This window comes from Strigops habroptila, chromosome 1, assembly GCF_004027225.2.
Source record: "Strigops habroptila isolate Jane chromosome 1, bStrHab1.2.pri, whole genome shotgun sequence".
In the NCBI taxonomy this organism is placed as follows: domain Eukaryota; kingdom Metazoa; phylum Chordata; class Aves; order Psittaciformes; family Psittacidae; genus Strigops; species Strigops habroptila.
Window position 1 is genome coordinate 119,042,769 of NC_044277.2, and position 280,736 is coordinate 119,323,504.

The window sequence follows — 280,736 nt, forward strand, 5'->3', positions numbered from 1 at the left end:
TGGAGCAAATAGAAAATTTAAGGGAGTGATTCATCTAACTTGTTTTAGACATCTACTTTAGACTGAGATGAATTGTGCTTTATAGTCCACTGAGAATATTGCTTAGATCTGTATTGACACACAGAGCTTCTAGATGGACCAGCTCAGGTATAGACATCTATCTTTAGCCAGATGAAACCTACCATCATCCATGACTTTTTTCTTATGAAGAGTTTGGCCTTTCCCAGTAAGATATGTTTGGACTATAAGCAAAATATCCCTTAGCTAAGGGAAATATAACATGATCCCTTAGTATTTGACTTGTTTCCTGATACTTTCAAATATTCTTACAGTCTTCACATTCTCAGTTTCCTTCTTGGACTATGAACATCAGAACCGGACACAACATTAGAGATCTGACCATATATCAGGATGGTAAATATAGCAGTAGTAGGAACAACAACATATGACTAGCTGTACTAGGTCAGACCTAAGACCTCTACCAGCCTCCAGCTCTATGACAGATACCTATGTGCTCAAGAGTGCTATGTGGAAGGTACTTACAAGAACTTGTTTCATTAGCAGAAGCTTTGGTATCCATAATATTGTGTGCCAATAAGTTTAGCAGTTTAAACATGGAGCATTTAAAAAAAAATAATCCTTTTGCTTGTTTGTTTTGAATCTGCCACACTGTTTTCCTTTCCTGTCTTCTAGACTTCATGCCACTAGAGACAGTGACAAAATACTCCCCAGTCTAACCTCCTTACTTGAGATTATCCTGTTTATCTGCATTAACTCTTCTTGCCACAGCACTGAGCAGCAGATCATCTGCTCCGAACCCCAAGAAGTTTTTCAGAATTTCTGTTTCTAGAGGTGTGTTTCCTAATGTGCCAGTCTTTGTCCCTGACATTTGGGCCTGAACTGAACATAGCTGTTTAAATGCCAGCAAATTTGTTATTTTCTCTCATGATTTGGGGGATATTTACAAACTTTACTAGGATTTTTTTCCCAGAAAGTTGCTAGTAATGAAAGTGCTTACTGCTCAGCAGGGTCAAGAATCATATTTTGTAGAACCACTACTAGAACTAGAATAGTTTTACCATTATTTTCTATTTATAATTACAATTCATGACATTTAAATATTTAACTGATATTAAATGCATTTCATGTGGGCTGTATTCATATGCCTACATGCAATGTGCATTCATATGCACTGGTATATTTTACTGATCAAAACTTTGTGCTGTATCAAATTAGACAGTTAAATCACTTAACATTATGTACTGAACGTGCAGTCTCAAGAGGAAGCACCAAGAGACAAGACTTGTTCTCTTTGAATCCCCCTTGGTGGAGGAGGGTAATTCCTTAGTGCTCTTTACTGTTTTGTCAACAGAAGTATAATGAAGTGCTCTCTTAAAAATTGTTATGAATGAGTAAAAGCTCTTCTTGCCCTTTATTGTCTGCCATATTCTTCCTTATCACTCTCTACCTGAGAGGAAGTTGTAGTGAGGTGCGTATCAGTCTCGTCTCCCAAGTAACAAGTGATAGGACAAGAGGTAACGGCCTCAAGCTGTGCCAGGGGGGGTTTAGACTGGAGATTATGAAAACCTTCTTCACCAAGAGGGTGATCAGGCATTGGAACAGGCTGCCCAGGGCAGTGGTGGAGTCACTGTCCCTGGAAGTGTTCAAAAACCGTGTAGATGAGGCCCTCAGTGATACGGTTTAGTGGTGGCCTTGGCAGTGCTGGGGTAGAGGTTGGACTTGATGATTTTAAAGGTCTTTTCCAACCTAGTTGGTTCTGTGATTCTATGATTCTCAAGTAAAACCCTGGAAGCACAAGGAGCAATTCAGAGGCTATATTTCGACTACAAATTTAGCACAAGTTTAGGTCAGGTTCAAACAATGCTGTTCCTTACTGGTTTGTGTGCCTAGGGTTTTTTCCAGGGACAGAGGAGGCAGTGTGGTGCAAGCCCAGACATCAGTGCAGCGTCACTGCCTGGCAGGCTAGATGTAACTGGAAAGGACGTATAGGAGCAGCTGGAGCCTATGAGTGGTGAGCTTGCTTTGAAACCTGAGGTACCAGCTAGCATTTATTAAAAAAAACCAACAACAACAAACCCCCCCCCCCCAAAAAAAAAAACCACCACAAACAAACAAACAAACCCCAACCAACCAAAAAAAACCCCAAAACAAAACAAAACAAAAAAACCAATGAAGTATCCAGATTTGGGAGTGTGCAAAGTTGAGAACTATGGACAGCCATGGCTAAAATGCTTTGGCTAAGAACTTGGGACCAGCAGTAGAGCTCATCCGCAACCCACCAGCATCTTTGCAGAGAGGCATCAGACTGCAGGAGAATGTACATAATCAGATAGCTGTGGTTTTCCTCAGCACGTTTGTCCACAGAGCAGAACAAAAATGTTTCCCTTTCAGGTAAGGGTAGAAATGGTGCTGCTGCTTTGCTCAGAGAATGTTGTCATAGCTCAGTTTGGCACGGTGCTGGCCTAGTGGAGGGGTGGTGTTCATGCCGTGGGGCACATCTGAATTGCAGCACAGGTTTGCTCAGTGTTAGAGAAGCTGCAGCATGTATGGGAGTCCTGCCACCAGGACTGTGGCAGTCACTCTGCCCTTTGTGATTTCCTGTTTTTCATTACATTTTTATCTCACTTGTGCTACTGCTATCTGGTCTGTGGCACTTGTAGTTGTAGAAATGTCGTGTTCTCTCCCTGACTTGCCTCAGTCAGATCACACAAAACAAATTTCTGAAGGAGAAAACAGGACTTCCAGCCTATGTAACATAGCCAAAAATAGTTAACTCTTAAATGTTATTTACAGTTTTATCTCCTTCCTCCTGGAGGTAGAAATGCTGCTGGCATCCTCCGTGGGGAAGATGCTTGCCAGAGGGTGGAATGCATGAAAAGGGATAATTTCCTGAATCATCCTATGAAGGCGGCCACGCTATGGAGGAGGAACGGAACGACCTCTCTGCTTCTTCCCTGTTTCAGTCCATCTGGAGATGGATGTTGAACATAGAGTGTAGGAGGCAGAGGGGAGGCACATGGGGAGCTTTGTGCCTCCCACTTGCCACATTTGAAGACACCAGCCCACTTGTGCATGCTTGCCCTCTCCAGTTTAGACTGTTCTTTCTTACGTTAAGGAAGACCAGGGAGCTACACCAAAGCAGGCCTTCTACATTCAAGTTAAAACAGTTATTTTATAGCTGTATAATTTCAAACAAAAAATTATAGTTTTATGATTTCAAACACACTGTTGCTTTCTCTGTGTGCAAAACATTAAGCAGAAAGCCTGGATTCTGCTCAAGGCCTCAGAAGTAAGGGGTTGATCTTTACACAGCTCCCCTATAAAAGGTGATTTTCATTGCCTATGAAGATGAAAAGAAGAAAAGGTAAAGGATTTGGGATATTTGCGGTAGAAAGAGGACATGCCTGGCTCTGTAGAAACAGTACATGTGAAAAAAGAAAGACATATCAGTCTTCCTACATCCAGCTATTCCATAAAAATAAATCTGGCTCACCCATGCTCGAGCAGCAACTAGGATCTCTTACACTACGAGAAATAAGAAGGGCTTATAGTGATGGAGAAGTCATCACACCATTAAAAAACAGAACCTGCCACCACCTGGCTTTCATTTTTGCGCTATAAATAAAAGGACTTCCTCAGGGTAACCAGACAACCATAAATCCTTATTGTAATATGACCTTTCATGCACTAAAAGATGACATTAAAGTGCCCTCTGATTATATAATCTTAATATTTCAATCGAATAAAGAGTACCTGTGCTTGTATATGAGTATAGGAATAAAAAGAAGAAGAAAATGATAGAACAAAAAAGGTTTATCATTAAAAAATTATTTAGGCAGTCATCAGAACAGCTAAATAAAATTACATATGAGCTATGTCATTTAAGGCTTAGTAAGGATTTTGCTATCTAATTGTGTCAGCAATCTGAGAGATCGGTTTCTACTGGCACCACTGTCCCCTGAAGATGCTTTGCAGTGTGGTCCAGGATGGTATTTCCCTCGCTTTAGAGGCTCACCAGCAAAAATACAACTTAACCTACTGCCTTTGAATTGCCACAGGTATGTATGGAAGAATCTATATTTTTCTTAAATTTAGCAGCTCTATGTCTGAGGAGAATTTTGCACTGGAACTGCTGCATTGAAAACCAAGAAAAAAATGCTGTGGAGCTGCAGGTCCATGGTGTAATTACTGCCCCAAATCGGCCATCTCCAGAGCAGCACAGAGTGAAATGCCTCATGACAAAGAGCACCTAGAGCTGACCAATAGCTCAACATCCAGTTTGTTTGGTCTTTGTATCACCACTGAAAAAGGATAAAGCTTTGTGTCTGCCTATGCAGGGTGAATATAAATTATCACAGTATTTACTATCGATACGGGAGCACTGTATACACACCTCAAGACAAAGCTGAATAGATCTGCATCTCTATGGAATATGAGGTTATACAGATGGCTCACACAACTGCTTCTGCAGGATTTGCAGTCATATAAATATGAAAACTGACTTTGAATCAAAACGATCTTATTAAATAAGCACTCATGTCAATGGCATGGACAACACACTATTTATTTTATCAGACATATCCACTTACTCCACTAGGTCAACAAAGCATTGCATATCGATTTGACAAAGACACTGTCAAACCATGTTGAGTGACTGCTGGTGGTACCAGTACAGACCTTAATTTATATTCTGGAACTGTGCCCTTTCTGCCATCTTGGATCTTCCTATAAGATCTGATAAGATGCACGAAAAAAATCTATTCCGCATTTTTCAGATTTATGACTCTCAAATGAAAGAAGGAACAGAAATAATCTTTCCATTTGTCAGCCTGTCATCTACATGGAACAGACACAGCTGCTACTGCTGCAAGAAAATTCTATTACAGGTGCAAAATGGACATTTTCTTCACAAATATTTTTGTCATTAATTTAGCATAAAAATCTATGAGATCTTAGGGCAGTAGAATACTCATTTCATCTTCTGAACAAAAATACCAAGCATAATTCACTTCAGGTTTTGACTTTGTTATTTCGAGCAGCTGAAAAGCTAGCAAATTCTGTGTAGTGCTCAGAGGTGCATGTGCCTGGTTTTGAGAAAGGCAATGCAAAGTTGCTCTTTCACTTCAGTCTTCCACCCCGGAGATAATGATGGGAGTCCCTACACGGTCCCTTGAAAGCATCAAGGAATGAAGGCCACCCACTCCAGCAACCTTGTTTGCTTATCTCCTCAGTGAGTTATGGCTGAGCACTGTCTCCAGACTAGAGATAACTAAGAATGAGTCAATTTATTTTTTTACAGAAGAACAGGTTGCTTAGGAAATACATGCAGCTGTGAAGTTTCATCAGTAAGCGTTAGTTTGATGGTAATGTGAAAAACTATATGAAATATGAAATAAGGAACAAAATTTAAATATGCATCAAATTAATATAAATTAAAAAAAAAAAAAAGGGGTAAAAGTCCTCACCTGACCCACTGTTCCAGCATGGTTGGACTTAATGATCTTAAAGGTCTTTTCCAACCTAGCTGATTCTATGATTCTGTGATTCTATGTGATGTCCATGTACCCATCCCAAGCACTTCCACAGGAGAAAAATGAGAACTCAGAGAGTGCAACTTGACTGGGAACGTGCTTTACTATGTGCTTCCCTTTCAAGCATCCTCTCCCTGGGAGGAAGCAGCCATCTCATCCTTACCCAGTAGGTCATTCTGAACCCCACTTAACAAAGTACTTGACCATTGCTCCCTGCTGCAATTCAGCGTAGACAGACCCTACCCTATTTTCTCTTGTTCTCCTGACTCCCCCAAAACTATTTCTCGATTTGCAGAGGTTCCTTTCTCCCTCTCCTTTCACTCTTCCCCCTCATATCCCATCTGTAGCCTGAAAATTCCTGAGACAGGGGGTTCACTGGCACCTTGCAGAGGGATGCCTTGCTGTCCCCCACTTTTCTGCCGTTTCCTTCTCTTCTTCCTCTCCAAAGGATCCCATGGGTTAATTGGAGGGGTAGAGAATAAAAACTACTAAGCACCAGTTGGAAAGAGAATCAAAGTGCAAAATGTAACTAAGCTGGGAAAACAAGCTGTTCCCTATCCTAGAAGTCTTCAAGAACAAATACATGACAGAAATGCCCAGCATTTGTACTGATCTATCAATGCAAGTGCAGGATCATATGACTGGAAAAATAGTAAAACTAATACTTGTGAGCCTCTTACATTTAAGAAAAGGGGAAGCCTTGAGATATTGAAAAATCAGCTCTATACCTGTGAGTCTGATCTGTCCATGTGCATGACTTCAGTGAGAATTTCAAATGAAAGAAAATCAGATTTAACTATAAATGGGAAGTGGGTTAAAATGCAAAGTGAGATTGTTGAACTAGACTAACCACATATTTTAAGAAGACAACTGTTTCGTAAAGTGTAGAAGAACTAGTCAATCTGCATTTCAGGAATGAATTTAGCATGATGCCACCTAAACAATATTTCTGGATAGTGTAAAACAAAATTCTGAGAGCTGATCTCAGGAAAAAAGTTTCCATTTTACAGTTAATTCTCAAAGCAGACTGCATTTCAAAATCAGAGATCCTGCAGAGCAGACAGATTCCAACATCGAAACTTGATGTTTGCCTTATTTTGAAAAGTTGTAGACTTCATGAAATTATTTCCAACAAAGAAATACTTAACACTGCTAGGATAATATAAAAATCTGCTGTGTTCAGAATTTAGAGATGTTCTGCAGCTCATGTATTTGATGCTGTATTGTAGACTGGATGGACAATTCTTTCATTACAAATCCTTACAAATAGGATATATCTAAAAATTTCTTTGATTTATTAGCATGCAAGAAACAAAAAAGGAAGAATCAGAACCTGCACTCTTTTACTTCTGCGATGATTACATAAGTAAAGCTCTAATTTTCTGAGAAAAGTTATTTTAAAGTTTTAAGAATAGATCACTATATAATTCACGATTTTTATTCTGAGAATATTATGTTTATCTTTTGGTTTTAGTGGAGTTGGCATGCTCATAAATTCCACCTTCCTCTGGCTGTTATTTCTGTCTGGTAAATTATTTTTTTATTCACAAGGCAATAAAAGGTCACTGGGAAGAGGGATATAATATTCACTCTCATAAAATAAAGTTAAAGAGTATTTAGCATTTATATCTTTCCAGGGTGGTAAACAAAATATGGTTTATTTGACTCAATGAAGACCTATGATACTGAAAGAGATAAATCTAATGACTTGTTTTAACAGAATAAGATAAATCTTTCAAGATAAATCTTCAATAATGCCATGTTGTTCCCGTGGAAGTCCACTACACAGTTATACATAGGTGCCCATAGAAAAAGCAGTACTTTGGCTCTTACCTGCCAGAATTATTTATGAGATGCACAAGTAGATTTCTTAACCACTTCTGGAAGTACAGCACACTTCTAAGCTGCGAGTCTATTAAATTATAAAAGCAAAACATTGCTTAATAAAGTTTAGTACTAAATTTTATCATAAAATTGCAGGAATAACAGATTTTCTATTTTTCATCAAGCTTTATTTTGACTGAGGGCTGGTTCCTGGGGTATGTTTTGGAGAACCAAAGCGAATTAATTCCTTTTGAAAGGCAAATTTAATTCTGCTTAGTAGGAAAATTTAATTCTGCTTGAGATACTTGGTTTAAAAAACCTGATATAGTAGCTAACCAACTAAATGTACCCACAGCCAGAATAAGCCAGAATTTTTTAGAACAAAATTGTATGTGAAAACACAGCGCAAGGAAGCATAATACAGTACACTTTGCATTTTGCAACTGCAATATTCAGTTTAGTTTTTTATATTATTTCTTCATATTTACATTCTTTTAATGCAACATGGAAGAATGGGAGTTCTGCCAGAGAATCATACTGGCCCCAAATAATTCCTTAGCAAGGAGGAGAATTTTGTATTCACAGATTTTTCCTGGTTGAGTTTATGTATTAATTGTGATCTCTAATGTAGACATCTAATAGAAATAAATAAATAGATAAATAAATAACAAGTTATTCTGCCAGTGGAGTGTTGAAACAAGATTTTCTCCTAAACGTGGACTCAGCTTCAGAGTTTTGAATGGAGAGTGAATTTTAAACATCCTTCTGCGTCTGCCCTATGGCTTCTATCTGCTTTTCCCCATGTCTGCTCTGATCAGTCTCAGCCTATTCAGCCCATGCTCTTTGCAAACCTCAGTTCACTTCATTAATCTACGTTTTTCTCTCCATTAAGTATGAATTTTCACATAAAATGTTGCTGGTGTCCTAAAAAAAATCATTTTGCAAAGTTAAGATTTAATTAACTGTTCTCTGCAAAGCTTAGCTTGAAATAACTGGCCCATGTTGACACCTGGTAGACTTTACATTTCAAGTTCTTACTGAAGGATTACAATGAAAAAACATAAGCACCTTTTTAAATTTTGGTGCTTATTTAAATTAAATTTAAATAAACTTCCTTATTCCTATTATTATTCTTAGAAGTAATTGAAAATAAGCATTTAGGGTTTTGGTGTTCTTTTTCAGTGAAGAACCACCCTGATGTGGTACTTGAACCTGCCCAAATGCTGTTGTTGAAAGATATTTTCAGAACAGTGTCTCAAAGAGTGATCGAGGCTTGATGGAACTTTTTCTTCCTTTCTATCTCAGTATTGAAAATCAAATATAATCACTACTTATCCTTCCACCTGCACAGCTCCCTGCCTTGGGCTTCTCAAGTGGCACCATGTAACTTCATAACTCCCATAAATCAGGTAATCATGTGTATTCAGTCCTAGATGTGCCACGAACTCATTTTTTAACCCAACAAGATTTATTGGGTGGTGATTTTTCATGCCTTCTGGCACCCCAAGATAGTGGATATTTATATTTTTCCTTCCAAGTTATTCTCTAACATTTCAAAGCAATGACTGTATATCACAGTTTGTGTTCCAAAAGTATCACCTCATGACGAACTCCCTACGCATTAATACGCACAGGATCTAAGAGTTCTGCCATTTCTTTTTTCCATGGCTGACTGTGCTGCAGGTTTTTACAATGAGAGAATGAATGTATCTGGAACAGTGTGTTTTGCATCATTGTATTGAAAGTCCTTGTTATGTACTGGCATAATGGATCTTCCCACCTTGGTGTTTTTAGCAACTGGCAAGCTACAGGTGGTATAATATGTCCTAAACGACAATCTGTTACCAAATCTTGTCACCAAATTTTCAAGACACTATTCAGAAGACAAAGAAATAATCTGTAAATAGGCTACTACAGTGAGTTTATCCTTAATACTAATGTGTACTGATATTCCAATGATTGAAGATGGAATAATTGTCATCCTTGTCAGGAAAACAATAAACCTGTTGTAGAAATCAATAATGCTTCAGTTTTACAGGAGTAATACTGTTCAGGCGAACTTTCCTATTGTCATATTGAAATAGTGAGAGTTGAAAGCTCCCTGAAAAGCTAAATATCCAAGGAAAAAGAAACGGTGGGAAAACTGCACATTTGAGCTAAGCTTAAACTGCTTACCCTGGAGCAAAGCCCATGCTGCAAAGCCTGGCAAAGAAAGCAAACACACTGGAGCAGTGAAATGCAAAATGGTCTAGCCCAAACTTTTCTATATTACTGCCAGTAAAGTCATGTGATTTTTATATTAACATACCTAATAAATTATTTTCTTTTCTGGATTCTGCTGTGTTTGGTTTCCTGATGTCTGTGCCATTTGGTTAGACTACTAAGGAACAGTCGTGCATATCCCACTGCAGTGACATATCCACTAATAGTCATCTCCATGGTCCACAAAGATAGCTCTCCTCATTATAAACATTAGACTGCAATAGAAATATTATTAGGTGTCATCATTATTGTCCTGGGTTCAGCTATAGCAGTCATTTTTCTCCTTCTTAGTAGCTGGTGCGGTGCTGGGAACAACGCTGATAACACCGATGTTTTTAGTTGTTGCTAAGTAATGTTTACTCCGACCAAGGACTTTCTCAGTCTCATGCTTTGCCAGAGAGAAGGGGAAGCCGGGAGGAAGCAGAGACAGGACACCTGACCCAAACTAGCCAAAGGGTATTCCATACCACAGCACATCATGCCCAGTATATAAACTGGGGGGAGTTACCCGGAAGGCCCAGATCACTGCTCGGGTCGGGCTGGGTATCGGTTGGTGGGTGGTGAGCAATTGTATCCTCTCCCCTTGTTATTTCCCTTATCATCATTATCATTGGTGGTAGCAGTAGTGGTTTTGTGTTATACCTTAGTTACTGGACTGCTCTTATCTCAACCCGTGGGAGTTACATTCTTCCGATTCTCCTCCCCATCCCTCTGGGAGCGGGAGGAGGAAGAAGTGGGGGGAGTGAGCGAGTGGCTGCATGGTTCTGAATTACCAGCTGGGCTCAAACCACGACAGTTATGAAGTTCATAATACTAGAATATTATTTATATTTGGAGTGCATTATTTTATGATTCACCCATACATATGATTCATATAATTCAATGTATGTTTTGTTTCCAGAAGTTTCTAACTCTGAGGCATTTTAGTTTAAACATTCCCTGATTACATTATCTGTAATCCTACTGTTGTCTCTAGGAAGGCCATTGTGGTACCGTATGTAATGTCACCTAAGATCAGTAGTATATTGTTGGATAATGTGAAGCAAAGCCTTATTCAAGCCTCTCACTATACAATATTTGAGAAGCAGAACCTAGGAGTGAATAAAACACAGAAAAAACCCTGTATTTTAAGTGCAGTCCAACTAAAGCATGACAGTCAGTGCCTCAGAGTTCATTAAATGTGCAGAGACTGCTATGATCTGCGTTGTATTTTAACAGTAAAGGTGGAATTGCTGCAATTAGTACTGGGGCTGTGATTATAAAATAAGAAGATGAAGAGCTCCTTCAAGACCCACAGAACTAGGATGAAGGCTGATGCCATGTCTGGAGGAAAACAAAAGTTTATGTTTTGTGCTTGTTTCAGGGAAGGTGTCTCAGACTGTTTTTAAGTTCAGGGTTTGGACTGTGTTGGGGTCAGAGTCACAGAAACATGCTAATTTTACAGCTTGATGTTCACATCAATTGGAGCAGAGCAAGAAGCATATGATTTGTTAAGATTCCTTTCCCCATTAACTGTGCCTTGATAATGATTAGCATTAGTATGGGCTCTGATTAGATTTACAAAACGTAGATGATAAATTATTACTTTTACTACATGATCCTGAAAGAACAGAGACTCAGGAAAAGGACTTGGACCAAAGGGACAAGTATTTTTTTACCCTTTGCTGCTGTTAGCCCTAAAGCTGGAGTTTGATTAGTGCCACAGACACCAGGAACTGACCTTTTTTACTATTATTGCTCTAAGAAACTTAACACCTGAAGAAATAGGGTAACAATGGATGTAAAACGGAAAACCAGTTATGTTTGATTTTGGCCAGAGGAGAGGTGTCTAAACTGCTATTAGGAATTGTTGTTAACGTTAGGACAAAGGCTAGCAAAAAGGATTACAAAGATCAGCAGTTGAAGTGCTCGGTTTATTTGCCTATCTTGCCAAATCCACAGGTTAGCCAGTGAAGTCATCCTAGCTTACCATTATCCCGCATATTTTCATAGTTGGACAAGTGTTTATGGTAGACACAAGGACCTCCAGGTACTGAGCAGTAAAATCAACATGTGCTGGACTTCTGCCCTCCTGTGAACTAACATAACTTGGCTGCTGTTACCTATCTCAAAACAAAATAGAACTCATTTCACAATTTTCTCATCAGTCCTCAACTAGATCTGTGTGCAGCACCCACATCAGTAACAATATCAAGCAACTTATCTAACAGTTCACACAAACCTGAAGTCCTCTTTCATGTAAAAATAAAATCCACATCCAGCCTTCATCAGATTTGGCTTTCACATGGCCCAACACAGCCATGAGCCATCCACTGTCTTTTCAGAGTCTTGCCTAATCATGAACTTGAGGATGCATCCATGGTTGAGGCTCCTTTGCAGACCTTGCTGGAAGGCGTCTTCAAGGCCACTGTTGCCATGGTCTTCAAGTTGGCCTGGAGTGCAGGCAACTTAAACTGCAGCCTGCTGCCCCTTGGTACAGCATGAATTAATAATAAATCGTAAAGTAGCTACAAGAATGAGGAAGCATGCCAAACTTGAATACTCCACATGCCCAAACGAACTTAAGCTCCGCCTCTTTGCCATTACTAACCTACATCCAACTCTATCTTTAACATTACGTTATGACAAAACCCCATACACAACAAGCATATGAACTGTAAGACTCTGTGGGTCCCAGCCCTTGTCCTCACTGTGGAAGATAAGCAAAATCCAAATATTAAGCCAATATAATAAACCTTAACACTATCCACAACCCCATAGATACTCCTATACCAGCAGTGCATCACCTAGCTCTTAAACCAACATGGACAAGGTCTCAGAGGATCAAGGAGTAAATCTCCCAATTCAGGCCTCTGTCCCAATCTCAACCCTAATTCAAACTATAACCTTGAGTCTAATCCTTCTTGTCCCTTTCTCATTCCAGTTTTGTCCTAGGCTTGAATGACACAGAAATTTGAACAGTAAGTCTATAACTTTAGCCTTTCACATCCACAACAATACATCAAGAAGAAATTATTCATTAATCTTATGTCATAAATCAATTTCAATTCAATTGTCACAGAAAGCCCCAATACTTGAGCAAGTTCTTGGCTTGGTTAAACTAATACCAATAAATCAATGTATTTCACATGCTGAATTTTGAAGAGTAAATGTAAAACCAAACTTTTATCCTCTGGGATTTTAATGAAGGGTAAACTAAGTCGCTAACATATATAAAACCAAAGTGATCTGTTTCAAAAGTTTAAGACATTCTGCAAACAACATTTATTCTTTTGAATGCTTTTTGGAACCTTCTAGGAGGAATTATTTTAAGAAATACTAGATCTAGAGAAAAAAGGTAACTATATTGGCTCTCAGAAACGTGAACATAGTAAAGTTAGCACCCTTGAAAGCAACAAACCTGAAGCAAACTATAAACTGGAAAGATATTGGAGAGAAGATATGGAACACTTAGCAGGATTGCCTGAACCAGATGACTACAGTGAGAATTTACGATTTAAAAATCTACAGTAGTTCAGTTTGAAGGACCTCCCTCTTGAAGTCACAGCAACTGCCCACATCTCTCCGAAGAGGGACAGACTGTATTTTATGCCTATCAATCAGTCCAAAATTTCCTTCCTTATAATGTTTTAAAGTATACATATATGAAACGGGAAGAGGCTTGGGAAATACCTGTTAAAAAAAAAAAAAAAAAGGTAAGATTTGTATGGTGCATACTAATTTTACATGTGCTTATGGATGTATAATTTAATAGATGATACTGGAGAATGTAATAGAGATTATGTTAATAGGCTATGGATTATGTTAACTGAGGGAGTGCTTGAGAAGCTTTTAGAATAGGACAGAAAATACCTTATTTTTTAAAAACCTCTTTTTCTATAGAAAACACAGAACTGTTTACTCAATTAGTGGATTAAAAAAAGAATTTAAAAGAGTTTGTCTTATATTTTCCAGTATGAGTAATAATGACAAAATCTCAAAAGCCGACAAAGCGTGTTCGGGCTTCAGCCCTGCCACCTATCTTGATGAAGAACTATGTGGTAGCACCTTAACACCCTCTCAAAAATGGCATTATAGGCTTAATATAAACAATGGTTTTTTCTGAAAAAGGGGATTATGAGATCGTGCAAAACCTAATGCATAACTGCATGCAGGCATCAGCCTTGCAGCCTCAACACCACAAGCCCAGGTGGTGGGCTCCAGCTCAGGTGGCAGCTCGCTGCTGCTGCTGCTGCTGCTGCTGTGCTGCAGGCTTGGGGGAAGGACCCCACTTTGTTGGGGGAGAGACGCTGAAGCTGTAGCCCACCCTGCTACTGAGGTTGCCAGGGTTACTGCAGGGATCCCAAGTGCAAGATTCAGGACTGTAATAGAGAAGCTTTGCTTCACTAAACAAAGAAATAACAAAATAGAGATCATTAAATACTAGAGGATTGCTGCAGAAATAAATACAACTGAATAAAAACACTAACAACTACATACAGGCAAAATGCCAGAGCTGGGAAAATTATTGCTAAATCCTGAATTACCTGCTGATTTAAAAAAGTGTTTTATAAACCCAGGGGAACTTCTGGCACAACACAATTATGTTAACATTCCTGTCTCTGTTATACCCTTTATCAGTCTCATGGTACGCTCAGCTATATCTGAGCTATGCCAGCTATGCTGCTTGGAGACAGGTATGTCTTGTTCCTAGTGCAGAACCAGATGAAGCCTTAGCTTCAGCCACCTATGCTGGTTCAGCCCAGCTCTTCCTGCATTTGAGTGTAACAGGTCTCATCGAGGAGTTTTTTAACTGGGTTACAGGTTGATTCAGTGTTTGAGTACAAGATGCAGTTGGAATCAGGACAGCTGCTGCACACTGTCCCTTTTTGGCACAGCGGGTCTGTGTGAGACATAGTAACCGGGGCTGAACATCGGAGCACAGGCACGAAGCTGTGCTGCTGAGTTTGCCATGGGCACACAAGCAGCCCTGTATAAGCACAGCAAGAGTGTACTATTTTTATTACATACGCAAGGGTAAAATAGCTTGTATCTGAGTTCAGAATAGTGCCCCAGGTATAGATACAGCCTTAAAATACTAGTTCAGAAACTACCAGTGGTTGCTGTGACATGCACTAGCACATCAAAAGCCTCCTAAAATTTTGAGAAAATTCCATCAATCAGTCTTAAAACTGCTTATGCGTTTCACCATTTTGGTTTGGGTCTTTTTTCCATATTTTTCTGCTTCTATTTTATATTTGTAGTTGAGGAAATCTACTTGCTCTTGCCTTTTTTAATTCATTTTTGTCATGGAAGCACATATAATTTTATGATACCTGTGCAAAATCTCATGTGACCAGTATAAGTTAAGGAAAAGGTGACTTCTGTAATAAAACAGTTTGAGAGAAAACTTGTCTTAAAAGTAAAGTCTCACCACTGATATAATTATTTCAGATACAATATTGTACTGAGAAATTACTTTGAACAACAGTATTTACACATTTTTCTAGGAATTGCTTGTTAAATCCTAAGTCCAAAATGTTGTTCTTCACCATAAACTGTTTCTTTGGCTGTGAAACTTAGGTTGGACACTTCTGCATTAGTATTCTTAATCATTGCAGGTATTCAGGATACCATAGAAATCTCTTTCTGTTCTAAACCTTTTTTGAAGCTACTAGTTTTGAAGATTACTGTAGTGTAAGTCTTGATTAGGGAAAAGGAGTCTGGATGTATTTATGCTATAAGCATTTAGTAGAAAATTAAAATTAATAAGGCAAGTATAAGAATGAAAAAGAATAATTAGTAACTCTAGAAGGGTAGTTTACCTAAGGAAAAAAAAATAATAATTCTGAACTTAGCTATTTAGGCATACATCTTTATTTATGGTGAAGGTTTTCAAGCAGTATCATTAAACTAGACAATTTTGGTTCATTATCTTCACATTTTCCCCTGGACACTTATAGGGGATTTGGCCTTTAGTAGTTATTCAGGCACCTGAGTGTCCATTTCTGTATTTCTTAATGCTTGGCTTTCTCATAGGAGGAACCGTGAACATCCTATGCTTCTGGAGGTTGTACTCATTTCAGTAAACTTTAAATTTCTGGGTCTGTCTGTCTCTTCCTCTGGACGTACTCTTCAAGCCCTTGTGTGTGTTTGAGATCGCAGGAGCTGACCCATCCTTCATCCTAGGGGATGTTTGATGGTTCCACAGCCTCTGCTTGGTGGTAACCAAGGATACCAAAATGAGAGAAAAGGTAGAGAATCTCTCCTAGGTACTGATAGCGGCTCTTAATTTTTTTAAACAGTATGTTTAACCCCCACACAAAAAGCATGACACCAGTTTTCGTTCCACTTCATTCCAACCCTGTCTTGTTCCAGGGTACAAGTTGTCAGATGCACAGGAGATGAGCAGACAAGTCTGATGTACAACGTGGACAGAGGAAAACATACTGCAAGGGTACCTTGTGCTGCTGCCCTTTTCAGCAGATTTTAGACCTCTTTTTCTTCTTTGCTCCTTCCATACTTCCAACTAGAAGAGTCTCAGACTGGAAAAGAGTGCATACAGGAGACAAAACACTGCATGTGCTGCATCAAAATCCCATGGCAGTAGACTTGTTATGTTACAGACAGGTTTGGGATTTCATTGAGATATAAAGCTGAAGAAGAAGCTGACAAAAATGAGAAAAAGCCCCCATCAAACATAGCAAAAAAAAAGTATCAAAAAGAATGTAGCCAGATAAATTGCTGTTTGTACAAATGGCGTGAAAGTCTGCCTTCAAAATATTCAACATACACATGGATTTATTCAGAATTTTTTTATCTTCCTATCCATCAAAAGTTTTCTGCAACTTTGAAGTGCTGGGCCATATAACTGAATTTAAAAAAATGTTAAGTGTTTAGCAGTAACAAATGGATCTAATAATGGTCAGAATTTTAGTAATACAATTATCACGTGATTCTGGAGTTCTCACAGAATTAAAGGAATTAAATGTCTCTCTTAAGGCTTACAATTTGATGTGAATCTAGAAATCAGAAAGGCTGCCTGAAATTCATCTGCCTAAATATATATGTATACGTATATTTAAAATGCACACAAAGCTTTTACTCCAAGTGAGAAACATGAAGAAAAGAGTTGTCATGTTGAAAATTTGAGGGTACATTGGGGCTGAATTTTTGGATTTTGTATTTTTAAGAAAAGTTCAGAGGCAACTAAAAGGATTCTTTTACCTTATCTAAACTAAATGTGAGGACAAAGGGAGGAATGTCCAGAGTACAAACGATGAACTATGAGATTAAAAAGAAGTCTCTTTGTTGCAATTTTATCATCACTTCTAAGTGACAAAGTGCCAAAAGACAGGTTTGTGGCAGCAGCAATATATTTTCTTCAGGGCAGGAAAATCATCAACAAGGTGTCTGTATACGTGTAGCACTGCTTGAATATGAAAGCAATTTTCTGAAGCCCTGTGGCTTAATTCTTTGTTTTCATCAAGAACGAATATTCTGGATCACAATCTTCAGTGACTGATAGTAATGACACACTGTGAAAAATGGATGAGCAAGTTCCTCAGGTGACTGCTGGACAAGGCTCCAGTACCAGCGACAGCAATAGTTGCATTTATCTAAAAAGAGATTAAATGCTAACAAGGTTTCAGTACATTTATCTGCCTGGCTTCTGCGTATGGTTCCCATTAAATTAAAGGGGAAAGAAAATATATAAAGGGAATAAAATGAAGAGAAAGAAGAAAGAAAAGGTATGATGCATGTAGAGAGCAACTATAATTTTTCATTTTCTAAAATACATTTATTCTAGAAAAATATCAACTAGAGATGCAGAAATACAAGTAGTGATAAAATTGCTCAACCGAAGTATAGGTAATGTGGGATAATAGAAATTATTGCGTGATCTACCTCTAATGTATTAACATACCTTCAAGAAAACCTAATTATGCATCCAATATTCTTCCTTAGTATCTTCTGAAAAATGCCTCAGATACAAGAAAGCCAATGCTTTTCCTGCAGCAGGATCATATCCTCCAGCATTTGATGGCAACATAATTTACAAGCTGCTTTAATTATGCCTGGCTGGCACCTTCATTACCTTCCCATGCAGAGCACCCTCCGAATTGGAGTAAAGTGTATGTACAGGAGCAAGTTCTGTAGACAACCTCAAAGGACTTTCTTTTCATTGGCAAGTAGAGATAGCTGTTGATTTCTCCATCCACTCAAAATTTGCCAAAAAAAATCACTGGGTTTGTCCTAGTTATGGACTTGAATTAATGGGTTTTAATTAATGGGTAAAGAATATTTGCATTTGATTCTATTCCTTCTGAAATAAAAGGAGAAAAAAAAAACCCAACATAGGTAGGAACGAGATGGGACACTGAAAGCATTTGACATCAAGTGAAACTGCAAGACTCTGATCCTGATTCAGGCAAGAATAAAATCTTGGTATAGGCTTGGCTTTCTGCACGTAAGCAGTCTCATTTCAGACGTGGCAAGATTAAAGCAGATGGAGGTACACATGGGCAAAATTAAGTCTGTTCAGTTCCTTGCACATTTAAACTATGGCATTTATTCCCCAAACCTTCAAGCTATTTAGACACCTTAATCTCTCTGAGATGCTGGGCATTACTCAGTACTGTAGAAATGGGCTTTTTCAGTAGAGCTGAAACAAAATTATATTTTAATGAATTTATGTGATTAATTGGATTAGAAAAATATTATGATTGTGTATTCAAATATATTGAGTTGATTTTGATGCTTTGCATTTTTTGCATTAAAAAACCCTGCCTTTATATGAATTTTAAACCAGATTGTCTAGTTGGTGTAAAAATTAAGCCATTAAAATAACACTAGGAATTTTTTTTTTTTTTTTTAAGTATTAATTATGTGCTTATTTACAAATTAAAACTTTCCAAGCCTAACCATCCAGGAAGGCTCGTTATCTCTCTGCTGCAAGAGAAACACAGTTCTGCTGAAGACACGTGATTAATTTGTTATAAAGTTCATAAAGATAGTGTCTTGGGACCAAGCATGACCCATCCACAAAATTCAATGGAAGCTAGCAGTGCTTAGTCAAGGATAGGCTCTGCCAATAAATTTTTCAACCCTTGCTTTTCTAACTAACTTTTACAGTCATCACTGGAGATGATATCCGAGATGATAAACAGTGTATGGGTATGTGTATGCTGTTATTTCTTCAACTGATGGAGAATTTCCCAAGCTGAGATGAAGTAAAAGGTCTGTGTGGTTACAGGACCCATAGTTTACAAGGTGATGGCATCTCCTGTAGTGGGACCCTATGTTGGTTATGCTAGGAAGTATTTTTGCCTAACCTCTGTGAAAAATGAAAAACTGTAGCAATCTGTCTTTAACTCCCACTCTAATAAGCTGTGAATAATAAATGGCTGAATACAACTATCACAAGTGAGACTGCTATTTAGGTTAAATATAATAGCAGGCACTGACTACACAGAGGGCTGTAAGGACAAAGGGGAACTGTCGGTGTTGTTGAACACTGATGAAAAGCCTAACTGACTGCCTAACTAGGGAACTAGGTATAAACTAGGTATAAAATTCCCTTTTATACCTCAGGTATGAAAAGGGAATAATGGATACATTTCTATTTAATTCCTTTCAACGACAGTAATTTTTGACTCTGTTATAACAATACATTTTGAAACACATTGTGCATGTATATTATTCCTGTAAATATAAAACTGATATGAAACCAGTATTGTGAATGTCTTTAGTGACTGCAATAGTCTATTTGAATTCATCATTGAATGAATTTACCTCAAAGCCATAAAGATAACCCCTTTTTTTAAAGGAAAATTGTAAAAGCATACACTATTATAGTATAAGATAAAGTAAAAAATGTTCTGCAGTGAATTCCAGTGCAGTATAACAAGCCTTAAATTCTCCACTTTGATGTCATAAATTTCCTCAAATCTGACTCTGCCATGAAAAAATATAGTCACAACACAAGCTCATTAATGGATCATGGAGGCCAGCCTCATTAGGGCCTGGGATTCTGGGAGGGAGCTCCAGAAAGATCAGACCATCAGCAAGAAAAATAAGTCCATTATTTACCAAGATATTGGCATTCTGTCTCTTCATTCAACTACTTCTAACACTGCACATGAGAACTACAGTACTGAAAATATACTGTATCAGGAACGGCACACAAGATTTATGAACAATTTGTCCCTCCTGTCATTGGCAGAACAAGCCTCACCGCAGATCAGAAATGAAGCAAAACAAAAGAAAAACCTTAAAAACCCTCAGGCAGCAGATACTCCATTTAAACAAGCCACATATCAAGGGCTAAATTTTCAAAGTTTGCAAAGTTCAAATTGTGTGACACAGTATTTATGTGAACATACACAATGCGCACACACACATCAGTGAGGCGCTTCTGGATGTATGCTCTCTCTCCTGAAGGCTGCAAAGTTTCTTTATATTTTAGCATAAATTTATTTATTCATATGTTTACTCATCTATACTCATCTGTTTTGAGTCAACAATGCCCTTAAGTTTAGGCAATTCTCAATCCCTCATATCCACCCTTCTGATCTAATTAAAGCAGTCACATCCTCTTCCAGCTTACTTTTTACAAGACTAATAAAATCCTGTTGTGATCTCCATCTCCTTGATCATTCAGGGAACTCTTCTTTGCAATTATTTCTACTTGATTTCGGCTTTATTGTAGATAAGCGAACAGAATTTTACCAGTACTCCAGATGAGATCTCAGTATGGCCTTATGAAATGGCATTCACATTTCCTTCTCTCTTAGAAACACTTCACCTGATATACCCAAAGACTGCTTACTTTTCACAGCCCTGCATACAACCAGTTTCACAGCTATCCTTTAACCAAGTCTGCACCCACATTGCTTAAGGAGCCTACTACAGGTAACAGCAGAGGACACAGAGACAAATGGTGCAGAATTACTCATGCCTGCACTGCTTGGGACATACAGTCTTTTTTCTAGTGAGTGCCAACCATGTGTAAATTGGATAGCACTTGATCTGGGTCCCCTGTGGTGCCTGCATGATAGTCCTGTGGCCCTAAGAATTAATACTGATTCTCTTGTGGCTTTCCAGTTAAGGTGCCCAAAATAAAAAGGAAACTGAATTGCAGTATGCCAGAGTAATGTCAGACCAAGGACACAGTTTGGATGTGTGTGATACATAAGAGGTACTGGGTTTGCTGAAACAGGGTTGGATGTCTATACAGGGCAAAGGGAATTAAATGTGTTTAAGCTCTCCCTACCCATATATGGAAAACAGTTCCAGGAGTGAACTATACCTTCTAGCTAATAACACACTTGGATTTCCCCTGGGGAGGAATTAATGGTGAGGTCCAAGAGAAAGCTTCAGGACCCAACATACATGCAGTGTAGCTGATGAGGAGAAGACCCAGAAGTGAGCTGAGGATTTCCGTCATTTCACCAGCATATACACTCCTTTTTTTCCCCTTTGTTATTTCCAAAAGATGGTGGTCCTTGCTAGACAAATTACTTTCAATCGAGTACTATGAATGCAAATTACTTTTACATTTTCTTTATATTTAATTTAAATTGAACCATCTCACAGTGATCTCTTATTTTCTGTGGCCATTTCATCCTTACAATCTCCATCGTTTCCCTAGATTGAATATAAAATAACATCAACTAGTATTGATTCAATGACTATTTACTGCAGAAATCAGTCTGTTACCAGTCTGTTACCTACAGATATACCATTAAATAAAACAGCACCAGTGAACAATGGAACTCCTCTATCATACAATTATTAAAGTCATGATATAATTTTGCCCTGTCTCAACTAGCTGTCTCAGCCAACTCCTAAGCACAGTTTAGGAGTTACCTACCACAAGCTGGCAGCATGCATGGAGGCAACCTATTTGAAGACTAAAAGCGTTTAATAATATTGATATGGGTCACGCCATGCTGTTGGCTTCTGCATCAGTAAATAGTCCCAGGGCCTCTTAATTACCTGTGTAGATTTGGCCCACATCATTATTAGCCTTGCCTAAAGATAAACCGAATATTTCAAATTACTTTGGAATTATTATAACCACTTAAATACATTTAAATCTGTATTTAAATTAATTTCTTTAATGTGTTTGAAGATTTAAATGGTTTGCCATTTTGTCAGGTCTTTAGGAGGTAAAACATTCAGTTAGAGTCTTCTAACCTTGTTGGAATATACTGAAATCTAATTGTGAACATTGCAGCTCACTTTATCTCTGTGATGCACAGAAAGAGTCTCTGCATTCAAACACCTCTAGACTTTGGGCGTTTTGCCCAGCTTTGCTACTGGCAGGGAGAAAATGATATTTTAGTATTGGAGGACTTTTCCTATAACACTAAAACCATCAAGTTCCTGGAAGATATTTTCTGTGCATAGAAAAGTAGGACTATAAAAAGAACATAAACCTGCAAAGGTGGTCAGAGACTGTGATCATATAGGGTTTGTGCAGATCATACAGAGTTTCAGAGAGGCAAAACCTTATCAACAGAGAAACAACAGCTCCAGCCACTATCTTGCAGAGACATATGCACATGCATTGCCCCTTCCGTGCACCACTGACTTGGTGGGACCACATATGTACACAGCTCAGCAGGATCAGGGACTGCCTGTTTCAGACTCATCCATAATCCTGACTGGCTTCTCTAGATTCTCAGTAATTACTAAGTGATCACTGTAATGAATTATGTATTCAGAAATCTTTTTCTTTAACTCATATCTCTTCATTCTCCCAAGTAACATACGTGTTGAATTCTTACTAAATGCATTGCTTTAGGCTACTGATTTCTACTTAACTTGGCCTGCATCTTTGTGCCCTTGCTTTCTCGGTTACTCTCACTAATGCTAAGGAAATGCCCAGGTTGATTTTGTTAGCGCTTTTATAGTACTGGGAGCAAACAGGGATGGGATAATGAGAAGGAAAGAGATCGTTTATCAAGACAGAATTAAAAGCAAGACTTTAACAAAAATATATTTGGGTTAGAATTTTAAATGGCATTTGCCTGAATTGTCTGGGAACCAATTTCCATTCACTCTATCCTCCTGTGGCCAGAAGGCTTATACAATGCATTTTACACTGTGATTTTCCCCATAATATGAGGGGGGAGTTATTTCAGATTCTACTGTGCTTCCAGAGTTTCAAAGCTGAGTCTTAACCTTTCAATCTGCTTATTAATACTCATGTCATGGCTCCTGTTGAGAAAGAGGTTTAGTGTCACTGTCCTCAATCAGTGTCCTTTCATTCACTTTCATTAAAGAACCATGTTTTCCTGACAAAGGATAACAAATGGACGCTGTGGGTCCCTAATGTGCTTTTTGACTACAGAGCCTGTACCATTTCTCTGAAGCAATGGCAATTATTTGTCATTTTAATATGACTTGGCAAGGAGATCCAAAAACATGTGACCATTATTCATCAATATGTATATCTTGTGCTTGCATTAATATTAGAATATCATTATTATTACCCTGACATTGTATGAGCTAGACAAAATTACATCATGTAAAAAATGTATTAAGCTATGTTCAGCTATATCCATATAGCAAAGCAAAAGCAATTTAAAGACCTGTAGCAGCTCTGTGTTGAATGCAGCAATTCATTCTGATTAGCAGTAAAGTCCCTTTACCTGTGTATTAATGAAATATGTTCCAGTATTGCTCCACTGTTAATTGGAAACAGCATAGTACTGTGTTTCTATTGTTGGCAAACATAAAAGATGATCTCATCCATTTTCTTTGTTCCTAAAATCTCATGATATTTCATAATCTTGGCATGATAAAGAAAAAAAAAAAAGGCAATTTCTGTTAATTTGGGGGAATGGCATAGCGATGTTTCTTCCATTTCTTCTAAGTGTTTTTGTAGCTATCTAGGTGTTTGTGTTCAAGCTATTGCACATTTATACAAGCTAAGCTTGTATGTGATACTTGAGTCCAGTGCTAAGTTCATTGTCATTTTTTCCTACAGGAATAAAAGTGTTGTGTTTATGTCAGTGACAGTTGGATTTAGATCAAGAATTGCTGGTTAAAGCCAGAGAGATACTCCTTTTCTTTCTTGGATTTGTGGAGCATGGAATTAAAGTGGATGAAGAAAAAATCCTAACAATATTTAGTATTTTCCTTCTCATCCCCCTCCGCCTGAAAAATAACATTACTCTACAAAGAAACTGAGGTAGAAAAGTCTAGGAATAAAAGCTCTGTAATAAAATTCAAGGACTGCAGGTTCTATTCAAGCAGAGTGTTAAGGTTATTTCTCTCAAGAGGGTATGAGCTGAGGGAGAAAGACCCCACCATGAAATAATATTTGAGTAGTTATTTTTTCCCAGGTGACATACTTATTTTTGCATGACATTGAAAAAGCTTCAAAGCATACATTCCTTTGCACGAGTTCTGCCATTTAAGGACACTTTCCTGGTGAATTGTTGGAAAGTATAATTTGTAACTAAACTGCAACAGCAAAGATTATCAGAGGTGATGGCAAAGGCACATGGCTTCAAAATGCTCAAAATGCACAAAAATTAGTTTTGTATCAGAAAGCCTGGAACTCACCTGATATATTAATTAGTTTAGTAGCTGATAAATCGTATTAACTTGATTTTTCACCTATTCTCCCCTAAACTGGGATAATATAAGATACTAGGAGCATGATACTCTACTTAAAGACTCCTATGTGTGAGATTTTTTCAGGTCACTTAACCCCAAGTGTCTCAGTCTCTCCATTCTCTAGGGCTGGACTAATATCCATTAGGATCTCCTAAGGGCTTGGGACTCTTCCCTTTGTTTATTCTCCTTATCTTCCACTTAATATCAAAACCTACATTATTTTACCTCTCTAACATGATTTCTCCATTAATTTCTATTTAAACAGCTGTAGCCCCTTATCAATTTTGTATCAGATATTTCTGTTAAAATCACGTTACTCTAAAACATTTAAACCCATCACACCAACCATGTACCTTACTGCGCACTGTGTACTTAGATTAATATCTGGTCTAGGAAGGGCTCCAATCTGATCACTTGAGTGCTTTCTTTGTAGGCAGAAAAAGGCAGTTGTAAAATGCCATTGAACTCCTTCATGCAACAACGTAACATGAAGCAATAGTTGTGTCAACTTAGGAGCAAGCACCTATGACAGACAAACAAAGGCACATCAGTTATGCGGGTGGAAGGATTTTTGCAGAATACTGTTTTGTGCACTTGAGGCAAAAAGACCAAAGACATGAAGAGAAAGGATCAATAAATCAACAATATGTCCTGAACAACATTGGGATTACAGCCCTAAAAAAAGCCCAGCCAAGAGTTATGCCAACTGATGTCTGAAAGAGGCTTATAATTCCTGTCATTCTGAGCGCTCTTCGTAAATAAAAAAGCTGATACCGAGACACCTGACTCCCTCAACAACTTTTCCTAAAAGAAATACCTCATTGACCAACTGCTTAAGTCAAACAAGAAATATAGGAGTATTCTTTCCACTACTGTTCATATGCCTTCTTCACCTTCATGCTAAGTAAGCAGTCCAGTCAGAGACGGTAGGTCTGGTCAGTGCAAAACCAAATGGATCAGGATGGGGAGCAGAGGAGCAGTGAAGATGTCAGCACCTGGCTAATCCATTTGGTACTGCACCTGAGTCAGGGCAACCCCCTGTTATTAGTACAAGCTGAGGGATAAATAGATGTATGGTTACATGACTTATATCTGTCCAGAGTGGGCTCACTAGGCTGTACTTTAATACCACTTTGGGATTGACTTCCTGTTTCCTATCTTCTGATGCAAAATAAGTAAGAATGTGGGACGGCCAAAGTAGCCGCATCAAGGCTCAGTTATTGCCTTATCAAACTGAGCTCAGTTATTGCCTTTGTTGTGCTAACAAACATGCCTTTTCAGTGTTTTCTCACGTGTCTATATTATGCTAAGAGCAGCAATATTTTTTCAAGTCTTCTGAGAGCATGAGTAGGAACAAAAAAAAATTGAAAACACAGCACAATTAAGATCATAATTCTTAAAAATGAACAACTATACTACAAGGAAATCACGCTGACTAAATATCTTTAATATGTATGTGTATTTGGCACTCTAATTGTGGATCTTTAAGATTCAGGTTGTTTATCTTTCCAGTTTTTAGTTAACAAAATACAGCTGGAATGAGCTGCAAGAAACCACTTTGTGTAAAATGGTTTGTGGAAGACCAGAATAGCATCTGAAATAGCAAATCACCTGCTGGTGCTATAGAGACAGATGATAGCCTAAAAATAACCTAAAAGAAGAATAATTAAAAACTGCAGCCTTTATTAGTTTCCTGACCTGGCTTACCAGTGGGAACCCCACTACCAGACCTATCGGTAGAGCAGCGGGGAAGGCACATAGAGCAAATGGCTTGAACTGAGCACTGGTGACAGAGAAGCTAGGGCTGCTACTGAAAGAAATGTACATTAAATATGACACAGTAAAATGCATCTTGCTTAAGCTTATGTCTCTTTAGAACTGCACATTTGTGTAACTGCCCAGAAAACAGCAACATTTCTTCCTCATGTTCCCTTGGAGAGGACCTACAGGAATACACTGCACATGCTTGGTGGCCACTAGTAATGGTCTGAAAAAACAAACCTTGCATGAAGTTACAAAGGGTGGCCACAAATATTTGAAGGATATAAAGAACAGTTTCTCAGGATAATCTAGAACAAAGATATTTAAAATCTGGAAAAATGCAGAACCAATTTGAGAAATCCTTTAATGCTCTTAGGAATTTGGAATAAACGCAAGAAGGCAGTAATGGCTTTGCTGTCATGGAGTTCCTTTAAAATGAGACCAAACAAAGCACTGGAGAATAAGAATGATGGAGTACGACCTTGAATTTCTATGATTTGGATGTTCTTTTTCATCACTTGATCAATTCCTACATTGTCTATAGAAAAAAAAGATATAAAAAGAAAAAGGAAATACAGAAGGCACTAAGGCTTATGCTAAAATACAAGTACCGTTTAATAAATCTATCAGTCTTTTTTCTTCATGCTGTTTCTTGGATCTATCACATTTGCTGTCATTTGCCACATTTTGCATGAGATACCAATTTTCTGATAGATTCTGGGATAATGATTGTCTTCTGTGTTTGTTAATACGGTGCACAGAATACTGAAACTTTTGTCCCTCTTTCAGGTCCCTAAGCAGTGGTAGTAAAAAAAAAAATAAAAATAAAGAAATAGAAAGGGTATTATCTTGCACTTTTAAAAGCTGCAAATGGTGTGTATTATATTTTTGTTGCTGCTCTTTTCTTCCTGTGAAGATAAATAAATTTTGAGAGGTCAACTAATGCATAATAGAAGCAGAGTATCCCACACGGCACAGTGCTGCACCAAGAACTTCTCCAAACTCCCTTCCCAAATAATATTTGCTGTCCTTGACCTCGACTGTCCTTTGGGAAAGAGAGAAAATTTGGTCTCAGCTTTCCTAAGCAGTAGCAAAAGTTAACCAAACTCACTTCCATTTCCAGCATGTGTGTTGCCTTCTGATGAAGACTCCTGCCCACTGAGAGCTTTACCCAAATCTAAGACATTTCCCACAGGATCTCTGGGTATGCTGCCACAGTAACCCATGTCAACTTCAACAAATTTTAGCTAATCTGGGATCCTCCAGAATTTACCTTCAGCATCCCAGTTATATTTTGACCTGGAGAGGCTCGCATTTTATGACAAATTTTTGACAGTAACGTCAAATTCATTTGGCCTAAAGGGAAATTTTCCAATAGGAAAGAGTTTTTTATCCCATTCTAACCTTCTTAAATAGAAACACTGTGTATAGCAATGCTAATAGCTCAACAGTGACATACATATGAATGTCATATGAACTGCATGAACAATATTTGCAGTGGATTAAACCTCAGTACAAACACAGCCTCAGAGAGCTCTGGAGGACATCCTCGGACATGGCAGGAAAGAGCATTCAAAAGAGCAACTGATTGTGCTTGTGAGGAGGTGTAGCTTGTTTTCTACTTGGTAGACAGTCACTAATGTGCTACTAAATTCTGCTAATAAAATACATTTTGGGTGAGCTCTGCTCTTCACAGAGTTATAAAGCTAGCATCTGGAAAAGAAATATCCAAACCATGTGTTTCCAAGAGTCTGTATTTTGGTAATTTGGTTAAAGAATAAAATAAAAACAGTACAAATGTATTAAACTAAAATAAATTAGCATTAAATTATTACATTCTTTGAATTCACAAGTTGATTAAATAACATTAAATAACTCAAGAATTCTTACTAAAGTCTATGTAATTTTAGTTGTGGTGCTATTTAGTTCTGTGTCAAAAGCACTAAGACTTTATCTACACCAACTGATACAGGTTCCAGAAAAAAATCCCAACATAGTAGTGGTCAAAAACTCACAGATAAAACTGAAAATTTCAGCTAATTACGTTCTGATGTTAAGTGAGGCTGCCTGCTCGAACTATCAGTCATAATTTTGCAGTGAGTTTTCACTCTTAATACAAGATTGTAATCAAATGTTTAGGTATAATTCAAGGTAATGTCTTATATCTCATATTCATAGTAATGTGATCGCTCAGAACCAAACACTGAACTTCTGATGATGTAATGACCTATTTAATATATCTTTTACATATGAGGATTGTCTAAGCTATTGGCTGCTTCAATATGTTTGAAATTAATTATTTGAGACTGGCCAAATACAAGCTACCATGCAGAACAGTCTGCAGAAGACAATTTTCAGCATGCTCATTGATCATGGATTTTCCTGGGGATGGGAATGGGAGGAAGAAATGGGTGGCAAGTACAGTTCAACTCTCTCCTTGCTACAGCCCAGAACACCACTTTTATTTCCACCCTTTAGCTGGTGACATTCAGCAGCTCTTCCATTCACTGCAGTTTGGCTAAGCTGCCACCACTACCTAATGCTTCCGTGATGGTCCTGTTGGGCCATGACCACAAATTGCTATGATTTGCTGGACTTGGCTGCAACAGGGTATTTAAAATTTTACTTTAAAATCCCATTTTCCAAATGTTTCTGTTTGAAAAATCTAATGTTCTTTTTCCAAATCAGCTCTTGTTTCAAACACAATAACATTTTATACACATCTTTACATTATCTGCTGGAATTAACATTGGAGACTGGTAAGCAGAAGTTGATAATTATGCAGTATGATTTCTGCAACCATTGGAGTTTTCTTCAACTTCAAGAAGTTGGAAAGATTAATCAGTGCTCCTATTGATCCTGATACTTACTCTTTTTTTCTTTTTTGTTCATCTTAGGTTGAGAGGGTGCAGAAAGCATGAACCTCTTTGTTAAGCATAATGTCACTGCATAGCTAGAAGCTGGCATCTAATGGATAATGGTCCTTTTATACAAATACAATAGCAAGACTTTTTCTTGTTACTCAGTTTTGATCATGGGGAATCTTCATTACCTCCTTGGTACCTGTAATTTAGCTCAAAAATTTCTTTGATAATGGGGAAAAAATGTAGCTTATAAAAAGTTGGAAGTAAAACCATACAATGTTCCAATCATTCATTAACTCACATATGCACAGAGAACTGCAGTTTTACAGGAAGATGCTTATAATGTTTCCTGGACATTTTAGAATTTTATAGTTCTAAAAATTACTTACTGACACACAAAGTCTAGAAGAGAATATCAGCTCTCGTTTATCACAGTAAAAATCTATTACCTCAAAAGAAAAAACCTCAACCAACAAAATCTGTGGGGAAGAGATACAAGAGCAGAGTTTTCAGAAGTGTTTACAAGGAAGCAAAGCACAGTTTTAGTCATTAGGCAAGCAACTGAAATAAGTACAAGATCTGTTTGCTTAAATAGGAGAGCTCAGTCCCACTGCAGAGACTGAGGTAAAGCTAGGCTCCATGAAGGCTTGTGCTCATGGTCTCTGAGTATTTCAGCATGCTTGTATTCAAATAAGGAAACTGACAATTCAAAAGAAAACACGTAAGCTCACTTTCTTAAATGGGTATATGTCATCAGCAGATGCAAATATTTCTCAGAAATGGATGAGTTCTTATTGAAAATGGACAATAATTATCCCAAATTAGGACATAATCTAGTTAAAGGAAATTATATTTGAGAAGTAAACAAAGTAGTAAATGAAGTAAATAAAAAAAGTAATTTAATTGAAATGAAAAAGTTTGGTTTCAAGAAGGTCAAAACACAAAAGTCACACTGTAAATTTTGCTTTGCCTCATTGCTTAAATAATTTCTATTCTAAATATATAGTATTTGTTTTTCAGCATACTTTGCCATTCCATTTATTAACCGATACCTCTCATGGACTTGGGTGAATGAACTGCATCAAACTGAGCCCTCACATAGGATCCTTCTGTGGAATGGAAAAATTGAAAGAACAGTCTGTTTGGATTCTTATTGAACCTTCTGGCTGAAATACTGAGTCTGCTGGAACTGCAAGAAATCTGGGCATGGATTTAGTAAAATTTTCTTCTAACACATGCAATCTTTCTTTTAGTGAATTACTTGTATAAAGGAAAAGATGGTACAGCAACAACACAACCTGAAATGTTATCATTGGCTTGCATGATATAAGTGGATTGAATACATCTCAAATTTATAAGATCAAGATACTTAATGTATAAAAATCAAGATAGTGCTCTTAAAAATGAAACATTACAGTTGCATAATGGTTCCAAGAAGAAATCTTTCAATAAAACATATTTACATCCAACTCACCCATACCCAAAAGTATTCTCATAAATATTTTGCAGTCGAGCAAGCAAACGCTACTTTAAAAAGGAACTGCCAATAATTTCTAAAATGGAACATAAAAATAACTAAAGTGTCCTTTTGCTCCTTGTGAGTATACTTTATTTGTCCTTGAAAAAAAATATATCCAATGTACCTTTCAAAATGATTTATTATGTGTTATTGTTACAGTGTTCAATATTGTTCAATACTGAACCACTGTACTGATTACCACTCTCCCAGTCTGCTTTAGTCTTATCATGTGCTTTTATTTACCACCTGAGGCAAAAACATTTTAATTGGTTTAGGGAAGCTTGAACTCTCTTTTATCAATGACACATTTCATCAAAATAGAATGAAGCCAGGAGCTCTATGTACTTTCCCAGTGTTGAAAAACAATGGTTTTGTTTGAGGGCTTAAGTTTGGAAGTGGATCTCTGCAGTGTAAATTACTTAATCACTTTAATAGCAATAGCAGAACATCTTGGGTTTGTTCTTCCTTTTTTTGTAATAGTAAGAAAACAGATTGCACAAACTTTTCCATAGTTTAACTATATTCTAGACAAATACATTCTGCAAACTGGCCCTAGAGTCTGTATTGTGTATCTACCAAAGTTTTAGGATATAACATTACATGGTTTATAGAAATGCAAGTGACAGAACTAAATCATGTACCTTCTCCTGTGTGCTGAACCCAGGACACCCTGATTTAAGAAGTTTCTGTTCAAACTATCTTTATTCAAAGCAGAGAAAGAATTGAAGTCCTGTTTGAAAGAAGTTTCATTGTTTGCAGTGATTAGAAAAAAAATAATTCACAATTTTCCAGATCAAAAATGCCCTTTAAAAAATGCATATGACTTTCCTAGGGAAGATATCACATGGCTTGTGAACAACAAAAAACCAGTTCTCTTTCTATTTTATTAAAAATGCTTAATTGACTGGCCAGGATGCTGCTGTGAGCATATTTTTTTAAAGTTATTTAAAATAAAAATATATATGTAACTACAATATACTAGTTAAACTTAATTACAAAACAAGAAATAAATCTTTTAGTCTGTTTCTATCAATATTTTCAACTGTGATCATAAATATTTTACATTGAAATATAACAAGAATTATACAACATAAATATTTTTTCATGAACAACAGAATTAATGAGTCCTTTTCTCTGAGCAGGTTGCGTATTACATCCCCTGCAGAGCTTGCGTGCCACAGCTCCTGCTTCTATCCCAGTATGTGTCTAGGCAAAAGGTGGAATCACACACGTGGTGACTGTCCAGCCAGTTTGTTTCAGCACAAGTAGCGGTTCTACATGTACTTACACATATAAGTTCTCTTTGTCTTTTCCTCAAAATTTTCTCTATTCAAACACCCGTTTTCACAAAACCTCTCAAAATTCATTACCTTTAGGGTATCAGATCCACCCTGCCCATATTGTTTGAAATTAGTTTCTAGGATTCAAAAGTTTTAAGTTATAGTTGGAAGGAAAAATGTACAGACAGACCAGAAGAACTATTGCATGTGCTTTGTTTCTTTAGGAATTCAACTTAAACAAAAGCAATAAAATGAGACACCTTTTGGCTTGCACAGTGTTGGCTGTGTGCATGTAAGAGACCCTTCAGTGTCATCAACTGTCACTGGAAAAGACGACTGCTTCCCCTGACGTTTGTGGTGCTTGCTCTCTGACTGTTTACTGCAGAACAATTCTGTAAACTTTAGACACTGCGGAGGATCTGCTGGGCATCTACGGCGCTTGTTAAGATGTCAAATGGTCCTGCTTCATGGATTCTTCACAGGCTTGGGTGAGGAATGCTTTATTAACCTTAAACCATACTTAAGACAGCTTGAGAAAAAAATGCAAAAAAGCATGTCCTTCAGAGCAAATAATACACTTTACATGGCAAGGTTTTAGAGGGGAGGACTACAGGAATGGCTTCTGTGAGAAACTGCTAGAAGCTTCCCCTGTGTCTGACAGAGCCAACGCCAGCTGGTTCCAAGATGCACCCGCCCCTGGTCAAGGCTGAGGCCATAAGTGATGGTGGTAGTGCCTCTGGGATAACATAGTTAAGAAAGTTAAAAAACCTACTGCCCAGGAGCAACTGCAGCCAGAGAGATGAGTGAGAACATGTAAGAGAAACAGCTCTGCAGACACCAAGGTCAGGGAAGGAGGGGAGGAAGTGCTCCAGGCACCAGAACAGAGACTCCCCTGCAGCCCATGGTGCAGATCATGGTGAGGTACAGTCCCCCTGCAGTCCACGGAGGTCCATGGTGGAGCAGATATCCATGTGCAGCTCATAGAGGACCCCATGCTGGAGCAGGAGGATGCCCGAAGGAAACTGTGACCCTGTGGGAAGTTTGTCTATGACAGTAACTGGTAAGTGGTCTCTCCTTGCCCTTACCTAAACCCACAAGACTTTCATTGTATTTTCTCTCCCCTGTCCAGGAGCAGGAGAGGGGAGTGATAGAGGCGGGCACCAGGCATCCAGCCAGAGTCAACCCACCTCACTCTTACTACTTTACTTACAATTAGTTTACCTTTACACTAGTAACCTGTTTTTCTCCTAACAAGATGCTAATAAGGTTTTCAGGTTTTTTGCCTTTCTTTCCCCTCTTTCAGAGGTACCTTAAGTGTTACGGCTCTTTTCTTCTCCAATGAAATCAGTCTCCTTTGACTAACTCAATTCTACTCTCTCCTTCTATATGAAAAAAATTCACTATCTTTTAAGCGGAATAAAGGGGTTTTTTCCGTTTCACAGTTATGTGACTGTTTCTCTTACACCTTGTAAGGAACTTAGAAAAATTAGCTGTAATGAGAAATGTATTTTTCAGTGGACCTTATATTCTTTACCAGTTTTTGCATTAGAAACATACATGACACAAACATCTAAAGAAGCTAGTGCTGTGTAGCTTATTGCTTTCTCCAGATTGAAACCAGATACTGGCAGTTATTAACTACTTTAGGGTGATTATGTGTCTTTGGTGACTGATCTTCAAGCTTTTCCTTTTAGGCATACCAAAACAGTATGGCTTTGAGAAGCTTTTGAACACTAGTTGGAGCTAGTAAAGCTTCTCAGTTAGTTTTAGATGCAAAATAAAGCAGATCTCTCTCCCATTGTTTGACTGTTGACGATTCTAAAGAAGCATTTGTATCTAAAACTTCCATAGATGAAGACAGACTTCAATAATGGGTACTGACATACTGGGAAAAGTATGTGTATTTCAAAGACCAAGTAGAGTTCCTATTGCCTTCAGTGTTCCAGGTGAGCTGCTGGAAGAGCATCTGGCAAATCTCTGCCAAATTCTTAAGCTGACACAAGGTTGAAGGTCTGGCACTGGCATTCATGCCAACTGTCATACTAATAGAAATTTGGACAGGCATTGAGGATGACTTCTATGATGTACCTGGCATCCAACATCAAAACATTTCTAACATCATCCTAACCAAACTTTTTGTATCATTTATTCTGAAACAGGAAAGAGACCGTCTTCTATCTAGGGAACTACTACTGGTATTGGGGTGACTGTTACAAAAAGTAAATATATAAGACCTAATTTAAAAAACTTCCTTCTGTGAAAGCTATTTTGCTTCAGTTCTTGAAAAATGCTTTATAATGCCATTTTGTTGACGACTCATAGGTAAATACAGGAAAGTGGCAGCCCTTCAAAACCACTTGTTGAAAATCCATCCAACTTTGGGCCTCTTTGGACTTAACATTCTGATTACATAAGTCGGCACTACTGTATTTCTTTACCATGCACAGTTAGATGTAAGAGCATAATATATTTTTCATGCTTACTGGCAAAACAGTTAGTAAGGTGTTTATTGAAAATATTTTAAAGATGTATCTTAAATTTTTTTTGAAAAATACTTCAAAACATACTGCAGGAGATAATGCTTCCAGACCTGTCCTAATTTCCAATAAGTCAACAACGACTTTTTGTGCTGAATCCTAATTCTGTTCAGTAATCTAAAATATTAATTTTGACATATCAAAACTTAGAGTCAAGCAAGGAAATCAAATACTGCTGACCATGCCTATTAAAAAGCTCAAAGAGAGCAAAAGACCCAGCTATAGCAAGATCTATAGGCAAACAGCAAGGTAGCTATAACATTTGGTAACATAGGAAACATTTGACACATTATTATTTCCTAGTTTTTACCTACACAAATGCAGTTCAAAGGAGTGTATTGTGAAAAGTCAATCTGCAGTTTCTTATTAGGCCTGGTTGATCTTACATAAAAGAACAATGCACAGAAACTAAACTAGGTCCTATGATTTACAATGTTTTTTCCATGTTATTTATTACACTGAACGGCTATAGATATATAGCACATATATTTAATATTCATCTCTGGATTATTTCAAGTTAGAACATTATTTCTTAAATTCTATTACCTTTTCTTTTGTTTATTGGGTGCAATAAATTCTTATTGTTTCCCTTTCTTCAGTTTACAAGGTAAACACTGTACTTAATGCCTCATCTTATGGGTATAAAAATGGAAGGTGATGGAGTATACTGTTATGATTTATACAGCTTCACCCAGAACTGTCTGTGTATTTAATCCGATAGTGAGGCTATAATGTCTCTGTAACTATCATTTATTTCTGAATAAAATTATTTGATACAAGAAATATATAACTTGGGGAGGGGGGAGAACATTACAAGAGAGAAAACCAAGAAAGACTAGAAACAGCTCAATTATCAATGTGCAATACTCAACCTATCTGATACCATACTTTAGACCTGAGTATACGCTGCACGCTACTTTTGTCTTTGCTTTTCCTCTTTGGACCATTAGCCTAAGGGAACAAAGATGACCCCGTAACTGATTACTAACTACATACAAGCCTTTCTTTTTTAAGCTTTCAAATACTGGACTGCTCCTCTGATAAGAGCCTACCTCTGTCTCCTCAACATCCTTATGTTAGATAGTCATATATACAAGTAATACTCCCTCCATTGCACTAACCTTTTCTTCTTAGGATGGAACAAACATATCTCTCAGTCCTTACTTTGTGTATCGTGAGTTTCAGCCCCTGAAGCATCTTAATGGCCCTCTGATGCACTTATTCCACTCTGTCAATGTCTTTTCTGTGCTGGCTAGGCCAAAACTGGACACAGCACTAGAGATGTGGTCTCACAAATGCCAGAAAGAAGGAAAGAACCACCACTTTCCCTCCACCTGCTGACTATCCTCCTCCTAATGTAGCTGGCCTTCTTTGCCAGAAGGGCACGCTGATGGCTCACGTGCAACTCACTGTCCACAAGGACCTTGGGTCTTTTTCTACAAAGCTGCCTCTTAGCCAGCCAGTCCTGCCTTGTGCTCTTGCATGGGCTCATTCCACTCCAGATGCAGGACTTTGAATTTGCCTTTGGTGAATTTCATGAGGTTCCTAACAGCCCATTTCTGGAGCTTGACAAAGTCCCTCAACCAGCAGCCCTGCCCTCCAGTGTACTGACAACCTTTCCCAACTCATATAATCAGCAAACTTGCAAAGGATGCACTCTATCCAGTCATCCAAGTTGTTACTGAAGACCAGCATGGTTGGCATCAATCTCTGAGGCATGCTACTCATAACCAGCTGTCAGGTGAGCTTTGTACCCGTGATTACCACCCTTAAAGCTCAGTGGCTGAGATAATTTTCCACCCACCTTATTGTCTATTTATCCAGTCCATAGCTCACCAGTTTGGCTGTAAGAACAATAGGTAGACTTGTAAAGACCTTGCTAAAGGCAAGGTATACAACATCTACTGCTCTCCCCTTTCCTGCTCAGCTAGTCGTCTCATCATAGAATGGAATGTGGAAGTCCCTCCCAGACCACATGGGACAGAGGATATATAGGTAACCTGAAGAGAGCTTACCACAGATGAGGAGTGGCCAGAGTATACAAGAACAAGTTGCTCAGCAACTGTTTCCAGCTGGCGGAAACTATTAAACAAAACAAAACAACCCAAAACCAAAACAAACAAACAAAAAACAACACCAAAAAAACCAAACAAAAAACCCCAACCAAACCAAACCAAAACAAAAACAAACAAACAAACAACACCAACACCCCCTCCAAAAAAAACCAACCCAGAAATCTGGGAAGCCACAACCAGTTCCCTGCTGGCCTTCCATTTTCCTCTGAAATTTTATGAGGAAACTTCTCTATCCCCAAGAGTTCTGCCCATCACAAACACGATACCCTCTGAAATTCGAGAAGAGGAGTCAGGATTTCATTTGCTCTGTCAGTATAGCAACTTCTCATGCAAATGCGACAACACTGGAAGCTCAGAGGTGCAAGGTTTAGGGCACACATCCTCACCACTAATTCTTTGAAATGAACACGTTTCTTCACTGAAACACACAAAGCTTGTTGAAATTTTCGCCATGTTCAGCTGCACATTGATTTTAATTTTCAGTGTCATGTGAGGTGCCAAGCCAAAAATGCTCCCCTCTTGTTATGTGACTCATCATAGCACCAACTTACATTCATAGCTCCTGACAAGCTCTTGTGTTTTGCTTTCAATTGCACTGCTCCAGGAGAAGCTAATAAATAGAGGTGAGGAAACCTGCCCTAGGATTTCTCTGTACATAGGCGATGCCACTGAAAGTATATTAATGCTAACTGCTTATGATGATTTTTAAAATAATAAAAATGGTGAGGTGTTAGTAGAGACGAATGGATTTTGAAACTCATCCATACTCCCTTCACGTAGTGCTAAGTTTTGTAGAACACTATGCAAGGATGTACCATATGTCAAACCGCAGAACAGGCTCTGACACTACCAGTTTCATACAATTTAATAACAAGCATTTCAACTTCAACCATTTCCAGTGACTCAACAAGATGCCCGAATATCAGGCTGTCACCTCTGTTTTCCACAGCCAGCCATTTTAAGATGAGAGTTGCCATAATACTCTGGATTAATCTCTTGATTATTCTTTCTGAACAGCAGTGTTAGCAGAAGTTGCACTATTGTGCTGAATGGAAAGTTTTCTTCTTAGTCTTACTTTTCAGGAGTTCATATATTTTTTAAGAGCATGTAATACCTAAACCTATTTAGTATATTTCAAAGGGGCAGAAGGGAAGTAAGAAGAAAAAAAAAAATAATGCACCTCTTAATAGCCTCAGACCTTTCTGGAACTAATAGTTTCATAAAAGCAGAAGAATCATAGAATCATGGAATGGTTTGTATTGGAAAGGACCTTAAGATCATCTAGTTCCAACTCCCCTGCCATGGGCAGGGACACCTCACACTAGACCATGTCGCCCAAGGCTCTGTCCAACCTGGCCTTGAACACTGCCAGGGATGGAGCATTTACCACTTCTTTGGGCAACCTGTTCCAGTGCTTCACCACTCTCACAGTAAAGAACTTCTTCCTTATACATAACCTGAACTTCCCGTATTTAAGTTTAAACCCATCACCCCTTGTCCTATCCCTACAGTCCCTGATGAAGAGTCCCTCTCCGGCATCCTTGTAGGCCCCCTTCAGTACAAACTGAATTTGTACAAAATGGTACTTTACTTGTTTCCATCTAATGGCAAAATTTCAAAGAAAACCTTTTATAATACTTCCAGTTATGGTCCATGAGGACCATGAATCATTCAAAGTATTTTATCTCAAGATTAGATTGTTTTAACTAACAAGGAATGTAGTATTAAGGAAATACTTCTATTCATCTATCCAGTTTTTAACTAAGAGAGCAACGTGGTGTTGAGGATACATTCCTAATTCATCTAAACAGTTCTAGATCACAGTCATCTCTTGAAGCTCTGATGTCTATCAATTGCTGCTTAGAATGACACGAGAAAGTGTATTATATTTTACTAGTGTTAATTCTTTTGTTATAAAGAAAATAAGAAACTGGCAAGCAAACAAAAATGTCAGCATAATTTTGTAAGTGGAGAAATTTAAAAGAAAAAAGAATAAAGTAGTTTATACGTTCAAGAATAGAAGTTGTCAGTAAAAAAGCCAACAGTATGTAAAACAGGGAAAATTCATGGTTGTTGTGGGAAACCATAAATTTCAAATCCTTCATTTTGTGTGTTCCAAAGCAGATATTCAGCTGCTATAAATCAGCAAAGCTCCCTGACCCTTAATTTCTTAAGCACTCGATTGTGCCAAGGATTTTTTTTTGCACTTTTAGTTAAACGAAGTAGCATTACTCTAGCTATTCTAAGAACCACAACACCCTCTAGTGGGCAAGGAACTTTTATTCAAATTTAGCAAACCATTTAATTTTGATGATCTGAAGTAACCACTGGCTGCATTCTTCAAAGCGTCAAAATTGAGTGCCTGACTTACACATATACGGTCTATACAATAAGCGATATATAAGCTATACTGATGTATAAAAATCCTATGATATATACTGGTGTGATGATAACATTCCATAAGGAGGAAGCAGGAATTCACCTTCTGATGAAAGAAATGACCCATCTCAAATCAATTCTGAAGTTACGGTAACTTACTCATGAGCTCCCTTTCCCTAAGGTTTCTTATCTGATGGACGCTCTTCTCAGTGCTGCCCAGCATCTCCTCTAAACAAATTTATTGTTCCCAACACATGATTTCTCCCTGTGAATCTCTTGTCCTTGTATTCTTCCTTATGTATTCTTAAAATGTCAGGGATATGTGATACTTTTGCAGAGTGTGTCACAGGCCCAAGGAACTCACAGACTCTTAGGGAAAGGGTATCAACATGAAAGTAGATGAGATATTCAGCTACCTTTGTGAAAAAAGATGAAATAATGAATTTTCATAACAGACCTGAAGGACAAAATGTTCATACAGGAATAAAAAAACAATAACCTTTATATTAATACTTAAGGAGACAAAACAATGGAATAGAAATTAAACAAAAGGCAGGTGTCATGAAACATAAGTACTGTAGATGAAAAAGAGATGAGAACATAAAGAGGAGCACAACTATGCCTGGCTTTCAGAAAATAATTCAGAACAGAAAACCTGTGAAAGTAAGAAAAATAATTTAGAGAGCAAGACACTTAAATAGGCAAACGGTTTTGATGGCCACACGTACAGAATGAGGTTCCTGTCCCTTTTAATACAGACTTTTGAGTATCTTCATTTTCTCCTATCAGCAACCTGAACAACCTCTTCATTCTGCATTCTTTCAACACAAAACTTTCCCAGTAAAACTAACTTTTCCCCATTCTCTCCAAGATGAAAAATAAAGCTGGTCTAAACACTTCGATGGAATTTTCTGCAGGAAACTAGTCCTTTTGCAAAACTGGAACTTTCCCATCCAATTTTGACTAAATTATGTGTATTTAATTCTTTTAACATTTCAATACTATTAATATATTTCAATACAGCTTTATCGAAAAGAAACCATTCAGGTTTTTTTTCAAATAATGCTCCAGTTTGAAATGTAGTTCCCATTACTAAAATTGCCTTTTAAAAATTTTAACTGCATTACTAGCTCTTTTTATCTTTTCTTCAGTGCACTGTCACTGCTAGGTAAACTATGCAATTAACCAGAGGGCAGTGACTGCACATTAGCCCATTCATGTCACACTAAGCTTGTCTAAGCCACTTGTAACTAATAATGCCAGAGATACAGTATTAACATCACTATGTTGGTACTTGACATTCATGATTTAATTATATCGCTAATAGTCTTAATAGTTACAGACTTTTTCTTGCCAATTACAATGCCAGTTTTTTCCCTTTTTCTCTCCAAAAACATTGTAGGCCATAATCCAGAGGTATTTGCTGTGAACCATACACTGAGTTACCATGCAAGGATAACTGGATGTCTAAATTTTACCTGTCTCTGTAAGATCATTTTATTTGAAAATAACAGAAAATCTCAGTGTGCTTGGGGCAGGGGGAGGGGGAAGACTCTTGCCTTTAAACAACATGAAAATGCCATGATAACTTGCAAAAAGTGAATAAATGACTGTTTCTAAAATTGTCCATTTTCTGCCATACTTTTTTCCACACTTACTGTTCTTGAATGAAATGCAACAGTCAGTAGAATCATTATGTTCTGGTGTAGGTTGTACTATTAATACATGTAGGCTTTAATTTTAAACTAACAATAGTGTGTGTGCCTTTAACATAGCAGAATAGACCAAACTGTTCTAACTTACTAACATGTAGACAGAAAGGAATGTTCGGCTGATGGGGGAAGGAACATCAGGGGACTGGTAAGGGGACAGTAAGTAAGACCAAGGATGCTAGCCTTCAAGATAGCAGAGTGGTGCCCAACGTGGAGCAAGACTGGCACAGAACAGAAGCAAGGACATATCAACTGCTACCTCAGCACTAGGACCTTGTGAGCGTGCGCAAGCTCTAAGGTCATTCAGTAAACACAGTGAGGAAGACTATCAGCGACCACCAGAGACCCCCACTCAGCAAGAAAGCGCATGCTTAATTAGGATGCAAATATTATTAGTTCCTGGAAATGCTGTAAATATGCATGAGTGTGCTAAATATATAGCTGCTGCCGGCAAGTAACGAGAGCGCTCACCTTTGCGAAACGATTCGTGTGTGCGCCCAGCGCTGCAATAAAGAATGCCTGCTTTCCAAAACTCCAAATTGAGTCTTAGAGTTTGTCCGACCGACTTTTCAGTAACATACATGGGTATTCACTCATCGGTTCTAATTCCAGCAGTTTTAAACAGCTCACTTAAGCCTAATTATCTATAGCATTAAGATACTATATATATGCATGCAAGAAAGAATTCTTTTTTAACTTGCTACATTGGTTATTACAGAAAGTTGTGATTCTCCCGAAATTCCTTCCCATTCCTCAAGGATGTCAATCCCAAACATTAACACACTCAGGATAATCAATAGCTTGTTTTATCTCATGGGCAGATTCTGATGGCAAGTATCCACCAAGAAATTGCCCATTTTCTCTCTTCTATAATTTCAATAGGAGTCAGTCCTCTAAGAATTTTTTCAAATCTAGCACTAATTCAACATTTAAAAAGAGAAAATAAGATACACCAGAGCTTTCTATTTTGAGACTTGGAGTGTACCTACTCAGAGAATCTGGTGATAATGCGCAGGTCAAAATACAAGTTTTACCCTCTTCTCAAAATAGAGGCCTAAGAAGAGACAAAATGAACCATGCAAGTCTCAGGGCCACAGTATGTCCCTTGCCACCTAAAGAACTTCATTTTTGTGCCCGAGTTTCCCTCCCCATCTTCCTGCTGGCAGAAAGCAACTTACTCTGCCCATTCCCTGGATTGTGGGGCCTTTTCCTTCGTCAGGCAACAAACCCCATAGGGCTACCCCCAATTCAAGATGGGGACACTGAGCAGACAAGCGTGACACTGTGTTCTTGTCTCTTCCATATAGTGTCTCACTAGCTGACCTGAGCAAAGTGACAGGGATCAGTGACTCTCATACCACTTTGTCATCACTGCTACTACAATTATGTTTACCTCAACTGAGAACAAGTTGGAAAAATCAGTATCAGCCACAGTCCAGAGCTTACCTCTGCTGCAATGGAGGGAGTAATCAGCATTTTGTAAAATGACAACATTCATTATTCCCCAGACACAAATATGCACACGAATGGAATTCTGAGTGCGATTTTTGATATCAAAATTCCTGTCAGAAATCATTGTGAAAGCAAACAGGTACATAACACTTCATGTTGCACTATCAACAAAGTCCTGGTACACAGGCATTGGTAGCATGTTAGTTATCCAAACAACAGGCAGACAAGTAAACACTTGTGATTTGGTTCAATGGCCCTTTCTAGCCCACCATAACATTTCAACTTCTTCATAACATTTTTTCTATATAGACCTCATGGTGTGATTTTTGCTTTGTGGGGGGGAAAGTGAAGTGATTAAAAGAAGAGAGTAACAGAAAATGGAACTGTAGGAAACTTTAATTGTTATAGGCAATTCTACCTCCTCACTAATATCAGAACAATTTAGTTATATACCGTTATATACCACCACTGTGATTCTCTTTGGAGCTGTACGCACCAAGTTGCTTGGCATTTATTAATATATCTGGTTTTCCTACTACCCAAGCCAGACACCAAATTTTTAAGGACAAGTAAGACAAAGCTATCTCATTGTAGATGAACTTTATTGAGATTTGTCTGGCAAAAATGTACAATGTCTGTAATTTGTACTGCTTACTGTCAACAGTTCATACCCATAAGCCCATAACTCTCAATTAATACAAAAACTTTCATGAACAGGCTTAATCCTTAAAAAATACATAAAGTAAACCAGAAGGGCCTGCACACATATAGAGTATATGTTTATGTTCTTTACCTTCTTCTTATGTGTAGTGGACTGTTGTGAGATGTTACATACTGAGATCAACATAATCAAGATAAACCAAGTGAGTCTGGATTAGAGATCGGAAGGAAGAAAATGGTAATTTCTATATTTTCCTAAGAAAACCCAAAACCACCAAACCAGTCTGCAGAGGGAATTAACAGCATTTCACGAAGGAAAAAAAAAAAGTGACCAGTGCATATTATTTAAGCCGGGAAAAAAAGAAAACTTGCAGCTATTTCTAAAAGCGCAGGTGAAGTCACCAAACCAACCACATGATGGCAGTCCAACGGGGGGGGCGGGGGGGGGGGGGGGGGGGGAAGAAAAAAAAGAAAAAAAGGAAAAAAAAGAAAAAAAAAAAGAAAGAAACTTGTGCATTTAAAAGAAACTATTTGAAAAAGTAGTTCAAATCTGTGCATTCTACTCAGAATATACCCAAGCAATGCTTTAGAGCAGTGATTTTTAATCTTTCTTGATTTGCAAACCTCTAAATATTTTAAGGAGGTAAAGACCCAATACACAGAGAAGTCTGCTGGTTTGTCTTCTGTGAAAGCCTGACTTTATAGTACAGTTCATACATCCCAGAGTCCACAGAAACAAGATTTAACCACCACTGTTTCATATTTGTAGAAAATACTCCAATCTACACACATTCTATTCAGTGTATATGTCAACCTGATATTAGACCTGACTGAGCTGATAGTTTCTTCGTTAGTGAACAAAACCAACAACCCACAAAAACCAAGAGTCCTGGTATGTTCCTAATTCCAAAATACCAGTTTTCTCATATGCTTTTCTCCTAATCTTCCTTTCTAGTCTCCTCCTCACTAACTGTAACCTAACTACCTCCATAAATTCACACACATATCTTCCAGTCCAATTCTTTGGTATGCATATCATTAGCTTATGAATGCCCAAAACTTAAAAGATGAGCAGTGGGAGATCAAAAGTCATAACTGATGACATTCACAGTCTCATTCACTTGTATTCAGTGCCATTTTCTACAGCTGATTATACAGTTTCCCTTTTGCCATTTTTATTAGTGAGTGTAATGGATGGGAACCTAGCTGAGAGTTGAACCTCACTCATGATTGTGAGAAACATAATAAAGTATGGTTTTGTCAAAGTGTATTCGGTAAAGTATATATATTTATGTTCATTGTGACTATTTGTCAGAAAGCAGCAGGAAAACACCAGCGTGCAGCTCTTCTATGGCTTTCATAATTGGCCACACCGGGGCGCCTGGCCAACGCTCTCAGCGCGAACAGGGAGATCGTGAGAAACTGCACAACCACATGAGTAAACAATTACAGAGCTGGCATAAAGTCGGCTGTTTTTCTAAGGGTATAAAAACAGGACCCTCTTGTAGCTGAATCCGAAGCCTTACCTATGGGTGGACGCACCACGGTGGAATTTTCCCAATTACCTGAGATTCCTGGCATCGGCTGCAATGGGGCTTCCCGGCTTGGAGCGTGGGCCTGGATGATGATTAGGTGGTAATTGGTGATGTATTCCTTCTCAACCACTGTTATCTCTATGCAGTAATGATTTGATGCATTGCTAATTTTCCTCTGTGTTATATATATTATATATATAATATATATAATATATATATGATTTGCTTTATTGTGCTGGTTATTATAGATATATACCTGATTCACGTTAGTGTGCTTGTTTGCTTCAGTGTGCTTACTCGCTTTAGTGTGCTTGTTTAATAAACTGTGCATGCTATATGGCTAGTGTGGGATCGCTTTGTTGAGTACCCTGCCTGTTAGCAGAACAGTGAAGCTAATGATTTCAGCAGTATTTTCAAAATAATTTCCTAACATTTTTCCTCACCGGCACATGGCAGATTGTTCCAGTTGGCACATATGCCCAAAATTGCTTTCTTGTTCCTAGATTCATTATTTTTTTGTCTATATTGAACTCCACATGCTGTATGCCAACCAAATCAAGATGGATAAAATCGCTTTACAGCTTGTGTCTCTCATTACTGTCTTTGCTTTTGTCAGTATAGTGAGTAATTCTGAAGACTTGTTTTCTCATATCTGTGTTCAAATTACATGGAGCAAACTAGCAATACCAGAGATATACGACAGTCAGTAGATAGTGAGACATTTCAAAAGTTAAGTCATTTTTACATAACAGAGAGCACTACCCTCAAAGCTCACTATCACTGCTACACAATAAAACTGCTACCACACCAAAACATGGCTATTTGTCATTGTAACTCAGGTTAGAAATACAGATTCAATTTAACTTGATATTGTGACTTTACAGGAGTATTAGCTGTTAGCTCATAATCACAGATGTGCAGCTGATAAGCATTCTTCCACTCTATGATGAGAAAGTAAACCAGTTGCGCTTATTTGCACATTAAACTGCAGCACCTCTTCTGCTCGTAACTTCCAAGGTTGTGACTGAGCTTTTCCTTACATCTGTTTCAGTGTGAATATCTGTATGCACCCATCAAAGGGCGCTCTCATTCTAATTAACGTCCTTTTGACAACACACAAATAATGATCCAATGCACCACAGAGGGAAATGGAGGAGCTTTTCCAGCCTTTTGGTGCCTCTGGCTGGTACCATCTACCTCTTCCACACAGCAGTGGCCATCATCCAGTTGTAGGTTCAGCATCCTTGTTTTACAGTGCCCCTCAATTCTCCACTCGTTCACCAAAGTGGTTTTTCAGATTGGACCCTGAGCATCCATGACAACAGTAAGTTTTTCCTCAGAACAAGCCCAGCAGCTTGGGGAGATGAGTTAAAACTTGCAATTCTTTCCTCCTCCTCGTAAAGCCTTCCTATCAACAGATTGTCTGAACTTTTGTTGAGCTAGCTGACCTATGCTTGCACCATCACACTATTGTGATATACATTCTCTGAAATATTTCAAATTTATATTCAATACACTTTAAAATACATACACTCTGATATTTGCCTCCTTCTCATGGGATGTTTACAATTCCAACCCTGCTATACCTAGCATTAAACTCAAAATACTACATAATTTGCATTTTACTGTAAAATTGATTCACATCACACAAAAACTAAAAACATGATGGCCGTTATTATAGTACGCACAAAACATGATTTTGATTATGATGCCTTTAACTCCAAATTCTTTCCACTTGCTTGGAGTTATTTCTTCATGCTAAAAATCAGAAAGTGTCCATTACAAGCATTACTTATGCAAATCCAGAATCCATACTTCAATACTGAAGGAAGTTGACGGCTTTTCAGTAATTATTCAGAAAATGCTTAATCGTTCAACTATTTGAAAATGCCTAAAAAACAGTACAACCACACCATCTTCTGATCAATTTGTGGTATGACATATCAGAAAGCTTTTAAACACCCTGATATTGACTATTTACATATTTAAGGCAGAATGACTGCACATTTAAGTCTCCCTATGTGCTTAATCTCCATGAAAGTAATGAATGTATGATGAAGCAGGTAGGCACATCACAGCACAATTCCATCTGTACACCACATAAAGAATTCCAAGATGGCATATGCAATAGCCTCACCTAGAAAATTTTTAGATTGAAACACTTTTTTCTAAGAGAACATCCTTAATGCAGTTTTGTCATTGGTACTGTCATTGTCAGAAGGTTACCACCCTTCTGAAGAATTTGTTTAATGAAGTCTATGTTGATCTAGTGCACGACACTGACCACAGACCCTTCATGAAGAATTCCCATTAGAATGGCAATTACCTTTTATAAAAATAGCCAGCCTTTATCTCTAGAATGTCTGCTGAGGGAAAAGAAAAAAAAAAAAAAAATCATTACTACATTAGAGAAAACAAAGTTACTTCTCGAATCAAAAGAATTTTCAAGTTCGTGGGATGTCCATCTAACACCACCCCTAAGTGGTGTAAGAAGATCATATGGCTACCTTTCATTCTTCATTTCAAAGTACTGTATGAATGTATGTACTGCCAGTAAAGAGAGCTGTTTCTATAATAGTATATTTCATGTACTTACGGTAGCACTACATTTTACCTATGTTAGGTTAGCACTTTCGCACTACTATACAAATACATACACGAAACACTCTAAATACTGGTGTGACTGTGAATTCCTGAGACCTCTTGATATATCCAGCCCATACGCGTGGTTGGGAGCCTTTACACTTGACTGTTGTCTGCTTCACATGAAGCCTTAAAGGCCATCTCCCTCAGTGCCACCCCCTGCAGCTCAGTTGTCTGGGGCAGCACCAAACCGGCAGTGCGAGCAGCGCCCGGGCCGAACCCACACAGCAAGGGAAGGCCAAGGGGAACCGCTCGCTGAAGGCGCCGGCCTCACACCCGTGGCTGACAACCACAGAATCACAGAATAGTTAGGGCTGGAAAGGACTTTTAAGATCACCTAGTTCCAACCCCGCGGCCATGGGCAGGGACACCTCACGCCAGATGAAGAAGAGAATGATTCTATGGGGGCTACTATTTCGGTTCACTGCTACGCCCATCCACACACCAGCCTGCGGCCTCGGTACCACCCGGGCTACGGGTACTGGTACCGGGGCGGGGCAGCACGGCTCCCCTCGCCGCCTCCCCGCCGGCCGGGGCGGGCCGGGCCAGCCGCAGCCGCTCTCCCATCGCCCCTCCGCGCCGGCCCGCGGAAGCACCGGGGCCCGCTGGGGAAGCGGAAAAGCGGCTGCCGCGCACGCGCACCTCCTCGTGGCGCCCGGCCGGCCCCCCCTTCCCCTCCGCGCGCGCCAGCGCCCCGCCCGGCCCCGCCCTCCCAAGTGCGGCCCCTCCCCTGCGCAGGGGCCGCGGCTGCCACAGCCGCCTCCGCCGCCGGGAGCCGCCTCGTCCGCCCGGCCTCAGGGCCGCCGCCGCCCCGTCATGTCCGAGGCGGGCCAGGAGCTTGTCCACCTGGTGTGGGGCAAGAAGGCCGGGCCCCGCGGACTGGCCGACACCATCTTCTGCCGCTGGGCGCAAGGTACCTGCGTGCGCCGTCCCCCGGCCCCGCTCCCCGCCCGGCCCTTCCCCTCCCCGGTGTCTGCCCGGCCCTCTGCCCCAGTCCCCCCCCCGTTCCCCAGGGCCCTTGCTCGGCCCTCGGCCCGCCCCGCAGCTCTCGGCCCACCTGCCCGGACACACCCACAGCTGTCCCCGCCGGCCGCACGCCCGCCTCCGCGGGGCGCCGCGTCGCCCGTGTCCGTGTGTCCGGGAGGGGAGGCGGCCCCGCCGCGCCGCCGTGGAAGGGGACGGGGGGTCGTCGTTGTCGTTCGTGTTCCCGTCACCGGCAACTCCGCGTGTGGCCCACGGGAAAAATGATGCAGCAGTTTCACTGGCTGAGCGTTATTTTTTTTGCAGCCTGGTCGTCTTTTGACACAAACCTGCAAAGGAACTTGAAACAGTGGGGAGGGAGCTGCGCTTCTGAAGTGTATCTCACAGCATCTTGTGCCGTTATTTACACAGCTTGTGGGAACATGAACACGAGTTGTCTGGGTTTTTTTTGGGGGGGGGGGAGGGGGTAAGAACGTGGGAGTCATAAATAGACGTGGCGAAAGTGGGGGCAAGCTTGGGACAGAGACCCACACGTTGTTTTAAACTGGTTCTTCCGCGGTGGAAGCAGGTGCATGCCGTCTTTAGGATGGGGCAAGAGATAAAGCAAAACAACCGTGGAACCTGGGGTGTTTGTAAGGTGTTTTTTTCCATATTTAAATTATGCAACCTACACATAGTTTCTACTTGATGGAGACTTTCTGGTATTCTTCCAAAACTGCAGTTGCAGGGTGTAGTAGAGAGACTTGATGGTAAAAATGATGTGCAAGAAATCAGTCTGTGTACCTGTCCTGGCTGAAAGAAGGGAGTAATAGCCTTCTCTGTAACTTCCTGTGGGTTTTGAAGAGTCCTAGTAATGGTTATGAACATCATAATAAAAACACCACTAATTCCTGGAGAAAATCCCCAAACGATAGTGGTATTTATAGATTAAAAAAATAATCTAATGCATTCAGGTCTCAGGGTACAGTTGGCCGAAACAAAAGGATGTTTTTAGTGTTCTCTGTTCCTTGCTCTTCTGTTTGTGTTTTCTTAACATGAGTTTTGTCATCTCTGTAGTTTCAGTAGATGCATGTGTGATGTTGATTTGGGAGCTGCACAGCTTCTCCCCTCTCACGGGACTCGGACTGCATTACCAGACTCTCCTGTCTTTTTCCTTAGGATGATTTGTATTCAGATAATTCAGTGAGAAATAGTTGGGGGAAAAAACACTAAATTATTTCCAAGGTCTAGAATTTAAGCAGCCCTAATAAAGTGCTACTTTTCTTACTGAATTGATTATTTTTATTGAAATATAATTACTTTTTAAAATATCTCAAATTTTGGTAGAGTGTTGCGGTTTCAGTACAAGGTTTTTGTGAAGTCAGAAAAAGCAGTGTTAAAATGCGTAATTATTTCTTTAACTAGTAATGTTGGATTACCAAAATTGACATTTTTCAAGATAGTTTTTATAAGAATTTTTAGCAGTTTTGGTACTTACTGGAATGCATGCTGTGATGCCCCACACCTATGATCCTGTGAAAGATTAATGGAAAAGGCCTCTCATGTTCTTGGTGGGCCCTGGAAGGGAGCTATTATTTCTTACCTGTCTTTGAGAAAAGTCCTGTAACTATACTGTGTAGTATATCTGTTTCCTTCTCTATATTCTCTTTCATACAGTCAACTTCATGTAGTAAAACCACATGACAGTAAGCTAGTGTGTTGTTTGGAGGTCTTGTGCTGGGAATCAAAAAAGTCGGTCTCTATTCCTTATGTTGTGTAGCAACATAATATATTTATTTCAATTTCTGTTCTGTTGAAGAAGTTCTGCACCATTTACCTGCTGCAGGAGTCTTGTCAGCACTGACTCGTCAAGATTAAAAAACTCCTAAGCATAAAAATCAAGCTTTATTATTTCCACAGACTACAAAGTTTAAAAGACAGACCCTCGTTTCACATCATATGCACAGAAACTATCAAACAACTAGTTTGGTGTTTGGGGTTTTTTTTGTAGTTTGGGTTTGGGTTTTTTTAAGGGTGTAGTGCCAACACTGGTTTTTATTTCAGATACTTTCTGAATGTTGTCTGATCCTTTCTCAAACCATTTGGAAGTTAAGAACTATAATTTACAGTTGGAAAGAAAAGTAGAGAGTAGGGAGGGTGTTGAGTAATGTAAGACTCGAACCAGTCAGTTTCTTGGTAAAGATAGCAGTTTTCTGGGAATCCTTGTCATGCACCAAACTCAGTAACCATCGTATTTGTTTGGTCAGAATTGAAGGCAGGCTGATCTGCGGGCAGTTAGCAGAACTGACCTAGCTAATGTGGATATGCTGTTTGAAGTTAGTGACAGTAACTCCCCCAGTTTGCTGCATTGGCAGCTTTAAATATATTGGTTTGATTCCTGATTTAAAGGCATGGCTGCAAAGCTGTTGTTGCAGTAGTTGGTTTTGTTTTTTTTTTTTTGTTTTGTTTTGTTTGGGGGGCTTTGGGGAAGGGGGTGTTTATAGCTGCTTTTTTTTTTTTTTTTCTTTATAGTTGCAGCAGAATTTGCAGTTTGAACTTCACGAATACTGTTTTCCAGAATCCTCAAAGTGGACACAGAATGTAGTGCAAAGGCTTGGTTCTGTACTTCAGTGTTTCTTGGCATAAATATGGTAACTTGGGAAGGAGTTAGGAGGAGGACTGAACCCTAAAGAAACATACCCATATCGGGAGTGATTTTCTTCGTTGATCCAAGAGGCAAATGCCATTCATAAAGGGACTCTTCAGACCAGCCTTAAGGCATGCAGCATCAGGCCTACACAACTATGAATGTCTGGCAGGTTTGAGCACAGCATCCTGTCAGAATTACCTAAGCTGTTTTCCCACTGGTCTTTGGAAAGAAAGATACGGGCCAATCTTTTGAAAACAACTATTTAACTGCAAAAACATAGCAGGAAAGTTTTAATACTGTAGTTCATGTATATATGTATCATGTACAATGTAAAAAAGTCCATTTTATCTGGATCCTCTTTCAGCCTGAGAGCTGGGAGCATAGATAGAAAAGACAAGTTGTCATTCTCTCCTATTCTCTGTAGGTTTCCTGCTTCTTACATGCTTGGAACTCTCTTTCTGGTCCACTACATTGAAACGTCACCACATTGGTTTTTATTACATCCTTGGTTGAGGAGCTAGATCCCGTAGTAGTGGTTTTAAGTCATTGGAGCTATAATATTGTTAGACCACAATCAGGGCAGGGTTACTAGGAAATAATATCTTTACCAGACAAGCAGATACATTTTGAGCAGAAGGAGCACACTTGCCACTCTTTAAAGTCTTAAATAGAAGTAGCAATTTGAAAAGTGTTCCTCTGAGTTGAGTTTAATAATTTTTGATTAATTTTGGTGAGGGAAGAGAAATAGTCATTCGTATCTATGTAATTTCTATAAAATGTTTTGATGACTGTGATTGATAGAATATTTGCACTTGTCTGTTTTCCATCTCTTTGAGTTCCATATTACTTGGTGCAAAGAGTTAATCAGGAAGAAAAGCTTTTTTCGTTTATTATTCACAGTTAGAGTATAGACAAGTGTGGATTGTACAAAGAGCTGGAGGACGTGGTTACACCTATTGGCCCACCTCTGCCTATTTGTTGCTGCTTGTCTGCCATAAGTGTTGCCTCTTCAAATCTTCTGGTGGAACTGCTTTTGGAGCTTCTACTTTGCCGATGCCAGTTATACTTATCAAATTAAACCTTGGTCTTCAAGTCGGTGTCTATGGACTGCTTTTAAGGCATGTGTAAAAATTAAGAAGTTGGAAACCAAACTTGCTGCCAGGAATTTGCACGTCATGTGAGAAGAAAAGGCCTTGAAAGAAAGAAGTACTGATGACCACCAACTTAGAGCTTCCATTTAAGTAGAAGGTGGTGTTTCTGTTTAAGTGGATGTTGGTAATTCTGCCAGTAGGAAGTGCTAACACAAGCCATACTACTAGCAAATGTGAGGCAACAGTAGTTTTTTGAAAAACAGTAGGGATGTCCTCCTGAGAAGAGCTACCTAACAGCCTTCTCTAGGGAAGAATTCTGTTCTCCATTTTACACTGGTAGACTTTTTTCTTCTTTCGTCTCTTGGAGTAGCATATTGGTTTTGGGGTAATGATGCTGTCATTACAGAGAAAATAACCCCATCTTGCTGCTTTAGACTGCCAAATGCCTTTCTATTGTATATGAGATTTAAATGTTTATTTAATGCATTAACATAATGCAGAGTTATCTTAAAATAATGGGTTCACTCTGAAGGCTGAAAAACCTCTTGTGAAGCTTGCTGAATGAAAAGTTAGGCTTTGGAACAGAAATACAGGTTTTTGAGAGACCGTCTGTGTCAGTAAATGTAAGTAACAGCCCTTTCAGCACTGTTAAACTGGAAAGAGAATAGATAGTACCATCCACTGTGAAAAAATGGGGTGTGAACATGTAGGTGAAGTTTTTAAGAAGATCATATTTTCTGGCTAATGGGCATGATGACTAATGATGTAGTTGGAGTACACATAGAGCAGTAAGAATTTGAAATGCCCTGTAACACAATTACCTAAACAGTTAGTAAACCCTGAAACTCTGCTGCTGCCTGGGCCCAAAAAGGAATATCTGGAAAGACACTGTCCTTACTTTAAGAAAAGATAAAGTGCTAGTCAGTCCATTCTTTATTCTGGATAAGTCTGATGGGCTTAAAGAAAATAAAAGGTCTTGAGGAATGCTCCCATAGAAGGCTTTTATCAGGGTTTAGTGCTAGCCTACTAGGTAATTTGGATATGTTCCTCAAACCCTTCCAGGACTTCCTGGCTCTTTATCCACAAACCATTAAGTGGGAGTTTTGTTGTGGTATTGCTGTAGTAAACGCTCCTTTCTGTGTATGTGAAAAAAGTTGTTTGGCTTGGGTTGGATTTTTTTCCCTACAGAAAATTTCAGTAGTTCGTTTACTATAAAAACACACTTTGAAAACCCAAAGCCATATGCAAAATGTGTCTATCATTCTACACCCAGCTCTAGAGAAAGGATGAAATATTAAGACATGTTGCAAACCTTGTATTTGGGTAATAATGGATTGTTCTAATGTTTCTGTCAGGCATTTCTGGTATTCCAAAAGAGAAGAAGAAATATGCTTCCATGGTGAGAGGCTGGTTCTGCAGAGAACAGGACAAAAAAATTAATAGCCCAGCATCTTTGTAGCTAGATTGATTAGGGATAGAGCAAGTTATTTTTCTAATGTGGTTAACGTTGCCTGCTCTTTAGCTACTCCCTTTGTTTCTTTCATCTAGAATTGGTTCTTGCACAGACTGGAAACAGTGAAGGTGTACAGCATCCTTTGTAAAATTGATGTTACCAATGTCTGCACTGTCTTGGATGTAAACAAACAAACAAAAAATTTTAGAAATAGGCAAATAATAAAGAGATGCAGGAAAGTGATGGGGTGGTCAGAGTAGAAGAATGAATGTGTTCTGTAGTACTTTGGACAATGATGTGAAGTGTTAGATGGAAGACAAGAGTAGGTAACTAAGCCATACATTAATTTTGGCAAACTCTATGCAGAAGATTTAAGAATTAGGTATAAGAAACGAAACATGGGCCTTGGTAAATGCTGTTTTGGGGAAATAAAGAGAATAAAACTGTGTGTTTTGTGATTAATAGTGGACAAATAATAAAAAGACAGATTTGGGAATATCATACTGACTGTAACAGACAATGTTGGGCAGTACACTGATTACCAACAGGAATCTAAACCTGCTTCTCCCCCTGCCCAGAAAAAAATTTTAAAGCAGTAGAACAGTAATGATCTTGGAAAAAATGGGGTCAATGAGGTCAAAGCAGCAGAACAGTAGTGATGTTGGGGGAAAAAAAGATTGGGGTCAGTGGGGCCTTTAATAGGGTTATAAATTAAAAGGAAGATGAATGATAATCGTACTGTTTAACATTTCTTATAGGTAAATAGTTATAGTCATGAATAAAAAAGAGGTAGATTTTTTTTTAAAGATTATTTTGCTGCATTAAATCTATTTTGCTCTTGAAATTTTATCTTGAGTGGCAAGGGCTGTATTATAGATATGCCTAAACCCACTCCCTCTTAAGCAGAAATTAGTCTGGATTAGAGATGCTAGTCTTAGGTGGTAACTAAAAGGGTGGCCAGGCCATTCCTATGAATCACATGGATGAGCCTGGAGTTGATGGGTGTTTATAGAGATTGCCCAAGGTGTAATTACTGTGGAGGGCAGAAAGGTAAGTAGGTGTGATTGCAGGCTGAGGTAGGCTTGAACCCAGCTGGACTTTACACTGCTGGGTTTTGAAATTTTGCCTGAGCTGACTTCAGATTTCGTAGAAGTTTTAAAAAAGAGGGTAAGACCAATATCCCTGAAGCCCTTAACTTTTAAGGGCTTAACAGCTTGTAGAACAAAATCGATGTTTAGTAAGCATTAAGCAGCACTCGGGTAAGAAGAAATTAAATGTTCTGTTAGGCACGACATATGTTGGTTTTGGTTTTTTTTCTGTGGTTGGATTCTGTTAAATTCTGTGTAATATCAATTTTGCATTGTCTACCTCAAATTTGTATTCACTCTGAAAGATCACACTCAATTTTCTTTATTTTTAGGTAGCAGTTTTGAAAAATAGAGCAGGGTTAATCTGAGACAGCTCATGCTTTCTATAAGAAGCCTGAAGAATGTGAAACAAATTCAAGATTTCTTAAATGTGGTTTAATGGTACCACATCCAAGTATGTTTTTCTTCTGCAGTGGCTAAATCATTAAAACAACTAAAAAAAGCCTGGTGTTTGCAGTGTGTTTAGATGGCATGCAGTCACGCTTCAAAGTAGAGGAAGCTTTTAATATCATAAACCTGCATAAACTAATTCAGAAAGTTTAAAGGACTGGTAATATTTCTTATTAAAGCATGTTAACAGGGTTAATGAGTGCAAACTTTGGTTGAAGTATGGATTAATGGAGCTTCGTTGCTGCATTAGGTAATGCGAGGGACTTAAGTACATAGGATTGATCTGCATGTGTGTTTTGAATATAAAATAAACCTTCATAATGCACATTTGCACATTCAGTTAAAAAAAACCAAACGCTGGAGCCTTCTGCCAGACACAGAGGAAAACCCATTTTTTTAAAGAAGAATTGCTACATTGATCCATCCTTAAAAAAAGTCACGTTGTTGAACAGCAATCATTTATGTGATGAAATATGGCCCATAAAACATGCAGTAGTCCTCTCTTGTGCTGGTCAGGGTGATGTACCTGTCATGCAATAGTGTGGAAGTCTGCTCTGGGGACATGCATTTCCCCAGTACAAATTCACATCCAGGGATTAGGGATGCTTTTGGTATGTCAGCATGTAATGATACAAAATTGGAAAAAGGACAAATTGTGGGAAAGAAGCATTGAATATTCTTTGTGCTGAACCTGACACTGCTGCGAAAATATGCATGTGTCCCCCCTTTCTCCCTGCCTCTACTTGCCCGTGCTTGCTGGGTTGCTGACTACGGTTGCATGGTTTCTAGATTACATTGAACTAGAGTCACTTCAGCACAATAAGATCAGCACTTAGAAAATAATGGAAACTATCACTCACTGTGGGTAGGTTGCTGTGTGTCTGCTTCATCAAGGTAATTATCCATGTATATGCACCTATCTATGAGAAATGCAAGCTGTGAATCACCGTATGTTGAAGAAAAGTTTAAGAACAAGGTAGTAACAAACAATTTAGCAGTAATTGCTCCAGGATTTTCTCTGTTATATGGCTGTAAGGTAATTCTGAAATACAAATACATTAAAGACAGAGGGAGGGGGAAAGGAGTGATCTTGCAGCTCAATAAATATAGTGGATCTTCTGTGAAAGAACACCATTAAGAGGCTTGCTTCAGGGGTTACGAGTGAATATTTCAGTTACTCAGCATAATTTGATCTTAATAGGAAGCACTAATAAGCCAAAAATGAGATCAGTGGGTGGCATACTGTGCCCTTCACAGGGAATAGAAATGTGTTATGCATGTTCAGTGAAGGTCCAAAGACCATCTTTGTTTTACATATGTAAAATGAAATATTATCACAATTTTTATTTGACTTATAAGAAATAAACCGTAATAAAACAAAAATTATGGTTAATGTATTCAGCCACCTGTGTTCTAGTGACAGTTTTACTGTTAAGAATCCTTTTCTTTATAACCCTAGCTGTTGGCCTCTTCTGGTCATGATTTCATTGCTGAGATAAATAATTTCTGTGCTTTCACCTGTATTCATGACTTTTTTTCTTCAGATAGTTGAACCACATTCTGTTGTATTATCGGGGAGAAAAAATCTTGAAAACTTGCCTAATTTTTAGAGGAGAATAAATCAGGTGTCATTTCTGTTAGGGAAGGAGTATACATAAACATGTGCTTGTTTATATATTTCACTAAATATACTCATTTTTCATTTGACAGGATTTGTCTTTAGTGAATCTGAATCAACTGCATTAGAACAATTTGAAGGTGGCCCTTGTGCAGTGATTGCACCTGTACAGGTGAGATGTTTTTATTGTAGAAATGGTTTAAAATTAGTAAGCCAAAAATCTATCCTTTTCTCTATGTATGTGGAACTAAAATAAATATTAGAAGAATTGCAGATCAGTTGTATTTGGATTTCGTAGTACAGTGTGGATAAGACAAAAAACTCAGTAGAAAGGCAGAGATGGTCTGATTTTGAACTATAATTTTACAGAAGTGGATTTGTTTGAGAAAGTGGTGCAGGTTGATCCGAGCAGAGGTTAACTTTGAAGTGGGTAATGCAGGATAAAGGGGGAAAATAAAAGATCAGATATAAATGTAATCCTAATCCTTTCTCATTTCTCAAATTCCCTGTCCTTAAGAAGGTTAGTATCTGTGTCACAATCGCTGCTTTAGCAAACTGTATTAGAAGGATTTGAAGTAATCTGTTTTTGAACCTGTCAAGATTTGCTATGTGAGAAAAGGAGAAATGTTAGCAGAATAGTTGGAAGTATGTCAGGTGCATATATTTTATTCTGGATACATGTTTAGGATTTCACTTATGCTTCAGATATGCTCAAACAACTGTGATTGTGATTTTATTTTTGTTTTCTTACTCCACTTGTAAGTTTCTAGGGCAATTCTGACTCCTGTATAGATGTTATGACCTGTAGGCTGGATCCGTTCTGCTAGAGCAGTTTGTCTAATCTGTGACTGCACTTCATTCTCTCAGGAGCATCCTGTAGAATCAGGCAGACACCGAGTCATGGGCCAGATTACTTTTTCTAATAACCCGCTCTTGACTTTTCTTATACACAGATCAAATTCTGCAGGTATGTCTAGGTCTGAGTTGAGGCCTTGCCCACTGATAGGGAAAATTAAAGTTGTGTAGCGGAGTTAATCTGATCATGAATGGGAAGGTGTGTGGGTCAGACAACTGACGTTGTGGAGCATCTCTGGTGTGTGTAGTGCCATAAGTCCTCTGTTATGGTTACTTCAAGATGTTATGAACACTGTTCCCACCAAAACACTTGTACCACAGGAAGAAGCACCACTTGTTTAGGTTGTAAACAGTCAATAGAAAAATATTTTATTATGAATTGCACTCTGTAACATGGCTGTGTCTAGTTCTGTGGTCTTAAAAACAGATGTACAGTGTCTCTGACGTTAGAATTACAAGTCTTTAATTTGGAGGAGTGGAGCGAGTAAAGAATAGGACCAGCCAGCTCCTTAAAGGTAGTGCCAAGTCTTTACTGTATCAAATGTTCTTATAGACAATGGATTTGCAGATTTATATGTAGTTCAACTTCCTTGAAATTAAGTAGTTAAAGCATGCTTAAAAGTGAGATGAATTTGAGGTAGGGAGGGAGGAAGTGATCAAACAGATCTTGCAGTGCCTACTGCTGCTGTGAATTACTAAAAAGAGTGTGCAAAAGATCTGTGATGGGAGAACAGTGCCAGTCTGTCGGGGAAGAAGTGAAAGTTGAAGCATCTGTTTTTAAGGTAGTGCAAGTACCTGAAACAGCATCTTAACAGAGTAATTACAAGACCAAGACTCTACTTCCCAAAGTTTGTTCTTTCATTGTTCCTTCTCTTTAACTTTGAGTCTATTCTTCTAATTGCAACATTAGCGTTGATAGAAAACAAAGTAGGGATATGCATATGCATAGTTTTTCGTTAGTCTGGTATGCGAATTATGAATTGCAGTGGTTAAAAGAGATGGGCTTTTTACTCCATCAGTGCAGTCCTTTGAGTCTGGAGATGTTTATGTAAATATCCACTCTGTGTATTTGAAGCGTACTTGAGGTTTAAACTCAGTGTTGAACATAAGTATGAGGCCACCTTTGTAGTTAGTTTGAATGGGAAAAATCAGTAAACAGTGCAGGCTCAGGGTCTCCTACTAAATGATGAGCAGTTTGAAACCCTTCTAATAACATACAAAAATGCTTTGTGACATGATGTGGAAGTTGGTGTGTCTTGTATTTTAATATTATTTTATGTTTTGGTAACAAAGGCATTCCTTTTGAAGAGGCTTTTTGCCAGTGAAAAGTCTAATTGGAGAGACTGTCCAGGTACTGAGACATCTTTTTCTCATTTTTTTCCATTTGAATTATTTGTAAAGCATGTCCTAGTACAAAGAATTTGAAATATTTTACACTTTATTTTGAAGTGTGCTCCCATGCCATTTTATGAGTCATACAGTATGTATGCATGTCTCTAAACTCCCATTTGTGAGGGCTATGCCTGTCCATAGTACTTCTGTGTTTTATAAATATTTAATTGAAATCTATTATTAGAAAAGGGAATGGATTAGAAATCATATTAAACCAGATTTTTCTAAAGACAGCTTTATAATTATTTGGTCCAGTATAGTGGAACAGCAATTAACATTAATAATTAATAAGATAAAAGTAATAAACTCAATTATTTAGATAACAATATATTAAAAAAGATACTAGTAGCTTATATAACATACTGATTAGCAGCAACTGAACTCATGTAGGTTTCTGATCTTTCAGAAGAGGACCAGAAGAACCTTCTCTGTCACACATTATGTGACATTTTGGAAATGGCTTGCTCTGATAATTCAGAGTCGTACTCTCTGGCAACATGGATAAGAGGAAAAACAACTGAAGAAACTGCTAGTATTTCTGAAAGTCCTGCAGAATCTAGTCGTCAAGAGGAACAGCCTTGTAAGATGTATTTCTATACTAAATTACCCATCACTTAGTGAAGTATTATGGTTTTTTTGAGGGGCCACTGCTTATTGTTATTACACAGATGGGTTTTTCGCCTTTGTGATTCCATTAGCAACAGATGGATTTTTGTCTGTTGTGATTGGAGGCATTGATCCTTCTTGTTGAAAGGAATGTGCTATCTATAACTGGAGTTCTTACATGTCTTTCTTTTGAATTTGAGCAATTTCCATAATTTTTCAATTTTACTGGGACCTGGTGTGTCTTTAATTTGGAAAAATCTACATGCTTCCTAACACTGGAGGAATATTTTGATGTGTTACTTGTTGCTTTATTTCAGAAGAGCTTTTGTAGGAAATTCTGCAATGCTTGATCTGTTCTAAAATATTCTGGATCCCCTGTTATGGAGAAGTAGTCTTTTTTCCTTTGTTCGATTATATGCAGTACTAAACCAGCTTAATCAAATCTAGTAGATTAAAGAGGGTTTGAGGCTTTTTAAGTTAGAGTTTTTTGCTTGCTTGTTTTTTGGAAATGTCTTGATTCCTTCATATCCAGCTTGATATTTTGCATAGCTACAATAACTGTCATAACTATTGTTTCCCAAACAGTTTGAAGAAGATTCTGTACAGTTCCATCCAAGGCATTAAATGGGGTTTGGGTTGATGGCAAATTGAACATGAGTTAACAGTGTGCCCTGGCAGTCAAAATGGCCAACTGTGTCCTGGGGTGCATCAAGCACAGCACAGCTATCTGGTCGAGGAAGGTGATTGTCCCACTCTACACTGCAATGGTGAGGCCCCACATTGAGTACTGTGCAGTTTTGGGTACCTCAATACAAGAAGGACGTCAAGCTGTTAGAGTGTGTCCAGAGGAGAGTGACCAAGATGGTGAAAGGTCTTAGGAGGAGCAGCTGAGGTCACTTGTTTTGTTTAGCTTGGCGAAAGGAAGGCTGAGAGGTGACCTCATCACAGTACACAGCTTCTTCAAGGAGGCAGAAGAGGGGGAGGTGCTCCAGAGCATCTCCTCTCTCTGGTGACCGGTGATAGGACATGAGGAAATGGAATGAAGCTGTGTCACGGGCTGTTCAGACTGAACGTTAGGAAAAGGTTCTTCACTGAAAGGGAGGTCCATCAGCACCAAGCCTGTCGGAAGGAGCAACTGGAGGACACTCAATCATGTGATTTAGTGTTAGGTAGTCCTGTAAGGAGTGGGGAGTTGGATCCTTATGGGTCCCTTCTAATGAGATATTCTATGATTAGTCACTGATGTCAGGGATCCAGTGAACATCATCTGTTGCACTAAGACACAGCATCTAGTCATCTAACTGCTGTGGAGCCAGTGACACGGGAAGTTTATCTGTGCACACATGATCATTGAGACATGTATTTATTAACCTTTTATTAGGAGATATCTAACATGTTAAAAGATAAGCTTCTTTTTCTTTTAGTTGTTGTTCCAAATGTGTCCCTTAAGAAGTATGAAAAACTTTTCACATGAGAACATGCTTATAAAGGTGCCATCTTTTGATGGAAGGAATATGTTATTCTGCAGTTTGTGGCATAACTACAAAGTAAGAATTTTACAAGTAGATTTATACGTGCGCAGCTAGCTATAGCAATTAATAGTGCTGGAGCTCTTTATGTTACAAGTCGTCTTCACCTGCTTCTGTCAGATGCTCCCTGTGCTTTAGAAGGCTCAAGCAGTAATTAAAATGTTACTTAATTGAAAAAAACAAGTCACCACATAAGCAGGGGTTTTGTATTAGGAAAAAGTATAAGGTTGTATCTACAACTTTTGTGTTTAAAAGAAAAAAAAACTTCCTTTGCAAGATGATAAGGCAGTTGTAACTGAAATTCCTAATTTCCGTGGATTTTTCAGTTGTCTCTGAAACTTTTGCTCGTATTATGAAGCTTCCTTTGAAGAAAAAGTGAAGCACAGCCTAGTTATCCATGTGCTTTTACTGTCCTGGTTATTAATATATTGCCTTATTCCAAAGAACTTTTAACTGTAGAAACTGTTTAGCAAAAAGTCTTATTAAACACACAATCAATAATTGCTCTCAACACACAATTAATGAACTAATCCATTCTGTTGCATATCTACCTTTTTCATATTTCTGTACAAGTCTGCAAGTTCTGCCTGACTTGTCCTCAATACCATGGAATGTGCTTAGGAAGAGCAGGATACGTAGCATGAAGTCTACTTTTGTTATGAGCGATGTTAATCTTCATTGTTCTTATTCTACATTCCCTGCTAGACACTGAATGTACCTCTTGTATGTACTTTACAATTCAAACAGTATTTTACTTTACATGTATAATGCAGTACACTTCCTGATTTAATATATATTTGTTAGGGGTTTTTGGTTTGTTTTTCTTTTCTGTCCTGCTAGACTAGCTTCTTGCCTGGTTAAGCTTGGGACAAAGATGTGGAGAAGAAGGTATTAATAATGTAGAGTTCTGTTACTACTAGTGCAAAGGAATAAACTTATTTCTTGCTTGGTTGCTGTAATCAATAAAAATAGAAACAGGCATTGTCATAGTTGCTAGGACTTATGCATGGGAGAGTGTTACAGATACAATTCCACATGGCAGGCTACTGCTAATTGGGAATTGAATGTGGGAATATGTTTACAATAAAACCATGAAATATGATTAGACACAGCATGATAGAGCATCATTTTAAAGAGTTTCTATACAATTGCGTCTCTCATACAGCTCATGTTCTAATGCTGTTTGTTCTCTTCCTCTCCTCTAAGCACTATCTTTATTTAGCATTGTTTGGGTTACGTATAGTTACACTTTTCTTTAGGGTTTCTACTTCTTTCCCTTTGTTTCAAATAGTAGTTCTCTTACCATTTCACTCTGTTCTGTAGTAACAGAATGAAACTGCCTATCGTCCTGTTGTGTGAACAAAAGGTGGATTCGAGCACACTTACTGAATGCAATAGCATTTTTCATCTGCTTTTGTGGTGTATACCAGTGACTTGTTGGCCATGCGTTGGCTGTAGTAGTGCAAGTTCCCAGGTTCAAAATTGCTTTATATGATTTAGTCCCTCTAACTTTCTGCTTACAAAAACATACATTCTCGGAGCAGGGTTAGTTCCTTTAGCATTTTCTGCAGTTTAGTTTCATTATTTCATATTTTTTTTAAAAAAGTCTTAAAAATACATTTTCTTAAGTTTAGTTTTGCTCTTGGTAACGTAATTTTACCGAATTTTTGTAGTTTTTCCAAGTCAAAACCTAACACTTTTAGGACTACTGCTGCCGTATTTCTGAAGTAGAAAATGAAAGTATACTTTTGCTGCGGAATCTGTTGTATTTGCATGTGGGCAAATCAAGCGCTGCTTTCAAAATACAATCAGAAAGAGCATTAAAAAGCCCTTCCTGGAATTCTGAAAATTAATCAGTAGTATTAGCCTTATAACTTCAGGTCTTTAATGAATTATATGCAGCCAAATTCAGTAGCTACGCGATCAGACATTTTTAAAATATTCAGCATTAAGTGGCCTTTATCAGAAAGCTCTTTTGTATTATTCTTCTAGTAAGAGTATAAAGTTCTTGTGGACCTGAAGGGCACTAAAGACTGCTAGAGTCTTAATGTTTGAAAGCTGATAGAATTTGATAATTGCGCAACTGGCGAGTATAACTTCCCCGTGGTAAAAGAAAATTTGATTTTAAAAGTTCATTTCATCTCTTTGGTTTGGAAATGTTCAGGGGAACAAAGGTATAAAGCCTGTGTTGAACTTGGGAAGACACTAATGCTGTATTTTTTTTCTGTCTTGGACACGACTCTTACTTGAAAAGCTGTTTTTCCATTATTGAAAGAAACCAATGAGAACTTCTTTAAAACCAGGATGTATAACACTGTATAGAATAATTCTACTCGTTTGCTTGTAATAAATAAACATGAAAAGGGGGGAAAAAGAACCCCACAACAAAACAACATTTCAGTAACAGAAATGTATATATGAAGAAAAAATACAGCTTACCTACATTGATAAAATGATCCAAATAATCATGCTTGCTTTTCTAGGAAATAATACTACTTCTTGACCTGCAGAATTACGTTTACAGTATGCATATGCTTGATGACCTTGTGACAGCCAAGTTTTGTACAAAATCAACAGCTTAGTATTTGACAAATATTTTCAAGGCTACACACTCCAGTGGCTTTGTGCTTTTAATAAATTGATTAGTCCAAATAGAAATGTTCTCACTAATTTGTATGGTGGAATCTTAATGCTGTGGTAAATTAGTTTATACTAATCACTTAAAAAATTAAATCTCAAGGGAGGATTAAAAATATAATTAAAGCTTGAAAGAATACTAGCTTGCTGTGTGTATCTTGTGTCATTTTTTTGCCATGTGTAGTGCTGAAAAGTGTCTCTTGTGTATAGCTGCCTTGGCTGTCGAAGAGCTTGGCTTTGAGCGATTTCATGCATTAATTCAGTAAGTAATATGTTGGAACATTTAAAATACAATATTTTGAAGTAACACTAATATTCACAGCCCTGAAAGGGGTATGTTGAGGAACTTTTTGTGTTACACATCAGGTTAAGCTTAGATTTCAAGTTTTGGTTTGGGGGTTTTGGTTGTTTTTCTTTGCTGTTTAAGATGGAACATTTTGAGCATAAGCATTAGGCTTTAAAATAAAACTGGAGCAATGTAATGTGGGAAATTTGCCAAATAACTTGTGCTTTTCAAGTATATGAGCACATCTAATTAAGATTCACATTTAAGTTGAAGATGTTAATCCTCAGTATTTATATCTCGTCTTCACAAGTAATTCTAGCTGAAAAACTTTATACATACTGAAAAAAAAAGTGATCTAGTATTTCTCCTGATTTGAGACAACATAAGAAACACTTATAAAAATATTTCATTTCTAAGACTGATTTTTGTTTCATGCTTTAAAAGCTGTTCTCTTTTGGGGGTCTAAATACAGCGCTTACAGTTCTGGTACTAGTTGTAATCATTATACAAATAAATCCCCAAAGAGGAAATAAAGAGCAACAGAATTTCAAAAAACACTTGAGATGGAAAATGTTGCTAATTAGAACTGCAATAACTACTGGTTATCATATCAGTAGTAATTATAGTTTGTTCTTTAAACCCATTGTCATATGAAGAAAGATGAAAGAGGAGGGTATAAAATTTTTGTAACATTATCTGATCAAAACACTAATTTCCTGCTCCCCCCACCCCTCCCACTCACCTCCTCCATCTTTGCACTTGCGGTACCCTCTTCAGTTTTTCTCAGTCTTTCTCACTGAAAATGAACACTGGCATATGCCTTCAGAGCAAGCAGAGTGATGGATTTCAGAACTGACTTTGCCTTGCATACCTTGTGTGCCATGTATACCTATTGATAATGAAAGGTGGATTAAAAATCTCGAGTGTTAGCCAGAATAAACCCATCTATGGAGATATATTTTTGCAAATGCTTGTTTCTTTTTTAAACAAGGCTTAATAAAAGTATGCAAGAAATCAAAAAGAAAATTAACACACCTAAGTTTGTCCAAGATAAGCAGAGATTGTGATCTAGTTTGAGTTAATGCAACCTGATGTTTGTGTTTTGAAAAGTATTTAGCTCTATCCCAAGAAATAGAAAGTGCAATATGTCACTGGAATTTTGATGGATCTTTTCCTTTCTTCCTTTTTTTTAATTTTACTTTTTTTTCTTTTTAAACATACGATCACCTGATGTTACCTTGTCATCCAGACAGCAACGCTATTGTACAACCGGATAAGTTTCCCGAGTGTTAGTGTGCTACTCATGGTTTTGAACATTTTGGTTTTTACCAAAGCTAGAGTCTAAAATCAAATTCTCATGGGAAATGTAATAGTTACTTTGAAAGCCTGAAAGATGTTCTTACCTGATTAAGCGGAAGGGTTTTTTTCCTCCACTGTTTATGGACTGACTGTCTTTCAGAATGCTGTGTAATGCAAATTTATTTTGGTGACAGATAGACTATTCACAGTTTCAGTAACAGTGTGTTGTAGAATTACTGGTTCAAGCCCCTCTGCTCTTTCACAAGTGTGAATGACTTTATGCCTAGTGTTTGCATATAAAAACTATGTTCATTTTTGCACATTGCTCCAGAATTATTTGTCTTCCAATGGGTAAATACTAATGACTCTATGGCAGTTATAGTAACTCCAGAACAGCTGCTGTGTCATTCTGTATGTAACACCAGATTCACTCTGCTTTTACTTGGACATTTTCATGTTAGGTATTAGTAGTTCTTATTTGTGCTTTGTGACACTATTCTAATGCCTCATCTAAATACATTCTCCTTTTTTGTTGGGTTTTTCTGTCTTTAGTAAACGAGCATTCAAAAGCTTCCCTGAGCTGAAGGATGCAGTTTGGGATCAGTATTCGGTGTGGACAAACAGATTTGGTGTATTGCTCTTTCTGTATTCTGTAATACTCACAAAGGTTTGTGGGCTGTTTGATACTTTTTGTGTGCGTGTGTGTGGTTTCTTTGTTAAGAGAAAGTTTGATGTAACCCTTTGTCTGTAAAAGGTGAACACTAAACTGATAGGCTGAATCAAATCTAGGTGAATGGAGGGAATGGTGTTTTCATTCTATGTTGCAGCACATTTCCAGCATTTGAAAACTTCAGTCCTTCCCCCCCCCCCCTTTTATTGTTTGGGAGAATTATAGATTTTGGAAACATTTCCTTGTAAGTCCCTAGCATTTCTTACCAAGAGAAGTAGTGTGTTTAGGTATCAGTTCATATAAAAATATCAGCCTCCTAATGTTTTACTACTGCATTCTGTTGTTGTAAATGTTGCAAGTTATTCCTTAAAAGAGCAAAAAATTTGTAATTTTTCTGCAGGGTATTGAAAACATTAAAAACGAAATTGAAGATGCAGCTGAGCCATTGATAGATCCTGTTTACGGTCATGGAAGGTAAGCTGCAAAATATGGTTGCTACCTCTTGAAATAGATTAGTGGGCTGTTTTATGTTTCTGTAACTGATCATTCTTTTAGGAAATTATTGATATGACAACAAAGATTCAGCCATAACTTTATAATAGCTAAAAGTAACATTTAACACAGTGTACCTTTTTCACTGCTTACCCCATTTAGTGCATCGGTTCTGAGGAAATGCTTCTGTTATTGCTGAATTTTCAGAGGAATAATTCTCAAATTCAGGGCTACATTTTTATATCAGGGTGTTAGTTGAAAGAGTAGAGATGATACTAGCATCACTGAATTACAAATTAATTAATAGCTGATTAAAGGAATATAGTTAGTCAATGTCTGCTTAGCTGACCAGGTAATACAATTCTTTTTTCATTTGTTGGAGTTAACCACTTTTTCAGAAATAAATTTTATATCCCTTTTAATAGGCTATTTCTTTCTGTTATGTAGCCAAAGTTTGATTAACCTCCTGTTGACGGGGCATGCTGTTTCTAATGTGTGGGATGGAGACAGAGAATGTTCAGGAATGAGTAAGTTGGTTCTATTTTATGCTTGTTCGTATTTTTTACTTACTTTGACCTACAGATTCGGAATGTGCTCTATTTCTGTTTTGATAGTCTCCTTGTTTACTGTCCTTTGATTTAAGCAGACCTCCAATGGAAATAAAACATACTTGCACTAAATCTCTGATGTTAATATCGGTGAATACAGGATTGTCAGCTACAGGTTGAAATTATAAGAGAACTGGTGGCCTGAATAATGGAAGGGAGTGCAGTCTCTGCAAGTTGTGGAGGTTGGTCAGTACACTGGAGATAGGGCCACTATTCAGAACAGCCACATCAAGCTAGAGAAAAGAACTGACAGGAACCTCATAAAATTTACTTAAGTTCTGCATGGATGGAATAAGCCTATGCAAGAGCACAAGGCAGGATTGGCTGGCTAGGATGCAGCTTTGTAGGAAAGGACCTGAGTGAGTTGCCCATGAGGCATCAGTGTGCCAATCTGGCAAAGGCGGTTAGCTGCATTGTGGGCTACATTAGGAGGAGGATAGCCAGCAGGTGGAGGGAAGTGATGGTTCTTTCCCTCTATCTGGTGCATGCGGGACCACCTCCGGAGTAGTATGTCCAGTTTGGGCTCCCCAGTACAGGAAAGATATTGACATAGTGGAGTAAGTGCGGTGGAGGGCCACCAAAACGATTAGGGAACTTTTGTGGGTTTTTGCATTTCATCGTACAAATGGAAATGATCTGAAAGCTGGAACACTTTGGATTCTGAAGGTGTTCACATCCTCTCTCCCACTGCTCCAAAGTCTATCTCGGGTTCATCAGCACACTTATTACAGGGATTTTCTGTCATCCAAGTCATCACTTTGATAAATCACAATCTAAAAATCAAAATCTGAATTGTTAGATTATGATCAGTCTGAATTGCTCTTGCAGTTTTCCTTTACATTGGGATAATTTGTTGGTTAACAATTTACTGTTACTTTTTTTGAAATCTTTGCAGTTCATTCCCTTGTTTGTCTTTCAGATTATCTTTCTGGTGGACCCTATCCAAGTTAGAATGTTTTTATTTTCTGAGAATATTGAGCTCTTTGTGCTCAGTAGTATTCCACATTTAGGTTCTCAGTCAGTTCTGCCCTGAAAATCCAGAAGTCCCACAGAAACATCTGTCTCCCTCTGTGGGGAGAGAAGAAGCAGAATATCATCTTCAGTACATTTTAAGAATCTCGTATTATATCTCCTGTTAGGTTTTCATCAGTGGAGTAATTGAACTTAACTAATGTTGGGAGCCCTCCATTTTCTTCAAGTTCTTGGGATAATTATAGTCAAACCCAGCTTATTCATTGTCCTAAGTCTATAATCAGTATATTACAAAGTGATTCGTGTAGTCTATCAACAAGGACAAAGAACAGCCAGCACTGTTCACAACTTCTTAGGCAAGACTGAATTTTGGATACCTTGCCACATTCCCTTCATCAATCCTGTTTGTCGTCTTTTCTCCTTCAGTCATTTCTCTAGCATTTTGACTTTCTTTGGCTTCTTTTCTGCCAATGCTATGAATTTCTCTTGCAGAAAGTTTGCAGGAGTCAAAATAATGAGAACTAAATGTATTTGTTCAGTCATTCAAAAAATGACTATTTTTTGAAGTTAGCTTTTTGTATGTTTTTCTGGTTTAGTTACTGGTCACTTGCCTTAAATTCATCTGGTCAAGCAAATACAGGTTGGCAGGTTTGACATTAGTATTGTTCAGAGTTGATTGCCAGTGCTTCTTGATTTTTCCATGTATAAACGTAATGGAAAGATTTCAGGTACTTCTATGATAAGGAACTTCTGAAACTGAGGGCAGGAAAGGTATCCCTGGGCTCGGGGGAACAGTGGTGCTAAGTAGCTGCAGAAAGCAATGAATGTGTTGTGGTTCATGGCATGTTTGCAGGGGCAGCAGTGAAGCAACAGTGTGAAGATTCAGCCACGATGCAGGAACAGAAAAGATGCTGGTTAGGTGATGCTATTATCATAAGGAAACACATTTACTAAATTGAATTTCTGAAATGGCATTTGCCTGACAATTTTTATTCAGAAGTTATGTAAAGCCGCTTTCTCGTGTTCAGCTGTTTAGATAATCATTTTTTCAATTAATAAGTAAATCTTTAAAATTATTTTAAAACCATTTTAAAGGTCCTGTCAATAATTTTATCAGTGACAAAAAACATACTAAATTTCAAACTTGAGGGATTAGCAGGTAGTTTGCAGATTATACTCAGAGCTCTGACTCTTACTGTATTGCATATTTTCCAAATAGGGTAGGAGTTACTAACTGGAATTATTCTTGGTCACCACAGGTAAGAATACCACTGGAATGATGCATCTTCTTTAATAGTCTACATATTCCCCTTTTAACCTTTCTTCTTACTATAGTCTCTTCTCTTGCCACAGTTATCCACAATAGGGAGGTAGATTTTTTTGTCTTTTATTAAAGAGTGTCATTCTTATGTGATGTGTAGCAATTTAATATAAATATAGAGAATGCTGTAATAGGTTTTTCTGTTGTGTCCAAGAATTCCTGATGTGTCATGTTGTCACTAGGTGGCGGTATCCGATACGGTTGGAAAGTCGTTAGATTTTTTAAAACCGTCATTTGTTTGGACCTGATTTTTTTTTCATTTTTTTTTTTAAGGCTTGAGGTTTCTCCCTTTTTAGAAATTGGACTACGTTGCAAAAGTACTTTTCAAAAAAGGAGAAACTAACTTTCTGACAAGAGGGGTACATATTCATTTTCTTAAATGATCTCTTAATATTACCAGATCTCTTGCAGGGGTCTGGGGTTTTTTTCTGGGGGGTGACGATATTCACAGGGATGAACTTTGATTTAGAGCTGATAGTTTTCTTGTAAGTCATATAAGAGTGATTTTTGCTTTTGTGCCTGTCTTCTCAGTTGACTAATTCTGAAGGAGGCATAGGTAGACCAGTGACTACGTGCTGAAGTTAACCTGATAGCTTTCAAATACATGATGTATCTTGACTACAAGATATTCAGTTATCTGTCAAGGGAAGAAAATACTTAATCATAGAATCGTTCTGAATAATTTTCTGAGTACTAAATATTATTTATATGTGACTTTGCTGTTCTGTTCTGAGCATTAGCTCCTAAATCTGAAGCCTTAGTTTAGCAGACTGAACTTTACATTGATATTTGTGAATGATTTTTAAGAAATACATGTGATGTGTTAAAATTTAATTTTTTAATGTTCTATTGCTTACTTCAGCCATTCGTTTCCCTTCATTGCACATATAAATGTGCTAGTTCTGAAAAATAGCTCTTCCCTAGTTTGAAGGATCTTTCACTAATAGGTTTTTGGTTGTTTAATTAGGCTAATTCTCTTGCCCTCAGCTCAAAGAAAGGATGAATTGTTTCAGCATATGGTAATTTATAGCAACACAGCTAAAAGTCAGTGAGATAATGGGGTGCTGCAAAGTATTATCTGTGCCCCCCTCAATGTTTTAATTCCAAGCAAGTTTGAAGATAATCCTTAAAAGCACAGTTTCAAATCAAAGAATTCTGCACTGCAAAGAGAACCTTTTAATATGTATAGCTGACAACTCTAAGGAAGGAATTGTATTTCAAGGCCACAAAGGTAGAGAACAAGTTAGTATTTGTAAGGTTTTTGGCATTTGTTTTTTGGAGTTGGGTTTTTTGTTTGGTTAGGGTGGTTTTGGTTTTTTTTGCTTAACAGTAGAGGAAAAAGCTAAACCATGACTATAACTGTTCTGCACTGTTGCAAAATTCAGTCAGGTAAGCTTGAAGTTGGTGAAGGAAGCGTGGCATACCATGCCTAGTGCTATGAGTTACAGTGAAATGCAGAGTCGGTTTTTGGAAGTCCAGAAATATTTAGAAGAGTTTCTTTTACTTGCTATGGTCCTTAGGCTTTAGCCCATGGATAAGGGCGTCATAGTTTTATTCCTTTGTGCATGAATGGTCAATGTTAAAAAATATGGTTGAGACTTAGTGCTTTGGAGGGAACTTTCGGATATGAAAGTCAATGTGGTCTGAAAAAAGGAAATAATGGATTTTGTTAAATTGATCATGGTATATGTTCCCATGTTTATTTGCAGGATCAGGTGTGTGCTGCTTTTTATTTAGGCAGTTTGGGGACCTAGCAGAACTGTTCCGAGTAAACAGTACTTGCACTGCTGAGATGATATATATGTAAGCCCAGAGCTTCTTCAAATCTTTATGCTTATAACTAGTTTCTAAGCTTGAATTTTGAAGTACTTTCTCATTCTCAAATAAGGGTCTGTAAGTGCTCTTCCAATCAGTTGTACATAAATATTTCAGCTATTCCTGGCAGCTGTGTGTGTGTTTGAGAGCTGTATGATATATTAAGTGGAAGTCAGTACGGAATATCAAATTGCGTAAATGCTTTCTTTCCTACAAACAAAACTATTATATGCTAAGTTGTTTTATTATTCATAGTGTGAAATGATACAGGATAAATATGACCAGGGAACTCTCTCTCTCAAAAAAAAGGGGGAGTGCGGGGTAATACATACATGCATGTATATGGGATTCTTTCCTCTTCAAGATAGCTGCTTTTCTTAAATTTTTCTGAGAATAATTCTGGTGGAAGTTACAAGTACTTGATCTTCTACCAAATCCAACAACTTTTGAAAAGAGACTTATCAAGAGTAAACTTCTACAACTATTCATTTGGCTCTTACTTTATAGAGAGGGAAGTTATTAAAGTATTATTGGTTTTTGACTATATCTTGATGATTTGCTATTGTTGCTAAAACTGTATGATTTTTAAAATTGTTGTTACTTGATCAATTTTTAAAGTTAAAAAAAGGGGGCTTAAAAGAGGCTTTTCAGATTTTTCTTGTAAGTTATTTTGTTTTGTTTTGAACAGAACTTCTTGGTATACATAAACAGGCAACAGTAGGCTTTTTGACATTGATGGAATCTCTGAGATATTGTAAGGTAAGCAGTTTTCTACATCATTTAAGAATTTTATTAAGGTGGTGTGGACTTCTCAGTGTTGCTAACAGCTTCACTGTGCAATTTGAGATACTAAAAAACTTTCAAAGTATGTCGACGTTAAACCTGAGAATAATCATAGAATCATAGAACAGTTGGGGTTGGAAAGGACCTTATAATGCCACATTAAAAACAGATACATGATAAAATTGTTAAATGCATCTTGCTGAGTAAATGTTGTTGCTATTTAAATTAGAACTTTATTGCACCAATGTCATATAGCCAGGTAGAAGCTTATGTTTTTACTAACATAATGCTTAATGCAAGTTATGTAAATGGTTGTAAAACTCTGAAGGCCCACAGTGGCTTGCTGTTGCAGTTTTATTGTTCTTTTATGCTATCGCTGTCTTCCATTTAAAATAAAGGGCCATAAGTAAATAATGGTAAAACAACTATTAAGTAAATGTATTCTGAATAGAATATATTCAAGACCTAAAAGCTACTTATGTATTTATCTGTGAACATTTGAAAGTAGCTGAAGTGCAACCTAGTCCATGTTGTTTCTTTCTGTTGTGCATTTCTTGATTTAAGGTTTTTATTTGAGAAATTTTCTGCTTTACAAATACTGCTTCAAAACAGCATTACTACTCAATTTGAAAAGGCTTTTTGGTTGTTCTTGTCAATTTCTATCGAATACCTGTAGCTTAGCTCAGGGTTAAAGAGGATTATGTAGTTTGCAGAACATTGGTGTATTGACTGCAACTAACTGTCCATTTATTATGCAAATGTCAGTTCTGAATTGATTCACCCAAAACCAGCTAATAAGTCATGTGGACTTCTACCTCATTTAGCATCCAACTGTAGTATTGTTAAGCGTAAGAGTATTTATGTACAGCGTTTGAAGCATGTCTCCATCGTTGAAGTAAGGGATATTGTTGATACTACAATTTCACTGCTGTTTTATTCCTGTTAATTGTCATAAGCTATCTTGTTTTCCAAGTCAAACAAGAATCAGTGATCAAAATTAAAATCAAAGTATTTTACACTGTTTTGTCATCTTATTGGTTTATATTAGTTTTCAGAGCAGCTGGAACTCCACTAACTGAATTGTCATTAACTTGATCGCTAACTAGATGAGTTTTCTGGGTTTGCTTTGTGTTTCTGATTTTGTTGTACCTTTTTAGGTTGGCTCCTGTTTGAAATCTCCAAAATTTCCCATTTGGATACTTGGCAGTGAAACGCACCTCACAGTCTTTTTCGCCAAGGTATGTTAGATGTGATTTTTGGTAACCTCAGGCAGATAACACCACATAAATTCAAAGTTCAGATCTTGCAACAGTGTGAGTTTCATGTGGATTTAGTGTAAAAATGTAGTCACCAAACCTTTTAATTAAGCCTTCCCTTGAAGGTAGAGTTGTTCTATGGTTTAATGATATCTCATAAATTTTAGTAAAGTCTTTCAGTTCTAGCTTAATTTATTAGGTTGGGGGAAGGTTATGCTTTAGAATACCATAATTGGGATAAGCGCTGTCTTAAATTTCTGTAGTGTGAGAGAGATAAAAAGGAAATAGTTATGTGTAGGTGCCTGTTAGTTGTTTAATCTCCCTGACAGTACTTTCACAGTTTTTAATCTATAACCAGAGTTTGTTATTCTTGATTTAAAATCGTTATCAAGACTGTAATGGTAATTCCTTGTATTTATTCTAGATTTAAAATACGTATCAAGACTGTAATGGTAATTCCTTGTATTTATTCTAGATTTAAAATACGTATCAGGACTGTAATAATAATTCCTTATATTTATTTTATCAAATATGTACTGTAATCTGTAGAACATATAAAAAGCTTTTGAGATGAGTTCTCAGTTTGAAATATGAAACCAAATTTTCTGAGAAGACAGTTTCTATTTCTTTAGTTGAAGATTTTAGTTGCTTTCCTTACATTTATCTATTTCTATGCAACACTTGTTTCTGCTTAAAAATAGTTGTTGAAACTTTAAGTGCAACTTACTAGTACATTTATTAGTACTTATTTAGAAATGAGCTTTCCTATCCTTAATATCTTACAAATGAATGACTATTACAGGTTTAAATCTTCAAAGTACTAGAATGTAAGACAAAGTTGAGCCGTTTAGGCCAAAGTTTTCCTTAAGGAAATTAATCTTTAAAAAGAGAAAACAAAACCTAAGATTTTTCTTATAAAAACAAACTAACCAACCTCCCAATACATTGGGAGTTTATGTCTGGCAGTGGTTCTTTACCTTTAAACTTAAATTTAAGAATCCTTTAAATTAGTTAGTCTGTGTTGTGCACTGAATATTTTTTTGCAGATTCCGTTGCAAATGCTATGCTAGAGCTTCCCTGAATCCCATGTGTCTGATAAATGCTTTTTCTTCTCTACTCCGTGGTAACAAAAAAAATCCTTATCCTCCTTTGAATGTTTGTTTTCTGCCTTACTCTCTTCTCAGTCTTTCCTAGTAAAGCTTTTTGATTTCAATTTTGAAATTTCATCCACATTTTTATCTGAATTCTACAGTCGAAGTCAGTACCTTGTCCTATAGATAGCAGTCTGATGTAAATAGGCATAATCACTCTGTTATACAAGTCAAGTGTACCTTACCTATCGAGAATGTTATTACACCTTCTTACGTTTTGTGTCTACAGTGACCCTTTCTAGATAGAAATCCATTTCTAATGCTGTTTCTTTTAGGATGCTGAGGCCTGTTTGCTGGGTCTGGCGTAACTGGGCATCAATATCTGATGCCTCCAATACAGTTTGGTTCCTCTTTCTTCACTGAACTCCACTTAGGCTTCAGAAAGCTTCAGCTTGTGATTAATATCTTAGGGAATAAAGCAGAGGAATGAAGCAACATAGGCTTGGCAAAGAATTTCCTAGATTTTTTTTTTTTTTTTTTTTCTTGTTTGAGAAAAAGAAGCAGGAGCTGAAGGTGTGTAAAAGTTCTGAGAGTCCTGGAATTTGCATGTCTGATCTCACCAGTTCTAAATTTAAGGTTGGTGAACATTTCAGGTGGATCAGAGATGTCTGCTACAGTGGAAATATGAATCATGTCAGCAGTCCATTTATTTTGTCAGTTGAAGCTACATGCCAAAAACTACAGGAAGAAACTTGAATTCATTGCCAATGGTTAGTCAGCAAGTTGTTGAACTAGTGTGTGTAATTGTCTAGATGCTGCTTGATACTGAGGATGTAACTTGTATCTTGATGGTGAGTTTGATTACATGAGAAAAAATCTTCAGAATGGAAAGAGAAAAATGGACTGTGGAGCCAAAAGCAGTGCAGATTAAGTTTGGAAAAAAGCAAATACAGCTTTAATTCTTTCAAGCTGCTTATGATTTACAGGAGCCTAAACCCTTATGATTAAATAGATGAACATTAGGCAATTATAGTAGTCACTTTTGTCATTACCTGATATAATAATAATTTGGCCTAGAAACCTAGAAAAAAGCAGTCTTCCTAGGCTACTGCTACTATGGACAAGTAGCATGGTGAAATTGGGGAACAGGACAGTCTTCACTGCTGTCTTGGAGAGATTTCTCAAGCATGGGAGGTTCAACAAGCAAAAGGTTTTATTGAAGAGAATATCAGTAATTTTTCTTCCTGGATCTTAGCTGACCTGTTGCTAGCCAAACAGTTATTTACAGTTGATACATTGGAGGCAACCATGCAGACACAACAAGTTGAAGTGCAGTGGGTGATCTCCCACTCTACTCAGCACTTGTCAGGCCACACCTGGAATACTGAATTTAATAAAAATATTACAGCTTGTTGTGCAGATGAGTACGTAATGTAGTTGGAAAGGACATATTAATATCTGTATTACCTGAATAGTTAGTTTTTCAGAACTCTGATACTTACATGTAGCATAATAGAGCTGAAAAAACTTGTGTGAATAGTTTGGAGAGGGGAATGACATTAGCAGGGAACTCTAATTAGTCCCAGTGTATTATCTTTCTTTCAATTACAGCTGTGTGTGTATAAGTCCAGAAAGTTGCTTAATGCTCAGTTATGCAAATTTAACATTTACTAAAGAAATAAGGGTGGCTATTGCTCCTAGTGGTAATGGGCTGTGCATTTGCGACAAGGTAGATTTTCCCCTGAAAATGAGTATGTAGGTTCTTCATAGGCAACTAAATCCAAGCAGCCATCATTCCTGCCACTCCCTGCCCGCCCTCCCTCCCTTTCAGTGAATAAGAAGACTTTCAAATGGCCTAAGGCCAACAAAAACAAACAAGGAAGCTTTCCTCTGACACACTAAGTATCCCTGCATGCTCTGTCAGATGGTGGTAAAGCAAATAGACAGGATTGTAAATGTTGTCTAAAAATCAACTTTAAAGGGCTTATTTGGTTTTGGGTTTTGCTGGTTGGTTTTTTTTATTTTTTATTTTTATTTTTTATTTTGTAGGGAAAAGAGTGAGAATTGGGGTAGCTCTAAATTACTTAATGTAGGGATAAAGCTGTGGTGCTATGGATCAAATGCTGTATGGTCAGTTCTTAGTTGTCTTTATGATACTTGTAACATAGGAAGTTAGGACAAGCTGAGACTCTTCAGAACTTCAGGAATGTCAAGAGTGTGGTCAGACACTATATAAAAGAGTACCAACAGCTTGAAAATGTTATGTGAAATAGAAAAAGAAACTGTTTCAGTACAAACAATAGGAAGAGTAACAGCAGGTTAATAGCTGCTTTCTAACTGCTATCTGCTGACGTGCAAATTCACATTGTCCGGAAGTTTGAATTCAGACTCTTTGGGAGTCTGAATAATACAGAAAAGACAGCATGGAATGAGCGTCTGTCTGGTGACTTGAAACTGTCCATGGGGACACTTTGGAGCTGTTTAAGTTTTTGAAAAATTCCCCTAGTTTATTCCCAGGTATTGAAGCACAGAGGCCACAACAGGATCTGCTATCCATTTTCAGTTACAGCATTGTGGCATTTCTAGACTTGAAGAATCAGATAAGCAGACTAAACTCCTAGCCGAGACATCTGAATAAGTTACAAATTACTGCTTTTCAAGGAAAATGTGCCTGTTCTGCTGTGTTGGGACTGTACTTGTGGGTTTGGATTACATTTGTTTTTCTAACTTTGATCACTGTAACCTGTTTTACATGTTCTCAGGGCCTTTCTTCAGCATCCTTGATAGTATTGTCTCTCAAAAGAAAGAACATTCACTTCTGTTCCTAAACAATCTTTTTCATCAAAGTTCATCAGTGGGACACCTGGACAAACACTGACACTGCCATAGGAGATTCTGAATTTGGGTCAGTGGTGTTTACCAGAACTGGGCTAAGGGCAAGTGTTATTTGGTACAGCATTTAATCTCAGAACACCAACAGAGAATGTCAGTGACCATGAAAGAAAAGAAGATGCATATGTAAAAATTCAGCCATTACTAATATGTGTTAACAACTGATCTCTGCAAAAGTAACCTATGCATATCCAAATAAATTATGTTTATCCTTTAGCTTGGGAGCTCTGGTACTTTGAGAAGATAGTGAAAAATCTCTATGCCCTTCCTTTTGTTTTTTGCTCCCATGAACAGTGAGAGCAGGTAATCAAATTTTGGAAGTCTTTCTTTACCAGAGAAGAAATCAAAATCAGATTTTGAAGAATTCCACTTCAGGAAATGGTTACAGGGCATGTGGTTTCAGAGTCTTTAGTTTCCCTGAGTAAGTGGAATTCGTTCTGCTTGGGACAGTCTGGATTCAGAAAGAATATAGATGTGCAGAAATAACTTCTAGGCTAAAGCAGGGTTTAAATTTTCTGCGTGCTGATTAAGAGCAGGGAGATAAATGCTGCTCTGTTCTTGACAATAGCTCTGACCTGGCTAAATCAGAAGTGAATCTTCAACTATTTCCATTAGCTGTTAAATTAAGAGCTCCTTTCTGTAGGAAGAGACCCCTTTTTGAAATGAATGTTAGAGCAGGGTGTTTCCTGTGAGATCTGTGGGCCTCCAAAGAGAATTGAAGTTACTGGTTGGTTTAAGCTTCAGAGTGTAAATGCTATTGCTAAGTGAATTCAAATTGTTCTGAATAATGCCGTAGTTCATAAGGGGTGCTTTGTCCAAATCAGTTTCCTAACAGAAAGACCAACTTTGAGGCCTCATAGTTGGCAGGGGGCAACTCAAAATAAAATACTTCTGTAAGGTATCTACCCTGTTCTAGCTTTGTGAGATCACAGAGCATAATGTGAAACCTTATTCTGCTCTTTGTGGGTCTAATCCAATTCTACTTGTGGATGATTTTTTTTTTCTATCATAGATGTGAGTTTCTCTCTATGATCAGACGTTTCTGGGCAGTTTGTTTGTTTGGGAGTCTTTCCATGGGAAAACTTGTGCTTTTTTTCTTCTTATAAGTGATTTTCACAACAGTGTTTATCCATGTAACTCCTAGATTTTGTCTAAACTTTACATTGTAGTAAAAGAGACTTAATGATGTAACAGTGTATGGTGGCATATTTCTTTTTAGTGAAACAAGGTCATTATATCAATTTACCCAAAGTCATAGTAGCTTTATTTTCTCTAAAGATAATAAATCTGGAGCACTGTCACTTATGAGGTGTCTGGGTTTTGGGGAGTTTTTTGGTTATTAGAAATGAAATTTTGGCTTTAAGTGAAGGTAGCTTTCATGAGAAATTCTGCAATCATACAATTTTTTGGCTTTGGTCAGGAGAAGCATTTCTGTCTCCTTTTATTTTTCCATTTCCCACAATGTTGGAATGAGTAGCCAACTGCGATAGCTGCAAGAAAAAAATCAGGTGTCCGTCTCCTCTTAGTTTTTGATCATTTGTACTTCAGCTGTACTAAAAGAATTTTTAAATAGTGGAGAAACCAAAGCCCCTCAGAGTGAGTGTATGAATTTTCTACAGGGCATGCTTTCTTCTATGTTTTGCACAAGGTTTGGGAAAGAGGGAAAGATTGTGATGAAGCCAGGTATGCCCTCTCCAATCCAAAAGATAAAGAACTAATTCTGGTTTTACCACCTCCCTGACATCCTTTCAGGCTTCAGAGTTTCTTGGAGAACTCTGGACTTCCAAGAAGAGCAGAGATATGCAGAGGATAATAGAAAGGTCGAGTAGGAAGATTGAGGTGGTACATGTTGGTGGTAGGCAGCTGGGGCTGATCTGCAGAACTAGAAGGTTAGGACTTGTAGATCATTGTGCCATAAGAAATCCAGTATAGATGTTACTTAGGCAAAATCATAGTCTGATGCAGAAGACTGAAAACACTGTGATTATGACATGCATTATTACATCCTAAATCAAAGAGACTCAAGGAACTGTACTAAATTTTTCAGGATTTTAGTGGGCCTGACTTGGATTTTCTGGTTTTAGGATTGGTCATACGGGATAGTCACTCCATCTTCCAGAGTCAGGTAGGACTCTAGTTACACAGGAGTTTGGAGTCTTTCAGATATCAGAAGTATGGAGTGTGATCTGCCACACAGTTATGAAGAGGTATTGAAGTGGAGATCCAGCTATATGGATTTTTTTTGTTTTTATTAGCCTAGTACAGTAACTAGAAATGTTGAGCTAGGAGTAGAAAGCCATAGCCATGGAATCTTAGATCACATGATTTATTTTTATCAAGACTGGAGTACAATAATAAACCTATATATATTGAGGAAATTGCATGTGAAAAGTATTAAAGAGCATTCTGGTGGTCTTCCAGTTCCTGAGGTTGAGTGGTAAAGAAGTTAATGTCTTTGAAGACTGGAGAAATGGATCTTTGGGCAGTAGGAGGCATTTTGATAATTTGCGGCAAAAGCTCTGAAGTGAGAACATCTAGGAATTAGGTCAAGGTCCTGTAATGCTTCTATTGCTCTTGTTGGAAGTGCTGTGCAACCTGTAATAATGAGTAGCAGTCATGAGGACCTACTGTTCATAATGTGGTCCTCATGAGATCATAAGAAGGTAACTCGGTCATATGGTTTTGCATCATTTGCTCTTTGAGTTGAGACATAGGAATTGTAATGTAGAGGTCATTAAACTGAGAGATGTAAGACTCTGAATGTTAATCTAACCAATTATTTGGGATTTACCATCCTGAAAGAATTGTGTTCACTGTGTTTACCCCAATTCTCTGACTAATTTCAGCCATTTAGTCATATCTATATGTTCTTAAAGTTTTAGGAAATTTTTAACATTCCTCCCATTATATGCAGCTTTCACAATGATCATTTAAGGACATTGTTCATGGTTGGCTGATACAGACCATGAAATGTAATTGTATATGCCCCTAAGCAAATCAGCAAATTACTTCCTTTTGGGAAAAGACTTCTCATCCGTCGGTTTTCTTTCAGAGGAGGAGGTTCAGTTTTATATAGGAAGTAGCTGAGTGTAGAGCTGCTTAGATGATATCACTTTTTACATTTTTATGTTTGTGTTGTTCCATTTTTTGTGTCACTGAATTATTACTCCTGAAATGTTACACATTTTAATACTGGTTTGTGCTGAGGTAGATGAGAGAATGACTTTGTACTGATTCCTTGCATGCTGTTTCGAAGCCTAGATGATAACTTGTAAAATGGGGTGTGAGAAGTGGTTCTGGCAGTTCTAATAGGAACTTTTGATCCAGCAAAATTCAGATCTAAAAATTCAAAATAAAACATGGCCACTTGTTGCATGAGATGCCCTTTAAAACAGAGGAAGGAAGGAAGAAAGGGTGAAAGAAGGAAAGAAAGCAAGCTGGTGCAATTAGGAGAACCTTTACTAAATCCACAAACGAAAAATGAAGGAAGTTCCCGTGAACTGCTAACCTCTCAATTTAATATGTCATGGGAGCACTCCTGACTTGGAAAACTCACAAAGAAAATATGCTTAAATAATGACCATGTACACCACATTTACCATTTTTAGAAAAATTGTATTCCCTAATCACTTCAAGTCTATTTTAAATACAATTAGGAAAAAAGTGATTCTAGTAATCATCTATTTATTCAATTTTCCAGCTTCCTGGCTCCCTTAAAAGCATATGGTCTGTTTACTTTTCATTGTCTGAGTTTGTGTTTCAGTTGGTTAAGAAATAAATTTTATCTGATTTTGAAAGATTAGCTGTAGGCTGTGGGAATGTTTGAGGACTAATGTGCAGTTGTCTCCATGAAATGATATTTTTGCTATACCTTAAATGCCACATAATTTCTTAAAGTTAGCTGGCTATAGTTTTAGTGGGATAGATTGTAGCGGTGAATGTGTAAAGCACCTGTTGTGAAAAATGTGTGAAGTAGTATAGAAATGGTGGGTCGTTTACTGTCCAGTTGTAGGCAAAGGAGTCCTGAGGAGTACCTTTTCCTCATATTTGAACGAATGACTTATTATATAAAGTGAAATTGGAGACTGGAATGGTAATGGAATGGGTCCTACTCCATAAGAGTATTTATTAGCATCTAGAAGGAATTACAGCCTCCTGTTTCAGGAGGGAAGGTATGAGCAACTTCTAGTTTGTATGCATGTTGGCCTGTCAAATGAAAGGCTGTTTTTTAAAGAAACAAATTTTGGTCTTTTCTTTCTTTTTGGTAGTATATACAGAGAAGCTTGCAAATAGTAAATGCATCAAAGACAGTGCTAAATGCAGTTTTACAGTTTATAAATCACTGTATCAAGTGAATTCTGAAAGTCAACAAACAGCATAGAAAAAAAGGCTGAGAACCTCATTGTATCATTCTGTATCCTTTTTAGGTGTGAAACTAATGTTGGTTCCAGCTATATTTGATACAATAGCGAAGACATTGGGCCTGAGTCATCACATGACGGGTAGATATTCTGTTTTTCAAATTTGCAGGAATAGGCATCCTGGCTCATTGTTTAAATATGATGAATACATTTACAGAGGTTTTTAATAGTATTACAGTTTTTAAATATCAACCAAATTGATATATACAGAAAAGTTTTGCATTAAAAAAAAGTTATTCCTAAGGCCAAATGAAGTGAAAAACAAAATGCTTTTTCCTCCATCATTTGCTTCTTCCACTAGTCAGGTGTCCTGGCCTTTCCAAGTCCACATCCTACTCTGTTCTGCCATGATTATTCTGTTTTCCGCTATACTGAATAGTGAAGTATTGTTTATGCTATTGCTCAGGTAGCAGTGCAGTCGGATACAGCCATCCACTGAGTGCTGACCTCAAGTTTTTTTAAACACATCTTTTTTAATATAATGTTGTCGTGGTTTAGACCCAGCCAGTAACTCAGCACCACGCAGCCGTTCGGTCATCCCTCCTTTCCCCCCTGGGTGGGATGGGGGGGAGAATCAAAGGAATGTAAAACCCACAGGTTGAGAAAAGAACAGTTTAATAACTAAAGTACAATATACTACTACTAACAATAATAATAATAAAAATAACAAGGGGAGAGAATATAAAATTAAAAGGGGAAAGTAAAAAAAAAACAACAAACACAAGTGATGCACAGTACAATTGCTCACCACCCGCAGACCGATACCCAGCCCAACACAAGCAGCAATCTGTCCTTCTGGGTGACTCCCCGCAGTTTCTATACTGGGCATGAAGTGCTGTGGTATGGAATACCCCTTTGGCTAGCTTGAGCCAGGTGTCCTGTCTCTGCTTACTCCCAGCTTCCCGTGCCCCTCCTTACTGGCAGAGCACAAGAGATTTGGAGAAGGCCAAGGTTCTCAATGACTTTGCCTCAGTCTTCACCGGCAAGTGCTCTGGCCATGCCGCTCAAGTGTTGGAAGACAGATGCAGGGACTGTGAGAATGAATACGTTAGGACCACTGTAGGAGGGGATCAGGATTGAGATCATCTTAGGAACCTGAATCTGCACAAGTCCATGGGACCTGATGAAATCCATCCGTGGGTCCTGAAGGAGCTGGTGGATGAAGTTGCTAAGCCACTGTCCATCATATTTGAAAAATCCTGGCAGTCAGGTGAAGTTCCTGATGACTGGAAAAAGGGTAATATAACCCCCATTTTCAAGAAGGGGAGAATGGAAGACCTGGGAAACTACAGACCAGTCAGTCTCACCTCTGTGCCTGGCAGGATCATGGAGCAGATTCTCCTAGAAACCATGCTAGGGCACATGAAAAACAACGATGCCTGACCAGTTTGGTGGCCTTCTATGGTGGGGCTGCAGAACTGGTGGATACGGGCAAAGCAGTTGACATCATCCACCTGGACTTGTGCAAAGCGTTCGACACTGTCCCGCATGACATCCTTGTCTCTGAACTGGAGAGACATAAATTTGGTGGATGAACCCATCTGTCATACTTGTTCATTTCCCACCTCCTTATTGTAATTGCCAAATAGTATGTTAATGCTCACCGCGGGTTTTTATAGCAAACACTTCATGTCTATGGGCTGAAATAGTATTAGATATAGAAAATCTATTAGGTATAAAAATATTATTTAATGCAGATATTTTAAGTAGAAAAAAGGTAGCATGATAATAGAAGCTATTGTTCCTCTTGAATAAATTATATTGTGAAGTTTTGGGGAGTCCTAAACTGTGGGGTTTGCCCATTTCTAGTTTGGTTCCTCTTTGGAATGAAGCTTGGCATTTGTATACTACTGTATTCTGTCCTAAATAAATAAATACCCAAATATGGCAAACAACAGATAATTTGAAAAGCCACCCTTTTGGATTAAACTTGTGACTGGAGGGTAATATGTAATTTAGTAATTAGATAAGAATTCCAGTAAACTCAAGTTTGCTAACCCCTGGTCTGTAATTCCAGTAACATATTTTTGCTTTCAAAGCAGACTCTGTTCTGTGATGATGAGCAAAACAAGTTTGTAATTGTGAATAATAATTTAAAAAAACTATGTACCTAACCTTTATTATTTTACAGTTATCTCTTATAATCTGTCCTTCAAAGCAGGAAACATGGTAAAAACGCTCTTACATTGTGTCATCAAGTGAATCACTGCCTTCTTGCAATGTTTTGAACTAAAAAAACACCATCTGTGGCAATGTAACTGTTAAACATGTATTCACTGTAGTTTGAGTTTCTCTAGTGTTTGAAAAAAACTGCAGTGCTGTGGCTTTTTTTGATGACTATCTCATTAAACCATCCTCTCCCACAGGAATGGACTGTATATTGCGGTTTCCATAACTTAGCCGAGTGTATGTTGAAAGCCCTGCTTTCCAGATGGATAGGCTGAGAGTGTGCTCACTGTAGATGTCTTTATTACTAATTCTTGCTCTTTGGTTTGTGTTTGCTTTTCTTCTACAGCCTCACCCCACCCTTGGATCAAGTAGGCTCCCTTTTCTGTCTCTCTAGTATGGGTGAAGGTGAAATAGGATTTCCATAAGTAGTTGTCCTTATGTAGCTTTTCATTCCGCCCTGTTGAGAACTCTCTTCCATTTGCAGTACCAGCAAGGTGCTGGAGGTACTGTCATGTAAGTGCAATGCTTTCACTTCTACTCACAAGGCAGAGTGCAACTAGAGCCAGTTTGCTTCCTCTCAACCACCTTGCTGAAACAAATTGCTTACCATGAGTGTTTCTCCTCCACCACCACCTTTGAACACTTTCAGATAAACCGTGTCATCTTTTGCTGGTCTGAATTACAAGGCCTGTATTTTATTATCTAACCTGTGAGAAGAACTTTGCTACCTTGGGGGTGGTATGCTTCCTTTTGTGTCTTTTTCCTCTCTCGTTCAAGGAAAGGATTTTCTTTTAGCTTTTCCTGAATTCCAGATAGACCAGAGGCCCTTTTCAAGGCTCAACGGGATACAGTATATGATGTTAGACACCTGCCATTCTGAAGTGGGAACGGTTGTGACTGCAGAGCTCTTGTATAGGGACAGCTAAGTCAAGGGTGTTTCTTTCAGTTCCTCTGTATACAGCTCTGAAGCAAGAAAATCTTTTACTCCTCCTAGTATTCTGTGGGTATTTCCACTAGTTTGACACTTTTAATGCCTTCTATCATAGAAGATAACATTGCCGCAGAGCAATCTCATATTCCACCAGCCAGCACAAGAAAAGCACTGTAAGCAGTCTGTAGAGGATACTAACACAGCAACAGTTATGGGCAGTGACCCTTCCAAACTATTGGTGCAGATGATGTCCCTGAACACCACTGGGAGTCTCGAACTAGTCTTCGTTGGCCATCTCTCTGTTCAGAGCCGTGTCTTTCAAACAGCCTTTCAAATGACATTTATGTCAAATAACATCAAATGCTTTTGTATGGACTTTACAGATAAGGTCTCTAGGAGTTGATTTGCTTTGTTGCTACAGCATAATTCTCCAACTCTGTCCCTTTTCATGGATCCTTCACAGAAGTGGCACAGATAATGGGATAACTGCCCATTATTCTCCGCTTTATTGGACCCGTGCTTTTACCAAATGATTTTTTGATTTCTGGTGTGGTTTCTTCCTGCCACCTCCCTCCCCAGCATCTGTCAGAACTGTCTGTACCTTCACCAAATGTTTCGCCATCTCTGAAGCCCTCAAAAGTGATGTGAACCTTAATAAAGCAATGTTCTTTGAAGAAATCTAAGGTTGCTTCTGGGTAGTTAGTGAAACAAGTACAACTACATCAAGTTAATTTAAAACTACACATGTAAGCACTTCTATGTCAAAGCACATTATGTAAGAACAGACCATCTGAAGCCTGTCTTCCAGCAGCTTGTCTCCTAGACCCTTTCTGAAGTGATTTTTACTCTTCCCATTTCCATCTCTGTCTTGCACTTCTCTTTCTCCCGCTCCCACACACAAATACCTGCTGTAATAATCCTCTGCTTGTCTCCTGTGGGTAATCCACATGAGAGAAGCATGCAGTCCAGGTCTGGGCTTGAGCCAGCAGTGCTTGAATGGTTGTCTACCTGTTGCCCAACACAGCAATTCACAGCAGGGTTCTGCTTTTCTTCTCAGTGGGCACCCATATCAATATGTTTCCTCCCTGCTTGGCTTCCAGTTTCAACAACCAGTCATGAGACCCCATTCTATCTGTTAAATAACATGGAAATTGGGCATTGGATTCAGAAGTTGGCTAGAGAGATGGGAATTGGTTTCAGAGATCTCATCAACCTTGTTTTCTTAGGAAACCGTTTTGGAAAAGTTGATGGCTTGAAAGCCACTGATTATAGCATTGAAAAATACACACTTTTCTCTGTAATACAAGACTGGATTAAATAATCTTCGTTCTTGCAGATCCGATTATAACAAATTGATAAATTATCAGTGTTTCTATATTGTCTTTAGGCAAATTTTTAAGAAGGAAGCTAGTACTGCAATATGTAATTCTTCCACATATCACTCAGCAGTGCTGATGTCAGTCTGTAAAGCAGTCCATATGCAAACAGATTTCATTTTCAAGGGCAACAGGTCTTTCAGGGTGGGATCTTTGTAAAACTTCATAGCCAGAATTTCAGCATGGCTTAGCCATTATGTTCTGCTTTTGATTTGTAGAATGAAAACTTCTGGAATGTTTTCATTAAAACTTATGAAGAGTATTTTTTGCCTCTGAGTATAAACATGGGATCTTAAAATAACTGGTACTACTGATGAGAATAAATTTTCAAAGTAATATAAAATGACTTGTTTGTGTATCACAAGAGCCAACGAGTGAAACATGATTTTTGGGACATGTTGTACTTAGTATTGGAAATCATTATTATAATTAACTGTTGATGGGATTCCCTTATATGGAACTCTCAATGCATGGGATACATCAACATACAATTCATAAGGTTGGGGTGGGGGATATAATTTTGGCACATAGGATGAAATATCAGCTTGGGCAGCTGAAGTGTTTTTGTTAGATGTTTGTCACGTTTTCAGTTTTGCTGCCTGGAGGAGGTATGTTACTTTTTTTCTCCCTAGATACAAATATATGGACTAGTTGAACTTTTAATGTTTTCTGGATACTGGAAGTGAATTACATCCTAAGTTAGACAGTGCATGGGATTTGTGTATACAGGATTAAAATCTTGCATTTTTAATTATTTATAGGATAACAGGCTCAGTTGAAAGCTAGAATTATTTTAAAGATAAGAGGGGTGGGGTTTTGGTAATGTCTCCAAGGCAGGTAACTTTTTTAAGTTTCCCCCTGAAATGACTTGCTTAGAGCATCAATAAATCACATTCAATGAATAAAAAGCATTAATATGTAATAATTGGGAGGCTTTACCATATTTAAAAGTTCAGTTGAAAGACATGGATAATTTTCAGTAGTAAGTAATGTATTCAGTGACTAAAATAACCGAAGTAACTAAGGACCTGGAAAGCTAAAATGCCAACAGAAATGCACACTCTGCAATTGGTCTATCAAAAAAAAAATAGATTGTTGGTAGTTGCAGGAGACTTATTTTAAAAAATCTGGTTTGCATAACATGAAACTGTGGAAAGTACAACATTAAGAAGATAATTTGGGGGGAGGGAGGATGATGCTAATGATAGTCTTTATTCTTGGATTACATGAAGATTTTATGGAAATAACTGCATGCTCATAAACCAAAGTAGAACTATGTAGTTTGTATTTGAAATAATACGTCTGTGCAGTTGGAAGTTACTTTGGTTATATCCTTCCATACCATGGAAATTTTAAGAGTTCTCCCTTGTTACAGTGGCTCCATGAGCTGCTAATCATTAATAAGAACCTACCATAAAAAGATCCCTTCTTTGGAGTTAAACCCTGAATATTAAAATCACTGATCATTTTGTTGTTAATAAGCTCTATATGCTGCGGCACCATCAATTTTAAACAGAATTATCTGCAGTAGTTTACTGTAATTCACTGATAGTGAAATCTACTCCTACTTAGTATGTTCTGTAATACTGACCCCCCAAAATGAAGCTTTTGGAGTATTCCAAATCATATAAGAGTTGGTCACATATTATCACATACAGTGTATGTATGTACCTTATGTAATCACATAAGCATTGCTGTCTATAGCAGAGTATATACTCAACAACTACACAACTTTGTACATAGCTCGGCATCGTGAAACTATTTATGTTGAGCCGTAGATGTTATTAAAGCACTATGGTCTCTTTATCTGCAAAGTGCTTTCAGGAAAAAGATTTGAACATACATAACCATAAAGATACACTGTTAAAGTATTGATTTTCTGTAAGTGTTCTAGTTATAAAATCAGAGAATGGTTTGGGCTGGAAGGGACTTTAAAGCTCATCTAGTTCCAATCCCCGCTGCCACACCTTCCACTAGACCAGGTTGCTCAGAGTCCCATCCAACCTGGCCTTGAACACTGCCAGGGATGGGGCAGCCACAACTTCTCTGGGCAACCTGTGCCAGTGTCTCACCACCCTCACAGTGAAGAACTTCTTCCTAATGTCTGACATTTGGCACAAACTTCATTGCCAGTAAAGATGTGGATAGCCCCCTTAGTACATCACAGCAAACTGAACTCCAGTCTTTCCCTCCATGCCCTGCTTCACTTTGTAATGTAGATGTTTGCATTGTGCTCAAGTGGCAATGGAGTCGCCCTTAGGAGTGAAAGTATATAAGGGGCTGGTGATCTAGACCCTTGGAAGACAGCACAGATGTCTCCTTTTTGTATAATAAAATCCTGTATAATTCCAAATTTTTGTCTCTCCTGTTCATAGAAATGAGAGGAGCTCTGTAACCCGCATTGTTTGCACCTTATGCCAGAAATAGCTGCATCATTTATCTGTTCAAAGTAAAACTGTTGCCTATTATTTTTAAGCATATGTTGTGTTTCTTGTTACTCTTATTGGCACATCCGAGGCAGCTGGCTTTCCTTCAGGAAAGTTTTTAAGTATATGCTGGATGCCATTAGGTGTATACTTAAAATTCTTGGCTGATTGGGAGTCAGCTATTAAGAGAAACTGGATAAGAGTGGAAATTCTGGTCAAATGTATGATTTGCTTCTGTTCCTTCCCCAGAGCAATTCTCTTTATCTGTTAAAAGAACAGTAGGTCATTATGCATCTTCTAATCCTACGTTTTCTGATTTCTTTTCTGGGCTTTTCTTCACACTTATGGACTTGTACAGCTTAAATCAAAGTTCACTGTTAGCACATACAGGTATAATGAGAGGATGGTGTTATGATTTTCTGTTTCAAGAAAATCTAAGTCATCTTCAGAAAGCAAAGTTGAGCTGAACAGAACTAAAAAGGAGAAAAAAATTACATGTACTTTATAAAAGAGTTTAATGTAACTTTTTGATTTGTATCAAATTAGTTCACTTAATATAGTATGAACAAAAGCACGTTAGCCAGAGTTTAATGTTGCTCCGGGTAATGTCAGCGCTGCTGTTTCTGGGGTTTTGTGTTTACTGCTCATAGCATAGGAGGTAACATCATGTTTTCACTTTGGCAGGAAAAAAACTATGGAACTGGTATTGCCAAATGCAGTGTTGCCCTCTGAGCAAGTTTTTCATTTTCCTTTCTTTGTGAAAAACTACATGGGTGATTGTAAATTTGCAAGAGGAGATGGAGAATTTGAGTATTCCTAGCGAGCAGGTTTTGGAGCCCTATTTTGGACTTCCATGTTCTATTTCAACTTCAAATCTTTGTATCTTTTTAGACTAAAGGGTGTCTTGAATAGGTGCATTTCTTACTATTTATGCCACCTTTAATTTCTCGTAACTTACCAATTTCACTTTTTTTCCTAGTAATTTTGGGGGCATAAAACCAGAGAGCTGTGTTTATCGCTGATTTTCAATAGTGTGCCTCCACGTATGTTTTGGAAAGCATGATTGTATTTGAGATGAAAAAAGTCACAGATAAATAGAAGCGTTACAATGGCAGCTATTGAAATCACACTTTTTCATGCAGCTAATGAATTGGTGTTCTGTCAGTCTATGAGATGGACTTTAAAATATTCTCTAACAGCTTTCTATCTAAATAATTTTTATATATTTCATTGTATGCATAGTACACTCAAATTTCACTGGTACATGTACGTGTGTTTTCTGACATAAAGAACAATGCCATAAATCTAAAACTCCACGTAATACATATAGTCTCCAATTAGCTTTTGTGACACAACATCTGCACGAAAAGACTTACATAAAATTTGTCTAGAAGTTTGTGGAATAATCTTCAACATATCACTAATATAGCCAAATCACCTGAATTTTTCTGCTGTTGTATTTACATTTTCATTAATTTAGGGTCCAATCCTGTGTAGGATGGCGCTAAGCATTTCCTTAGTAATCTGGATCTGAATTAAGAATATTGTGAAAGCTTTCTTCTTTTCTTTTTTTTTCCCTTTCTTTTACCCCTAAGGATATGGCTCTTGTTGCTCCTGAAGCGCCTTCAGAACAAGCTAGAAGGGTTTTCCAGACGTATGACCCTGAGGGTAAGGAGTGTACTTCATGATGAAATAACTTTTTTTTTAATTGAAATGTGCTCGTTAGTAGAGACAAATTCCAGATAGTGATGAATTCTGCATTGTATAGGGTATCTCTTCAAAAATAGGACCATTATTTTCTAAAATTTGTTCCAAATACAGCACTTTCAAATCCATCTCAAATTCTATGGCAGCGTACTATGCTGTTTACACCTGAGCTGATTAAGAGAAGAATGAAATACTTAGTACTTAAGACTAGAAATTTTCCATACAGAAGTCAATCTACAAGTGACGTGAAGAAATTTTCTGAGAATTCTATAGTAAGGGAGGTTGTGTATACCATTGTGCAGTAGGAAGTAGAGTTCTTATAGCATAAGCTTTTTAACCTTGTAATGTTCTTTTTAATTAACATAAACCTTAAATATAATTTGATTTTTCTTATGTTACATTTTCCTAAAATAACTGATCCACTGTGGTTGCATTCTTCATGAAATTTTCTTCTTGAATGTATGTTGCATACATAGAAAATTTTTTTGTATTTTGGAAAGCAGAGGATGTCTGCCATTCTATTGCTATTTTAATTAATCAAAAGAGAAAAAAAGTACAGTTATCATCCCAAGGTATCTAGTGGAGATTGAGATTGCTATAAAGAGATTGAATTCTTAGTGAATATTAAGCTACTAAGTATATGAATGATAAACACAGTTTCTGTATTGCAGTTCTCTTTTTTTTTTAAGAGGGAGAGAAGTGTTTGAAAACTCTGTTCCTTCTAGAACCCCACCACTTTATTGCAAATTTTAAAGATAAAGATATGCAGTATTTGTATTTTTGAGTAAAATTTGTACTTCTGGAAAGCTTGTTTCTTTTCCTAATGAGAAGCTTTGCTACTTCTTCAGATAATGGTTTTATATCTGACTCTCTACTAGAAGACGTAATGAAGGCTCTGGACCTTGTTTCAGATCCTGAATAGTAAGTATAATAAAATTTAAATACTACAGAAGTTTAACCATACATTAATTATAATTTAGGTTTTTTTCTGGTTTCAATTAACCATGTATCAGTTATAACTTAGGGGTTTTTTTTCTGGATTTTTCTAGCTTGCATTCTGGGCACAGAATGTTATTTTAAAGTGTTTAAGTCAGCTTTAAATTAAACGGGAGGAATTCAAATTAAAATGTCTAACTTTGGTAGTGATAACTAGAACCCCAAAAAAAAACCCTCAGACCTACTGCATTACTATATATTGAGGAGATAGTCATGAATATGTTTCCATATGTTGGGTGAGGGTGAAACTGTGTGACAAAAGAGCCAGACAATCCAGGTATTCAGAGGCAGAACAGCATTGGACTAGCACTGGATCTGTCTACACAGTTCAGAGCTGAAACTGTTTCAGTTACACTTTTGTTTTCACCACCAGTCAGTACCCTGTAATGTTCATAATTGTCATTTGTTTCCAGAAATGGCATCTTGATTTCTAGGATCAGAGTTAAAACTATCAAATGAAAAAGGTAATTTATTTTAGATCTTACGTGGACAGCAGGACCAATATTCAGTGGCAGCAGTTAACAGCCTTTGGTGTCAAAGCTTACCATGTTTTGCCACCAAATGTTTAGGAGAGCTATGTGCTTGAACTTTTTTACATCTCCAAAAGATGGTTCTGCTTTTTTGTAGACATACAGGCTAGTTTATTGGGGTCTAAACCAGTTGTTCCTGTAGAATGGCTGTGGAGACTGCAAGTTTGCTTACCACAGCGATCTGAAACTTGATTGATGCCATTTTTTGTCCTTTCAAATGTTACTAAGTAGAACAAAGTTTACAGAGCTGTTCTGTATGAAGAATAGAAGTGAAAATTGAAATCAAAAGACACCCAGGAAACTATAAACCGGAGAAAATACAAGACCAAAAGGCTAGATTCATATTATGTCAGTACATGGTGAAATCTGCAAAAGATTTTTTTTTTTTAAGAGAGAGAAAGAAAAAAGCCTTAGTTTAATAGGTCTCGGAAGCTTTCTTTTGGCCTTTTTGTTCTGCTGCCTCAATAAATCTGCAAAAGTCCTCTTTCTGCATTCAGCATTTTTTCTATTTGGGTGTTCAGCCTTCAGGGTGTTTGTGGCATAGCCCTGGCCTATTCTGTTGTCCATAGCACATCAAATAGGAAATAGTGTAGGAAGAGCCAGTCAGAAGACCTGCTACATCAAAAAAACATGATAAAATCATGGAATATTCAGTCTTGAATTGCCGCCTCTTAAATGTTTTTATCTAATTTGTTTGTTGTCTAATATTAGTGTCTTGAGGACCTACTCAAGATGTCCTGTCTATTCCACACAGGCTTTTCTGGTTGTTTTTTGCTTGCTTGTTTTTAAGTAAAAATAAAGGCATTGCTTCCAAGTGTACTACTTGTATTTTTAGTTCGAGAACTAAATGGAAGTGCTTTGTGGTTATCTTATCCAAGTCTTTAAGCTTCTCGGAATCTCAAGGTGAATAACAGTCAGACCTGCTTAGATTTTAAGAAGTATGGAAGGGAAAACTTAGTAGGGCAGATGTGAATTACTAAGGTGGATTAGCCATTCCAGTACTGAATGCCACTGCATGGGATTTTAGTAAAATTTTCTAGTCATTTAGCAAATAAATCTGAGCACCCTGGTTTCTTGTTTGTTTTGGCTGTTTGTTTCTAAGAAGCATCCGATACTCTTTAGGGCACTGAGTTGAGTACATCTGTCAATCTAGGTTTAGCTTGTTTAAAACATTTTATCCTATCTGTCTATTTGACTAGTGCTGGAGGCTTTTGTCCCCAGACACTTGTCATCCATTACAGTGCAAAGGCCATCAGTATCATCACCCTAACATTCATAACCTCTTCCGTTAAAATGCTAGATCTCTTATTGAAGTGAGTGGAGCATGTACACACACTTGTTTCAGTAGCTGTGCTGCCATATCAGTAACAGTGAACAGTGCTAACTGTTTGCTGACTCAAAAAGCCTCAAACAGCAATCAAAGCAAATTCAAACAGCAGTCAAATTTTATTAAATCTCCCCTCCTGCTTAACTGGTTTAACTTTGTGCTGTGTCCATACTTAAAAACTTAGTATGGCTCTGCATTTTTAAACAGTTCTTATATTTCATTAGTGAGCATATTGCTTGTTTTAATTTTATTACGTAATTTTAGGCGCATTTTCAAAGTTATCTTTACTGCCTTGGTTCTGTTGACAAACACAATGTTTTTACAACTCTGTTAAGGGATTTCAAGAATTTCAGCAGGTTTCAGACAGCTACTGAAATATCTTAAATTTTGCACCTTGCGAGAATAAGAATGAGGGATAGAAGGATTAAAGTCCAATATCTTGCAAATCCTCAGTTGTAGTTTCACTTGAATAGTGAAATGTCTTTTTTGTTTTTAGATATTAAATTAACAGAGTTTATAGGATATCACATTCAGTCTTATGAACCTTAACATTCTCTTCCAAGCTCCTTAACAGAGCTGCTCTTAAGAATTACATAACGTATTCTGTGTGAATTGACACAGAAATAAAAGGAAGCCAAATAATTTACTACTAGTACTATGTTAGGACCAAGAAAGGATACTGCTTAAAAATGAAGATGCATAAGTGGTAGCCAAAAGGATACAATGCTTACCTGCAGCAGTAATCAAAAAGATCTTAGAAAGACACTTTTTGCCCACAGACCCTGACGAAAGAGACCTAGGTGGTTAAAGGCCTACGTGGTAAAAGAGGCATCTATGAGAAGCTAAGACACTGTCTCCTGAAAGGAAAATAGAGTGCCTGCATGAAAATAATAGGGAAGAATCTAGATTTATGGAACATTAAATGTAAATACAAAATAAAGCAGAGTTAAAATCTTCTGAAGACTAATCTGCAAAGTTATAAAGTAAAAGCTAGTAGTTCTTTTTTAAGCCAATCAGGACCAGGAGACCGGAAGACAGGCTAAGAGAGAAGTCTCAGTACAGTAAATGTGAATGATTGCACAGGGGATAAAACAATCTTGATTTTACATACACGTTGTTGGCCTGTGAGCTAGATATTATCATTCAGGAAACAAATCTTAGATATAAACTGATACTCAGTGATAGACAGACATACGGAGTGGGATTTCTAGGAATTATGCCATATTATAAATGCATGATGTTTCACTCCATTTTAAGAACATTGTAGAAAGTTATCAGGACAGAACGGCATTAGTACAAGGAAGAACTAGGTTAGGACTCTTCAACCTGGAAAAGAGAGACAGCCATTGGTAAGATATGTTTCTAAAATCAGGAGTTTCATAATAAATACAGACTGATTGTTCATTGCTTCTCACAATGCAAAAATGAGGTGTCTCTAAACTGAATGATCAGGTGACAGGTTCAAAACAGGTGGAGGTACTTATTCCCGGAATCCATAGTTTAATTTTGTGAGTGGAGCTTATTAAATGCCACAAGTGTATGTGGGTTCAAAGCCAATTAGGCACATGTACGGAAAGCAAAAAAATTTATCTTTGTGTTTTATTTACTGCCTCTCACTGAAGATGTCTTCGAGCAGCAGACTGCTGGAAATGGGGAGGGTAAACTAAGGATATCACTGTCTGTCCTGTTGTACTCTGTTGTAAGCATCCACTACTGACCAGTGTCAGAAAGAGGATACTGGGCAAGACGCTCGGTTGGTCTGACCCAATGTGGACATTCTTGTGTATGGTGCAACTTGTAACTTAGGCAAAAGGCTAGGCAGATGCAAATAAATGTTTAAGTGATCTGATGCCTGTAGAAATATATTGCTTAAATAGAAATAAGAAGTTAGAATTGACATTCGTTTGTAGTGACCTGAAATGGTACCATATTCATGCAGTAAGGCTCTCAGATTAGTACTGTAAATATTTTTGTTATTGGTTTTGGCTTCTTCGATATCTAGGACGTGATGTAAATAAGAAATGTATCTGTTAAACTCTAATTTTGTTTCAGTGTACTTTTAGAGAAAATCTTGGAGGTTTTTCAAGTCTCCATTTAAAAACAGGTTGTTTGGCAGTTACAGAGCTGTATTTAAAAGCTGACTGGTTTATGTCTCTTGAGTTCAAGAATGCTTCTAAGAGAGCAAAACACCTTTTGGGTTGTAAACCTGGTTTTAGATTATATGGGTTTCAAATTATTTTACCAAATATGGTGGTCCTTCAGAATTATCACTTATTTAATTTAAAATAACAAATTACTTTTATTTAAAAATAACCATGTTTTGGCAAGTTGCATGCCATTCTGGTGCAGTTGTCACGATTAAAAATAGGATAGTATTGCTATATTTGGCAGCCAGTACTGTGGTAGCACAGTGTAACTTGGGCAAGAATAAAAATGTCTTGCTCATACTTTTATATTCAATGTTTTTGTCACAGTGTAAACCTCATGAAGACCAAATTAGACCCAGAAGGACTGGGCATCATATTACTGGGTCCCTTTCTGCAAGAATTCTTCCCTGAGCAGGTAATCAATAGAGCTTTATTGCTGCAGAGCATTGTCTATTCTTGTCTTTGAGATTCATTAAACACTTCCATCATTATCACAGAGCTGTTTTTAATAACAGGTATTGCATTCGAAGCAGCTGACCAGCAAATCATTTCTTGTATTGCACAACAAACTTTCGTTTTGCCTAATGTGTCCATGATTTTGTTAGCTTTACGCTGGAAGGAAACTCCACTGTAGCAACAAGTTCTAAAATCAACTTCAGGAAATATATAATCACTTTGCATATGAAACTGAACTGGTTCCTTACTCAGAAAGTTCACCTACGTTTGTTTTTTCTGAGAATAAATGACCATACTGTTTTTGTCAATCTTGTCTGCTGTAATTGCTAGCAAATGGGAAAAGGTACAAGCATCTTTAAAACTATTTTTATGTGTATCTCTAATAATATAAAATTTTTGACAGTTTAACAGAAAGACGTGATAGTTATGTTTGGCATATGTTGAAGTCAGTGTCTGCCAGGGTAATGGAAAATTCCAGAACAGGGAACTGGTCCAGATGAGAGCTCTCCTTACAGGCTTATGGAGGCTTGTGCCATGGCCATGCAAATGCTTCTATCAGTGGAAGAGGGAGGTTTCTCCAGGGACAGAAAAATAGGCTGGTGGAGGCAAGAGAAGGCCTGAGAGGAGTACTTCTTTGGAGGCTTTTGTAGAAATGAAGATGAATGTCTTTCTCTAAAACACTGTGAGGGAACAGCAGATGGTAGTGATGGTTGGAATTGTTGATGTTCCCCTTTATACAATATTTGAACACGTAGCTAGTGCTGAGGAGATCTAGATTTCATTCCTTCTTTGATGAGAATATTCAAAACCCCATTCTTACTCTCCTCGAAAGTAGTAAATGCGACCTCAAAAGCAGGAAGGTTCCTCAGCTTTCATGTTCAAAGCTGTTGGCTTAAACAAAGATCATTCAGCCTGAGAGAGCAAGCCAGACTCCTTAGTGCTGACTGTTTTGGGCAGTCACTTGGAGAGGGGAATTCCTTAATTCCCTGGTAGCCCTTTATGTGGGAAGCAATTACTGTGCAAAATTCTTAACATCCATGGGGCAGGAACTGGAAAGCAGCACTTCTTTTCCTTCAGGGCAAGCATCCCTTCCTTAGAGAAAAGTATAAGTGTCCTCATTCTTTCCCAGCACAGCTCGATTTTATTTATCTGTGAAGCAAGTTCTGTAAGTAGAGTTACCACTTATTACTCCTTTTCACCACTCCCCCTCCACTGAAAAGCCTGGGTTGCTGTGGGAGACCCATACAGGGATAAGGGGTTTGAATCATGTAAGAGGAGAAAAATGAATGAGGGCTTTTTGTAATCTGATGGACGTACTGTAACCCGATCAGATTTATTCTTATTCCAGCCTTTACCTCAATCTACTTAAAAAAGGGATAAGCTTTTGTTTGGAGCCTAGTCCAGTAGGCATAAAAGAGATGATATTACACCTGATTTGTTTCCTGATTCAGTGAAATGCAAAGCGTTTCAGTCCTTTTAGGACTAAAGCATTTAAACACCCAGAATGGTAAAGGTGACAACTGCAGCACATCTGCTGTTAGGCCTTGGCTGAACAGCTGAAAACACCTGTTTTCACAATGAATTTACAGTTCAAGTAGTTTACAGTTAGCCAGGTGCAGGCAAAAATTACTTCTTAGCTCTCAAATGAGGGGCTGGAGATTGGATCTACTCCTTAGTAAATATTTAACTTTGTGGCATCCAAACAGTCATACACACAAATGTGGCTACTACGTAAGGTGTCTGCCTTTAAAGATTAGGATGGTCAATGCTGAAGTCGTGGCTCACAGATGAACACAGAAAATCCTGACTTGCTCTTGGGGTATTACCTATTAATTTACTGACATCGTTTTTGGGTTTTTTTGTCCTGATGAGAAAGGTAAAATGAACAAAATTTTCACATCATCTAAAAGAAATTGTATTTTTTACAATGTCCTTGAGTTTTCCTGCTTAAGTGCATCTGTCTAATTGTAAATAGAATTGTATGATTCTGTGTGTCACATGAAACTGTCTTCTTTCTACTAGGACTCTAGGGTTTCAGAGTCATTCACTGTTTACCATTACAATGGACTGAAGCAATCGAACTATAATGAAAAGGTAAGATTTAAGAAACCTAAATCTAGTCCTAATAACAATTAGTATGCAAAACTGGCTATAGTTACAGGCAAAATACTCAAAACCATTTTTACAAAACTATTACTTTGATAATTTTATTCCAGAAGGATATATTTGGAATTGGAAACTGTGTTGTGCTCCTGAACGTATTTTAGGCAGTGTACTGGATCAGTTGGCTAGACCACATCTCTTTAAGCTGCACATTTTGAATACAGCATTTCCCATCCTTATCTATGAAAAGTGGAATCTCAACTGTAAAAGGACAGTAGAGTCACATAGACAAATTGCAACATGTATAAGTAACTCTACATCTTGATTGAGATGTTTGGATTTTTTTGGGATATATTTTAGTAGTCCAACTTTGCATCAAAAATTAATATTTTTTGGAACCACTTGGGGGGGAGGAGGGGAAATGACGTTTCATTTTCAGCTTTCTTGGAAGAAAGAGTATACATGACACACCAGGATTGCTTCTACGTGAGTTCCTGTAATAGCATTTAGGGTAGAAGAGTGTAAGGCGTTCATAGACATGGGGAACGAAAATGGCTTCAAGTAAGAAGACTCTTTGAGAAAACGTAGATACTCTGTCTTTGGCATAGCTTGGAGATGAGTCCTTAAAATTACCCCTGTGAAATCTCCAACAGTTTCATACCCAAAAATGTAGGCAAATGCATTTATTTTTACTATTGAACATATATACATAATCAAGAAAATTTAAACAAGTTTTTGTTTTCTGAGGATTCTCCCTATAGCATTTTAAATATTGTTTTCTGAACAGAGCTGATTTACAACAGAAGTTCCACTTTACGGAAAATCAAAACTCCATAAAGATAAGTCTAAGGAACACTGTCCTTATAAAATAGCAGTATGAACCTTTGCAAGTGCAACAGTAGGAGAAGATCTGTTGTCACAGAATTTTTGCATTGCATTTTCTCATTTATTTTTTTATGCCAATTTGGACCTCACCTGTTGAAGTTAACAGTCAAATGAATATGGCCTGATCAGGATTTTCAGGCACTTGAGTTTTAAGAGATTTTTTTTATTTTTCCAATTTCATACCTCATTTCATTAAAAAAATAAAAAACATGTAAAACTTCATGGATTTGATTTTTGTAATCAAAAGGAAAAAGTGTCTTAACAAACCCTCTCCTACCCAATGAAAATAATCATCTCACCTTAAGCATTTTCAAACAGACATGGGCTGCCATAACTGGTTTCATTTTGGCAGGTCATGTATGTAGAAGGCACAGCCGTCGTTATGGGTTTTGAAGAACCAATGCTGCAGACGGACGACACTCCTGTAAAACGCTGCTTGCAAACCAAATGGCCATATATCGAATTACTGTGGACCACAGATCGATCACCTTCCTTGAACTGACAACATACAACCACAGGATCCGTGAGTGAGGATACAAGGATTGGTATTGCTTGGGAAGTGGTTTGCTTTGACTGTGCGGAGTTATACACTGGTATCATTGATGAATTGTAAATAATGATTACAAACACTTTTTCAGTGTTAATTGGAATATTTAATTTTTTAATCAGATTGATTTCTATTATAATAGTTTGTCTTTTTTGGCCACTGTAGTACTGTTAATGTGAGTTATCCTTGAAAAAAAAAAAGCCTACTTAAAGTCTTAATGTTATTTTGCCATCTCATGAAGATTTGAAAAATGTCTGATATTGCAGAATCTGCATATTAGATGTCAGATCTTTAAAACGTGAAACATATTCAGCTTCCTCTGAATCATATAGGCATGTTCTATTATTTAAATTATATTGGCTTACATTACAGTACCATAATGTGTGGACTAGACTGGCCTTTGCACTGGATATGTTTTAATGAGTTTAAATTTTTTTGCGATTTTACCTAAAATTGAATTTTACCTGAAGAGCTTGCACAATGTCACATCAATATGATACATTTTTAGGAATATCAATAAGTATAATTCATAAATACTCTTTCTTGGCAGGTGTATATTACTGTGGCTTAGTTATCAGGCATGTTAAAAGTGAACAGAAAATCTGAGGAAAAATAGATGTATTAATATTTATTTGAATTTGTATAAAAGAAATGTAAAAACGGCGGAAAGAATTTCTTGTTCTATAATCCTTTATTCAAACTTATAATATTGCCAAATACCTCTTCTCAATTTGTCCAAACAGCAGTGTAAGCCAGCGTTACTGTATGTGTTAAGTGCATGAGAACATCTGTTATTACATTATTATATTCCTTTATTTATTATCAACTTGTTAGCCCTAAAATAAAATCTTTTCCTTGAACCATGATGTCTTAAGTTTGATTTTAATCAAACTTGTTCACTGCTTCTCTGAGATGATGAAAAGTGACCATGGGTTTAGAAATGTGAGGTTTCAAGTTGAACACATCGGGGGGGGGGGGGGGGGGGGGAAGATATTTTACTGCATCTTAACTGTGATTGCAGAGGCTCTGCTATTGCCACCGGGGCTGGATTTCACATTCCAAATCAGTTATTCTTAAGATTCTATTTTCATATGTAAATAACAGTATAACTCCAGAATGATCATCATGCAGGAAAACAAACTGATTTGGTTGAAAATGAGGTGTGTAGTGTCGGGGGGAAACAGTTGTTGGAGAATGTGCAAGGTAAAGCATGTGGTAGTGGTAGAAAGAGAATATCCTGTGTGTGACCCTTGCAGATAGTCTTCTGCAAGACTGTACAATGTATCTGTCAGGTTTGCATCTGGAAGTGGGTGAACAGTATAGATGTGTGGTGGGTCGGCCTTGGCTGGCTGCTCCAGCATGAGCTCCTCTCTCCACAAGGTCACAGGTCCCGCCAGGAGCCTGCTCCAGTGCAGGCTTCCCACAGGGTCAGAGCCTCCTTCCGGCATCCTCCTGCTCCAGTATGGGTCTTCCCTGGGCTGCAGGTGGGTATCTGCTCCACCATGGATCTCTAGGGGCTGCAGGGGGACAACCTGCTTCACCACAGGCTGCAGGGGGGCAACCTGCTTCAACACAAACTGCAGGGGAATCTCTGCTCCCATGCTTGGAGCACCTCCTCCCCTCCTTCACCACTGTCCTGGGTGTCTGCAGAGCTGTTTCTCTCGCATATTCTCCTCCTTCTCAGCTGCCCCACAGCATTTTGCACCCTTTGTTAAATTTGTGATCACAGAGACACCACCAGCTTTGCTGACAGGCTCAGCTTTGGCTGGCAGCTGGTCCATCATGGAGCCAGCCGGAACTAGCTCTGTGCAGCATGGGGGCAGCTCCAGGTGACTTCTTCTCACAGAGGCCACTGCTGAAGTGCAAACAAGTTCAATGAGGACTTGTTTAAAAACGAACTTCTGAAGTTCCCGTGACTATTCCTTACTGCAGAACTCAGCAGCATGCCTTACCTCTTTTGGAGATCTCTTTTTCTGGAAAAAAGTAATTCCTTTGCAGATGACAATAAGTTGAAGAGATTCCTTAATTCATCTTCTCTAACCCACTTAACTTAGAACACAAGTATTTGGTCTTGCTGTGTGGGCCTGATGCTGAAAGACTTGTGCAACAGTAGTATCACTATTCAAAAGTATATAGATAATTAAAGCAGAGTCTCTTAATCTGGACTGCCTGGCAGGTCTGAAACTTTACTTGTCCTGAAATAGTCAGGTTTGACAGATACTTGCTTTAGCTGGTTTTGCACATTTAATATAAGTGTCTTTGGGCAGACTTGCACTGATGTCTTGGAAGGTGAAATGTCACTTTTCTTGCTCTTTCTCCTGGATTCTGCTGTCTGTCTTGGCTTGTGCTAGAGTATCACACAACAGAGTCTGCACTGAATCACAGCCCGAATCTGTTAGAATGAACATCCTTTCTCTAGTCCACTGTCAGATACAATTTATGTTCTATCTAACAAAAAAAAAAAAAGCCCAGCTGAGGTGAGACCTGTGTATAAGCATTAGTTTGGATTAAAACTTCTGTCACACTCCAGAGAAATATAAGTGATGCTTAGTGTGGCATAAGAACCTTTATTCCTGTAACCTCCTTTTCCTTCATACTGCCCAGTTGTTTGAGGCCTGGCTTCTGGTTTACTTCATATATTTTTGACTACAGAGACTAACTAACAGTGCCTAATGGAACTAACAGTGCTGAATGGAACTCAGCCAGCTCATCCAAGAGCCGCAGCCAAGTGAACCTTCCTGTCCTTTCCTCCCTGATGAACAAGATGGGAGAGATTCTGCCTTTATGGAAATTCACCTTTTGTCCCCTAAAAGAGTGATTGTTTAGAAGGCAGACTTAAAATATGGGGGGCATTAATGTTTGCTACTTTCGGTTTGCTTCCACAGAAAAATGACTAGAAACCTATATAATTTTCAGATGTTGTACTGCTCTAAGTGCTAAAAAACATAGGCTACTTATGTGTGTGTGTGTGCATATGTATATATATATCTATGTATGTATTACAGTTTGCAAATTAAGGCTTAGTCAATAAGTCCACAGCACTCTATGGGATTAAACACATGCTTTAACTAACCAGAGCAAATTGTTAATGCTAACTGTAAAGAAAGCACATAAACTAAATTTGCAATTAAATGGCATTTTGATTACTACTGTAGGTGAATGATTTTTTTCTGTATTTCACAATGGTTCAGTTTTAATTGCCAAATAAAGGTCAGTATCTTCCAAGAGACAACTGGTGTCCTAAGTGGCAACACGGTACAGTTAGCAGGCCCTTGGACAGCTGGTCCAGAAAACTGGATTCTCCCTCTCACGTCTTGAAGCCCTGTGAGACACAAAATTGTTCAGCGAGGTGCTGGTGTCTCTTTGCTCTAAACTCACTTCCATAACAAAGAGATGAAGGGAAAGAGGTCTTGGGGTCAAGTGCTGGTTGAATGGTAAAAGAGAAATTGTTTCCACTTTGATGTATGCTGAAGTTTACACTTAGATACTCTAAATAAATTAGCTAAATAAATAATGGAAAGACTACTTCCAGTGCCTCATATTAGCCCAGGTGAGTAATATTTGAAGGCTTAAGGCTAACTAACATATTTTTGCTTTGATAAAGCCTGAGCTGTTCAAGGCAAGCAGCCTACATGCTACACATCCAAATGTAAATATTCTTGTTATAATCCGCATGAAGACCGCTTTCAAACAGTGAACCACTGAAGCACTTGCAGGACACTTTGGTTTTAAATACTTCTCCTGAAGTTCTTGGCTTTATCTTTCAGACAGTTAGAAATAACGCTTATCTGAACCATCTGTATGCTTTTTAACTATCTCTTTTTGTTGTGATGACGAGTCTAAGCAAAAGGAGCCCAGGATGGGCCTGGATAGAGTAGGGAAGTGATGTGGGAGTAAAATCCATTAGGATAGTGAAATGGGTAGATCTACACAACAGTTCATGAGCAGGAACAAGAACCTCCATTAGTGCAATGCATTCCGCAGAGCATTTGCTGTCCCACTGGATGACTGTCTCCAAATACAAAATACAATACAAAGTACTGCCTATGTAATGGCTCCAATTACAGTTCTGGGGAAAGCTTCCTACCTACAGAAACAAAACTAGGAAACAACTAAGAGAAAAGGTAAGCTTTCCCATGGGAATTGGACACTTAAGCTTCTGTACTGTCACCTTTTGAAAAGATTTAACAGTAAAATTGTAATTAATTTTAAAAAGATTTATGTTAAAATCCCATATTATTCTTTGAAATACCCTTCCTCTGCTAGCAGGTACATTACTGAACAAGATCAAAGCTTTCATAGTAGAGCCTTCTATGAAATACTAATATTTAAGTTTTGCTTCAGCAAAACTTTCCACAGAAGCCTTGACTGATCTATTTTTAAGATTGGAAAGACCATAATGACATATTAACCTCACCAACTGCACATAATATAAGATGTGGAAGTCCACAACATGAATCTTGCATTTTTCTGCGTATATTACTTGGTCCCACATCTGACCTTCCACTTATTCTGTAGGGTAGATAATGACTTCTGGACTCTTGGCCAAATGTTCTTATAAAAGCTCTCTGTCCTGGCTCCACGTCAGGTTCTAGAGCCTATCAAGGCTTTTTAGTTTAATATTCCAAGCAGTTCATGTATCGGGTCACAGGTACGCTGAAGACCAAACTTCAGTCAGCCAACAGCTGGGGCAGCTGCTTCCTCTTGAGCAGCACAGATCACAACGTCCAGTCCAAACATTTCTAAAATCTGAGGAAAACAAAGTCTGGAATAAGCTTCCATTGATCAGAACAGGCCCAGGTTATTTAGGGAAACACTGCAAATCCTTCAAAAACTAGAAAGGTTATTCTTTCCATTTATCTTTTCGAAGTGATTTGGAACATCCTAGCCTCATGTCTCCTTTATACAAAGAAAAAGGGAAAAAAAAAAAAGAAAAAGGGTAAGGAGAGAGGTACTGCTGTATGTTAACACCTTGGGAGTAAGAGGATCTTGAAAGACTTCCTTCTTTTCATTCCACACTGCTCTCCATACAGGTTTTAGCACTGATGGCCATTTGAAGCCCTTTTTTCCTTTTTTAAACTTAGTTCAAACCAACCAGGATAAGTGGCATGTATTTCAAACTGAATGACAGGCGCAAGGGCAGCATGTGAGAACTGCCTATGTTCTTGCCGTACCCCCTCTGCTCTTCATTTGTGTGAACACTCGCCTGCAACTGTGCTAATTACTGCATTTTACCTCTGTTTTGGATAGATCTGTACAAGATGGATACAGCAGCAGAATGTGCTGCCTTCTCACTCCTGGGGTACCATCTGAGCAGTTCCCCGAGCACCAGCAACTTCCTTGTGACACTCAGCCCTGGAACTGGCTGTTGTGGTAACTGAGAGCAAGACATAATTATTACGTAGCATAAGGCAACACAACTTTCAAATGCCTTTTAAGAGTAGGCATTAACCCTACAAGTAATTGGGGTACTTCTGAATTTATTACTAGCACTTAGATCTTGTTCAATGTAAAATAACAAAACAATGTCAATGGCAATGTTTCACTTTAACAGCAAGAATAAAGTCAGCACAAATGTAAGGCCAGTAGAATTAAGGAATATTAAGAGACTGCGGGGACAGCTAAGGGTCACACTGTTAATGCTGGAAATAAACACACTGTTCTATTTTTGTGAGCAGGAATGTCAGTCTTATCTGAATAATCTTGCCATAAAGCACTTAAAATAAAATAAACACAAAAGTAAAGAGAACAGAACCTCAGAACAAAACAAACTACTCTCAGCTGCTTTCATAGGTATGCTCTACTGTGGCATATTTATAAATGAGTTCTCTGATCTTTCTCTGATATTGTTTTGGACACATCTATATTATAAATGCTGAAAACAACCCTTTCTTTCCTCCTAATGGAGTTGATTACACAGAAAGTAAAATGTTTCTCCTTTTCTTCATACTTTTGAGTTGGCCAGAAAAAATACAAGTAAGAATACTGTTCCCTCAGGATGTGGGTGTGATGCCCCATTAGCTGTGTAGCATTTCAGGCAGTCAGGTTTTATATATTCTTGACAAAACCAGCTAGAACACTATTGTGGGCTTCACAGGGCCAGAACAAATCAAGACAGCATTTATACAGTCTTATTGGTTTTAATTACTTTTATGAAGCAATATTAAGAGGAGCTTTCTAAAAGCTCTGCTCAGTGTCAGATGCAATAAAGTAGTACTGGTTATTTCGGTGGGAAAAGAGGCGTGACACCTGCTCCTGCATGGAGCTGTGGTACAGAACTACATCAATGCTTTCCTTCTGCACACATGTAAGGTGCCCTCTTCAGCATATTCAAACTTCGTGTAGCCAGGAAAGCACTAACAGAGCAACTTAGAGGAATGCGTTTCCTAATGCACTGTGTGGCTGGGTTTACATCTTTCCTGTGGTTAGAAGGCATTTTTTGGTTGCTGTTTCTTTCTTTTTTTTTTAATAATAGCCACGCTGACAGTCACATAACACTCTGATGAAAGTCTGTTTTCTCTTCCTATGCACCTTACTTTCCTAAAAGGGTGCACTCCAGCTTAAACTCTTGAAAACGGTGGAAGTTGAAAGGAATTCAACCAGAAACCACCAGCCTCAGCTCCACCATGTTCCCTTGTGATCATGACTGTCCAAACACAGCCACAGGTAACTCTGCGGGGCAAAGTTAAGGGATGTCCTGCTTCGCAAGCGTTTCTCCCAGCGTCACTGGTGGAATCGCATAGTAAGATGAATCGGTTTCCCCAGATGCACCCTGGTTGGTGCAGTAAACCACCCGAGCACCGTGTTCAGACAGGATGGAGAACCCTGCCCTCCCTGCTGCGGGGCCCCAGCGGCCACACCGCACCCACGCTGCTGCGAGCACCATCCCCTCCGGCAGACAGCGCCGGGGGCGTCGGGCGGAGCGGGGCCGAGGCGCCCACACCTCCGGCACTGCTTCTCCCTCAGCGAGCGAGGCGCGGCTGAGACGGCCCCGGGCGGGCAGCGGGGGGTCCCTCGGGTTCAAACGCTGCCTCGTGGAGGAAGATCTTCCCGCCGAGCCACCTCACTGCCGGTGGTGCCTCACCGCGGCTCCGCGCACCCCGGGGCCGTCGGCAGCCGCGGGGCTCCCGCTGCGCTGCGCTGCGCTGTCCGCCGCGGGCGCCGAGCGCGGGCCGCCAGGGGGCTCCCGAGCGCAGCTGGCCCCTCGGCGGCGGCGGCGGCGGCGGCGGGGTGAGTGTGGCCGAGCCTCCCCCGCCAGCCCCCCGCCCCGCCGACAGCGCACGCCGGCAGCCAGAGCGCCGCGGGACCGCACGGCAGCTGCTCCGCTCCGCTCCGCTCTGCCCTGCTCCGCTCCGCTCTGCCCGCGGGAGCCGGCCGTGGAGGGGGCAAGGATGCTGCGCCTCAGCCGCGGGTGCCGCGCCCGCCGCCGGCAGCGGCCGTGCCCGCTGCTCCTCCTGTCAGCGCTGCTCTGGGCGCCGGCGCTGGTGGCCTTCAACCTGGACGAGGAGAAGCTGACGGTGTACAGCGGGCCCCCGGGCAGCTACTTCGGGTACTCGGTGGACTTCTACATCCCCGACCACAGCACGTGAGTGCCGCCGCCGCCGCGCAGGCTGTTCCCCTCAGCGCGGCCCCGGGGTGGCGGGGACCGGGCTGTGCCCCAGGGAGCGCCGCCGGGCCGGGGCTGCGGGCAGGCCGTGGGGAAGGCGGTGGGCACAGCCGGGGTGACAGTGCCTGGCCCGCCGTGCCGGGGCCGCCGCCTGTCGGTCTCCGTCGCCCCGGTGACTTGTCGGTGTGTTTCGCAGGGTCAGTGTCCTGGTGGGAGCTCCCAAAGCCAACACCACGCAGCCAGACATAGTGGAAGGAGGAGCGGTGTACTACTGCGGCTGGCCCGCCACCCAGTGCAGGCAGATACCCTTTGATAACACCAGTAAGTGAAACGTTGGATGTCGTGAGTGATGCTCGGCTGTGCCCAGGTCCCCCTTCAGCACAAGTTTCGTCCGGGCTCGCTTTAGTTGTGTCACTTCGGGCTGAGTATCTGCAGTTGGTTGGAGAAACCCCGCTCCTGGGAGGCTGTATGCATGTGGTGCGCTTGTGGGGAAGGGTTTAGTGGTCCTGAGAGAAATAACAGGAATATGACCTCTAGGAGCTCTGTGTAGTTCATCTTAATAACTGCCTTGTTTTGTTTCGGTTTTGATAATGCTTTAATGAAAAATGTTTTTAGCAGATTCCTCAGTTTGAAAATACTGGGGGGAAGATGGGTTTGAGTGCTCAGAAGGCAAACCCCCCAAACCCATGTCTCACACACTTCCCTGAATCCTGGAACTCACAGGATTGCTATTTGCTGTTATTTTCAGCAAGGGGTTTTCCATCTGTTCAGCTGGATGAGGTACCTCATGTGGCATGCTTACTGAATTCTTTTCAGCAAGAGAGAATTTTACTTCTGATATTGGAAGCTAGATCCTAACTGATTTAGGCACAATGAGGATAGATTATATCCACTTCCAAAGTCCCAAGACAGATGTTTCTTATTTAATTAGAGGGAACAAACGTTTTAAACAATTCAGGCTGTTTATGTTTTCTTTTGTCTCTTTATAGGTCTTGAAAATAATTTAAACCTAGTGTTTGCAGGGACTTTGAAACTGATTCATTCATTTAGGCAGACTTTGACAGTTTAATCATTAAGCAAAAGTTGTGATTCTTTAGGTTATATTTAATCATAACATTTGTGGTTTATTTACATGTGAACACAATGCAATTCACTTTTTTCTAAGAGCACAAATTAAATTAGAAGAGCTTACTTAAATGTATCAAGTAAGGAGTGCAGCTCCCTACCGCTTCCAGCTCTAGCCACCCACATCCTACTACGATGTTAGTGTCTAGGAACTCTGCTCAGGATGACCCTCCCATCATTCTGGGAACTCTTCAACACAGAGTAAGAGATAGTTCCTGTATGTGTATGTGCCTGCTAAGGCATATAATACTACCTACAGCATATGGTTATGTATAAATATGAATTCACATAGACATTCACATACATAGACATGTACACACAATATTTTTATTGTCATATGTCCTGAGTGTATATCTTTAAAATAAGACCAGTTTAGGAAATGTTCCTGTTTTTCCATTTTATTGTTAGATAGTTCATGTAACAGAAGTGGAATATATTATCTATGCAAATCAATTTCAGCTTTGAATAGAAAACTTACAGACCAAATGAAAATTCCGTTGCATTTTGAAAAATGAATGAAAATCTTTTGATGAAGCCTAGAAGGTTTCATCTAGTTTCATCTAGGTTTCATCACTACGTGGCCTAGAAGGACTTCTGGCTTTCCTGTGGGAAACTTGGGACAACTCTGTACTCTGAGTAGAGATGTCCTTTTGTAGATACTATGTTTTGAATAAAGGCACAAACACAGGTTGATGAGTATGTTGACAAGGCTTTGGACTGTATCATACAACTGTTCAGCTTGTGATCTCCAAAGTGTGGTTCATTCAGTCTGCCTGAGATGGTTGATTGTGTACTCTGGATAGATGACTTGTGGACAGCTGAAGTTAAGCCAGAGCGAGCCTATTGGGTAGATAGATGGTGCAGTGTAGGCAGGTTTAGCAGCGTTGTCATTAACTGTCTAATTCCAGTACCAAGGCCAGTAAAGGTGCCATTGTGCACAGTTCAGCTATGGCACCTGCTCTCACAGACTGGGATCCTGGGAAGATTTGCATAGCTTGTACCAACATCTGTTCTTTATTGCCAGGAACATAAAGGCCATCTCCAACAAGCCTTAGATGACTCTTTTTGCTTTAGTATAGATGTATATTCATGTCAGTTTTTTCTCTCCAAAATACGCTACTTAGAGGAGTGTGTTCTCCATCTTTTTCTCTATTCCCCCAAACAGAGTAGTCGACATGAGCTCTATCCTAAATGATACTATTTCAAGTAGTCTGTTACACACAGTTCCTTTTGGAACCTTTGGCCATTGTATGCCTAAGGGGACTTAGATAGTCCTTAATAAATAGGGGTATTTTCAGTTTACAGCTCTTTCTTGTACAGGCACCTTGTGCTCGTTATGCCTTCTCCCTACATCATCACTCAGAAATGCTGCTATTCCCATTTTATATTTATATTCACACTTTTATATTTATTCTAATAAACAGAAAAAAGTCAGTCTGAGTTGCCAGAGATCGTATAGGAAGTTGGTGATGATACTGGTAACTGGTTCAGGATTTTTTCTTCTCCTCCAGTTCCTTAGCCACAAGATTATCCTTTTTCCCAAAACAAAACCACCGAATAATTGTTAGAAGACTGGAAACTCAGCTCTAGCAGCTCTAATTTTAAAGATTAATGCTTCATGCCTCATAGAAGATTTTTAAAAGTCTTGGAAAGCTTTGGGAATGTTTTCTGAAACAAAACTGAAGAACTACAGAGGCTGCTTCAGAGCTGGAAGATTTCATTTTGATGCATTTTTATACAAAGCTTTCTCTCTAAAGTACTTTTTTCTTGACTAACCAAATAATATCAGCTCTTTCAGTTAGATTCACTAAGCACCATAAAAGAGACAAAACTGCTGCACAATTGAAAGCATTTTAAATTAAGTTCAGAAGTAAAAATTGAGTGGAACTAGAAAGAAGAGTATAATGTAACACTTAAAAGGCAGTGTGACCCAACAAATAGATAAAGAATTTACTAAATCAGTATTTTTCAGCCACAAGAGTTCAATCGAAGACTTCTAAAAAAAGTTGTAAAGAAAAGCAGAGTCACAAGTACTGTATCCCAAGTTAGATTCTGCAGGTCACAGAAACTATGACATTTCCACCATAACGTAAAAATTAGAGAGATCAACAAATCCAAGTGTTGAAAACCACTGGCTTAAATTATACGTAAGCGTGAGGGCTCATGTATTCCATTCGCGAGGACTGGGTATACACAAATGAAGCTCAGGTACGTTGCATTCAGTGCAAGTTTCGCTCCGCCATTGAGGGGAGAACATACAGTGCACTTGCGTGTTATTTGGACTTCTACTGCCACAAATAAGTGTTTAAGTGGACACCTAATTGCTAAGACTTGTATGTAACAGTACAGATTATCCTACTGTTTTCACAAGAACAGAGTTTCAAGAAGAGTTCTTTCATTTGCAAATGCTTTGTTGTTTTTTGTATAAACACTGTTAATATCTCGGTCCTAATAAGTGAAAACAGTGAGGACATTGACCAGTATTGGACATTCTTGAGTATCATGATGTTACAGGTGTGGAGTTGCTTTGCACTAATTTATAGTTATCCAGTATTTTACAGATATTGGGGATGGATAGATAAGCATTGTTATGGGGCTGTAAAGTATAACAAACTAAACAGGAACAAAATCTCTCTCTGCATGCATTTAAGGCTTGTTAAGGGGCAATGATGAACAGGGTCACAGTCATAAGTCAAAGAAGGGAAGGAAGGAAAAAAGAATATGTTGAGTTTGTAAAGTATATAGTGTCTTAGATAGAGGGGGCACTTGTTCAGAAAGTAATCTGAGGGAACCAAGTAAGTGACAGCTACCTTAGTGAAAAAAAAATAGGCTTGCTACGGTTAATATTATGATGGTAAGTGCATCCTGACACTGATGTAAGACAACTTGAATGTTCGCCAGTGGATCAGAGATCTGACACTTCAAGAATTGCACCAACAGTAACTGGCAAGGTGCATCTAACTTCCCTTCTCCACACAGGCTGTGACACTCAGGACTAAACTCCATTCTTTGTGTCATATAAGCTTTAAATGACAAAAGACAAATCCTTATTGTTCATGAAGCTCTCTTGTTCCTTTTTTTCTCAGAAACTAAGATCACATGAGGGAGTAGACATTGCATTGGTAGCTAATGTACACTAAGTAGGAACACTTAGTATTCAATTCAGTACTCAATTCCCAGTGAAAGATATAAGAACACCTTTAAAAAAATGTGTCATTACTTCTGAGTGCCATGTTCCAGCTGTCAGACTGGGATCCTTACTACTAGCACTGATACTCAAAACCAAGACTACTCCTAAAATCCTCTCTGTGGCACTGTGCATATGGTAGGATGCGCAAGCTGGTCTAAGTGCTATAAGCAGATGCATGACTTGTGTTCATGTGGAAATGTGTGTGGGCTAAACTTCTCTGTCGAGAAGATAGCTTTGTTGGAGTTAACAGAGGCGGAGTATCTGCAACCCATTCCTAAAAGTAATGCCACCTGACTGAAATTGTTCAACCAGCAATTCTTCCTGGTTGTCAACTAAATTTCTTAGCTCACCTATCTCTGGTCTTCATAGTAGCTAATCCAGAGATTTCCAAAGCAGCAAGGTGATTTACTTTCAAACTGACATCAGTAATTAATCCTATTGATGAAATACAGTTCCTGACAAGGGACGGGGGAGCAGAGATGGGAGCGAGGATGAAATTTTGACATGCTGTAGGATTTGAGCCAACCCATCCATAAGCAAGTCATGTAACTGGACATTCCCATATGGGTTGGCCAGCAATATGGCCTCCAGCCAAGAAGGGGCTGTAGCAGGAACTCTTCGTGTTTCCTGCTGTTGATACAGCACTGACTCTGCAGTCCCATGTTTGCAGTTCTTTAAAGCTCCCTAAATCTGGGCACTGGGGTCAAGACTCTAGGAAGAAGCTGAAAGCACTGCTCTTGAAAGCACAGCTAGTGCTTTAACCTGCTCCATTGCAGCAGGAAACTGAGAAAGTATAATGGAAGGGTTTTTAGTATCCCTTTACTCCAGGAGATATGGACTGAAGGGCAGAGACTCTTCTCCCTTGTTTCCCCGCTCTGTAAAGCCATCCTGTTGCATTGCAGTGTAAGGCTGTGATACTCTTTGAAACTCAATGAGAGGACAAGGGAACAAGTGTTGGCATCATATTAAAGTTCTGTGATCTGTCTTTCCTCTCTTAACTACACAAAGCTAACTTCTCCTTTTCAGTTTCTCTATTATGAGATGAGGTTTACAATGACTATTTCTGCTCTAGCATTGAGGTAAAATTACCAAGTCCTTGTTTAAGCTGGGTGCTCTTCCGTTCCGCTGCCAGGAGAGGTAGCAGGAGAGCAATATGAAGGAAACTCTCCGCACTTGATTAACTGGGGAACTTCTGAACCACTCAAAGCATCTTGCAGCCAGAAGCAAATTTAAATGCCCCCTGAAGTGCACTATTGCATTTAAAATCTGGTAAAAAGCTAATAGTTCAGATTTCAGAAGCTCATTATAATGGTAACTTTTAATTCTAATACTTAACAGACTGCAACAAGTTTTTATGTTTTAAATTAAGCTCCTAAAGGCAGATTTTTAGATACCACTTCCTCTAAGTTTCCTGAAGTCACTGGGGTGTTGTCTTTGCTATCAATTAACTTTACCAGTTTTAGTAAACCAGGTTTTATTTTTCTAAACTAGCTGGAGAAAATGTGAACAGCCTCTGAAGAGGAACAGGGCAGTGGGATGTAGATCAGTTCTGGCCAAGCGTGCAGTTGATAAAAAACATGAGCTGATCTGGCCAGCAGTTGAGCTGATTGTAACAGAACCCAGGTACTGTGTAAGGAAAGGATGTATCGTGGGACTCAAGAGGTTTAGTTACATGAAAAAATCATTAGCTGTAGAGATGTTAAGATGCTAGGGAAAATTTAGAATCCTGTTACAAAACAGAATTTGCATCTGAAGAGAAAGTGCTGAGGGAGAACTTTGCTGTTCTTTTAAATGTTGACACATTTCAGTCCACTGTGCCAGTAAGACCTTATCTGGAGCCTCACGGTTCACTTGTAGCATTCTGATTTATAATAGACCCTCATGAGTTTCTTTTATAAGTCTCAGCCTTATCTAAAGAAGGGAAAAAATACCCTTAGCTATGTTAGTTCAAGCTCTGAGGTCTTAATTCGCTTTTGATCAGATTGTACTTAGGGGAAAAAAATCCTGTTGGGTTTGGTGATTCTTTCTTTCTTGATTCATGGAATGAAAGTCCAAATAAAGCTCTCTAGATATGATCTATTAAATTAAAATAACTCATTTGAATAGCATCTAAGGCACAATAAAAACCAGAAATTCAATAGATGTTTGCAGAATCAGATAAATCCCAAAATAGAAGCAACTTTTTGTGTCATGCAAGGGTTTTGCATATCCTTACTGTCTCTAAACACTATAGAGTCCTTTTCCCCCCAGCATTAATGTCGAAAGCAATTGCATGGCCTGGTTCTCTGGATCATAGTCTTTAGCTTTGCATTTGTATTCTGTTGCTCTGTTGAGCGTCTAATAGCAATAACCCTGTGAATGCTACTGACTTCCTTTTGCTCAGAAATGGGTGGTATCATTGGAATCTTTTATGGTAGTGATACCAAAATGATACCACACTGCCATGGTGATAGGGTTGACAAGATGCCCTCTCTTCCCTCAATTCTACAATATGGAACCATGTATGCCAGTACGAACCCTTCCCTCTTTCTCTTCCATTCTGTAAGCCAGGACCCTAATGATGCTCATTTCAAAGTTGAATTAGGTTGCTCAAAGGCTTGTGTAGCCATGTTCTGAAGCTACTCAAGGATGGAGATGCCATAGCCTCTCTGGGGATCCTGTTCCAGTGCTTAATCACCCTCCTGAGAAAGAGTATTTTCTTTATGTCTAATCAGAAATTCCCTTTCTGCACCTTGTGTCTGTTGCCTCTTTTCCTTCTGCTGCATATCTCAAATGGGACTTTGGCTCTCTCTTCTCTTTACCTATTGAACACCAGATGAAGTGCAAATAGATTCTCTTTTGCTTTCTCTTCTTTGGACCAAACACCTGCAATTCTTGTAACAGTGTCTCAAAACTGTATATAGAATTCCAGGTGTTGTCTCCGTGTGAGGGGGATATTCACTTTCCTTGACCTACATGTATTTATATAAATATAAATGTTTGTTGGTTTTATATGTTTGTATTTCCATTTTATGTAAATATAGATAGGTTGAGGTGAGTATTCACCTCTACTCTGTGTATATATAATTATGTATAAATACATGAAATACATATATTACATTTTGTATTATCTGTATTTATTTATATGTATGGATGTGCATAGATATATACACACATGTGTCAGAACAGGTATTTGAAAAGGATTTGCCATCCTGGATGTAGTCTGAGTAGGTACAGCTTAGGGGGCAGAGTGTAACTGAGCCTGCTGCAGGTGCTTGGTTAATGGCCATCTGTGTTTATCCAGTACATACAGACAAAGAAACACACACGGAGCAAGTAAAGATAATACTTTTCAAAGTTCCTGAGCAGTGAGAAACTTACCTGACACAGTTGCAGGTGTATCACCTAGCTGGATTTGTTGCTTTGATTAGAAGCATTTTTTTCCTGTGTTAAGTTTGATTAAAATGTTTTTATTTGCTTTTGTTCATTTGAGTATTTTCAAGTTATACTAGAGGATGCATTTTACTTCTAGTTTTAAAGAGCCAAATGGATCGCAATGAGCCACTAGCAGTGTTTGCAAATACATCTGTTTCTTACGCAGATGCTGATTACTACAACAAAGAAATATTTGTAAGAGTGATGTTTGATTCATGCCTGTTAAACAGTTTATAATGTACTGACTCAGTGACTGAGAGACCAGTCCCTGTAGAAAGCACCAAATTTAGTCTAGTATGTGCAAATGATGGATTGGCATTAACACTTGCTCTAGGTTCAGGTTCTAATTCCTAAAAACTAATCTCTGTACTGCTATTTTTACATAGGTTTGCTATTTACTGAATTCAAACTTTTCTACTTGTCCAGCTACTCCTTTGGCAATTTAAGGAGCTTTTTCCCCTTGGTAGTCCGTAGGTACCTCAAGTCTAAAAGACTGGGTGAAGGAATGCTGATTTTGAGAATCATATTTCATCATCTCCAGAGCTGCTTCTGGAGCTGGATTTTGGGGCAGTAGCAATGTATAGGAGTCTTGGCTCCTGCAGTAGAAAACTAGATGCTTTTGTGTTGCTGAAATGCAGTTTAAGGGTGCCCTTGCACCTACATTCATATTTATACATGTCTCTGCTCTTTCTATGCTCCTTCTTGTCTGGGCCTTAGCCTGCGATACAGACTGCTGTCTTAGGCAGTAGAATTAAGAGTGACTCCAGGGCTGACTTTGAAGCCAAATTTGCGAGTTGTCCAGGCTGTTGACCATCTGGAACAGCTCCTGGGCTGGCTCTGAAACAATCCAGCTGGTACTCGAGGCACTCACTGGACCGCTGTGTGGACAGGCTCAGGCGTTGTGTGCCCAGCCCAGCTGCTGCCTTGTATTCTGGCTGTCCTTACACTGGTGTCACGTATCGTGATACAAGATAGCCTGGACTCCTTCCTAAAAGGGGCCAGGCATTCTCTTCCAGATGAGAAGATGACATTTAAATGCAACCTGAATTCAAGCCAAGATTTTGCTGTTCACAGAATTGTAGCTTAGCCCCTGGGTAAGGTACAGTATAGACATAGCCTATGATGTGCCTCAGATCCCCATAAATAACACAAGGAGAGATATTTCTTGGTCATATAAGGGTGCTCTCAGGAAACAGACATGTTATTTTTTTAAATGCTTACATAACACAGTTTTGAGGGATGTATCAAAGACAGAAATATTGATTGGTATATACAAAAGATGAAACTATATTTTAAGGCACAACCTTAGAAACTGGGAATATGACTCCATAGCTCCAGCAAGGATCCTGATCAAAGGTGATTAGAAAATTTCTGACAAAAGAGATTTAATTAGGGAGAAAAAGCTATTTATTAATTTGTGTGTCTGTGGTAACTTACTAATCATCTTATAATGAAAATCCCATGCCACATGATGGAGGATTCATACTACACTATGTGCCGCTAAGCGCAGTGGGTGTGTGTACAGTTCTTGCAGATTTACTGATAAATTCAGCTGTGGTTTTATAAATCCTGCAAACAGTTGCCCTAGTTTTAAACCTAACTTCTTTTCAAATTCTGGTGTACTTTGCCAGCAGACAAGCATGCTGTCTTGATTAAAAATGTAAGCTCTTTTTAAGTTAGAATACTGGTTGTGAGTATCCTCAGAGCCAGGCTAGCATTGGCTTCTGTAAGCTGACCATGGCTGATTTTCAAGCTTCAAAAGCTTTGCTTCTATCAAGACCTCATCTGTGGACATTGATCATGTTCAGATTTGAAGGAGCATTAAAAAAGAAAAAAAGAAACCTTTAAAGTTTAAAATTGTCTGACGTCACTGGACAAAATAATCACAAGTGGTGCTGCCAACAACTAGGGAGAAGCTGGCAGGTCCTGCAATGCAGCGTGGCAAAGTCACTCTCTCCCACATTCTTAAAGTTTAGGCATAACTTAAATAAAATATCTTCTAAAAATGAATATTTTTGGAGTGATTTTAAGTTATACTTCCTGAATTTTTAAGATCTAAATGTTCCTAACATTTTTCTCTCTCATATCCGTAAGCATGGGTTTCCATACTAGCTCCTGTAACTGGCACAGCACAGAAACAAGTATTTGTATGAAGGAAGATGTTTTCTCAGAGACTTTCAAACTTCCACAGATGCGTTCTCATTCAACTTTTCTTCTTGTTTATTAGAAAAAAATACAGAGTACCCTTGTCCTCCAAATAAAATGTACTTTTCTTACTACTTCAGTTTATATCTATAACATTTATGAGGTTACCATAAGCTGAAGTAACTGGTGATCCAACAGCCTAGAAAAGCATTGAGGTATCGCCTCTATTCTTATCGGGCAAATCCCAGGAAGTGTTGGCTCTTCAAAGAGTTGGGTGCATTTTTCCTCAGGTTTAAAAATTGTATGCAAATCCGTAGGATATAATCTGACATACTTTTTTCCTACATTCCAAGGTAGACAGTATATGATTTTATTTTCACGTAGAGGGAATAAAAAGGATTGATTCTTGTGAAATCTCTCCTGATAGGAACCAGAAGCAAACATAAGGGAATGCAGATATAAGGGAAAAGGAGTAATGCCCTGCTTGTGTATAAATTGAGAAGTTCATTAGGAATGACTGGTAAGGGAAGAGCATAGCTCATGACCATATGGGAAATCAGTTTACTTCAGAGAACTGAGGGTGAAAGGAAGGGATGTCTGCTTTTTATTAAAACCTGAAATGCATTATAATTGGCCTGAGTCTTTGCCCATATGGCTTCTCTTATGCTGACATCTGCAAGAGTGTATATAAAGCAACATTAAGAAGCTGTCTCTTGTGGCAGTGTGTACACATGTAGTTCTGTTAAAAACTAAGTCCTTTGCTATCTGTAGTGTTGGTCTTTGAATAAGCATGCTGAGAAATGTCATTTGTTTGACAAAAACTAATTATGGAACATGGGTTTTGCATGGCATGGGAAGTTTCTACCACATATGAGAAAACTTTTTAGGGCTTTTCACCTATTTTTGTAGATTCCTGTTCATTCTTTATCATAAATTCCAGATAAATCTTTCTTGTTGCTGTTTGTTTGGGGGTTTTTTTGGCAGGGGGAAGCATGGTTTCTTCTTTCAGTCCTTTTTATTTTTTTTCCTGAAGTTTAAGTATAACTATTTTTAATTTTCATATGTGAATTTAAGTTGTTTTCCACTGACCAGTGAAAAGCTTAAATGATACTAGAAAGTCCATTTCCTATTAAGCTGATAGGACGATGACAGTGGATGCAATGTAATATACCCATTGGTCTGTTCACTTGTATCTGCAATTCTCAGGGTAATACTGTTTGAAAATAAGCTGTCAACTGCTTCTTTCTTTCTTTGTCAGACAACAGGAAAATTAAAGTCAATGGCACCAGGGAACCTATTGAGTTTAAGACAAATCAGTGGTTTGGGGCAACAGTCAAAGCTCATAAGGAGAAAGTTGTGGTAAGTCTTATGCATTCGGTATTCATTTGGAGATAATATTCATTTTTGTCAAATGTATATCTTTAATAGCTCTTTATGGGAAAAAAAACTGGATCATGGAAAAAGCTCTAGGCTTATGCATGTATTATAAAACAGATAATGTGTATAACACAGCAAAAGAAAGCAGCCTATAAAATCAGGTTGAGCTGGTCGAGTGAAGATAATCCTGCTGCCATGTGAAAATAGCAGAATGCCATATTTTTATGGAAGTAAATGATGATTTTTTAACAGATAATGAATGTATTTTAGAGATACACAATAACTGATAGCTATATGCTATAAAATGTTTTGTATGATGAAGATTTATTTGGAATGTTAAATGCAGAATGTAATGGAAGCCAAGATTTTGTGCTGAAGATCCATTGCTAAGAGAAAGCACTGACCTCTTTTGTCACATTTACATTGTTTTGAAAAGCTGTGTCGCAGTTCTGGTAAAGCAGCCACAAAAAAGTCATGATAAGAAAGCTCCTAATCAAGATTGCTGCCAAAGCGCGACGTCTGTTTTCCAGTTTCAGTGAACATTTCACCTGCGTTGATAGAGAACCCCAGCAGGGGGCAAATACTTGTATTGCTTAGCAAAGTAGCGATGATGCTGCTCATACACAGACATTTTATATTTACACAAAGGTTTACATTGAAAGTGTAACTGAAATAACCGTGATAAGAATAATTAATTTGGTCGTTAATTTTGTTAGTTTTTACAGTTGCAAAGCCATATTCTGTGTCTTGGGATTTGCTTAAAACTTCCAGTTATTACTCAAGAAGTCATAAGGGAAGAAGTCTAAAGGAAATGCTTTCCCTTAGGTAGTATGCCTTGTGGTTAACTAGAGAAGAATTTTGACATGAAACAGGTAATGAATAAAACATAATCCTGTTCTGTTAGAGAGCTAAGTAGATGTAAAAATTCTAAAAATAGCTGAAGAGTTTTTCATTTTATGCTCTACTAAACAACAGTTCAAAACAGGAAATAAAGCTTCTTTATCATCATTTGGTGAATCTTAATCAGGTGAGCAGAAAACCTCAGCACCAACTGATGTGCTGTGTCTGTACTGACCAAACTTTGGTGGGCTTCTGATAACTCTTCTCAGGCTTTCTGAAACAGAGGTATTGTCAACACTTTTCAAGCAAAAATTTGAAGAGTGAAGCTAGAAAATTTTGTCTTTTAAGCTTTGTAGACTGAAAGAAGAGAAAAAGAAAATGTCATCAAGCTGTCAGAAACTTCATGGTTTTTTAACTCAAATGTGATGGTAAACTGCATTAGGTCAACATTTATGATTATATTGAGTTCTTGTTTCAATCTGTTTTGCTTGATGTCAAATGTATCTAAAATCATGCTCACAGGACATGTATTTCTCTTTGCTCCACCCTGGTTTTGCTCACTGTTTTAATCTGTAAGGTCTTCTAGGCAGGGACATGTTAAGAGTCCCAATTCATTAAACCATTGTTCCAGAAGCTCTGGCTTCCTTGGTAAGCTCTGAGTAGCACAGTGGTTCATCCAGCTGGAACTGATTGCAGAATGAAGGTTTATACAGTACTGTGAATAATAACAAAACCTTGCCAGAGGTAGACAGGTTTCTGATTGGAGAAGTAAGACAAGGTAGGAAATGAACGGAGGATTTGTTTGTATCTTACAGAGGCAAGGTTGTTAGGAGAAGTAGTGTCTCCACCACCCTGCCAATTGAAAAGTTTTAGGTCACAGGAGCCCCTAAAGAATGACTTGCATACCTGACAGCTTACCTGTTTTATTTTTCCAATTATCTGAGTTACTTTCAAAAAAGATAATGTCTCTCACTACATAATTTGTGTATCTTTTATCCTTACACTGTCATGTTTGCAACACCACTACCATAACACAGAAGGTTAAATTAGTTCAGTAGCCAGAACTCACTTAGCAAAAACCTGTTCACCCAGAGACTGTTGAATGCATTATAGCTGTATCATCTCTCTAAAGATTTAAACCCTTTTAAAAAAGGGTTTATAAGAAGACAGACAATCTGATGATTGTGATAAACAACATGACACAACATATTTCCTTCTGATGAGTAGAATGACAGCAATACCCATTTTCTTAAGACATATCAGGACAGAAGTAGGAATGTCTTCAGCCACATGTATGTGATCTACATCTTAAACTATGGGATGAAATCTTGTGCACTGAGCAGTAATAGACTAAATACATTACTTATAAATCAGGCTTAGAGGGTATCTGTAACATATGCTTTAGTGTGAGTGGTAGTCCCTGACAGATTTCACCTGCTAAGGGTTATAAGTGAAAGATCAGACTATGCTTTTCAGGTTATAATGAAACTATAAGCAGTAGTCCTGCATTTTCTTCTGTCAATACGTTGTGATCATTGCTGTATGAATGATACAACACCAGAGAGAATCCTTGTACACTGTTTATTAACTACAATTGCCATATAGCTGAGTGTGTGAAAGGTACATGTGACGTTGTTTCTGTTTTTATAGGCTTGTGCTCCCTTATATCATTGGAGAACTCTTAAAGACAGCCCTGAAAAGGACCCTGTTGGCACCTGCTATGTAGCAATTCAGAACTTCAGTGCCTATGCTGAATATTCACCTTGTCGCAACAGTAAGTATAAATAAGAACAATCCTGTGTTGGAGGAATTGATATTGTACTTAGTGCTTTCATCCTTTCAGTCTCCACACAGTCTTGGTTGAATGAAGATTACTATATGACATTATTGCACTGGATGAGGGTTTAGAGAAAAATTGACATTAAATTATATGCCTGCAATTGGGTGCTTTATTGTTTAATTGAAAGAGAAGAAATTAAGTAAATTAAGCTTATGCAGTTATAATGATAAGATATAATTGGTTCAATTTAAATGGCCTTAAAATGTAGCAAACAGATTTAGATAAGAACCAGATAGCATTTTAAACCAATTATTCATGCTTATGCTGAGTATAAATCTCTCATCACAGGATCACCATCTGAAAACCAGACCCTGCACAGAAACACAGCCTCTACACTATTCATGCCAATACTATCCACAATAGCTCATTTATGAAGGACTTCCAGCATGGAAGAAAGCCATGCACATTAGCAGTGCTGTTCTGCACTCTTCTCTGTGCTGTTTTGAGGATGTGGTAGCCATCTCTGGGCCTTACTTCTAGGAGAATAGGGAGAAACTGCATGTATATTTAGAACCAAGTTCAGTTACCTACAAGTCTGCAGAAAATGCCACATGTTAGATTATATCAGTTGTTCATCCTGTTCAGCGTCCTGTGTCTAAGTGTTTATGATGATTCTTAATACCCTCATTAACCTCAGTGCTCCAAACTATTAAAATCAATATGAAGTATCCATTGATTTTACTGAGCTTTGGACTGGGCTAGGTTTATGGCAGTTTCTGCATTCACAAATCAGAAAGTTGTTCTTTCAGTTATGTTTCTAAAGGTAATGTGTGTTAGACAGCAAATATGATGGGCTTACCTATCCCTTCCAGGGGAAACCCTGGAAGCAAAGCTATGGTGGTGTTCCTTGTCACGATACAGCGACTCTGCTATTGCAGCTACCATTCTTGCCATGTGCGCAGGGGCTAGTTTCAAAACACATCTTTAACTGTTCCTCTACTGCAAACTGTGTTCCTACCTTTGAGTTTCTGATTTTGTCAAGAAAGCAACAGGCATTTTACAGAAAAAGCAGACACTTCACGTAATTAAAAGGTCTCTTTCCTGTGAAGATTTAGATACAACTCCACATCACGTAGCTGGATTTTCTTGACATCTGACAGATGTGTGATAATGTAGCCCAATAATACTTTCCATGGCCTATCAGAAAATCTGTTTATCAGTGATGTCTCACTAGAGCTTTGCTAAAGGCTTATGACATTTGAAAAGAGTTCAGGTGACCATTCCTGCTCCCAGTTTCCCAATCCTTCAGACTTCCAGCACTCCAGCACTCACAAGAAAACTCTAAAAAATGCATGCCAAGATACTTTGTACAATTATATAAGGATTTGGAGACTAGAAATAAAAATGAACAGAAGCCGGCAGGATGCTTTTGCATGTATAAATGTGCATCCAAAATTGTATTACACTTCAGTCCTCATTGACCAAACGTATATCAATTAAAGGGCTGGCCCCTGTGAAGGATATGTGCCATTTCCCCAGCCATAGGACAGATAACCAGATGTCATCTGAACATTGACCCATGCTGAGCCATCTACTATGTCAGCATTTTTTGAGAATGCCTTGATAAACACTTATTCTTGTGTTTATGGCAGAGCAGACTCTGGTGACCATTCTAGGATTTCTTGTTAAGTTGTTTACTTTTGTATCTCCAGACAAATTCAAACTGAATCCCTGGTAGCTGTTGCAATGGTCCTTCCTTAACACTGAGAGGAGAAAATGCCAAGTAACTGCTCCTATTATTCAAAATCTTCACAAGGGAGCTGCATGTTCAGAGTCCTGTAGAAAGTCTTGTTTTGCTCTGCCTTTTCTGAAAAAGAATGCACATCTTTTCCTGTATTTTGGTAGTTTTGCATTTACAACCTTACAGTTCCAGGGATGTATAAGCTGTCTTCCATGTGCACTGTGAAATCAATAAAAGGCTTCTCCCTTCATAATTGCAGGCAATGCAGATCCTGAAGGACAAGGCTTTTGTCAAGCAGGTTTCAGCTTAGATTTTTACAAGGTGAGATTCTACTTCTGAAATGCTTTGACAAATGTAATTCTGATATATCCCCAGTGTTCAAGCACAAGTGATCAAGAGTTTGGCCTTGCTGTTGCATATGGAAAGTTTCATGAAGTTGTTGCAAGTTCTTTCCTCCTTCACAAGCTTCAAACTTTCTAGTTTCATTAATAAAAGAAATACTGCAGTCAGCACCTGTTCATCTCTTTGCAGCACTCCAGTCTGACTCTGCTCAGCCTGTCTTAATAATTAGGTGAAAATTTGTATGTTCTTCCATCTCAGTGTGTCCCACTTACAGTGCTATCTGAAGACCTGACTTTCAGGAAATAATGGGCAGGCACCAGGTAGTTTTAAAAAGTTAAAATAGCTTGTCTAAAGATGCTTTTGGAGGCAGACAAGTCATTGAGTAAGACCATTCTTTTTGAAGGTGAAAGTGCTTAAGGGAAATAGCTAGTTGTTCTTATGTGCCGAGAAGATCCAGAAACAACATTGTGGGCCAAAGAATAAACTTTGCAATTATTGTTATTATGTGTGCCATTATTACAGCACCAGGACCTCACATAACTTTGATCATTGCTATTGTTTTCAGTGTTCTGCAGCTACATTGTTATTCACACTATTAATAGCTGAGGAGTAAAGACCTCGTGGTACAGTAGACGAAAGTGTATTTCTCTATAAAGCATTACCTTGCTTCAGTGAATGCAAATACCCTCTTTTATGCTGACTTTGTTACAAATAATCAGCAATTTTTAGAGTGCTATGTTAGTGCTAAAAAATTGTGGCTTTCATTCAAGTGAAGATGCATAGGGTGATCTTAACTTTATTTGACTGTGGCTTTCCCTGCACATCCATGCACCTACATCCTTTCCTTGCACAGAGCTACTCTCCTTTATCATGATTCTGATATTCTTTTGGTCATTTAAATTGTTTTTCCCATGCATGCTTAATTTTGTTGTGCTCTTTTGTTGTGTAATTTTATTCAATTCTGCTTTTTGTAGAATGGAGACCTGATAGTAGGCGGGCCTGGTAGTTTTTATTGGCAAGGTATGTTCATCTGGCCAGTTAATTTGATCTAAGAAGTGAAGAAGAAAGTATTGTGGAAAACGTTGTACAAGATTTTCATTATTTTCTCAGTTTAAGATAACCAGTCTCTGGTCTTATTTTCAGCAAATATAAGTCAGAAGAATTGCTTAACAAGCAAGTGAGGATAAAAATAACTCAGAAAAAACTCACAATGAAGGTTGTGTAGGAGGCGAAGCAAATAATAGAAATAACTTTTTATGTTGCCATTTTAGCACATTTGTCATTTAATTAATAAGCACACTTCTTCCCTAGAAATACTGCAGTTTTAAAAATAGCTAAAATTTGTGCAGTGAATGCAATATTTTCAGGTTTTGTCACTATTGATTTCTGAGCACAGTTTTTCATTGCTATATCTGCATATATTTTTAGTTCATTTGTGGCATCACTGTAGTTTCCAAGATGTAGTTTCTCATGTAGGTAAACCCTGAAGTGGTTTTGGTAAAGAGTTAAAAGGCTAATTTTGCTTTAACCTGTTCTGTCATGTATGATGTAGCTGATTCCCAGCCTCTGCCGGCCAACTTGACCGTTGTCAGGCTCAATGGTGTATGGTTTTGCATTGCCGTTCAAGGAAGAAGAGCTAGTTGATTATGATAGTAGGAAATTCATAGCTTTGAATTCTCCATTAAGAAATTGCTTCCATTGGTCTACTACATTTGTACTGTACAGCATCAAAAGGTAGCTGAGCCTGAAAATGCTAGACTTCAGTTTGAATCAGCACCTCGAAATGGGTCTAGAGATGTTTTTGTGATGGTTCAGTAGAGTCTCAATGCCTGTTGTATTGATTTATGTGCACTTTTGAGACTTTCAGGGTAATAATGGACAAAGATTGGGAGAAGATGTCTGCTTTTTGCATCTGTGCTATAGTATGCCTTCAGCTCAGTTCTGATGTACTGCTAGCCCTGTTTTGTAGAAACTGGCTCTCCTTTATGCTCCTTTCATTTATGAAGTTATTTGAATCCAGGTCAGGTAATCACTGCAAGTATTGTGGATATCATTGCAAATTATTCCTTCAAGGATATTCTGAGGAAACTGGCACGAGAGAAGCAAACAGGAGTGGCACCACCGTCATATGACGACAATTACATGGGTAAGCAAAGCTCTGTGTCAGCAACGTGTTTTAACAGCATGGGGCTTATATAAATTGAAAAGTAGTCCTAAATTACTTATGTCACAATTTTGAGATGATTTGAACACGTTCTGCACAACAGCAAATTAGTACTTTGTTAGTTACTGCAATGAGATTATGAACATTCTTAAAATTATGCACAGGAACAGGGTTTGAGGGTTGAGATCTTAAATGGCTCATTAGGGTTCTTATTATTTGAACTTCAATAATTAAGCAGAAATACAAAATGTTCCTAATTATATCTTTTTTGTAATGATATTCATGTGTCTCTGCATGTGAGACAGTTTTTTGTTCACATAAATATAGAAAAGATGCAGTGGAATTTGAAGGCAAAGATACATCCTTTCATCTCTGCCCATAGATTTGAAACTGCGGTCCCTGATAAAATCCAAAAGTCTTTACTGTGTCAGCAGCAATTATCTCACGGGTTTACTAAAGCTTCAGGAGGTACTTCACTGCATCTTTGGAAATCTGTCTTCCATATAGAGCTAAAACAAGATACTGGGACATTACAGTACAGTAATGGAAGACCTAAATTGTGTCGATAGCTGTTAGGGCAAACCACCACAGTAGCTGCTGTTTTTTCAGATAAATTATAAAGTATTAATGATTTAAAAGCTCATTTTTGAAGAAAAGGGATAGATTTATTATACATTCAGACCTACAGTTAATTTAACCATATTAATGTAATAAACAATTTTCCCTTTCTTCCACACAGTTTTAGTATACTAATGTTAGAAAAATTACATTGTGCTGATCAGGTGAACAGACAAATCTGATTGACCTTGCTTTTTTTTTTCTTTAAATAAATGGTTTATCAAGTGTTTTTCTTGTAATTTACCTTTAAACAGGATACTCGGTGGCTGCTGGGGAATTTACTGGGGATTCTGAACAAGGTAAGAAGCTATGTACCTGAATGGAAACCATATGACCATGCATCTATTAAATTCCTCATTTTGGGTCTTTGCAGAGGAACATACATTTGAAACATTGGTGAGATTTAAGCTATCTGTACCAAATATTCTCAGAAGCAAATATTTCCTTAGAAGGCATATCTTAACAGAGCAGAATTTAAGTAACCCAGAAGTCTGAATTTGTTGGTAAGGTATTGTGGCCATGCATCTGTTCAGCAGTTAGAGCTCTGACAACATGGTAGGTGAAGTCATCGAGGCTCACTTTATTTAGCCAGTTTGGTGACCAGTTGTAACATGTAGAGCCAACAGTGCAGTCTTGTGCAGTCTTTCAATCCATATTCAAGTTACTCACCTGCACAGAGGTTGCTGGACCTCAGAATCTGGCTGGCCAGATGCAGCATGCCTTGGAAATGTCTGTGCATGCTAAAAGCACAGACATTCTGACTGCCACATAAACATCACAGCCCAGGCTAGGAGATAACATTCAGCTGCTTCTGGAGAATGACAGGTGTCTATACCAGCATGCGAGCTCTTATTGGTGAAAGCAGCTCTTGGCTCTATAAAAGTTTCCCTAGTTCCAGTTCATGTGCCTTAAGGATGGGGTGCCTGGGGCAGTTTATAAGCTGATCCTTTTCATACGTTGTATTTTCCTGCACAGGCCTAATGCTGTAAGAACAAGTTCCCTGTGCTCTTGCTCCTATGCCAAGCCTTACATTTAACAGCAGGAGACAGAAGAATTGAATTCCTTTTATTAAAAGCTGGACTTAGAAGGAGAGAAAGCATTCTGCAGGAAGATGAGGTGTTCAATTTTCCCTTGAATTAGGAAAAGCTGAATGCATATATCTCCGAATATAGAATCATGCCTGAGACTTGGTAAAGGTTCTTGGACCAAGTAAGTTTGATACAGGACATATTTAGAACAGCTTGCATTTAGACAGCAGCTGTCATCCACAAAGAACCAGACTTCTCCCAATGCTTAATAGCATTGCTTAAACACCTCACTGTAAAACCTTCACCTGAAATGTTTCATGATCAGTAAAACGCCACCTTCTAGCAGTCTACGCTCATGTTTTGATATGTAGAGCAACATGCACTGAGGAACAACTTTTGACCAAAATTGCAGGATAAAGCTTTTCTTAAATGTGCAGAATGTCATTACATTACTTAGAATTCAGCTCAAACACCGAGGTTCAAGTTGTTCCCTCTGGCAAAAGGTGACATAGGATATTTATTAGTTTCACATGGCCAGGGAAAACTGCCCTGGAAGGTGGCAGCTCCAGAAACATAGTTCTGTAGTTCTCTGAGAAAAAAGTCAGAGCAATCCATCCTTCAGGGGCTAGGTTTAGCAGGAGTAGTTCCCGGAACGCCACTGAGGCTTTAACTAGATACCAACAAGACTTAAACCTCACTTAACTGATGTGCTGAACTTATAGCACAAAGTGCTATGACAGCTGAATGTTGTCTGATTTTTAAGTTGTAAAGTAAGTTTTGTGGTGTGTTAGAAATTGAACACTAGTTCTGTTGTGTCTCTGCAAGTTGAATCCAGCCTAGAAGAAAAGCTCCCCTCACAGCTGTCTCTTTGGTAGAGTGTGTTAAAATAATCAGTTATAAGTAGAAATCTGTCCATGATTTAGTTTTCTGCAGGTAGTCTGACATTGTACATGATTTCAAACATGTAGTAAGCTGAAAATATCTGTGATTCGGGTGTTTCATACCTTAAGAGCTATGTTTTTGTGTAAGGCTGACAATCAGTCAGAAAGTATTGTGTAAGAGTTAGCTTTCTTGATGGGGTGAACAGCTCCATGGTCCAGACTCCAGAAGAGTCAATGGAGATATAGCCAATAGAGATAGAGCACCTTTCTACAGATGAACCCAGCTCCCCAGAACTGCTGCTGCCTAATCCCTATAAATTAGAGTTTACTGTCCTGTGCCATAATGGGTTCAAAAAAATTAGGAATCATTGTATGTCCTGTTCAATAACTCATTATTCCTTCCATCTCCCCTTGACCAAAAACATTCAACAGGAGAGTATATAAACCCAGAGAGGAACAGAGGAATGCTAGGTCAGTACAGGCAGGTGTCTGAGATGCTCTGGTGTCTGAAGTCACTGCTGCTGTCTTTTGATGTAGATATCCTAACGAGGGAAGGTTTAGACAGTAAGATTGCAGGCTATGACTTTGCCCTATTCTTATTTTTTTCCCCCCATTTTTGCCACTAGTTGTTTAAGATTTCACCGAGCAGAATTACATCCTGCAGCTAGATCACATGCATCATGTTCTTGTTCAATGGGTCACTCCAGTGTCACTCACAAAAATTTAATTGTAATGGTTTTAGATAGCCCATGCAGAACTTGTCAAACACTTTCATGGCATCAAGCAAAGTAATAGATGAGAAATACAGTTGTGCAGCCAGAAAGAAGTATTTGTAAGGACAGTTATGTTTAACTTCTGATCTATAGCGTGTGATGCCACAACTAGTTCTGTTTGCAGCAATTCACAGCTGTCAGGTAACAAGCTGAATTGTACTAAGGTCTTTATTATACTGTACTATGTTAGGTGGTGCTAGGCAGAAAGAGTTGTCTGGATGAGTGTATTCAAAATTTAAGATATAATATTTCATGCAACTAGATGCACTGAAGGGAAGTTAAAAACTCATGAGTAAATGTCTTTAAGTGATTTACAGGTGTTTCTGATACAGATAAATCAAAATCCTAAGGGTTATATATCAAGGAAGTTTTAAGTGGCATGGGATGCATATTGTATATACTACTCATGTAGCATAACCAGTTCACTGTTTGATCATTTATCCTTTCAGAGTTGGTTGCTGGAGTCCCAAGGGGTGCGCAGAACTTTGGCTATGTATGTACTGGACCCACATTTTATCCTTTTTATATTGAGAAGGCAGTTAGACTCTTTGGAAGGCTAAAGGCTACATTATATTTTCTGTCCCCTTGTTCCTAAACTTTCTAATAAGAGAAAGATGCTACTGACTTTCACTCTCAGGCTTATCTGGCTGGGCTGAAATGCCTTACTTTTGAATATTAAGTGTTTAGTCCCTTCTGAAGTCTGTTTACAATAGGCAATTTCGAGCATGCTTTGAGTATGACCAGAATCCCTACACCCAGTGAGTGCTATCAGACCTGAGCTTACCCTTAGGTTAGTATATTTCATGTGCAGTCCTGTGTCCACAGTGGAGAGAAGTCCAAGTTCAGATAATTCATACCCAGTGTTTCTTTTCAGTGCTCTAAGTATATACACTGAATGCTAGATGCAAGGAGTCATAATATTAAGTTAGAAGTGATGGGAGAAAACCATATACGTATGTGGATATGTCTTCTACCTGATTGATAGGAAAAAAATGTTTCAGAACTAACCTGACTGGGAAACAGAGACCCTAGCCACAGACACATTCTCTAGTTTTGTGAACTCAGAAATCCTTGTGTCTCTGGAACTTATGCATACCATTATTCAGAGGAAAGGTGTGTATGTGTATGCATATGTATTTATGTATATGTGCATATATTTCTTTATGGTTTAATTTCATGTTTTCATGCCTAGTAATGTAGTCACTGATGAGCTGACAATCTGACTTGCTTCTGTTCAGTGTCCAATAAGGAAAGGAAACAGCCTTTTTCACATTTTATTCATGGGAGACCTGAGACTCATAAAATCTTAGTGATATATTCAATATCATACAGGAAAACTGTGGTGAGACAGAAAATAATTGTTTTTTCTTGGCTACAGTGTGTCACATTGGTTTGCAGTGATGTTATGGTTGAAACTTTCCATATTTTTCTGTTACCAGGTCTCAATTATTAATTCTTCAGACTTGACCTTTATCCAGAATTTCACTGGTGAACAGGTAATGTCAAACAGCTATATGATCAAATACTATATCTCTAGAGGATGTATTTTCATTAACATAGCTTCAAGTGTATATAAAATATATTTTAGAATTAATGACCATAGAAACAAAGAGGATTATCAGTAAAAAAAAAATTAAATTGATGTATGAAAGCCTATCTGTTGTTTTTTATTTCCAGATGGCGTCTTATTTTGGGTACACTGTTGCAGTATCTGATGTTAACAATGATGGGTAGGTTACCAAATATATTCAGCTCCATTGAACATTCGTAGAAGCAATGCCTGATATTTATTAATACTCATAGGTTTTCAGGTGCTTCATACCTCAAGATGCTTCTCTTGGCTTCTCTGCTTTTTTAATTTTAATTGTTCATGTAGGCTTATCTTTCTGCAATCACAGTAGCACAAGTATTTACAGGCCTAGTTTGGGTGAGTTTATCTTCCTGAATATTTATTCAAAGGAGTGTGGCAGAGTGGGAATGTCTAACGTCTTAGGAAACAGATCCTGATAGAACAGTGAATAAACAGCGCAGCTACTACTGGGAAGAGATAGGTGAAAGTCAAAAATTCATTCTCCCATTCTCAGAAGCAGGTAAGTCTTCTCACATGTGAACCATCCATATCTTCACTTCTCAATTTTAAAAGCTCCTCATTCCAGCACCTGCTGGTTGGCCATCTATTTTCATCATCCAGAGGACAAAAAGTGTCAATGGCCATAGTTGTTATGACCAGCATTGTGCTTGTCTGAGGGAGAGTGCTGCTCAGCTTCCAGGATCATGCCTAAGGCACTCAGGGATTTCAGGTCCTGTTGAACAAACCACTTGCTAACTTTGAACTCATGTAAAGTCTGATTGAATATTTTAGAAGATTAGGACTTTAGTAAGTGAATATTGATACTAGCTTTCTAGCAAAGAGATGAAGATCCCTGAAGCTCAGAGCTTTGGCATTCTGCACAGAGGTGAGCCAGGATTATATTCAGAGCTGTGGCATACTCTTGCCTATTGTAAAATACCTCGGATGTGTCTACTTCGTATTCTTTTCTTGTGATGATTTATTATATGCTTAAACATAGTGCCTTAAATATTTTTTCTGGTCTAAATCATTGCTTCTCCTCAGTAATTAGTGACCCTTTAAAGAGTGAACGATACAAGAAAAGAGAAAAATAACAAGGTGATAAAATGTTATTGCAATTCCAAAAAACAAACAAACAAAAAAACCCCAAAAACCAAAAAACCCCAAACCCAAAATCAATAACAACAAAAAAAAAAGCTTCAGCTGTTTCAGCTGCTTCATCATACTCAGATCTTTCCAAGTTTCTGATGTCAAATATTTGTCATAGTACCATAGCGCTTTACTAATGTGAAAGGGTGGAGAAACATTAAACTAAGTTAAAGTAGACACTCATTAGACTTTTAGGGAACTTGCTATTTAGCTTCTCACTGAACCAAACTACTTCCTGTGCAGGTTATTTCCTGTGAACCATAGGGTTACTTGGCAGGTCTCATATTTTCTGTGTACCTCTAAGACCACAGTTTATGTCGATAGTATAATCAAACTGCTGTTGAGGCCTGTGTGGTCTCCCAGTCTATATCTTAAAAAAATCTAATTACTCTCTCTGGGATCCAAACATCCCACAGAAAACAAAACACAAAAAGCTTTACTTGATAAACATGTCTGATTAGATGTGTAGTCTGCCTTTGCTAGTTTGCACATATAGTTGATACAAATATTTATCTGAAAGGGAGAGTAAAACAGAGAGGAAAAAAAGCAAAAGGGAAATAACCACTTCAAATTCACTTAGGTTTTCTGTGCAGCTAAGGATAAAGGATAAGTGATGGCTTTATCAGTGTGAGAAACCCAATTACGTTATATACTGAAAAGGTTAATAAGAATGATGCTTTGCTGTAACAGGACTGAAGATAAGGCTCAATGATTATGCTTATCCTGGGAAAAAAAGCTCTGTAGACCCTTCTGCTCCAGCAGTTCTTCAGGTATTCTGGAGTGACTCTTGCAGTTTTATCTGCACCACATCAGGTTGTAGGTAGAACAGGGAAATTGAGGATATTATTTGAACTATGTTTTAGTTGCCCAGTGCTGATAATGAGAAATCCACAATGAAACTTAACAGATCAACTTTGCCATCAACTTACAGACTACATTCCTAATAAAGAGGAAAAAAGGGAAAACTTTCAATTTAGACTGAAACAGCCCAATAAAAGTAGTGGAATAAACTGTTTACTGGTCTTTTATTTGGCCTTTATCAAAGCTTTCCATAGTTATACTTTGACCTCTTGGCATTTCCCATACTCCTGCTCTTTATTGCTTGGCAGGATACAAAGGAACCACATACAGTCTCAGCAGGTGGTCAGCTTGTGCTTTTTTAAAGTTTTTGTTAGCAGAAGGGAAGCGGTACTGGCTAGTAACCTTTCTGTGCTGGACAAAATAAATGTATAATTTATATTAACTGCAGCTTCTTAGTGCAGTATTGAAATAAAACTAATGAGCCAGTTCAAAATACCACTGCAAACTGAACTGCACTTTATAGTTTAATATGACTGTCCGGAGGCTTTCGCTTATGCTTTGCTCTTACAGCCTTTTAGAAGGGATCACATCACCTGAATATGGCTCAGAACTCTAATTTTGTAAATATAAACTGCTACGATTTAAAAGCCAATTGAAATATCCTCCTTCAACAACAAAAACACATGATTCTAATCACATAGATACTTATAACCCAACAAATGACCCCCCTTTGACTGCCTGATGTCTAGATACTTGAATGGTATGAGCTGGAAGGTAAAACTGACTATAAAGCATGGTAAGCAGCAATTGCTTGCTTATGACCCACTTGGAGAGAAACCAGAAATAAGTAAATGAGGATCAGAGAGAGCAGGGTAGCTGAAGAATCCTTCCTCTCTGGCTATAGTACACTGCTGTGACAGTGCAAAAACCAAAACAAACTCAAACCGCTAGAATTGCCTAAGGGAGAATTCCTTTTTGAAGAGGACTCACTGAAGCAGCTTGCCTTGGCCTGCGGAGCTCGGCATTGACAGAGAAGGGCGATAATCAAGTGGGCAAGAAAAGGAAGGCTTTGGTGTGGGTGGGACATGCCAAGACCTGGAGGGAAGGCAAACTAAGTGCTGCAGGTGTTCCAGGTAGCTCTGCTGCCCATAACCAGTTTAGAAATAGGTCAATTAAATTTAGATGACAGCCTTCCTCCAAGCTTTCCCTCAGCACATCAGAAGGCGAGCCATCTTAGTTACTGGTTTCTGGTCTCTGCTCCCTGGCCTATTCATGCATTTTATACAGTCATTGTCATTTACTTTAATAAAGTAGAAATCTTCCTAGAAAAATAAACCCAGCACTGTGCACTTCTAGCTGAGGTGCTGTGATCCCTGCACAACAGACTGCAGCTCCTTCCTGTCTGCTTGTTTTGTGTCTCATCTGGTGAATCTTGTATTCTGGGTTAGGCTTCTGCTGAATTTTAGGCCACTGTGGATGATAGATAGTCTGCCTCTGTTCACCACTGTAGGCACTCTAGATATTGCTCTATGGACCAGAGTTTTAAACGTGTCTAGGTATGTATCTACATATTTTACATCGATGTACTGGGAGCTTCCTGGCTGTGAATCTTTTGGTTCCTTAACACCCCTAAAAAAATCTCCCTGTAGTCTTACAGTCCTTCATTTGTAAAATATTCATTGGAGCCAAGCTCATCTTTTACTTCGTGGTTTATACAGCATATGTGGAGTCCCAATCTTACTAGAAGTATCTGGACTGCAATGTAAAAGAATAATAACTAATGATAGTGCTACTGTATAATGCTTTTAGTATATGACATATGTAAAATAACTTGTAAAAAAAAGAACATTTATGATCTGTTTTTGTTGTTGCTATTGTTTCATGGTGACTGTTTCAGCTGACGTTCTGTCCCAACCATGAACAACTTTCATTAGTAGAGAAGGACTTTTCATGTTCAGTGTGAAAGGAAAATCCCACCTTTGATGTCAAGTCAGGATCTACTTACTTCCTTTTTAAGTTATTCATGCCACGGGGTAAAGTCTGACGTATAAAAAATAGAACAACTGTACCAAAGTGACCTGACATTTTGAATTACAGTTTCCTTTATGGAAACATGCTATAAAACTTAATAGGAAAAACAACATTTCTAGAAGTACTTTGTCACAATTTGTAGAATGTGTAAGTTCTACAATGTGATTAAAAGGCTTCTACATGAGATATTCTGTACTAAATTCTATGGTATATATCTTAGCTGAGCTACTCCCAAATCATATAGGTGTTTGGTTTTTTTTTCTTTCAGGATTGGGAAAAACAATGATGTAATGCAATTTTACTAGTTGGTTTACTAATGGATAAAGCCTTTGTGAAAACATCACTATTAGGAATATTAGAAGTTTTTAGGATTAGGAATAGCTACAAGTTTTACATAGTTTGAACAAAATTTCCCATTAGAGCAAGAGAATACTTTTTCTAAATTAAAAATTCTGGGGTCAAGTAGCAGTAGTTATTTACAATAACAGAGTTCCTTAATATGGATGAGCAACATCCACTGAATATAATTGAGATTATCTTATTAGTTTATATGGGCTTGAGCAACCTTCAGAAATTAATCTGATACTGTCATTTCATAACTCAGAATAATTTGTTAAGAGTATTTCTGCTTGTTATGTGTCTATCAATCTTGCTTTATTTTATTCTTTACTGTTCAGTAAAGGGCCTTTTTTCCCTGCTAAATGAATGTTGGTAACATGTTTCAAACCACCACCATTTAGAACAACATGCAAAATATCCTTTGATTAGTCTAGCTTTTTCTACTGATTCTTCTACAGATTGAGGAAAAAGAAGGACTTTTCCCTCTAAGCCTCATTTTTTTGTGATTTTAGTATGTCCTGTCTCTTTAACACTTAATACAGCAAATTACGTGAGCACTCCAACTTACTTACTGTACTTAATATTCAACAGAAGTGTTTTCTTAAATAAAGCTTTGGCTTTGTCTCCCAGCTTCCATTTGAATTAGTGATGAGGCATTCTCTATTAATTGATGCTCTAACCATGTTTCATTTTTTAAAAGAATTTCAAAATGTTTCCATTTTGAAGAGAAGGGGCAGCATTTGGATGAAAAAGACTTAAGGTGTGTTTAAGGCTAGGTTGAATGGGGCTTTGAACAACCTGCTCTAGTGGAAGGTGTCCTTGCCCATGACAGGGGGGTTGGAAGTAGATGATCTTCAAGATCCCTTCCAACCCAAATGAGTCTGTGGTTCTGTGATTTATGTATATTACTTCAAAAATCTGCTGTAAAGTGGCAATTTTTCTATTGCTCACTTACTGATGTGTCATTTTTAAAAGCTAGATTTTATACTAAAATTCTCTCTCACTAGCACTTTTAGCAGACAGAATTTGCTCTAGTAACACAGATCCCCTGTTAGTTAAATTCCTGGCTTCTGGATCATGGACTTCGAAGTATAGCTTTTCAGTGTCTCTTGTGGGCATAAGTTGAAGTGCAAGAAATTCCATTTAAACCTAGGAAGAAATGTTTTTGCTGTGGGGGTGATCCAACACTGGACGCAGTTGCCCAGAAAAGTTGTGGAGTCTATATCCATGGAGAAATTCAAAACCGGATTGGGCACAGCCCTGGGCAGCCTTCCCTAGCTGACCAAGCGTTTGAACTAGAACTCCAGAAATGCTTTCTTACCTCAGTTAGCCTATGACTCTATGATGATAATTATCAGCTTCCTGTTTGACAAATGCATGAACTGTGTTCATTACACTCAATATCTCAATGACACTGGTTTTTGTTTGACTGTTCCAGTTTAGATGATATCTTAGTTGGCGCCCCTCTCTTTATGGAACGAGAATTTGAGAGCAAACCTAAAGAAGTTGGGCAAGTTTATCTGTACCTGCAAGAAAGTGCTTTCCTCTTCCAAGATGCACAAATTCTGACAGGCACTGAAGTGTTTGGTAGATTTGGCAGTGCAATTACACACCTTGGAGATCTCAATCAAGATGGATATAATGGTAATTTATATGTAATGTAGTGGTATATATCTCTGTATAACAGTCCAAGTAAACTAACTTGCTTAGTTATCTGAAATAGCTTGGGTGCCTTGAGCACCTAGTTATCCTCTTAAGACATGGTCAGTTGCATCTTGTTTTTCCCTGCATATATTTTCTTAGTTCTTCTTTCCAAGATGCAAAGCAGGCATCTCTACATCTAAAACTGCACGGAGTTTTTCCTGGAAGGGGTGTTTTGTACAGTAGCCTTAAAGACGGTTGGCCCACTGACGAAAAATTAATGGACTTAGCTCCTTTTTTAACTTGAAGGCTGTTTTTCACAGTGCCATAGCCACTAGACTGTAAGGCAGTGTCACCAATGTGTGGCTCCTGTGCAAGATATAAGTCATGCCAGGAGCCATAGGATTGTATTTAGGTTCAGGGTGCACAAAATCCAAATACCATCCTGTGGGCAGAAGGGTTGTCCTGGAATCACACCATGGAGCTCAGCCCAGCTGGACCCCACAGTGGAGACATCATTTTTACTACCTGTGAGCAATAGCAGGTGCCCTCTGCTTCCCTGGGCAGGGAAGGCTGGTATCCCTGCTCTCCAGCATTCTGATAGGGCAGCAAGGAAACATTCTTGCTTTTCTCTGTCACTGTAGAGAGAAGGTTAAGAAGGATCTAGAGGCAAAGTCTTCTGCTTCATAACTGAAGATGCCATAGAGCTTTGGTGTACTTCTGCCTTTAGAGTGAAGATAAAAATTCCAAGTGCTGAAGTCAAGTTTAATAAGGGAGTCCAGCATCAGCTGCTAGATGAGAACCTAAAAATGAGAGTTGTAGATATGTATCGTCCTCTAGTGTTGTCTATTAGGTAGCTCAGCCAGTGTGGTTGCTGAATCTCAATCTAGACACATGATTCTCTCCACATCCCATGCATAGAAACTAAGAAGAGCATTATGAGTTGTGCTTCTTGGATATGGCACCTCATTTGTAAGGATTGCAGTGCTTAACTGCGTAATGCCCAAGGCCTCCTGTTAAATTCCTGACTTGGTACTATTCCCATTTCTCAATAAGACGTTGGCTTGGTATAGCTCAAAACATTATATTTCATTGTTCTCTTTTGCACGGTAAAGCACTGGATGTTTGAGGGTTTGGGGGGTTTTTTTTGGTCTATGTTGAATGTTTTATCTGGAAAAAGAAAGTTTATTTTATCTAACAGCTGTTCTGTATTAATTAGGTGACAGAGAAACTCAAGGATAATTTGTGTCTCTTTAAAAATACAGAAGTAGAAGCAGGCACTAAATTAGATCTTGGTTTATTAAAGCTTATTGAATGTCCTGGAAATACAGTGGAGGAATCTGGTGGGGACTGCCTATTTAGTATAATGCTTCCCTTCATAAGATGATTTTATAAGCCTTTGTCATGAAAGTTTGACACAGAAAAGACACTGCAAACATTTTTGTATATTTGTGTTAAAACTAGAATCCATATGGAAGTACAGAACGTTGAAGTTCTTGCATGTATGTAGACATAGGGACTTAATTTTTGCTTTATTTTAATCGTGCCCATTCTTTTTATTCTTTTATTGCACTGCAGACATTGCTATTGGTGCACCATTTGCAGGAGAAGATAGAAGAGGAAAAGTGCTAATTTACAATGGATACAGTAATGGGTTAAATACCAGCCCTTCCCAGGTTCTCAATGGAGCCTGGGCCTCACAGTCCATGCCTTCGGGATTTGGCTTCACTCTAAGAGGAGACTCAGATGTAGACAAGAATGATTACCCAGGTAAGATTTTTCCATTAGTAAGGTAAATTCATGCTTCCATTCTCTGGAAAATGCATCATGCCTAAACTGCTGCTTTTGGAAGGCAGGGGTCAGAATAAAGAATAGACATTTTTGGATAGTTCTAGCCTGCTTTCCTGAGAGTTAAAATCAGACAAAACAAATACTCCCTTTCCTGTCAAAAGACATGATCAGAAAGTCAAGAAAGGGCTTAAATGGTTACATTAACATAAAACATGTGAAGTTTACAATAAAAAGCTTAACCCTTTCCCCCCACTTCTAAAAATCTAATGCTTTCAGCTTATTGAACTTGTAAGGTCTCCTTCATCCTGGCATTCTTTCTTAATTAAAACCACGCTGTGTTGTAGAAGAAGGGATTGACTTGGTTGTGTTGCTAAGTTGTTTTTTGCTGTCCAAAGAGACATTAAGCTATACATAGTTCTTAATGTCTTTGATTGCATTTCAAAAAAGCAGAGAGAATGCAAAGACATTGCTTAAATGCAGATATTTCATTTGGGTCTTTCTACTGCTTTTATATTTTCATTTTGCTATATGGACTCTTCCTTTTTAGGTTAGCTTTCATTCTTCCTTATTAGTTTACCTGACATGCATTCGAGTTTATCAAGTTTATAACATTATTTGAGCTTCACCAGGGAGGTATTTAAAAGGCACGTTCCTAGTATCTAAGTAGTCTGAATGTTGGAGCTATTTTAAATGTGCTTATATTTACTCTCTCTCTCCTCTAGAAGCAAATCTGTTCTGTTTCTTTTCATGACAATTCAGAAGCCTTAGCAGGGGTGTGCAGTAAATCATCATATTTTGTTCTTGTGAAAGGTTCATCCACAGTAAAATGCTATCAGTCTTTACTTCCCTAACTTACTATGAAATCACATTTTAGCCTGGGTTGTTTCAAGGACAGTGTTCTTAGAAGTTGTATTGTTTCAAAAGTGAAAATTGTGATTTTCAAAGGGACAAAAATGGGATCTCTTTCACTTTTTTTTGTGATGGATTGAAAAAAACTTGAGAGGTGTCTTCCCAAAAGCGGAAGAGAGTTTCTGGGTAGGGATGTTTACAATAGAAATTACGGTTTTACAAACAGAAGAGCTGACTGCAGAGTGATAAAGTGAGGCTATCACAAGACTGAAGTGAGAGGATCTTTAGGATTTCAGAAAAGAAAGGGCTTTTAAACACTGTTCTTTTTGTTTGCATATTGTTGATGTTGCTATTAATAGTCTTTCATTGTCCATGACTAATGAGGTTCTTTTGGACAACAGAGCTCTTTCTTTATTAAAGTTTCAGCATTTAAACATTTCCTAAAGCACCCACAAGGCCCCCCAGCAAAACCAAAGAAAACAGGATATTGCATTCCTGACATTTCTAAGATTGAAAAGATATAGATAGGGAAGGTCATCTTTGAGCAGCATGGGGAAGAAAGAAGGGTAGAAGTCTAACTAATGTATTAGCATACTTTATGTGGAGCATCTTTTAAGCTAATTAGTGAAAAGGTTGGGTGATGGGTCTCCATCTTTCTAAATGTGTACTGGGGAACTGGTATAGTCAGTTCAGTTGTGAGATTTCTTGGAGCTATTCTACTTGTTATTATTGGCTCCACTCTGCATCCTACTTCCAGAATTTCATGTTGTGACATCAGCTCACTATGCGTTAGATGGTTTTGGTTTATTACATGAATTATCTATTTTACAAAAACCAAACCCAAACCCAAACCTGCAATTACTGTAACTAGCTTTTCCCTCCACCCCTGAGCTGAATATCTGGATGGGCAGTCCAGAGCACTGGTAAGAATCTGTCAGAAAATAACAGAAAGAAAAAACCTTACTGTCCATCAACCACCTCTTCCTTAACTCACAAAGACTTGAAGCACCAAAACAGAGCTGTAAAAATAGCACAACCATGGCACAGTTTTAGCACAAAATTAGAATGGCTTCCTATAGAAAAAAGAAAAAAAAAAAGGAAATAATACAGGGAAATGCAAGACCAGGACAAACACCCTGGGCAACGAAGTAAGAAATCCTTCTCGTGTCAGAGCTTTTCTTCTTCACCTCCTGACGGAAATGCTGAAGGGCAGCTCTTGTACAAGGAGGAAACGAGGTACTGAAATTGGACGGAATAGGAAGGATGTTTTATTTTAGATGTCAGCTGAGAGGCAGAGTGTTTGCTGACTACAGAAGGTCTCGGAAACTAGCCTATAATTCATTGCTTGCCAAACTGCTGGTCAGGACTGCAGTTCAAACAGTGTCGTGAAAGATTAGAAAAAAATAACCTCAAAATTTTTCATTTAAGCTTTTTAATGTGTATATTATAAAATCCACCATTTTATAAAAGTAAAATGTAATAAACCCAAGTTATGCTGACTCATCACTCTCAGCAGTTCAGTTCCCATAGACTGGGAAATGAGAGCCAGCTGTGATGCGGGGCTGCAGGTATAAACATGTACTGCCACAGTCAAAGGTGAGATTTTCTAAGCAATTAGCTCTCCCATGGCTAGAGTTCAAGTGTTGTGTGAAACCACATGAGCTCAAAAAGGGATCATGCTTGCAAGAAGTTTAGGACTGACACCAGTTTGTGAGGACTCACATAACTATAGCTGTGCTTGTATGCCCTTGAGCCTAACATTGGTCTTGAGGCAGTGTCCTGGGTTTGGCTGGGATAGAGATAATTTTTTGCTTGGTTGCTGTTACAGTGCTGTGTTTTGGATTTAGTATGCTAACACAGAGATGTTTTAGTTGTTGCTAAGTAGTGCCTACTCTAAATCAAGTCTCTCATGGTCTGCCAGTGAGGAGGGACACAAGAAGCTGGGAGGGAGCACAGTCAGGGCACCTGGCCCAAACTAGCCAAAGGGGTATTGCATACCACAGCGCGTCATGCCCAGTATAGAAACTGGAGAGAGTTGGCCAGTAGGGGCTGGTCACTGCTTGGGGACAAGCTGGGTATCAACTGCTTGTCTTTCTTGGGTGTTATTCTTCTCTTGCATTTTCCTTTTAGTATTAGCATTTATTAATATAATATTTTCAATTATTAAACTGATGTTACCTCAACCCATTGGTTTTACATTTTCCAGTTCTCCTCCCCATCCCACTGGGGTGATGGGTGGAAGTAGGTGAGCAGCTGCATGGTACTTAATTCCCAGCTGGGTTTAAACCACGACAGTCAGGCATATCCCTGCTAGGACATGAGAGGCTGAAAGATGCGAGTTACTCTACCATTTCGTTTTTAATGCACTGTGTAGCATTTTGAGAGGTTTTAGAGTTTCAGGTCATCTTCTTATCTTCTTTAAATCAGAGCATGTATTAATGTTCTTGGAGCAGGTCTCAGACCTGGAAGTCAGAAGATACTACCCGTTTGTGTGGCTTCTTATCGCAGACTGCTGAGCTTCATCCTGGGCTCAACTGTATTGATCCCAGGAACCAGTGTCCTTAGAGGCTGAATAACAAGTTGGGGAATACAGTTCCTAAAAAGTGAAGGTGAATCACAGCCTTCTGGAGAAGAGCAGCCATTCAGTACAGAAGGTGATATCTTTCTTCATCCAAATGCCAGTAGAAGCTCAGGAACAGAGAAGGAAATAGGGAGCAGACAATGGCAGCCTAATACTCGGTGCTGTTCAAGTCCTCCAGCTTTCCTGTGGATGGAGGAGCGATTTCTCCTTCCTCATCTTCCTGCAACTCCTGGCCAGCAAAGGAAGAGAGACCACCTCTTGCTTCTTGATCTTATTTAGGAAAGGCAGAGGAAGACTTTCTTGTCCCCTGGGACTCCAGTTGTGTAATAAATGTGGGAGAAAACTGATCATGGATGGATTTAATGGTGGAGTAGAAGAGCGGGCAGGGAAGAACATAATGCAGCCATACGGATATAGATGAAAGATCTGTCTAGCACTGTTGCATGTCTCCAGATGTGGCCAACAAGAGATATCTAGGGATTGTACAGTCCTGCTGGGTCAGTCTTGCCATCACTGCTGCCTCTTCTTCATATATTTTTGTGTAAAGAGCAGTGTGTAAAGTGACTTATGTCTGGCTAAAGCATTACTTCTAAGATTTTATTATTGATCTGGGTTTCAAACTTACATGTTTGTTTCTTCCTGACTGAAAAGAAAACCTCAATCAGTACTTGACAAACCAGTAATCCCAGATATTTTTCATTGGTATCAGTGGTTATGTTTTTGCAAGAAAATAGAGTGAACCAGTAATGTGGTCTGGCTTGGGGTTACATGGCACAGCACAGCTCACCATCATCAGATGAAACCTTCCTGCCCACTGAAACAGGATGGCCGTATCCAAGCTGCCTTTTGGGAAAGGTCCTTGGCCCAGAGCATTCCTGGCTACTATCTGGAAGAGTATACCCTAAAATCTGACCAGAGTCTGTGCTAAAATTATGAAAATCTGGGCTCAAGCTGTATTTTAATTTCACTTGTGTAGCCACTCACTGCACAAAGCACAGGATACAGACAGCTGAATGACCAACTAGTCAACATCGTACCTAAAAATGAAACTCTCTAGTAGGGTCAGCATGGAAGCAGGGCTGCTTTTCTTCTCGTTAGCAGCCCTGTCAGTGTAATGACCATCTGTCTTCAGCTGCCCTGGCATAGATGTTATCGCTGTAACAGTAACAGACCTCTACTTTCAGCATTGTGAAGATACTGGGATTTTTCTAACCTTTCAGCAGGGAAGAGTTAGTTTTTGTTATTAAGCACAACTCTTGGTTTGCATCTCCACAGCTTTCCAGGGAAGGTCTTCTGTAAATTGTGTCATACTCACAGACACTCCAGATGTTATGTGCCCAGAACTGTTCCTTTATCTATGCAGACAGGGGTGATAATATGGTAGTATGTGCTTTGCAGGCTCTGAGGTAGTGGGAAACTTTCAACTCTGGGAAGCATCAGAGCCAGAAAACTCTGCTGATCATCCTAACAGCTGTGTCATTTTAAAGACATGCAGCTTCCCTCTCTGTGGTGGTGTTCATCCCCTAGCTACAGCCCCAAACAAATAGAGCACTGTTCCTCACCTAGCAGAAGAATTTCAATGCCAAACAGTGGTGGTGGTGGTAGTGAATGGATGGATGCTACTTTCCCTATAGTGATTTAAGAGTTAGACAGAACCCGACCAAACTTTATAGTCAGATAAGGCTAGTGAGAGGGAAGCAGTAAGAGGAAGCAGATTAGGCATGACAGTCAGAGAGATTGGATTTACAAAGCCTACTCCATTATTTTGATGTGACTATTCAGAGGAACAAACAACGTGCAGCTTGCCCAGTCTTCCAAGCATGACACTGACAAGCTTTGTAACATATTACATCAGTATCTCTCCAGTATACAATATGTACCCAGTATTTGAAGGAAAAGACCAAATAATCCTTTTAAGATACATCTACACTAGTAAATTAAATATGCTGTCTTTGGTTCTGAACTGTCACTGATCAGTCCTTGTCCATACTTTCAAACTCACTTTCTTCCCAAAACAGGATTGCTACTCTCTTTTGAAGGCTAATAATTGGCATGGGCCAACTGCTTTAGGGGCAATCTAATGATACCACTGCAGACAGTGCAGGTACGGTACACAGGCACGTTCTCTGACACTGATTTACTAACACTGATGTAATTGTGACATCTTTCAGCAGACTGTCCGTTTCACAGCTTTCTGACAGCTCATGTTCTAAGGTCATGTTCAAAGGAGAGGATCTGATCTCACTTAATGCTGCTATAGTAAATACTGACTTAATGCCATTACTCTGGATTGGCAGTTGTATAAAAAAATAAAGCAGATTAAAGAAATTAAGGGGGTGTGTGTGTGCAGTGAATGGAGTGAAAAAGTGTAAAAGATGGGCTTTTTTCATTAGTTTAAGTGCAAATACAGTAGTAGTTGGAAGGAATTATGTGCAAGATTCTGTACTGCGCTTTTGGTACTGAGGTTAGGACATGGCAAGGAAGCATCGTACTGTGTCTGAGGCCATACTGACGAGGCCCGTAACACAGTTTATATAGCCCTGGGATTCTCTGTAATAGCAGCTCTTCAAGGTTTGCATAAAGATACTCTGAATGCCTGACTCAGTACAACCTTGTTGGCAGTCTTCTGTGCTGGAACATCTGAGCAATGTAATTATACCTTTCCACACAGCTTCCACTCCACTCCCCAGTAAATCTGGGGCTTTTAGGGGCCCTTTGCTCCATCCTGAGCTGTATTTATGTCATCAAGGCCTGGAGCATGGAATGCAGCCTCAGTTTAGGTATGTATTTTGAATTGTAGTTTATTTTATTTATAATTTTATCTTTTTGTCTTGGCATAGTTTAATTTTCATAGGAACAAAAGATATCCATAAATCTGTTTAATGGGAAAGAAATTTGTTTCTTTTGGCTTCTGGGCATCTGTTCAAAGCTGGTCCCCACTGAGTGCTTGGAGTCTGTGATTATCTACGTGATGGTGCCGCACTTCCAGCTGGTTCATCTATCTGTGCAGGGCTCAGGCATTTGGAGGCTGTAAGGTTTCCACCCTCACATTTCAGCATATGTTCAGTCACTTGATGGCTGATTATAGCTGAGCAAAGAGTTTATAATGAATAACGTAGTCAACTCATTAAGCTTGCTTGCTTGCTTGCTCGCTTGCTTGCTCTCTCGCTTGCAGCATATCCTCCAGCACACTGTGGTTTCTTCAAATGTGTTTGTGAACCAGAAGGATTTAACCAGTTTCTTTTAACACTGTGGGTGGATTCAGAGGAGTGCTCTGAATGAATTCATTATTCAAAGACTGTTGATTAGTTAGTTAGTTAATTGCTCAAATGAATTATGCACTATTGTTTCTGCTCCCTGCCTGTTTAGATGCTTGTGTAAGTCTTCCTTATTAACTTAGAGAGTCACCCTGGAGGCAGTGCCACTGAAGATTCATCTTCAAGGTATCCTGCTTTTATCCAAACACAGCTGCAGGGCTGTTCTTTTGGTTATTCTTTTTAGTCAAGCCTTTGTCAGCATAGGGAAATGTATAAAGGCATCTTCATGCTCAGTTATTATCTTAAGAATAGCATGTAGTTAATATAAACAAATTACTCTAGAAACATTTTAAAGAGGAAACAAGTGTGACAATTAGACAGATTTTCCTCAGAACTTCAGTAATCCAGTCTAATCTTATTAAAATAGGAGTATTTAACAGCTCCATCTGCTAAGTACCTTAACTCAGACAGCAGGAAGAAAATCCCCAAGTTTCTTTCTGAGAGGCAAGGGTTCTTCAGCATTCATAAATTTTTTGAGAACAATAGGCATTGTGCCAACAATATCAGAAATCGTAATCTAGTGATGATTAAATTATAAAGTTGGTCCAGAAGATTTGTGGAAGACAAACAAATTAAATCAATGAGAAGCTGCATCTGCTTTGGTCAGAGAGGACTGCAGTCATAGGAGCCAGAATGGGGAGTGGATTCTGCCCCAGATGCAGAAAAGCTGGTGTGTTTCTACCAGCTAATTAAGTTTTCACATGAATAATCAATAAAAAATGTACTGACAAGCTAAGAATTTCCTACAAATATGCTAATTTTATGGCAAATTATTATCTGTGTAATTTACAGGCATTGTTTTCTAAAATTTTTTGAGATATTTAATGAAATCACAATATTGTACCCAATGGAATATAAGAATAAAACAGTCAATCCCACTAAGTAGGGATTTACTGAAGTGATTGAACATTAACTGCCCTCTTTTGGTTTTGTTTGTAATACAATGAATAATAACATTGTATTATGAAAAGGTCGCATTCAGACAAAAGGGGAGCATTGAAATGAATTAGCCTTAGGTGTTAACAGACCTGCTACCAGAATGGTTGAAAACCAGAGAAGGATCAAGGCAGTTGAGAATGGTATGATTGGAATCAAGTGACTCTGATTTGGGTGGTGGTGGTTTGTAGTATTTAACTAAAATTCTTGAGTAAAGTTGGCTGAACTGGACAGTCCTGTGTCCTTTATTATGGTCAAACCTGAAGTAATGGCCATTTAAAGGAAATTTTATTCTGGATCTTTCCTACTGAGATTCGGGAGTGTACTGCTCTCTGAAACTCTAGAAAACAAACAGAAATCTGACCATGGGCCTTTTTGGCACCTGATGCACTGAGGGAAATAAAAACTGGAAACAGCTCACAGAGACTTTTTAACAGGGTTTCCAGTTACGCAGTTTTGTCTTTGATGAAATTTCCATTAGCACCCCTACTTGGATCAGATTTAATTGTTTTCCAGTTCCTATTTATACTCTGCAATTAAACTGACAGACTACACGAAGTGATGTTTAAAGCTGTCAGCAAATCATTCTGAGTCCATAACATCAACACTTTCATGCCTATATCCTGGTAGGGTTGCAGTGGGGAGGTGACTCAGCTATCTTCTTGTTTCATTTCTGGGTTTCTCACAAGTGAAGGATGTGCCCATTATGTACTCCTTCACTGGCTGTTGTTCTTGGCCACTGTCTCCAATGAAGTGAGATGAGATACCATGCCTTAGCAATTTCTCTTGGGACTGCTGGACAGACTCCAGCCAAGTATGGGATGCTGAGCACAGCATATGTTCCTCCCTGCTCAGAGTCCCTGGGGATGCATCTCTCACAGGAGATGAAGATGTCCTTTAAAAACCAAAAGAATTTGCTCAAATTATTAAATGCATATATCTTGTTGAGACTGGAGGTAGGACTTTGTTAATCTTCCTACTTCCTCCAACTGGTTGAATGCTTAGTAAGCATCATGGCAAGTTTCTGCCCTTTATCTCATGGTGTTTCAGGTCTGGCACAGACACGTGGCAGAAGGTGCAGGTAAACAGACCAGCTTACAAAATCCAGTGTGCCTTGAAGTGCCATCTGTGAATACTCCTTCCTTAACCTTTTATGATAATTTTATCTCAGAAAATGGATCTTCTTCACTAGACAGCACCTTGCAAGCCTTCCCTTCAGAGCAAAGTAATATCTGAAATCAGCATTAGGATTGTTTAGCTTTGCATAGTGCTCCTTGACTTCAGCAAAGGACATGCCAAAGATACTTGTTTCAGGATTAAGCTCTGTGAACTCCACCAGTTGGGATTTAAGTGCATACAACCACAAGCTGTGTTGAAATTCAAGTTAAAAATTCCTTCAGAGTCACTCTGTGCCTGTTTTCTTAGTTTTAGCAGCGTGGTTCTGACCTTACAGCTCATTTATTCCACAACAGTAATGAAGCAGAAGCACATGGCTGCTGCCACCAGCCTCTCGTTACAGATCTCTGCTTCTCTGAAGCATAGTAGATGATAAAGGATCTTCTCAATGAGATAACACAGGCAAAGTGGTCATTTACTTAAATCTATGAGGTCCCTCATCCTCCTCAAAATATGAAATATGAGAAAAGAAGTGGAGGACATTTTATGATTCTGATACTTATTTGTCTTTCTTTCTCTTTCTTTCTCTCTCCGTTTATACATGGGGTTTGAAAAAAACCCTTCACAAATGCAAAGGAGCAAAGGTCTTCATACTATCTTCTTCAGACCCTAGAAGGCTTATAAGTAGTTAAGCTGGCTTTTATTGCTATGTAATTCCAAATTGCTTGTTAAACACTTATTTTTCAGCTGTGACCTTTGCATCAGTGACATTGCATGTGTAGCATTAGCAATGAATAAAGACAAGTTCTTTCTATTCTTAGGAGGGGAAAGTTGCCAAACTTTAGATAATTTAGACATCATCTCATGCATTTTTTCATAGAAGTTATTAGTAACTTTTCTTCTGCAGAACACACAACAAATTCAAAACTTCTGCTTCTAAATGTGTGGATGTGTATTCAAATCTCATGGGTTCGTACCAATGTCAAAAATGTTTTTTTTTCCAGTGATGGGTATAGGAGCCCCCACAAGGCAATGAAAAAAAGAAGAATAAAACTACTGCTCTGTAACAGAACAAGTAGAAACAAAGCAAAATCCATCATGGATCTTCCAGCAAATGTTCTGCTGGAATATATAATGACTTGCTCGTTATATTAGATCATATATGTCACTACTAGGTATAAGTACGTTTTGTTGTTTGCATATTCATTCTTAAGTCCACTTCTCCTCCTGGGTAATTTCATTCATTCAAGCTCTTTGGGTCAAGAATAAGTATGGCTTTGAACAGAGAGTAAAGGACATGTTAGGGAAAAAGTGAGAGCTTCCAAATGAGAGCAGAATGAGCACGGTCCTGGCTGCCCAATAGATTATGCTCAAATAGGGTCTTTGTGATGGTGCCATGATTGAATGTCCTCATCTCTTTTGCTGTGTCTCCAAACCTGGCTGAGGTGGCCATGCAGAAAGACTGCTCATGGAAAACCAGTCTTCTGGTGACTGGGGCCTACAGTTGTTCCTTTAGACCCATTACAGTCTGTCATTAAAAAGCTGGACTCTGTTCCAAAGATAACAGGATTTAACAGTTAAGCAGATGTGCAAAATCCCCTTTAATATTAAAGGGGGGATGCAGAAATAGTGGGGACCTAAGTCCACATGACTGTAGAAAGTAAAGAGTTCGCTTGTACTAGTGAGGCAAAGTGTATATGACAGACTCATTCTTTTTACCTTCAGATTCAAACAGGCTCTGTTTTATTAAGCTTACTCAAGTTGTGTATTCAAGCTTTCCATTGTGCCTGTGAAAGGTTGGAGTGCTTCATTTTTTAATGAAAGATCAGATTATGAAATCATCACAAGATCAGGATCTGGATAAGTCTTGGACATCTACCTGTTTTGTGGCTGCCATAAAATAGCCCTGTATTGAAACCTTTTGAGTTACTGAGTATGAAACAGTACATATCCTAAGTTAAGTCTGTTGCAGAATTCATAAAGAGTGTCCAACTGGGAACAACAGAACAGAAACCTCTTCCTTCTTGTCTTTCGCTTTCTGTTCATAACATAATGTTTCTGTTTCCTTTAAAAAAAACCCCAAAACAAATCCCACAAAAAAAACCAAAACCAAACCAAACACAATCACAAAAAAACCGAACAAAATATTCAGTCTTTTTGGGGCTGCCAGAAAAAGTTCTGCCACGTGCGTTGTGCAGCCTTTATGGTGATGGCTATGTCTCAATCAGTTGTTTATTTAAAAGGAAAGCATCTTTAGGTTTTGGTACTGTGTGCAAGTTATCTATAAAGCTGCTAGTGAAAAGAACTCATAAATGTCCCAAAAAGGAGATAGAAACAACACTCCTTTTCTTCTTCTATTTAAAGTGTTCCTGACCCTGAATCATATTTTCTAAGGCCAATGGAAGTAGAAAAATGTAAATGTTGTACAAAAAGAGGATCAGACCCATAAACTGTCCATGTCTGCTCCTCTCTGCTGACATTCTTCGGTGGCATTCATTGTAGGACAGGCTGTTGTCCCTGTGGAGTTCTTGTTTAAACTTGTGAAATCCTCATGATCTGAAAGGCAGAGTGCTGGAAAACATGCTGCCAGACCTGGCCCAAACCCACCCACTTTGATTAACATCAAAGCTTGGTATTTGCATCATGCTTGTTGACTTCAGGGCTTCTTAAGCAAACCAGTGCTCAAACTATGGAAGCAAGCAAGCAAGGGTTTGTTTACAACCCTGGGTACTGTTTTAATTAACTCATTTAGATCAATTTAGATTGCCAGTCTGTACCACTGCAAGGTCTGTTGTAAGACTTAGCAACTGAATTGGACATGTGTAAATCAAATCATATGATAACAGTGGAGTGAAAGGGGTGCCCAGGTGGACACTAGGGAGTTTGAAAATGGAACAAAGCTCTTTCCTTTTCTTGAACTGTGGTCCAGCTAGAGGCAGCAGGGAAGTTGATCCTTTTTCTTCACTGCTTGGCTCCAGCTTTTCTCCAACGGGCCTGAGTGGTCCAGCAAGCCAGCCTGCAGCTTTCCAGAAAGCCCTGTGGGGGACTCGAAGAAAAAGAAGAAATATATGGGCCTGCAAATTCCCAGCCCAGGCTGGTGACCAGTAACAAAGACATGCCGGAGGCCCAGTGTAGTGCTGGGGTTGTTGACTCCAAATGGTGACTGATGGGGAAATAGATGGCTTTAGACGGATAATTACTGTAAGCCTTAGCACATGCTGCTACAATGCTGAAAACATTAGAAACTCTGAAATCAGCCATCCTCTAACCTTGTGTTTAGTGTTTATGTATACAGAGATGTAATGCTTCCACTAATGAACAGATTACTTAAAACATAAAGCAGGATGGGAAGGATTTTCAGGAAAGAATACTGTAAATTTTCAACGTGACCTGTATGAGAGTGACAACAAAGTGGCTTGCATCTCTCTGTGTAATGGACAATTAATGGTTTAGAATAAAATATATAGGGGTTAACAGCATCCTTTTTCCCCTTGAATACTCCTTGAAAGTTGGAGAGAAGTGAGATTGTGGCATGGGTGATCTTGCCTTAAATAGATTGGCACTTACTGGATACCACCCAGACATTTATGAGGCCATCTCTGACAATGTAATGTTTCTTCCAGGTACACTTTTGAAAAAAATTACTTAGAAAGGAATTATCACACTTTTATGTTACTGCGTTTTTAATATAAATAGTCTAATTTAGACTGGGAAAAAAATGTATGAGAGGCTTCTCTGTAGTTCTTCTGAAGCTATTTTGTTTTTCCAGATTTAATTGTAGGTGCATTTGGAGCTGGAAAAGCAGTTGTTTACAGGTAAGTGGTAAATACAATGGATTTTCTATTTTACAGCTTTGGTGGGAGATCTGCAAATAAACAAATTTCACACTCCTTTGTTTCTCTGGTGCAATGTGTAAAAGATGCTCATTACAGATGATAAATTAAGCATCTTGTGAGAAACAAAAGCTTTTTTCCTGTGCTCAAAACTGTCAGTTTCAATGAAATTTTCCATGCTTTCCATGCTTGAGTCTTAGCTCAAGAAACTTCTTCTGGAATGTTTGACTCTTCAGTTAATTTTAAACAAGAAATTTAAAAAGCATAACATTCTAAACTGGTTTCTTCACTGTGGGAATGGTGCTAGAAAGAAATTTTCAAGGGCCTGATTCTTGAGAGATCATGTACGTTAAGACGTGAACTATTTATTGAAAATTCTTCTAAAGTTGTTTTAGCCTCACTTTATGAAAAATGTACAAGATCCTTTTTTACAAATCACAAAGTTGTTGCTGACTATGGACTAAATGCACTGCTTGATTAGAGGTATAATTTAAAGCTACCAAATACATAAACAGAAATCTGCTGTTCTCTTAGTCTGGCCATGCTGACAGTTCCTTGCATTTAAATATCTACCATCCATTGATGCAACAGTGTAGTCACATTTCTTGATTCCTGTCTGTCTTCTTGTAGTCTGTATTCCCAACAGTACCTGACTGAGGGAAGGTGTGTTCTGCTTCCCAGCTGAGTATTTGTCAAAGCATAAGAGTTTTGTAAAACAGGAATGTTAGCTTGTTTTAGCTAACATTGTAGGTGCAGTGAGTAGACCTGGTATTCCTAGTGCCCAGAGAAATAATCATGTGAATACTTTGCAGTGCATTACATTGCAGTGGCATGAATGACTGCACAGGATGTGAAACAGAGAATTAGATCCAGTGTGTGTGTTAGATAGCAGTAAAAAATGTGTTCTGTTCAATTGAAGAAAATGAATAGCAGGAGGCCATTTCCTGGCCAGAGTATATCAAATATGCAACTTGTCATGTTGGAGAAACAGGATTTTATTACCTGCAGTTTGCTAGAAAAAAAGGTTTTCCCTCTTGCAGAAAAATTGAGAAAGTAATTTTATTTTTTAATGTCTTGCTGAAGTAATACAGAGAAGTAATCATAAAAGCTCAGCTGTGGATTAAAATATGAGGAAATGAATTTTTTAATAAACTGGTTTTGCCAGGATTATGTAAACTACTGTAAAATAGTACTGCTGTCTTAAAAAAGCAGAATTTAGACCCTTTCTTCTTTTCATTTGTCTTCCAAATTGCTCTCAGCTATAGATTATCTCATTACTTAATAACAGATTGTTATTCAAAGGGATGATTCCCATCACTACAACTGTGTATTTGCATATTCAGCAGAATTTTGTGATGATTATTCCTGGTTTCTGAAGTCAGTTGTCTCAAGACATGTCAGACAGAGTTGTTTATTGGCTCAAGATATTATAGATCAATTTCTACTTTAACCAAATTGTTTCTTGTTTTAAGAATCTTAAATAGAGATAGCAAGTCTGAATATGTCACTGTTAATGGAGACGGTATAAAACAAATCCAGCAGTATAAAATATGACCAGAGGATTGCTGGAAATCCCAAAAGGCAGACTCCGTCCCTTTATTAAAACCCAATGTGATGAAATGTGTCTGTTGTGCCGTAGTCCCAAGAGACACCTATTGGTTAACTGTAGGACAGTGTTTCACTGATGCTGTTAACCTGTGATTTCTTTTGTGAAGAACTTTAAAATGTCATAGTAGGAGGTATTATGGTTGCCGAGAAAAAATAAAGTTCTTTTGGGTAGGAGGAGCATTATATAAGTGTTTTCTCAGAAGCAACCCTACATTTCTGGCTTCATTGTGGCCATCTCAGTTAAGTATTTTCTCTGCTGCGACATAGGTACTGATGTGCTCCTTCTGTATGCAGTGAACCTTATTTCTGTCCCTCAGAGCCAGACCTGTGGTGACAGTGAATGCTCAGCTCATTCTGAACCCCATGATTGTGAATCCAGACAATAAAACTTGTCAGCTCCCTGGCTCTCAGCTTTTAGTGGCCTGGTAAGTTCACGATAAGAACAAAAACATCCTCATCCTCTTTCTATTCCTAGCTTCCTATTCCTAACTTTTCTTGCAGCTTTTTGTTGAACATACTCAACGTTTCAAAAAAATGTTCAAACATGCTATGAATGCAATAGAAAACCCCTACACAGAACAGAGTTCTTTTAGGTATCTTCCAGTACTTCACAGATTCTCAAAATGAAGTACCTAAAGGTTGAGTCCTTTCATACACCGAGTCTCCTGTGTAGGAGGATGCTCAGTGTCTCCTAGGGATCAAGATGCAAATTCATATGCAATGTTTGGATGAATGGAACATGAAACAGCTAAGACAGACAAAACACAGAAACACTGATCTGTCAAAACACACATCTTTGTTGAGAAAATATATCAGTGAAAGTGCTAAAAAGAGCTGGTGCATCCACTGTTTTCTGTTAGAGAGAGAGAGATTTCAGTCCTTTGTGGAAGAGAGAAGATATCTGGCTGGCCATCCTGAGAGCAGTTCACAGGATGTTGTTTCTGGCTGAAATTGGTCAGAGGAAAGCTTTTTTTAGTGCTTTGTACAAGACAATGTTGCATATATCTTTAAAAGAGAAACCCTCCACCACAGTAGCATTTAACTTTGAAAAGAAAAAGTACATTCAAAAACTTGAAGCTAATTAAAACAATTTAAGATCAGTTACAAATATAAAATGCTTGCAGGACAGTTGGAGGCTATCTAATAGCACATAATACAGTGTAAAGGCACGTTTACAACACTAGTAAAAGTTCCCTTAGAAAGGACCCCAGGAACAGCTGATAAAAGAGGCTATTGCAAATACATAAGATACTGTTTGAAAGTGGAAATCATAACAAATGAGGAAACCGAAAATAAAACAGAGCATAAACACGTGCAACTTGAATAGCAAATAGCAGTGAGTCCTGCCAGAGGCACTGTGAGGAACAGATTTCTAAGACATGAAAAGTATTCATATCATTTTATTTAAACACATTAGAAGCAGAAATCCTGCCAGGAAGTGGGCTGGATGAAAAGAGCATCCAGGTGTAAAGGAGGACCCCAGAAGACAAGGTGACTGCAGAAATTTTTCACTGCTTTTAAACCAGAGGTGGTCAAAGGAATTCCCCACACTGGAGACACTCTTTGTATGAGATGAGTTCTAAACATCATCTCAAATGTAAGAGTCAGCAGAAGTGTTTTTAGAACAAATTGTTAAATATGAACCATAAAAATACTCATGACCAGAAAAAGTTCATTCAGGAGTCATAAAGAAACTCAACTCTGATACACTTAAATGACTAAATAAGTTGGCTTTCAATGCATCTGGGAAGGGGCTGTCAAGAGATTTTCACTTTTGCTCTGTTCTTTCACACTTTATGGGACTTCCCATATTTGCCATAATGTTCCTTGTTTCCATATCCTGTGTAAAAAATCACCCGTTTACAGAGCAATGGGGAAGGCACTTGGTAGAACTAAGTCCCACAACTTTAAAAAGCTTTGGCCTTTCTGGAATAGGATCCAGATCAAGATCCATCCTGATTTTTTGATTCAAGCACCTTTTGATTTAATCGTGGGTGTGATAGAGAATTTAAAATATCAACACTGGGCTGAAGCATGTTCATTGATCCAGATTATGTTTTTTCAGAACCTTCAGACTTTTTAAGAATGCTTTATGTCATAAGGGAAATGATTTTGAAACCCTAACATCTGTCAACAGTGTACTAAACGAAAAAAGGAATGGTTTTGCACAAGAAAATAAATAAAAACATCTCTGTAAAAAAAGTATTCCTGCTGTGAGATATGGTTTTAAAAAGGGAGAAAAAACAAAGTATGCTCCTTTAACGTGCGTTTTTTTCATTTCTTTTCATTGTTGTGTTATAATAAGCCAGAAGATGTTTGGTTCATATCTACAAGAGTTTTAATTGGAGCATAATTTAATTTCTGTCTGCTTTATTCAAAAATACTCTTCCCTAAAGATTTAGTTTGTGTTACAAAACAACTGAAGAGCAGCTGCTATTTTCCGTGTTGTAATTTTTCTCCTTAGTTGATACAAGCTTGTATTGTCCATATGAAAACAATTAGTAGGGAAACTCCAGCAGGCAAAGAATTTCTCAGTCCCATGGGATAGATTTCTGTATCTCTCAGCCAGCTGTGCAACTTGTATAAACTGTGTACGGACTGACACTGCAAAATTAGAATGAAAGGAAACCTCCTACCCAAAGAGTTTGAGGAAGTGTGTGTGTATGAATAATGTGGATTATTCTACATTTTAAACTATTAGGAAAATATTATTTTTGCCAAGATATAAATTGGAAAGCTGAAGCACAGAGGAGACATGCATAAAAAGACATTTATATGCACATTTTTAGGAGAGTTGTCCTGACCTTCTAGAAACATGTAATTCTTTCTCTGCCATTTTTAAAACCCAGCTCTTCCTGAGTTCCCAAAAACTAATAAATTTAGAATAAATTCTGCAGCTTTGAAGCTACTAAAGAAAATGTTAAAATAATTTCTTTTTTTTCCTTTAAGTGTGAAAGATGCAGGTTAATTTCTGGAAAAAGGGGTAAATAAATCAAATGTTTACATTTTTAAAAGCTGTTTTCACATCATATAATTTATTAAGTCCAAGACAGGGTTCCAGCTACCTAGAGGTCTAATTTATCCCTGCATTGGTATTTCTGTTACCATTTGAGATCTGATTATCAAATATTGTTCTTAACTGCATAACTTTTGAACTATTTTTCTAATTTTGCTCCTTTCTATTCCTAGTATTTTCTTTTCCCATTGACTTAATTTGAAACTGGACGTGATTGGTGCCCCATGGATATGGACCTAAGAGCCTTTGTACTTTGTTAAGATGACTTTGTGTGAGATTTGCCCTAGTCTGGAGCAAGCCTGACTCCACAAGTCAGACAGCAAAGTCATATGGCCAGGAGTCAGAAGATGCATACCTCACACCTCAGGGGCTGGTAGGAGTAAAGTAGGCAGGTGGTGACAGTTGCTACTCAGGAAGCCCATTGCCGTGTTGCAGACCTCTGCTGTGCCAGGAACACAGCTGGGTAATTTGATAGTATTAGTTTTAGTAGTCCTAGAGGTAGCCAAAAGGCAGTCATTTGAGTTATCTAACAGCCTTTGTGTTGCCACAGCCTGGGCATGTGATGTAGCCTAGCCATGCAAAGCCTGCAGTGTTTAAGCTCTGTGTTGGTCGTTGTAGGTCACTGAGTTAGACTTTGGCATAACAAAATCTAAAAGTAGGCCAAGAGCATCAAAATAGAAGTATATTGACTTGCTTTTAAGTATTATTCTTCAAAGAGGAAACACTTTGTTTAAAGGTCATTCATCAGTAGAGGATAACAGCTTCTGCTATTTTTCTGTAGAGGTTTGTGGCCTTGCGGGTTAGCTGTAAGCCTTACACAGAATGGAGGTCCGTAGCATCAGAGCTTAAAGTGCCTTTCTGCTAAGGCATTATCTATTCTTCCTCTCCATGTGCAATCCTGTGTGCTAAAGAAATTGTTAACAATAACAAATGACGTCTGGTAGGATCTGGTAATTCCTTGCTTTTCCCTTCCTGAAGTAAGTTTCCTATTTTTTTTCACCTACTAGAACAGCCAGACCAAAATAAATCCTTTCTGGTATAAACTGCAGCCCGGATAACATTATGTGTAACTGATTTTCTAAGGATTAACCATTTTGAGTAATAATAGGTAATTTGGATTGACTTCTAAAGAGAGTACCCCCATCTATGCCATGAGTAGTTTTGAACAAAGAGGAATATTTTTAAGCCGCTTCTTCTAATAATATTAAAAATGTTTCTGTGTACTTGAAGAACATAGAAGTAATTCAAACAAACCTGTTTGTTGCCCTGAGACTACCAGGAAAAGCTAGTAAGTTCAGGTTTGAGGCTTTCCCTCTATTTTGTAGGTATAGTCAAATACTATTCAAATACTCTTCAAACCGCACATAGATGACACATAAGCTTGTGTGATGTGGGCATCTCCTCAGAAAGGCAAGATTGATAGCACATAAAAGTTCATATGCTTTAGGACGATTCCGACTTGTTTCCACTGTTTCCCACTTGTTTCTTATCTGCTGAAGTTTTCTTCCTTTAATTGTTAATTGTCTTGTTTGGTTGATTGCTCCTACAAGCAAGCTTGTAAGCTCAGCTATTGTATTTTTTAGTGTGCCTAGGAGGCAGATCTTAAATCTCATAAATACTTTAGACTCTTGTTCTCTTTTCTAGTCTGTCTTTCCCTCTCCTAAAGCATCCCTCAACATCTCCACAACATATTGTCAAAGTGATGAGCATATCTAAATTTGTCTGAGTGAAATATGATTGAAATCTGTGATGTGCTTGGAACTACTTGTGAACTAAATATCTGTAAGCTCACAAATGTGTGGCAGAATTCTGCTAAACCCATAGTCTTGCCTCTTGCATGGCCAGAGGCTGGGAGACTAATAAACTCTAAAGTTTCACTTTTTTGCACTGCCATTCCCTTTTGAGATGCTCTGCCTGGAAAGAAGGATTAAATCTTGGCTTTTAAAGTAACACTTAAGAATGTGACTTCGTTATCAAATGTGTATGATGAATTACTCTATTCATTACAGTAAATTAAACATACACTGAAATTGTGGTATTTAACAGGCAAAGCATTTCAAGCTGGATTTTTAACTCAACCTTTTTTTTAAACATGACAGCACAAAAATTACGTGAGACCTCCAAAGTGAGGTCACAAAGTTTAGTACATGACGGCAGTTCACAAGTTTACATTTGAGAAAATCCACTATTATGCCATACCATGCGAGACTGGCCTGTGAAGCCTGATGTCTAAATTGCACTTAGGCAATTACACAAGCTTTTCTCATTTTTGTTGTTCTGGTCCTTGTTCTTGTGTATTAGGGAATAATTGGTTCTTCATGTGTTAACTCATAATTGTAAAGAAGTAAGAATATGACTGAATTTGCAATTTCTGCATGGAGCATAAAGTCATTTGAAGGCTACAGTTAAGTGGAGTTTAATGGCATAAGGCAATTTTTTTTTTGCCCAAGAGGAAAGTGTTTAATAGGGTCGTGAGAGTGACATGAATCCCAGATGTGGCACAGTTTCATTACGTTTGTCAGAGGAAGCAAACATGCAATTAGAATGTGATTATAGGTTATTTTAAAGGTTATGTCACTGGTTTTGAATCCACTGCATTGGAGAAATTAGTCTATAGTATAACACTAGTGAGGAGGTTAAGAGCAGTGACTACTTTAGATATGCTTTTATTTAACCCAAGATGATTTCACATCTTCCAGTGCTAACCTACAATCCATGTTTAGCTGAGTCTTACACACACACACACATACACGTACACTTACACTTACACGTACATAGATACATAGACATAGACATATGCATATGCATATACATCAAAACATTTTCTGAAGCCATGAAAATATTCTTTAAGGATGATTGGTAACCAGGACACTTGAAAGTTTTAGAAAGCCCCAAATCTTTCACCTCAGCAATTTTCTTACATTGTATGGGACTTATTTGGGAATAATGATGTGGAGAGCTAAGTGCTTGTGGAATGTGACAGCAGAAATCAAAAATCAAAAGCATTTTTCCAGTGACAGATTTCTTGTTTTCTCACCATCAGGAAAGTACCCCCTGCTAACAGCAACAAGCATTAGTATACCTGTTTCCTTAGCCATCCAGAGTAACTTGTGAAAGCTTTCTTAACATATGATTCAGTTATATATTCATGTAACTTGCATAGGTTCCTTATGAAGTTAAACTTTTCTACAAGCATTTATAATTTTAGGGTTTTTAAATTAATTTTTATAGTAAATCTTCTTAGAAGTTATCAGCCAATAAAACTATAAAAGGCTTCTCCTGTCAGTTGTTGAGTGTAACTGCAAATCTATTGCTTGTCTTACAGAAAAATGGAAATAAATGTTCATTATGAGAAATAATTATGTCTGAAGTGATGTTCATGTAATACAGTTATAATCGTGATGTGAATATTGCTAGGCTTAAAAAAGATTCTTGTACACTATGAATAGGCAAATGAAAAACAATTAACTTACAATGTTTTGCATTGTGTAGAATGTGTTACATTAGCATACTAAATAACGGACATGGATAACCACTTTCTCTGTGCTTTGATTTAGGTCAGGTATCTGCCACTTTATGCAAAATGTAGCAAATTAAAATACATTTTGGTTAGTCTTGTGCCACTCAAATTGAACAATTCAGTTGGTATGTTTGGAGTGAATTAGAGCTTTTTGAGATCATGAATCATGGAATATCATGAATACATTGGCATCCTGTTTGTTTTGATTTAGTAGAAAACAGCTTGAGTGTTGGCTACATGCTCAAGGATTTTTCTTATTTGGCCATGATGAAACAGAAAGGACTTCAGCAGACAGCTTCATACAAAGGTGATTTGCTGAAGGTCAACATAAGGAACCCAACTTTGTTAATAGTATTGGAAGTGTGATGTCTGTAGGCTGTCTCAAGAATTAGTGAGAACAGAGGCTCTTGTCCATACTTTTCCCTGAAAGATATTCAGACCTTCTCTTCTTTGATTATTAGTGGTCCATAGGAGACTTGCTAACTTAGGGAATATCATAGGTAGCTAAAAGCAGATCTCAATGAAAATATTTTTAAGAAAAGGAAAAGAAATCTTAAAAGGTATGACTTGGGAACTGCCAATTCTCTTTCTGCTAATAATTACTTGTACTTTTTTGTATGTAGCTTCACTGTAAGAGTCTGTGCAGATTTTGAAGGTCAAAGTATTTCAGATGAGATAGGTGAGTAATGTTTTATATTCCTATAATTTATTCTGGCCCACTCAATTTCAGATATATTTTTCTCTTACACCTTAAAAGATAGTAGGAGTGAAATCTCCCTAAGGCAAGAAAATACAGTTAAAAAGATGTGTTTTTGTGGTAGATATATACAGATAGATATATATATATAACACAAAACTTGTATTATTCACTTGAAAGGTTTTTTTTGGTCAGTTTAGGCCATTTTCCAAATAAAACCAAGAATGTACCCTGTTGGGGAATGTTCTGTTTTGAAAATAAAAAATAATTTAAAAAAAAAAAAAGAGAAGGCAGAAGTTAAGCAAAAGTACGGCCTGTAAATGAAATGAGAAATCTTAAATTACATATACTCCATGTTTTGGATTAAAAACTAGTGTGCTGCTAAACAGACAGACACTTAAAGCATGAATTAGTTTTGCTTGGAAGGCTGAGCATCTATAATGCGTAATGAATTCTTTACTATTTTTTCTTTCCATATTAAATTAATAAAAATGTGATTTACTTGTATCCTTTAGTGCTGAAAGGTGAATTGCAATTAGATGCGTTGAAACAGAAAGGAGCTGTTAAGAGGACCCTCTTCTTTGATTACCATCAGTCACATCATTACTTCTCTATTGCGATAGAAAGACAGAAACAGCTCCATTGCCAGGACTTTCTTGTTTATCTCAGAGTAAGTTGTTTAAAATATTTTGGACTGTCATCATCATTTGAATAGTATCAAGGATATAAAGATAATAATAGAAAAAGGAGCCACTGGAAAAGGAAGAACAATTTCCCTTGTTCTTAGATCCCAAAATGGCAGAAATGTGAGACAAGAAAGCCCTCATCTGGGTGTCCAGAACATTCTTCTACCTGGGCAAAATTCTCTATGTAAATCTTTGGCTCATCTTTTGTCAATGTAAGTAGAAAAGAAAGACTCCTTTAAAGAGTGTACAGTTCCTCTGTGTACAAATACATTAATTTCATGCTTTTCTGGAAATTCTGATTAAATACTGCATCTCCTGATACAAAATTGCAAGATTGCTCTCCCTGTAGTATTCACAGTGGGATAACCCATTAAGCATGTGAAAGGTCATGCCAATTCAGTTTCAACAGGTATTTTAAAGGAGTGTCACCACCAATGCTGGCCTATAATTAATCTATTTTTTAAAATATTTGTCAGATATTTTAAATGTTTATAGAAAAATTAAAACTGTGGAACTGAGGTTGTGAAGGAGAAAGTGTCATTAGTTACTGACTTGCAGCTGGAAGTACCTCATGCAATTGAAGGAGATTCCAAGGCTGGTTCTAGAAATGCAGTGGGAGGTGAAAGAAAGAAGTCTTAAGCAGTATGTAAAGCAATACCTAGGCAATAAAGGTGGTGGAGTATTACCATTGCTAATCCATATAAATTCTTGGTTTTGGAATAAACGAACAATATTACCTCCACAAATCCACACATGCCCTACCTCCATTCCAAAAGGAAGGTGGGCAGTAGCTGATAGGAGTTGGTTCTATGTGTCTTTTTTAAACAAACAAACAGCTTCATTTTAGGCTAATGCTTTGAAAAAACTCTGAGTCTATTCAGCTCAGCCAGCTTCTTCCAGATGTGGGGCTGTGGAGGCAATGTGTTCTGGGCATTCCAGTTACTGCTGAGTTACTTTGCTTTCCTAATGACATTGCCTACAGCCATAATTTGGCCAGCAGCTGTCAGAACCATATCTTTACCTTCGATAAAGACTGAAGTCTGAATCTGTTGCCATACTGTACTAATATAATTATATTTAACCATTGGTTTTTATTATGTGATTGTTGCTTACAGGATGAAACAGAATATAGAGATAAACTATCTCCCATCAATATAAACTTGAATTATAGTTTGGATGAATCCAGTTTTGAAGATAGCTTGACTGTGAAGCCAATACTGAACTATTACCAGGAAAGCTCATTAACAGAACAGGTATGAATTTTGCCTGCCACATTTTGTGTATTATAAACATGAAAGCATTTACAAATACTCTGTGTGTCATCTTCCTTATAACAGAATATCATGCCAAGAAATTACACAGCAAGGATTTAATTAATTCAAAATGTAAATTGAATATAAATATAGAACCAGACAGGCCTTTAAAGCATTTCCAAAACTTTGTTGTGTTGATAATTTTAATTACATTCTAGAATATATAAGCCAACTTAGTGTGGGAAGGGGCCTGAAAAAATGTTACTATTATGCTAAGGGCGTAGTTGACAATATAAATAGTATCCAACTACTCATGTGGAAAGGAACTTACAGATATGAGAAAGAGATTGATTCACTAAGGCAGTGCTAATGATACTAAAGACATTTGGGTTAGTGGTATTTAATGAAGTGATTTAGACTCTGAAGCATGTACTAACTGTATTACAACTTTTTTTATTTTGCAACAATCCAGGCTTACATTCTGGTTGACTGTGGGGAGGACAACTTGTGCATTCCTGACTTGCAGCTTTCTGCTATGCCGTAAGTTATATAAAATAAATGATGCCACATGTAACAAAATCTGGACACTTATAACTGCCATAACAGAATGTGTAGAATACAGTTCTGTTGTTTGCTGTAGCTGCTTATTCTTACCTGATTTCCAGATTTTAATTTGCACATCCATTTCATCTAGAAAACCAAGAAATGGAGAAATACACACTTGAAAATGTATCATCTTTGTCAGACACATTCATTATGTTTAATGGCTATCATAGAAAATATAGTTCTGCAAGTGTTTGTTAGGAGTGATTCTACTTCTCATAATGCTGAGAGATAACACAAATTGTTGTTCAAAGATTTTAAATTTGTTTATTTCAGTATGCCAGTGACTTTGAACTTGAGACACAGTTCACCTGAACTCAGTGTACAGTGAAGTAAATAAATCTCAGAATAACAGAATTTCAAAACATGGCAACAGTTCCTCCAATGGAGGGAGAAATATGCCAAGTGGGGAACCTCTGACAGCTGACTGTGCCAATCCAAATCAGTTCATAGCTGTGAAAGGAAAGGGCACAGTGCCGTCGCAGATCTTCTGTCATTGTTCATTTTAACAATGGGCATGAGGGGAAATCTGGAATCCCAACCACCCTTGTGCCCTCTGGAAAACACTGCTGATGGGACCCCTGTGGCAAGCAATTCCTCCACTAAAATACTTCTTTCTGGTTAGAAAGTAGTCAGGCTCTGAAAATTTTGTGTCAGTAACTTTCAAGTTTTGTGGGTAAGCCCAGCAACCTACCTCAGTGCTGGCATTCTTTCCCATGGGGTCATTTTTATGGAAAATATTTTTATTCTGTGTTCACAGAATATTTTTCAGAACAGACGCTATGAGAGCAAATGTCCTTCTGCTTTATTCATATGTAAAATTGTAATTGTGCATGTTTAAACCCCTGACAAGTAGTTATATCCTTTACAGGGATAAAGATCAAGCTAATAATTGGAGAAGAAAACTATGTCATGCTCATAATAAATCCACGGAATGATGGGGAAGGAGCCTATGAAGCTGAACTACATATAAAGATTCCACCTGAGCAGATTACACTGGGGTTGAACGCAACAACAAGGGTAAATGAAAATCAAAATGTTAGTGATAAAAAGCAAGAACTGAGAGCAAGGCTTACTACATAGGGTATACCACCCAAAAGCAGCAAGTAAAGAGGTGCCTCTTAGGGAGGGAGATTCCATCGACTCTCAGCAGTCCTTGCTTACACAGTCCAGGCTAAAGATTAGCCCATGTCACCAGAAGCAGGAAGGACAGGAGCATTTCTGTTCAGAGCCAGCTAAAGTCCAGATCCTTGCTATTAACTTAGTTTATAATACCACACAAATACTGTCACGTTTCTCCTAGGGCTAGAGGTATTCACATCATTCAGATTTTGAAACAGTAAACCCTACCAGTAGTGGGGAGTGATAGTACAGAATTCCCTGAGTGCTTCCAACCTTGGATCGTGTGTTACCAGCTCTCAGTCAGACTTAATGAGCCCTACTGAACCCCAGACACTTGGACACTGCATTCTCATGGTCCCAGCACACCAGTGTTATCATTATTAAGGATATCCCAGTCTCTGATATCCTGAATAGCTGAACATTGGACTGCAGGTATATACTTGACTCCTTTGTAGTTATCTTATCTTATGGATAGGCAAAAAAAGCAGTTCTAATGTAAAATGTGCCATGTTCACAGAAGGACTAATGTTGACTGAAGTCCTGCTGAGCTGTACTGAACACGCAGTGTTTCTTTGTTTGGGTCTGTTTGTTTCTAAGAGCAAAGGCGAAATACTATCCTGCAAACAAGCAGAGTGTTCATGTATTCTCTGTTGGACAGCAAGTCTCAATCGCCTCATCTGCCCATAAATCTCCCAAGCTGTGGCAACATGAGCTTGCTTTTTCTGTCAATGGCTGGAATGTTCAGAAGGGCCTCAAGGGTGAGGGTGGGAGAAAGCAAGTTAATTTCCTTCTAAAGGGCAATGTTTTTAAGGAAGGTTCAAGTAAACTTACCAGGTATTTCTTTATTCTCTCTATTTTCCATGCTTATGCCATACAAAGAGATGTCATTACGTTCTTTCTGAGATGGAGCAAAACATTAGTCCTACTATCTATTCATTCTTAGGTCTTTTCTTCTGCTATTTCAAAGGGCAGTTTTCCACAAGGATTACATATGGTTCTGAAAGCAAGTTTAGTCTTCCTATTGGTTTTAAACTGGTAAATACTTTTAAAACCATGGTCTTCATGATATTATGGTTCCATAAATAAACTGAAAAAATCACTTCTAAGTCGCATGACAAAGAACATATAATCTTTGTATTTAAAAAGAAAAATTTAGACTGCAAAAAGATTTTTAAACTCAGACATTCTCTATAACCTTCCTGTGCTGTTTTCTCATTTAATTCATTCTGTCTAAATGTACAAATTAAGTAATTTGACCACTTTCAAACAAGAATTAGCAAGTTTTTCTTTTTTTTCCCCTGAGTGATCAGAGGTTCATGTGTTACCAGGATGGCCAAATTCTTAGGGGTCATAGTATAAATGAGTATAATTGAAAAGAGGGACTCAATTATTTCTAACCTAATAGGGCTTAGAAAAAAAATATGGCCAGTTGAACCACTTGACCAGAACGCAGAAGAATTATTCACGACTGGCATGCAAATAACCAACTGAGGTATGTGGAAAACAGGGTCTCTTGGCTGTGGGAGTATTTGAGGCATGGACCATAGATGGAAAATTTTATGTTTTAGCTGTCCAGTTTCAGTGGAGTGTCCAGGATTTCACTTGCTTATTTGTGTTTGCACTGCATCCCTGCCCATGGGGCATTCTGTGACTGCTCCTGGAAATGGGCTTCCACTTTAATACAGTCATTTGAGCAGACCAGTTAGATTTGGGTGGTAGAGCCTGTTGTGCAATCATGCTTTTAAAGCTCTGCATCTAAGGATTTAATTGACTCTTCAATGTATCAGTGTTTACAGTCCTCTGTGTAGCTGTTTTTCTCCAAACTGCACAATTTCTTGTGTTCAGGCAGAGATAATATTCACCTCAGAGCCAGCAAAACAGGCAGACTGAGAGCAGAGTAAATGAAATGTAATGAGCTGAGTAAATAATTCGATACATTTCTGATGGAACTGAAAAATGTTTAGAATCAAATCATTCTATTATGCTGCCATCGTTTCAAAGTAACTATACTCATAGAGGATATTAAACTACTTCATTATGGGGTTACTCTGAATTTAGTCTACCTAATAGAGAAACAAATGTATCCCTTAAGTGCTTCCTGTCCAAACTGATTTTTTCGGAACAATTTATTGGGTTATTATACATAATTTGAATTACACTAGGAAAGTGTTAAAATCAACAACTTAACTGAAAATTCACTTGCCTTCAGCTTTATGGAATACAATGTTTGACCTGCCTCAGTTGACATTACCTTGCTATCTCCAGCCTGATTCTGTAGCATATTGTACATACACTGTGCAACCGTATCAAGGGAGTATTTTGCAGAGATGTACACAGTCATAGGCAAGCAGAGAGCCAAGTGAATGCATTGATCTTAAAGTTTGAGGCCAAGGATGTGATTTGAAAGTTTCATTGATTCTTGCATATACTGATACTTCCTTCAGTCAAAAGCTGATTAATGAAATGCAGTGACTTACAATGAAATCAAATGTGTTATTCGTTAGTTGTATTGCGGAAACACTTAAAAGGTCCAGAGACCAGGTAAATGAGTAAATTACTACAGCTTTACTAGTTACTGGAAACCCACTGGCTTGTAGTAACTGTCCATATGCGTTAGGTGTGGAGTTACTGGGATTAGCTGCAATGAAAAAATTATAACCACATTATATTACCTCACATTTCCATGGCCAGCAGTAAATCCAGAGACAGAATATACATGCTGTATGGTATATTCTTATACTACAATAGCACGATTGTGCGTTTGAACCCGAAGCCATTGCTTGAATACTCTGCGCTAATCCTTTGCCCACTGAAAGAGTTCCTCATATTGAACCACTCAATCCTGCCTTAGTAGCAATGGCTGGAACCCAAATTCTCATTGAATAATTAGAAGAAGTAGATCAGGCCCTAAAAGGTATTTGTTCCACACCAAATACATGATGTATTTTGGCATAACTGTTTCTGCTCAGGCTAGAAACTGCAGATCACAACCAGATTTGTATTGCAGTGGGTAAGCGCTGAGCCATAATCCTCATGCCTTTCTGAACTAAAGCATGACACTCTCTTAAAATAGAAAAAAGACCTGAAACCTTCTTGTCTTACCTGAAAATTCTTGCAATAAGTACATGGTAGCTGACTAGATGAGATACGATTTGAATCTTGTGAGAACAAATACTAGTTCTTCATGCCTCAGCTAGATGAGAAGCTAGGTTCTGATACCTCGTTCCTAATCCATGCACTTTTCCTCAGAAAATAAAATTGAAAGGTGTTGATCAAGGAAAGAGAGGAAATGTCTTTACTCTGCAGCCTGTTGTGCTTAACTATTCTGGCATCAATTAGTAATTCATCACTAACACCACCAGAAAGAGTTTCAAGTTCGTAGGCTGCCTGGATTACTTAAAGCATCCAATCATTTTCCAGTTAAAATGCACCCTGGGAGCACATGTGTTAATTGTTGGGGTTTTGCTTCTGCCAAAAAAGACCATGTGTTGCTATAAAAATATAAATTGCTACCAGTGGCAGGTAGAAGAGTTTTGTGGCAAAACCTTCCATCTGGCTGAGTTACGTATGAACTCGCCAATACCGACAGTGTTAGGTGTATAAGACTCTGCTCTTGCTTCCTGCCTGGTTTTAATTTTCCTGTTTTGTACTTAACCGCCTCAAAAAGGTGATCAGTGGAAAAAAGGGAAAAAAAAAGGCAATAAATCTCAGTATTGAAGAAATTCTACCACAGTTGATCCTTTGTCACATCTTTATGCTGCACAAATTAGTTTTTGTGATGCTGGTCATATGTATTCTGTGCCATTAATCATTTTCAGTGTAAGAGCATAACCTCTAAATTGTGGAAAACCTACTCACAAATTTCATCTATTTGCTCAGACTTTGAGGGACAAAAACTACGTGATTTGGGGGCTGATTTGCTTTCTGTGCTGGTCTATGATAAAACATTAATAAAGAAAGTGCCAAATATCAAATATAGATGGATTTTTATTTTCTGATATTTAGACCTCAATTTCAGCATGCCCCACCAGACAAAATCAAAGCTATAAACCCACACATCAAGCTAAAATGAACAGTTTTCCAAACAAGCTTGGTTTCAGCTGTATTAACGCCCTCTCTTCTCCCATTTGTTGCTTCCCACCTCTAATTAACCAGCGGGAAAGAGTGTAAAAATCCCTCCCTCCCAACCCTAGAGAGTCTTGGAAAGGCTGTTAGTGCAATGGACATGCTGTGTAACAAACTTTGTTTCCTCCTAGCAAATTGTAAAAGTGTCAGTTTACAATGAGGTGTGCACTGAGAGCACGCTTCACATGGGCTCTTTTTAGGACATGCCCTATCTTTTCTTTTAATCTCAGGAAATAATAAGGTCATCATGTCCACGCTGACTTTTACAGATAAGAATGAACCAGTAGTCAGTGGTTTGTAGATTTCTCAGGTCTTTTTATATAAAGAGCATGACTTTGCACGTATTGTTTAATCTGTAAGAATCACAAATGAGAGGAAAGGTAGTGAGAGAGCCTTAGAGCAACTAGCTGCATCCTGCTTTTACAAAGCTGGTTTACTTCTGCACAGATGTGGAAGTATTTTCTTTTATTGAATATGCTGAAGAGGAAAACAGAAAATTAAACAAACCTTTTGTTGCTTTGTCTTACTCTGTATCTCCCAACTTGCACTATTCTATTGCTGTTTCTCCTTTTATACAGTCTGTTTTGTCACAGATGATAACAACTAGTGATAAAGACTAAAGGGTTAAAAAAAAAAGGATACATTTTACATTAAGAGCTTTAGAGGGAAATTATATGAGTGTATCCTCAAAGTTATTGAACAAAACTGCCTGAGAAATGTTAGGTACAAACTGGACTTTGAATGAATAGTTGCTGGAAAAACAGTTAAATTTTACTTACTGCTGTAAACAACGAATACTTTAATTTCTGATAATGTGAAAATCTAGAATCTCATTTGTTGCTAAATTCTAAACACAGGTAACAGTTTATGATTTTACAGAAGTATTTAATATTATAAGTACCACATATTGGAAAATAAAGTTCTAGACTTGGTCCATAATAAAGTTCTGCTGGTGCCAGAAATTCACTATAGAGTTCTCATGATGGATGGTACAACTATTACAATTAATGTAAGGCTGATTCTTCTCACCCAGTTTTGCCTACTCTTTTCTTCTCTGAGTCATCAGGGCTATAGAAATGATTCACAACAACAAAGCAGTGTGTTAAAACTAGAAATAGAGTGATCTCATCATGGCTCTTAAGATACTGGGAAACTTTCCTGTTTGTTTTTCCCTGGCATCAGTTTTGCCCCATTGTCTGACAATAACCAACTAAATGTTTTGATAGTGCACTAGGCAGGTGTCTGAAATCAAAAGACATGTCACAGTCAAAAAGGCATCACTTTCCCAACCGGATACATTTCACTGTGATCTCTGACCTCCACATTGGTGTCCTTTTGTTACAGGCACTGCGTGTATTGAGCTGTGATTACAAGATGGAAAATGAAACTAGAATGGTGGTTTGTGACCTTGGGAACCCCATGGTGGCTGGCGCAAACGTAAGGGAAAACCAGATGAATTTACTGATTTTTACCTAATTGAATTTTAGAGGGGAGCAAATGGAAAACTACTCCGTTAGCAGAATGTGTCCCAGTAAGCAGCATGTAAAGCAAATTATTTACTTGGACAGGAAATTGTCGGTGTAATAAGAGGAAGAACTGTGCTGCTGAAAAACTAATGATTTGGTGTTCTGAAAGATTAGTGATATCAAAGCCTGTATTTTATTTCACTTACTGTAAAGAAAATGAGTGGCTCTGTCTAAGAGAAGTTGCACTAGTATAACGAGGAGAGAATCCCAATCTATAATGGGACCTGTTTATTTCTCCCTTTTAGTATTCTTTCTACTTAAGAGATGTAAAGTAAATGACAGCTTCTTTAGCCTGATTATTATCTTGAGTGCGCATGAGTTGTCAGTTTATATCATGATTTATATATCTGTGAAAATGTGGTTGGAATCAAGTTTTCCTTCAAGTTATTAATGTCATTCTAAACATTTTCCTAAGAAAGACATCTACTCATAAATCATGCTACACATCAGATGGAGCATTGGTAGCCGTGTTTTTAGACAAAAGTGGAACTGGATAACTGACAATGGGCAGCAGATAAGGATTAAACATAGGTTTGGAGATGAAAAAAGTGCAACCCATTCCACAACTGTCATCACTTCTATTTCATGACAAAACAGGGCAATCCCAGAAGTATTGAATCCATTAATGTTGCACCATGGATCCCCTTCCAGAGGAATTCAAGTGCTGCTCATAAATTTATAAATGTTATGAATATTTAACTAAAAACAGATAATCCAGCTTTTATACCTAGACAAAAAGCTGTCCTAATAAAATTGAAGCAGTCAACATGAATATACATGAAGAATAAACAAGAGCTTTTAATTGAGAACTACCACGGTTTGCATTTCATATTGGACCTGGGGCTTTGCAAATAAACCAAAGCAAATCTTAGTATTTTCAAAATCTCTATTAGTTAAGGTTTGTCCTATGTAAGATCAATATTTCACTCTTCAGCCTCTCTATAAAGGAGTGTTTTCCTGGCCTCTTGTGATTTTGAAGCATTTCCTGCCTGACCCTCAATAGTAAAAACAAATTGGGTCTTGGAATAGGAGACTGGGACTAGAATAAACTTGTTTGGATCATAAGGTTAGCTTCAGATCAGTCATGGAGCTTTTGAAAATGAATGTGGGACCAGATGTCTCATACAGTCATCTGCTCTCATTGTCATGAGCAGTCCCAGAGAGACTCTTTGGGATTACAAGAAGCTGGAAACCATTGAAAAATGAACTCTAAGTGATGGACCTACTGGGAGCAGGAACCTGCCTGGTGAGGATCGTTCTCTGTTGAACTACTGTGAACTAGAAGTCTGAAGCTGGTGCTATAAACATTTTCTAGGAAGGTCATGGAGAAGAGAGCAAAAAGGTTTCGTAGATTTTGTTTTATTCTACTAAATGAAACTGCTAAAAAGTAAGAGTAGTTGAAAACCTTTCTGAAGAATGGAGTTTTCATAATGGGATGATGGGAGGCAATGATAGGCTGAAGCATTAGATAAATTCAAAGTCAAATAATTTCTTGTACCAGAAAACCAGATTTAGATTATCTGGTTAGCGGCTTCCTGGTTAGTCTCATTGCAGTAGCAAATTCTCAGGATAGAGGCTGAAGTGGACAAGAATCTTGTGGATGATCAAGATGCAGTGGTGGGAGAAGGAGAGCATAAAAACCCATGGGTTTGGAAAAGAAAAGGAAGACTAAACACGAAAGACACTAACATTGTATACCAAGGTAGGAGCAAATCTTTCTGGTTTGCGGATTGTTATAACCATAAGCAATGGAAAGATCTGAGTGTGGCAGTATTAGACTACAGCCTTTCACACTCCTCCGTTTGAATCCAAAGCCCTGTTTCTACATCATCCTTGACCCAAAATGCTAGCAATGTGAAGACTTCAGGAATGCTATTTGATGGCCACTAAAGCCGTACTCCTTATGAAGTCTCACAGCGTAACTAATCTTGTTTATCTTCAGGATCAGCTCTATGGCTGCCATAAATGCACTGTTACCAAATATTCCTAAGCAAAATACTTCATAAAAAGAGATAGAAGAAGCATAATAAAACAGCAGGGTTCATAACATGTTTAAGGATATTCTGTCTTATATACAAAAGAATCCAACCCTTAAAAATTAAGGCATGTGAAGATAGAGCATTACAAAGGCAGTTTGCAGAAGTGCTTGATTATAGTGAGTGAAAGCTTAAAGGCTGACTTTACCTTTGAAAACAGCTCTCCTGGAAGCTTAGTAAAGGTGAAAGGACTTGAGCTTTTTCAGTCCAAATGTATTTATGATGGCAAATGTACTTCCAAAAGTGAAATACCAGTCCTTTGTACAAGTCACATAAATCACAAAAGGTTGCTCTGATCCACTTCCAATTTTGCAAAACAATTCTGCTCTGGCAGGAGATGAGTTATTCTCAAAATATTCAGTCAGAAAGGGACTCTTTGTGGAAGTTGTGAGGGAGTGGGAAGGGAGGGTTAGGTCACAATCAAACATTCCGAAAACTCTTAACTATTGAGTCACTCGAATGACTTTTCAGCACCCTGAAATCCTAGAATTCTTGTACTCTTTAAGATCAACTTTTGAGTATGAGCATTATGTCAGGATTTTGTGATGTAACCTGTGAGATATTACTGCAGGAGGCTACAGAGTTGTCTGACTCTTTACATTTTCAAAAAGGCTTATTATCATCAAAATCGGTGTATTTCTGACTTTTTGGAAATCTGTGACCTTAAAATCATTTACTTGACACAAAAATTATTTAACCTTTTCAGTTAAGTGGTTTTAACCTTTGTGATTAAAAAAAAAAAAAAAAAAAGTGAAAAAGAAGATAAAAAGAAATGGGAATGAAAATCACAATACCTTATAGCCCAGAATGCAAACTGATTCTGATACCATTTCACTGGGAAAGAGTGCTCAAAGTACTTATTTATGACACTGAAATGGATCAGACTGACAAGCTTCCTAATGCCTGTTCAGCGGCCTTAGCAAGTGAGGTGTAAGTTTATCATAAATGCTGGTAGAACAATTTGGGAATTAATAGAAATGAATAGAAATAAGTTTAGAAGACTGAGAGACTTGGAAGATCTTGCTTATTCCTTGGTATATACCAAAGTGATTCTTCAAGAGCACAGAGGTTTAATCTTTCATAGGCATTGCAAGACACTTCAATAAAAACTATCCCTCTGTTTCCCAGAGTACTCCTAGATACTGTCAAACATAATAACAGAATAAAGCTGATCACTAAACCAGAAATGACATGTATTTCAAAGATACGTGATGTTACATGATGCAGCAAATAATGCAATTTTTATGAAACTATCTTCACTTGGAAAATCTTAAATAAAATTACACTATTCTAATAAAATGATTGGCCTACTAAAATAAGGAGGTTGAGTGACTGCTAAGTTACAAGTTGAATCAAATTCAACTCCTTTGGCTTCAGTGTGTTTTCAGCATGGGCATGTAGGCATCTTTGCCCCATTATTAGTAGCAGTGTCAAGGGCCACTTGACATTAACAAAAAATACACACAATCATACAAAGGCAACATCTGCAGCTTATTAGACTTCTACAGTAGGAGTGTGTTTCAGTATTAAATAAGGGATTAAGCCTCAGGGGTATAATAGATCATCAAAACTGCAGTTCACATATGCTCTGCCTGAGGAAAATTTTATCTTGGGTTCATATCTTTTTTCATTGTTGCTATAAGTAGAAACAAATTTATACAGACTGATTAGTAAAAACAGTAAGAGAAATGCCAAGCTGAATAAATACCAAGTTGAATATTTGGAAATTTTTGTCTCAGAGATTAAAAAAATCGTTATATTTTTGAAGGTGAATGAAATATCAATACAGTTGTTAAAATCATCTCCAAAAGTGGTCTCAAAACACAGCTTTCCTATCTATTGCAAGTCAGCTATTCAGCTTCTGTTTAATTGAATGAGCACTATCTTTTAATTTTAAAGATTTTACTTCCAAAAAGAGAGATTAGCAATAGCTATGTCATTTAAATGGTTAAAATTCGAAGATTTGAATTTGCCATTTCTTTTATGATGACAATATAACTTTCAGCATAGGACAACTGAAAGCAGTAATTGAAACATGTTAGCCAAGTCTTGTTCTGGACATGGATTAAAATTCAGTGATGCACCACTGCAAGGGAGGAAAGAAGGAGAACTGAATGAAAATTAAAAGCTTGGGAAAAAGGAATTTATTAAACATCTGAAATGACACACACACAAGAAAATGGCTTCTCTTCAGTGATGTTGAATGTAGGTCCCAAACATAAAACTCTACATTGTTGTGTCCTGACCTGTTGCAGGCAATGCTACCCCAAGTATGTTAAGGGAAGTCTGCCAAGCAGACAACTCTTGGGTTTTTTTTTCTTCCACCCTCCCCCATAATCAAGTCAGATACTGGCAGAGGTGAAGGAATGATGTCCTCATTTCCTAATGCCTTTTGATGAATTTCTCAGGAAGATTGTTTCTCCACATGAAGAATATGACTATATCTAACCATCCTTTTTTAAAAAATGAAAGCATAGCATGCAAGTTATCTGGCAGGAAATTCTACCATCAGGCAATAGGGGAGGTAGGGAGGAGTGAGAAGTTGTACAAGATTACAGACAGTAGACTTTGCTGGCAGTCTCAATGCAAAACTTACATTTCAAAAACTATGCAATTTAAAGGACATAAAGTTGAAATGAGGCAATTTAAAACATTAATTTAAACACTGTAGTACAATTTTTTTAATTTAACACTGTATGGGCCTGTAAATATGTCCAGCAAGAGGGTTTCAGAGATCCCACCATATGCTATTGTATATTCCTTCTTCAGTTAGCCCTCAAGTTCATTCTCTCTTCTGAATTAACTTGTTCTGTTTTATTCTGTGCCAATTTTGCAAAGCAAATGGAAATTACCAGAGGAAGGAAGCAAGGTCTGCATAAACACAAGGTAGCACTTATCTCCTTCAGTTTTGGGAACTGTGTTTTACCCTCTATCTTTTGTAGTTGTACACTGCAAGTTGTGACAAGCTGACCTGCAAATACTTTGAAGTTGTATTCCTCTTAACTGAACTGCAACGAAAAAAACTCAAACCAAATCAAACTAAGCTATTGAGCTGCTGCTGATTTAGCCTCTTGAAGAAAAACAAGTCATCAGTCAGCCCCACAACCCTAAACATGCAGCTCATATGTCACAGTTTACAGAGACAACAGGAGGAGCAGGAAGCCTTGGAGACATGGATAAAGGCATGCATGGATGGAATGTTACAGAGAGCAACAGGAGGAGCAGGAAGCCTTGGAGACATGGATAAAGGCATGCATGGATGAGGCAGGATAAGAGGTGCCAGACAGCTATTATTTTCTTTTGACTTGGCAAAGTAAAGCAAAGACTATCTGGATGAAGAAGGGCCCACTGCTGTGTTCTTGGGAGCGTGCTTCTCTGTTCCTCTTGATCTTTCCTCTGTCCAGCCAAATTTTCCATCTGGTGACATACACACGCAGGATGGTATTTTTCCTGAAAACAACTAGATAATATTACTTCATACTAATTTTAAAAAGCAGCAGCATTCTATACAGGTCTGTGAAATGCAGTGTTAAACAGTACTGCTTTCTTGATATGGAGAGATCAACCATCGTTAGTAACCTGTTGTTTTATTTCTTTCTCAGTTCTCTACAGGCATTCGATTTTCTGTTCAGCATTTTGAAAATGCAGATTTCAGCATCAATTTTGAGCTGCAAATAAAAAGGTTAGATGTTTTATCAAATTCTGAATTCCTATAGATATCTGAAGTTTAATGTATAAGAAGATCACTCTAGTGTCAGTAGTTACATCACGGGCTTTTCCAATGGTAGCTTTCTTCAGGAAGATTTGTAGAGTTGGAACCTTGTTAGCTTTTTCTATTTAGTCTTAAGAGTTATTCTGAGGATTTTATTTTGTTAAAATTCAGGTTAACTGATTTTAGTCAGTGATCCAAGGATCTCCTACCGATTTGCCAAATTTGCACTTGTTTTTCCACTTCAGAATTAATGAACAGTGATGACTTTGTAACAAAGTTCTGTATTTAAAAACATATCATACGCTGAAAAAAAAAATAGAAAAAAACATGCCACTTCTTCACAACAGTTCAGAAAATAGAAGGAGAGCCGTTAAAATGTGCTCAACAGATTTACTGGCATGAAGAGAGAAAACGGTTTCAGTTTGATGCAGGTGAACCTTTGTCATTTTTCTATTAGTTTCCTCCACATTTGTTGTGCTGAAGTATTACTGCTGGAGAATATAGCGAGCAGTACTTCCTCCACAGGGACAAAAAAGCACAGTACGAGCTGCTCTAGAATAACAGCAAGAACAAACTTCTTCAGTAGGTGGCAAGGCTTCTGCTCCATCTGCCCTCAGCAAATACACGCTGGAGTTCCTGATGGGGCCCTCCTGCCACACACACAGAGACTTAATTGCTAATGTCTGGCCTTTAATGAGGGCCTTGATCATGTTCACTGTGGTAAATAACTGAGACACTTAAAATGTTTAAGTCATGTTTCCATAATGTAACCCTTGAAGGAAAGGAAGTGCAGGAACTCAGGAAGGGCACAGCAATGCCGCAGAAGACAATGAGGTGCCGGATTAGGCCTCAGCCTTCTCCCAGGGGTCTGGCTGGGAAGCTGGAGATCATGCAAATCTGGGCATGATACAAGATAGGATGTCTAGCTTGCAGGTCCCCTGTCCATACCACTGTTCACTGTCAGGACATTTAATGCAAGCAATACAGTTTTAAAAGGGTATTGAAGACTCTTGTCACTACCCTTCTCATGCTGTGAAATTGGAGACACTCAGAGATTTTTGGGTAGCTAGACCTGTCCAGGTAATAACAGTTGAGGGTAGATCACTTGTGTAGAAAAAGTGACAAGGCTTTGGTAAGGAATAAGTCTGAACTCCACGAAATAGCAACATCTCATGCTTCTCCATGAGTGTGACTCACTAAAATATAAAGGGAGGAAATATGTTGGGCTACCAAAAAGGGCAGTTTCCACAAACTGGTATCAAAATGGTGAAGAACACACCAGTGTTTTTACTTAAAACAAACAAAAAAATAAGGAAAACGTCTTGCATAAAGAATGTACACTGCAGTTAAAACTCACTGCTTTGTACATTCATTCTCAAGCAGCACTACAATTTGTGCGTATCTATGTCCCTAGTGATCAGGTAAAATAATCTTAGAAGAAAAAGGAAACAGAAATCCATAAAGCAGAAATGGGAAATTACCTAAATGGAAGGAACAGGAAGCAGAGATGATGTCTGAATTTGTGTCCTGGTTTGAGTTATGTAAAAGAAAGACCTTTAATTTGCTTCAAAACATAAAGTGGAAAATAAATATTTTGGCTTGCAAGACTGAAGTTCATTACTTAAAGGAAATAAGTGAGAGGCTGAGTAGTGTCTTGAAATCTGATTCTTTTCCTGATGTAGACTTTGCTAGGCAATTATATACCCCTTAAAGAGGGAGATGTCCTGCACTTTTATTTAAACTATTTTCCTCTCAACAAAATACCATAAACTACAAACAAGTTTTGAATACCTAATATATATGATCAAAATCTTTATTTTAATTCTGTGGAAAATAGCACCATTATACAAATTGGAGAGCAGTTTATTCTAACAAATTTATGGTATAGTCATTTTTAAACTTAAAGCAACTTTTGTATTTTTGTACTCAAAGCAATGGCTATAGAGAATTATATCAAAAGTTCAAATTATATTTGAGGCGAATCTGCATTAGTTTACAAACAAATTAGAGCTGCTTCTGATTTTAGCAATCTGTAACCAGAAAGCCTGGATCAAAGCAATATTGCCCTTTACTCCTCAGCAGTCAGTTGCTGGGAATGCTGGCCTCCTCTGAATGTTTCCATTTGACTGATGCTACCCAGATGTGATAACAGTAAACTGTAACAGCAATAGAAATTTGGTCTGCATGAAGCTCGGAAGTACTTCCATACCTTCTTGGGAAAAAAACTCCAAATTTAGTAAATCCCATAATTAAATAAATTTTAAATCTGTAATTATTTATTTTCACTGTCTTCATGAATATGAACCTGCAAAACTTTCTTTATAGGAATGGGCTATAGTCATAGAAATGTCCTTTTGAAGTAAGAGAAACTACCTAAGAATTTGCAATAAGACAATAAAATGAGTAAGAGCACTAGGCTTTAAACATAGGGATCTGTTTTCACTGTGAGGTGGGATTAAGACTGTAAACATTCTCTGAATAGGGGAGGAGAGAAAATAAAGGTAAAGAAACAGTTTATTTTGGTTCTTTTTCTTCAAAGACTCTGTCATGCAGAAGTCACAAGTTTGGAGAGTCATAAAAGCAAATATTTTTGTAACAAAGCCTATCTTGTTCACTAACACTGTCTTCCTCCAATGCATGAAACATCCTTGTATGCTAGTAAGATACTCCTATCCATACAAATAGCCAAGTTGAACAAGGAATTTACATAATATTCTGAGCTAAATAAATTTACATCATATTCATGCATAGGATTCTTCAAACGAAGCCTGAGTTGATTATATTATTAAACGTGTGATGAGCTCAAATAGTATCAAAGTGAAATACCAGTGTCCTACAAGACTGAAAAGTGGCAACAGCAAGCCTGTGCTGTAATATGTCCAATTGGCATTGCTTCCTAATTGTAGGCCTTGTGATATTCAGTGCTGTATTTATAACAGTCTAGAGTTCTGCTAATTAACCTTTTTCAACCCTTGTTTCCAGTTCTAACAAGATTAATCCCACCAGCAATTTGGTTAACCTCCATATCAACATCAGTGCTGCAGCTCAAGTACAGATCAGAGGGTAAGTATTTGACCATTTCAATTCGTAACAGTAGCAACTAGTTTTTTATTAAATCTTTCCACATATAATAATCCCATATAGTGAATCTTTTGACACATCAGAATCTCAAACACCTTATCTATCCAGAACACCTGAGAGATTCCCAGGGAGTGTCACCCCTGCAAGACTTGCAGGATGGGGCTAAGGATTTACCAGGTTGTGTGGGGCTGGATTGCCCACATGGACTCCAGTAAACTTATTGAGTGTGCAAGTGTAGTATGCTGTAGAATCCCACATTGTCGTTACACCAGTCAGAGCCAACATTTTATCTGGGAATTCAAATTGTGTATTGAAGTTGCTCATACAAAATACCTGTTCATATGTGTAGGTGGGCTTGTGCAACCACTTAGGCACTTAATTCTGAATACCAAAGCAGAATCTGCTGCTCTTATGCCTGGAAGGATGAAACACATTATGGTGAGGCATATAGTAATACAGAGTAGGGTGAGGCCTTTGGAGAAAGGATTAATAAGGAATGAGCTATGACAAGAGGTCAGTCAGCTAGTGAAGGACTAGGGAAGTGATTGTCCTCTTGTACTTGGCACTGGTGAAGCTGCACCTTGAATACTGTGTTCAGTTCTGGGACGCTCACTACAAGAAAGACATTGAGTTGCTGGAGAGAGTCCAGAGAAGGGCAGTGAAGCTGGTGAAGGGTCTGGAGCACAAGTCTTACAAAGGAGCAGCTGAGGGAACTGGGGCTGTTTAGTCTGGAGAAAAGGAGGCTCAGAGGGGACCTTAGGGGAGGTTTAGGTTGGATATTAGGAAAAACTTCTTCACTGAAAGGGTTGTCAAGCATTGGAACAGGCTGCCCAGGGAAGTGGTTGAATCACCATCCCTGGAGATATTTAAAAGACACGCAGATTTGGCACTTAGGCACATGGTTTAGTAGTGGACTTGGTAGTGCTAGGTTAATGGTTGGACTCAATGATCTTAAAGGTCCTTTCCAACCTAAACAATTCTATAATTCTATGATTCCACGAGAATTTCAGACTACCCTGTAAAATCTTGGAACTAGACTCTATTCTGGCATCCTGGAGAAAGTCGGCAGGATGTGCTTTTAAAGCAAATAATTACCCAAAATGCTTTTTGTCTGAGATCTCAGGTTACCTACATCTCCTTTTCTCAAACAACAGCGCTGGACCTTAACCATTCTCAGCAATGTGAGGGGAGAAAGGAGGTACATGGCGCAGCTTCACTCCCACAGTCAAACCATGAGGCTGGCTGATGCGAAAGGGGTAGATGTCTCTTACATGATGCACCTCAATGGGCTACATTTGGTATAACCAAAAATGCATTTATGTTCTTATGGATTTATAAAAATCCATTTATTGTTATCACTTCTAAGACAATACTTTGACTACCTCGCGTGAGCAGGGTCAAGTCATTTTGCAGATCACAGAGATTCAATTCTAATATTCAATCTAAACCAGGGAGATTTTGAAAGTATTTTTCATCACATTTCTGTAAGTGTTTTCCAGGTTAAGAAGGCTAACCCTAAGGCTAAAGTTAGGTGGAAAAATGAGGACTGTCACTCAAAGACTGTGTGGATATGTGTTAATGCTTGTATTTCTGAAAAGGAACAGTTGAAAGACGGTATGTGTAACAAGAACAGAAATGAGAGTATTATTTCACTTTCTGTAGTTAGTGGTGATCTAGAGAAAGGAGCTGCATAGGAAAAGAGGTGATAAATACAAAATGAGGGGGAAGGTAACACAGAAAGAGAAGTAGAGGCTGAGGAAATAGGAATCATAGGGGATAGCTGGTGGGCTGCAGATGTGTGAGAAAATGCTAGGAGCCAGCAACTGCTAGATGTTGCCATGTGTGGACACCCAGGTTAAGGACTTCCTGGAGTTTCAGTGCATCAGTGAAATGGTTACGGATACATACACAAGACTTCTCAGTAAGGGCTGGTTCAGTGCTGTGGATTCTGGGTTTGTTTGGCTTGTTGTGGGGTTTTTTTCAGTGAGGTTGCTAATCACTTTCATAGAAAAAAATCGTACAGACTTTTTGTATTCTTTGCGAACTTTGGGGAAACTTTTTGCCTCCATCATGGTCTCTCTATGCTACAGTGTATTCTTTTTAATGAAAAGTTCTGTAACAGGCAAATAGACGAATGAAATGACCAAAACATCCTAGGTTCCTAAAAAGAGCATGCCCACAAGTGGAAAAAGTAGCTTGAATTGCTGCCTGCAGTGCAAAGAAACAGGTCATTAAATACAGAGGCATTATTAAACTGAATGACTTCCAGTTCCTTTCCTCTTAAGTCTTTTAGTTTTCTTATTAACTATAGCATGCACATACAAAGGAAAATTCCCAAATGCTTTGTTGACAGATTTTGCTAATTACTCAGAGACGTTAAAGCATACAGCTCCAAGGGAACTATTTGCTCACAATTTCCTAGATAAAAATAAAAGAGAGACTGTGTCCACATTTGGACTGGAAAATATCTTGCATTGGTTTCCCTACTGCTCTGCACAGAGTTGCATGAAGTGGGACTGGAATCATTGCACATTTTACTGCAGAAAAGTAAGTAATCAGATTGTGTGTATGTATACATGCATGTATACTTGCACAGTGGACCCATGCAAATACTGCTTCTATGAGAGAGGCAGAAATCTTCTTCAGTATCCTGTTCAAAAGAAATTTAGGGTAACTCTTTAGATAGTTCATTCAATGAGCAGTTGCTCTGTTAACTGGGATTTGATTATTCTGCTTATCTTTTTTTCCTATAAAAATACAAGAGTATTATAGTTGTTATTTCCCACTGCTATAATAGTACTAGAGGAATGAGGGGTACAGGAAGGAAGTAATTTGGACTGGGAGGATTTGTGGCTGGCAGAATTCTTACTGCATATCCCACTTAAGCATTTTCTGTAGAATATACTTCCTTTTATCTTATTTTTCAGTGGCCTTGTTTGACTGACTATTGTCACTTAAAAGGCGAGGAAAAATTCTCATCTAATAAATCATTCAAATGTTAAAAATATTCTCAGTTATATGCAATATAAAAAAATCAAAAGAGAGGATTTTGTTTTATTTGTCCTGATTTTGCTACCTTCCTGTCAATAGCAGATCAAAATAACTGGAAAATCTCTTAAAGTAAAAGTAAATGTTCTTATATACTTTATAATAATTTTAATTGAATGTCTACATTCACACTTTGCATTTTGTGATTCTGTGGATAAGAAAAATACCACACAGGGAGTGTAATAGAAAATACTGGGCTTTGAAGCCTCATGCCTGCTTCTTTTTGTGTATGTATGTGCAGCTTATAGTTTGCAAGTTTTTGCAGTAGCTAGAAGTTCTCTTTGTCTTGGCTTTTGTAACAACACGTGGAAGTTCCTGTACTCCAATAAAAAAATTAATAATTAAAAGTCATACTGGAAACAGGGCCATTTGTGAAATATAAGAAGTTAGGCGAAGTTCCTAATCACAAATTACTTTTTAATGAATATGTTTCACTTCCTTTATTATTTGACTTGGTTTGTAGATTTGTCCTCTGGCATACTTGTTAGTACAAACTGCTGGCCTTTTGAAGTCTGAGGAAGTATCTAGAGTTAGTAGGATGCTCCAAGATATTCTAAATTTCATGAAGAGTTGTACTTTAGCTGGGTAGTATAAAGTTGTTCTTCTCCGGGATCGCTTGCTGCTTTGAAAAGCTGTATTCTGTACAAAAGTTTCTATAAGACTTTTCATTCATTGTATATGACATAAGAGCTGGAAACAAGAACAGTTTGTTTCTTCCTAAAATAAAATATGTCAGTGTTTGCAACCATACCATCCAGTCTTCTGTTCTCTGCTTCAAGGGGCAATCTGCAGTGGTGCTTTCTCTGTTGAGACTCAAGGGAAAATTAATTAACATTGGTGGACAGAAGTCCATTTTAGTCAAATGTTATATTCTGGAAAAAAAAAACCAACCAAACCCTCATTAGCAATTCTTTTTTTAACAGTTTTCTGTCAGCAAACTTCCAGATTTGGCAGAACAAACATTGAAATTTTACAGCTTTTCTTTCAGCTAAAGATTCTGGAAACCAGCAAAACAATGAGAATTGACCCTCGTAAAGAAAGGGTAATTCTTACCATTTTAGCACCAAGAGTTACTTTCAGTACTAGCAGATGACAGATGTCTGTGCCAGAACTCACCTACCGTGCTAGAAGAAATTCTTGGGATCTGATTTCCCAACTTCACAACAAATGAATAAGGTTAAAGTTGGCATCTGAATGGGACCCCTCCAAGGAACTTTCAGTTTTTATGGGAAATGAAATGCTTGTGATTCAAATAGAAATGTTAACAGGAGACTACTTGGTCATTTCTTGAGGTCAGACAGAGAAGGAAAGGAAAAATAAAACAGCAGACAGAAAGAAAGATGTCAAATATTAAGTCACTGTTTTCTTCATTTATGTTTGATTTTCATGTTGCAAGTTGCATAGTTTTCCAGGGAATGCCTTAACTGCTACTTCATTTGCAAAGCAAATGGGAAGCCTGGAGCACTATTTCAGGCTCTAGTCCTGAATTCAATTTATTGAAACACCAGTTTCTGCCTGTAAAATGAGATGGACTACTTTGAAAGAGTTTTAAAAGGAGTAATAACAGAGGTTATATGGAATTTACAGTCAGTGCAGTTAAATAAATATCTAAAAATGTATTGCAGGGAAGGAAGATGCATAGCATCAAACATCTACAGGGTTTAAATGGAAATGAAAAAATACATTATGTATTATTGCTCTAGTTTTGTGGATACACATTCATCAGTGATGGTGTAAATGTGCGATAGACTGCATTCCTCTCTTTAAATAGAGAAAGAGTCACTCCCTTGTCTGGAAAGGACCATCCATCAAAGGAAGTATGAAACTAAATGCACACCCTCAGTAGTCTGTAAGGACTGGGTAGTACTTTATGGAAGCATTGTATTGTTCACCTCACATAATTCTAATAAGCATGCCCAAATAAAATGCCTTTAAGGGCTCAGGTTTCTCTAATGGTCTTTTTTCTAAACGTGATCTGATCACTTTTAGACCACTGAAAACAGTTACTGTTTCAACTTGTTTTATATATTACAGAGTGTCTCACCCCCCAACAATTATTTTGCCACTTCACAACTGGGAACCCAAAGATGAACCTACAAAAGAAGAAGAACTTGGTCCTTTAGTAGAACATATTTATGAGGTAAGATTTATATTTGTTGCCGTAGGACCTCATGCTGCTCCCATTTAAATCCTGACGGATTTGGTTTATTGTCTTTATCTGCAACTATATAAAGCCACAAATGTAAACATTCTGACTTTAGCACATGACCCAGATTTAATCTGAGAATTCACAACCCCAGTATCTGTTCATGTTAGTGGAGGAGGTATTAGTTTATGCTAGGAATCTGTCTTTGACATTTAAGGGATCCATAAACATTTTGGGTGTTTGACAAGAATTAAAAACAGTGCTTAAAGGCTCATTGTAATCAATGGCAAATATTTTCAGTTATTTGACTGGTTTCTCATTAAAAGCTGTGAGTGCTGTGCACAGGAAAAAATATTACAGCTGTGCTGTAATATTTAGCTAACAGAAAAAAAACCTTTACACACACATGTAACTTGTTACCTCATTGTTCAGAAAATGTTCGGTTGAAAATAACTCTTAATGTTTGAAGTATACGCATTTCTACCTTGTACTGTTGAGTTTTTCTGTGGTCAGTTCCTCATTTTGAAAGAGTAGCATTCAGGTTAGAAAAAAGTGCATTGAGTAAACCTCATGGAAGTAAAGACCATCTTTGGAATGTGATGGATGACTTCTGTTACAGGGGGTAAACAGAGTGTTTCACGTATGGTTATAATTCACAAACTAGCACTCAAGAAAATATAAAGCAACTGAGCTTAATCAACAGTTTAAGATTACAATTTGCATGACTAATACAAAACTGTAATGAATCAGACTGTAAAATACAAAATGTTTTTTGTGAATTCCTCATCTTAACATAATTCTCTAAACTGAAAATTCTCTAACTAAGCTTCTTGTCTCAAGCATTTGGGCTGTTTGTGGAACTATATATGTGACTTCAAATGTATTTAAAAAAATGCATTAAAATAGTTACAGTGATTAGTTATGGTGATTAGTTACAGTGATTAAACTGCTTTCAATGGTTTATTGATATCAGCAAAGCATAAAAAAGGCCAAACACCCACCCAGAAACCCTTTACTGGAGAAGTTGTAGGATTGCAAGTGGGTTTATTCAGTTCTAAGTAAAGCTAAAAAATCACAAAATTCTACACATTCAAAAAAAGGAGGTTCTCAACATTTGTAGAACTTGAGTAAAGCTTCATGGTGCTCTGCTTCTTCAGCTCTCGCGCTCAGTATTAACACATATCCAAATTTCCTGTGGCCATCAGATATATTTTCAAATTGTAAACTGATATAATAAAACTATTTTAATAGCCCAAATTTTTTAATTTCTGTTATTTCTATCTTCATTCATCTTCACAGAAAAGAATAATGTCTGGGGATGTTACTTTAGGAAAACTACTTCTTTATTTTCTTTTGGGGAAATTTGAACTGAGAAGTGTTGAAAATAGAGTTCATAACCACAAAAATTAGTTTAAGATCTGCTATACCTTTTATTCCTGCACCCTGAAATGTGATTCTTTCATGTCCTGAAGTTTCAGCTGTTTTCACGTACATTCTGTTAAGGTTCATTGTATATATTTGTATAGTGTATTTGCTAGTATGTTTTGATTTGGGTTTTTACACCTTTTAGGTAATTTCAGCTTCTTATATGTAGAAAAAAATGGGAACATGATGGATTTCTTGAACACTGACTCAGACAGAAAGGTTGTTCTCCTAGATTTGCTACTGGCTTTGTGACAAAAGTGGAGAGGTCCTTCCCCCCTATCTGCCACAGATTGTCCATCAATAAAATTGTATTAATAATCTGTACATCTTTCCCAAAGTAATTCAAGGCTGTGGACACTAAGAATTTGAGAATGTCTAAGTAGTGGTTGCTGTACTTTTTGTTGTTGTTTACTGCCTTGGAAATTACTGATGATATTTGTTTGGCAGCTTCACAACATAGGACCAAGTGCCATCAACAATACAGTTCTCCATGTTGGCTGGCCTGTGTCCAGTCGAGAAGAATTTCTTCTTTACATTCTTCATATTCAGACACATGGACCATTGCACTGTCAAACCAGCTCTCCTATTAATACAATGCAAATAAAGGTAAGTCAGCCTCTTTCATTTCCATCTCTCTCTGCACTTTGCTTGATTTTTTTCTGCCTATAGTTCACAATAGGATGGAGCTTTTGTGGAATTTTTCACAATTACCCTGAAACCATTTACTGGGTAAGAAGCAAGGTATAGTCTATAATGTTTCTAGTTTGGCAGATGTGTTGCACAGTATGCATTTGGTTTCTGTTTTCTTATCAGGAGAAACTTGTATTTTGATTCAGTATCACAGCATTAGGTTCAAGATCATTTTTTAAATGGAAATTTGCATGTTTTTCCTTGAGGGACATTTTTAACATGGTTTTGAATAGCTAACACAAAATACTGCAGCTGTCATGAGACCCTAAGAATTCTTGTGTCCTAAAAGGGTTCATTAATTCAGAATGTCATCTGCACAGTGGTGCTTAGTGGGTGAACTCCCAAAAGTGACATAAACCTTGGTTATGTCAAGGGATGCAAATAGCTTTTCAGTTGAGCCTGATACAGCCTGGCAGTGGTTTGTTTATCAAAAGGTCTTGCATCTGAACCTGTTAGCAGTGGAGAAAATCCTTTATAGTACAATAATGCGATATCATTAAATTCAAAGACGTTAACTTCTTGGAGCTGTTTATTTAATAGACAGCAGACAGACACCAGGTTTTGTAGCAGTATTTTTAAAGGATGTAACACAATTTTAGGGTTTTATTCCAATACAAATAATTTACATGGTGATAAAAATAGTTTGTGTGGTGATTTGGTTTTTTTAGTATCATAGGCTAATTCAGGTTTGAAGGGACCTTAGGAGTACTTTGATCCAACATCTTACTCAAGCAGGATCAGCTGTACGATCAGACTAGATTCTCCAGGGCTTTATCCAGTCTGGTCTTTAAAAAAACAAGAACAGAGACTGCAAAACCTCTCTGGGCAAATTTTGCTGCTTCTTGATTGCCGTTACAGAGAAAAGGCTTTTCCCAATATCCAGTGTGAACTTCTCTTGTTTCCACTTATCCCATTGCCTGTCATCATCCCACCAGGCACCTCTGTGAAAAACCTGGCTCCATTTTTGTGACAACCTTCTCCTTTCGACAGCTTCGGTCCCCCCAAAGCATTCTCATTTCTGAATCTGGGCTCTCATCTCTTGGGCTGAACAAGCACTGGTCCTTTATCCTCTCCCTGCAGGACAAATGCTCCAGCCCTGAGCTTCCGTGTGGGCTCCCCACAGGTTTTAATATCATATGCTATATTTTGTATTATGTTTAAGTTCAACCTTGTATGAGACAGTATAATCTGTAGAATGAGAGTCATTTTAGAAGCGTATATATTTTTTACCTGTCTTAAAGTGTTAACGATTTTAATTTTTCAAAGAACATACTTTGAATATCCTATGAAGTGAAGCTATCAACTGGAATTCTGCATTCTGCATATACTCTAGAAATGGAAGTTTTCGTGCATTGCCACTTGATAAAAGGCTTCATATAGTCTACAATTATTCTATGGCTTAGTCAGTATTAACTCATCATTGTTACAACTTTGTCAGCAACATGACAGGGTTTTGGTTTTTCTACTTGGAAATGATTATGTAATTATTTTAATCATGCCAGCAAAAAAAAAGGAGAAAATTCCTCTGCCTATTTTTTGTAAATGTTATTCCTAGATATTGTTTGCTGTCCACATTGCTTCCCCTTCCATGGACATGGTTCTTATTTTATAGCAGAGCTGGAGATCTCAAAGAGTTTGGAGGAAACTGTAACAAGGGGAAGCCTAGTAGCAACCTCCTTGGTTGAAGTGGTGATATAGCAGTGTCTACAAGCCTGTTTTAAGATCTATGTTTGTGATGGCAGATCCCCCCAAAAGAACTTCGTTTGGCTCCAAGTCAGAAGATTTAGCAAAACACAGCTCTACATATTATCCCATCAAAACCAAGGTATCCAATTTATTAAGCATAACTGATTCCAGACACTTCTGGAGTAAACAACACTTCTTGAGTTCAACCAGTAGCCTGTTAAACATCTTGCGGAGAGAGCTGTGTTCCAAATGCTAAAAGTACTATATGTCTTTTGCATACCAAGAGGGGTTTGAATTCAGTACAGTGGGTGAAAGTGGAGACATCTTTCTAGTGAAGGGGGTTGCTTGCAACCACAGGAGCTGCGAGAGACAGAACCACAATATATACTTACAAGAATACAGAAAAATTTATGTTTACCAAATACATTATTAAAGCAGATCATGTTGCAAGTGCATGAAAAGGAGTTCATCCCTCCCTAGTCACTGTGCTCTGTTTTAAGTTTCAATTAAGAAGCTGAGATGGGAGCATTACTGTCAGGAGGGCAGAGCTCCTGGGTAGAAAAGTGCCACAATTCTTAATGGCATTTTCAGGCAATGTGCTTTTGCTGGTTATTATTGTTTTATTTTTTTTAGTTTGCTCTTCCTTCTCCTCCTTGTTAATGATTGCATCTGTTACATAAACATGACTAAATTCTTGCGAGGCTTGTGAGAAATCTTCCTGTAATGATGAAATAATACTCCATCTGTCTTAGCAGAATATGGCTGTAGATGCACAATCATTATTGCAAGAATTTAAACATCCTTATTTGCAGTTTTTCAAAGCACTGAACAGCATGAATAAACAAATCAGGTTTCAAATATGTCATGCTTATCTATTGCTTCAGATGGGAAGAGGATACAGAGACGACTTCCTTCAGGTTTTGTATAAACAGCAGGATGGCTGGCTCAAACTCCCCAATAAGGCTAAGGACATTATACGGATGGCTCCTCTTGGGTTTCAGAACCTAGCTCTCTTAGGGTGCTTGGGCATTTCCCCTTTGAAATTACTTAGATGGTTCAGTTTCTGTTAGACCAGTATATTCTTCGCCATTGCTGAATTTCTTGTCTTATAGAAAGGTTTCCTCTGTTTTTTGTTGTTTCTTCCACAAACATAAATCAAACCTCTGCGCACATGGGAAGACTCTTACTTAGGGACTTTTCTGTAGCTTATCTTTCTCTGAAGGCAGTGAGGCATGTGAAAGGATAATAAAATTATGAGTGTTGCAAAAGGTGTAAAGAGTAGGGAAAGGACTGATGAAAGATATGGAACGGAGGAACTAAGTACACTGAGATGTCTCGATCTAGAAAGGAGGTGACTATGCAGAAATGTGATCCGCAAGATCAGAAGTAGCAGGAAGAGTGTGGGTGGGGATTGACTGCTCGCCTATTCCTGCACAGGAATGCAGCGTGTTCACTGCACAGGAATTGGAGCATCAAATGAAGCCTGTAAATCCAGATTCAAAACAAGCAAAAGGAAGTGTTGGTTCATAGTGACAAGTATTAGATGTCTGGAACTTGTTGCCAAGGGAAGTTGTCAGGGTTAAAAGTTTACCTGTTTTAAAAGGAAACTGGACAAATTCGCAAAAGAGAAGGCCAGTGAAGATTAATAAATGAACAAAAACTTCATGCAGATCAGGAAGTCCCTAAACTGAAAACATTTGGAAGCTGAAAGGTATTAGGAGAGAGCATTGTGTATGAATGTCCTGTTCTTACTCTTCCTTCCACATCTGCTTAAAGTCAGTGTTGATGAGAAGATGGACTTCTATCCTTCGCCGGTATTCCTGAAGAGTTGGGGTTTTTTCCCCAGGCTGATGGTGAAAAGTAGTTTTATGGAGCCCGGGCCTACAAATACCAGAGGTATAGGCAGTGGTTTCCAACTGTGGTAGATGATACAAGGTGACACACACGGCACATTCTCAGTAGCTGAGCACTGCAGTACCATGAGTGAGGTATCTTGGGGAAGCAGCAAAATAGCAGCTAAAATCCACCACATGGGTCAGGTACATCCACAAACATGACTGACTAGGATCTATGAAAAAAAATAAGAAATATATAGAAACCATCTAGTATTTAAATGGATCTAGATATGCATCAGTTGTGATCATATATTGAGGGCTTCTTGAAGGCATGCGATAATATATTGTGGTTCTTGTGTCATCATTAAAGAAGCTTATATGTGCTGCTGAAAGAATCCTGGAAAGAGAATTCCCGCATGTTATCACATCAAGAGGAAGAGATTTACTAGCTATTTTACTGTTCCCTTATTGCAAAAAGACAATGTTAACCTAATTAAGCAATAGAAAAAAACATATCTTGTTTTTGCCTAAGGGGGTTTTCATCAGTTAATAAATTCTAGTATCATTTACTTCTTGCATGCTTTTGACTGAAGGTCTCAGAGAATATCAAAACGGTTCCTTCTTCAACCTCATAATTTTAATCAGATGAATGGTACAGATTTTCCAAACCTAGTACTACACAGCATTAGTATGTGGAAGTTCTTGTGTGTTTATAGCTATTGTCTTCCCTCTACTGCTACAGCATTTCTTACAATTACGATCATTTTCTTCAGGAATTTGTTTAAGATATTTTGTGTTCAGAGGTTAAAGGTACTGATAAGTTGGATCTGATGTAGCTCTTTATAATCTGATGCCCTTAAAGAATACTCTTGTCTATGTTTAGGTGAATTCCTGTTGAGATCTTATTGCAAATTTCCTCATATATTTTGTAGTGATTTTACATGATTGGATTGTTATGAATTAGGATTTATCTTTCCCCCCATAACAATTGAATTCCCAGGTGTTCTCTGAGGCTTCTTGAAAGAAGACATAAATGCTCTGTGTAGAAATTAGACAAACTGCCAACAATAAATATAGCTTTTAATCAGAGAATAAAAATGCTGAAGAGAGTGCATTTTAATATGAGATTAAAAAAGAACAAACTGTTGTGTTATACAAAGTTGAGTTGTTACCAAAAGAAATCTGTAAGAAATAATGGTCAAAAGTTGTATTGCTAGAATTCAGATTTCCTTTTCTTTTATGTTCTAAAGCTGGCAAAATCCTTATATTTCAATAGACAGATTCTGATCTGAACTAACGACAAGATTTCTGTGCAGCAGCTTTGAATTTATCCTGTTATAGAGATCAGAATCTGGCCCAAAGAGTCTAACAAAGTAAAGCACAACAGTGAAGTTAACACCAGTGAAAAGTGGAAAAAATATCATCTGCTATAACTGAGCAATATCTTGCTGTGCTATTACTCATCATGTTCCTAGTTGAAGACACCATATTCTCATGGCTGTGTTGTTAAATTGAAAAAACAGTGTTAATCCAAAATTCAAGACCTCTGAGAAGGGAACAAATCTGTTAGAATCATTGCATGAGTATGTCATTAGCTTTCACTTTTTTTTCTCTTTGCAGTTTGCTATTCCACAAGACACTCCTGAACTTGCTGCTTTTTTATATAATTCCACAATTTCTCATTACATCAGGAGAAGGGAAGTCACAGTGGCAGAACCTCACAGGAAAAACTCTGCAAAAATATTGGTGAGCTATCTAAAAACTATAAACTGGGAATATGTATGCAGTTTATCAAGGTGGCTGTTGGTTTGACTGCAATTTATTTACTGACTTTGAAGTATTTTTCTGAGTGATTTTTAACCCCTCAGTTTAAAATACTGTTTACTACATATCACCGAGCCACAGGTTAGCTATTTTGTTTGACAGAACTTTACATTAAAGATCATGCATGCCAAAATCCTGGTTGTCTTACTCCTGGCTGTTTGCAGACAAACCTCTGTGGTCTTGCAATTGCACACTTATCACAGGGAGTTTCACCACAGATTTGGAGAATGGGCCCTCTTCTAATGAATTATATTTCAGATTCGGACTTCTGAAAGGTAGGTCTCTCACTGTTAACTTGACTCTTACCATTCTGGCTTTTTCATAAAGCATAACTCATACTTAAAATGAACATTTTAATGTAAAGTAACAGTTCTGACATGCAAATGCTTTGGACTATATTTGTTCCCCCCAGTCAGTACTTATATTCATGTGGAAAAGTAAGACCCTCTCCCCTTACAGTACCACAAGCAAGGCACATACATTTTAAACATTACAAATAATGCTGGAGCAAGAGCAGAGATCTCTCTCCCAGGAAAATAGTTCTGATTAGCCAGTCTGGTACCTGAGTATTTGAACTTGGCTGTATTTTCAGAAGGTTGGGGTTTTTCGCATTGCTGCATTCAATGTCCCATCCTTAGCATACTTCAGCACTTCAGGTATCAGCTCTGCTGGCCTAGAGGCTGTGTTCGAACTTGGTGACCTTGAGGTCAGTCGTGAGATTCATGCAGTCAATGCTTTCCATCTATTTTTATAAACCTCAGGCAGAGTTTCTTTCATGCTGTCCAGTCTCTTATTAAGATGTTTAATGCAAGCTCATGTTTGAAGTGCATGACATCACTAGAATTTGGTAGGAAGAAAAGAACCTCACTGACCTAAGTATTCTGCAGTAATAGCATAATTATGCTGCTTCTGAAAGTTAATTTGGCAATTTTTGTAACAGGAAGAAGATAGAATCTGAAAGTAATGAATGCCATAATGTTATTAAAAACAAAATTGCAGATGAACCCATTTTAAAGAATAATCACTGTTGATTCCTATGTAATTCTTTCATCAACCTAATACCCTGGGAAGAATCCGATTCCACTGGGGCTGCAGGAAAAATGCCTGGGCTTTTGAAGACATTCCAGTCAATACCACAGAACACTTAATCCATTCTTCAGTAATACCTTAATAATCAGTTATCTTTCTCAGTGGTTAGGCTCATATGCTACCAACATAGAAATTACTGCAGCGACTGAAAGTGGTTAACAAAGTTTTTAAGTATGTACTGTGTCTGCATCTTAAACTAGGAAGCACAGATTTTTCAGCTGCTTGATGTAGACAGGTAGTATTTAGCTGAGTACTTAGTAATGTAAAATTGGCACTGTGATAAGCAGTCTTCTAGTACATTATGCTTTTAATAAGTACAAATTAGGACAGGATTGGATACAGTGCTTACCACTGGATATATAGCAGGACTTTTCCAGGACAGCCATAGAAAAGCAATATGTCATTTGTTCAGTTAGAAAGGTGTCTCTATTCTATGTGCCTTCAGCAGTGCATATTACGGATCCAGAAAAATAAGGTTTTATTTGACATATTGGAAGTATACATAGAAAGTGAGTGTTGCTCTGGAAAATGAATGACTGGCCAAAGGTAATTCTTTGTTAAAATTTGTAATTTTAAGTTTTTTTCATCAAAGCATTTTCACAGAGAGGAAAAAGTGTTCTGAGAACTTCTTATTCTATTTATATTGTTTATGAAATATTTGGTTTCTTTACCATTAGTTCTAATGTTACAGTGTTCTGAAAATCACTACAGGCTAAATGCATTACTAAGAAAAATAGAAATATGTGTTCAGGTCCTAAAATGTCAGGCAAAAGTAGACCTTTTTGCATACTAATGATTTATTTTGTTGATATGTGTTTTTAACCACTATGATTAATGAAAACAGCTCTCCTCCTTCCTGCAAGATAAATAAATCTGGTTGGAGGATGTTTAAATATGAAAAGCCAAATAAACAGATACTTTGAAACATTCATTAGTTTAAAAAAAAAAAAGTTTAGCATTGCAGGTTCCAGGGTTTACAGTTTCATTTTTCAGGCAGAAAACAGTGAGTAAGCACACAGCTTCTATTTAACTTGTGATAAGACAGAGATTTGGATTTGTGGGGAAAGCTGTGTATAAAGCTGTGTACATATTCCTTAAGGGAATACATACATTATCATCTCATTTCCTGAAGTATGGGCTTCGGTAGTGCAGCCGTTCTCACTGTCCCAAGGGAATACACTTGTGAAAACTTAGTTTTGCGTTCAAGGTCACAAGCCCTTCTGTGATGAGTGTCAATAAAGCATCTGTAAGGGAAGGATTCTCTTACAAATCTCTTTGTTCTAAAAATGTGAATCAATTAAAACCTGAGCCTTCCTTGTGAATCAAACCAAAACTTTTCAGGTAAAATCCATTTACATATATAAACCTATACATTATTTACACACACCTTTACTCATTTTTGTATAAGATCTTTTTTCCTTTCTACACCCCAACCAACCACATCATTTCTGTGGTTACCTCATGAGACTCTGCTCATTCCCTTCTGTGGCTTCCAGTCAGCCTTTAACCTTTGAGACATTCTTCTGGCAGACTTTAACAAAGTATAGAGTTTTGAGTTGCATTGCTTGGCTTTTGTCTTCAACCCTGTGTATGAGCCAGAATCACTGCTCATCAGGAATGTTTCATGGACAACAAGTTTCAAGTAGAGCAACTAAAGAATCTCAGCAAATGTTCTGGCTGCTATAATGTAAACATCAGTAACAGGAGAGTTATAAGAAGAGACAGATTTAGGAATATAAAGACTTTAGGCATAGACAACAGGAAAAAGAAGTGTTGAAATCACAAAATGACTGACAGATGAAGACAAAACACATGCTTCGAAGGATTAGTAAGTACCTGGATATTTTAAGAGTTTTTCAGAGTAGATGTTGTTGAAAAGTATTACTTTTATTTTAATTACTACAGGTAGGTGGTTGTATTCAAAGACTCTTTCCCTTGGTTTATAGTTCTCACAATGACTCATGGGGTATCTCATGTATATTAGATGAAATTACTGATTTAACTCTTTAAGGGAAAGTTGATTTGTTTTGCTAGTTTATAGCATTTGAAAATGATTATATAAATTCTTAAAGCACAAGTATGACTTCCCTTTGTTTTGCACACAGAACTGTACAAATGTGAAGTGTATCCTGATTTCCTGTACTGTGGGACAACTGGAAAGAGGGAAGAGTGCAGCACTGAAAATCAGGTCCCGGCTATGGGCCCAAACATTCCTGGAGGTAATGCACACAAAAGTCTCTTTCTATGCATAAGACCCCTGCATCTTTTATTTGAACAGATATTTAAGAATACAAATGATGACATTAAATGGATCAAATGCATTATCACTTTCTTGAAGGTAACATCTCACTGGTTCCTGTCCAGGTCGCATGCATGCTGCTTACTCTTCTTTTTCTCACTATCACTCCCTCTCATATTTATGTCCTGGATCCTACCTGAAAATTCCAAGATTATTTTTAAACACCTTTCCTGGTTTTGTTTCTGCTTTCCTAGACTGGCCCAAGTCAATGATCATTTAGGTCTCCATGATGTGCTCTGCATTCATCACATCTTTCCCAATGAAAGGTTTTTCTTAGAGCCAAATAGTGTATGGTGTACACTGTGTCCAGCTTAAAAATTCATTGATATTCATTGTCTGTTAATCTAGGGAAGAGTAGTATGTATCAAGCTCATATGACATACAATACTCATGTAGTGACAATCTGTGTCTCAACACTAAAAAGAAGGGACAGTGCAGACCATGGAAAAAATTAACTTCTCTTTGCAAATTCTTACATTTCCAACTTCATCTGCCCTCAGAATTCTATTTACACTGCATAAAGCAGAGGGATTGCACTGTAAGCCATTAACTTCACAGCTGACCATGAGTCTATAGAACTATGTGGTTGTCATATCTTTAACACTGGGCATTGAAAAACTTATAATTCAGTTTGCTGTTACTAGGAAAAAACTGCAGATCCTATCTTGATCAAACTGATTGATTGTCGCCTTCCTTCTTAACGTGATTTAGAATTCCCTAGTCTTTCTACCTAGAACACAAGAACCTTCTTGTGTTCCCCATAGCTGTAGAAGAATGATTCATTGACACAGTACCTCTTACGCTAACAAGAAAAGAATTGAGGATCTTCAGATTACAACAAGAGCTTCAAATCAAGTTCCTCACACCTTTTGAGTTAATTTCTCCCTTTCCTCCAATGTGAAAGTAGATAAAATAAATTCTTCCTCACTTGACTTGCTTTCCTGGAGAAACAAGAAGGCAGATGGGACAGTATTTACAGGAAGTTGAATGCCAGCTCAATAGCTAACCATCATGGCTCCAAATCCACAATGGGTGCATACTTTGAGGGTCATGGGTCTCTCTTAGTGTATGGGACTATGGCAGTACTTGCCAAAATGATAACTTGAAAGGTTTTTCTACCTCTCTGTCAGGACTTAAGGTTACATTCTGTGTTTCTTCTGCAACAGCTATGAGCACCATTATGACTGAAGAGAGCATAGAATTATTTGGCCTTGCTTGAGGAAAAGTGATTTCTGTCTAGCTCAATAACAAAGGGCATCCTTTCAGATACTAGGTGAATTCATTCCTGATTTGAGAGTTCTTTCTATTAACGATCAATTCCAAGAAACTTGGATATCTCTTCTTCAGTTCCCATAACAAAAATATAATGCTTTTAAGTAGAGGCATATTTAGCAAATGTGTTTGAAAGGCTAGACATTTAGGCTTGCTCAGTGAGTCATCTGCTAGTGGGGAAAAAAAGGTAGGCTCTGGTTCAAATTTAAGCCCAAAGCTTGATAGTTTGAATGTCCCCCTGTCCTCCCAGATCAGGGTAACTGAGGTGGACATCTTCTAGTGCAAGCTTTTGCAAAGATCTGACAAAATTTTGCACAGACAATGCCAGTAGTGCATCTCTGCACTCATGGAAAAAACGTATTTTGGAAAATATGGCAGGAATTTTATTCCAATTTTTTTCTCATTCCAGTAAGAGTCTATCTGACATTTGCACACTGGCTAGTCTCTCTTAACTGCACTAGTCCACTGTTCCTAACACGTAGAGACAGGCAAAGAGGCAGAGATATTCTCCTTGGCTGGAACAATCTGTGATGATTTTGACCAGTGCTCTGTGCAAGCAGTATCACGGTGAACCTTCCCCATCTTTGTCACCAAGCAAGAAATAAAGCTTAGCTCCCTTAGCTAATTACCTTACTGGTAACTGGACCTGACATATTCCAGATCCAATCAAGTCTTTCTGTTCATCATTCTACTGGTGAAATCTAATTAACTCTTTAAGGGCCCAAACCAAGGTCTTGTGAAAAAACACACACATAAATGAAACTCCTTGCACGGATCCTTAGATGCCAATTTTCTAGGCTATTTACAGCTATTTCAGCAGGAATTAGCCTTATAAAAGTTTTTCCAGGTCCAGTTTAGTATGTAACAAGAAATAACTGTAAGAGATTAAAGCTAAAAAAACTTAATGAGAAACAGAGAGTGCTTCTCTCAGTTTTTGGATGTGACAGAGGATGTGTAACAGTTGCAACAAACTAGCTGCAGAAGACACGCAATCTCCTTTTCTCAGTGGCTTTTCATAAAGACAAAATATTTTTCTAAATTATAAATTTAGTTAGCCTGACTTAGGTTCAGAACAAGGATAACTGCATGAAATTTCAGTGGCATGTTTAATGGAGCAGTGGGACACATCTTACATAATTTTAGTAATCTGAAAATTAGATGTCAATTTTGGTTGCCTAACTCTGTAGCCAGTGACAAGACAGAGAGATGTCTTCAGAGGATACTTTATCCAGCTGATTTGAAACACCTTTTCTGCCCTTCTTCTGATCTGGATAGTGGAGAAGGGTCAAAGTATGCCTTGGGACATGGGAGTGTGCCAACACACTAGGCAATGCCGGGGCTGCAGGGCTTTTAGCTCCTCCTTGCACCTTAATAAATCCTGCTTGCTATGCCTGAACCTCCCTTCACTCAGTGAGCTCAAAGCAGAAGCGGAATCTTACAGCAACCTGTGGGTAGGGAAAAGGATGAGCCATCCTATAGACTCCCTGGGTGCAGAGGCCTCATGGCAAACACTCCTACAAAAACATCTTTTGCTGACTCCACTGTCCTTACAGACACTTGCTATCAAACAAGGCTTTTTATGGGCTGTGATTTTACCTTTTATCTGTATCCTTAGGAAATATTTCTGTTTCCTTCAAATAGTAACTTGCAAGCCTTGTAAAGGCTCAAAAAACTCCACGTAAATCAACAGCATTTTTTAGTAAGTAAAAAAAAAAAAAAGGTAGTCCCCAGAGAACTGTTGCATCCTCCCATTTGTGTGTAAGAAGCTGCCAGAGTAACATGACCTCTGCTTCACATGCAAACTTAGATATTGAGAAGAGAGAGAGAGAGCAAATAGCATGATGGGATCTGGTTGCCTTCTTCCCACTCACCTCAAAACAGTTCCCTTTTTCACAGCCCCTTTTAAAATTAACAGTTGTACAGCCATTGCCATAAAAGACTGTAGAGCATAGTTTCCTAAAAAGAGCATCACCTGCTCTTGGTAAGCCTGTAAACTTCCTAGTTCCTAAGGTTGCTCCAGAAGTAAACTAAAGTATACCTAAAAAACAACTGCTGTTAGCTAGGCTGAAATCTGCAGATTCAATCTGCGGAGTGGAATACAGTCAAACAATCAAGATGTGGTGATTCTGAACCAGGAAGGACGATTGAAGGGCCAGACCAAACCCCACAGTCATGGTTTTGTAAAGAAACTTAGAGTAAAAGTTGCTGTCTCTACAGCAACATCCCAAACTCTTTTGCACATTCAATTAATGTACAAAATTTTCATATACTAAAGAAAGCAGGATAATAGTGAAATACAACATTCCTCAAGAGTGTTATAATCTAAATGAAGATATGATGATCTGCAGAAGAAACTGTGCTCATTAAAGCTGAGAGCACACTGTCATTATGCATTTTCTTCTCATAGATACGCTAATACAAACCTGAGAAGAATTTGATTGAAAGTGATTGATTAATGCCAGGATGAAATAATTCATGTTTCTCATCGAAGTTATATGGATCAGTCTGCATATTTTGTTGCCACAAAAGATCAGTCATATATTGAGTGACTCCTTCCTCTTCCACTTAGTTTAACTGACAAAAGCTGACCCTTTTGCCTCTTGACAGTTGTAATCTGTCACCTTAAAACCCAGACTCCCATAACATATAAAAGTTAAATGACGTGCAATGATTAGACATGTTTGAGTAAATAAAGCAGCCCAAATTTCCCAACCAGCCAACAAAGATAGACAGACATTGTGCAAAGGCCAAGAAGAATCACAGACTTTTTTGGATTAACTTCAAAGCCTGGTTGTAAATATGAACCCTCTAGTAAAGCTGACTTTTGGATTCAGATTTGCTGATCAAGCAAATAATAGCCTGATCCGTGCAAAAGAGAAACAACCTTACATGGTTATGTTACGTTGGGTCCTGTTAGGGCTATATTATGTTCCCATTTGTGTAATCATGGTATTTCTGAGTCATGAGGGGGAGATCCAAGGAGATCTTGCCCTGTATTCTTTGAACTCTTATGGGTAGTTTTAAATATAAGACTCAGGAGTTGGCTAGTAAAACATCTGTTTCAAAAATTCATTTCTAAATGATGAATCTGTACCATCTGTCTGATTTGTGACATCCTTCCAAGCTGCAAGCTCTTTAGACCCTTACAGCACTTTTGGACATAGAACTCAGCTTATTCTTTCAGCCTGTATTGAAAGTTCCTCAGAGTGATAAAAATCTCCTTCTGGGAGAGCCTGGGGAGGCAGTAGTGTAAAAACACCCACAGAGGGTGTGCCAGGTTCCCAAGAGGTTTGATGCTTGTTTTGTTTTCTTCCCATGTTTTTGAATATAATTGCGTTGTTTCTCTCTTGACTTTTAGACAGATCCAGATACTTGAATTTGGCACCCCTGACTGTGTGAACTTTAATAGCTAGAAGGGAGAAAAATCTAGTTTTAATCTGAGAAAGCTGAAAAGCAACAGAAATATGGCAGCCACACTGTAATTGGGTGCTCCCTTAGTACACAAAGCCATGTTTTGCCTTCTCTGTTAAATAGTTGTTGTTTGAGTGTTTCTGAACACGCACCCCTTTCATTTTAGATGCCTAAAAATGGAAATATATGCTTGACATAATAAAGATGATGAGTGCTGCAACACCCACATCTTAAGTGCCTGACCTCAGACTGCTATCCAAACCCTGAAACTCAATATCTAGGCTCCCTATACAGCATACCGAGACAGTGAGGTACCTCAGGCAAATTGACTTGTACTAACCATCAGAGTGGTGCATGAGGACTATCCCTTATCAGGAAGAGAGGCACCCAAATCAGGATTAAGTGGGAATATTTCCACCCTCTCAGAAGGAAGAATCTAAAAACTATTCAAGAGGATCCTAAAGCATTAGTTGAAAGACTTAAAGACCTTTTTAATTCAATATTCAGTGGCAGAAGCTAGAGCTGGCAGTTTAGTGATTAGAGAAGTCATTTCTGGAAGATGTGAATTCAGTTCCCTCCTCAGCTTGAGAAACCCAACATCCCTGCTTTATAGAATGATGGTGTTCCCCTTCTGCTGAAGCTGCACCTCTACAAGGACATTAAAAGAAATTGAGAGGTCTGGAAGGGTAGAGAAGTGAGAAAGAGCCTGGTGAAATACCTTATTATTTTGGGCCATCAGCTAGAAGTCCTCCCAGTTCTGTCATTCTTCATGTCCTTGCCTTCATTGCCTGGCACTTGAAGCTATCATCACTGTTAGAGTGAATGCTTTAATTGTGCTTCCTTGATGAGAAATTTTGTTGAGAATCTCCATATTTTACTACTGGTGAACTCAGAGACTCCTTTTAGTGTGCGAGAAATTCTCCAGGCCAGGTACTGCTTTTGGGACAAGGATTCAGTTTATCTGCACAAAGGCCATTGGAGGCTGAAGGCAGATAACCAGCGCAGTGGGGTCACACAGACTATCCTCTGTGCAGCACGTGTGTGTTTGCAGAGGCTTGGAAATCAGAACAGAGGTGAACTGGCGGAGGTGGTCCAAGACAGGTAAGAGATCTAGCTCTTGCATAGGCTCCTTTATTCAATCACTTTTCTCCCTCTCCTCTTTACTGTGGGAGCAATTATTCCATCTGTAAGTGGAATATGACCCCAAGGAACAATAGTTTCCATCCTCAGCATCCTCCAGCACAGGACCTCTTTCTGTGTCCAGTGGAAAACATCTCAGTCAAGGGAAGTTTGGTTAGTGTTTTCAAAGAATAATTCTGTGTCCAGCCTAAATTCCCTATCCGTGGATGGAACTGGGGAAGCACCAGGAAAATCTGTGAGAGAGGTATCTTGTTCTCTCATTAATTGCCATTTATAAGCCACATAGGGAACTTAAGTAGATTATTTTAATTCAGAATGGGAATTAAAAGCCATAAATTTGATGCACTGCCCTTCAAGCCACATAAAATAACAAAAGGAGGAAGTCAACAAAGAAATTTGCCTTTATGTCAAACAACCCTTGTTATTTGAAAAAACAAAATAAGTAAAAAATAAAACTGTGTGTGTCCAAAAATGCTGCATTACACTGGATTTGATTGTTAATGTGGAATGAAGGCTAGAAAGAGACAGACCTTGGCTCTGGGCTGAACTAGATGGAGAGTTTAGAGTGTGGACTAGTTTTGTTTTCATTCATTGCTATTTAAAATAATGTCAAAATGTTAACAAGAGCAGAACATGAGGCTCTTGCTAGATGAGCTAAAGTATATGTAATGTTAGGTTAAAATCTGTATATTAAAGTATTCTGAAATCACAAAAAAGTATCTGCCTCTTATAATTTAAAAGTCTGTTAAAATTAATGTAAAAGATTTAATATGTGAAGTTTAAGAAGTTAATGATAGAAATGAGGATGTCTTGATTTTCAGAGGAGCTGCCTTTGGTCACAGATACATTTGGGTGGACATACTCTCTTGTTACAAATAGCACAAGTACTTTTGACCACGCAGAGAGTCATACGTACATTTTTCTAACAAATTAATACAAGAACTAATAGTTACATGACCTCTACTCTCAGCATTTATGCAAGCTACTCTATTTATTGGCAGTAGTTCAGGTTTCTGGAGGTATGGGTCAAAGAAAGCAAGCTAATGAATTCCCAAAGCATATATTTAAAAGGTAGCACCATATTGCTTACCCTCTTGTCTAAAATGTGCCAGACTCCAGCAGACACAAAGGGAAACAAGTTTTAATCAAGCAGGGCCAATACTGTTGTAACAATACTGAACCCCAAGTGCAAGAGACATAAGTTCTGGGGGGAAAATTCCATCCAAGTGTGCAGCTTGTGATAGAGGAAGTACGTGCCCTTCAGTTAGGATGGCTTCACTGGGCTACACCTAACCAGAAAAAAAGTATTTCAGAGAAGTTGAAAATGTTCCGTAGAGGAAATGGAACAAAGTAATTCTGGGGAGTATCTCCAGTAAACTCTTCAAACCTGCAGAACAATGACCTGTCAGACCTCTTTAAGCTGCTAGAAGTTTTGTTCCTCCTACCCTCAATCTAGCTCCCTGTGGGCCGGATTTGTCCCTGCATTCTAGTCCGGTCTATGACTAGAATGCTTCCATATGCTTTAACGATGCTTTGGGGAAATTTCAGGTTTTTTCATGAGCTTCCTGCAGAAACTACCAGCATTCCACTGGAGGCTGGAGAACTCTCCTTCAAATTATCCAGGATTTTCCAGCACTTCTCACATTATTTCTGTTTGTCTCAATTGTACTTAGGGAAACATTGTACTGGATATTTATTTGGAACACTTTCCTTCATTTCTGGATGCTTCTGTGTCTCACAACTGTTATAGAAAACAAAGGCTTCAGTTCAAAAATCTATTTGTAAAACAAAAGTGTGTAGAGAGAGAGAAGCCTTAATAAACACACCAGCAGGGATCTACCACCCACACAACACAGGGAATGGCCATGTTTTGCCTACTTCCCAAGACATTGGCAAGCTACTGTCTCAGCAACGTGCTCAAGAGCAGACTCTGCTGTTCTAACACAAGGGGAACCTCAAAAGGCCAGTGTAGCTAGGGCTGGGCTCCCTACTGTTGGTCATTAGGCACTGACAATCATAAATACCAAATTCCTCCTTCGCCTTCCTCTGAGCCATAATGAAGTCCTCAGCTTGAATTGCAAACCACAGGTTCTGCTGCTTCCAGTAAACGCTGAATATTTAAGCATATGCTATTTAAAAAATGATATGGTAAAGAAATCTTGTTTCTCACAAATGACTTGAGAATTACAAACAAGGCTGTGGGAGAGGCAGCTGCCTGTATCTCCAAGGTGTTGGTACAAGTAAAAATCCTGTTGGCAACTGCTGCTGACCACAGTCATTGTTTTAAAGCCCTTTGCCACAAACACATAATTCTGTGAATGCACGAAAATACTCTTGAGTCTTTTATATTCTCCATTCCTGTAAAGCAATGGAGATGTGCAGCATTTCCAGGAGCCTAATGAAGGGTCGAGAAGAGTTGATAGCTGTGGGCACAACCCAAGGTTATTAACCTCAGCCAAGCATTAATCCACAGGAAGTGCCCTTCTCTGATGTTCTTACTGCTGATATAAGCTGAAAATGAAGTAAGCCATGTATAGTAGGTGAAACAATTTATTTTTCCATGAGTGCTGTGTTTCTTTTATATGATGTTTCAAGAGAGTTAATGCCTTTACTGTACCCTAGCCAATCAGGCTGCATGTCTAATGTCTACTTTTTTAATAATATAACATATCCTGCTCTCTCCATTACAGATTACTTTCATAAATCACATAAATCATATCCAGAATCCTGCTTAATATGAATTGCTCAGAATTGAAAACATAAGGCTTTTTCAGGCTTCTTTCTGAATGCAAATCATTCCACAACTACAGAAGCATACTGGGACTTTGTGTGAGAAGTCTAGTGCTGTAAAATAAAAGATGAAGAATGGCTTGAGTCTGAAAATGGAAAATAATTACTGTGATGAGGAAAAATTAGTTTTCTGAAGACCATCTCATAGATGTTCAACACCATGAAAGTGTATAAAAAAATACATATTTGCCAAGTACAATATTAAATTGGTCTAATTTTTCATGTCAAACACTGTTGATAGAAAAGGTAGTTTGCTTTCATGAGATGCCATCTATGTTAAGGAGCTGATTTGACTATCCCTATGTAGTTATTTGAAGCAGTTTTCTTCATATTGCTCATTCCTAATATAAGCCCCAAGAAGAGATTAAATATTCTGATAAGAAACATTCAGCTGCTCTCAGTATTTTAAAAGAACAAAATTATGGCATAGCCAAATGAGTTCCAGAAGGCACTAAATGTGCTGGCTTCATGTCACCGGTAAACACTTACATATTTGAAGAGAAAACTAGTTTTTTAAAAAGAAGACAGAATGGACAAGGCCAATACCAAAACTATAACCCTGGACTTCAGGAGAGCAGCCTTCAGCTGAAAATATGCCTTCAGGGAAAATATGGCTCTTCTGCTGAATGGGACATAGAAAAGGTTGTTACTCAATGCCTCCTTCACTTTGGTCTTTACTAGTAAAATCTGCGTACAATAATACGAGGCCTCTGCGACCAGAGAGAAAACCTGCAGCAATCAACATTTACCTTCAGTGGAGGAATATCAGGTTAGGGGAACATCAAAACAAAGTGGACATTCAGAAGTCCAAAGGACCTGATGGGATACACCTACAAGTGCTGAGGGAGCTGTCAGTGCAAGACCACTCTCAATTATCTTTGAAAGCTTATGGTGACTGGGAGAAGTTCCTGAGGACTGGAAGAAAGCAAATGTCACACCTATCTTCAGAAGGAGGATCCAGAGAACTACAGGCCAATCAGCCTCATTTCAATCCCTGAGAAGGTGATGGAGAAAAAAACCTGGAAGCCATTTGCAAACATCTGAAGGACAAGGAAGTGATGGGGAGTTGTCAGTATGGATTTAAGGGGAAATTGTGACAACCTGATAGCCTTCTGTGATAACTGAGGTTCATCTTGGTGGACGAGGGGAGAGCAGTCATTGTTTTTTATCTGGACTTTAGCAAGGTTTTTAACGCTGTCAAAATGAAGGAAGATAGGTGGAAAGAGAGGTGGATTCAAAACTGACTGAACTGCCAGGCTTGAAGTGTTGTGATTGGCAGCATGAAGTCGGCTGGAGGTCTATCAGTAATGGTATACCCAAGGAGTCAATACCAGTACTGTTTAACATCATTAATGACTTGGATAATGGGACAGAATATACTTTCAGCACATTTGCAGATGATAGAAAAGTGGAGAAGTCATTGATACACCAGATGGTTGTACTGCCCTTCAGTACAGGCTGGAGAAGTAGGTTGGCAGGAATTTCATAAAGTGTGACAAAGAGAAATGCAAAGTCCTGTACCACAGGAGGAGTAACACAGTGTACCAGTACAGGCTGGGGGCCAATCAGCTGGAAGGCAGTGTTCTAGCAAAGGATCTCAGGGTCCTGGTAGACACCAAGTTGAACATCAGCCCAGTGTGTCTGCCCTTGCAGCAAAGAAAGTTGACAGCCTCTTGGGCTGCTTTAGGAAAAGCATTGCCAGCAGGTTGAGGGAGGTGACTCTTTCTCTCTACTCAGCAATGGTGAAACAGATCTAGAGTGCTGTGTCCAGTCCTGAGCTCCCTGGGACAAATGAGACACAGACATACTGGAGCAAGCCCAGCCAAGGGCCACAACAGTGATTAAGGCCTTGGAGCATCTGAAACACCAGGAGAGGCTATACATATGGAACTGTTCAGTCTGGAGAAGAAAAGGCTCAGACAGGATCTTAGCAGTGTGTATAAACATCTGATATTGGAGGGAGTAAAGAAGACAGAGCCAGGCCTTCTCAATGAAATCCAGTAACAGCACAAGAAGGAAGAAGCACAAGTTAAAATACAGGAAATTCAATTTAAACATTAGAAGAAAGTTTTTACTGTGGGGATAGTCAAACACTGAAATAGGTTGCTCCTACAGTTTGTGGAGTCTCTGTTCTTGGAGATATTCAAAACCCAAATGGACATGGCCATGAGCATACTGCTCTAGGTGACCCTGTTCTGAGCATGTGGCTGGAGTAAGACAATTTCCAAAGGTGCCTCCCAACCTCAGCAGTTCTCCGAAAACTTTAATTGAGCCATGGTAATCTCACTGAATCCAGGTTGGCTCCCAGGTTTAGGTTATGCTTATTTCAGGTCATTTTCACATCACAAACCTTTCCCCATCAGTGAAGAAAAGAAACAGTAGCCTCAATTATAATGGGGTCTTCTTACTTCAGTTGTTGCTCTACAAAACAGCTGAAAGGGGAAAAGCAATTCTTAGAGTTTATGCCTATGATGCAACAGGAAATTCCAGAGGAAAACTACCTTGCAGGGAGGAGGAGATGTTAGTTAATCACATAGGAACTGAGTCTTGTCAATGGAGCAGCACTCCTAAATGTGTGAGAACCAGAAGGAAGGAGAAAGGGTTTTGCAGAAGGGGATTTAGTGACACTAATGTTCCAAATACACTGGAGTGTAAGAAGCTGGTGCCATAATGAAAGACTGCTTTACATCCAAGGCTCTGTCTTTCTTTAAATCAGTAGTCAGATAGTGTGTTGGATTCTAGTCATCATTTCTCAGAAAGGATTGAGACAGTTAGCAAAAATGATTAAGGTTTTCAAAAGTATTCTCATACAAGAGATGAAAATGGTTTAATTCAAGGAGTCTAATGTAAAGGGATATGATAAGGCATAAGCCCTCTGTATTCCAGTGGACATATTAATACTTGACTACCTAACACTTTGTAGAGCGTATCCAAGCACTTTCAGAGTTCTTTATAGTGAGGGTGGTGAAGCACTGGAATGGGTTGCCCAGGGAGGTTGTGGATGCTCCATCCCTGGCGGTGTTCAAGGCCAGGTTGGACAGAGCCTTGGACCACGTGGTTTAGGGCAAGGTGTCCCTGCCCATGGCAGGGGGGTTGGAACTAGATGATCTTAAGGTCCTTTCCAACCCTTACTATTCTATGATTCTATGATTCTATGATTCTATCTGTATCACTACCCCAACTTTTTATGGGATGGCATATACGAGATGAGTTGCATGTAGTATCACCCAAAAAATCAGTTGCAGAGGTGGAATTAGAAGCAGGATTGTTGCCTTCCAGAAGAGCACGGTACCTACTCAGCCACCCTTCTTTGGGATAAAAATAAGGAAAAAATAGGACATAGTTTGGTGTGCAGGATCATCTGTCTGTAACAAGATAGCATTTGGTTGAAATTGAAACATGTCAAATTGAAAGTGAACTGAAAGATTTACTTGATACCCGATGTGCTTAGCCTTCAAAACTAACTCCAGTTAGATATCAAGGATGCCAACAACTCAACAGGATTCAAAATATGTGTGTGGAAAATATTTATATTCATTGTAGTAAATATTGCAACTATTAAGATTCTTTTAGGGAACATGCACTTTCACATGTCGGCACTTATCCCAGATTGTTACAGATTTAGGCAGCTATTTTTCCAGTGGACGTGCCAGCACTTAACTGTCATTTCAAGGCACTTTGCACAGAGTGGGAGATTGTCAAGGTCAGAAGAGCACGATGAGACACCCAAGTGGTCAGATGTAGTGTGTCAGTGCCTACCTGGCTTCCAAATGAGGTGAAAACACTAATTAAAAGTCACAGCATGAGCTATATGATGTAGCAGTTTTTAGTCATTCTGAACCAGGGAGAGTAATGCCTAATTGAATAATATTTTATAAACACAGGCAAATATAAATGAAACACAGAGAACTGGCAGAGACACTTTTTCTTTTTTTTTTTTTTTTGTGAGCATGTCTTTGGTTTTGTTGAAGTGCTTAATGAGAGCTACGTAAGTATTCATACATATATATAAAGTTAAACAATGACTCCTATACATTCCTATTGCGGTTGCATAATGTAGTAAAAAGCAAAGGGAGTTGTTCTGGGGGTTTTGAGCTCTACTGCAATAAGAAATCAGTCACACTCTAAATGAAGTGCAAAGATGTATGTTCCTATTGTTGTTCGTTGTTGGGAAAGCACAGCCATTCCTTTGATGCCAGGAGCTCTACGAGCCGGGTCTCAACATGGGCCAGAAATCTTCTCAAGATACTGAGATTTGTTTTGGGCTTGGTGAGCAGAGGCAAGGTTTTAAAACATAGACACCCCATAAACCTCCCCCCTGCTTCAAAGTCACCAGTCTTCTATTTCAGACAGAACCATGAGAAACAACTGTATGTGTCTTTCTGCATATCTAACCCTTCCACATATGAATGTGCAGTCTTTATAGTTCAGCTTTATGCTGTATGATGTATTTGTCTCATGGACACATACAGATCCCAGGATCTCTGTACCCTTTACCAAAAAAAAAGCCATCTTTGCCTTAGGAAATCAGTGCTGTCTATTTTTTCTCTGCTTGTTTCTCATAATGCTTTTAAGTATAAACATGGGTTTTAATAATTTCCTTTCCTTTTTATTTAATTTCAGAGAAAGAATGATCTCTATACTCTCTCTTCCAATGTGTCCTTCAAAGTTAAGAGCATGCCATATAAAGTACAACCAGCAAAGCTCCCCGAGGGAAGCATAGCCGTGAGTAACTGAAAATGGTGTCTTTGTGTGAAGCACATTTCTGATCACAGCTGTAAAAGTTTTTGTAGATGAAAATATTGAGATCAGTCTTTCCTGTGTTTCTAGTGTAAATTCCTGAAATAATACATCAAGGAAATACCTTTATTGCTTTCTGTGGAAGTTGATGATATACGATACTAATTCCATTTTAAAATAGTCTCTTGCTGCATTAATGTGCAGAGTGTTTTATTGCAGTCAGGGTGGATTTTTCACCCAGAAGAAAACAACAAAACTGTGAAAGCAAGTATCTAGTTACCTTGTTCAGGGTAAAAAAAAATCTGGATGAAATTTTTGTCTAAAATCCAAAATCTTGTTTCTGTCAGGTTTAGAGATCTTGCTCTTCTCCCAGCCTGCAGTCACATAAGCTAATGGATTATTGGATTATTTCTGGCAACTTCTCTCTTATCTGTATTAAACTTCTTTGATACCCTGATTTTCAGAAGGGGCTGCATGCCTCTCTAGGGTTTCTACCTCACAGCACATCAGGTGCAAGATATGAAATTACCTAGTAATCCCTACAGATGTGATAAGTAGGCAGGCAGGCAGGCAGGCAGGTAGGTAGGTAGGTAGGTAGACAGACAGACAGATAGATAGATAGATAGATAGATAGATAGATACTAAAGTACTTGCGTTATTTGCAGAGCAAGATTTGTATGGCAGCCATAGATTATTATATGAAAAATTAATCTTAGAGGTGTAAGTTTGATTTGTTTGCTGGTGCTGAAGCATTGAGTCTGGGGAGCAATTTAAAGGAATTTGATTCTTATGATGTCTAATACCATGGTTAAAATTTACTCTGTTTTGTCATTACTGATAGAAATAAGTAAAAGATCAGTGCAAAATTTTATTCTAGTGTAAGAGTAACCTGAAATTTGAAGACTTATTGTTCTCGTATTTCTAAAGATGTATCATTTACAGTCCTTCTTTTAAAAGGTAAGCTCAGTACAAACTTTTCCAAGTTAAATCATCGTGCAAATGCATTTTATCAGTCTGTTGAGGTGTTGTAGTAGGGAACAGAATATTTTCTTATGTGGAAAACCAACATCATAATACACTCTACTGCTTACTTTGAATATATTTTAGAGGATACAGGCTATAAAGTTTTGTTTTGAACAAGCTCAGGCTGAATGGTTGATTGATACTTGCTCTGGGAAGACATAAGGTAAAATCTTGGTCCTATATGCTCAGTGACTCCAACCTCTAACCATGATTTCACTAGAGAGATTTGATGCTTAATGCAGTATTCATCCAGAAAGGTTCAAAGGCTCCAAGCTGACAGATATACTCAGGCTCTTTTTATTTTCTTGCAGCATGTGTTCCATACCAGAAACACATGTTGTGCAGAACTCTGTTGATAGTGGTGCCTTCATGTGGACTGAAGTGCTTTACCCCAGGTGATAGCCTGCTGTTCTCAACAAGTGTCAGATGATCTACCAAATGATCAGATAAGCATTTTATTCTCTTACTCCAGCCAGTATAATGCTTGTTATTTGCTGCAGATGATTTACAGCAAAATGCCTGTAATGGCAACTGTAAAATGTTGAAAAATGATAGCGCTTTTATGTTGTTTCATATCTGGACATGGCAGTGGATGCTTGCCAACTCTACAACTTGATGTGTTATATGCACAAGCTCTTTTGATGTTCCACTTGCAAGAAGAAATATTTGCTTGAAGTAGGGCAATGCTTAATATTTTTGCTCCTTCTGAAAAAGATCACTGGTTGCGTTTTAAAAGTTTCCAAAGATTTGGAAGTTTATGGGTTTCTTTCAAACAAGGGTGGAAGTGGAATAAAGATTTTAATATTTTAAAATTAATTGTCAAAAGTATATCTCTAATAATCAGCTAGCACTTTACAGTTTATATAGTGCAGATAACATATTTTAAAACAATAGAGCATATGTCCTTCATTTAACTCATAGAGTGCTGGGTTCCAATTATGCAGGCTGATAGGTATATATAATTTTAATGGCATGAATAATCCCATACACACCAGTAACGTACAGAGTCATGTAGTCATATTTGCAGCACTGAGGTCTTTATTTCCATCATCATGGAATATAGGTCTGTATATTAACAGAGGGTCATGATATATAGGTGTGTGAAAGGTTATGTAAATATAAGAAAATCAGAATCTTTTATAGTAAGACCAAAGAGTTAAAGTGGCATCAAACAGAAAATTAGCTTGGAATTTAGTGGAGCTTAAACCAGAATCTACTGACATCAATTAAAGTATTTCTATTTATTCTGATAGGCTTGGAATTACAACTATATATTGTACAACTGGCTGGATTTCCTTGCTAACAAACAGCTCTATCATTCAAGAGAAAATTGTAACTTTTTCTTAGTGGTACTATGATAAATAATACTATCCTACTTGATGAGTTTCATGTGTGGGGTGAAAGTACTTTTTATTATAAAAAGTACAGAGTTAGAATAAGCAGTAGTTTGTTCCATTTTAATTTAAGATTCTTGAGCCAGTTTTGGTGCTTAATAAAATATGCTTGCTTTTCGTAAATGTTTGATAGGATCTTCAGAGGGGATGCCTCTAGTCTAAGCTGTTTGACCAGTGTCCTACTGTGAGTAAAATTGGTTTTGGACTGAGGCTTAGAACTCCTTTTTTAGCTATTATGCAATGATAGTACTTTCATTTTAAATGTGCTTAGATTCCTTATGAAACATAGTTGCACAAACATTTGTAAAATGTAAATAAAAATGTCAATATTACTTATAACTCCAAGCTCAAGGGAGCTTTTACATTTTATGTTGAGCATTTTTTCAGAGCATACAAGAACATCATGCTGCAAAGGTTGGATGGAAACACGTAGGAGTACTAAAGAGTTCCTGTTTCTCAGTCTGTGTAAGCAAAATGTCCAAAGATTAGAGGAAGGTCATCATGGGAAATAAAAGTGGTAGCATTAGAATAATAATCAGTTTAGCTACTGTTTCCTAAAATAGCAGATTAAATTATGGAGAAGTTATTTTTATTTTTTAAAATGTGTCTTTTAAAGAACAAGAGGGGAAAAACAGCTTTGTAAGAATCCCACTAGCAGGCACTGAATTGTGACTATAGATTGCGTGTGTTGGTCGATGAGAAACCGAACATGAGCTGGCAGTGTGCACTCACAGCCCAGAAACCAACCGTATCCTGGGCTGCATCAAAAGAAGCGTGACCAGCAGGTCAAAGGAGGTGATCCTGCCCCTCTACTCTGCTCTTGTGAGACCCCACTTGGAGTATTGTGTACAGTTCTGGTGTCCTCAACATAAAAAGGACATGGAGCTGTTGGAGCAAGTCCAGAGGAAGGCCACAGGGATGATAAGAGGACTGGAGCACCTCCCGTATGGAGACAGGCTGAGAGAGTTGGGGCTGTTCAGCCTGGAGAAGAGAAGGCTGCATGGAGACCTCAGAGCAGCCTTCCGGTATCTGAAGGGGGCTTACAGGGATGCTGGGGAGGGATTCTTCATCAGGGGCTGTAGTGCTAGGACAAAGGGTAATGGGTTCAAACTTAAGCAGGGGAAGTTCGGGTTAGATAGAAGGAAGAAGTTCTTCACTGTGAGGGTGGTGAGGCACTGGAACAGGTTGCCCAAAGAAGTGGTAAATGCTCCATCCCTGGCAGTGTTCAAGGCCAGGTTGGACAGAGCCTTTGGTGACATGGTCTAGTGTGAGGCGTCCCTCCCCTTGGCAGGGGGTTGGAACTAGATGATCTTAAGGTCCTTTCCAATACGAATCATTCTATGATTCTGTGATTCTCTGTTTGGTCTAGTAAAATCTAATTCCCATCTATCCACAAGGGATTGCTGATGAACTGGAAGCTTACCATATATGCTCCTCTGTGTTATGCTGCCTTCCAGTGGAGTTGAAGACAATTTTGAAGTAACACCAAAATCAGGAGCACAATCAAAATTGTACAAAAATCAGTGGCAAAAAACCTTATATTTATCTGCTTACAATGTGCTTCACTGTGACACATTTAAAAAAGGAAAATAAAAGCCTCATATAGAAATACTTCCATGAGCAACAAATTACTTTCATGGAACTACAACAATGATCCTGAAGTTAAGACTGTCAGACAGCATCTGTGCTAAGACTAACTTGGAATTTATTTCCAATAGCAGACAAAGGCTCTGACCATAACTGTCTGGTTAGCCTCACCCTCATCTCAGAGCTTGAGCCAGATGGCATTGCTTGTCAGCCTTTTGCATACAAAAGGTGTGAGATGTTCAGCGGTGTGAAAGGCTAAAAGTCAGATGGCTCCTCTCAAGTCTGTGTGCTTTTCACCAGCCTGACAGAGAAGCAACCACTGTTTTCAGTGTTCGGTATGAGAAAGTCTTCTAGTCCTGAGTGGAGAGGAAAGCCAACACGCACCGAAAGTACAGTGCCAACATGCAATACGTGTGTAAATATTCCACTTTTTCATATTGGCCACCTTAGATGAAAATAGATAATTCCTCCCCAAAAAAAACGTTCCCTGGCTCTGATCCTGCAGTACTAAACCTACCACATGGAGAAGACAGAAATCCAAGCTGAATAATACAAACTTGTCTTAAATCAAAATCACATGTAAAACTGTTGTGGACAGCATGGGGTGGAGGAGGGACAGTCTTCTGTAGAAACACTGAAATGAGGCAGTCAAAACTGAAGGGATGCTTTGTTTCTCTTTTTCCCTCCAGCTTCTGCCTCAGCTCTGTGGGTGTTCAGGACTTGCAGTGTCAAACTATTCACCATGAATTGCATTAGTAGCCCTGCAAGTCTTTGTATAGCGGAGCCCAGGGGTGTTATATTCTACTGGTAATGCACAAAGGCAGGAGTGAGACTGATGACTACATATAATCCCCTGCTCAGGAAATAAATCTCAAGCACTTAGCACAACCCTTCCCTTGCTTTCAAAAACCTAAAACAAAGAAGGATTAATGCGAAAACGGTGTGGGTACAATAAAACGGTTGTAAGATTTTAGCAGGCAAATATTTCATTAGCCATTGGCCTCACTCTTTCTACAAAGGAAGAGAGATGTGGCAGCTTTGCAGCAGCATTCTGCTTGATACAGGAGAAACCTAATTTCTGCTGTCTGTTTTACTCATTGCTGATAATCTAAGGATTATAAGCATGATGCTCTTCACTTCTGTAATATTAGTTTCTTATTTATATTTCAATATTTGTCAGGCTCCAGCCAAGCTATTGAAATTACACTGTAAGTTGCACTCTACTATCTGTAAAGGCAGAATGACAGAAGGAAGAAGGGAGAGAGGATTCTGAACCCATGCAATACAAGCAAAGCTGACCACTGCTACACCACTCATAATTGATTACAGTGTGTCTTCAGGAAGACCCAAATGTCTTTATCTGGATCCATACTGATAAGTGCTCCATAGGTATCACAAGAACAGCTGGGCTGCCTTATTGTTTTCACAGTCTGAGGAAAGAAAACGTAACATGCAAATGCAGCAAACATATAGGAAGTGGTGCATAAAAGACAGAGAGAGTGGCTACAGAGGTACTTGTAGTTGCATATGCTACTATCAGCTTTATCCAAAGCTTAGTGAAATCCACTGTCCCTAATGAAATAGACTGTTTCCACTGGTTTCAGCAGGATCTCAGACATGCTTTGACCTCTGGGTGGACCCTACTGGCTTTTCTCTGTGAGGAATCTGCAGACAGTTCAGACAACCTTCTTCTCTGCCTTTGCATTTTAATGCCAGATACAGTACCACTGAGACACAAGGAGAGCCATTCAAAAACATTTTGTCCTTACTAAATGAGCACTGCTTTTGCTGAATCTAATGATACAGAGAGCCTCTGAAGTTCTGCAGTAGTTAAGAAGTAACCCAGAGAGGAGGCTGGGGAAGGGAATGGTATCCCTGCAGTGGCATAGTTGATCACTTGATCACACCAGCAAGGTATCTGTTGGGACCCGAGACTAAGATTTCATGGGGATTTTTACTAATTCTGTTTGCCTTGAAATAATATTTTTCCCCTTAATTGGCTAACATATTTTTACTTTGTGTATGCTCTTTTTGAGGTCTTCTAGAGTCATAACTATTTACAGCTGCACCAGAATGTAGTAGCTGAATATATTTGTTAGATCAATGATGGTATGGCCAGCACTGCAAGCACTAGATCTTCAAGGTGCAGGTCAATGTTAAAGTGCTGACCTCAAAAGGACTGGGCAGCGTCTCAGATCTTTCTGTGTAACCCTCAGTGTAACCTTTGGTAGAAGGCAAATGGTATCCCACATAGAAAGTTTGTCGCTAATTTCAACTAAGATCTGCATCCCATAACAGTGAGGGATGGTATAAAAAATATATGCATCAGTGGACCTTACCACACTGCCATGTTTCGGAGTGCTGTGTCAGAGTAGGGACAGCAGGCTGCACAGATGAAGTAAGTGGAAAGGACTATTCCAAAGTGTCTTCTAATTAAGCATGACAGTAGCCGAGAGACAGATCTGCTGGTGCTTGCAGAATGAAAGTGGGGGAAAGTATGCTGATCATGAGAAAGAGTGAGAGGAAAGGGCTAGATGTTGCAGAAAGGCTGAAATCTGCCATCTTCAAGGAGAATAGTGAGAGGCACAGAAATTGAATTAATTTTGAACTGGACTACAAATTTTTGTCCAGTCTTCAAACTTAGGGTGCTGTTCTATGAATGAAATTGTGCTAAATTTCAGGTGCGTCAGCCAGTGACTTAAGAATAAAAAAAAACAACAAGCAGAAAGAGAATTTGCAATGAGCACAGTGAGATCAGAAACTGGGCAATAGCCAAGAAACTTATTAAGAAGAGTAGATTTCTTAGCTGTACCTCAACCACTGAAGAGGAAGATCACTTGAGAGTTTGTGTAATCAGTTTGCTTTGCAAACCAATTTCATCTTGTCATGAAGAAAATAACTTCCATCTGGCACATACTTATCGTGTTCAAGGGAGACTAGGAGTAAATGAGAGAGGTCCAACAGAAAGCCCCTGAGAGAAATAACTTCCTAGGCTAACAATAAAGAGGAGATTTTGAAAAAATAAACTAAATCCGAAGGGACATAATTGTGGCTGAGGAGCTAAAGAAAGCTCAAACTCATTCCTTCCCACTTGGGAGCAGCAGGGAGAGAGCAAATATTCAATGAGATTGACGAGGAACCTTCCAAGAGGAGTCCTAGAGCATAGAGTAAGTTTGGTACAAGAAATGGAAGGGAGAGTGAGGAGGAGGTTACGTATGAGGATGGCCCCAGAAAGAGAAATACAGAAGGGTTATTATTACTCTTTGTCGAGATGAAGGTCTAAAGAGAGAAGTTTGCCTTTGACAACTCTTGTTATACACACCCACCTCTTTCCAAAGCCTTAGACAATGAGAGAGTTTCATGCTTGGATATCCCATTTAGACAACAGTCCATATACTTGGCTTCTTTTAAGGACTAGCATCATACTGTGCATTGGACTTTATCACAAAGACAATGCGCTCTGCTAGAGTTTCATTCTTGGACTGCTACAAGTCTTAGTTGAAAATGTATACTGGTGTGTCAGCAGAAATTAAAATAAGAATAACGTACTGGTATCTATTGTGGTGTGAATTAAGAGTTTGGGCTGAAGTCAACCATTGTTTCAGAGTAATTCAGTATAAGTCGGTCATACTGGCCCAGGCTGTACCAGCATGCAAGTAGAACTTTGTTCCTTAAATCTCCTTGAAGCATGTGCAGAGAAGGGTATTTTTTGCTACTCTGTATTAAGTGAAAATGATTAATATGTCTGATGTGACAAGATGTTTGTATATGTGCAAATCCCATTTCTAGTAATTATCATGAACAAGTAGAAAAGAACTTGCAGTAAATGAAGCCAACATGGAAGAATTCCAAGCAATGTGTATTTCTAATCCTCAAAGATGCTATTGAAGTGAATGCTTATAACCTCTGTAGTCTACTGACAAATTTGCTTTATTGCTTAATTTTTGTTCATTTGATGTATTATTTTCATTTCAGATCAGAACATCTGTCGTTTGGTCCACTCCAAATGTCTCCTTTGTAATCCCTTTATGGGTTATAATACTAGCAATACTTCTTGGACTACTGGTACTAGCTATGTTGACTTTAGCCTTATGGAAGGTATGTTGCATTATTACTGTTACTGTTGCCTTACAAAATTGGAAAAATACTAGAAGACACTGACAGATCAGAAAAAGAGAGGTTGGAATTTTGTCATCTTTAATAGTTTGGAGCAAAAGCAACAATAGACGTGTCTTTTTTGTTTTGGCATTTCTGACATGCTAGTGTCACTGACCTTTATGCAGGGAACTTGTTTTCAAAGTCTTCCTTCATTATTAAAATCTGGTTATAAATGGGCATGAAGAGTTTGGCTCTGTTTCCCAAGACCTATGATCCTCTTTTTCAGGATGTTTAGGTTCAAAAAGAAGTGACTGTAGCTTTGTTTTCTCTGAATACTTCAGGAATTTCCAGTTTTTGTCAGCATGTAACAACACTCCCAGCTTTGAGAATTAGTTTTTAGAAGATTTCCTTTCATATTAGTATGTCATATCTTCTGGTTTTAAAGTTTTCTAGTTCTGTGTTGGTTGTTACGCTCCATTCACAGTACTAAGTTCACAGTACACAGTTCTAAGACAAGTTATTGGAAACTGCTATATTACTGGGAGCCAACACAGCTTTCAGTCATCCTTTCAGTTCCCATTAAAAAAGAAACAATTTCTTAAGTTTTAGGATATAGCTCATCTACCTTTAGCTGCCTAAAGGTTATGGGGTAGGTGTCCAGCCCATGCTAAATTTCCAGACTCACCTAATCAGTTAACAACAGCAAAAAGCTATGTCGAAAACGTGGGAGGATAAGAGGAATTACCTTTGGTGTTACTCTCCTTTGACCTCTTGTGAAGTCTACATAATTTTCAACCTTTTAACCAAAAGGGTAACTTCTAGGCAGTTAAAGTTAGGTGAAGGAATCTCGTCTTTCATGATCTTTAGTCTAGCTCATAACACTGTCCTGAGCGCATTTCCCAATGCATATTCCACCTCTGTTATTATTACAGTTTGTCAATCTAAATATCTTTTCTGAATGAGTGTCTTGCTGAGCTGAAATCAGCAGTTTTCTAGTTAGTCAGTACCAGCATTCAGACCTACTTTACCTCTCCTGCAAAGATACCTTTCGTATTAGTTGAGTTTTTAAACTCAATGCCTTGCACCTGAAGCTTTCATTTTTCATAGGGAACGATCTGAATAGAAACTAAAAAGCTTCACCGTCTATCAAGCTGCCATAGATTTTATCTGACCTTTCAGGTTGACTGAGTAAAGAATCAAACAGCAGCTGAGTCTTCCTGTGGTTGTCTTACCATGATGCCTTTGTTTCTGTTGATTGTTTCCTGCAGTGTGGCTTCTTTGACAGAGCTAGACCTCCTCAAGATGACATGGCTGACAGGCAACAACTGACAAATAACAAGACTACTGATGCATAGAGGAAGAGAGTGACAGTTCAAGTCAGAATCCTGCCTGAAACTAGAGACATGATGAGGATTAAATGAAGGATTCCTTCCACCAGTCTTCCTTTGTACCTGCAAGTGACATGGTGTCATAATCTGATCTATGCAATGTTCTGAGAACATGCCACATGACGGCCACCCTTGCCAAAGAAAGGAGCTTTATCACTGCCTTACAAACATACTCACCACTGAACAGAATGTTTATCCCATATTCCAGTCAGTCTACGTTTCAGCAGATGCTTTTAAACATGTGTGGTATACTGAGATGCTTCCAGAACAAGCCCAAATCTCCCAAGGAGAGAACGCCTGCATTGCTGTATTGTCTAGAAGATGGGCCAGGACAAAACTTCTGAATGCTGCTGTATCATGCAGAATACCTTTGACACCTCCCTAAGAACTTTTATGAAATTATGGCTCAGGGAGACAAACAATATATCAGTACTGTGAAAGTACTTCTGAAAAACAAAGGTAGTCTATAAAGAACTTTATAGATGGGGCACAATTATTTATTTTTCCACCTTTTCAGGATAAGTATCTGATATAATCATCAACTTAGATTTTGAGAGAAGAAAGTAAAAAAAAAAATAGAAATCATGTACTTACCTTGCATGTAAATAGAAAAGTAAACCTATTGTACACACAGAACACATCTTTCTTTGCTAGAAGGTGTTTTGCAAAGCAGATTTATGCAACATTTTACAAGAGGAGACATGATAAACAACTACATGTTGTATTTCTTTCAATCCAGAGCTGGCAGTATCACACACAGATAAATCCATACACAGACTTGAGCAGGGGATGAGTTACCCTCTCCTTGCATTGGTGATGGCTGACACCTGTACAGCTGACACAGGATACCATCATTTGTGAAATGCTGCTTTAAATTGTCACAGCCACAGTGGTGATACTGAGGAGACTTGGGGGTTTTGGGCTAGGGTAAGTTTCTTTGTTATTACCCTGTTACTTTGTTGAAATGGCCTCTGTATGCCATTGTATCTTCTGTTTAATTTGCATCATAGACCATAACACTGTTCACGTAAAGAAATCTTTGCCTTATTTCATTAATTACTTTACAGATTAAAAGCTGGCAGCATATTTAAAGTGTTGATTTCAGCAAAGTCAAGGGCTGAATCTAATGATTTCTTAAGCAAATTCTTGCAAGGAAGGTGGACAGGATTTGTATTTATGCAGAAAAAGAGGATGCCAGCCAGCCAAGCATGAACAAAAAGAAGGAAAGGTATTTTGAGGTAAAGCATAAAAATATACATTTTGGGGGGGGGAGAGTTTGGTTGGTTTAGGGTTTTTTTTCTGGGTCGAGGATTCTGAAGAAGAGAGGCTTCATTCCTTGTCTTCTATCTGCAAATGGTCCTTATCTCAGCAGGGGCTGTAAGCTCTCCTCTGTGCAAATTTGTGCCTGAAAGCTTGAATCTTCCAGTGCTGCCTGTGAGTGTGAAGTCAGCTATATTGGGTAAACTTCAGGAGGGATTGTTCATTTTCTGAAACATACACCACACTTCCCTTTTCCTGAGCTCCTTTTCTTTCCAAGCCATCTCAGCTTCTTAATTAGCAAATGTCCTCATCTGTTCTGCAACTTCTTGTCTCCTTTTAGATAACTGCCCTTCTGCTTCCAAAGACTTTGGGACAGGACTAGCCATGAGACATTGTCACTTCTGTCAGTCTGACAGGAGATTTTACAGTTTTACCATTTCTTGCAGGCAGGCTGACCTGTGAAATCCAAGCAGAAGCTAGAAACCTGAGCAGGTGTGTTCCATCTTCATATCTAAGGCAAAATTGCAAGAAGATCTTTATGGAGTCTTCAGCTTAGCAGATGCAGTGTGCCCATGAGATTCAATAAGAGGAGGAGATACATGCTCCAAAAAACTGAGGTGCTTCACTCTGTTTTCTGAGGATGGGGAGGCCTGACCACTTCCCAGTCCCCCAGAAAACCACTAACAGACCCCTTCCCCCAAACGGGTTTGAGCTGACGCCTGGTAGAGTAGAGGAACCAGCTGATAAATACCACCATAAAGCAAGCCTGTCCCATATTTGCATACCTCTGTATCCCATACATTCCAGGCAAAATCATCCTTCCATGAAAAACACAGTGAGCTTCTATCTTTTGTAAATACTGAACTGTTGTGTGTAGCAACTTCAGAAATAAGATCAGCTAGCTCAGTCACATCATCTGCGTAACTCTTACTCTGATGAAACAGCACCGTAAGGAGATACCAAACATAGGACTTTTGTATGTGCAATACTTTATATTACTTATATATCTGAAGCATGTTTACACTGGCATTTGTGGTTGTTTCTTAAACTTTTGAATATACTGATTAATGATTACAATAAAGAAAAAATAACAAAATAGAAAAAAAAGAAAACAAACACAGCTCTGTTTAATATTTGTTGCAATGTGTTTTCAATCCTGCTTTGCTCTGAGGATGGGACTAGGTGACCTAATAAGTTCTTTGCAGTTGTAACATCTATGGTTCACTTTTGAGCAATTACTCTCCATTTTAATGATGGGCAAAACATGTTCAGATACTAAATTTAAACCAAAAAGAACCTCAGTGACTGCTGGGCCTGGCTGGAATCCATTGGCTGCAGCTGTGTTATGTCACTGGAAACCAAATTAGAGGCACATGATCTGACAAACAGTTACTTTGAGCAATACTTTGTTTTATATTTCTACATCCTTGTAGATTAAACTTCCCCCATGGAAATGTCTGGAGCCGTGTGCTGTCAAGGACTGTAGTCTTGGGTCCCAGCATTTGTGGATAGCTTTGGCTGCAAATTGCAAACAGCTTTGCAAGGAAGATTTCTGGGTTTCAGTGCTTGCCAAGAGTGTTTATCCCCTGGGGAGATTGCATCCTGGACGTGGACACTAGCAGGCAGTTGACATAATCTTTCCCCCTAGTATATTAGTAATGTGCTGCACGATAACCTCTGCCACATCCCTACATGACTGAACTTTTGTTACAGTGATGTCAGCCTTGTAATGAGTTACTAAATGCAGCTTTCTGTGAAAGTAATTCAGCCTTACACTTCAAACATATGTGGTGAGCAGCTAATTGCTGAGAATACAGGAGTGGTCCGAAGAGCAGAAAAAACAGGAGGTTACTTTATAAATTAAAGCCTTTTAAAACTGTTTATTGCTATGACCACCACAGCAGTCTGATAAACAGAGAGACATTCATCTTTTATTTCACATGCTTCTTGCCGAGTTTGAGCAAGGCTGTCCAATTATTTCATCCCTGCAGTAGATTTCTGAAGAGTATCAAGTGTCAAGTGACATTTTCTGTTTTATGGAAATTTCAGAATTTACATAACAGGGACCAGTACATTCAAATATGTTGGCATGTATGGATTTAATCTTTAAAGGTATTTAGGAAATTCAATTTTCATTTAACCACCAGGTTATTAACAAAAATTTTTTCTTGTCACCATTCTGTAATGCATTTACTATTTTTTCAGTCTTCTCCAGCTTTTTTGCTGTCACAGCTTTTACAGGTTTCCCACATTAGACATCTCTTGAAAATGGCACTGATTTTCTCTACCCTTTACCTGTGATTTCGTTCATCCATTAGCAAGAAGGATCTTCTGGTAGCCATGGCATACATTAGCTAAAAAGCCTTTTGGGAACGGACAAAGCACCTAGGGATATGAAGGGGAAAGAAAGTCCCAACTGGCCATGACCTACAGTGTTCCACTACATTGTAGCAAACTTTTCTTTAATGAAATACCATCTGACACACTGCCTTTAGGAATTGTTTATGAGTGAGTGTTTTATTTATGATTGTTGGCAAAGATCCATATTAAAATGTAGTGTAACGATAGTGCCCCTCGACAATAAAAAGCCTTGAATTTAGCTTATGCAGGCGCCATGAAGTGACACAGCAGGAATGCTTTTAATATGGAAGGACTGTTCTTGTTTTGCCTGCATGTTGTATTTAAGGGGCACTTAACCATTCAAGATGCTACCCTACTGTACACGGTGATTTTTCAGAAAGGAAGAATGGAAGTAATTGTTCAACTCGCTTTTCAGATGGTCTCATTGGTTTTCATCACGTTGCTCTACTTAACTGATGCACCACATTTCATTGTATATTGTTCTTTGTTTCAGTAACAGTTTGTTAAGCAGACTTCAGCAACTCTTTCCAAAGCTGGACTGCGTCAGGCAGTATTGCTTTTCCAGAAGCAAGCTCAGGATAACAGCAGCAGAGCAGAATTGAGGATGCTGTGTGAAATGGTCAGTGCATTGCAGGGGCTAGCTTACTTGTCAGCAGTTTACCCAAATGCATATTCAAAGTCATACTAACAAACATCAACCTTAAACTCTCCAATTCTCCTGTCAAGGAGGGGCAGGGTGTGCCCTCGTCTGTCATCACTGTAAAGACCCAACACCAAGCAAACCTCACAGCAAAGCCGGGGAGGGCACATTTAATACCCACAGAAGACAAATAAAAGGCAGCCAAATCAAGGGTATGGCAAAAGCACAAACAACATCTGTCTTCTGATGCTCTCCTGGTCATGAAGGTTAACCTTTTCCCAGCAAAAGCAATCTGCCCATTTATCACATTAGACCAGCAGCACTAGAAAATAAACTCTTGCAAAAAGTTTCCATGAATCTGATATCCTTTGTAGAAATTTTACATTTTGAAGTATATACCATAGCTCTTGGCTCTTCAAATAGTCTTATGGGGTGGTGTAGTTTTTAATATTTTAATAGCATTTAGGAAAAGTTAGGTCAGCATAGTAAAGCTGAACAAGAAAATACATTTAGTAGTGAAGTCTCACAGGAGACCCAGGCTTAGATCTGGACTTTTCCCTTTTTAAGCACAGAAGAGGCATCAGGAAATATCTCAGGTGTTTGCTGAGACTTCCAAGCGTGTTAAGGCTTTGTTATAACAAACACTTGCCATGCAAGTAACATGAAAACTAGAAGATTTAATGTTTAAAGATCCAACAGCCTGTCATCCACTGCTATATGCTCTGTATATGGGAACAGGCAGAGCATGGGTAAATTAAACTAGGCAGGAGGATGAGGCAATTTGACTCAGTACACCAGGAAGAAACTTTCCTTTGGAGAAGGACAAATTTTCTCAGTGCTAAAATTGGGAAAGATTTCTTTTTCTAGACGAGAGCATGACACCACAGAAGCTCTGCCCTTCAAGCATAATGGGTACAAGCATAAACACAAGGTGGCTGGGCACAAGGGACTTAAAATCAACCACTTAAGGAGGCTGCAGGACACTACATTAACTATAAATGACTTACAGGAAAGGGCTAGGAAGCTGTAGAGGAGAAACAAAGCTTTATACACATAGATGTTACCACAGAGTAGATGAGGAACAAGAAGGTTGATGAGTAAGATGGATGGATTGGAAATAAGGCTCAGCTACAGGAGATACGAAGTTGTGACCCCAGAAGATAACGAGACTAATGATCTACTACAGTGATTTTTTTTTCCACAGTGACCAATTGATTCATTGCTCATGCAAAGTTTGAGGAAGACCATTTCCCTAGTAATTAGATAACGAAAGGAAAAAATTTCTCTGCAGCTGTGACAGGACTATTGAGTTATCTGTGAATCCCTCTCATTCTTAAACGAAGGGCTGAATTCACTTCATTGACTTTGAGAGAAGGAAGGAGGTGGCAAAGACATGAGACTTGAATTTGTTCCAGCGTCTGCTAAAAGCTTCTGGTTTCACTGCTGTTTCAAAGTGACTGTTCAGTATTTGCTGGGGCTGTATGACATCTTTTGCTGTGCTATACAAAGGTAACAGAAAGACATTTTTATCAAGCCAGTAAAAACTAAGTATTTTGTGGAAACTTTCTGCCTATGCCTGGCTTACCCAAGAGATGTGAGGAGTAAAGTGGTGTTTAAATGGTACTTTTTATTTGGGTTTTTTTCATTTACTTATCGAGTGTTGTTACATACATTAAGAAGCTCCTCTACATATGTATATAGCTTCAGTCCTTATATACAGTTTTAAGTAGTTGAACTGAAGTAATTCTTTGCTAACAGATGAAGGAGCCACAACTAAATCAGCAACGGAATAGAAAAGTTAATTGATGTAGTGAAGATGACAGTGATCCTATTTAAGATCAGCTGTAATTAATGTTTTGTTTGATATTTTTAAATTTTACTATTTCTTTAATTCTATATTTAATGTATTATGGTACTAATGAAGCACTTAGACATTACTAACATTGATATTTGTGTTAAATCTAACAAGACACTTACTAAGAGATAGATTAGGCAGGTACACGGAGCAAGGGGGAAGAACCATGTTTTTCCCTTGGTTGGACTGCTCCAAACACAGCTGTGAACCTTCCATGCTCTGCAACGAGCAGTTACTCTCACAAGAGGAGAAAATCCTAACACCGTAACAGTTCTCAGTCCTTTGGATGTACTCCCTTTGCCTCAAAGATTTCTGGAGCGTCTTGCTCTACTCTGTTGGGTGCTGCTTGTTTAATATTATCTGCTCCAACACACTCAACTGGAATCAATGCCATCTCCGTTCCATCTGCTTCTTGTTTAAAAAGCTGAGCATATCTCCTGTCTCCTGAACATGTCTGCAACTTCTCAGTAATTCCCTTATGATTGATGAGAATATATTCTGCCTGATTTTGGGGGAAGGGGTGTTTAGTCTCCACCCCACTTTTCTAATGCCCATATACACACAAAAAGTGAGTCCTATGGTATCTATTACAGATTATTTCACTAAGCAACCAGCCAAGTCTTTGTTCTGTAATTTAGTAGAACAAAGTAAGCCTGAACTTGACCCTCCAGCCATTTTCAGCAAACAACATCTGTGTGAAGCCACTAGGCTTCCAATACATTGACTCACTGCAATGTCTTTAAAAGCAAATCTTGCAAAACATGTTGTGGACTCTTCAGCATCGTCACTGCAGTTGGTATTCCGTGTCAAGTATATACTGATCTTATGTAGATCATATTTAGCTGGTTTTATTATCTCAAAAATGCTTTTTCTGGAGAGCAGGAATGAAGTGCAGGAAAAGAAGTGAGTAGGCTTTTTCAAGCACACTCAGAGCTGGTGAGCTTTTAACTACCACCCTCTCAGTTAGCCCCTCCTAAGCAGGTCTGCAGGAGAAGGGGAGGTGGCAGTGAGGGGCGTGAGCAGCACCGAGGAGGAGCAGTGCCTGGAAAGATGTGGATTGGCTCCAGTGCTGACCTCACAAGGCGAGGGGCCTCCTTGGCTGCCGAAGGACTGGGGGACTCTGTGCTTGGCCTCCCTGTTTCCTCCCTGTGCTCTCTGTCTCTGTCCATGTGCCCTCACTCCACCCTGCAGGCAGGGGGCTTGCCCACCCTCCGGCCACCTTCCCTGTGCTTCCAGCTGTAATCTCCCCCACACCGCAGCAGCAGCAGCTCCCCAGCGTTCTCTCCCTACACTCCTGACTTCACCAGTTGTTTCCTGGCTCTGTGATGTGGTGGGGCCCCAGCTGGGCACTCCAGGCCTCCCAAAGGCTGGTCTCACCCATGGCTACCGACCAACGCTCCTCAAGGAGGCTTGGGCAGAGCCCAGTCCTGTCAGAGAGGGTACAGCAGCTGTGTAATTCCCACAGGGCTGCTGAGTGGCTACATGAGGAGCAGCTTGCAATGGCCATGTCGACACAGGTACCCAGGTGCACGCTGGGGATGGCATCCCCCAGATCACTCATACCCTGCTGTTTCACACACACATACACCTTCTCAATGATAAACCGTTGCTCCGTGTAACATCTCTTGCCCATTTTTCTTCCTGGGCTCATCCCCTATGTCCCAGAACAATGTCCTGGTACATTCCTCGCAGACCACCACTCAACACAACCTCTCCCAGTGACCTTTCCCTAGCTGAGCTCTGCCTATTCCACTTGGCTACTAAGGCATGCCTGATCTCCAAAGCTGCCATGTAGTATGTACCCTGGAGCTTTATTAACAGCTGTACCACCACCACCTCAGGCCCTACAGCTTCCTCTGGGGTGGCCACTGTTGCCAATGTACATTGGGAACATAGGAGGGAAGGGATGGCCTTGTGCTCAGGTGCTGGGCTGAACTTGGGCAAACACGGTCCATTCTCTTGGCCACAAACTTCATGTAACTTCGGGCAAAGCACTTCATCCCTCACATTCTCATCTGCAGCAGGGCCACCAAAGAACAGTGCTGTATACATCTTGCAGATAATAAACTCTTCAGATGGAAACCAGGTCTCTCCTATTTCTCAAAGGCTGAAGCAAACTTACAGTGCTCTATCAATGCTGAATAATGTGAGCCTCTGGGGAGCAGTTACTGCAAGCTGAGTGCCTGTATTGCAGAAGAATGTGACTGCTCCCCTTTTTTCCCCGCACACCCATGAATACCATATAGGGTTACTTTTTAGCTGCTTTCGCCTGCTTTGTTAGGGGCACCAGTTATAACTGGTAAAATAAAGTAAAACCAAACTGATGAGGAAAGTAGTTGTGGGTACTGTGATTTAAGCTATTAATTCATCTCAGGCCTACCAAAAAAGTCTGCTTATTCCATCATCATCAATCCAGTCACATATAAACCTACTGAAATGTCACACAAATTATAGTTTTCCAAGCTGTCGTGTAGAACAATTCAGGTGGGAAGAACTGTTACTACTAAATACTTCTCCTTTCAACTCTGCATCCATGGACACCAAAGGGATCACACTTGCTTTTCTTTTGAACATAGAATTATCTAAGAACTACATGTTATTTCTAGAGCTTCTCAACAAAATACTCTGCAGCTTTTCAGCAACAAGTTACAAATGTAGAGCCTTGCCTTTGCTCTACTGCACACCAGAGTAGAGTATTGCCTTTTTTGTCTCTGTAACTGAGGGATGCACAGCCCAGCATGAGAATACAGATACACAAATAGCCATGAATCAGATCAACGAAGAGGATTTTGAGGAATGAAAATGCATGTCCCTGAGCAACATGCAGGCTGGGATGTTGACTCAACCATAAGTAGTGGTTGAAAGTCACTGGGGCATTGAGACCCTGGGTGCCCTCTGAAAAATCAGACATGCCTGACACTGAGCAGTCAGAAACATTATAAGACTTGAAAATCTTGGCCTAGGCATGGCCTTTTGTTAAACCTAGCAGGGTCACTTGGCATACAAAGCTGCTGTGAAACTACCAAGAGTAGAAGAGAGTGGCAGCAGAGCCTGTGTGTTACTGTTGTAATTCCTTGTTTTGGCTGGATACAAAGAAAGATACCAAGATGACATCTAAAGCTTTTATGAAAACTTGTCTTCTCAGCACACTGACAATGATGTCTACAGCTTGGAAAGACTGACAGGAGAATCAGTTTCTTAATTTGCCCTCCAACTCCTGAATTTTTGCTACCATAATTAGCAGGCACCAGTCAGCAAACAGCTCAACTGCTGGTGCTCTAAGTAGAAATGAAGCATTTTTCTGAACTATCTACTGTCTTAACTGTTTCATTTAACTGTGAAGTGCTTCTGCCAGGGGCTGCGGGGGAAGTGCAGAATTTGGGTGTTGGCATTCCTGTACTATGTGCTAAGCACAGAGCAAATTTGTGGCACAGAAAGCCTGCACTTCAAATAGAAAATATGGAGCAGCAGATGGATATAATAAAACAGGAACCATACGGAAACAATGACATGATTATGAACAGCATAATAAGCAACGGTCATAGCTCACCAAGGCCATAAGCAGACTTCCTATTCTGGATTCCTAAATTGGGCATCTTAATACCTAAATAGAAGTCATCTGTCCCACCAAGGCAATCCAGAGCATCTCTCCTAGTTACTCCAATGCCTTATACAGCCAGTGGAAATGACAGCTGTGGGTTTGCTCTCCAGCAACTTTCTTGAGCCCATCCGGCAGCACCCAAGTTCAGTGCCAAGGAGGAAACAGCAGGCACCAAATCTCTCTTTTTTCCGTGCCCATCCGAGGGCTGAGGCACTGGTTGCCACCGGGATGCGCTGTCCTGAGGCCACATTCTCAAAAGAGCATTGGTGTGCGAGGTGGGGGAGGCGAGCAGCAAGAGGCTGTGCCCGGGAGCTTGTTGCAGCCCTTGGTTGCCTGCTCTGCTCTCAGCTGTGCTGTGGTTTGCAGCAGCCCATGGTGAAACGGGACCACAGAGCTGCAGGGAGAGGGAGCGGCAGGGCCCGGCTGCAGTTAACCAACTAGTTTGGTGTGCTAGGACTGGAAAGTTATGGTCTGTGCTCACACGAGTGAGTAGTTTGCATCTTTTGTATTACAAAATGCACAAGCATTGGCTTTTACCCACCGCAGGATGGTCCCATATCACTGAGTGCCAGAAGGACGCTAGCTCTCCTGTGGGTCCCAGGTGCCCAGCATTGTTCTCTGCACCACTGGCGCTTATCCTATGTGATGGGTGAAGCGCATGTCTCCTCCCAGAGATGTCCATCACTCAGTTATGCTCTTCTCCTGAGAAATGAATAGTTATTCAGATCCTGACAGGTTGAATAGGGTCTAGCACTCACTTTCTCTGCTTTATGGCTGAGTGTGGTATCCAAGAGGCTGTTATATATGCAGCATCCCTTTCTCTAATCCTTTCTTGAGCCTGTCAGTGTGTGGCACAGCCTGAGCAGGTTAAGTGGCTTCATGCCTCCCACAAACTTCCAAGTTATTCTGCACAAGTTGAAAAAACGCTGGCAATGAAGTGCTCATGCTCATACACTTCTGAGTATGTGCAGTAAAGCGTGAGCATCTAGAGAAAGCAGCAGTAGAAACACCACTGCTGCGGCTGGATACCTCCTCAGACTGGCAGGCCCAACTAGTATGTGGTGCAAATTGTTCTGCTGAACTAAGGCTTCTAAATTTCTCTTAAATCAGCCTTTGGTTTGCTCACAGTCAGTCTAAATGTTGGTCCCTTGACAATAACAAATGAACTTGAAGGAGCCTGGAATTCCAACTATTTTGTTTGAGATTCCCAGTGAATGTCTTGGAAACCTTGTGGTCTTGCCATGTTCTGCTAATCATTTAAGCATTTAACTTGTCAGGTGCTCAGAAGTTCACCATTTTTGTGTTTCTTTCCTGAATATACTGGCCAATTTTTTTCCAATTTGATGGCTCAAAACAAGCACCTATATTTTTACATAGGCAGCTAAATCAATACTTTGCTCTGCCACATTCTGAATCCCCCATCTCTGAAAATCAGCCATTCTAAGATACCTACATACGGTTTTAGGAACCTAACTTCTGGCAGCCAAATTCATGTTTGTGATACTTTCACATGTTTTTAATAAGAATCTAAACATAAACCAGACCAAAGAAAAAATGAAGGGGGGTGGAGGGGATAAAAATAATACTCCGTAGGATATCTATGTGTTGACATAAAATATGGAATAATCGCTGCCTTTTGCATATGTGTATGCAGATTTTCTTTCAAAAGTGAATTATGGAATCAGTAGTTCAGACCATCCTTGGAAGATTACTATATCTCACACATACCAAAACAGCAGGCCTCACACTGAGATGTTTTTCAGTGGCAATTCAGTGTCCATCACGCCTCAACAGAAGGTCTCCACTTGCTCCCATGTCCCATGTCTATTCCTGTTTTGTCAGGCCTAGGCAGAGGTTTAGCTGCAGTGACCCTCCAGCCATGAAAAGTGGGAAGTGTTTGTTCTTCCTTACACAAAGACTGGAAGAGCATGTGCCTATGCTCTAAACTTAAACTGAAATCCAAACTGATCACCATACTCCCACCAGAAGAATGCTTAAAAAGTGTGAAAATGGAGAGCTTTCACTATGTGCCTTCTTCCTGCTCTAGAATGGATCTACAAACAAGAACGAGAGCTGTGGAGCTGTCACACTCTTGTACGTACATGTCTGCTGTCATCAAAACCTCTTAGGCAGGATGTGTGTAGCACCTTCAGACTTCAATGTGGTCCAGAGTTTGCAGCAGGAGCTACCGAGGCCACAAAGCTCCTTGCTCAAGCCATACATTGAGGCAGAGATTTCCCTTCCTGTGTATGCACAAGCACATGCATACTCCTCTCCCATGTAATGTTAAGCAAGAAGATGAATTTCACCTAGACAGGGGTATCTGATGGGGTTTAGCACTTCCATGGCTTTGTGTGTGTGACTAGCTCACTGGCTGTAGTCAGATGTTGTATAAAGGCTTCTTCATTCTTTACATTCAGTACTTCTCAGTTTGGTTTACACCCACCAAAAATCTTTTCCATGTTTTTCCTTACAAGGAAAATAAACTTGTAAAGAGGGAGAAGTGAAGGGTTACATCTGGAGAGAGTTATGGCTGTGGCTCAAAGGAACAACTGGAATGTCTGTAATGCGGAAGTTTCTTCCATGCAGCCATTTTTCTCCTCTTCTTGGGAAGTACAGACACATGTTGCTGCTGTTCACAGAGTGCAGCCCCAGTGCAAGTTCCAGTAAAGTACTGCAACACCATCCCTGCTCAGAGCATGGGTGGTGATTTACATCAGTACTACCTACTCAGCCTCATGCACATCATCAGGAGCATCTCAACATCAAAAACTTTACCTGTCTTGAAACTAATTATAAGAAGCCACAGCCGTAGTAACAACAGCAGATTTTACAATTGGCTAATATTTTTTGGTATGTATGTGGGGAAAATGGAAGGCCCAGGGAACTACAGACCAGTCAGTCTCATCTCTGGGCCTGGCAAAATCTTGGAGCAGATTCCCCTGGAAAGCATGCTAAAGCACATGAAAAACAATGAGGTGACAGCCAACATGGTTTCACTAAGGGGAAATCCTGCCTGACCAATTTGGTGGCCTTCTATGATGGGGCCACGGAACTGATGGACAGGGGCAGAGCAGTTGACGTCATTTACCTGGACTTGTGCAAACCATTCGACACTGTCCCGCACGACATCCTTGTCTCTAAACTGGAGAGACATCAATTTGATAGATGGACCACCCGGTGGATAAAGAATTGCCTGGATGGCTGCACACAGAGAGTTGCAGTCAATGGCTCAATGTCCAATTGGAGACCAGTAATGAGTGGTGTCCCTCAGGCGTCAGCACTGGGGCTGATCCTGTTCAACATCTTTGTCAGTGATGTGGGCAGTGGGATTGAGTGCACCCTCAGCAAGTTTGCCGACGACACCAAGCTGTGTGGTTCGGTTGATACACTGGAGGGAAGGGATGCCATCCAGAGGGACCTTGACACGCTTGTGAGGTGGGCCGATGCCAACCTGATGAAGTTCAACCAAGACAAATGCAAGGTCCTAAACCAGGGTCAGGGCAATTCCAGGCACAGCTACAGGTTGGGCAGAGAAGAGATTCAGAGCAGCCCTGCAGAGAAGGACTTGGGGGTGTTGGTTGATGAGAAACTGAACATGAGCCGGCTTCAGTGTGCGCTTGCAGCCCAGAAGCCAACCGTATCCTGGGCTCCATCAAAAAAAATGTGACCAGCAGGTCGAAGGAGGTGATCCTGCCCCTCTACTCTGCTCTTGTGAGACCTCACTTGGAGTATTGTGTACAGTTCTGGTGTCCTCAACATAAAAAGGACATGGAGCTGTTGGAGCAAGTCCAGAGGAGGGCCACGAGGATGATAAGAGGGCTGGAGCACCTCCTGTATGAAGACAGGCTGAGAGAGTTGGGGCTGTTCAGCCTGGAGAAGAGAAGGCTGCGTGGAGACCTCAGAGCAGCCTTCCAGTATCTGAAGGGGGCCTACAGGATGCTGGAGAGGGACTCTTCATCAGGGACTGTAGCAGTAGGACAAGGGGTAATGGGTTCAAACTTAAACAGGGGAAGTTTAGGTTAGATATAAGGAAGAAGTTCTTTACAGTGAGGGTGGTGAGGCACTGGAATCGGTTGCCCAAAGAAGTGATAAATGCTCCATCCCTGGCAGTGTTCAAGGCCAGGTTGGACAGAGCCTTGGGCGACATGGTTTAGTGTGAGGGGTCCCTGCCCATGGCAGGGGTGTTTGAACTTTCCAACCGTTTCCAACCTCAACCGTTCTATGATTCTATGATTCTATTTCTATATGATTCTATATTTCTGACAAGCTTAGTACTTGCAGACCCCGCTGAAGCCAGCCAGCATCAGGGGCATTTGGCAGACAGAAAGTCCCTTTGCGTAGATGGTGACTTGGAGATCAGCAGTACCAAGTCCACCGCTGCCTCACAGCTTTATTCACCTGTTACACATACTGCGTTGGAGGTTGACTTCTTCCACCTTCAGGCTTAACTCTGAATTTTTAGGAAAACATGGGAAGAAGAGACAGAGAAAGAAAATATTTTTCTTTGGTGTAAATAAGTGATGTGAAGGCTGGGGAAATGCACATAGAGATCATCCAGCCTCCAACTCTTACATCGGTCTCTAGGATATCTATCGACCACAATTCTCAAGGATTGGAGGGTTTTTTTGTTTCATGAAGGTGAATGATATGCAGTTCACAATGACTCGGTTCTCAAGCTGATGTAGTTTGTCATTGAATATTTTTTAAACAAAAGATTGATTTCTGATCCTGAAATTCAAGTGTTTATCTGCATCTGGTTTTATTTTAAAATCTCTATTTTTAAATCCCTCTTTAAAAAGAAGAAACTTGCCCAGACGCTTAACTGTTTAAGAACTCAGTTTCTGAAAAGAATGGTCAATGTTTGAAGGCCTTAATATTTATTTAAATCACAAAGTTATTTTAAATTTATATGGTATCTGAAAAAAACATTATCTCTGAGTTTTTTACCTCAGTTTATAAGTTTACACAGTTTATCAATTTGTTAGTTTATAAACAAACTTATTTTGGAATAATAAAAGAGAAGAGAAATAAACAATCTATAAGGCAATAACATCTACGGTGACAGATTGTGGTTTACATTCATAATGCCTAGAGTATATGTAATACACCATATCCTGCATGCTGTTCTTGTTTTGCTTTTCCCACAAGCATGCCAGACTGAGGACAAGGTTTTGTGAAGAAATACTGAACTCCACTTGTTTCTAAGAACGTCATTCAGTGGAGAACAGAATCTACCCTTCCCCATTGTGGATCTTCCTTTTTGTCTGAAATATTCTAACTTCTATTTGCAGCCACTTTTTCCTTTCTAATTTGTCTAACACAGAACAAAACTATGCCAAAGTGAAAGTATTGATTAAGAAAAGAATTTGCTGTTCACGTCAGTGTTTAGTGTATTTTTGGAAATAATTGTGAGCAGAACAGCTACCAGTATCCCAAATGATCCCAAAACATCTGAAGTGCATCAAGCAACTAGCTTTTCAAACACTCCCGTGTTGCTTGACTTGTTCCTGCACCATCTCCAGCAACTCTTCCTGGTAGTTTTATGTGTCACCAGAATGAATGTGGAGGAGAAATTGTGTTTAAAAATGGTGAAAAACACCATGGAAAAGTGAGGGCAGAGACATGGAGACCTCCTTGCTCAATCTTGAAACAAATCCATTGGTTCCAACATGACAGCTATGAAAGCACTTGCCTGACAGTCCATCACCATCAAACTAAAGACTCTACTGTGCCTCAGACTTTGCCTTTCTTCATCCTTGAGTAGTTATGTGCATGTCCTGAACATCCATTTATGCGGGAATTAATTACACACTATGTTAAATTCACCTGACAGGTATTCTGATGAGGTGATTTGCCAGCTATTTAGCTGTCCTCACTGTTGAAAGTCTGTGTTCCATTTGCAGTCCAAATTTAAGTTCAGCACACAATTGCTACATCTTACACTGCCTCTGGAAGGGGAGTTTGTTATCAGTATGTTATACCAATATCAATATTTCATACGTGTTAGTATTACAGTAATGCTTATGTTTCCTATGTGATTATTGATAAAAACATTAAATAACATGGGAGGAAAACTGGATTCCTCCTAGAAATACACCTGCTCAGTGATGACACTCCATTGCAATGTTCTCCTGCTTCCAAATTCTATTTTGACACATACTGTCTGTGGCTGGTAATCCGCCCAATATGGGCCATGCTCATTCTGACTGAAGCTACTTCACATTCAAAGTATCCTACAACATTAAGTCTGCCTTCTATCAATCAGTGCTGCATTTTTAACAAGTACATTTATAGTCTCATTTTTAAGATATAGGTAGACAAGAACAGATTTCCCATCACTGCACCCTGACTGGCAAAAAACCCTGTTACCTCCACTGCACTAATAACTCACTAATGAGCTCTTTAGCAGCAAGTTTAGAAGGCCCTGCAGAACATGGGATTACTCAGGAAACTGCAGGACTTACTCCAGATGGAAGTGTTTCATGGCAATCTCCTATTGAGGGACAAATTTAACCCTAATAATTAATGCAGGATCTTTTCTTGACCTACCAAGGTAACATCCAGCAAGGAAGGGACAAACCACTAACACTTTACCCATGGTAAGAAAATGTGTACCACTGCCAGCGATGGTTTTAGTCAGTCCCAATGATGAAGACAGCCCTGTTTTCTTCTCTGGTAGAAGATAGGTTCCTGTGCCAAAATTGGTCATTGCTGGGCCCTGGGTTTGTAGGTGTCTCTTCTGCTTTAAGGAAATGTGTATAGAATGGAAATGCATTGTTCTGAAACCAATGCTGAGTGCATTCTGAGGAGCATAATTCAGGGAAGGGCTGTGCTTTGCAGACAAAGCAGGAAAAGCATATGAGCATCTGTGCCACAAAAAGTTAACTCTGGACTTGTTAGTCAATTGTAGAAGAGACTTCCTGTTTGGAGGCAGTAATTTTAATATTAAAGTGTGGCTATAAAAGACGCAGGAGCACTGAAGCCCAAATTATATCCCTTTGCCATCACAAAGTCAGAACTGCTACCAAAACCTCCCTTCTCTCCAGGTGGAGAGTGATGCGGTGTAGGAACAAGGAGGGGGATTGTGTCTTCGTGGATATCTCGGTTGGGGTGGGAGAGCAGCAGCTGTGAGCTCTTCAGATCTTCTCAAGGTCTTCCACAGCTTTCGTAATGAATGAGGAAAGGGAAATTAGAAGGTGTAAGTTGAGAATTCTGGCTCACCCCATTTCTGGCTTCCTCGTGTTAGAAATGCACAAAATATGGTGGGAAATACAATGCCTTTGAATGACATTTCTGTTGTAAATGTGTTAAGAGTTATAACTATGCGTGCAGACACATTGAAACATAAAATGGATGCAATTGTACTTCAACGGCTTGGTCTTTACTCCTAAAATGGAAAGCAGCCACGGAATTATTTGCCATGACAAGAATAAAATTAGTCTTGCATGCGGCATAGGTTTGAGGGGAAAATGAGAAGGACTTTCGATATAACCATGTACCAAGGATCCTGATTTGCAGGGCTTCCATTATTTTTTCTTTGCAAAATATTTCTTATCAAGATGGCTATCTGGGGTCTTTCTCATCTTTCCTGTTCCTTAGGGATTTTCCTTAAAGGAAATATTTTAAAATTCTAGATATAATTTATATTTATATTTTAGAGCAATTTTAGGGCTATTTTAGAGCAATTTATATTTATATTTTAGAGCAATTTTTGCTCTTTAACTTTTCAAACTCAGGGGTGTCCTAGGTTCTGTGCTCTCCAACACAGACTGCCAGGCAGCTGGAAGCAAAACTCCTTTATAAATCAAAGCTCTTGTTTCATCCCTTCTTTACTCCCTTGTCCAGTCAAACAGATTAATTCTGGATTAAGAACATAATTTAGTGCATTTATTGCTCTCCCTCAGGCCAGAGGACATTTAGTTCTTAAAGGAAAATGTTCATAAATAATACTTTGCTCAAGTAAGTGTGCTGCAGAAGCTGAATTGTTGTAAGCCTTTTTCACCCAGGCTGCCTGCAAATGAACAGCCTCAGAGAAAGGGCCTCATGACCAGGGCATGAAGGAAGCCAGGACAGCAGTTGAGATGGTTCACTCAGGTAATGGTGGGATGCTTTTCTCAGGTGGGACATACAAACGCAGATGCTTGGCTGCCTGTGTATCCAAGGCAGTCCTACACATCCCTGCTAATCCTACTAATATCCTTATACACTCTACTCCATGTGCTGATACGCCAAGGCCATGAGCAGCAGAGGGCACCTCGCAGTAACGAGCTGGTTTCGTAGCACACAGGAGTGCATGGGCCACCCCACCTCTGAGACCTCCCTGCCCTGCAGCACCAGCCCAGCCGAGCAGTGCTCACCACCAGCAGCAGCACAGCCCTGCCATGCTACAAGTGCTGCTCCTTCCCCTTCGCTCCCACTAACAAGCATCACACTGATATAAATGACAAATGTGTTGAGGGGAAGGAGATTAGATAATAAATAAGAAAGAGGGAGGAGGCAGAGGAGAAATACACTCCTTCTGCTGACATGTCATCACTGGAACATCTGCGCTATGTCTGGGTGTGCTAATGATCTCCTCTGAAACTCCACTGCAAGACAATTAGGGATGATAAATCAAAAGGGTTTTTTGGTTTTAAGATCCCAGATGCTATGCTGGGGAAGAAAAAAAGGGGGGGGGGGGGTAAAAAAGAAAAGAATGGACACTTTATCTCACCTTAAATCTGCTGAGTGCTGACACAAAAACCAGAACTTTAAAAAGATAGTAGAGTGCCATAAAACACAAAAAGGGCAGGTTTTTTCTACTTTTGTCTGGGTTCCAACTCGTACTCAAGACATTCTTCATGACTCTTTCCTTTTTTTTGGGGGGGGGGGGGAAAGGAGCCTATTCTTCCTAGTCTTCAGGAGTTGTGTACATATGTTCTTGACTGATGAACTCGCTCACATGAGCTTGTTCATCTAATAAAAAGTTATTTTAAAAAATCAAACCATAAATTATAGGATGATTTCATTGCAAAGGTTAGGGGAAAGTCAGAATTGTTTACTTATGTTTATTCTTTCCCTCTCTAGGACATACTCGATTAAAAGACAGTACGTATCGGGGGCTTTTCCAGTTATGTTTGTACACACTGTCTCCCACACCCTCATGCAGAAGTAGGAAGCAAAGTACATACTGTTTATAAAGCTGAAGCTGGACAAGCCATCTACAACAGTCAGTCTGACTAGCCTGAGCCTGCACCCCTTTCACAAATTCTCTGCTAGCTCTTCCTGGCATTTCCAACTAGTTTGCTACTCAGATTTGTCCCAGCAAGGAACAGACAGAAGGAGCTGGGTGTCAACTGCACCACTGCCCTGGGGAAGCTGTAGCAGCTCCACACCTTTCAGAGATCTGGGAGGAACTGATCAAAAAGTTTACAAACACTGAGCAGCAAGTCAATGTACCACAAAAAGGCACTCATATCAATGAAAGCGCAGTTTTCTCAGGGCTAGTAAACATTGTCTGGAGTCAGCATCTGGTGTTAGTACAGAACCTCCCTCTCCAAAGGGTTCAGAAAAAACAGCTTCCAAATCATCAAAATCTGTTGTTTAAACCAAAATAGGGACAGGTTCCTGCCACTACAGATCTGTTGGCCTTCAGTGGTCAACCATTCCCTGGACTTCCTTCATTAAAGGACACCTCTGGTACCTGGTTATATGATGATGTTGATGCTAGCAGAACTAGAGAGCATTGCTGTGGATGGTTTCAGTAAATATAGGTGCCATTGTCATTAATAACACAGAGCAGTGTTGATGTCAACTGATGTCATACACATGCTTTCACTATGCAAGACATCTTTGCTCTAGCATTGACCATACACTGTTAAAAGCATGGCTTTCTCAGTATGTAGTCCTAGAAGTGAACAGTTTGCTTTGCATGCTTCTACACCTCAGTGAATTTGAGCCAGTCTGGGAACTGCACTTTCCGCTGGGCTGTATGGTCTATTGAAAGCCTTTGACCTGGCTATTTGTAACAGCTGCTCTCCCCTCTAAATGGAGTGAGACCATGTCCTGTGAGATGGCATCACCCATTGCTCTGGCTGGTGATGATGCGGATGAGAAAGAAAAAATATTTTCTTTACTACTGATGAATCCACACATCTGCAGAGCTGGACATGGATTTCAGTAAGACTGTGATTATTTCCCACTGTACTGAAGCACCTTGGCCTTTGCATGAAAAGACAAGACCAAAAGAGTTGGGTGAGGGTCTTTCTGGACATCTACCACTCCTGAAAGGTGATTGTCAAATGCTTCATGTTCAGGGACTGGGCACTAGGTATGAGTGAGAAGGATGCCCAGGAGAGAATGAAAATAGAGTGAACTGCAGCTCTGGAGAAGATGCTTTCCAGCAGCCATGCCTGTTACAACACCCTGCAGCTGCTTGTATTTTTTAACAGTAAGAGCATGACTGCAAATTAAAAAACAGAACAGTATGGGCAAGCAGGCAAAAATTAAGTGCTTAGGAAGGACATGACTGGTGAACAGGCTGTTAGAAAGTACCTCACCACCATCTCCACAGTTGTGGTCATTCTTGTTTAGCTGGGAAAGGAGAACTCAGAAAGCAAATTCCTTGCATCTGTCCAAAACCAAGGACTTGGATGAAACGCTGTGCAATGAAATGGCCCAGTGCAAGGCTACAGCAAACTGCTGCAGCGTGACCCACTAATACAAACCGGATGCTTGCCGGCATGTGAACAGGGTGGCTTCTATGTGAAGTGATTGCAGATCAGCACAGCCAAATACCCTGGTTATTCTCAGCAGAGTACAAAGCACCTGGAAAAACACCAAAATAATTCACAACTCAGATACCACCACACTTGGACTGGAAGAGGAGAAAAGCTGCACCTCTACTCATTGCCAGTATGTTAAAGATATGATTTGAAGAAACTCAGAGCTGCATTTTAGTAACTTCATTATTCTAAAATTACAAAGATGTTGCAGAAAAGCAACTCTTTGTAGGCTGGACAAGTCTTTTTTGCTGAAGTTGGCCATTAACATGACATCCTAGATATCCGCTACTGAGACCCTACTCACTTCAGAAGAGTCAAAGAAGCATGAGATAGAGAAGACCTGCAAGGTCAGATAGTCCATCTTCTTGACAGTGTTTGTTGTTTCGTTCCTCCCTGGTTTCCCATGTCTTAATTTAAATTTGTCCTTATTTCCTTCCTCCTTATCAACCATATGAATCTCCTTTAAAATAGCTGCCCTCCTCCTCAGTATCAGATCAGATAATAGAGTTCACATTTCATGTCTTTCTCTTGTAGAACCTGAAATTAATCTGTTTCCATTAAGAGCTCAATTGCACTTAATCACTATCTCCCATCTCTTCATTTTTACTTGTTCTGTGCACTTTGCTTTTTGTCAGCTGTAGCCAATAGTTCCTCCCTCCCTTACCCACTCACCTGTGAAATTTCACTTGCATTTAGTCATATAACTATTTTTAATCATCTCTTTAATGATTAATGAATATTAGGATCTGCATCTGATTTTATTTTCATGAAAGCCAGCAGTGATGAACTTCTTGGGCCAAGATGATATGTCTGTTTTCACTTGGTTTTAGTCTGAACCCTGCTCTTCCTTTCTTGCTTGCAGGTTCCTTTGCTTGCCTCCTTTCCAGTTCCCTTGAGGCCAACAACATTTTCTCTTGCTCTTTCTGTCCTTTTTCCCACTGATGAACACTTAATCTACTTGTCGTGTTTCCATCATTATTTCTTGTAACACTTTTATTTTCACCTCACAGCCTGGGTTGTTGGCTGCTCAGCAAGGCTGTTCTGACATTTTCTAAAGGAAGGTGACCTCAGGGTAACAACTGCTAGTTACAACTGAAAACTAATCACAGTCACAATTAACTGCCCAGTTACTAACAATTCTTTTATTTGACCTTGTCTTCTTAATTATGCTCATTTAAAATGTTACCAAAAATTATATAATACTGTAGCACTATACATATATAATATATATATGTAATGTGATTACCAGATCCATTAGTACTCTAATGTGCAATTATCAGATTATAATTGATTGCCAAGGCAACCTTGTGCTCCAGCTCCTGAAGCAGGAGAAACCACAGTAAAGATGAAGCAGTTTCTCACCTTTACAAGCTGGCTATTCAAACAGCCATGTAAAAACATGAATCTGAATCATCTCCATGTGCAAAAGCCAAGGAACCCTCAGTATTTTGCAGTGCCTTTACCGTGTTTTCTATTTCCTACAGGCATAAGAAAATTTTAATATACTGAGGCCATTTATTTTGGCTTGGTCAGAATGTTTTTAATATACCACTGTCTTAAGCTAATGAAGACTGGGCCAGCTGCACGTAGTGCCTGATGCATGTAAGATGGAGGGGCTGTCTGTCCTCCTCTACCTATTTAAGGTTACCTTTTTCACTGAACTTCCAAGCAAAGATGCATTCCAGTATCCCTGCAGGAAGTGAGGATTTTCAAGCTGCTGCCACTCTTACTAAAATCCTTTAGTGTCTTTTGAGTTACTATTAAGCTTCCCATCACTGCAGAGTTAGATTCCAATGAACTTCTCCTGCCCCAGCTTGCTTGAAAAAACAATCCATGAGATTTTTCAGGGAGGAACACATCCTCCAGATAACAGGCTTCCATCATTTTCTGTCTCAAAGAGCTTCCAAATCAAAAGCTGAAACAAAGTCTTTTTACTTTATCAAGACAAAATGCTCTGACTTCACTCAAATGAAATGTTCTGATAAATCCACTTTGGTATTCCCAAAATTCAACTTTGGGGAATACTTGGTACACGGGGGGGGTATGAATTTTCACTTTTCATTCCAACTGGAGATGTAAGAAAATTCAGATAACTATTTCTTTTTTTTCCCAGAACAGATCTTCAGCATTTCAACAATCTCACAGCAGATTCCCATTTGCAGTGCAGATTTCCTGTCTGCTCCACAACCTTCTCTAGGAGTTCGAGGCTAAAACATTCTGCTCCCCTCCTCAGTAGATCAACTGATTAAAACAGTATCTGATCCTTAGTAACCAAGGGCTATAGCTTAAAAAAATCCCATAATTTCCCTCTGCCCCTTATTTTAGTTTGCCCAAGGGAGTGTAGAAAAAGCAAGTATTATCTACAGACATTTTTTTGGTTTTCAGAGGCCACATGCACAAAGCTTTCCCCTCCTCGGAGTCACAACCCCTTTCCCTATAGCTCTCTGTGATACCTCGTATATACTTTCTCTCATTATTTGTTGTGTATCTTCCAAAACAAACACAACTGCAGAACCACTGGATAGCTTCAGATTGCAAGGCATAGGATCAAAAACTATATTGGCTTTAGGCTAGAGGCAGCCCTGCTGCACATGGGAATTTGAGTTAAGTCTCTCTAAAAGGCTGCTATTTTCCCATTCCCTTGTAAATACTAGAGCAATGTTCACAACAATGCCTTCATGTTTTTCTAGGAGCAGCAGCCACTTGGTTTCATGTTTTGATGAACAGAGAATGTTCCTGCGGCAATTTTTAGTGGGAAAACTTTATCCCATAAACGCACTATGAAAGAACACTCTAGAGGATGTGGGACGGTTATTGGTATAGTCAGGAGGGCAAAACCCTGTTCTGCTGAGCTTCATTTGTATTTCTCAGATGGGAGTGTGGGGAACTGCAATGCCAGTTCAGACTGTTTCTGTGTAAATGAACATGTGGTTGTGCATTGCACAAGACGGCATAACCCATATGCTGCATTGCCCAAGCACCCAGCATGGAAGAAACAAATGGCTTCCTATCATCGCAGCACTGTTGCTCAGTTCTTAAATAGCCTCTTCAAGTCAACTTAAGTATCAGTTCCTCAGGCTCTGCAGGAGAAGGAAACTGCACATGAACTCTAGCATATCAGCAGCAAGACAGTTTATTTTAGAAGCTTAGATTCATCTAGTAAACTCTGAAGAAGATTTGTTATTTTAAAGATGAATCAGGAATATATGGAAACCATTTGCACAAATGGGAACCAGGTCACATAGGGCAGTCTGTATGTTCTGTGTGATAATGCATTTTCTTATCTTCTGGCAAAGCAGGGACTCACAGGGCAGACGGGTGCAGGCAGACACGTGTTCGCTCTGCCTGCACTCTGAGCTGGCAGGAGAGAATCCAACTCCCATCTGGAAGCTGTGCCATTGCATTAGCATGGCACTGTGCCGAACCTAATGTACGCCATCTCTCAGCACCTGGCCCGTGTTGTAGGCCTGTTATTCAGCATACTGTTCACTATAACGCCCCATGACTCCAGTCAACTGTGGGAAATGGCTACAACTGTTATGAGAGGGCATTAAATAAATGAGCATCACGCATCATGGGGTGAATTGTATGCCAATATTAGGTTAGGAAAAGACAAAGAGGTCTTGGTACTTTTAATAAAAATTTATTCTCTTCTAAGCTATTCTTTGGACTCATTTTCTCTTGACTTGAGTCTCAAGGCTTAGTCCTACTTGCTCTCCAGTTACCTGTACAGTCTTCCCCTAAAAAGAGCGAAAATATAACTTGGTGTTCTGATGTAAAACGCAAACAGAAAACTTTCTGTGGCTGTAGGACATTTCATATTTCTTTCAAGGGAAAACCCTTATGGTTCCCTATTTTATACTATGACTACTATGGAAAAATGAAAAAAATCAGCATTGAACCACAGAACTTGATATTTCTAAATGTTTTTTATGATTTAGTATGTCCTCACTTGACAGTGTAATTCAAGGCAGACAGATTATGAATAGATGGCACATTCAAGGCAGATAGATATGAATATGAATAAAGATACTTTATTTCACACAAAGGTCATCTCAGTCACAGAAAGTTTACAGATCTTCCCTTTAGGTGACACTTTCTTCCACCAAGGTCTGTGGAGCCTCAGGTAGGATACACCAGTCAGCGCTTCCTTGGCACAACTGAAAGTAAAGACTCAGCAGAACTGCCTAAACGTTAGAAATACCAAGAAACACAGTCTCATTCCTACCTGCTTATAATATTTCAAGAAGTCTCGGGGGGGGGGGAATCATTAAATGTTTATGTATATAATTTAAATGTTATGTTTAAATGTTGTATGTCAAACATAACAACAGCTTTGGCCAAAAGTCAAGCTGACAGCTGTAGCCAGCTGCCCTTGACTGGTGAGTCTCTCAACTCATTCCCAAAGGTGAATATAGAATCCAGAAAGTCAGGATTCCCTAATTCTGGAACAAAGATAGTTTGACAGGAATGAATGAAATGTGCTAGCACAAACGATCCCAACCTCCATTTTATAATGCAGTTGTTTTAATCAGCTGTGGAGACAGAGCTGGGAGAGAAGCAGGGCCTCCGTCAGGGGCTGTAAACAGCACTTCTGAGCCACTTCACTGGCTCAAGGATGCTTCGGGTAATGCTGTGTAATCATGGTCAAGCGGCCCAGTTGAGATGTCATAATATTCAAGTATTTGTTTGCATTATGAATATGACACAGATGAAATATGCTGGAAAAAAAAGTAAATAAAAATATTTAGAACCATATCTAGAGGGTGCTTATGCTTAGCCACAAACCAGAAGAAAGCACTCTTTCTGTTTGTTTTGAGAATAGAAATAGAAATAAAAACACAAAAAGCTTGGAGTAAGATGTAAAAATGCAGACGGGAAAAAAAACCAACACAGAAGTTACAATAATTTTTCAACGGATTAGGCGAGATGAAAGAACTTGCTTTTTCTGTAAACCAGAACCAACAAACTGGATGCCCGCCGTGAGGCCACAAGCTGTCCTTCCCGTCCTCCACAGCCCCCATCCTTGCCTACATTCTGCCACCAGACGTGGGCTGTGCCACCCATAGGGTAGCCAGGGAACAGCCATGAGAACCCGTGGCCAGCGGGGAGCCTGGGGCAGCCTGGACCTGCCCTCGGCTTCCCCCGTCAGGCCATGGCCACCACACAAAGCTCGCCCTGTGGGTCCCTGCCTGCGATGCAGGGTGCCTCCGGCCTGGGGCTTCAGGGGGAAGTACAAGGGGTGGGGAAGCACAGCGATGTCCCTGCTCATGGCAGGCGGGGTGGGCTAGATCACCTTTAAAGGTTCCTTCAAACCATCCTGATTTTGTAACCGCCCTGCGACCGCCCGCAGACGCGGGGCTGCCCTGGGCCTTCCAGGGGGCCCTGCGCACGCAGCACCCCAAAGCTCGGGGAAAGGCGCTGAGGCGAGAGCCACGACCGCGTTGTGGAAGCTCCGCGGGCACACGGCGGGCTCCGCCGGGTACAACCGGACATCAAGCACCCGCGCTCCCCCTCGCACATCTCCCAGCCCAGCCCAGCTCAGCCCCAGCCCAGCCGAGAGACCGCCGCGGGGCGGGACGGGGCGGGACGGGGCTGCGCGCTCCCCGCCCGCAGGCGCTCGGGCGGCGGCGCCGTAGCCTGTTGAGCAGCGACCCCCGGCGGCCGCGGCGGAGGCCGTGGCTCCGCCTGTCGCCGGTGGAGCGGTAACGGTCACCCGCGGCCGCCTGCGCTCCGGGGCCGCCTGCTTACAGCGCACCGCGGTTCCCTTGCACGGCGGATGTTGTAACGCAGAGGTACTTAATAAACCCTTTCAATTTAAGGCATAAATAAGGAGCGCCTCTCCTGGAGCCACCGCCAGGCTGGGGAGGCGCCGGTGCCCCGCTCCCAGCGGCGCAGAGCCACCACATGGACCATCACCCCTCCCTGCTGGTCCCACACTGTGCCTCAGCGCCGAGCATGAGGGGACGCCAGGGTGAGAGGCTCTGCATGCCGCTGTGTGCCCGTCTTCCCATCTCTGGGGACCATAAGGATCTCAGTAAGTTTAAATACTGAATATAATAGTGTGCTGACCCCGCAGTGCAACAAGCAGTTGTCCGGTTGATCCAGAGAAGCATCACCAAATATTCTGACTTAAATATTTACTATAAACCACAGCTTATATTTGTCATTATAAACAAACTGAGGGTTTCTGAGAGGCTGAAGGCTTAACGTGGCATTTGTCAGGGAAAAAGAGCCATCTTGAAGCAAAGTCACTGGTGTGCGCTTCTGGTGAAAATACGTTTATCGGTTTAGTCTGCTTTACTATGGAAAAAGTCATGGCTTAACGATATAAAACTTGATGAACTGCAGAAAATCAAATAACAATATTGGGGGACAACTTCTTTTGAAACCTGCTGCCTTTACTACATTTTAATATCTATAAAATAAACTTTCCCTGAATCTGTAAATCAGTTCACTTATCAGATGGTGACACTTCTGTAATTGTTATGCAAAGCCAGTATAGGGGCAGCTCAAAGGAGAACCAAGCAGAAAAAAATTGGGAAAATGAAAAGATGTGATGACATCCCACCTTACACCTGCTGAACATTTAAAGGCTGAATTCTCCTTGTAAACATCAGTCATTTAAGGAGAACAATATTACTCCTGGGATTTACTTACTGCCAGCTGCTTAGCTGTACGTGAGCTGCATCAATTGGTCCATTTTATATGGTATTCTCTACTTTGTTACTGCACAAATTAACGTCCATTGGTGAAGGTATAGTAATAAATACATATTCATTACATTTACTTAAACCAAAGATGTTGGCTTTTGATGCCTCTTCCTACCTGAAAATAATGAATTGTACTTCTACTACAAGGGATAATTTGGGGCTGGCTATTACAAAGAAGGATGTCACAGTGAGCTGACATGATTTTACTTGTCAGTTGTGATTTTTAAATTAGTTCTTGTAGTGCATATTAAATATATCTACTATATCTCAATATACCTTTAAAAAATGTACAAAATTTTAGGGAGCTTTCAGCATATGTGAATTGTTAAGCAACATAAGGAATACCTGAAGTGGCAGTAGGCTTATTGATCACTTTTTGCTTTCTCCATCCTTACTGTACATTGCAGGTTATCACAGTTATGGAATAGGCAAAATGTTGAGAATAAATAAAAGGTGCTAGTAAATACAAAATACACTGTATTTTGTGTACAAGCCCAGGCTGTAGAATTCCAGGAAGCTGCAGAGGAAAGTAAAATCTATCAGGCCTTTTCAAAAGCAAAGAAACCATAACTGCTTTGCCACTGACCTCATTGGAGTCATCTGTTGAGCAATTAGGGCACTGTCGGCTCTTCCAAAGTGCTCCAGAAATCATGTGGAGAACCACAACGTGAAGTGAGAGAGTCATCATCAATGGAAGCTTCTCAAACCCGCCACATACTTCTGAGTCTAGTCATCCAAGAATAAGCACTAGTTAGTTTGATTTTGCTAATAGAATTGAAAATAGGTTTTCCTGTTTACTTCATCAAAAGACACTTTTGCTCACTTTGCATAACTTGATTATTGTATTACTTAGGAGCTGATGCTGAGGCTGACTCTAATACTGCAAACAGTGATCATGCTCCAGCGTGCAGCGGGAAGCTGTTGGTCACAGTAACCATTCCTCCCACTGCACTAGGAGGCAGCTCCCAGATCACATCTGCAAATCATTCAGATAACTGAGGTTGGTTCCACGTAAAATAATCTCTTACAACTGTCCAGTTATGGAATTTATATGTGGCTAGTGTGATAGATGTTAAATGATCTTATATATATATACACAACAGACAAAGGATAATGACGGGGTCAATGAAAAATGATAGTGAGGAATAGATATTGGGTGATAGGAAACAGCACATTTGTTAAACAGCTCATTTGTAGCTGTCTGCAGAAAGGAAAGGGAGGGTGAGAGTCTGCCCACATGTTAGAGATAACAGCAGTATCAGCTATAAAAAGTCTAGATACACTAAAAGCAGACAGAGCCTAAAGTCTAGATAATGTATCTCCATAAGTTTTTAGGAGAGGCACATCTGCGATCCTTTTACTGCCATTTTCTAGAAATTCAAGGGTCGGGAAGAGATTCCTGAAGATTAAGAAGTAGCAGATTTGAATCTCACATTTTAAGGAGGGCAAAGGACAGGAAACTATAAACTAGCAAATGGAACATTGTTTGTAGAGAAACCTGGACGCTGCTTAAGTGATTCGGCTAAAGAACACCTGGAAAGGTTCGCTCTGATTATGGAAAGCTAGAATGGTTTATAATTCATTATATTGTTCGAGGTCTTCAGAGATATTACTGCCATTGGAGTTCTTCATAGGTATGATGACTGCTGTGAGTCAGATACATTCATTTGTATCATAATAACATGAGTATGGCTAGTGTGAAACAACAGCACATACTACAGCTTTTCAGTGCTCCAGCCGAAGTTCTGTGGAGGTGCAAGAAAGGTTAAATGCCAGACGGAGACCACTGTTTTCAGTGGTAGGAAAGAGGTTAAAAACCAACGGCTGTTAGAATACCTTTTTTCTATGGGTTCTTATTTTTCATTCTCTTTTTAAAGTTCTGTTTTCATGAACATTTGGGAACATTATGTTACATCATTTTTAAAACAAGTATTGTATTCTTCCCTTGGTATTTTTCACAGCAACACAATGGATCCTATTATCTTGCAGTCAGAGCAAAATTAATTTCAGTGGCAAAGTCCACGGACATGACAACACATCCCCTTCCAACCAGAACTGAGAATATGGGGGAGAGAGGTTAATATCTTGTGAACACACCTGTGCCACATGTGGGCCTTCTGCAAAGCCAGTTCTGCGTTTGTTGTTGCTCTCAAGTGTGCAGAGTAAAAGAGAGCTGCACCAGGAGCAGCCATTTCTTCACTTGTGCTACTTGCTGGGGTGAGTTTTTCTGCCAGGCTTTGCCATCTCAGGCAGGGGCAACGTTTCAGTGGGATTGTTTTCTTACAGACTTTTCCCCTTCTCTCCTGAGAGGTGTTCTTCAGCCATAGCTCATTCAAGTAATACTTAATGCATTAGAGAGCTATACCGTTCCACTCTTCTGTCAGGACATCAGTTTTGCTTTCTCCACCACCGCCAGCCCTTTTGGAAACAGCGGAGTTTGAGGCTGGATGCTGCTGTGCAGAGTAGACCTGTCAGGGGAGGCTGCTCTGCTGGTGCATCACAGGTGCACACACAGTCAGGTTTTTAGCCCTAAAGGATTCCATGTTCAAGGAGCAAAGAGCAGCTCTGATTTCTGGACACTTCCCAGCTTCTAGCAGTCTGATTAAACAAGGCTGGCTGCCAGTAAAGAAGGAAAACAATTTATTACCACTGTGTATTGGAACCTACTGGAAAATTACTTACTGTTCAGCATTGTCATTAGATTTTTATAAGGTTTCCATTTTTGCAGGCTAAGGGCCAAATTCATCCCAGATGTAGCTTCATTAGTGCCAATACAGCTACACTGAGAATAAATTTGGCCCCATGATTTTAGGATCTCTGTGTGAGGGGGCTTTTGTATAGTCCATGTTGCTTTTTGTGTCAGATCATGAAAAGGACAGTCTCTTGGAGTCACCTGACTGCTCTTCAGCAGAGATTTTATTTAAAACTAAGCAGCTCAAGCTCTGGGACCTCTCCAGGGACCAGGAGCTCTACAGCCAAGAGTGCTTCTCCTGGTACAGTGTAAACTAGGGACAGATGAAGCTGGCTTGTAGCTGGGAGGAGGCTGTACAGCCCCATAGCTGCGTCCCCGCATCCCATCCTCGGGATTGATGCATGGCTAAAGCCTGCTCTGTTTGTGTGATGATTCAGTATTTCTTGCCTTCATATCTGGTAACCATGGTTATATAGAAGGAGTAGAGAGATCAAATAGGTGATCCTAAGAGGGGGACACATCTAATCTAGATTTAGATTAAGATCTAGAAATTATTCTGAAGCAGAACTACCATGAGGGCATTCAAAAATATGGAACGCCAAATGTTTCCAGAATTCTCCTTATTGGTAGTTTACTGTGTTAGATTTAAATAGCTTATCTTTCAGGCACTGTGTAAATGGAAGAAAACCTGATTTGTGTGTCTGGACTAGTGAGGTTTTTTAAAAGTACAATGATGTCTCTGACACAGCATGCTATTCTGAGTATCCTGGGGCTACCCAAGGTGTCATTCAAGTACTTGACAATGAAGAGAGTGCTGTTAACTTTTTATGAAGAGTTACATTTCTGCAGCCAGAAACTGCACTCGGTACAGGCCTCAGTACACTGGGTACCCCGGCAGTCCTTCTAGTGAGAGCTCCAACAGCTTCCAGAAAAATGCCACTGATCAGGCTTCTCTGTCCATAGCTCAGACATGTCTTTCAACACCCTATTGTGCTTTGGTATTGCCAGCGATGAGGATAAGTTTATACCCATGTTTAGTCAGTGCTCACATTGACAAGCAAAGCTAGAAAGCACTTGCTCAGTTTCTCTTCTGAGGCAGTTAAATCATCTCCACACAGTCTTTTAATTTCAGTGTTACACTCACATGAGTGGCATTTTTTCACTCCGTTAGAATTTTACGTATCTGAACACAGAATCAAGCTCAGATTTGAACTTAATTTAATTGCAAGGTATTGGTCTTTCTTTCCTTTCCTTTTAAAAATCTGTTCTTTGCCAGAGGTGGTGCCAAGACAGTAGATTGGTTTTGTATATTGCACAAAGGGTTATATTTCACTCTGCACGCTCATTTTCATGTTACTGCTCTGGGCCCTGTCTGAGTTTAAATGCTTAAAGTTAAGCAAGTGCTTAAGTATATTGTGAGGTGGGTGCCTCAGGCTTCACAGAACTACTGAAGAGACATATAAAAGTTGTTTCTCTTTTAAAGAAAGGTGAATGAATGATGCTGAGGGTGTTTAGTGTCATGAAAGAGCTTAGGGCTTATTCCTGGACAGGAACTTTCTGTGGTTAATTTTGAAGACTTAAAGTTATGGAGTTAAAAACCCAAAGAATTGTGTAAGAGGAGAAATTACATGTTTGGTTTGGGTTGTTAGGATTTGGGGGGTTTTCTGTTCTTGTTTTAAGTCCTGGAAGCTGGAAATTTCAGGCAGTTCCAGGTATAGTTCAGAGTAGTTCACATGCACCATCATGACTGGTGGTAGACCCATGATGCTGGGAGCTCCCTGACAGGAGGTTTTCCACATGCAGCTTACAATGCTAAAAGCAGGTTGATAGCTCACCCTTGCCTTAAGGGCCACAGCAGCTGTAGGAGCGATGGAGACTTCCTACCTGCTGAGGGTACTGTGATCTGTTGCCACCTGGACCCAATCCCTTGTAGTCCTGAATTCTTGTTTGACATTTTCTGGATCAGACTATCCCTCTTCCAGATTTGCAGTTTACAGGTTAAGGCAGGGAAAGAAACAGAGAGTAGGATGGGGCTAAGGGACACAACAATCCCCTTCAGGTCATGACACCTTTCTTGAGGTGCCTGTTTCCTTTGGAGATAGGGCATAGATGCAGCTGGTTCATACTGTGAAGATTGCTTCTCCACACATCCCTGGAGAGGAGGCTAGCGGGCAGAGAGTGGAGAGGGTGCCAGGGCTTATTTTGCAAGAGAGAAAACCTTCAATGTTTTCTCCTTTTCTTCTTTTCAGAATGACAGCAGTGGAACACCCCAACAAGGTTTTTGTGGTGTTTTATCACTGGATGGCATCTGCATTGGCCCAGTAACTGCTTTCCTCCTCTCCTAGTCATTGTCATAAGACAGCACCTTAGAGGGCATTTCCAGCTGTCCTCCCATTTTGCTTGAGATGTTTCAATTAGGTCACATTTGATCCATGACTTTTTTTTTTTATCTCTATTCTCTGTCTTCTCCTGTTTCCTGATGGTTTATTTTATTTTATTTTATTTTATTTTATTTTATTTTATTTTATTTTATTTTATTTTATTTTTTGCATTTTTCAGATGGCTCTTGTTTAAATGGTAAGAGGCTGTTTTCATACTAGTGTATTTATATTTTCAACATATGTTTATTTTGCTGCGGAATGCTCCAAATGACCTGGCAAAAGAAGTGGCAGCTTTTATAAATAAAGCCATTACTGTAATTATTCAGATTTTTAACTTAGTGTATTTTTATGTGACTCGAGAGATGCAAACAGAAAAAATTCCAGGCCACACTTAATCAAGTAAGTATTACTTTGTTTAACTGTATTATCAGCAAGAAAGTCTAGTCTTGGCTCATGCAAGCTGACTTTTATATTTAACACCAGAGGCTTTCAAAATTTCAGCCTGCTTTTTTCAGGTAACTGCACTCAAATATCCTGGCTTTCATTAAGAATGTAGCAAGGCATTCTTTTTTCCTTTTGAACTTAGGTGATTTTAATTACAAGAGATTTTACTGAGAAAGTAACTTCTTTATGATTTGGATCCAGATTGCTGATCATAACTTTCATGACTTCTATAAAATACTTCCCTCTCCCTAGATCCTTTACCTAGCGTGGCTCTCACCTCCCACCTCAGGCTGTTCTGGTGCAGCAAACTCCGCAATGACGTGTTTCCAATGCATTTCGCCCTCTGTCCAAAGCACAGGAGTGCTTTTTGCTATGGAGTTCAGTGAGTGAAGGACTAATTGAGCTTCTAAGTTTATGAGTTTATAATGGAACAAAATTCTTTTTGGACTCTAGTGTTCTGTTGCTAGTGCTGGAAAAGTGTGCAATGATGAGCAGTGGGTATTATGCTCACTGCAATTCATTTCAGCAGTACAGCTTCTCAAAGTAGCCACACACTTTGTTTTAATAAAAAATAGAGAACTGCACAGCTAGAAAAGAGCATTCAAGTAAAAGCAGCCCATTTATATGACTTAGATTTTGTAATCAGTGTTGCATCGGGTATCCATCAGATTTATGTACATAAAAGCCCTATATATGAGAACTACCTTTCAGTTGTGTCTTCAGTGCATAAAGCACTTACCACTCAAATATAAAAGTGCTTTCTGCTGAACTTTTGCTCTCACATCCTTTGATGGACTTTGTGTCTGTATGGGAGTAAAAAGGATGTTGCAATGGTGGTCTCAAACACCAGAAGAGAAGAAATTCAGCATAAACATTTTATATACTTTGTAGTTATCCCGTTGTGTGCTTTTGAATCCCTGGCTGCAATACCAGTATTCTGGTGGCCCACTCTGCCACCAGCACCTTCTTTCTGTATCATTCTTCTCCCTTTCATTCTTTGTTTTCATTTTTTTCCACATCAAGTAGAAAATTAGAGACATTTATTTGGCACCACATTCCACTGTATCTTTCATGGGTTTCTGTATATGCAGACTCACTCCTCTGCTTACTGCCTGAGGCTTTCTCACTTGGACTCAGAGATGTTCCTCAGAAGAGGTTTTTATGGTAATGAAAGACCGTCTTCTTTGCTCTTTCCATTCAGGTTTTCTCCTATAGATTTGACTTTCTTAGTGACCTGTTATTAGCATTCCTACACAGAAATTCTTGTGAATTCAGAAGAATGTTATTAAGATCCCATAAGGCAAGAAAAATGTGCCCCACACTGAAAACTGTACTATTGCATGCCACCTGTAGGAGAAAAGATGGAAATGGTGGTGGTTTCACACGTGATCTTCCAAAATTGCAGGTTTCGAGGTAGAAGAGTATTGGAGTTTATGTTAAACTTTGTCCGCAGCCTGTTTTTATTTATTTGCTCTGTTCTGGCTTATTTGTCTAAGAAGGACTTTTGTTGCCTCGACCTTTTGTAGTGATCTGTGTGAGAAATTTCAGGAGGGAAAATGAGGTGGTGGCAGTTAGACTTTCAGGACTATTCTGTGAAAAGCCACAGTGCTCAAAGGAAGCTTAGTTATGGCTATTCTGATACAGCTGAACACAGGTTTTGTGCAGTGAGGGAGAGCTGGCCACATCTGGGACTTTCTTAAGAACAGGGCGCAAATGAAGTCACTTATTGAACTGAAACTAGAGCTGAGACTGTTCTGCAAACAGCCAAGGAAACTGTAGGTGCTAGTAAGCCAGTGGGAACATTATCAGGGACAGTATGCCAGTCTAGCTTCAACCCCATAAATTATTTTACAGTGGCAGGAGATCTGTGGGAGTGTTTATATTTGCTGTCTGACATCCTTCGATTTTATTTTTATGATGTGTGATAGATGGCATGGTTTTATTAAGCAGAGAGCTTTCAGGACAGCTTCCCTCTAGATAAAGGATCAGTAACCCAGAGAGCTGTGGCTGTTCCTTGTGAGCTGCAGCCAGGAGGGCTTGGAGTGAAAGACTCCAGAGTGTATTTTCAAGGACTGATTGAAATTTCTTGATGCAGGGGGAAATGAGGAAGAAACAGCACGGCTCTATAGTCCTTAGGCAGCGTCTGAACAATCAGACTTGAAAAAGTTCCTGCACCCAGGCTGGTAAGCCTCGTACCAGTGTGAACGGTGGATGTATGACCTACCAGTCCCCTTTTTCCCTCCACGCACCATGTTTTTTGCAAGAAGGTAAACTGAAGCCCAGGCTGGAGCATGACAGCAAATTCCACAGTCAGGATTCAATATCCCACACACATCTGTCTCTCCTGGTCTAGAATTGGATCATACAGTAGCTTCCAAAACCAAGCTCTTCTCATACTGCTGGTAGGCTTCCTGTGTCAAAGCACCAGTCACAGCTCTGGCACTGCTTTAGCCCAGCTGGGAGCAAGGTGTGTCCGAGCAGCCCTGTGGTCCCAGTAGCCCACAGTCTTGAGCCCAAGTGGGTCTTCTTGTTCCCCGATCTCCCGCAGGGTCCCCAAAGCATAATGCTGTCGTGAAGGGCTACAGGTCTCTTTACAGGCTTTTCTAAATCAGCTATAAGGTTGTCTACAGAATATGTTTAACATATTTTAAATAATAAAAAGAATCACTCAGTTCTTGAAGAAAAACCTGAAATCCAGATTTTTTTAATCTGCTAAAACATGAATATGTCCAATTATATGCCAAATCTATGCAGTTATGTGGTGTAGGAAAAAAAAAAAACCAACCCAGGATGGAAAGCTCTGAATTGCTTTGCAAGAGAAATGTCTAATAAAAAGCTCAGTTATTGAAACAACACGTTCTTTTGGAAATGTAATAATTAGATGACTGAACTGTATTAGATAAGCAATAAGGTCTCCAGAAAAATTGTAACTACATAGGAAATTACAGTTTCTCTTTTATAGTCACTGTATATGCTGAGAATTCATAGCTTATTCTGTAAGACATGCATCAGTAAATGACAGGCTTTAAAATAGGGGTTTAATTAATGTTCTGTATTTAAACACAAAATAACATGAACAATGAATTTTTTAGATTTACAGGGATGCTCTTATGATTGTCGGATGTGAAATTTAACAGACAAATGGCCTCATGCAAAGATTGCGTTTCATTTTATGGCATTCATCTGATAGTTTGCAATCCTCAGTTTGGAATTTTTTCAGCAGTGTTAAAAACCCAGCTCCTGAGCCTGAATGCCCAAAAACCCCACATGTGTAAAATCACACCCCCGATCTCTCAGAGCTCATTTCCCACTCCCTCACTGTAAACCCCTAGGGTTTGAAAATGAAACAACTCTCAAGTCTTAAAAGTGTAATTCCCTTCACCTGCATGAAGTCATAATAATCAAGTTTTTTATGGGTGAAGTATGGCAAGGGAGAGGGAGGAAAAAATTACACTTGAGAAGTGTGGGGTCAGGTCAGGAGGTCCTACATAGTCCTTGTCTCTTCCTCCCTCTCTTGCAGCTGCTCCTTTTTCTGGCCTATTGACAGCGTCAGCAGCTGCAATTCTTCAACAAGCACAAAAAGCCAGGGCTCCAGGAGCTGCAGACAGCCCGCAACCAGGAGCTCTTTCTCCAGCTCACTGTGGCTTCTGCTGCAGTCTGTCCTGCACAGCTGGCCCTCTGGGCTCCCATCCATTTGTCCTTACCTTGAGACTTGCTTGGTATTAGCTGCCTGAGTAATGGAACCATTTAGGTCCTAATACAGAGCTTCTGAAGGTAGTAAGAGCTTTGCCAGTGAATTTGAGATTTAAACTCATGGTGGGACGCTTAAAACAAGCAGGATGATATGAAGTGGCAAAATGATAGTAACTGTGGAAAATCCAGGGCTGGTGCTTGACAGAATTGTTGGGATTCACCAGCCATGGTAAGGGCAAACCCAGATTATCTAAAGTAGCCTCCAATAAACCACATTAACACAGACCTGTGACAGTAGTAGGGTAAAAACTGGACATTAACACCACATATGCCAAAGGTGCTATCAGAAATTAACTCAGATAAGTAAAGCTTGGTCTATGGGTATAAAAATTTCATGTCTTCACAGGAAAATATCATTAAATGAAACTGACTGTTGCCATTGCCACAAGGGCCATTGCAAACACTGTAATTAAAATACAGAGATACTTTTTTATCCTTCTGCAAATGCATGGCTTTCAAACAAGGTACAAACTCTGAGAGCTGCCAGAAGTACAAATGCTGTCTCTGCTATGGATCAGAACTTGCAGCAAAGCCAGCAAAAAAACTAGGTCATATGTGCCTGAATCTGATTTTAGAACACCCCCTTGGTGAGACCGTGTTAGAACTGGTGGTGAAACCCCACACAAAGAAATTCAGGCTATTAGGATGGGAAGGATTGTAGTGGACTGTCAGTCTAGTTTAGCAGGATAGAAGATTCTGAATTGTCGTAGAAAGCTGTGCTATGAAGAATATGTGAATGTACTCAGGGGATGAAACAAGCTAGAAGTGATGTTTTATCATAGCCTCAGATGAACAGTGACATTTGGGAAGCGGTGTTAAACATATGCCAAAATTCAGGCCAAATTAAGCAACATGTGGTACAGGAAAATTGGCCCTGGGGACAAAGTAATTGTAGATGTGTGTATGTTGGCTGGAAAAAAAGTCTCTTAAACGTTTCCTAGACTATTATTCTTGCTTCTCCGAGGTGGCCTTGCTTGAAGAAACTGCAGGTGATTGTTGATACCCAGTTTGGTTTTGCTACATGTTTTACTTGACCTGGAAGTGTTTGAAAGCAGCTGTAGGGCACAGGACATGATTTTAAGTGCTTCATCATGAAACAGGCTTTTAGATACATCTTCACATTTCCATGACCGCCATATAACAGGTTCTTGGGGGAACTACATCTGAATTATAAAACATGCATGAAAATAGTTGTAGAGTGAGACACTGATCATTGTTTAGCCCTTTGAAGATACAGAAAAGTGTGAAAGCCGGTTGCGTGGATGCCATGGGAGAGCTTTTCCCTCTGTCCGCCGGCATTGGTCTTCAGAAGTTTGGGCTGGACAACAAGTACCCAGGCTAGGAACCGGTATTGCTGGCATTCCTTCTGGTTGTACAAGGGGGTCATGGACGAAAGATTAGGAGCACAGTGTCATCTCTAAAGCCACACCATTTAACATGCTCAGCCTAGCACTGCCTGTGCTAAGAGCTGAGACTGACATAGCAGTATTTCAAGATTATTAGTGCACACTAATACTGACTTTTAATTGATATCCTGGGAAAACTACCAAATGAAACAATGGTTTAAAGTCTCAGGGGACTAATATCAAGTGTTAGATTTAGATTTTAGTTTTCTGAATTTCAATCTTATTTCCATGCCTCGTTTCCTTCTGTCATTTTAAACACTTAGACCCTGTGATGAATTCCTCTGTGCCGAAGTTTCAGTTCCACACAGGGTTAGCAGCTAACCTGGACGCTTATATGACTTGCAATAATTTGGAGAACTGTTGGTGTATTCCAAATAACTAAAGAGTACATTGCAGAATTCCTCAAGTGATGGTGCTTATTGTCAATTTACATTACAGATTTAAGTAAGAAAAAGTTAATAGTATCAGAGAGCAATTAACTGAAACATTTTGTACCTAAATTATATTCTTTAACAAGCAAAATAGAAATTTTGCTGTGAAGGTAAAGGAAAAGTTCCAAGTAATTTGTAAAAATACCTTGCATGCTAAAACCTCAATAAAGTCAACAGCTTTTTTCTATATTATGTTATCAATAAGAGTTAAACTAAAGTTTTTCCACCTGCAGTCTATGAAAGAAATTACTGTATGAAACCAGAATGATGCTGCACACTCCAGACATTACCAGTATTCTCAGTACGAATTACTCAGTCTTGGAGCGAAGACTCAGCAGTTACACATTTCTGAGCTCTTCCCTGACAATAGTGCTGCCGAGAGAGTGCAGGGGACCGGCTGTGCTGTTCTCATCACCTGTGCCTTACGAGAGGAAAAAGGCTCCAGCACTAGGTGCCAATATTTTAAGGAATGTAAAAACAAAGGTTTATGTCTGTAGGAGTATTTCCTGCTCTGCTTTCTCTGATACAGCCAGTGGTTCAGAGAGAGTCGTGGGTACTTGCATTTATAATATATTCTAGCTGTATTCCCAGTGTAGAAATTTCAACATCCAGCCTCCGACTTAGCTGGAGCAGTTGATGGTCAGTCCATGTATCAGTTCTTAGATCTTTTCACAGGTGAAGTTTTCGATGAAGTTGGGTTTTTAGTTATGGTAGGGAGGCTTTTTTCTGATTTTTGTTTATTATACTTCCATCTCAAATCCATTGCTGCTTTCTGCTTAGTCTTGCTGCATACTTTGGAAATTAAGAGAAAGATGTTAGAATGCTGTTGGCCCGAAATACAGTGGTCTCATTTTCAGGTATCTTCACAAGAACATACCCGCTCTGGTGGCTGCTGGTATCTCCACAGGATAGCAACATGCCAATAATCACACCCTGTAGTGTTTTTCACTGCAGAGCCTTACTGAAGGTTTTCAACCCTGGCAAGGTGCTTGCCTGCATGCCTTTCCTTGCCCCACCTGGCACCCTTCACCCCAGGCAGCCCCTTCTGGACACCACATGCTGGTCGTGCTGCAGAGCATGTGTGCTGCTGCGTCCTTTCCACAACGCACAGCCAGACGGGTGAAGTGAACACCTTTGGCAGCAGTGCTGTGCCTCTGTCCAGGCACTGTCCAGCAGTTAGGGCGGCAACCTGTCCCAGCAAGTCTGCCAGCTTGGATCACAGGCTGACCTGACTGCTCAGGGTCTCTTAAACTCAAACGCTATATGGAGCTGTCTGAATGCCTTTGAATAGCTCATCATAGGGACCTGGAGGTCCTGGTGGACAGCAAGCTCAATATGAGTGAACAGTGTGCTGCTGTGGCAAAGAAAACCAACAGGATGCTGGGGAACATCAAAAGAAGTCATCATCCCACTCTACTCAGCACTTCAGGCCACACTTGGAATACTGTGTTCAGTTTAGGTTCCTGCTATACAAAAAAGATGTGGACAGGCTGGAGAGGGTCTAGAGAAGGGCCACAAAGGTGATCAGATGACTGGGAAGCTGCTCCATGAGGAAAGGATGAGAGAACTGCATTTGTTCAGCCTTCAGAAAAAGCTCAGGGGAGACCTTATCACCATGTTCTGGTATTTAAAGGGTGGCTGCAAAGAAGATGCAGTCATGTTTTTACAATGAGTCACATGGAAAAAATGTGAGATAATGGGCACAAGTTAGTCCCAGGGAGATTCCGACTAGATGCAAGAGGAAAATTTTTCACACTGAGAACAATCAGCATTGGAATAATCTCCCCAGGGAAGTGGTGGATTCCCCAGTGTTGGGTACTTTTAAGATTCAGCTGGACAGGGCACTGGGACATCTTGTCTGGGTCACGTTTTGCTAGAAAGGTTGGACCAGATGATCTTGATATCCCTTTCAACATGGTGCTCTATGATTCTATGATCTACTTTTCAGGAACAACTTCCCCCCCACCCCTCCCACCCCGTGCTTTTACTAGATTAAATAAGTATGAAATAGGCATTTACATGATCCCTGTCTATAAAAGATGTTATCTGCCTGCTGAGCTTCCCTCCCCCATTTGCTAATGGCAGTCAAGTCCTTCTATTCATGATGCAAAATTTACTGTAATTAATGATATCTCTGTTTCAGTGCTGTCTTCATAATGGGTAATAATTGTATGCTCTGTACAGATAAATGTTCAGAGTATGTATGTACTCCATACAGGAGTATGACAGATGGTACTGTCACAGGCGTGCCTGGGCTGGGGTATGAATAAGCTTACAGAGGTGACTGAAGATTGATGTTTCTGCCTCATATTGCAGCAAGGAATCAGCCCACTATTATTTACTTCTTTTTTTAAGGAACTTATTCTTTTTTTGTAAGTTTTTCATGGGCTAAGAAACTCAAATTGCAAAAGACAATTTCACACATGAAACATTGCTGCATGCAATGCTTATACTCAATAGATAATGTACAAGAAAGTTTTACAAAGCTATTGCCATCAGAGGTGTTCAGGCAAAGGATAATACTGGTTGATTTTGTTCCCTGCTTTGTTTTTCAGGGGAGTGAGTGGGAACTGAATTTCTGTACCACTGAAAACTGTAGGTTTAATATCCAGACACCTAGGTATTCAGGACAATTGCAAAAGCTCTTTCAAAAACCTGTTTCTTAGGATACCATAACTAGATAATAATTATCTCCTGCTACTGTTAAAGAAAAATACTATCATAGAATCATATAATGGTTCAGGTTGGAAAGGACCTTAAGATCATCTAGTTCCAATCCCCCTGCCATGGGCAGCGACACCTCGCACCAAACCATGTTGCCCAAGGCTCTGTCCAACCTGGCCTTGAACACTGCCAGGGATGGAGCATCCACAACCTCCCTGGGCAACCCATTCCAGTGCTTCACCACCCTCACTGTAAAGAACTTCTTCCTTATATGTAACCTAAACTTCCCCTGTTTAAGTTTGAACCCGTTACCCCTTGTCCTACCACCACAGTCCCTAATGAAGAGTCCCTCCCCAGCATCCCTGTAGGCCCCCTTCAGATACTGGAAGGCTGCTATGAGGTCTCCACGCAGCCTTCTCTTCTCCAGGCTGAACAGCCCCAACTCTCTCAGCCTGTCTTCATACAGGAGGTGCTCCAGTCCTCTCATCATCCTTGTGGCCCTCCTCTGGACTCGCTCCAACAGCTCCATGTCCTTTTTATGTTGAGGACACCAGAACTGTACACGTGGATGACAGACACTCTTTCCCCCTCACAGGCAAATGAAACCCTTCCTGGAGCCATGTAGGGCTACTGATCACACTCTGCCAGAGCAAGCCATGGCTATCCCTGCAACTGAACATGTGTAAGTGAGCAGGCAGTGTTACAGACCTGACTGTGTAATACACTGTATGTAGACAGTACATCATACTTTTTATTGCACATGTAGCTTGTTTTCCAATGAGCAGGTCCAGTTAGGACTAAAGATCCCTTGGTTTTTTTCCTAGCTTGGTTGCTAGTCTAGTAGATCAGCTTACAGATCACTTGTTTCTTCATTTTGTTGATTGTAGATCAAGGGCTTCAAACCTGACTTCTTGGCAACTGCTGGTAAAAAGTACTACACAGAACTAGGTGTTCATCTCGTTAACATGGAGTATGACATCTGACTTCATGGAATCTACTGATGTAGATTTTTGTAGTATTTTTATAGTATTACACAAAACTAGGTGCTCATATAACTAACATTGCTCATTCAATTTGTACAAATGAAAATAACTGTTTGTATCCTATGGCTTACAATCATTCCTCCCCTGATAGAACTTTAGCGTTATAAAAAACCCACTGCAAATATATTTAAAGTCTTTTTTTTTCCCTTAACCTTAACCATGCTTGATGAAATAGAAGGATTTCTGGGCTGAATCCTGTATACCAAAGAGAAGTCTGGAAAACAGTTGTTAACATTTTGCAAGTGAGTTATGACCTCTTGAAAATACGAGCTTTCCCTCAAGTCTGGCAGGAGAGCATACCCTCTTACTGATCTGGCTTGCAGGTGATGCTGGGTTTATTAAACTCAAATTGAAACTTTTGAGTGGTTCAATGTGGCATGTGTCTGTTGCCCTGTAGCTGTATTTCTCAAGATTTAGTTCTTCACAGAGATTTTTTTTTCAGTTTTGAAAATGTAATGTAACTTATGTTTTTAAACTTCCTAAAAGTAGAATGTCAGCATGGTATTTAGGGAAGAAAATAACATCTTAAAGGAGCTCTGTGTGAGACAAGTTTAAATTAGTTTGGCTTCTCAAGGGATGTTGCAGCAGGCTTGTATATATGCCAAATGTATTTCTACATGAAAGGCTACTGTTGGATCTTTTCTCGTGTTCTGGGGCAACTGGGCGTGAGCCTGCTGCGGTATGGAAACAAAACATTTTGCATATGGTATTGTCTGACATCTAATGAAATTTTCAACCTGTCCATATGGACATAAGCTGAGTTGTTCAGATACACATTTTCCTGTTGGCCAGGAGTCATTAGCAAGAAGTAAGTAACAAAACTACTCCTTTGGGAAGCATATAATCTGTACAGGGCTTCAGAGAGATCAAAAATGGGGGTTTTCCAAGTCTTGTATGAAAACATGTGGAAGATACTTGGATTAAAAATGTGCTTAAGTGATGGAGGCACCAAGGAACCACGCCAGCATGAAGTCTCTAAGTCTCCAACAGTGATTCATGCAGCATTCAAGCTGTATCTTGCAGCCCTGTGGCCCCTCTAGCAGGCTTATGGGTGAAAGCTAGAGAAACAAACAGTGAAGAGACAGCAGTGAAATGTAACATATTAATTAAATTAATGAAATGTGAAATAATATTACATATTTCTTTTTTAAGAAGCATGGAGGTTGGCTAATTTTTCTTGGTATTCATATGGCATTGATTAACTCAAAGAATGATGTGTGAGTGGGACACGCTGTATAGAATACACTACAAAATTTTTGTTTCTACCTACCCTGTCCGGACCTTTTCTCCTCACATTACTGGTCTATTTTGCTGCAGTCTTTATTTTATTTGGGAATTCTAGCTCATTTCAATAAGCTGTTCAAGCTCTATGGCAACTGGAGAGGTAGTGAAATTACGAATTCGTAAGAAAATTGGGTAATCAAGAGGAGAGAGCAATTTTAAGTCAAGCTGCTTAATCTCTGCAGAGCATGATTTAACCTTACTTAACATTTAACAAGAGCTTCATTTACGTAAAAATGATGCACTTAAGGTGCCAGAGCTTCTAATAAAAAATCCCTGAGGCTTCCTACAAGTCTGGCAGCAAAATCAGAGAATATTATTTTTAACTTTCTTGATCTTTCTCAGGCAAACATTTTGGACTCTTTAGGAAAAATTTAAAACTTATTTAGAAGTAAATATCTCACTTTGTTGAAAACAGTTTCTGTGAAACTTTTATGTTTCCTTTGAAAATATAGAAGTTTCCATTAGGAATGTGTGAAGTAAAAAGCGCAATTTATCCAGTTTTCTGCAAGTTCACCTAGAAAAAAAAAAATCTGACATACTCAATAAAACCACTTTATTTCTTTAATCTTTTCATAAATTGAATTAAACATTAAAGATTAAACACACGTGCAGAAATCATGTATATTTATATAGAAGTACATATATAAGGAGAGGTGAGAGGGCACAGAGGATCCATGGTGGGGATGGTTCAAACACAGAGTGAGCTGCTCCAGTGAGGACCCCAGTGCCCACCCATGCCATGCTGCAGTTGTGTTTAGCATCCTGTGGGATGATCGGCATTACCAGTTCTACTCGTCCATGAGGACAGACTGTCATTTAGATAGGCCTGCACAACAGACTCTGATAGAGAAATGAAAAGGTAAAACAGATTTTGGATGGTAGAATATAGAGTAGAAAAGTTCTGAGAACATCGTCCATCATACATGTTTTCTCTGCCTCAAACTGGAATGAGATATACATTTATTTTGATGCAACCTTTCACAAGCTCTTCAGGGCACAGAACGTCGTTAATTTCCCCTTCAAGGATAGTGTTAAACAGCAAATAACCTTAAATAACCACACATACATTGGCAGAGGATTAAATACTGATCTGCCTTTTAAACAGGTCATTTCTCTATGACCTGTTCTATTTTAGAAACCATTATGGATAGGGCTATTTTACTACAATGAGCTTACTTCAAGATACAATTATACTATCAAAACATACATGCCAAAAGCACATCTTTGGATTACTTATGTTGAAGAAGCCCAATAACGGCATACTGAGCATGTCATTCTCAATCTCAAAAGAATCCTTTTTTAATAACCCCTCTAAATATTTCAGGGAAACAAAGCTATGAAGGCAGATAAATTTGTAGGGTAGGGCAAAAGGGTGAAGACGCCTGACTCTCTGAAACATACTGTACTAATCTGAAAAACACAATGTAAGTAGTTTGTGAAGTGGGGGGGGGGGGGGGGGGGGTATTATTTTTAAGCTGGATTCCTCTGTTTCCCTGTCTTTCTATAGCTTACTTTGTACTAACAAAATAGATTTGTGATCCCATTATGCAGATCCATCACTATCACAGTGAAATGTACTCCAAAGCTAAAAGTATGAAAGGAAATTAGTTTGAAGGGATTTCCTGTGAAAAGCTAATGTTCAACAAAAGAAGATGATTTGCATTTTTTTCCAAATGTCCTCAGCAGGACAGTATTTCATAAAAAAAGAGCTGTTAATTTCAGGCAAATGCTAAAGTGCATCTAAGGAACAAAATAATAGATGTTCTCTGTCTTGGTGAAGAATAGGTCTTGGTAAAAACCCTTGAGGGCAGCTGCCTCCCTTCTGTACAGTCCAGGCAGTCATGGCCATGGGCACTGGCTGCATTATCCTGCAATACGATTATGATGATTAAACTTTTTTCCCTGTCAATAGGAGGCAGAGAAAAGCAGGCTCTAAGCAGCTGGAAATTTCCTTAATCCCGTTAAGTGAAGCTCCCTCCTTTAGTCAAAAACAATCACATCCCAAGTGGGATTGTATGATGTAAAGCATCTCAAATCTTATTTGTGGATTTTTTTCCCCAATCCCTTCCCACAAAATAAAGCCGAGGATCTATGCACAGAGGCAGGCAGGGCAGTGGCTGCCCAGCCAGCTGGACAGGAGGCAAGTCAGGAAGCCCAGTAAATGCTTCTAAAGTGACTTAAGGTATGTTCCTGAAACACTAATCTCCCCCTTTCATTCAGAAATCCTCACAGGAGAAGTTTTGCTGACTTGAGGAGGAAAAAAGGAAAACTTTTTCTTCCTGTAAATATTTAAGCAGAAGGGAAATTTCACAGAGGAAAATGATCGTCATAAAGGTCATAAATCTTTAAGGAGCTTAGTAATACAAAGCGTCTGGAGTTAAAGAATCTTTTAATATCACCTTAGAGAAACTAGAGGTCCCAATCCTCAGCCTTCCTGCTGTTCAAGCTACCTTCCCTCTGACACTGAGAGAAAAATGTGGGAATTATTACCTCTTTGCATCATTGCAAAGAAAAACTACCCCATGACGTTCACATGTCTGGCCACACAAGCACAAAACAGTCCTGTAAGTGGTCCCCGAGTGCATATAAATCCTGTGAGCCCAAGTTCTATCAGCACAGACTATATATTTCATATCTTTCCAGCCACCTCTGTCCTCATTGTTGGCTGGTGAATGGTATAAACCACCCTCTCCATTTTCAACAGGAGTTTTTTTTAATGGTCTGGCAAATAACAGTGATTGGTTTAAAAGTCAGAAATTAAGCTGGGAATAGACTAAGTGAGTGAAATTAACTTTAAAACTTCGTTTGGGTTGTTTTTCTTCCCTCCCTTCTACCCACTCTGGTCATCGGAAGCTTTGCATTGGGACTGAGTTACCTAGATGTGTATTCCCGCTCCTGCCAAGGTGCCCAGTCTGGATAAGGATAACCAGTATCTTTTTCACCTTGTGGAATGGCAGAATTTGCCACTGCCTGCAAGGTCTCCTTGACAAGAATAGAAAGGACAGCTGCACTGACTGCAAATCCTCCTTTTACACTGACATGTCATCAGTTTCAGTACTGGGAGGAAAAATCAAGTGGGTTAGGTTCAGATCTTTCCTAAATGTCAAGTCCCACTCCTTGGATAGGCCCCAGACTGGAAAGATTCATACATTTTCATAGAAAATTATCAAAAGATTCCCCTAAAATTGTCCATAGAGAAGATCCCAGGCCTTTTGATGATGTTGAAGGAAATACTTCTCATGCAGTTCGGGTCTACCAGTAAGAGCAGAAAACAGTTTAAATTTTCAGAAGTGATGGACACTGCTGCAGTTGGATGTCAGAGATCTTATAGACTGCAAAAGTCAATTATAATTTCTCTCTTGTATTATTAAGGTGCCTAGGGATCCCTAGGCAAACCATTCCTATTTGTTGCAGTAGATATTTTGCAGAGGACAGTCTTAGTGCTAGAGCATTCTCAGCTTTTAGAGGAGATGGTTCTTCTTTTGGGTTGATCTAATCTTCTGCTCCAGCTGGATCTGTACTCACAGAATCATAGAATGGTTTGGATTGGAAGGGACCTTAAAGATCACCTAGTTCCAACCCCCTTGTCATAGGCAGGGACACCTTCCACTAGATCAGGTTGCTCAGAGCCCTGTCCAGACTGGCCTTGAACATTGCCAGGGATGAGGCATAATATTCGTCATTTCATGTCTATGAAACAGTGCTTCTGCTGCAGCAGAGAGAGCTGAGGACGCTCAGAATGCTTCTCCAGTCTTTCCTTTCAGAGACAAGAGCTAATACTGGCTTCTACAATCAACACAGTAATTTCATACATCTGGAAGTGAAAGAAAACAGACTCATACCTCTGTGTCGCATCGTATCCATGGAAATAGTATCTGTGGAGGAAAGTCTGTTCTGCTCCTGACTTGCTCCAAATAACAGAGCAGATGATTCTCTGTTGATATTAAAGATACATCAGATACAGTTCAAAGGTCTGTTTCTAGCAGTTTGGGGGAGGGGGGTGTGTGTGTGTGTGTGTTTTAATAATTTGTATTCTTGAGAGGAGAGTAGGCTTATTAAATTCACAGATGCCACCAGGGTGGCAGAAACAGCAAGAGTAATGGAGGACAGGACTAACAGTCAGAATGATCTGGACAAATTAAAGAATTGTTCTGATAAGAAAAAGATGAAGTTCAGTAAAGACAAGGTACTTAGGTGATCAGGTATAAGCAACCAAACCAATGCAGGACAGAGCATGACTGGCTGGGTAGCATTTTACAGAGGAGAGAGCATAGGGAATCCCAAGTCAAACATACAATGTTATCCCCTGAGCTGTACAAACAAAAGTATCACCTACAAAACACAGGAATATTTCTCTTCTTATTATGTTGGTGAATCTTTGGCAGGAGGATTACATCTGATGTGGGGCAGCATATGAGAGTTGTTGGGTTCTGAATTTTAAATACACCTTCCTGGTGCTTCAGGGTGTGTATTGCCCTTCAGATCTCCCCAGCAACTTTAGGGATGCTCTGGCTTTCACTTCTGTCACAGCCACATCCAAGTCATGCTCTATGCTGCCAAAGGCAGTTCTGAAGAACGAGGCAGGAAAGCAGCTGCAGGTTTTTCTATGTTTCAACCTCAAAACCCATGTCCCCTGTTAAAATAAAGAGGAAATACAAGAGCAGGCAATATATCACGTGTTTTTAATAAGGCATGTGAGATTTGAGGCTTAAACATGGGAAATCCCACGTTGTAAGTGATGTCTGGCAACTCCAGTTACTTTGAGAAAAATGTGGATGATCTGGAAGGGGTCCAAAGTAGGGCAGTAAAGAGTGATTAGCTGTCTGGAAAGATTGACAGCTGAAAGAAGAGCAGACTGAGGAGGGAGACAGCAATAAGCTTCACACGTGTAAAAAGTTGTTTCTGAAAAGTAATCTGTTTGCCATGTTCATATTGGATAGGACAAAAATAAGAGGCTTATATGTCACTGAGGGAGATTTAGGTTAGATGTTAGAAAGTGTTTCTGAACAGGCAGGGCAATGAAGCATTGGAATCGGATTGCCTGGGGAGTGCCTTGGGACGCACGGTCCCCGATCACCGGGGACGGCTGAGAATGGGCTGTAGAGACTGAGCATAGCCTAAAGCAGAAGAATGGTGAAAGCAACCTCAGAGAGTCCTTCCTAGTACTGGAAGTCTTCCCAGTGCTGTTTGTGAGTCTATCAACAGCAGCAGAAAGAGGTAATCAGCTCCATGGCAATTTTGAAGTATTGCCTTCAAAATTCATTAGCTCTTCAGGCAACAGGAAGTTCCCGTAGCGTGTCTTGGAAAGTACAAAACTTAGCTTTAATTAATGTTGCTTTCTTTGAAACATTTCTCAGTTAGGGAATAGCCCATACAAAATAAATTACTAAATTCAAGTCAAATGTAAAGACCAAATTTTGTCTTTTATTGGTCTGCCTTTTTTTACAGATAGGCATCACTACAGGAACAGGGAGTGCAGTACTGTGCCTCTTAACATGGTAAGGGACAAAGGGAGCTTGGTATTTTTATTCCGGTGTTGGACAGCGATATTTTTCTTTAGGTAGTGCCCTGTCCCTGAATCCTTTGTCATGCATCTGCCCAAGAAAAATAGATTTCATGTTAAATGGAGAAGTGTGATAGCTAATGTTCAGACTACATCAAATATATATGTACACACACATTAAATATATATTTATTCTCCTGCAGTATTCATGACTTTCATATTCCTTAGAGGACTATTTGCTCCATCCAGTACTGGGATATATAAATTGTAGACAAGTGTAATTTTCTTCAGCCTTTGCTAGGGTTAGAATTTCATTTGCATAAAAACCTCTCTGACTCCACAATGGGGGTTTAGGCCCAATTCACCAAGTTTCATGACTCTAAGATGGAAAACAACCAGACTATGAGAATAATATACATTAATCAAAGAAGAACTATCATGGCTATGGTTAACTTACCATTTTTTAATTATACTACATGATGAAACAGCTATATTAAATGACTTCACTAATGACTAACCCTTACCAGTACGAGCTGTGGTATGATTTTCTTCAACGATATTAATTTAATACTGAAAGACCTGATTTTTTTTTCTGGACATGGGATCATGTGTTCTGCACTGATATCTTCATAGTGCAAAATTAATTGCATCTGGGCAATCAAGAGATGACGTTTCTGAATTCCTATTGTATTTTATTGCTTCCCTTTTAATATTTTGATGGTACCATGGAAAAATTATTTCAGTGTTCTCCCTCTTTCCACTGCTTGTTTCCTTTGAAGCAATACAGGATTTTTCCAGGACACCTATTAAAGGAGGAACTGTCATAAAAGATATTTTTTCATGGTTTTTCCATTTTCTGTATCCAGCCATTGAAGGTGATATCATTATACTGTGGGGGATTGTGTTTTTTGTTTGCAGTTGGCACCCCAGGAGACAGTATAAGGATGCATTGACATAACCATTGCCCTCAGAAATGTCATATTATCAAGTTTAACTTACTGAGCAATAAATTCTTACCAGCTTTCAAATCCAAAAGGGGTAGCATGGGAATTACTCTTTCTATTACATCTTTATACAAGCATTCCTTATTTTTTCTAGGTGATAGAAAAATTACAGTGAAGTAGGGAGGGAGGAAAGGGGAAAAAACTATAATCTGACTTATGGTGGGAAAATATGAAAAGGTCATTTCTTGTTTCTGGCCTGCTAGCTTTGGGGCACATTTTCCTCTGTTTCACTGCGCAACTTTTACTAGTGCTTTTGAGATGAGGCAAAGACTTACCCACCTTCACAATCCAGTTCTGTTTCTGTGTGCAGATAGAACTGAAAACAAAACTGAATAGGAACAAATACTGTGGGCAGATGCTTTCAGCCAAGACCCCTGCACATCCCCTTCGATTCTCTTTTCTGACACTAGATTCTTCTTCTGACACAAGATACTTGAGGAAAAGGAACAGTTTGGATCAGCTTCCTCGCTCCGTTCTCAACTGCTAGTTCAACTTTGACTTACACCTGGTTTTACCTCCATAATAGGTTTTATGCACAGCCCAAATGTAACTGGTCTTTTAGCTTTGATTGTTCATGCACTTAATCTGTCATTTAGGCAGCATCTCTCTCTCCCTTTTCTTAATGTGACTTAGGAGCTGAAGAAGTATTGCTTTTGATGGCATACATTAACCCTAAATTAAAGGTATTAGTATGGTCCTATCACTGGCCAGTTCTGGAGTCATTACATTTGAAATTGTAAACAAAAGCCTAGAAATAGTCAGATATATTCTACTGTTAAACCATGCTTTCTACATCCTGATCATCCATCATATGTAAATACTTGTAACTACAAGCTGCAGATTCCCATTGCAGCAACAGGCAAATCTGCAGCCTGGCCAGGGGGTGGCAAACGTGTTTAACTGGAGATCTGATCTGGCCCTGCTATGTGGCCTCTAGTCTACAGTATTTTAGATACCACTTTCAGCATGTCACTTCCATCAGAGGTCCTGCTATAAAGCTTCAGTGCCTGCACTGCGCAGACAGGCAGCTCTGATCTGCTCATCTGTGGTTCTGCTCCAAAACCTCACTTCTTCCACTCTTAGTAAAGGCCCCAAAATCAGTACAGTCCATCATCATGACAAGACACTGGCTCCAGATTCATAATGCCATATATATCCCTAGGAGGAAGCTCTAAATACCCACAGCAGGGAAAACAGATCAAGCCTCTAAGATAAAGGTATGGCAGAATCCCATACATGAACCAGGTAGACATAAGACAGGTGAAGGATGTCCCCCGTGCTCCTCCTCTCCATCCTGCTTGTCTGGGAGAAGGATGAAACTGAAACCAGCTCCTTCACTCCCTTCTTCACCTCCAGATAGAAGCCACTGTGACAAAGCCAGTGTGGGAGGGGAAATGCAAATAACCATGTTGGTGCATTTCTGCAGTTTGACAGTTGCATTAGCTATCTCCTCACTCTTTATAATATTTCTCCTTGCTTCTTTCATTTTGATTAGTATATGAAAACAGCAAAAGCTAAAGGACTCTCTTCCCACAGAATAAAAATACTGGATGCTGGAAAAGTAAGTTAAGAAATTTAAAAACTTTTCCATCATTCAAAAGAAGCAAATATTTAGCATTTCTCATTTCCTAATGTTTTGCTATATTAAAAACCCAGTCATCTCCAGGGCTGTACTGGTCTGCTCTAAAACAGGAATAGTTTAACAGCTAGGTACTGTCCTTGGCCAACTGCATCAGGTGACAGTGCACCACCACCATCTACTGATCAACTGGCTGTACTACCAACAGAGACCCCCTCTCAGACCGATCTGGATTTGCAGAGACTTTAATTCACACATTAAACTTGTTGTACTGAGGCAGAGTTTGTCACATGTGGCATCTGCCTAACAAGGAGAGCAAGGACAGCTAAATGCAAGAGTCCAGAAGACTCATGAAACTGAAAATTTTCAGAAAGCAACTATTTAGGTTTTTTTGATAATGTTGAGCTGCTGTTAGCAGAACTACAAATAGAAGTTATTCGAACAGCATTTCACTTTGACTTACAAGTCATGAAAAACTGGCGACAGTGGGGTAAGCATCACTAATTGTTGCCCTGAAAAGGTTAAAAACTGCTTTCTCTTCCTGCATATTTAATCATGCTAATGAAAATTATCGGAAATACTATGTAAGTTATCTTTGACAACTCTTCCAAGGTTCCAAGGTACTCAGCTATCTACATCCATATAAAGAGCCCAGTAATGCAATGCATTATGTTGTGTAGGGGATACACTTGGTTCTTTGTGCTATGCTCCAGGTACATTTGTTAGGAGGAGCTAAGCTGTCACTTCTCAGTATGTCTTCCTGAATTTGACTATATAAATTAAAAACTATTTCATGGCAAGATACGTTCATAGTTATGAAAGGACTAAATTGATATAAAATTTCTTAGCTTAAAAAGGATTGTTTTGGTTCATATTCTTTATAGTATCAGTTGTTCCTTTTCTAACCTTACAAGGTCTCTATGTACTTAGACCAGCTATTCCGTTTTTTTAAGAGGCTGCATAGAATCTTTGTCTGCCCCTGTAGCAAATGGAAAATGTTTACTGGAAAAGTTACTGATATTTGAAGGTGTGATCTCTCATCTTTTCTTATGTTATTGAATCATTTTAGTCTGATACTGCTGTAAATCAAGTCTATGTGAATGAAGATTAGCCTGGTAGAGTCAAAGTTGTGTAGAAGTGGGAGACTATTCACAAGAATCTTGCTGGGTAGTTTGTGCAGGATCTACACCTCTGCGAAGGGATCTGTCAAAAATACCCAGTCAGAGCACAGAATTTCAAATCTATTCCATGATGGGGTAAATGTCTGTGCATTGGGTATGAAGACTCAGACTCTGTGCTCAGAACTGTCCTTTCCACTTCAGGTCCACTACCTTTTCTTGAAGTACTCTATATGGCTACCTCTTCAATCCACTTACCTTCTTTTGTCTGCATTGATGGAGCTGCACCAACTTACAGCAATAGATAATAAGGCATTATGTTCTGCACAAGTGCTACCTCTGTGTTTCACTTTGCTGTTTCTGTGCACTAACTGAGATGATAGGTGTTTGGCGCTAGTCACCTTTGATTTACTGTTGAGGGTGCCATGGACACCTCTGTTAGTGCAGACACAATAAATAGTGTGATAATAACAACTTGTTCCCATTGAACAAGAAAGCAGATGCATTAACTTATGGGTTGTCTTGTCTTTGACTGCTACTAAGGGAATTTAGAGGCGTTGAGCTGGCCACAGGAGGGCTCTCATATTGTTCCCTAGATTCAGTAAGGAATACAATGTGAACAAAGACCACATAGTTCAGATCAGACAAATTCTCTCTCTTCCTAGATTACACTCATAGCTTATGAAAAATGAAGGTTTTTTATAGTTCTTAAACAAAGCCTTTCCATCTGCGTTAAGGCCAGCTGGGACCATTAGATCATGTTTCAGAATATGAATCTGTTGTTCCCAACATTTTTGTAGCCGGAACTCCCTGCAGCCACCTTCTCTACTTTCCCAGTCCCAGACTTCATCTTTGTCTGTCTGGTCCTTTCTGCTTCTGTTTTCCTCTTTGTGCTCTCCCTTGGTTTAATGTCTCTTAATGGCAATAGCAGGGAGGTCATGGTAATTATCCCAGCAGGGTTTATTAGCTTGGACTCCAGTCACTGCCATGCTTTGACACTAATGTGATGACTCCATTCTGAAGCACACCTTAGTGACTGGTAAGTAAGGACATGAGCTGTAAGATTTTATTCATGTGCTTTTGTTTTTTCAAGATGTTTGTGCCGAATGTATGTTTGTGTGCCTTGACACAGAACAGTCATTTTTAAAGAATTATACTAACCCTACAGACTTTAAAGTGAGCAAGGAATGAAAGCCTTTTACTCAGTCAATACTTTTCTTAGGTATATATATATGTATGTCTATCAGTGGCATGCACAGATACACTTGTATGCATCCATATATGTATTTATATGTCTTGATATATATCTATGTATACATTAACAATATATACATAAAGATTGAAAAAGGATAGTATTCCACAGTGACATTGTGAAGATATAAACAAATGTTTTTCATGGAGGGGAAATACAAGAAAAGCATGTTTGAATTGTATGACTTCCACGTTGGTACTACTGGATTTCCATTTTTAATAGTTTGTGTGTATCCACATGCGTGTGCATGCATATGTGGTTAAGCCTAACATTTGAAAAGTCCCAGTTTCCTACAGTCAACATCTCAGTAGTGTCTATATAGGTTATGACCACCTTGAGTCCTTAATTCTAATGGGAATCATGTATCCAGACATTCCTGAGAACACTATGCCTGATAAGTCAGCGGTACTGAAGTCCTTCAGCCCAAAGCCAGCACATGTCACAAGCAGGCCGGCATGTGCTAAGCCAGTCTGAAACAGGCAGACAAACTCAGTGCACATTTGATAGCACTGGGACTAGTCTGAGCCACTCTCACACTGAAATAACTCCCCGCAACCAGGACAAATACAGGGCTTCCAGAGCACCTCCTACTCTCTGCGAGAATCTGACCCAGTTTTGGGACTGTCTACTTTTCTTGGGCTAAATCCACTCAGTTTTACCTTTATTTTCTCAAGCTAGATAAAATCACAGAATCATAAGATACAGGCAGTGAGTTCACATCTCATTTTCTGGGTTTCCCCAGAAAAGTTACATTCATTGTGCTCTGGAAAACACATTGCAGTGGACATCTTTTAGTTGGCATAATGTTTTCAGTTGAAAGCAGAAACAGCCTGCATCTCAGCTTTTGTGGCATGCTGGTTCTGTACTCTCTTTGATGGCCGTACCATCTCTGTCAATGAGTGAGCTCGATACGTTTTCCCAGTTCCTGTCTTCCATTTGCAGTGAACAGGGCTTGTAAGAGAAGCTGAGTGTCCTTGAGCCTGCCACTACAGGGATAACCTGGCTCTTATCTATGGACATTATTCCACAGTCCCATGCTCAGCAGTGCCATAGGTTTCTCCCCTCCTGGGGATCGGGGTGGGAGGGAGGGGAAGAAGAGATTTTTAGATTTCTTATTAGTGTCTACCCTGTCTTGCCAACATATGGCCACAAACTCTCTTGCCTTCAGTAGCTTCCCCTGTGTCGGATGCAGGGCATGATAATAACACTTTTTCCTTTACAGAAGGCATACATTCAGCTGAAGCTGTTCCTGGAGCAGCATGGGGTGTAGGAGTGCTCAGTGCAGGACTGTGAATACTCCTCAGGAAGCAGCACAGGGTTTGGTGTAATATTAAACTGGGTAAGCCATAACCAGAGCAGGCATATGATGTGTCAGCAGGGTGGGAAACGCCACAGATCAGGCAGAGGCTGTGAGCAGAACTAAGGGGAAGGACCTGGGAAAGAGAATATTGATGCCTTTCCTAGAGGCAGCTGATCCCTTTTCAGTGACAGCAGAGGTTTGTTACTCCCAGGAGACTGCTCTGATAGGCAACTATCCACTTTGCCTTTCTCAGAGCCAGTCATGCCCACATCAGTCTTTAAAGGGTTCAGAATGCCAGACACAAAAGCAATTTCACAACACTTCATCTCCTGAGCTTTGTGCCTCTTGAAAAGCCTCAACATTTTCCTAAGCAATCATGAAACAAGCCCCTCCCAGCCAGTTATATTTATGATTAATTGCAATGTCCGGTCTTACTCATGAGACAAATAATAACAGTCCTGTCCATCATTTCAGAATTTCACATTTCACTGTGTTTATCTTGCACACTACTTGAGCTCTGTCTTTTCCAGATGATGAGTAATTCAGGCAAAACCACCTGCAGATGTTCCTTCTCTCATTCATGCTCTCCTCCCTTGGAAATCTGTGGTGGCATCTGTTTCAGACAGACAGTCCTCCAAAAGAATAGGAAGAGCTGATTCTCTGATAGCAACTGAGACAATAACCACTCTCCTATCTTTTTCATGTCATTTAATAAAAATTTCAGCAAATGTTCAATTCTGATACATTTGTAATCAACAGCATAGATGTCAGGTTTAATTAGCAGTCAGGGATGGGTTCTGTATTTGTGCTTCAGTCAATACCATCTACCAAGTATAATGTAAACTTACAGTGAAGAGTATCACAGTTCAAATGAACAGACTGTTCAGCCATATCTACATGCTCTGGACAAATACAGGGATAAAATGTAAAGGAGAGAACAGTTCAGAGTGAGTTCTGTGCATTTCTAATAAGTATACAGGGAAATACAAGGGAATATATGCAAAACCTGACCTGGAAAAGTCCTGGCACAAGTGTATAAATATTTGCGAGTATGGTAATTAGCTTCTTGGCTGAATCTAGATGACATTAAATGATCAGTCTCAGTGCACTCAGAAAAGCAGAGGACCACAGAAAGGGAAGAATATTTAAATATAATAATGAATTTCCTTTTAATTTTTTAGTCTTCAGGTGAACCCCTTTCATTTTCAGTTCTATCATTTGTATTTTAAATGCACAGCGAAAGAGCTGCTATCTCCTTTTTACTAAAGCATGGACTAAATTATTTCTCAAACTCTGGCATACAGAACACTGTAATCTCTTCTTTCCTTAGCTGACAAAAAAACCAAAACAAACCAAAACCACTTATATTGTTCATCAGTCCTTTGGTCAGCTTCCTCCAACAGGTTTCTGACATTGCCTTCCTTCCTTCCCTGACAGATGAACCTTTGACACTTTGATTCATGTACAATCTCATTTCCATTGCTTCCTCTCTCTGTGCATAGCACAGAGAACAAATGTGCTCAGGGTCTTCAGGGGCAACCTGAAAAGAGCAGGACTGTGACTATCTTTACTTTCACGCATAACGGTTTCAGGGAATGGCAAAATTTTAAGGGTGATGGGTTTGGCTTTTGTTTATTTACACAATAATGGGAGATGCCAGGCAAAGAAAAGGCCCAAATACACCAAGAGGCTTCCTGAGACAGTGAGCTCTGGAAATCATGAGACTCAGACTAATTGCAAAAAACCATCAGAACCATTTATAAGCATAAATGCATGTGAAAAAACAAATGGTTTCTACATATTAATATCATAGAATTTAATACTTACGTGTCACATGAAAACACTTGGTAGCAAACTCCATGAGCTTGAAGACATTAGTAATAAGCTTGGGTTTAGTGACAGAAGGAAAAAACCTAACATTGCAACGTGCATCGCGTTAATGGCTGTGGGAGGGATGGAGTTTAGCACAAGCTAATTCAAAGCTGGGCCCTTGGGAGCTGAGAAACTAGTTGCATTTGCTGGCACAGCTGTAGCTGTCTAAGAGATTACTAAACCGTGATGGGATGTGTGTGGCAATCAGATGCAGCAGACCAGTCATTTGAGAAAAATTGTATCAATAATTGCCTCGATAGTTTGTTTTTAACTAGATAGATAGAATTAAAATATTCCAAAAATTATTTCCAGTAAAGGCTGGTGGCATAATGTGGTGAAATGAGCACCTGAAACATTTTAAAAGTCAAGCTTAGATACAGCCTGGAAAGTTATACCCTAGAGAGGTTCCAGGGTTACCGTGCATTTCTCTGTCAATGACCAATAACTGTGAATTATTTTTAAGCTGCTGCATAATTCCATTTGAAAAAAAATCTTGAGCTTTAACTTTAAAAATGCTAAGTCTCCAGTTCTTATGAAGAAACAATGAATCAAACCAATGCAGCATTGTCTGCTTGAGTCAGCAGGTGTATTGACACCAAACAAAGATAAGGGGTGAATTCTGAGCAAAACCAACCGTTCCTCAGTTTAGATTAAAGAGGAAAGAGGTTGAAGTAGGAAGTGGATGTGGAGGGACCTATAATAAAAGAGATTAGGTAAAACTGCTTGAAGAAGACTGTAGCAGTAGGCATGTTTAGGATAAAGCAAAGTTTAGAAAGACACACTGGGATAAATGTATGAGATGAGATAAAACAGATGGGAAGAAAGAGAAAACAAATAATGAAAGCAGACATATGAGTGAGAGGGAACAGTAAGCAGGTCTTAAATGGTGAAGGAAAGGACAAGGTTTTTAAGAAGTTTATAATTTCCAGTTGTAAAACTGATGTGGTTGGAACTAAGAGGTTGAAGTAAGAAAAAATTGGAGCAGAAAGATAAATGAGATTTTGGTAATGTAGGCAGTAGCTGAAACCTTGAGAATAAGTGAAGTGGCCTGGGTGAGGTGAGGTCTGAAAGCAGAGGTAAAAGGCAGATGGGAGGAAGGAGAGTCACAGAAAGACACAATTGACTGGAGAATTTTAGTGAAATTCCATTTTTAAAATCTTACTAAGATCATGGCTTCTGACAACAATGTTTGATAGTTTTGTATTGATTTATAAAGTGGTTCCTTTTTATTTATTTATTTCCAAAAGACTAAAATCTGTACAGAACTTTTTAATGACAGCTCAAGGCCATTAAGCAAGACTGACTTGCATTTTATTTGTGCTGACTTAAAAGAAGAGAACAGAAGGAACTATCATCGGGAGGCACAGGGAAGCACAAGCACTCACAAGCTCCCTGAACAGAGCTGTGCCTGGGCAGGTGTTCGTATCTCCATCAATGTCCAGAAGAGCTGTACTGCTGCAGTACGCGGGGGGAGACAACTGAGAGCAATGGCGTGACTCTGGTGAGGAACTTGGATCTAAAATGCTGTGAGTGTATTTCATCAAGGTGATTAAGCAGAGTGGAGGCTCTTAAATTTAGTCGTTCAGAGCTTTAGAGAAGACAGTGGGTTTAGTAAGGCATTGCTCCAAAATTACATTTTAGAAAGCTTCTATTTTGCTGGTATGCTTTTGCCATCCTTTGCTGTAGCGCAAAGATAGTTTGGTTTGTTTAAATCTGACATGTTTTTTGTTGTATCGTAAGAGCTTTGCGGCAGTCTGAATGATCACATAAGTAGGTTGTGATCATTCAAACTACGGCAGAGTTTAAATCAAGTTTTAAGTTCTCCTAGCTCATTCCTGAATGATAGCGTCATCCCTTCAGCTAAATCAAGCCATAAATAACAGAAAAGGGAAAAAAGGATTTTTGAGCTGAATACTTGACTTCCTCTTTATTATACTCTGTGTTACCTTATAACAATCGTTAGTATGAATGTTTTATTTTTTCTTACTGAGAATTTTGTTGTGTTGGTGTTCTTACTAAATCCTTAGCGCTCAGAGTCAGGGGCTCATCTGGGACTCTCAGATATTTGTTATTTGTTTCAAATTCAGCTTTCACAAACGTAGGAAAATCTGCAAAACATAACTACCTTCAAGGTTAAAAAAACCTAAACAAACCCTTGCCAGTCCCCAGATGTGCTAAATAATTCCATTTGGAGATGGCAGGAGGTGAGATGTCTGGTTTTTAATTGGACATTTAGGATTAGTGATACTGAAAATCTGAAATTAATGCAGTAAAGAGTAAGAAAAACTACTCGTGTGTGTGTATACTTGTACATGGTGCTGTGGTTTTGAGTATACAAGAAAAGAATCTTAAGACTAGGATATACTTAGCTACTCAGCAGTTAGCAAGTCTAAAGCTTTGTATGTTTGTATGAGCACGAACTGGCAGAGGCTAAAGTGAATCATAACTACAACTCCACTTTAGAGCATCTGTGGTTAGATACTGAGACCTTGATTTGCTTGTCAGTGTTCTAGTTTTGGATTGTCTTCATGTTTTGTCTTTCAATTAAATGAAATCCCTTCAGCCTAGTGCTAGTGGGTTCTCATTTGTTTGTTGTTAGTAAGCTGTTCACAAGGCAATATGCCCTCTCTGGCCTGTCCTCTGCACTTATAAAACTTCTTAGTTTATAAAATAATAATTTGATCATATCCCCAACTGTTGATTTTAGCACCTCTCCATGTTTTAGAGAGAGAGACTTCCAGCTGCTGCATGCTTGAAAATGTATTCTGCCCTAATTCAGAGGCAACAAACTGAAGTATCCATGCCTAACTTGCCAAGACATGTACTATCACTGGGAAATAATGGAGGTACCAGCACAGGCATTTCTACATTGGACTGGCAGACTAATGTCTGGAAGCCTTTTTCATCATATACTTCCATCAAATGTTTTTCCAGCAGAAGTACCGGTTGCTTCGAAAAAGCAATAGGTTATTGTACAGTATTTCTGAACTTGCATTTTCTCTCTGGGAAATGCTGAACAGAAGAGTATGAAGCTTTTTTAAATAACCTCTGCCCTAGACTCCTTAAAGTCCTTAGGGTCAGTCCAGACCTTTTCTTCTTCCAAGACAAATTGAGTATCACTCAGCTAGTTGTTCTGGTCTTTAGGGAAATCCAAACACTGTGCTTAGCTATTCCAAGGAGGCTATGCACAAACAGTGTTGACAGAGAAAGCTAGTTTTTGATGTAGGCAGCTGCCTGGGGCAGCAACCTACAGGAGCTGCCATTCACCCAGTAAGCAAAGGATATTTCCTCACAGCTCACCAGCCAACAAACAGGTAAATAGAGCTCACTGCTCCCAGAAGTGGCCTTCAGTTTTTGTAGCTGTGCACAGGGCCACTTGCTGCTGTTGCCACTAAGGGAAGGACCAGGGTGGGAGGGACAGCGGCCGCTTTGAAGGGGAGCCTGTGGTCTGCAGCTAGTGGCAATCATTACTCTGTCGCTTCTTCCCTGGTGCCGCTTTCCTCTTCCATTGCTCTTGGGCATGAGCCTGCACTTCACCTTCTCATGTTGTCTCCCTTGGCAGGAGCAAAGGCTGCTCTTTCTGCTAAGAGGGAGACGGAATCAGAGAAAGAAGACAGTGGGGATCTGCTCATCTTCTGACCAGATCATGCTGCAGGGAGAGGCACAGGCTCACAGATACTCCCAAAAGTAGTAGCTCCCAAAAGCTCCACAGGCCCCATCCTTCATCCTTCCTTCCCCTGTCCCGAAGCCCACTGACTTCTCAGTCATCCTTTCATCCCTGCTTCAGATCTACCACTGTCTCCCAGTCCTTTCTCAGCTGCTGGAGCCCAGCTTCCTAAAACTTTCATTTTGAGTTCAAGATGCCCTACTAGTTTCTCCTCTGCAACCTTAAGCAATGCTTACAGATCTTTTTTTTTTTAATCTCAGCCTACTCCTATCCTGGTAGCTCCTGTAAAGTAAATAATATTTTATTTAATAAAGAAATAGGGCAGTAAAACCTGCTTTTGGCTCTCATATTTATTGAAGCCTTGACATGGTCTGCATCCAGTTGTCTATGAAAGGATTTAGTGTGCAGTCAGGTATGGGGATGTATTTCACACATAACTGTTCCACACTGACTTCCCTATGTAAACAAGTAGTTAGGTCTTGCTTAGGCAAATATTTCTTTATCTTATGAGCACATACAGGCACTAGTTGACTTTCATATTAATATCACAGCTTGTGTATATCAATATTGAAATCATCTGAGATCTTCAGGGTAAAAGATATTTATGCTGAAGATAGCATTATGTTTTGGTATCCATTCTCAGCATGCCTACAACAAAAACAACAGTCATACTCAAACACTGCTGAACACTGATTTCTGGTAAAGACTGGAAATTATTGTTGTCCTGGCCATAAAACTTTGCTTTTCTCTTGAAAGATCCAGGACTAAATAGCTTCTATAGTTTTCATGCGAAACGCTGAATACCACATAATGAGTAGCTGGCTCAGCAATAATCTTCAGGGCTTTGTACTCTGACATTCACTTTTTTTTTATTTATTTAGTTTTGTGTAATCATTCATATGCAAAGTAACTTGTGCACTGGTAAACAAGGACTCTGCTAGAAATTATAAAAGTACTTCAAAGCCATTCTGAAATGTACAGACTGATACTACCAACCAGAAAGGCTAGATAACAGCTTGTTAGAGATATGTATTTATTATAGGTATTTGCACCTCTTGGTTCACTGAATTCACTTGCTATATAGAAAATATTTAACTGTTAATCCATTCTAGATTTGTCATTGGCTTGCTGAGCACTGCTTCCATAATTTACATTTGTGTACACGGAAATAATACCACAAGAAAAACTGCACTAAAAATTGTAAGCAAGAATAGAAAAGACTTAGCCTGAATTTTTGCTTTAGCATATTCAGCATACTATTCAAAAGTGTCCGTGAAACTACTCAGCATAGAAAATTGAAAATTTTAACTATAAGCCTATCCTCTTTGAACATATCTATCTACTAATGATTGGTACAGAGAGCCTCATTGAGAGCTGATCATATTGTAAGCATATTAGTATGCATTACTTGAATGGCCCACTATTTGGAAATGTGTTTGTACAATTTAAAATGTAATTTACATTGTTTGTACAGTGTAAAAATGTACAATGTGTACATGCCTAAGTGAGGACTGGACAAATAGAAAATGCTGTAGAAAGGAAACATTTCCTTTCCACCTTGTGGAATAGGTCCAGCCATCTAGTTCCAACTGCACCTCGAGTACTAGGGCTCAAATATTCCTTCTGAATAAAAATCACCGAAGGGTTGAAGTTGGAAGTGACCTCTGGTGGTCATGTGGTCCAATCCCTCTGCTCAGGTGGGGCTACCTGGAGACAGTGGCCCAGGATTGTGTCAAGATGGCTTTCGAGTACCTCCAAGGATGGAGACTCCACAACCTCCCTGGGCAGCCTGTCCAGTGCTCGGGCACCGTCACAGCGAATAAGTATTTTCTGATGTTCAGAGGGAACCTCCTGTGTTTCAGTTTGTGCACATTGCCTCTGGTTCTGTCACTGGGCACCACTGACAAAAGTCTGTCTCCATCTTCGTTACTTCTTCCCTTTAGGCATTTATATACACTGATAAGATACCCCTGAGCCTTCTGCAAGCTGAACAGTCCTAGCTCTCTCAGCCTTTTCTCATAGGAGAGATGTTCCAGTCCCTTCATCATCTTCATGACCCTTTGTTGGACCCCCTTCAGTATGTCTGTGTTTCTCTTGTACTGGGGAGCCCAACACTGGACACAGCACTCCAGGTGTGGACTCGCCAGCACTGAGTAGAAGGGAAGGATTACCTTCTTTGACCTGCTGGCAATACTTTGCATAACGCAGCCCAGGATACTACTCACCTTCTTTTCCACAAGGGCACACTTCTGGCTCATGTATGTCCAGAGTTAAAGCTGAACTCTCACTAGAGCCCTACTTAGCTCATATTATTGTGTTAATGTTATTTACTGACACCTCTCCTGTGGTGTTTACTCAGGCTACAGTAAATTGGTCCCACTTTTTCTTTAAAGGTTTCAAGCCAATGGATATTGGCAAACAAGGCATGAAAACATGGATGGAGAATAACTGATATTTGCTTAAGTTTGAAGAGGATTTGAATTGAGCTCTGAGACATGAACTATCACGTGTGTCACAGGAGTGTTCATCCAGGAATCAATGGCGTTACCAATATGTCAGCCCTAGATACTTCAGTGCCCACTGAAGCAAGGCAGAAGAGTGTTTCAAGAGAAGCTCTTTGGAGGAATAGCTCAGTTTCATGACATGAGTGGGTGGATTTATGAGAGTGCTACCAAACAATTATATATATAAATTTAGCTTATTCAGGAAGGAGACAAACTCTGTTACCCAACATAGTCTGTATCTGGGCTGAAATAAAGAGGGCTAATGCAGGGAGCATGTCGTATTATATATAGCTTGTGTTTTCAAAATCTGCATAGTTTATTTAGGATCAGGTATTCACATCTCATCTTGGTAGGTCAAAATATTTATGAGAGTATGACGAAAAACTACTGGTTTTCTTTTCATCCTCTGCCATGTTTTTAGATGGGATATTGTAATACTAAGGTCTAGATATTAACTTATATGTAATTTTAAAAAAAGAGATTTGTGAATAACCAATTTCAGAAAAGCTGTGATCTTTTCTTCATGTCTAATTGGCTTTTGTCAACTGGTAGATGTCACATGATGACATCTCTTAGTCATGGAATCCACATAGGTGAACTATATTTCCCAGGATAAGTAAAACCTAAAAGCTATGAGACCACCAGCCTAATAAAGTTGGGTTTTATAACTTTAAGGCAGCTTACTCAAGCTAGGTAGCAAAGCAACATAGGAAGGCCAAAGCAGTCTGTAACTCCAACAACATGTGATAGTTCCCACTGCACAGCCACAGGAGAAAGTGCTATGGCGAGTGGCTCCAAGTAGTATTCTTTCTTCTTTGAAGAAAAAAGGCAACAACAAAAAGTTAACATCTCATAAGCCTGTAGCTTGTAGTATGTATTAGGAAACATCTCAATGCAGTATTTCATTTCTTCTCCAGCCCCAATCATTATGTGTTATCCGCTGATGTTGCAATGTCCATGGTATCCGTTTTCTGTAAAAGTAATACAACTATATTCAGGAAAATGCATATTCCTCTTTGTGACAAATTGCTCTAGCTTTCTTTATGGACAGAAATAGGTTCTATAAGAGTTTCTAGCTGTGAGCTCATCTTATGTATGCTAATTTAAAACCATGGACATCCAGAGAAAGGGAAATGGGATCTCAAAAAAAGATGCTATATAACGTGTGATTATTTACCACATGGCCAACCTTTCTTTAGGAAGGAGTTGCCTCACAGTCACTAACAGCCCCTAAACTCCAATCAGCTTTGTTAGAAACCCACTAGGCTCTTCAGGCCATGCTTGGTAGATGATAACTGTTTAGACATGGCATGGGATTACAATATAGAAATCTTTGTTTTATGACAAGGAGTAAGATCAGATGATCTGCACTTACTTACTCATTTGGACTCCTCTGTGAACTGAATGGCCTTTTTGTACCTACTTTTCTTATAGGACCCAGCTTTACAAACAAATCTTTCAGATTCTCAGGATAAAAAGATAAAGTTGCAGTGTCTATGTTGTATTTATGAACTCTCGGAAAATGTATTTCAACAACTTACTGATATAACCAAAGTGAAATATGTGGTAATCTATTGGAATGTCTCCAAAAAGGAACCAGAAAATCAGTTTTAACACTTCTGGGGCACAAGAATTTCATAAAATTCATAAAAGGAACAACCTGTAGCTTGTGGTATAGCTACTCTGGTCAAATACTGAAGTGACAAAGTAAACAACTGTACTGCTTTCTAAAAATAAATGCACAGCCCATTGCATTTTAATGGCAGATTTTATTTAAAAACAGATGTTATAAATAAAACCTGAAGCTATAAGACACCTTTGTGAGAGATTGAACTTATAGGTACACAAACTTCAGTCTTACGGGCAAACTGAAGCACTGGCAGTGTTTGGGAGCAGATCGTGGGAAATCCGTGAAGCAGTGGGGCAGGGGCTTTGCTTTGCACAGCTGTGTCAAGACTTGCCATAATAGCTGTCTGTAGCAGCAATCCCTGCGCTGGAGGAAGCAGGAGGAGCGCCTCTTCTCCCTCCACTAGGAAGGATAATGCTCAGCAGAACTCAGGAAGAGAGGAGTGAGTGCTGTGGCCTCCTATTCTGTCTCTGCTGCCCTGGAAGTCAGTGCACCAAGGGATGCTCTTACGATGGTGCAAAATACACCCGCGCGAAGGCCCGCAGGGAGAGTGCCCTGCCCTGGCTGGTTTCCACGGTGCCGCTTCTGCCCTGCGCTGGTCGGTGGCAGCGGGAGGCCGCCGCGCTGCCACAGGCCACCTCCAGCGCCAGGGCTGCCCTCGGCCA

The 280,736-nt window shown here is 39.0% G+C and overlaps 2 protein-coding genes across 6 annotated transcripts; both read left to right on the forward strand.

The window, feature by feature from the left end:
* The first annotated feature begins 47,370 nt into the window (after positions 1 to 47,370).
* MINDY3 (MINDY lysine 48 deubiquitinase 3) lies at positions 47,371 to 99,366 on the forward strand. 5 transcript variants are annotated; one of them, XM_030480099.1, is made up of 15 exons: positions 47,371 to 47,581; positions 56,071 to 56,150; positions 58,127 to 58,184; positions 58,632 to 58,805; positions 63,208 to 63,259; positions 65,135 to 65,249; positions 65,653 to 65,726; positions 66,192 to 66,271; positions 71,149 to 71,219; positions 72,401 to 72,481; positions 89,401 to 89,473; positions 90,361 to 90,433; positions 94,840 to 94,927; positions 96,991 to 97,062; positions 98,309 to 99,366. In XM_030480099.1, the coding sequence occupies exons 1-15, from the start codon at positions 47,485 to 47,487 to the stop codon at positions 98,456 to 98,458; spliced, it is 1,338 nt and encodes a 445-aa protein (XP_030335959.1). In that variant the 5' UTR covers positions 47,371 to 47,484; the 3' UTR covers positions 98,459 to 99,366. The 5 variants fall into 5 exon arrangements, with proteins under 5 accessions (XP_030335959.1, XP_030335980.1, XP_030335970.1 ...); XM_030480120.1 differs by having other exon boundaries at positions 47,387 to 47,581; positions 58,616 to 58,805; XM_030480110.1 differs by lacking the exon at positions 47,371 to 47,581 and adding an exon at positions 54,246 to 54,364.
* Positions 99,367 to 105,817: 6,451 nt separating this feature from the next.
* On the forward strand, positions 105,818 to 217,965 carry ITGA8 (integrin subunit alpha 8). Its single transcript, XM_030495772.1, is given in 32 exon segments — positions 105,818 to 106,088; positions 106,306 to 106,430; positions 117,242 to 117,342; positions 119,851 to 119,974; positions 121,981 to 122,042; positions 123,038 to 123,083; positions 124,084 to 124,209; positions 125,100 to 125,144; positions 127,977 to 128,020; positions 128,967 to 129,023; positions 129,205 to 129,257; positions 134,856 to 135,061; positions 136,637 to 136,828; positions 149,418 to 149,463; positions 151,407 to 151,514; positions 158,249 to 158,304; positions 158,838 to 158,992; positions 160,124 to 160,261; positions 160,734 to 160,801; positions 161,736 to 161,748; positions 161,750 to 161,849; positions 161,852 to 161,881; positions 167,454 to 167,548; positions 173,276 to 173,355; positions 176,368 to 176,448; positions 181,549 to 181,654; positions 183,533 to 183,691; positions 188,917 to 189,042; positions 192,315 to 192,428; positions 205,745 to 205,846; positions 213,841 to 213,963; positions 215,232 to 217,965. Coding segments are annotated over 32 exon segments (3,162 nt in total). The 5' UTR covers positions 105,818 to 105,894; the 3' UTR covers positions 215,319 to 217,965.
* Positions 217,966 to 280,736: the final 62,771 nt, after the last annotated feature.

Excerpts from the sequence above, each read along its gene's own strand:
- MINDY3 (XM_030480099.1), top strand. The coding sequence starts at position 47,485 with ATGTCCGAGGCGGGCCAGGAGCTTGTCCACCTGGTGTGGGGCAAGAAG. Across the intron at positions 58,185-58,631 it reads TAATTGGAGAGACTGTCCAG|AAGAGGACCAGAAGAACCTT; the intron begins GTACTGAGACAT and ends CTGATCTTTCAG. Across the intron at positions 71,220-72,400 it reads AATCTCTGAGATATTGTAAG|GTTGGCTCCTGTTTGAAATC; the intron begins GTAAGCAGTTTT and ends GTACCTTTTTAG.